The 243793-nt window shown below is 41.4% G+C and overlaps 2 protein-coding genes and 3 long non-coding RNA genes across 14 annotated transcripts; 2 read left to right on the plus strand and 3 right to left on the minus strand.

Annotated features, from left to right (window-relative positions):
* Window positions 1–21573: 21573 nt before the first annotated feature.
* On the minus strand, window positions 21574–54531 carry PSAT1 (phosphoserine aminotransferase 1). The gene is made up of 9 exons (XM_027040990.2): window positions 54380–54531; window positions 49057–49117; window positions 48050–48119; window positions 45334–45539; window positions 44349–44521; window positions 41716–41885; window positions 34256–34384; window positions 23650–23787; window positions 21574–22714 (listed from the first exon to the last, which is right to left on the minus strand). Exons 1-9 carry the CDS (start codon window positions 54437–54439, stop codon window positions 22609–22611), a joined length of 1113 nt encoding a protein of 370 aa, XP_026896791.1. The 5' UTR covers window positions 54440–54531; the 3' UTR covers window positions 21574–22608.
* Window positions 54532–59891: 5360 nt separating this feature from the next.
* Window positions 59892–68144, minus strand: LOC128312229 (uncharacterized). 2 transcript variants are annotated; one of them, XR_008291244.1, is made up of 3 exons: window positions 67956–68144; window positions 67388–67507; window positions 59892–60123 (listed from the first exon to the last, which is right to left on the minus strand). It is a non-coding gene; the product is annotated as an uncharacterized LOC128312229 (long non-coding RNA). The 2 variants fall into 2 exon arrangements; XR_008291243.1 differs by having other exon boundaries at window positions 67388–68144.
* Window positions 68145–81051: 12907 nt separating this feature from the next.
* On the minus strand, window positions 81052–115218 carry CEP78 (centrosomal protein 78). Of its 9 annotated transcripts, XR_008291245.1 has the most exons (19): window positions 114701–115218; window positions 111287–111459; window positions 111119–111191; window positions 109737–109840; window positions 108136–108310; window positions 106050–106163; window positions 104436–104500; window positions 104044–104155; window positions 102456–102473; window positions 101068–101203; window positions 99546–99591; window positions 97780–97908; window positions 91429–91506; window positions 90066–90232; window positions 88640–88811; window positions 88272–88319; window positions 87222–87483; window positions 83381–83515; window positions 81052–82100 (listed from the first exon to the last, which is right to left on the minus strand). XR_008291245.1 is itself a non-coding variant. In XM_053205238.1 (18 exons), the coding sequence occupies exons 1-18, from the start codon at window positions 114951–114953 to the stop codon at window positions 83511–83513; spliced, it is 2130 nt and encodes a 709-aa protein (XP_053061213.1). In that variant the 5' UTR covers window positions 114954–115218; the 3' UTR covers window positions 82547–83510. The 9 variants fall into 9 exon arrangements, 8 of the variants coding, with proteins under 8 accessions (XP_053061213.1, XP_026896792.2, XP_053061211.1 ...); XM_053205238.1 differs by lacking the exon at window positions 81052–82100 and having other exon boundaries at window positions 82547–83515; XM_027040991.2 differs by lacking the exons at window positions 81052–82100; window positions 83381–83515 and having other exon boundaries at window positions 86855–87483.
* A 41-nt stretch (window positions 115219–115259) lies between these two features.
* LOC128312230 (uncharacterized) lies at window positions 115260–205501 on the plus strand. The gene is made up of 3 exons (XR_008291246.1): window positions 115260–115358; window positions 132850–132963; window positions 203868–205501. It is a non-coding gene; the product is annotated as an uncharacterized LOC128312230 (long non-coding RNA).
* A 1058-nt stretch (window positions 205502–206559) lies between these two features.
* Window positions 206560–219163, plus strand: LOC113594206 (uncharacterized). Its single transcript, XR_008291247.1, has 4 exons — window positions 206560–207882; window positions 211675–211813; window positions 218184–218385; window positions 218960–219163. It is a non-coding gene; the product is annotated as an uncharacterized LOC113594206 (long non-coding RNA).
* Window positions 219164–243793: the final 24630 nt, after the last annotated feature.

Raw genomic sequence — 243793 nt, forward strand, 5'->3', positions numbered from 1 at the left:
AGGTATAGTCAAAGTTGTGTCTTCCCTCCCTCTTCGGGGAGCAGCACTTCTAATGTCGGATGCAGATTTGTGACCAACTCTGTCATCGCAACTCATGACATAGGGGAAGACATACGTAGGTCAGGCACAGGCCAATAGGCAAAGCTTTCACTTCCTCCTGTTGGTAAGTGCGGTAGGCAGAATTCTACGATGGCCCCCACGTTTTCCAGCTCCCTGAATACACACCTTCTTCCAATTATCCGATTACACAGGAATTTAAGTGCCTCTCTGCAGCAATTTTGCAGATGTAATTAAGGCCCCAAATCGGTTAATCCATACCTTAAGATATGGAAATCATCTGGGGCGCCTGGGTGGCTCAGTCGGTGAACGTCCTGGCTCTAGGTTTCAGCTCAGATCATGATCTCACAATTTCATGGATTTGAGCCAACATCGGGCTCTGAACTGATGGTGCAGATCCTGCTTGGGATTCGCTCTCTCTCTCGAGTGTGCTCTCTCTCTCTCTCTGCCCCTCCCCCAATCGCACTGCCTCTGTCTCCCTCAAAATAAATAAATAAAACAAAAACAAAAACAAAGAAGGAAATCACCCTAGTGAGCCTGATCAAATCAATTAAGTCCTTTAACCCTGAATCCAGAAGTCATGGAGTCAGAACCAACATGAGAGGAAGATATGACTTGAGGGAAGAGTCTCTATTTTTGACGTTAGAGATAGAGAGGGCCACGAGGCAGGAAAAGTGGGTGACCTACAGGAGCTGAGAGCTCCCCAGCTGATAGGCAGCCAGGTTAGGTGTCCTCAGTCCTACAACCATAAGGAAATGAGTTCTTCCAATGACTAGTGAGTTTGGAAGAGGACGCGGGACCCCAGGTGAGCACCGAACCCCAGCCAACACCTTGACATCAACGGGGTGAGACTCCAGCAGAGCAGAGATCCAGCCACGACATGCCTGGGCTTCTGACCTCCAGAAACTGTGAGACAATAAAGTGATGTATGGAAAACTGCCAACTTTGTGCTCATTTGTTACACAGCAATAGAAACCTATTACAGAGAGGCCCAGGGCTTTGGCATCTCCATGACTGTTAGAGATTTTTAAGTCCAACAATTTCTGGGTTTAAATATAGGTGGATGTGTCCTTTATAGCCATATTCATCCATCGTGCCTGCCTCCTGTGATGCAGGCCTGTGTGCACTGCCCACCTTCCAGGAGTCTAGTTAAAGATGCCTACTGCAAGGGGTGCCTGGGTGGCTCAGTCAGTTAAGCGTCTGGCTCTTGATCTGAGCTCAGGTCATCCATCTCACAGTTTGTGAGTTCGAGCCCTGCATGGGGCTCTGCTCTGATGGTGTGGAGCCTGCTTCGGATTCTGTATTTCCGTCTCTGTGCCCCTCCCAACTTGGGCACAGATCTCTCTCTCTCTCTCTCTCTCTCTCTCTCTCTCTCTCTCTCAAAATGAATAAACAAACATAAAAAAAAAGATGCCTACTGCAATGATGTTTATCCAAGATCAACTTGCAGGCTTCTTTCAACACACCTGTCATATGCAAAGCATCAAACCAGGTATTGGGAGGTGGATGGGAGATCAGCGATGAAGTTTACATCTTGGATGAGTGAGGGACAGATGTTTGAAAAAATAACTGCCAGGGAGGCATTATAACTGAAATGTAAGAAAACCATACAGGGGCTTGGAAAGCAGGACAGTTAATTCCCATCAAAAAAAGATGGGATTTACCTGAGAGGCCACCATCTAAGCCAGAGAAAAGAAGTTCACAGTATTTTAAAGAACTAGAATGAGGTTGTAAGGGTAAAATGTTAGAGATGGTGGGGGGCTTTGGACTATGTTCTTTGGGTAATGGACCCCAAGGGCCCCCAGATCTCTTCCTACGTCCTGGTTACTAGTAGCTCTGGCCACCAAGTAATCTTTCAGGGCACCTACTTTTCACTCCTACATCAGGATGACTGATACTTGGCTGAAGCCCGAAAAGCGTGTCATGTGCCTGTTGTCCTCTGGGGATGCCCCTGCCCAAAGGCATGAAAAGTCACTCAACATCACAGATGATTTAGCCACGAGTGTGAGGGCCTCTGTCACCTTATACAGCTTATAACAGCCAACAACCTCTTAAGATGTCCCCCCAGTGCAAGACACAGAGGTGGGAGGGCGGGTGGCAAGGAGGGTGCGTGGCTTCATACAATGGAGTTTCTACTGGCACCGACTCCCAAGCAACCTTTTAACAGAGATGTTTAATTGATCTTTATTGAGCAGAACCTTCCCTTCTGCTTATAAAAGAAATGATGGCCCTTCCCCCTGGTTCTGTCTGGAAGACTTAATAGCCCCAGTTTCCTCTTGTAGCAGAGGTACTTAACGACAGGGAGACCATCATAAATAGAGCTCATTGTCCGAGATACAAGCCATGTTCTAATCAGCCTTCACACTGAGATGACTTTGGTTATGTCTGTTGATTTTTGAAGGGGTTTTTTCCCGGCTGACAAGTACACTGCGCTTGTCCATTCAGGGTCTGCTGACAAATTAACAAATGGCTTCAGCAAAATAATCCATAGGGCCTTGCCAAAGACCCTTGAGGATGCCGTAATGGGTATCGATTGGATCCCCTCGTGCAGTAGCTCCTAGATGAGGTCCAAGAGCCCAGACATAATCATTTGCACGCAGTGTGCACGGATACACAATGCGTGTGTGGGTATGAAGAGGCTCATTGCAATACTGTCAGGATTCAGAGAGAATTCCAGGAGTCGGGACAGATAGAACCATGTTTGGTGAGTGATAAAGAATGAGAGGAAAGGTAATACTTTCTACATTACTTTGGTTCCTTTTCAAAGGGCTTCATTCATGTTAGCATCACTCCTTGAAATAACCTTCAAACAAGCAAGTATTAATACTTCCATTTGGGGTGCCTGGGTGGCTCAGTCAGTTAAGCATCTGGCTCTTGACTTTGGCTTAGGTCATGATCTCATGGTTCAGGAGTTCAAGTCCCACATTGGGATCCACACTGACAGTACAGAGCCTGCTTGGGACTCTCTTCCCCTCCCCGCTTGTGCTTTCTTTCTCAAGATAAATAAATAAACTTAAAAAAATATTGGGGGGGCAGCACCTGGGTGGCTCAGTCGATTAAGCATCCGACTTTGGCTCACATCATTATCTCTCGGTTTGTGGGTTCGAGCCCCGCGTTGGGCTCTGTGCTGACAGCTCGGAGCCTGGAGCCTGCCTCAGATTCTGTGTCTCCCCCTCTCTCTGCCCCTCCCCTGCTCACACTCTGTCTCTGTCTCTCAATAATAAATAAATAAATGTTAAAAAAAATTTTAATACTTCCATTTTAGCTAGGAAATTTTGTATTAAATGTTCCCACTAGTATGATATTTAAGGAATAACCTAGAGGCTAGTACTGAATGCCATAGAAAACCGTTATTAGTATTTGGGGATTGTTCTAGAGTTACAGATTTTCTCGCTCTTTTTTTTTCTCTCCTCCCTCTGGCTGACCTCGCCCACCTGTCACCTGCCCATCCCTCCCCATCCTCCAAGTGGCCATCTTGATATGTTAGACACCTTGGCCATAATTCCTAAACCAAATTTTGGAAACTGTTTTATAAAAAATACAAGTGTTCTTAAATGGACGCGAGCACAGAATTTTTGAAATCAAGACTGTCCAAAAAAATCTAAGTTATATGATCACTCTAATAGTGAGGCTCTGACATAGCTCTCAAACAACTAGCAGGAGGTTTGGTAAGGGAAGCACCTGTCATTTATTGACACATGAATATCATTAAGGCAGACATAAAACCTGGGCCTGAGGTCGCACCTGAAACATAAGGCTTTCCACTTGAGATGCTGGCTTTCCCCCCAGTGTTATTGAGCTGTAACTAAGGAATAACATTAGTTTAAGTTATACAACATAATAATTTGATATATGTGTATTTGTGTAATGACCACCACACCAAGTCTCGTCAACATCCATCGCCTTGGGGCGCCTGGCCGGCTCTTGATCTCAGGGTCATGAGTTCAAGCCCCACATTGGGTGTAGACAGTGCTTAAGTAAATAAATAAACTTTTACAAGAATCCATCACCTCACGTGGTTGCAATTTTCTTGTGAGGAGCACTTTTCTACTTAGCGATTTCCAAAGAAACAACACAGTATGAGCTACAGTTACCATGCTGTCCATTACATCCCCAGGACTAATTTTAATTTTTTTTTTAATGTGTGAGTGGGGGAGGGGCAGAGAAAGAGGAAGACACAGAATCCGAAGCAGGTCCAGGCTCTGAGCTGTGAGCACAGAGCTGGACAGGGGACTCAAGCTCATGAACCATGAGATCATGACCTGAGCTGAAGTCAGACATTTAACCGACTGAGCCACCAAGGCGCCCCTCCAGGACTTATTTTATAACTGGATATTTATACCTTTGGCGCCCTTCCCCCACATCGCCCCTCCCCTACCTCTGAAAACCACCAGGCAGTTCTCTGCCTGTAGAAGCCCAGTTTCCTTAGATTCCACATGTAAGTGAAAACATACAGTATTTTTCTTTCTCCGGCTTTTTTCACTTAGCATGATGCTCTCAAGACCCATCCTGGCTTTTTCAGTTGGTATCACAGTTAAACATTAAGGACCATGTTGGTGTTATTACCAGGTGCTTGTCAGGTGTTGTGGGCTGAATTGTGTCTCCCTGACTCATATGAAGCCCTAACCCCAGTACTTCAGAATGGAACTGTATTCGGAAACAGGGCCTTCAAGGCGGTAATTAAGTTAAAATTAGGCCACTAGTCCAGTCTGACTGGTGTCCTTATAAGAAGAGATTAGGATCCAGGGATGCCCGCAGAGAAAAGACCATGTGAGGATGCAAGGAGAAGGTGGTTGTCTAATAGCCAAGATGGGAAGTCTGCAAAGATCCTTCTCACAGCCATCAGAAGGAAACAACCTCGCTGACACCGTGATCTTGGACTTCCAGCCTCCAGAACAGAGCAAAAATAAATCTCTACTGTTTATACTACCCCAGACTGTGGTGTTTTGTTATGGTAACTCCAGCAAACTAATAGAGTGCCCCAAAAATGAACATGGAAGGAAGTATGGGACAGCCGGTACATGACAAGCACTGAACTAAACACAAGGCACTATTATTCTCAGCCCCATTTTACAGATGAAGAAACTGAGGCACAGACGGGTTCAGTGAAGTGCCTAAGGCCATATGTCTAGCATGTGGAAAAACTGGAACGTGAAGCCACTTACTGGTCTGGGAGTTCTATTTTTCCTCAGATTTCTGCCGGTGGGGTGCCTGAGTGGCCCAGTTGGTTAACCATCTGATTCTTGATTTTGGTTCAGGTCACGATCTCACGGTTTGTGGCTTCAAGCCCCACTCTGGGCTCTGGGCTGACAGTGTGGAGCCTGCTTGGGATTCTGTCTCCCATTCTCTCTCTGCCCCTCCCCTGCTCTCACACTCTGTCTCTCGGAAAGTAAATAAATAAACTTGAAAAAAGTTTCTGCCTGTATCTCCCTAACGGCCATCTACAAAACCCTTCAAAACTGGTCTAGGAGGCAGCATGGAAAGCAAACTCGAGGATACCTGCCGCCTCTTGAGAGGCTGGGGATCGCCAGCTGGGTCGCATTGGAGAGACCAGGAAAGCTGGCTCCTCTTGAAGGCCCGTGGGACGGAAGGAAGCTCCACGGGGGCCTGATGCACTGAGGGCCCAGAGGCAGGAAGGTCTTCCCCACCATGGCAGTCATCCTGAGCCACAGCCCTGCCGGCAAGGGGCCTTGGGCTCTTCCAGGCATGTTGGCTCCGGTGGGCACGTATACCTGATGTGGACTCAGAAGTGGCTCCCTCCCTTTCCAGCAGCTATTCCTCCAGAACGAGCAGGGGAAAAGATGCCAGACTGAGAGGCAGGGAAGACTGCCTTCATCCTCCAGGCCAGCTTTTTGACCCTGGCTCTAGTGACAGTTTGAGCTAGATCTTTGTTTGTTGGGAGTGGGAACGGTTGCCATGTATGCTGTAGGATGTCTATCGGCACCCTTGGCCCCTACCGACTAGATGCCAGTAGCACACCACCCACTTGTGACAACCAAAAATGTCTCTGGACACTGTCAAATACCCCCTCGGGGATAAAATCGTACCCATTGAGAGCTTCTCTATCCTCTAAGAAAAAGAGCAAACAGTACTTCCTCAAGGCACGACTTCCATCTGTCAGAAAGCTGTCATAATAACACAAGCAAATGTTCTACATCAGTGTTGTTGTAGAGTGCACAACCTGCCCAAATGCACAGAGCAGTCCTCTTCCTGCTCGTTCCCTCTCAAGACTCAAAAGAGAATGAGGCTAATCTGCCCCACACTGCATCATTCCTTTCTATTTCCCGTACTTCTAAGACGCTATGAGGAACCTGAGAGCTGACTACACTGTCAAAATTCTAGCTTCCTGACCTAAGCTTGGGGTCGGGTTTGGGATTGACCTTTCTCCACCCTGAGGTAAAGATTAAGAAAATAAAACCCATACTAATCCTTCTGATTTTCTAGTCCAGCCATTAATGTGACAGGCATGAGGTGCTAATAACACTTTTTCTCCCTCATTGCTGAAGCAATAGATAAAATAATTTTATAGCTGTGTTCCCCTACCCCTAAAGCAGGAAGTATTAATTAGGAAATAAAGCAGTGACAGGGTGTGCATTAATAGGCTATTAATGCCTGCCGTGGGTGCCCGGCATGGTCTGAAGCCAAAGGCCAGGCAATTTCCACCGCCCAGTAAGCGCGCTAATAGCCAATTAAAGTCTGTCCTAAATCGGCTCCTTTCTCTTGGTCGGGAGTTTTTTCAATTTAAAAAGTCGTGAAGTTTCCAAGTAAGCATAGGTTTGTTTTAATGCATGCTCCTTCTCTCTTGCAATAAAAGGTGAATCCACCCACAGGGGAGAAGGGGAAGAAATGAAATAAAGAATAGGAATGACAGGGGCTGACCTTCTGACCCTGAAAGCCAACCTTTGACCCTGCTGCTGGAGGCGAGAGGCCCCTGGTGTGGACTTATTTCCGCCACCAATTTCTCCGCTGTGCGTCCCAGCTGCAGGAGGCCAGAAGGCTCACATTCTGTAGGAACATTTGTCTTACAGATTCCTTAGTTCTGCTGACACCTCGTCTTCTAACAGTACTTGTCTCCTGGTAAAAATCAGAGCTAAGGTAACACAACCTGGGTGTTCACTATGTGCCTGTGCTGTTATCTCATTCAATCCCCATAATAGCCCCTGGGAGATTATGATTATCTCCATGCTGCTGATGGAGATACAGACACAGAAGGTTAAATAATTTACCCAGGAACACACAGCCAGGGGATATGAGAGCCAGTTTTTATTTGTATTTTTATAATGTTTATTTTTATTTTTGAGAGAGAGAGAGAACGCGAGCAGGGGAGGGGAAGAGAGAGTGGGAGACACAGAATTCGAAGCAGACTCCAGGCTCTGAGCTGTCAGCACAGAGCCTGATGCGGGGGGCTCGAACTCACAAACCCTGAGATCATGACCTGAGCTGAAGGTCAGAGGCTCAAAACAACTAAACCACCCAGGTGCTCCTAGTTTTTAAACCCAGACTCTCTGCCTCCAGTTCCAGGTGCCGGAAACCAGACCCACAGCCTACAGGTCTCTTTTGCTCTCCTTGACCTGGTGGCACAGGCCTCTTGCCTGTGAGGGAAATAGGTTTCAGAATCCCATTACAGGGGCACCTGGGTGGCCCAGTCGGTTAAGGGTCCGACTTTGGCTCAGGGCATGATCTCACGGTTCATGGGTTCAAGCCCCACGTCGGGCTCTGTGCTGACAGCTCAGAACCTGCAGCCTGCTTCGGATTCTGTGTCTCCCTCTCTCTGCCCCTCCCCCACTCATGCTCGCTCGCGCGCGCGCTCTCTCTCTCTCTCAAAAACAACTAAACGTTAAAAAAAATAATACTTCCCATCACAGAAGTTTTTTCAGCAGCAGACATCTGGTGCTGGGACAAAGACAAGAGCCCCTCACCTTTGCCATTACAAGTATGGTCCACGATCCAGCAGCAGGACCATCACCTGGGAGCTTGCTGGGAACAGATCCAGGCCCCACACGAGAACTACTGAATCAGATCCTGCATTTTCACAAGATCTACAGGAGATGCAGACAATATTAAAGTTTGAGAAGCACCAAGCTAGAGTCCAAGTGGCCCATCCCTAGGGCCAAGTTCTTCTCTGCCACTCATTAAAAGAAGGAAAAGATTCATTCCATGCCTACTCTGCCTCAGTCACCTGGTACCACACAAGCTCCCTGAATCCCCCCCCCCACAGGACTGCAAATGATACCGAGGGTCAGAGTGGTCAGGCACCCAACGTTCCGCCAGAGAACGTGACCAAGGCACACTGGAGCCCAGAGCCCCTGTCAGAAAGGCCCCTCAGCACAGGGCCGCCGCACAGCAGCCCAAGCCGTGCGTCAGGACGGCAGGTTCACACCACTCTGCCAATGTCCTCAGCAGAGCACGAAACAAAGGGGAGAAGGAAATTCTTATCATGGAATCTCTGAATTTCGAGATTTAAAGAAGAAAAAAAAATCTTTTTCTGGGCTGGCTAAAACAGTGCTACCAGGGAGTAAAGAGAAGGTGTCTCAAGGCCCTTTCTGGACGGAGAATTTAATACCTATTTATTGAGAACCTCTCTGTGCATTTGCTCAGTACTACATCAAAATGGACTCGTTCTCTGTGCCCTAAAAGCTTATGATCTAAAAAGGCCACAGAAATGGGGGAGACATAAAAAATGCCAGAACAATGCAACAGCCTTAATCAGACCATCTTTGCTTTTCTTTGCTTATAAGTCACTGGCTTTAAATTTAATATAGTGTCATGTCTTCATTTTTCTTGAAGTTTTCTTAAAAGACCATATAAAGATTTTCTTCCATGGTAAGACTTTTATATTGTATTTTTCTTAAAATGGAGTATGGTACATTTACCCTTCATCAGATGATTGCTTATAACTCACCTTGCTTTATTAAGAACACTGCTAGAGGCTTCTAGGCCCCTAGTAATAAAAATGTATTTTCAGGCCCATTCACACCAATGAAAATCTGAGTTTGCAGAGCACAAGATAATGAAAATTCTCTAGATCACTGTCTTTTACTACTTTTAATCTGTTAACAGACCCTGAGCGTCTCAGATGAAAGGTACTCTAGCGTGAATTGCTATCGTTAATAGCATTCCATACAGGTAACTCTTGATTATTCCAATTTCTCACAAATTTGGACACTTTTACTACCTCTATAACATCTCTAGGGGGTGTGAAAGAAAAGAGGCCTGTACAATTTATTTCTCAAAATATACACAGAAATATCATCGCTCATACACAGAGGGAACCTTCTCAATAATGTATGAGGGGTGGTAGCATGTCAATCCCAGAGCTCCTCGTTTGGAATGACAACACCGGTCTCAAAACGCCCCCTCACCCAAAGTGATGGGGAATCTTAAGGGACCACCAAGCCAGAGGTGGAGAATTCTCGGAATCTAAGAGGTCTGGAAAATGAAGGTTCCTGACCACCTCTTGGAGGAAGGCAACAGTTGTCTTCCAAAACTGCAAAAATGGCCCACGTGATCTCCTTGTATCCTCATCCTTGGCAAGGTGACTTTATAGCTTCTCCCATGGAGAGGCAGATGCAGTTTCCCCACCCTAGAATCTGGGTTCACCATTTTGCAGGCGATGGCCAGTGGAATGTAGCAGGGACGACGGTGTGCTAGTTGAGAGCCAGGCCTCAAGACGCAGTGTCTACTCTGCCTCCTGGAAGCCCGCCACCACCGTGAGCACAAGATCTGCTGAGGGATGACAGACACGTGGCCCCAGCCCCACTGACAGTCAGTCCTGAGCCGATCCCACAGGTGTGCGAGCAATCTCAGCCATGATAAACTGGGTTTTAAGGGATAATTAACAGCGTACCATACGCTGTATAAACTGTTCTGCAAACAGGAGTGCTGGGTGACTCAGTCGGTTGGGCGTCTGACTTCAGCTCAGGTCATGATCTCACAGTTCTTGAGTTCGAGCCCCGCATCGGGCTCTGTGCTGACAGCTCAGAGCCTGGAGCCTGCTTCAGATTCTGTGTCTCCCTCTCTCTTTGCCCCTCCCTGCTCACATGCTTTCTCTCTCAAAAATAAAGTTAAAAATTAAAAAAATATATTTAAGCTGCTCTGCAAACGTAAGATACTACTTTTTATTTTTTTTAATGTTTCTTTATTTTTGAGAGAAGAGAGAGACAGAGTGCGTGGGGAAAGGGGCAGAGAGAGAGAGGGAGACACAGGATCCGAAACAGGCTCCAGGCTCCGAAACAGGCTCCAGACTCCGAGCTGTCAGCACAGAGCCCGACGCGGGGCTCGAACTCACAGACCGCGAGATCATGACCTGAGCCGGAGTCGGACGCTTAACCCACTGAGCTGCCCAGGCGCCCCAAGATACTACTTTTTAAAAGCATTTTACTGTTGTTGTGAATCCTGCATGAGCATCTTAAAGGCAGCACTCTGGTCAAAGACTACTGAGAGTAAAATATACCGAGCACAGCCAGATTCACGTACGATTTTTATGAATTAGTAGACAATCGTCTGAAGAAAAACAGATTTCGATGAAAAAAGAATCCAAAGAACAAACGAGGGTGAAGAAACAGGTCGGTATAACACCAACCATGCCTGAAGGATAAAATGGAAAGTATATGTTTGGTTCTTTGTATAGTTTTGATCACAAAAGCGTGATTTGATTTGTATATACTTGGAAGAAAACAAAGCATTAAGATTATCTGTTGCTGGTGGCTCAGTCGATTAAGCATCAGACTCTTTTTTTTTTTCACATTTTATTTTATTTTTTAATTTTTTTTCAATATATGTGTTATGCCCAGAAATCGTGATCCCCAAAGACCACTAGGGAGCCGAGTCCGATGTAAAAGCAAAAGAGCCTTTATTCCAGCTAGCTCGAGCTCAATCCCCTACTTGCACCGACGCAGCGGTGAGATACCAGGGAGAGAGAGCGAGTTTCAAAAGCACAAAGGTTTTATAGGGGTCTAGGGGCAGTTGGTGAGGTAATGGCTGTGGCCTCAGCTGATTGGCTGGGGAAGGGTGGGAGTCCTGTTACGCAGGTCGCTGGGCGAGTTTTGATCAGGAAGTTTGAACGGGTGAGCAGGAGGTTACTCAAGGGGAGGAGGCGTGGTCTAGGTGAAGGACACAGAACAAGATGGAGTTGGCCGGCGTAGGCCCGCCCTTTCAATATGAAATTTATTGTCAGATTGGTTTCCATACAACACCCAGTGCTCATCCCAAAAGGTGCCCTCCTCGATACACATCACCCACCCTCCCCTCCCTCCCACCCCCATCAACCCTCAGTTTGTTCTCAGTTTTTAAGTCTCTTAAGCATCAGACTCTTGATTCAGCTCAGGTCATGATCTCATGGTTTGTGAGCTCAAGCCCCGAGCTGGGCTCTGTGCGGGTGCAGATCCTGCCTGGGGTTCTCTCTCTCCCCTTCTTTCTGCCCTTCCCCTGTTCGTGCTTGAGCACTCTCGCGCGTGCATGTTCGCTCGCTCTCTCTCTCTCTCTCTCTCTCTCTCTCTCGCTCTCTCAAATAAAAAAATAAACTTAAAAATAAAAAGAGTACCTGTTGGTTTGCATACTGGCCGTGGCCATGGAGGTCGGGGAAGACAGAGGACAGGGGCAGGCCGCTGCACACGGCCAGGTGTTGGTCTTAACAAGCAAGGGAACTTACGAGGGTGGTCTCGGGCGGCCGCGAGGCAAGAGCGTCTCTGCCAGAATCTTCAGAGTTTATGTTGAAGCCTTAACAGGGTTCAGAAGGTCTCAGCGACATATTGCTCTCCCAAGACTGTGTGCCGCCGTAGGAATGGCTGGCAGGAGGGTGTGGGGCGAAGAGCCTCCGCTGGCCCAGACCCAGCTTGCGGGTCAACTGGGGGTCATGACCTCTCGATGACCTCCTCCAGCAGTATCAACAAGAAAAAGGAAAGATACCAGGAAAGATAGCCTAGGGCAGGAATCACTCGCCCCATTATAAAGAATGCCAGGGCAACCCAAGCAGGAGGTAGGTACACAAGTGTCATTAGGGCTCAGAAGTAGGAAGCTTTTGGGGACTAGACTTGGGCTGGGGAGGGAAGGGAAGGGAAGGGGAAGGGAGGGAAGGGGAGGGGAGGGGAGGGAAGGGAAGGCAGGAGAGGGAAGGGGAGGGGAAGGGAAGGGAAGGGAGTAGAGGGGAGTGGAGGGGAGGGAAGGGAAGGGGAGGGAAGGGAAGGGGAGGGAAAGGAATGGAAGGCAGGGGAGGGCAGGGGAGGGCAGGGGAGGGCAGGGGAGGGAAGGGAAGGCAAGGCAAGGCAAGGCAAGGCAAGGCAGGGGAGGGAAGGGGAAGGAAGGGAAGGCAGGGGAGGGCAGGGGCGGGCAGGGGCGGGCAGGGGAGGGAAGGGAAGGGAAGGGAAGGGAAGGGAAGGGAAGGGAAGGCAAGGCAAGGCAAGGCAAGGCAGGGGAGGGAAGGGGAAGGAAGGGAAGGGAAGGCAAGGCAAGGCAGGGGAGGGAAGGGAAGGGGAGGGAAAGGAATGGAAGGCAGGAGAGGGCAGGGGAGGGCAGGGGAGGGAAGGGAAGGGAAGGCAAGGCAAGGCAAGGCAGGGGAGGGAAGGGGAAGGAAGGGAAGGCAGGGGAGGGAAGGGGAGGGCAGGGGCGGGCAGGGGCGGGCAGGGGAGGGAAGGGAAGGGAAGGCAAGGCAGGGGAGGGAAGGGGAAGGAAGGGAAGGGAAGGCAAGGCAAGGCAGGGGAGGGAAGGGGAGGGAAGGGAAGGGGAGGGGAGCGGAGGGGAGGGGAGGGGAGGGAAGGGGAGGGAAGGGAAAGGAAGGAGCCCCAAGACAAGCAGTTTGATAGAGCAATTTTCATCCAGTGATGGAAATCTAAAAAGCCAGATGGAATGGCAAGACAGCCCAGAGTCACAGCAGCAGAAGCCACAGTCACCTCATGGCTGGAGGGACAAAGAAGCGGATGGTGTTGCCAAGGCCAGAGCCAGGCTGCCAGGAAGGACCTGAAGGCGCAGTGGGAATGGCTGCCTGGTGGGGCGGGGACTCAGAGGCCCAGCTGCAGGTGCCCCAAGAGAGAAGAGGGCCCGAGGGAGAGATGCCCTGTCTTCGACCTTCCTCCCACCCTCCAAGCCCCTGCCAACGCTTTCCACGGCTGACCCTGTCTGGAAGAGTTGCGAGACAATCTGAGAGACGGGTTGCAAGGGCAGCCCCAGCCCCGAGCACAGCAGTGGAAAGGCAGGGAGCAAACAGGCAAATGACAGCACGGTACCTCCTTCTCCCTGCATCCCCCATCCCAGTGTTAGGACCATCTTCCACTCTTCACATCACACTTGACCGTCCCTTCCCCTCACCTCCCACATGCAGTGGGAGCTCGTCCATCCCCTTCTCCTCCCCACAGCCACCACCATTACCCACCGTCTCCCATCTCCAGACTCCCCCCTCTGATCAGGACCTTTCTCGAATGCACATCTTGCATCACTATGCTGCTTAACGGCCTACAATGGCTACTGTCTGTGCTTAGGATCAAGTCCAGATTCCATGGCAGGACTTCGTTGCCTCACTGTCTTCCTTCTATGACAAAACTCCTCTACCCACCATGTCCTGAACTTCATGTCCCTGAGTTCCCTGGGGTGGCTTGAGTCCCGGTCTTCACACATGCAGTATATCATGCTCTTCATGGAAGACTGCCCTACCCCCGCCCTCTCCCTACTAACCCCTGATGCCTGGGCCTCCATGGCAGTTCTAGGAAGCTTTCACTAGCCCCCTTGTATGTGTTCCCTTGCACCTGACACTTTCCCAGGTGGTGGGGTTACCAGATTTAGCAAATAAACCATGCAAGTTTCACTGGACTTCTTGTATTTTATGTGGCAGCCCAACCTGGTTTTGCACTTGACCCAGAGTATGACAATTGCACATAAACATTTTGATTTTCCTACCAGGCTCCAAATCCTTTCAGGATAATGATCTTGCCAACGCTGTTCCCCATTTCGTTAAATGAGTAGGTAAGTGTGAGTGCCTTGGGTGGATGGATGAATGACTTGGGTGTGGGATTTTTACTCAAACTTCTAAAGGACTGGGGGCACCTGGGTGGCTCAGTTGGTTAAGCATCTGACTTCGGCTCAGGTCATGATCTCACAGGTTCATGGGTTCAAGCCCCACATTGGGTCCGTCTGCTGTCGGCATGGAACCCACTCACTTCGGATCCTCTATTCGCTTTCACTCTGTCCTTTCACACCTTTCACTCTGTCCCTTCCCTTCTCATTCTTGGTTTTCTCTCTCCAAATACATAAATAAGTTTAAAAAATTCTAAAGGCCTGGACTTCAGACCTAAACAGGAAAGACACTTCAGGTACTAAAAGGAGACCAAGCTGGAGAGGGTCAGTTCTGGGCCAGGCTTTCAGGCCATGAGAGGAAACTGTAGAACGAAGGGGAATGACAAGAGGGCATAACTGGCAATGATGATTTCATGCTTTCAGGCTGCAGAGCCAACAGACCGACGCCAATTGGTTTGTGGATTGTTCTAGCTCAGTTCTGAGAGTCCTTCACACAGCTATAAAGCTCGTTTGTATTTCTGCAAAGGTAAAAATGGTGGAAGAGGCCAGAATGGTGGTACCAAGGATAAGATGTCTTATGCTTTTTGCCTTGGGATGGTTTTCTATTAGAAAGCTTAAACCTTGCTATTTGCAGACCCAGTACCCAAGGCCAGGTGGGTAACAAATATGATCCCAAAATTGGGCAAGGTAGAAGAAAGGCAAATTAGAGCCTTTCTCACCATAACAAGCAGCATCTACTGGTTCCAGACGTTTGTCACCACACCAGGCCAGAATGTTTTACCCCTTCAAGAAAAGACAAGAATCAAGAATGCTCCTTCTCATGATTTTTTAATGTGGCCATTAATTTAATAATAAGTAGTAAATAGTTCAAACAAAACACAACTGAATTTATCACTCTGTATGGGCTTCCAAAACTGAAAAATGCAATCAACATGTATCTCCATGCTTAGAGCCCCTCACCCTGCAAACCTCGGGCAGATGTTGATTCAACTTCCAGAAGCTTCTAGTAGAGAATCAATGCCTAAGACACTTCAGAATCTAGGGAAGCGTTTGCTAATTTGTTCTGGGGTGAAATCTTATCCGTATCCATCAGGCATGAACATAGGTTATTTTCCAATGGCTGTCAATATAGTCATCCCTATGTTTAGTCAACATTTACTGGATATCACATATGGAAGGTTTGGTGGTCCCTTGACAGTGGGAAGAGGCTAAGAAGAACAAGATACGCTCAGGGTTGAAATCCAGCAAGTACACACTCTCCTGCTATATAGTTGTTTACCTACTTATCTACTTCCGTCCTACATAGTTCACTGTCACCATCCAAGCCCCAGCCCTGCTGGCCCTCAGACCCCTGCAGGAAAGGGAGCGCCCCAGGCACCACAGTGGCCAATGCAGGGTGCTCATCCCACCCCCTGTGGTTGTGGTCACCTGTGGTCAGCTGGTGCTTTCCTGCAGTCGTCCTCATGTGGTCACTTATAGGAACTGCGGCATCACGAACCAACTCTTCCAAAAGAAAATGATAAATGTTCCCCCCAAAGGCCCAAATGTCTCTTGTCTCTCCCTGATCTCTTTTCTTGATTAACTCCTGCTCTCCCATTCAGATATCAATTCAAACGTCACTCCCCACTTCCCAAACCAGACTGCATCCCCCTGGCATAGAGTCTCACAGGTCCATTCCTTTACTTCATATCTTGTACCCAATTATTTATTTATTGTCTGCCTCCCCTACTAGGCTGTGGGCTCTATGAAGGCAACAGAAAGCAGAATTGATTTGCCAAACCACACAGGCTTCCATATGGTTTCGGTGTGGTTGGCCACCCACCCTACTATTTGGTTCAGGAATGAGAACCTGACTAGGACAACCCCAGCAGAGCGAGCCTGGACACTCTCACTGGGGAGGCGGAAACACAGGTCTGTTGTCATCCCCTGGTCAACCTAAGTACTAAGAGCCGATGTCTGGAACTCACATTGCCACAATATTATCATGAAGCAAAGCAGGAAGGTCTAAAGGTCCTAGAAAGGTGAACCCAAAGGCTACACATCATGGGCCTCTGGAGCAAACCAGACCTGGTGGGCCTTGCCCTTGAATGTTTCAGTTATGTTAACCAATGGATTCCTTCCCTGCTTTTTTTTTTTTTTTTTTTTTGCCAGTTTAGATCAATTTTTCTATCTATTGTGACCAACAAAATCCTAAATGATACAATACCTTGATTATTTGGCTTGCCCCTGTATCCCGAAGAATGCTCATGGAAGACACTGAATTACATATCCACTGACCAATGTGCTACCAGGAGATGGGAAATGTCTTAAGGGGAAAATGACTGGGTGATAGTCAGCTGGAGCCTTCATTTGAGCAGATTTCTTTAGAAAGTGTGTAAGATTATCCTAGATTTATTTTTTTTTAAGTTTATTTATTTTAAGAGAGAGAGAGAGAGCACAAGCAGGGGAGGCGCAGAGAACGGGAGAGAGAGAATTGCAAACAGACTCCAAGCTATCAGCGTAGAACCCGTTGGAGGGCTCAAACTCATGAACCATGAGATCATGACCTGAGCTGAAACCAAGAGTTGGATGCTCAACCACTGAGCCACCCAGGTGCCCCACCCTAGATTTAAATGCATCAAAAATTCAGAAATATTTCCCCCAGTGTATTTTATAGAATGGTTGCTACCCGAGGTTATTAACTTGCTTACCTGTCATTTCCTAAGAACTCCTAAGGATTTCTGCTTCAACCCCTGGACTTTCACCCTAAAGAAAGTGTATTTTTCAAGCGGGGGAAGGGAACAGGAAAAAATATTTAGCCGGCAGCAGCCTTCTACTCTGCTGGATAAGATCATTATTTTTCCTCCCAGAATGACCTATAACCTCTTATGTTTCTTACATTTCAGCTTCAAGTTTTATTTCTCAGTCATTTAAGATGCTTCCGGCTTTTTACCTGCCTAGATGGAAGCCGAGATTTTATTTTTCTCTTGGGGGCTCTTCTGCTAGGCCAGAATCTTCAGAAGCAACCTTAACTTTAGGTTGTTATATGGTATCTTTCAAAGTATAATGAGGCTGTGTGGTTCATGATCCGGCTATTAGATTAAAGGTCTGTGTTGCCAAAGCCCTGTACTTCTAAAAATATTGAGATATAAACAAACTTGACTGGACAGAGAAGAAAAGCTCCACAAGTTGGCCCTTATATCCTGATCAGATTTTTTCCCCTTCTTTCCTGGTTCCCCCAAAAAAACACTTTACCCATACTATTCACATTTCCAAAATACATTTGTTACTCTTCAGGGCTCCTGGGATATATATCCCCAGCTGTTGGCTTCTGACTTGCCAGTATACTTTTTTTTGCACACCTTTGCTTATATTTTAGTGTTTTGTTTTGTTTTTCCCTTTGCGAGAGAGAGGAGTAGGTTGTAGAATTACTGGTGGAACATCAGCAATAAATCACTTTACCTTTTCCATCATGAAGAGCAGAATAGTCGAAATAACTCTCCATAAACTACTTACTAACCACAAAGGGACAAATGATAACTTGGCAGTGGAGAAAACTCATGGCACCACCTTAAGCAAGACGCCGGCGAGGCAGATAGACAGCAGGTGCCTCTGGCGAGGACGCACTGAGGACATTGTATCACTTCTGCCAAAACAATCACGAGGAAACAGGACAAACTCAAACTGACACTATCATTTTACACTACACGCAGCTTACACTCTTCACACTCAATAGCATGAAGAACAAAGAGGCCAGACCAAAGAACTGTTCCATATTTAACTGAAACAGACATGACAACTAAGTACAGTGCATGATTGTGGGCTGTTTCTCGGGCTAAAAGAAATAGCTATGAAGAATGTGACTAGAATAACTGGCAAAATTTGAAATATGGACTATGGATGAGTCAACGGTCTCAATGTTACATTTCTGATTCAGATCATCGCACTGTGGGGATAGAGAATGTTGCTGTTCTTAAGAAATCATCACCAGTTGGAGGTAAAGGGGCACAATGTCTCCAATTTATCCTTAAATGGTTTGGGGGGGGGGAATGTATCCATGGAGAGAGGGGGGAATGACAAAGCAAATGAAGCTAAATGTTAATAATTGGTGAATCTAAGTAACACAAGAGTTCTTTGTACTAATCTTTCAACTTGACTGTTTGAAATTATATCTATCTACATTTATACCTCTACAACTATATAGATATATAAAACAAACCACAAAATTCAAAATAAATTCATCACCCAGTGCAGCAACCTAAACTCCAGTCTATTTCTCAGGCACCATTAGGCAATCTGTATAGAAACAAGGATAGGATACCAACAGTGACCGGGTCAGCAGCTTCATTAATTATGGCCCTGTCTACATTTCTAGTACCACAAAGTAGGTTTCATTTGAATAAAATGCATGGGACTTCCTTAAACTTAGTGCTAATTGCTAATATGCTTAAACACTCCAAGTACAAATTCCATACTTCCCCCAGTGGGGTCCAAGGTTGTCAATATACTCATGCACTAAATACTATAGCCTAATTGCAGAACTTCTGTGCACGCAGAGTTTTTCTAATATGCCCAGGTCCTTATTTTCCTAGAAAATCCAATTTACATCTCTGGGATGTCAAATACCACAAATACCATGCTGTTGTTTTTATCACATCAAATAAACTATTTTATCCTTTACCTTCTTAAGAAGAAATTCAATAAACCTTTGCTCACTGCTGGCTTTTCTACCTCTTCCCCAATATATCTTTCTTTTATCAAGCTTTTCCATCCACTCTGGAATAATCCAGAGGTAATTAGAACTTCTTACCTTCTTTAGGCCCAAAAGGAGCCAATTTATCACAAACTGTCATGGATTCCAATTCTAAATTACCAAGAGTCCAATTACCGACAGAGGCAAGGAATCTTCTTTCCAATTAAAGTGATTGATTTCTTCCCAAACCCAGTAGCATTTCACTTTTTAATTATGTTCATTCTGATCAAATGTGAGAAAATTCTTCCTCATTTTATTTTCCTTCCAAAGAACACATTACAACAAACATTAATCATGAAGTGATACGAGGCCAGACCAGCTAATGCCTTCGGCAGAAATGAACATCTCATCTATCAGTGGGTCTCGTCCATTTCATGGGTCTTAGTGGCGCTTTCACCTCCAAAGGAGGTGGGGGCGAGAGAATTATTATTTGTTACATCGCATAGTTCACCAAAGGGCTTGTCAAACCTTCCAGGATCAGCTACATTGTGATGAAGCGGCATTGAATATTCAGATAAACATACAGTAGCGGGGGAATGAAAACCCGGACAGAACACGAATTTTGTTTCTCGTGCGAAGAACAGAACCACAGTGTTGGAGACCAAATAGTGTGCGGAGATAAACACGAAGAACATGGGAACGGTTTTTTTTTTTCTCACTCAAAGTGGCATTAGAATGATTTACGTATGGGCAAGAATTTTGAAGGAGAAAAGTAAAACTCCAAGTTCAGTTTGGAGTGAGTAGAATTTGGAGCATCCGGAGGAATGTGAGGCCACTATGCCTTACAGATTGACCAAGGCCTGAAAGACACTTGTTTTATCTGCTTTGCTTTTAATCTTAGAGGGAAGACCAGCAGGTTCTGGCTCCTGCAGCCTGCTGACCCAGGAGCCTGCATCCTCAGATCCCCTTCCACCGCTCTCCATGTGCTAAGCAGGTTAGCATCAGTTCATTCACTTGAGACAATACAAAGGGCAAGGTTTTCACTGGACACACACCTCCCAGCAATCGGGAGTCCCAACAAGTCACTGCCCTTGGCACTCATACAATGCTGCTGTGACCATTTCCCAAAAGCGTTCGCAGATTTAGAAGAATGGGTCTGGGAGCCCTCCAAGATTTAAAATCTCCCCATTCAACCGCACACCTATTGGATCAGTTTAGCGGAAAATGGAAGTATGTTGTACCCTAAGCTTTAAAAATAATCCATGTATGTAAGATTGTACCTTTGCCTTTACTCCACGTTCAGTTTGTGAAACTCAGGAAGACCGATATGACCTTCATTAAGACTTTTCATTCCTTAAACAGACCGTCGTTGGGTCCCTCCTAAGGGGAAGGATGCTGGTGCTGGAAGTAGAGACAAGGCTCCTTCCACGGTGCTCTACAGGGAAAGGGAGATAAGCAGATGTCTCAGGAGAGAATGCAGGTGTGTGATGGGATAAAGGGTCACCCTTGTGAGAACAAAGGAAAGGAGCATTGTTCCAATGGAGCACAAATAAGGCAGGAACTCTAGGCCATTGTGTATGTGTCACAGCGTGGGAGAACGAATGCACGGACCATTCCAAGAACCATAACTGTAAGAAAGACGAGGCCAGGCCAGATGCTGCAAAGTTACAACGCCAGACTGAGAACCCTGGTTTTTTTTTTACCTACCAGGGAGGAGCATGAGGGGAGGTTATACTCCAGCTGGCTGTGCAGGGGTGGGGGCTGGGAGAGAGGAGGCTGCAGAAGTAATCCGCCAAGGGCAGACAGCAGAGCAGGCTACAGCCAACAGGAGTGGATAGAAGTGGCCATGAGGGGCACATGGGTGACTCTGCCAGTTGAGCATCTGACTTCGGCCCAGGTTGTGGTCTCACGGTTCATGAGTTCAAACCCCACACTGGGCTCTCTGCTGTCAACCTGTTGGTGCAGAACCCACTTCGGATCCTGTGTCGCCCTCTCTCTGCCCCTCCCCTGCTCACACTCTCTCAAAAAATGAAACATTAAGAAAAGAGAAGGAGTGGCATTTGGGAGACTCGGGATTGGTACAAACCACAGGAACTTACCGTCATGAAAGTATGAAGGTGAGGCAGACACTGAGCACTATTCCATGTGAATGACTGAGTGGCCTCCATGGGCTGGCTGGCTGTCACTATTTAAACATTTCTTATAGTTATTATTCATATCTTGCATTGAGCTCTCGTTTTAAGCTCTTAAACATCTCTGGGAAAAGTGGGGGAATTATTTCAATCCTTCTTTTTACAGCTGAAAGAACTAAGACCAGGGAAGCTTAGCCCTGACCAGGGAACCTCAGTAACCCAACCTATTGGTGCAGAGCTGGGATAAGAGATCAGGAGTCCCTATTACACAAACCAACGAAACACAGATCACTCAGAACTGTCCTGCTGGCATGTTTCCGGCCTCCATGTGACAGAGTTCATAGACCTTTATACCAAGAGCTGTGCTGTAAGGTGGTTTCCTGATAACGTCCATTCCAAAAGCCAATGGAAAGCCACCAGTGCATGGAATCATTAAAAAAAAAAAAAAAAAAAAAAAAAAATAGATGCACCCAGGTCTCAGGTCTTACACCTACATACCATTGGTGGAACTAAATTACCCTCATCCGATGCTACTTTCACACTCAAGTTTTTCCATCATAAATTTTTTAACAGAACAATGAGCCTAAAAAGCAGGTAAAGTGGGGGCGCCTGGCTGGCTCTCCAGGTTGTAAGTTTGAGCCCCAAGTTGGGGGGCTTGAAAAAAAAATCAATAAATAAAAAGCAGGTAAAGAAATTCACTGACAAAGGTTTAGGTGTTTTAAGACTTTAATGTCCTCCACATAGTCATGAGAAAATACTGACAACAGATAAACAATAGGGGAAAAGACTCTTCAGCAAAGATTTCCGGAACTCACAGCATCACTGGTCCAACACTCTAAAGAGAACCGTCAAGTGAACAAAGGAGAAGGGAGTTTAACAGAGAATTTTAATTTAACAGCCTCACTGAAAAATGAAGAGCAAAGCCACCAAGCAACCTTCTCTTCTCCCCACTAAAAGGAACGTAAAAGGGAATTTGGGAACTTTGAAATCTTGCAAAGCAGTTTTTTTAAGAGGGAAGAGAGAGGGGAGGGACACACCGTTGCAAGCGTAACGCATACTATGTGAGATCGATGAATCTAAGGTCTCTACATGCATCACTAGGAACCATATTATTAGAAACATGTTGCATAGAATATAAACTACTGGGTATTAAAAAACACACCTTGCTATATAAACATACAGTATATCACTTTTATCTCTTTATGAGAATAACAGTATAAAGAAAGATCCCCAGTTTGCCTTTTAGCCTAGAACCCCTAAACACTCACTACCTGGTCAGTGTGGACTTGGAAGTAACAGGTAGAGAACCCAGGACACCCCTCTGTGTCATTCTGTAAAGGATCAAGATTCAGCACCTAGAGGTCCCCACCCAGTCTCCATGCCTTGTTTTTGTGTTTCCAGAAAAAGTAACTTCAATTTGCATAATTGAGTCCACAGGCGAGTTTGAATACTGAGATCTAGCCAGGAAAAGTAGCAGCAAGGACAAAATCAGCTGGAACTCACTAGGAAAGCAAAAGGTTTTTAAAATGCTTCCAGTTCAAGTCAGAATTAAGGTGGTGGCCGTTAAGTCTCCCCAGCTTTGCACAGCTGTGGACATGTTGCTGTTCTTTGAAAAACGAGATCTATGATAAGCATGTTCACCCGAGAAAAATACCATGTCTGCTAAGTTTCTGTCGTCATTGCCGAGTTACTTTCAATTTTGTACACTGTTCAAGGGCAGAGTACACACTGGTTAAGATGTGTTCACAGCTGATGCATCTCCAGAAAGTTCTTCATGAAGGCAGCCAGCTTCTGCACATCCTCAATCGTGACGGCGTTATACAGAGACGCCCGGATGCCTCCCACAGACCTAGAGGGACCAAAGATGCCACCATGAAGAACAAAAGCATCCAATTTAGCATCAAGACAACCGTCTTTCCAGTTCCCAGTCACCGGCTCCTGAGACCGACGCAGCACCTGCGGCCAGCATGCCCAACCTGTCACCTGAAAGCCTCACAGATAGCCAGGAGCTTCAAACCTCTCATCATTAGGAAATTCTCCCAAATGCAGTGAAGGACCATCAGGCTCACACATGACCTAGATTAACTCAGCTATCCATGGGCCTGCCAGGTAGGGAGGAGGGGGCTAGCAACCACTGCAGGACAGATGTCTCACCTCCCGCGTGGCAAGGACACATTTTTTCATAGAGCATGCAGGACTTTCTGATGCCCAGCAGGAGCAAGAGTGATCCTTTCTCACCAGACATGAGACGGCAACCTCTGTGCCATAAAGGTCATCTAACACATTTTCAAAAGTAATGTTGACAAAAGCCTGTAGATGTGGCTCCACCATGCACCCAGCCAGGGAATCATGCTAAGGGCTCTATAAGCAAGAGGGGAGGGGCGCCTGGCTGGCTCAGCCAGTAGAGCATGCGACTCTTGATCTCAGCCCTGTGTTGGGTGTGGAGATCACTTAAAAATAAAATCTACGGGGTACCTGTGTGGCTCAGTTGGTGAAGCGTCCAACTTCGGCTCAGGTCATGATCTTCCCGTTTGTGAGTTTGAGCCCCGCATCCAGCTCTGTGCTGACAGCTCAGAGCCTAGAGACTAGAGCCTGTTTCCGATTCTGTGTGTGTCTCTCTCTCTGCCCCTCCCCCGCGCGTGCTCACTCTCTCTCTCTCTCTCTCTCTCTCAGAAATAATAAATGAATAAACTTAAAAAAATAAATAAATAAAAATTTTCAAAAAAAAAAAAAAAAGGAACATTACACCAGTGACCTGAGCTTCTGATCTGGAAGCATACTCACCTATGCCCTTTCAAGGAGATCATATTGAGTTCGAGAGCTTTATCGAGAAATCTTTTTTCTAAAGCATCATCTCCTTTGGCATTGCCAATGCGGAATGGAATATTCATCTTGCTTCTATTCTGAGGCTCCACCGGACATCTGAAAAGCATGTTTATTATTCCAGTTACTTTTCCAAAATGTGCGACAGCCATTAACAATCAACAGAAAAATTGTTTTAAACATTTTGTCATTACAATAGAAGACTTAAAAAGTCTGCCCCAGGACATTTTATAACTTTTACTTAAGGAGATCATTCTTGCATATGGAACAGTGAGTTAGCACTGCCTTGTATGACTTGTACTTACTTTCCATGAGCCTCAGTTTTCTCACCTAAATAATGGAAATAACACCTCCATTTCAGATTAGTTGTGATAGTTCAGTGGCACAACATACATGGAGCTTCCAACATATGGCAGCCACATGACAATGTGACATTGTTTCTCTACAAGGCTAGACAGAAAAAATATGTCGGTCCTAAGAGTGGCTGAAAAACTTAATAATAATGAACAGCTTTCGAATCACTTGTCAACACGGATTGTCCCAAGCCGTGTGACCTTGAGTAAGTTACTAAACCTCTCTGTTGTGCCTCACTTTCCTCATTTATTGAATAGTGGGAAGAGTAATGGAACATACCTTCTAAGGTTGATGTGAGGATTAAGTGAGCCACGACTTATAGGGAGTTTTTGAGGTATATTGAGGTATATTTTTAAATGGCCACAAATTCTCTAGAGCTCTCCCAGCAAGAACGGGGTCTAGCTCTCCACACCTTTTGAATCTGGGCTGGCCTTGTGACTTGTTTTGACCAAGAGACTGCAACGGAAGTGGTGTTGTGCAACTTGCAAGGGGAATGCGGCCTCCATAGCTGTCCTCTTAAAACATAGCCACCATATTAGCAAGCCTGAGCTAGCCTGCTGGAAAGAGGCCCAGGTAACAGCCAGCACCAACTCCTATACATGTGAGTGAGGTCATTGTAGACCACTGGCTCCAGGTGAATGACCAGATGACCTTGAATGAATAAACGTCCCAAGTGAGAGTGGCCGAAGAACCACCCAGCTAAGCCCAGCCCAACCTACTGACCCAAAGTCATGAGCAAAGAAAATGGCCGTTGCTTTAACAACTGTCTTGCCTGATCTGGGATGCCAAAACAGGTAACTGATACAATCCAAAATAGTGCCTCGAACATATTAAACTATATAAGTATCAGTTAAATTCAACAAATTCATCTTTTTATTCCCAGCACCTTGCTCAAGACTTATACAAACTCTCCTTTATCTAGGAAAGGTTAGAAATTTGACTTCGGTTTCTGATTTGAAAAACAAGCAGCCAAGATTAAGTCCCATTGACAATCAAAGGAGACAAATGGAAGAGCTGACATCTAAACCCAGAATAAAGGAAGAGTCAAATATGTAATAACCCCTTCTCCATTTTCAAGCTCATCCTGTTTTGTTCTTACACTTCCACAGGGTGTGATTCATTAAAATTAAACAGCAAATAAAAGCAGTGTGAGGAGGCCCCTGTTAAAAGTTATGCTCTCCCCTAAGGGCACATACATAATTCCTGTTAAAGTTAATAAGAGTCAAGTGCACACCCACAGGCAGAAGAGACGCCAAGGAGGGAAACCAAATATCCGGTAATAGGCTTTGAGCCCGAATTCCACACACCCCCCTTTCACTAGGTGGTAGGTTTCATGGCTGACATTTAAATTAAAAATTCATTGGCTACCCTCTTGATATTCTGCTGCCTCAGACTCCCAACAGGAGGGTCCAATTATAGCACAAAGCACGTCTAATTTAAGAAGAGAAAAAAATTAAAAGGAGGAAGAATGAAATATCTTATTTACAGTTCACCCCCACCCCAAATCTACCCCATTCTATCGTGAAAGCAGACGTCAGCAGGAGAGCCATGCATTGGCACACAAGTCGTTCCCTCAAGCCCAAGAGGGTCTCTGGAGTAAGGCTCAAGAAGGGAAGCAAAGATTAAAGGGGATTCACTGCCCCCATCTGGTGTGATGGCTGTATAGGGAATTAAAAAGAACAATGGCTCGCAGAGGAGAACAGAGTGGGAACACCAGAAGGTGGAGAGACCTGCTAGAAAGCTCTTACAAAGAGGTTTCCTGCTTGGAAGAATGAGGGCCTGTGACTAAGGCAGGGGCACGGGGGAGCCTCAAGCATGGGGGGTAAACTCAAATGCCAACAGGGGCCCCGCTGTCATAGAAATGAGAACAGGTCCATAGGCCACACCAGCACAAACTCCTTTTGTTACCTAACAAATGTGACTGCCCCGTTCTTTGCCTCCCCAGGGAAATATGCTCCTTCTTCTTCTTGAAACACATGGTCCTCCTGACCAAAGTCCCCCCCCCACCAGCCCACTCCACTGTCAGGGACACATGGGTTATGAAGTAAGAAATCTGGAGTCGGTTGAGCGTCCAGCTTTGGCTCAGGTCATGATCTCACGATTCATGGGTTCAAGCCCTGGTCAGGTTCTGTGCTGACAGGCTCAGAGCCTGGAGCCTGCTTCAGATTCTGTGTCTCTCTCTCTCCTGCCTCTCCCCCAATCCTGGTCTGTCTGTCTCTCTCAAAAATAAACACAAAAAAATTAAAAAATGAAGAAATCTGGATTTTTAAAGATCCTCCCATATTCCGATATCGGCTTAAGTTGTGTTTTAAACACTCTGTGAGGCGCCCCTGGGTGGCTCAGTCGGTTGGGCCTCCGACTCTTAATTTCAGCTCAGGTCATGATCTCGCGGTTTTAGGAGTCGGAGCCCCGCGTGGGCTCTGTGCTGGCGACACAGAGCCTGCCTGAGATTCTCCTTCTTTCCCTGTCCCTCCCCCGCTCATGCTCTCTCCTTCTGTCAAAAATGGTAAAATTAAAATTAAAATAAAATAAAATAAAACAAAATAAAATAAAGTAAAATAAACGCTCTGTGAGCTTTACAAAGCACTGTTGTGGGCTGCACTTGGCCACTGCTCCCCTGTGTGCAATCTGGGGAGTTACTACTGAATTTCGGAAGCTAGCAGAAGGTGTCAAGGCTGAGAGAGCTAGGGTGGGTCCTGGTAGGCAGGGTGTAATCAGCCGGGTAATCCCAGGACTACAAAGATTTAAGGAGAAACTCTAAGCAGGGCTTCCCACTATGTCTATGGTAAAAGTGGATGTGGGAGGGATTACTGAAAAAGCAGTTCCATGGCCTGATAAATTTAGCAAATCCTGCAGTCACAGGGTTAAACCAGTTTCTTGACTCCTACTAAACTTCCCGGAGCCTGTCATGAATTTCATATGAATTTTAAGCTCCCCGCATGATCAATTCCTATAGGGATACAGTTTTCCTCAAATGCATGCGGCTGAGAAACCCTTTGGATCTCTGGGATTAGAGCTCCAGAATGACCCCTGAGGAACACAAGGACTTCTCAAGGTTCCGGAGCGGACCGGGTGGGGCAAAGGCACTGCTTCAGCAATCACCCACCTCACAGAGGGGGTGAGGGTTGGCAGGGCACAGGACGTGAGCTTCAGTGATGTCCTTCTATGAGGAAGCTGAGAAGCACAGGGAGCAAGGAAAAGAACGCACCCGGTGGGACAGAAGCCTGCAAAACACCATCACGAGGCCTCTCTTTACTGCCAGATTTTTTAAATGAAGCTAACTTTAGGGGCGCCTGGGTAGCTCAATCAGTTAAGCTTCCCGACTCTTGATTTTGGCTCAGGTTGTGATCTCATGGTTAGTGGGATCGAGACCCAAGCTGGGCTCTGCACTGGAGCCTGTTTAGGATTCTCTCTCCCTCTCTCTCTGCACCTCCCCCACTCAGCCTCGCTCTCTCTCTCCCTCCCTGTCTCTCAAAATAAACATTATTTTAAAGTTGATTTTAAATTTCTATACAACTTATGAAAATCTAGAGTCAAAATGCAGACATCTACCATCCCCTTCCCCGAGACGGCTACCATCAGTAACCTGGTGTGTATTCCTCAGCATCTTTTTAAACATACAAATGTGTGTGCAGACATGTATATGTATGTTCATATGTGTATATACACACCTATGCAGGGCTTACAAATATACATGTTGTGGTTTTCTAAGTGAAATAACACATGCATCATCCTTTCCTACACTTACTTTTTTCTTCTATCCCAATGACAGAACGTGGCCAGCCTCCCACGTCTGTTCACACAGACCTCCCTCACCCTTCTCACCACACGCGTTACCCGATTAGGATGGACCCTAACTTCTTTCGTCACACCCCTCCTGATGGGCATGCTGGTTGTCTACAGATCTTCACCTAACAGCACTGGACTTGCAGGGACCAAATTAGGCATGTATCTGTATCCACAATTAGGCACACCTCTGTATCCACAAAGAGAAAGGACACAGGCATCTACTTAGACGTAAAACTCCTTGGGCAGAGAGCGAGAGTTTTGAATTCTGATGGGTGATGCAAACGTCACTCCAGAAATATCCAAATTTATACTTGACATACCAAGTGCGTTCCCTTGCCTGACATTATCAATCTTTTTAATTTCTGCTGATCAGAGGGGAAAAACAAAATCTCCTGATTATAATCTGCATTTCTTAAGGAGGTTGGCATTCATTGCCCATTAGCCAGCTGGGTTTCTTCTGGGTCACTGGCTCAAACCATTAGCAACCACCCCATTTGTATTTGGTTATCGTTTTCCACTTGTGGGCTCTTGCCAAGGATAGTCACTTATATCTTTTGCTACTACACATCTTTTCTCATGTCTGTCATTTGTTTTTGTTTTCACTCTATTTGTGATGTCATGAGCTGTGTAAATTTTAAAGATTTTCACGTAATTAAGTGTCTTTTATTTCATGGCTTCTGAGTTTTATGGCTTGTTTAGAAAGACCTTCTATACTCCCTATACTTAAACTCTCTCCTATATTTTCTTCTGGTATTTTTATTTGCTTCTTGCATTTAGATCTTTTGACTAATTAGAACTTGTTTTTGAGCATGGCATGATGCAAGTATCTAACTCTACAATTTGTCTAAATGGATTACAATGCTTCAAATATCAAAACTTTAGAAAGTTTCGAACATTCTTCTCTAATTGAAAATGCAATTCTCAAGTAGGAGCACCTGGGTGGCTCAGTTGGTTAAGCTTCCAACTTTGGCTCAGGTCATGATCTCATGGTTCTTGAGTTGAAGCCCTACATCTGGCTCTGTGCTAACAGTGTGGAGCCTACTTAGGATTCTCTCTCTCTCTCTCTCTCTCTCTCTCTCTCTCTCTCTCTCTGTCGCTCTCTGTCTGCCATTCCCCTGCCCAAGCTCTCTCTCTCTCTCTCTCTCTCTCTCTCAAAATTCATTAATTAACTAATTTTAAAAAATGAAATGCAATTCTCAAGCAAACATGGACAGCTTCTGGCCTTGACTCTTCCACGGACAGTAATACTGTCTGTCCCTACCACTGCCCCACTACATTAACATGGATGAGTTTTAGGAGACTGTACATTAACATTACATTTGATTAATGTAAATATGTTATTTTTTAAAATTTGCAGCGATCCTTTTGCATTAACTTGCCCAGATGAGCATCTGGATTTACTTGTAGATATTTTATCATTTTTGTGGCTACTACAAATGGGATCTTTTTACTTCATCACGCTTTTCATTGTTATTTCTGGAGTACAGCAAAGTAATCGACATTTACATATTTAGCTGTAACTAATCACAATTCTGACCTTGATCATTTCTAAGGTTTTCCACTGATCCCTGCATTACGAATAGAGAGTCATAGTCTATGAGTTTTGTAGTTTGCCTAGTATAGTAGTTAAGGACCCCGGCCCCAGCGCCCCTGGGGTCCTTAATGTGCATATCCTCAAGTGCATATCCTGGCTTGCTCCCACTTCCCAGCTGCCACCTTCACCTTCACCTGTCTGTGCCTCTGGAAAACAGGCTTACTGTCTGCTTCACGGGGCTGTGCGGTCATATAATGTGTACCTTAAAGCACCAGGGCTCTGCCTGCTTTGTTCTATGCTAGTGTTATCACTAGACCCATCCATGCTCCCCTCTTTCCTAAGGTCTGATCCCCAAAAGAAGGTAACAAGAAAGGGGACCTCAGGTCTGGATACAGATGCCTTCACTTGGACATCTTTATAATATCAAAATTAGTATCTAATATATAGTGAGCACTGTGTCAGGACCATTCTAAGGGCTTCCCATAGTAACACAAAATAATAATATTAGGAACGAACATTTTTTAATTTATTTTTTATTTTTTTAATGTTTACTTATTTACTTTTGAGAGAGAGAGAAAGAGAGCAGAAGCAGAGGAGGGACAGAGGTAGACAGGGAGACACAGAATCCGAAGCAGGCTCCAGGCTCTGAGCTGTCAGCACAGAGCCCAACACAGGGCTCAAACTCATGAACAGTGAGATCACGACCTGGGCCGAAATAGGATGCTTAACTGACTGAGCCACCCAGGCGCCCCAGGAACTAACTCTTAAGGAATTTTCCCTAGGTGCCAAGTACTTCTTCCAGGGCTTTCTATAAGGTAACCCACGCTAGAACCCTTCTTCTGAACTCTTGTTATATATTCTTTATTCACATGGATTTTCATTTACTTCTCACAACAGTCATAAGAAGTATGTACCATTAGGGCACCTGGGAGACTCAGTTGGTTAAGTGTCCAACTCTTGGTTTGGGCTCAGGTCACGATCTCATGGTTTCAAGAGTTTGAATCCCGTGTCAGGTTCTGCACTGACAGTGCGGAGCCTGCTTGGGATTCTCTCTCTCCCTCTCTCTGCCCCTCCCCCACTGCACTGTCTCTGTCTCTCTCAAAATAAACAAACTAAAAAAAAAAGTATACCATCATTACACCCAATGTACAGATAAGGAGACAGAGTCTGGAGCAGTTAGGTCATTTGCTAATAAGTGGCAAAGAGGGGTTCACTGTCCACATGGGCTCAAGTCAGCATCAACCAGCACCACGTGGATGGTTAGACTATGCAATGAACTCAGGGACTTCGAAGGCTGACTTTTCTAGTGTCGAAGTCCATGCCAGGGTCACTGGCAGAGCTGGTACCACCCCCTAGAAACTTCCCAGAACCATGTTCAGTAATGGGCTGCCTTATGAGTTGGGGGAAGCCAAAGCGGAGGGGGGAGCAAAAATAAGGAGCTAGAGGTGGTGGTAAATGACAAAGTCTAATTCTAGGCTATTTGGTATTCTTTAAAATTGCTCACCTCCCTCGGGGGCCATATGTCTATAGCTGAAAAGACAAGCGAAGAAGTTCCTGAAAATCCAAGTGAATACAGGAAGAGCTAGTAAGCACCCACTGCAAACACTGAGCGGGGAGCAAGCAAAAGGCCGCTTGACTCCAGTAACAGGGTCCCACAAGAACGTCAGGCGCCAGGATGACATTTTCTGGGCAGGCAGCCCAGGGCGGATGGAAGTTCCCAGAAAGAGGTTTACTCTGAAGATGAAAATTCCGGGTCAAGGTTGTGCATAAGTAAATGAAAAGTGTTAGGTGGGAAAGTGACCTGATTCCTCAGGAGACAACCCGCCTGCCATGTTGGCTTCAGCAGGCTGTCTTCTGGGAAATGCCAGGCTGCGTGCTTGGAGTATAAGAACCTTGGGGGAAAAAGGAATTCTGGGGTTTCTCAGTGTTTCTCTCCTATGCCTTGTTTTGCTTCTAATTCTCTGGATTCTTCCAGAGGCATTATCATTCTTTCTGTCTTCTCATTTTATGCCTACACATCTCCTTAGAAATAAATGGAGCCAAAAGCTAATAGAAAATTTGGTCTCCCCTCCACAACAGCCAAGTGCTTTCACTCACATTCAGGTTCTGAGCACTGTGGGGGTCAGGAAAGATACCTTATTCTTCTGTGTATCCCAGGGCTTAGAACAAGGTTAGCCCAGAGAAGTGCTCAGGAAAATTTACTGGATGGATGGATGGATGGATGGATGGATGGATGAGCGGGCATGTGGGTCATGATGGGATGGATGGATGGACGGATGTGTGTGGATGGATGATGGATAGATGGATGGATGGGCATGTGGGTCATGATGGGATGGATGGATGGATGGATGGATGGATGGATGGATGGATGGGTTGGTGGGTGGACAGATGGGTGGGTAGAAGGGTAGGTGGGGGGGGGGTAGATGTGTGGATAGGTGGATGTGTGGAAGACTAAACAGGTGGACTAAGTGTGTCTTCAGACCTTTCCAGACCTTCCTTCTCATTCCAGCACAACCATCCCCTCTAGGCAACCCACTCTTAGCTCCCCAAACACAAGGTACTTTCTCCTCTCAGTACCTTTGCGGGGCTGGGCCCTGCCTTCCTAAAAATTCCTAAAAGTACTTTTGCCCTCCTCTGACTAACTCTACTCATGCCCAAGGTGCAATCAAGCTCATTCAAAACCCCCCCTACACCTGCAGGCAAAGCATTATCATCTTACTGCTCCAAGCTTATAGTAACTATCACTGAGCCCTTGGCTGTGAACTCCTCGGATCATCTACCAAGCCTCCAGTCTGTACTTGGCTGTTGTGCAGAACCAGAGTAGACAGAAAGCACAACGTGCACACCTCTCCCCAGACCACATGTGGGGGAGAAGCCTAAAGGCTAAGGCGTCCATCCAAACCCAACTCCCCCAGGGCCTGTGGCTAGAGGGTCACTGCATGCCAAGAACTCACAGGAACAAGCCAAAAGCATTTTAAGGACAGAGGGAGTAGTAGCACGCTGCTTTATCCTACCTACTCCACAAGTACACCCCCACCCACCACCCATGGGTGGTCAGGGAGAAGTATTAAAAGTTAGGCCTAAAGCATCGTCTTGTCCATCTGTCGTGGCACACTGAATTCTCAAAGAAGAGTATACATTCTCTAGTTCCTATCAGTCAGTTACTATCATGGAACCCAAAGAGTAACAGTCACTGAGGAGGTCTCAGGCTTGGTAAATGAGTATGTGTTTATGTATATGCATACAAATGTGTACACACAAACATACACATATGTGTGTACATGTACATACACGCAGCATAAAGTCTCCTACACCTGTATGCCACCTGGAAGCGGGGAGTGGACGCAAACGAAAACACCATCTATTAAGCTCCCTGTGTGCCAGGCACTGTGCTAGGTGCTTCACATTCAGCATTCTGGTGAGAGGTCTATGGTAGGGGACTGGATAGTGGCCCCCCAAAAGGTAGATCCATGTCCTAACCCCTGGAAAAAGGGTCTTTGAGGATGTAATTAAGTTAACGGTCTCTAGTTGACAGAAAGCATCTGGGATTATCTGGGTAGGCCCCAAATCCAGCAACCAGAAGCGAGGACACACAACAAAGGTGAGGTCAGAGACTGGGGTGATGCACCATAGGCCACGGAATGCCTGGAGCCACAAAGAATGGTTCTTCCCTGGAGTCTCTGGGGGGAGCAAAGCCTTCCTGACACCTTGCACCTCAGGCCTCCAGAACATGGAGAATGGATTTCTGTTGCATTAAGCCATCGAGTTAGTGAATCTTTGTTCCAGCACTTCTAGGAGACGAATACAAGGCCCATACGTTTTCTCTGTCCCTCACAGGAGCGGGTCCAGTAGTCAACACACATTCATGAATCTTCTGGTCGCCAAAATGTTTTTTTGGTTTTTTAAATTTGTTGTTTGTTTTGTTTTTTTGTTTTTTTTGTTTTTTTTTTTTTTTGGGAGAGAGAGAGAGACAGAGTGCAAGTGAGGGAAGGGCAGAGAAAGAGGGAGACAGAATCTGAAGCAGGCTCCAGGCTCTGAGCTGTCAGCACAGAGCCCGATGCAGGGCTCAAACCCACAAACCGTGAGATCATGACCTGAGCTGAAGTCGGTGCTCAACCGACTAAGCCACCCAGGCTCCCCAGTCACAAAAATGTTTAACTAGAAGTCTCCTCGTTCACAGACTGCAGGCCTGGGATGGGAATATTTGTCCTATAATAACGGAAGCAGTGAACTTCTAAAAAGGTAGGCGACCCGGCTGAGGGGATCAGGAGTAGGTGTTTATACCAAGGGCCTCCAGTGGAATCCCTACATAAAGGGGAACGCTTCCAGCAAATCTGCGTGATTTTTCCCAAGGGATGTACCAAGGATGCAGACAGTGGGAGAAGGTGTCTGCCCCAGGAAGAACTGAGACTCTTCCCCAGGGGAGATCTTTGGTGTGAGAAACATCACCACCCCCCGGGAAACAGGTCCCTAGGCCTGAGATTCCACAGGTGGGGCTGTACAAGGGGAGAACCCACCTGCCTCCAACTGCTGGGGCCCATGACCACCCAGCTCACTGGCACTTCAACATCAAGAAAGGGAAACGTGTCCATTTCTCAAAGGCACACGTCATATACACATGTGAAAATTCACAAGAGGTAAGGAGCACCCGGGTGGCTCAGTCGGTTTGGCGTCTGACTCCAGCTCAGGTCACAGTCTCACGACTCCATGAGTTTGAGCCCCACATCGGGCTCGCTGCCATCAGCACAGAGCCCACTCTGGATCCTCTGTTCCCCTCTCTCTCTGCCCCTCCCCCGCTTGTGTGCTCTCAAAAATAAATGAAACCTTTTAATTAATTAGTTAAAATAAATCCACAAGAGGCAAGATGTGAGAGAAAGTCCATCAACTTACACGTAGAATCCTTGCGAATTATCAATGATGTCATAAATCATCTGCGATTTGACGGAGCTGAGGTTCTCCATGGCTGCTGCACCGCCGTTGTTCTTGATCCACTCCAGGACCAAGCCCATGACATAGATGCTGAAATAAAGATTAAAAACAAAGAAAATCCATGTAGTTCAGCTTTGCAAAGGTGGAAAGACATTCAAGCCAACTGTTGTTTTGCAGCAAGCATCCTCCCCACCCCCACCCAGTTAACCCTTCACTTCCTACACTCACAGAGCCCATACTTCCCATAGTTTGTACCATTCACTCCTTTATTTTATATTTTATATTTCTCTGGGCCCACGATCTGGGAAGACCTGAAGCACAGTGTTCACCTTCTCTACAGCAGAGCCCTCACAGGGGGCCCGGGGCCCCTACCTGGAGGGAGAAGTGTGGTATGGCACTAGGAGCAGGGGCTCCGAGTCAGTATTGACTCTGGTCCCACTGCTGCCACTAAGACTACCCAGCATTAGTCACCTTGGAAATCCAAACCCCGGCTTTCCCATCTAGAAAGAGGGATACCTACCACCCTATGCTGGACACCTGGCATTTCAGCTGTCCCAATCTTCCTAACCCCACGCCCACCCAACGGGCAGACCCAGCAGGGTCCCTTGTCCTCTGGTCTCAGAGCTGGGCAGGGGACCTAACGGGGCCGATCAGAGCCCTCCCTGGGATTCTCTGACCTGGGAGTGAGGCCAAAGAGGCAGACCTAGTGCTGGTCAAAGTGTGAGACTTGAGTAAGAACATGTGACAGAGACTCATCTGCTTTCCAGCAGAAAGAAGCAAGGATCAGAAACGGAGAGCAAGTGGGGTGGGATTTGTGTCCCTGGTTCCAGGAGGAGCCACTGCACCCCAGCCCCTCCTGGAGCTTGGCAGTGTTCCTCTCTGAGCCAAAATGTCAGCTCGGCCACCTGTGAGACATCGGGGCTCGAGGGGACCTTAGGAGACAGATCGGGTGAAGTGCTTAGTGCAGGGTCTGGCACGTGGCAGGTAGGTGACACAAGTGTAGTCAACAGCATCTTCATTACAAAGTGCTCATAACTGCACTGAACATACATGTTGAGGAGCAGTGGATGGTTTCCTAGTGGCCTTCTGAAAGCCCATCTCTCTCTTTTTTTTTAAGTTTATTTATTTTGAGAGACAGAGCGTGTGTGTGCACCAGAGGAGGTGCAGAGAGAGAGAGAGAGAGAGAGAGAGAGAGAGAGAATCTCAAGCAGGCTCCGTGTGCACCTCACTGAAAGTTTGTGGGGGCAGGAGCACAGGTCTCCAAGGGAAGAGATACCATCTACTTGAGCTGGGAATATGCAGATCAGCTCTCGGCTGTGCACTCTCCAGGAGTGGAAAAGAGGTCCCCACCAGGGATCTGTGCAAACCAAGTGGCCAGGAGTCAATGCCCAGCAAAGATCTGGGGTGCTAACCCCTGGACAAGAGCTGCCTCGTTCATTAACACCACGGGTCTGTTACCACCGTGACAGGTTGAAGAGGGCGATCACTGGATCTGGAAAGCACTCTACTGGCCAGAAGCTTGTCCCAGAGGAAGCCCGAGGCACTAACTGGCTCATTCACTGTGTCAACCTGGTAGGTAGAGGACCCCGGTGTTTCCATCCCCAGAGGTTAGCAGAAGCCAATGCTGGGCTGCTCAGTAGGCAGTGGGCAGACAGCAGCCTGCACCCACAGACATGTAATAGCCTCTCCAGAAGCTTCCCCAGCTTGAGGAATGAGAAACAGTAGCTAGTGGCAAAAAGGGAAGAGAGAATAGAGTAGAGAACAGCCCCTGAGTAATTTAGAACCTCAGCTGCAGCTCTGTGGATAATGACTGAGAAAGCAGAGGGACAAAGTGGAAAGAAGAAAGGCAGAGGAGTGTATTCCAACATCTATTATGGGGCCAGGCAGCCTGCTAGTTGTTCCTTCTTTTCTTGATCACAATAATCCTGAGGTCAGAGCTACCATCATCCCATCTTACAGATGAGGAAACTGACGTTTGGGGAATTTAATTTGGCTAATGTCACCCATGTAGTGGCTGATAAAGCCAGGATTGCAACCCTGCCTAGTCAGACTCCAAAGCCTGGGCTTTTTTCGCAGTAACCAAGGCATCTGGTTTCGTAGGGGCTCCAGGACCCTCAGCCACTACCTCACCGGCTAGTGGGGCAGCCAGGCTGGCACCAAAGCTCAGACACAGCTGCCTGTGCGGCTGCTAGAGCAGCTTCACAGCACACCTGTGTGGATGTGTGTGTGTTCCAGATAGGACGCTGCCCGCCTCTCTCTCTCTCAGGAAAAAAAAAGGGGGGCGCCTGGGTGGCTCAGCCAGTTGAGCAGCCGACTTTGGCTCAGGTCATGGTCTCATGGTTTGTGAGTTCGAGCCCCACATCGGGCTCGCTGCTGACAGCACGAAGCCCACTTCGGATCCTCTGCCCCTTTCTCTCTCTGCCTCCCCCCCACCCCACCCCGGCTCACTCTCTCTCAAAAATAATAATATAAACATTAAAAAAAAAACACAGATATCACACTGCCCACCCACTCCTCTGTTCGGTGACCCGCTCTAGAACTCCCTTCTAACCCCAAACTCACTCTCCCACGAACCACAGAAGCACACCCCGCCCCATGACCCAGGCAAAGCCACTGGTGCCTATTCACTGACCGTACCCTTTCAAGGCCACATTTTGCTTTCACCTATAGCTTTGTTATCCTAGCGTTCCCTAGCTGCTTTCTCGCTACTCAAATCCAAGGCTGCAGCAAGGTCCACAGTCCCAGCCAGTTCTCGGCACCAACACACTGCCCTCTCCATAGCTGTCATGCTCAGACTCAGTGCTAATCTTAATGGGATCTGGCGGGCGCTCAGCAGAAAGCCCTCCCATCTTCCATGCTGTCCCAGAGCCGGCACCTGGAGCCACGCCTATGAAGCCTCAGCATGAGGCAGACCGCTCGGAAGGAAGCGGGTTCTCCCTGTGGCTTCCGATTCATTATCAACTCAAACTTCTAGCCCCACACAGTCCAAACTCTTCAAACTATAGGGACCCTAATGTTCGGTCTCAATTCTCCCCATTAACCAATTTAACATGCCTGATTCATGCCTTCACTTCTAAAATGCCACCTGCATCGCACAGCATAGGTTTACCATCGAAGCTTGTCTACTAAGTTACTAAATAAATCACAGTAGATCCATTCTGTGGAATACCACTGGAACACCATACAGCAATTCAAAGCGGGCGGGGGGGGGAAGGCAGGTATTTGAGCTTATATCGCATAGCATAGTGTTCGTGGCAGATTGTGGGGTAGAAAAAAGAAATCCACAGAATAGTCTACAGGGTAAAGTCCCACTCACATAACTAAATACAGCTCTGTATATCTGCATACGCCCAGTTAAGGGTCTGTTGGGACCCACAACGAGCAGTGAATAGTGGTTACCCTGGCCAGTTCTGCTCACTTCAGAAATCTTTGCTAGGAACACATTAGGTGGTTCAGTTGGTCAAGTGGCCAACTCTTGATTTCGGCTCAGGTCATGATCTCAGTTTGTGGGTTCAAGCTTCGCACTGGGCTCTGCACTTACAGCGTGGAGCCTGCTTGGGATTCTCTCCGTCTCTCCCTTCCTCTCTCTCTTTGCCTGCCACCCCCCACCCCGACGCCCTTTACCCAATCTGAAAATAACTTAAAAAAATAAAATTATTTAAAAAAAAGAATACATGTTAACTTTTTAAAGCAATACAAATACTCTCTGTGCACTAAGGCTTAGAAAAGCACACCAGAAATCCTCAGAAAAACTCTCCCTGGCTGTTTGTTCTGAAGATTCTAACTGCAGAAACTCATCTGCTTCTGGGGTTCATGAGGAGCAAGGCTAAGGCCCTGCGCAGGCCCTCACTCCTACTCTGGTAAGAGAGGCGGCCTTGATTAATGGGGTTATTTTCTTATTAGTTACTTTACCTCGTACTACAGAGAAAAAACAAATATATACTTACAGGGTCAGAGAACTATTTGTGGGTACAGAGGGAAGTGTGTGTACCTTCTTGCCTGTGCATTCATTGGGCTTAGTGTGATGTACTAAAGGGTTAAAACAGAAGGCCCACGCGATCCTTTATTCCACCCTAATTCACAGCTCAGGGCTACAGGCAACTATGTGAAGCGTTACTCAGCCCAGTTCACACAAAATGCCCAGAGCCAATGGTCATTCAGCTCTGATTTTAAAAGGAAAAAAAAAAAAAAAGGCTTCTTTTCAAACAACTTGGGGGGCCTTTTCAAGGACTTCTGTGTGATTCAAAGCTCAGGAGTCTTCTGCCTGTCTTATCGGCTCACATTCAAGGATCCGGGAGGGCATCTGGCACAAATCTTATCTCTAACTTGGGGTTTGTTCTCACTGCGCGAGCTAAAATTTTCTAACCTTGAAGGTTGTAAGTACCAACAAATGAACTAAGTTGGTTTTCCAAGCCATAGATTTATGGTAATTGGTCAATTGAATGGACTTTTATTTCTCTCCTGTTCTCTTCTTTCGGGGTAAGAGAAAGGATGGCAACTTCCAGGGGGTCTTGGTCAGAACACATTTGAAACCGGTCTTTCTCTGCTATGTTTACACTATTCTAATCGAATATTAACGATTCTGCCCCTCGATAGTCTCAGCACTGTTCTGATCTGCCCGGGGGGAAGAGTTTTGCCCCTTTTCTGCCCTTGTTTCTGGTTCAGTCCCCTCTCCTGAGGCAGGAAAGCTCTGGGGAGGCAGTGACGGCCCTCCTCCACCCAGTGTAACCCTCCTCCAGGTGACCAGGTGACCAGCTGAGGTGACCAGCTGAGCTGACTGGTCAAGGCCCAGGCTGAGGCCTGCACACGAGCTGGTAGGGGAGGGACCCTACATGAGAGTCACTGAAGAGTCCTTCTCTGTGTCTCTGGGTCTGACTCCACACACTGTTGTCTCCTATCATTTTGTCATAAATATTAGACAGACTGACCTGCTTTCTCCCTGTTCCCACTGACTTTTCACCCTAATATGAACAAACAAACAGCATTTTAACATATTCATTGTATGTTTTAGAATTTGCTTCCGGTAACTCTTAGTTACCAGAGAAGGTGCAGAGAGTGTGCCCTCCCCGCCCCTCCGGGCTGCGCTGTGATCTGAACTTGCCAGCTTTCAGACCACATTTCAGGACAGTGTTCCCCCCACCTCCTCCTGGAGCCCACGGTGGTCTCTGTCTCACCCTGAAAGACCCACCTGATGGCGAGCCAGGCCTTGGCCCCACCTTCTAACAGGGAGGACAAACACCACCTGTCACTGTGCAGCCTGGCACCTAAGCCCCTTCCCCAGGCTCCCCTGCACCTGCATCCTCACCACTCGGCACTTCCAACTTGTTTCCAACTTGGCCAGTGATCACTGGCACCTGGAACTGCCTGGAACCCCAGAAATAGGACCGATGGACAAGAGATTCAGCCCCACTGTCCCCACCCTTAACAGGCATTTCAGAAACATTTTCAACCAGGGTGAAACACAGTGGGGTTTAGAAGTGACCAGGACAGTAACCACTAGAACACCCCATTCCCCAAGGAAAACAGGAGACACAAATTAGCTGCTGTGCCCCAGTCAGCGGTGCAGAAATCCAGTGGAAATTTCCATCAGAATTTTAACTTTGAGGGGCACCTGGGTGGCTCAGTCGGTTAAGCGTCTGACTTTGGTTCAGGTCACAATCTCACAGTTCGTGAGTTCGAGCCCCGCATCCGGCTGTTTGCTGTCAACACAGAGTCTGCTTTGGATCCTCTGCCCCCGCCCCCCCCCCCCCACCCCGCTCTCTGCCTCTCCCCTGCTCATTCTCAATCTCTCTCTCTCTCTCTCTCTCAAAATAAATAAATTAACCTAAAAAAAAAAAGCATTCTGGGGCACCTGGATGGCTCAGTCGGTTGAGCATCTGACTTCAGCTCAAGTCATGATCTCATGGTTCATGGGTTCCAGACCCGCAATCGGCCTCTGCGCTGACAGCTCAGAGCCTGAAGCCTGCTTTGGATTCTGTGTCTCCTTCTCTCTCTGCCCTCCCCCCGCTCATGCTATGTCTCCCTGTCTCTCAAAAAGGAATAAGTGTTAAAAAATTTAAAATTAAAAAAAGAATTCTAACTTTGAGAAAAAAACACTTTTCCTTCCTAGAGCCAATTATGTAGAAGATTTTCTAGAAGCAGCCTCTATCAGGAAGAACTCAGACAAAGTCCCAACTCAGAGGGAAATGCTCCCTGCGCCAGCCTGAGCCTGCCTTTCCACATGCTCTTCTGAAAGCACTTTCCCCCCAGAAAATTCCATGAGCGGAAGAGCTGGACTCCAACAGTGATCTCCTAAGATGAATCCTTCAGACACAAAGAAACACACACTGGTAATTTCACCTGTGGAGAACACTTAAGGTACAGGGTGAACCCACCCAAGCTCTGGAACCAGGCTGTCCAGGTTCCAATCCCAGCTGTGCCACGACCTACAAGTATGGCCTTTGCTTCTTTACTTGCAAAATGGGAATAAAAAGAGTATTTACCTCCTCGGGTGCTTGGGAGCACTAAAAAGGTCATACAAATAAAGTATCACCATTCTATATCATACATGGCCTGAAAGGTAATCCATAAATTCTGGCTTTTCCCTCCCCTGCTAAGCTCTGGGAACTAGCAACAAGAGAAACAGTAATAATACAGCAGCTAACATTTATAAATTACCATGTGCCAACCACCAAATGCGTTTTATATGTAAGTCAGTCAATCAATCAATCAATCAATCCTCACAGCACTATCACAGGGTACTATTATTACTCCTGGAGGAACCTGCTACACAGACAGGTTAAGTGACTTGCCCAAGATCACACAGCTAGTAAGTAGTAAAAATCTCCCAGGCAACTGTTAAATCCTAGGTGTCACAAGATTTTCACAAAATATCTGAGGCTTGGCGTTAAAAGACCATGGGGCAGGGGAGCCTCGCTGTCCCTGAATGTGCTTTAATACACTTTTCTCACTTGGCTAATAGGAAGCCAGGCGTACCGGACAAGCACAGACTGGGTGAAAAGCCCAAGCCAGTATGTTCGCTGCCTGGTGGCCAGCTTTGTGCAGGCCCAGCAGGGAAAGAAAAGAAAGCCGGGGAGGCCTGGCCTTTGAAAGTCCTTTTCCAAAGTTTCATGGAAGCTTCCAAAGCTTCATGTTTGAGATGCACACCTGCCACTCATTTGCAGAGAGCTTTTGGGTTAATGGTAAACTCCTAAGGCTATCAAGACCTAAAAAGGGCAAGGAAAACTGATCTAACAGTGCACAGGGGATAACAGAGAGAGGTGAGCTGGGCAAAGAATCCTGATAGGATGTCTGAGCCATTAGGTCACTGGCTAATGAAAACGTGCTCTACTTCAGAAAGCTACCTCCCTCTGCTTTGATGGGAAAGAGTGAGACCTCCTCCGTCAGTCCCCGAGGCCCCCGAGCCATGCCCCGGAGCTAACCTGAAGCACGGAGGCGTGTTGTACAGGGAGCCGTTTCCAGCCTGCACTTTGTAGTCCAGGACTGATGGGCACTCCCTGAGGGCGAACCCCAGCAGGTCATCACGGACGATCACCACCGTGACCCCGGCAGAGCCTACGTTCTTCTGGGCACCCGCAAAAATGACACCAAACTGAAAAAGAGAAGGCATGCTGTTTTAGATACACTTGGTCATTTTTCATAACTGTATTCAAATTTCCCAATGTCTTTCTAAAGTATGAGGAAGTGATTCTATCCTAATCTTGTTCAAAGTGCATTCTATTCTCTAAAGGCATCTCTGCCTGGGAGAGTTCAGAGGCCTGCAGGTTACACATGTCCCTGGTCCCACTCACCAGCAAGGGGCCAGCCCGAACCAATCACTACAAAGACCTTATACATATTCCTATCACTGTACATACGTCCTTTCTACACCCAAACCAATATTTAAAATGGGCCTGGGTGGCTCAGTCGGTTGAGTGTTCCAACCCTTGGTTTCAGCTCAGGGCATGATCCCACAGTCCCATGAGTTCAACCTCCCCGTCAGGCTCTCGCTTGGGAGTCTCTCCCTTTCCTTCCCCACTCACATTGCCTCTGTCTCTCTCAAATAAATAAATAAATAAACCTTTTTTTAAAAAGTATAAAAAAAATGGGGCTAACTGTTCTTGGTAACCAAAAGAAACACAGTTTTGAATGCATTCGTGTTTGTGTAAAAGGACAATCGGAAGATGTTGAGAAATAATAGACAAGCTGCCTGAAAGAGAAGAAAGTTTAGGCAACAGATGTTTAAAGGAACTTCAGAAAATTTTGTCACGTAAGATCCAGAACCCTCTCCCACATCCTCCCATGAACGCTTTGAACGCTTTATAAATATCAAACGGCATCCCAAGGATAAGGAGGGAAGACAGCCGGGCCTGATAGGGAGTACTTTATAGTTGACACTGTTTAGAATTGCCAATGCGCGGCAACTGGTCATAAAAAGTGGATTATTCACAGAATGTGGTATAACCGCACAACGGAAGATTATTCAGCCTTAAAAAGGAATGAAGGTGCGACCCCTGCTACCGCGTGCATGACCCCCGAGGACATTTTAAGTGAAATGAACTTGACACAAAATGACAAATATTGCCTGAATCCCCTTCTATGAGGGACCCGGAAGAGTCCAATTCACAGAGGGTGGTGGCTACCAGGGCCTGGGGGACGACTGAGCAGAGTTCCAGCTTGGGAAGACAAAAAGTTCTAGAGACAGATGGTGATGCTGTTTGCACAACAGTGTGAATGTACTTAATGCCACTGAACTATATACTCAGAAATGGTTAAGGTGGTAAATTTTGTTATGTATATTTTACCGTAATTTTTTTTTTTTTTTAAAGGCAGGCTACCATTTAGTGAGTTTGTTTTTAAATGCTTTAAAGGGGGCGCCCGGGTGGCTCAGTCGGCTGAGCTTCCAACTTTGGCTCAGGTCATGATTTCATGGTTCGTGGGTTCGTGGGTTCGAGCCCCCATTGGGCTCTGTGCTAACAGCTCAAAGCCTGGAGCCTGCTTCAGATTGTGTGTCTCCGTCTCTCTCTCCGCCCTCCCCCGTTCACGTTCTGTCTCTCTCCCTCTCAAAAATAAAATAAGCATTAAAAAAAAAAAAAAAAAAAAGGAAATGCAGGGCGCCTAGGTGGCTCAGTCGATTGAGCATCTGACTTCGGCTCAGATCGTGATCTCGCGGTTTTTGAGTTCAAGATCCGCGCTGAGCTCTGTACTGACAGTTCAGAGCCTAGTGAGCCTGCTTCAGATTCTGTGTGTATCTCTCTCTCTGCACCTCCCTGGCTCGCACTCTGTCTGTCTCTCTCTTTCTCTCAAAAATAAACAAACACTCGGGGCGCCTGGGTGGCACAGTCGGTTGAGCGTCCGACTTCAGCCAGGTCACGATCTCACGGTCCGTGAGTTCGAGCCCCGCGTCGGGCTCTGGGCTGATGGCTCGGAGCCTGGAGCCTGTTTCCGATTCTGTGTCTCCCTCTCTCTCTGCCCCTCCCCCGTTCATGCTCTGTCTCTCTCTGTCCCAAAAATAAATAAAAAACGTTGAAAAAAAAAATTTTTTTAAATAAATAAACACTAAAAAAAAAAAAAAGTAAATGCTTTACTTTTTGCACCCCCTGGTTGCATTCAGCTGAGTGCTGTGCTCCCCCATCCACCCTGGTGTGCCACTAGGAAAGGCTATATGCCCTGTTGATGCTCTGGGAGTTGAGGTCAGCTCACGGCCAGGTGCAGCTCCTTCCACACATCCCCTGAGCTTGGATAATCTGCATTTTCCCTGGAAGACAGCAAGCTACTCCCACTGCGTTGGCCCAAACACTTCTAAGAGGGACCCTCGAAGGCAGATAAACTCCCCAAGGACTCCAGTGTGACCCTGTGAAGCAATCATTAACACGGGGTAACATCAAGATGTAAGCATTCTGACAACCCACAGGAAATAAGCAACTGTCGGCCCATCGCTGTGAGCTGCCCTGGCTTCGGGGTCTCTGCTGGCCCAAGACGCTCTGGGCCTTTCCGTGTCCTGGTACGTATGTTAAAATGCTCTCACGGAATCCGAGACACTGGGGTGCCCCCGCCAGGCCCTTTTACACTCTACCTTGGAAACATCCACTGGCTTGGATAGGAAGTTTGAGGACATGTCACAAACCAGCACTGCTCCCTCGACGTCTGGGATAAAGTCAAACTCCACTCCGTGCACAGTCTCATTGGCACAGTAATATACATAGGAGGCATCGGGGCTCAGCTTCCAGGTGCTTGGATCTGGAATTTCTACCACAGAAGAAAAAGTGGAGACTCTGGACTTTCATTCTGCCTTCCTTGTGTAGATGGGACTGACACACTTCCCCTAGCAGTGAAAGGCTCATCCCAAAGCCCTCCCAAGTGAAACCACCCTATCCATCTTGCATTATAATCCCCATCAACGACCTAAAAAGATTAACAATCCCACCCCTTTGACAGTTATTGGGGGTAACTCATCTTCAAGAATGGTGTGGTGGGTATCTGTCGAGTTTTTTCTCATTACCCAGCATCCATCTATCCTATGTCCACTGAGTTTCTTCTTGGGGCTCCAGCCTCCCCAGCTCAGCCCACGTAGCTCCAGTGTGGCCCATTCCACTTGCAGTCACATGACTGATTGGGAATGGAACACAGGAGACGTCAGACTCTAACTGGAAATGCTTGAGCAAAGGCACTGAAACTTGGGAGAACAGAAGGTCAGGAGCATCTTCTAAAAGGGAGTACAGCTTTTCCGACTGTGGAGCCACCACAGAGGAGACGAAGGGAGACACCAGGACCTGCAGGCACTGTTGGGGCCCTTGATCAAGCCGTTCCTGAAGCCAATCGGCCTCTAGGTTTTCAGGTGAGAGAACCTATGAATACTTTCTGTAGCAGCCAGTGAACAGTCTTAACAAGTACAACCATCCAGTCTGAATGGTACCAAACCAACTATTGACCAGAAGAAGGAATTAAAAACTGCTGGTTGCCCTTGGCGGGGGTAACCTGGTATCTAAGGAGGGACTACCCACCCATCAGCATTTGTCAGCATTTCATTATCACTGTTGAACTCAGATCCCAGAACTTACTCGTGTAACTCCCAAGTTTGGGGTGGACGATATTCACGGTCCCAAACTTCTTGGCTTCTTCGGCGGCCTTAGCTGACCAAGATCCTGTCACCACATAGTCGGCACACCTTCCTGCTTTCAGGCCAATCAGGTTTAAGGGGACAGCACTGAACTGGCCAGACCCACCTCCTTGCACAAAAATCACCTTGTAGTTGTCTGGAACGGCTCTGGGCAGAAGTACATGTGACGGTAAACAGAGACACACAGGGCGCAAGAATGAGTGATGCTCTCTACCAGCACTTTACCCTGGGTGGATATACTACAAGAAATATGGTAAAGTCCCCCCACGGCTTTGCCTTCCCCAATCCAGTCACTTATCTATTCCCTCCTTGGACAACCATTATCGGGCTCTGTGTGGAACCCAAGGGGAATGTTTGGAGGGAAGTCAGTAACACCCTGCTAGTCATCTTGCTACCACTCTCAGACTACATGGTTCAAGGGAGGCCAACCCTCACTCCAGCAGAAGAGCACATGACCCGAGCTGGCCAGTGGGGTTTGGTTCTGAGACCTTTGCTCAAACTTCAGGAAAAGGGGAACGCTTTCTACTGAGGGAAAGGATAAACCGGCTAATCCTACAACCCCTGGTGGCCACCTGGTGAAGCCAACACCTAAAACAGCAGAGCCAAAAGATGAAGATAAAGACCTTCCTGAACATCACCTCAATCACTCCTTCACTTTACAGTTACACACGGTAACACACCCCCTCTTTCACTTAAGCTAAGAGCTGGGCATCTGTCACTTACAACCAGAAGTCCAAAAAATAGATATGTGCTGGTCCATGCTATGAACCAAGCGGACAGTGATAAGGATCATAGATAACGTTTTAGGCCTAAGCATGTAATCACATACGGACATACATCAAGACTAACAGGGGGGCGCCTGGGTGGCTCACTTGGTTAAGCGTGCGACTTCAGCTCAGATCATGATCTCAAAGTTTGTGAGTTCGAGCCCTGCGTTGGGCTCTGTGCTGATGGTACAGAGCCTGGAGCCCACTTTGAGTTCTGTGTTTTCCCCTCTGTCTCTGCCCCTTCCTCAGCCCAGCTCACACTCTGTCTCTCACTCAAAAATAAATAAACATTAAAAAAAAAAAACAAGACTAACAGGGAAATTTCTGGACTCCAGCATAGAAAATGAAGATGATGGTTGGAATGGCTCTAGGCAGTAAGAGAAGCTCAGCTCCAGAGGGACTAGACCATGGAAACTGGACCCAAACCTTTGAGTAAGGTCAGAGCTTAGAAACAGGTATATGGAAGGCAGATGGCTACAGACAGGTCCAGCACCAAGGTAAGAACCAAAGGGCAGGGCAACCCGAGAGGGTCCTGGGGAATGGGTGCTGTGCAAATATCTGGTCCTGAACTATGTCTGCCTGTGATCATCCAGTGCCTACTGCCAGGTCTCATTGAGAGGTTCTAAACATGAGGTTCTCAGCAGCTGAGAGGGTTCCAGGTCTATGTTATTCAGATGCCAGACAGATAAGAAGGCCAACACCTGGATGGAAGGACAGCAGATAGAGACAGAGCAGACAGGGGTACAAGGTAGGCACTTGGGTTAGAATAAAGGACAGGCCCATAAACTGAACTGAGAGTCTAGTCCCAGGAGGCTCACAGCCTACATCTTCTGGGGCCAAGGTTCCATGAAGCACAGGATTATGCTGTGGACAGGACACGGGACCCAGCAGGCAGACCCGGTGAGTGAAGTCACGCGAACGATTACTGGTTCTGACCACTCGCATTGCACTGGGCTTCTAGGGGCTCCTCACAAAAGTGTCCCCAAGCCTGCCCCATCTTGAAGCGTTTCATCAAGGCAATTTAAAAGGAAGTAGTCCATATAATTCCAATCTTGTTACGGAATAATGCAAACATGAACCCTGAATTATTAATAATAATTACCTCTGACTGATAGGGTTATGGATAGTTTAATTCTATCCATAGTTTAACTATCCAGTAGTTTAAATTCTAGTTTAATTTGTGATATTCAGGTTTGCCCCTAAACTTTCTACCATGAACATGCACCAGTTCTATGAGCAGAACGAAAATGTGGATTCCCCCCCCCCACTCAAGATTACCATATTCATAACGTTTATGTGAATATGTATAGATAATATATAAATCTCTCATTTAAACAGCAATCTATTTACAAGTAAGGTTTCCTCTGGGTAAGGAGAATGGTACAGATAAGCTAAGAGGGACCACCTGAGAAGTTCCTGGAGTGAAGAACTCTTAAAATTACCCAAAAAGTTTGCGAAAGATGAAGTTTCTACAGAGATTCTGATTCAGCTGGGCTAGAGAGGGGCCCTGCACTTAAATTTTTTAATACCTCCCCGCAGCCAGGTGATTCTGACAGGTGGTCTGAGACCCACATTTTTAAGAGCCAGTAAACTAACCAAGATGACCATTTCTTTGTTATCTAAATCCCTATTAAGCCTGAAAAATCTTTCTTAGATATAATGATTCCAAATCTTTGGAAACACCACATAAAATAAAAACACACAAACACAGGAGAGCAAACAAAAAAAGCATGATGTACTAATTTAGTGACTTTGTAAGAATCTTTAAAAGTTTATTTTTAATTATGAAATATTCTTAACACACAGCAGAGTAAATACTATAACAGACACCCAGGTATGTGGATTATCAAACAAAAGTAACGAATTTGGTCTTTAAAATTTTGAACTTACAACAATTCCCGCACAAGATTCTCTGTGTTGTTAATAATCTTGGCAAAATCTGATGACCTGTGGCTCATTTCTGTGGAAGGAAAGAAAAACAAGAAAACACAGTTCCAGTTCAAAACCAAATGAACAGAAGGAACTTTAGAAGCAAGTGCACAATTTGCAAATAAAATAATAACAGGAAATTGCAGTGATTTTGCAAATTGTGGGCCAAGGCTCACTTAGTTTAGGGGAAAAATCCAAACTGATTTTCCAATTGCAAACATTTGAGCCTTACAGCCACAGCGGAATGATTTTTCAAGTCGCATACTCATTGAATGAGCCATTTACTAATTCATCCTTCCGTCCCTGTGATTTCTCACAAACACGAACCCGTGCACAAAGGCTACCCCCCCGAGAACAGCAGCACAAATTTCCGCACTGCGGCTCTCATTTCACAGAAACCCAAGTATTCGTCCCAAACCCACAGGAACAAAATTTAATAGCAACAAGCATGCAGTTAACCCTATGATCTCTTAATACTATGTGGCTTTTGGAATTACCTAACAAGAAAAAGGACATTAAATTTTCAAGAGGAAATTTTTAAATTCCAAGGTTCTCTTCCTCAATAATGTAAGAGAAACTTAATGAAATTATTAACGCGCAAGATCTTGAGCAAAGGCTTGTAGACCTTTAAACATTTACTGAGTTCATTTGTAAGTATAGCCCAGGGTGTACAATGAATGTGAGGCAATACTATGAAGTTTCAGAGCATGGTGAGGCATGTGATCTCCGATGCTATGAACAGCAAAAACCAACCATGAAAGGGTAAGCCGGAGAGGCAAGAACCCCTCACCAGCATGGGTACTGATTTCAAAACTGCTTCCATCAATCATGCGACCAAAATTACTAAAACTTAAAAATAGATCTACAAAGGCCTAAAGGAAGACCGAGGGGAAAAAATTCGAGGCTTGATGCACTTTAATCAGTTTCCTTTGGAACCTGGATATTCAGAGTCAAAAAGTAAATCTTACCAAGAACACTAATCCCAATTCCTTTGTAGTCTAATAATTCCTTTTGTATCTCTAACAATACCTAGGAAAAAACAAGAGAAAATAAAATGATTTGGATATTCTGTGCAGAGCACTCCCTCTGGACATCAAAGAGAGGGAGTCCACCCACAGGGCCTGTGAGGTCCAGAAGCTTCTGTCGTGCCCACGGCCAATCCCCTTCCTCCCATCCAGCCCACAGAGCCCTGCTAATGCAATTTACACACAAGTTAAGTGTGAAATTATGTGATGCGATTGATGTTAAAATACAGCTTTTCTGGGGCACCTGGGTGGCTCAATCAGTTGTGTGTCAGACTCTTGTTTTCAGCTCAGGTCAAGATCTCATGGTTCATGAGATCAAGCCCTGCATCGGGTTCCACACTAATGGCACGGAGCCTGCTTGGGATTCTCTCTTCCTCTCTGCCCCTCTCCCACTCGCTCTCTATACTCTCTCTCTCAAAATAAATAAAAATAAACTCTAAAAAAAAATACAGCTTTTCCAAAAGCATGAATTTATTTAGGTATAAAAATTCACCTGGATTCAAAAAATAAAGTTCAAATAAAGAATTTTTCTGATGACAACCCTCAGCTTTCAAGATAAGACCTTTGGGAAAAAACGGACGTGCTAGAAAATATCCCCTCCACTATCACATTTCTCACTCTGAAAGCAGAAATACAACAAAATGCATAAAGTTCTGGGTTCAAGGAAAAACAAAAAAGTCGGTGAGGCTGAAATTAAACTGATAACTCAATTTTCCATCTTTTTAGTCTAAGGTGCTCAAATGGAACAGGGTGGGTGTGCGGGAATTAGGAAGAGCCTGCTGTGAATGAAGGGGCTCCTGGGTGGCTGTTGGTTAAGCGCTGGACTCTTGATTTGGGCTCAGGTCCTAATCTCACCGGTTCCTGAGATCCAGACCCCTGTTGGGCTCCGAGAAGCCTGCTTAGGAGCACGTGCTCTCTCTCAAAATAAATGAACATTAAAAAAAAAAAAAGAAAGAAAGAAACACCTGTTGTGAAAGATTAATGGTCAGGGGAGGTAATGACATACCGACAGAGCCATGAGGGGGATATTCCTATCCCCGATGCGCAGATGAGTAATATCAGCCAAGGCTCTGAGGGCTATGCACCTGGCCAGCCCTTTGACCCCTGTACTAAGATTACTGCAGTCCCTTAACCACATTCTACCTTACAGGGACAACGGGGCGGGGGAGACCCAATTTACCACCAATCCCAAAGAGTCAGGAAATGGGGCACGGCTCACCAAACCTTACAAAGCTAGCTCGGGGGGAGCCCCATTGATGTTTTGTTCCTCCAAAGTAAGTAAAATGCAAGTAACTACACACTGAAAAAAAAAAAACGCCAATCCTTTATTTATTTTTCTTAAAGAAGGAAGATAAAATCCTATCAGAGATGAATGTTAAAGTGTGAAATGACATGATATCTGGAATTGGCTTTATTGTTTATTAATTTTTTTTAATGTTTAATTATTTTTGAGAGAGAGAGAGAGAGCTACAGAGAGCAAGCAAATGGTGGGGGCAGAGAGACAAGGAGACACAGAATCCGAAGCAGGCTCCAGGCTCTGAGCTGTCAGCACAGAGCCCGATATGGGGCTCGGAGCCTAGAACCATGAAATCATGACCTGAGCCGAAGTCAGACATTCTACTGACTGAGCCACCCAGGCGTTCCTGGAATTGGCTTTATTATTTTTTTTTATTTTATTTTTTAATGTTTATTTATTTTTGAGAGAGAGAGAGAGATAACAGAGCACAAGCAAAGGGTAGGGGCAGAGAGACAGGGAGACACAGAATCCAAAGCAGGCTGCAGGCTCTGAGCTGTCAGCACGGAGCCCAACGTGGGGCTCGGATCCAACCAAGAACCATGAGATCACGACCTGAGCTGAAGTCAGACGCTCTACTGACTGAACCACGCAGGCGCCCCTGGAATTGGCTTTAAAATCATCCCAGAGCCAGTGGGGAGTAAGAGCGTGCTGGAGGAGGGAGTACTGAAACAAGCAAGACTGGCAAACGTCCACAGAATTCAAAATCCTCAGAGATGGGTCCATGGATTTCACTGTATTATTCCCTCTCTACCTTTGTGTATGTGCAAACTGTCATGAAGTACAAAGAAAGGGAAAAAATGCCCTGAAAACATACATTAAACAGGTGAGATAAGCCCTCTGTAGAGGCATCCTGCCACCAGAAGTTTCCTCGAAAGACAGAGGCTAAAACAGGACGGTCATAAAACAATCTAAACTGGAGTGTAATTTGTCTAAAAAAAAAAAAAAAACTTTTTGAGAGAGAGAGTGCGCACGCGCACAAGCAGGAGTGAGGGGCAGCAGGAGACAGAATCTTAAGCAGTCTCCACATTCAGCGCCGAGTCTGATGCCAGGCTCCATCCCACCAACGTGAAATGATGACCTGAGCTGAAATCATGAGTCCGATGCTCAACGGACTGAGCCACCCTGATGCCCCTGAAAAAAACAACATTTTAACAATAAAGAATTAAACAAAAGTTTCCTTTGGCAAGGGCGGGGGGGGGGTGGGGGGTGGGGGGTGGGGGGGGAGCGGGTGTCAAGAATTTGTCATTGTTGGGACACCTGGCAACTTGGTCAGCAAGCATGAGACTCTTGATTTTCAGGTCGTGAGTTCAAGCCCCACTTTGGGTATAGAGATTACTTTCAAAAAAGAAAAGAAAGAAATCATAAAAGCTAGCATTAGAAAAAAGGATTTGTCATTATTCTGTAAACTACCGGACGCTTATTAGCACTGGCTGAACAAATAAACTTTAGTGAATCCGTCTTTGAACTCCTGTTTAAGACTGGATTTCTCACAAAATAGATGAACACCGGAGAAGAAAAATAAAAATAAAACAAGATAAAAACAGAGAGGGAGGCAAACCATAAGAGACTCTTAAATATGGAGAACAAACAGAGGGTTGCTGGAGGGGAGCTGGGTGGGGGGATGGGCTAAATGGGTGAGAGGCATTAAGGAGGGTACTTGTGATGAGCACTGGGTGTTATATGTAAATGATGAATCACTAAATTCTACTCCTGAAACTAATACTACACTACACTAAATGTTAACTAACCTGAATTTAAATAAAATCTTGGACAAACTACAAAAAAAGACTGGATTTCTCTTACAGACAGTATCCCCTTAAATGAGGTTATAACCCAAATCATTACAAAGAGTTTTAAAAGACTTCTACCCCAAAATCATGCCCCTCTACCCCAGTGGAGTTTCTTTAGCTGCAGAGTACAATCGCTTTTGTGGGTCACAACTAACTTTTTTAAAGTTTATTTATTTATTTTGAGAGAGAGGCAGCGAGCGGGGGAAGGCCAAAGAGAAAGGGAGAGAGAGAATCCCAAGCAGACTCTGTGCTGTCAGCACAGAGCCCAACACTGGCTTGAACCCACGAACCGTGAGATCATGACCTAAGCGGCTATCAAGAGTCAGACACTTAACGGACTGGGCCACCCAGGTGCTCCTCACAACTAATTTTTTAAATGAAATAGAACAGACTGGAGTGGAATAGAATACAAAACTATGTATGTTGTAGTTATTTAGGCCAAATATTTCATAAGACCTTAATACAAGGCTTTCATTATAATTATATGCATGTATTTTGTCATTTTGTAAAATATATTTTTCATTGTGGTCACAGTCAACAGTAAAGTTTGAAAACCTTCTCTAATCCTAACAATTCAATCAAATCAAAACTCATAAAAAGCAACATCTGCCACTTCCTTCCACCCACCCCCTCCCCCACCCAGAGAGGGCATCTGAGGGCAAAAATCTTCCCAGGAAAACAATAATTACGTTACTGATGATCACAACTACCATTTTAAAAAATGCATAAAGAAACTGCACAAGGAGGGGTGCCTGGCTGGCTCAATGGGTAGAGCATGGGACTCTTGATCTCAGGGGGCCTGAGTTCGAGCCCCATGGGGGTGGGGAGAGATTACTTAAAAAAAAAAAAAAAAGAAAAGAAAGAAAGAAATTGCACAAGGAACAAATAGAAGATTCCAAAACAGAGAAGGGACAAAGGTGAGGCAGGTACAAGAAACGTTTGCACAGCTCTGACAGGGAAGGAATCTCGCCTAAAACCGACTGTAATAGGTGAGAAAAAACAAGCCCTGTTCTCTCAGCTACCGCGAGCCCTGCCCCTAGAAATGCAAGAAATCCTTTCCCTTCTAAAATTGTAAGATTCTCTGTTCGTATAACACAGAGGAGGCTCTATCCCGGGGAGATTTCTACTCTGTTCAACAATAGATAATTGTAAAGCACTTGGCTATGCCTCATGTTGCAACAACATATTATCAGTCATTCTGGTTAGAAAAATAAAAATATAACAGCAGCGATAGCAGTTTGTCAATCAAGGCAAATCACAAACGGCCTTCTTCACAACTGGGGAGTGGGGGGGGGGGGTGATGGGGAAAGGAGGAATGGGTGTTGGGGGAGCAGCTGGAAGCTGGCGTGGTGCCTAGGAAGGCAGGGAGTCAGTTCCACTTGGACTTGAAAAGTCTGGTTGTGGCCCCAGGGAGAATTCAATCATCCCATTTCCTCCAAAACAAAGTGAAGCTAACTGGGCAGGCAGCCCTAAGCCTAACAGAATTTGAATACTCGAATGCTTTTAGGAAACAAGCCAGTTAAAAAAAAAAAAACTCTACGCGTGGAACAGAGCTGAAATAAAGGTGGCGGGGGGGGGGGGCAGCTTCTCTAGGGGAACAAGGAAAGGGTGGACTGAAGGCTTTCAGATTTACATTTCTGAAAAGCAACGTTCCCAAGTGCCGGCTAAACCAAACACTCCTTACGAGGAGGGGTCATGCGCGGGACTCCAGTTTGCCATCCCCTCCAGTTAACGCGATCCTCATTCACCATTCATTCAAAGTATCCCATTCACAGATCCACTCGGCACTGCCTGGCTCTCAATGCCGGCCGGGCAACGCGAACGCAGAGATGAGAGCTCTTGCCTTCCCGCCGCGCCCCGGGCCCAGCCCAGGAGAAGGCACAGCACCGGAGTCTGCAGGTGCGCCGCACGGGCGAGCCGAGTCTTGCACGCCGCGCCCAGGGCAGTCGGCGCCAGGGGCAGCTGTAGAAGCAAGTCGCCGAGTTTCCTTTCCCCCAGATGCATTCTGCCAGAAGCCCACTTGAGAGGGATCCTGAACTGGGCATGCACTCTGTTGCAGAACGCTCGGAAGACTCCGAGCCGGGAGAGGGGATCCGAGCGCCCCGCCTCAGAGATACACTACGAACCGCGCGCGCTCCCGCCCGCACCGCACTCTCGGCTCGCGCTCGTGGGGACTTACCGAGCGCGGCAGCTTGGCAGGCCCGGGCCCGAAGTTGACCACCTGCCTCCGGGCGCTCATGATGCGGAAGCGCAGGAGGCGAGGGAAAACGAGAGAACTGACCGCGTGGGCAGCGCAAGTCTACTGCTGGCTCAGACCTTCTGCCTCCTCCCAGCGCCCAGTCGGCGCCCCCATTGGCCCGCGCTGTCGCAGGCCCTGCGCTAATTGGTTCGCGCTACGGGGCTCGCATCCCCATTGGTCATGCGCCTCAGCCAGGGCCCAGGAGCAGTTGCTCCTCCTCTCGTCTACTGCCTCAGCTCCTCTCTTTCTGATCAGTGCAAGGCGCGCGGGAGATTGCACCAGCCGCCCAGCTCGGCAGAGTGCCCGCCCTAGGATCGTGGGCGGCGGGAAAGGGCTGCCCCTGCCAACGTGGGTTCGTGCTTCTGCGGCCTGGATCCGGACCGTTTCCGCCCTCCAACCGCAGCCCCCTCTCTCTTGGTCGCTCTGGGAGACGTGGAGCAAATCCTTCCCCAATCCAACCACTTCTTCACCCGCCCCTGGTCTGGGCTCTGATGCATGCTTCAGAACCAGCGGTTACTAATTCACGAAACTTTTCTAAGCGCCCCGCACTAGCCCCGGATGCCGCATTGGAGAGGCAGGGCTCTCAAGAATGGAACTACAGGGTGAAGGATGGACGGACGGGAGGGGGAGTGCGGGGGGAGGGGGAATGAGATTCCTTACATGGGTAGATGGACCAGGAGTTCCTGCAGAATGAAAGGATGGAGCGGCCAAGCACTCGAGGAGAACTGGCCTGGGAAACCTGGATTCCCCCCCCCCCCCCGCCCCAGGCAAGTCCTTTCAAGTTGCTGATTCTCCATTTCCTTTTGTGAAAAGAGCGAGTACGAACCTGGCATTCGCTCTCAGGTTGCACAGGTGCTGACAAGCTGTGGGTTTAGAAACGTGAGGAGATATTAACGGCAATGCGAAACCACTAGGGAGTCAGTGCAAGCCTAGGGAGAGGCCCAGAGTCAGTCTGCAGCCCAAGCCAAGCCGGGCGCCAGGCCAGCGCTGCTCAAACTTTTCCACAGACGCATCCTTCTCAAAAGAACTCCCGTGGAGACCCGCATGGTGTTCTGAAACAGGGAGGCCCCCCTTCCCCACAAGAAAGACATTTCTTTGAATTCTGGAATTTCATTATTTTTTGAACTGCGAAGTCTGCTTTCTACTCCATAATTTAACCTAGTTTCTTTGAATATAAAGAATATGTTACCAAATCTTTGAGCAAAATTAGTGCTCCAGGAATACACACTGGGGCTTCCTGTAACACCACCCACAGGGGGACCTACCGCCCCATTTGAAAAGGCTTGTAAGATGACTGGTTTTTTTTGCCTTTTATTTGTTTTTTGTGGTATGTGGGTGGGATGGGGCTGGGGGTGGAGGTCCTCTTTGGATTTGTGAGTTGGAGGGCAAAATTTCTAGAAAAAGCTCAAATGAACAAGGTCACTGCCTTCCACAGCACCCTCATTTAAGAAATTGAAAAACTGAGTGAAAAGGTGTGAATCTCAGTCCATAAACTAAGATGTGCAAGAATAGTCACTTATCCATTATTTTATATAAAGACTTATCTGTAGACCCTGAGCAGCCAATCCACTGAAGGAGTGGGGGAACTGGCCTTCCTCCTTCCTGGAGTCCCTAACCACAGGGATTTACACCGCCCTGCGGTGTGGGATGGAGAGGGGAGCACCCAGCCATTTGGTCCCCATCCCCCCAAATTTGGCTGAGTTGTCTCCACTATTCAGGTTTATATGGCTGCTTCAGTCAATTAAACCACGTCTGTGTCCCACAAGGAACACAGGAAATTCGGGTGGGCTGGAGGTGGCGATCATCCTATGGGCCGAGACAGGCCACGAGGTCATTCTTTCTAGGGCTTTCCAGTTTCTGAGATGATATTACAGGGAACTGAGGCACACAGACCCTCTGCCCAGGCAGGTACTGCTGACCTCTGGCTCTCTCTCTCTGTCTCTCTTTCTCCCAGCCCAAGGGAATCTCTTTTTCATTCTAGAGAGAATCCACTTCTTTCTGTTTCTTCCTCACACGCTGGGCACAAATACCTTAATTCTGCACCACAAATTCCAGTGTATCCTGGGCCACTTGGGAATAGAAAGGTGGTGGTGAAATTGTGGTGAGTTGGAACGTGCCCACCCGTTTGTGCAGGAGTTGCACAGGCCCACCACACGTTCCTGCTTTCCTTCCATGGAACAGAGTCGTCGCCAGGAAGTGGCGGCCCAGCCAGCCTCCTCATTTCCCAGCTCTCCTTGCGTCCAGGCAGATCGCGTGCCTGGGTCCCATCAGTGGAATGGAACCGAGGATGTCCCTTTCCGGGGTGGGGAAATGGTGTGTTCCTGCACTTCTTTTCCCCACTCCACAGGCTGAAATCAGAGACTCTACGTTCCCCGGAGATGGTGGAGACACAGAAAGGAAGGATCTCCATCCAGTCTCTGTATCACAGACTCCGGGCTTGTTATTCACAATCGAGAAAGTATCTCTTCTTTTGTGTCGTGCCACTGAAATCCGAGGGGCTTTTTGTTCCGGTGGCCCATGTTATCCTAATTAATACCCCACTCTCCACACGACAGCTGCAGCTCAGGTCCAGCTGTTGTTGCCAAATGGGCAAAGTTGGTGGAGCTGTCTTCCATTTATAAGGAAAAACCAGAAACCCAGATGTTGATGTGATGTTTTCCAATTTTTAAACGTCTCCGAATTTAAATTTCAGAACACACTGTACAGGTCAATATTGTTAAGGGGTCCCGTCTAGATTCCCTCCAGGCCTGATTCAGCTAGCTGGCCACCAGCTCTCCTTTTTTTTTTTTAACGTTTATTTATTTTTGAAACAGAGAGAGACACAGCATGAACGGGGGAGGGGCCAAGAGAGAGGGAAACACAGAATCGGAAGCAGGATCCAGGCTCTGAGCCGTCAGCACAGAGCCCCACGCGGGGCTGGAACTCGCGGACTGCAAGATCGTGACCTGAGCTGAAGTCGGACGCTTAACCGACAGAGCCACCTAGGCGCCCCTACCAGCTCGCCTTCTAACGACTGCTTTACGGTATTCTGCCGCATAATTCCCTCCTTCAGCGAGGAATACACTCTGCTCCCTGCTTGAATGAGAGAACGAGAAAAGAAAAAAAACACTAGGGAAATGTAATTTAATCTCAAAATATCCCTCTGTCACCCTTGCCTATCTTGCAGCGCAGATGTATAAAGACAGCCCAGGGGATTCCTGCATTTCAGGAGGACCCCTCCCCTCTTAGTAGGCTCTCACTGAGGTTAAAAGCAGCTTCTTTATGAAAGATGTATTTTGCAAATGTCAGTTTCAAAGGTGTTATTTCTTGAGCCCTTACTGTACATATGTGAATGTGCCGCCATTTCCAGTCAGGTTGGCCATCCCATTTAGAGGGGAAGGAGAAAAGGGGCGCCTGGGTGACTCAGGCAGTTGAGCATCTGACTCTTGATTTCGGCTCAGGTCATGATTTCACAGCTCATGAGTTCAAACCCCGAGTCAAGCTACAGGCTGACAGAGCCTGCTTGGGATTCTCTCTCTCTCTTCCTCTCTCTCTCCCCCACTCAGGCGTTTTCTCTCTCTCTCTCAGAATAAATAAACACACTTTAAAAAAAAGAGGGGAAGGAGAAGAGAACTGAACAGAAAAGAAACCTGTTGGGAATGAGGGAAGAGTATTTCTGTTGCCCTTTTCTGTAGCTGGAGCTGAAGATCCTTTTCTGTTATTACTCCTGGAGGAAATGAGGGACAGGACAAGGGACTCAAACAAAAAGTCAAAATCCTATAACACTCTTCATTCTGACCCCAAAAGGTGGGAAAAGTTACTCACCCTGCTTACTTTACGACCTCAGTTTATTCCCTCTCCCTACTTCACTGCATTTTAAAAATTTGTGATAAAACATACATAACAGAAAAGTTACCATTTTAACCATTTTTAAGGGTACAGCTCAGTGGCATTAGTACATTAAGTGTTGCACAACCGTCACCACTGTCCATTTCCAGACTTTTTCATCTTCCCCAACTGAAACTCTGACTGTATCCATTAATTAGTAAGTCCCCACTCCCCTTTCCCCTAGCCCCCATAAATCACGGTTCTTTCTGTTTCTGTGCATGTGGTTGCTCTGAGTACCTCTCATAAGGGGAACACGATGTGGGAAACAAAGGCAAAAGAAAAAAATTAAATTTCCTTACAACTTTACAAGTCCTTGAGACAGGCAGAATGACCTTGCTCTAGGAACTCAGCAGTCTGGATGTTGACACTTTGTTAAGGGCAAAAGGCAATCTTAGCTTAACATTATCCTTACCTCCAGATTCTTGTAAGTTTCTTTTAACATATACAAATTCCTTTGGAAACTTCCTTTATCTCAAATCCCTCCAAGATATATGTTAGCAACCATTCTCCAAGCATATGGACCACTGATATACATATGAATGGTCTCATGACTGAGGTTTCATTAGACAGTAACAAATGACCTTTTCCTAACAACAGCGAGCCCCCTCAAGGTCCTGGAAACATTTCTTCCAAGATTCCTTAGAGACTTACGCTATCCCTAACCCTCTCCCAACTTGTAAGTATATAATCAGTCGTTCCTCACAACCCCAGTGCAGCTGTTTCTGCCCATGAGTCCTATCCCTATGCTTTTAATAAACCGAAGACATCTCAAGAATTCTTTCTTGACCGTTTCTGCCAAACCCCAATATTTCCACATCTGAATATACAGAATTTGTCTTTTGTGACCAGCTTATATCACTTAACACAATGTATTCAAGGTTCATCCATTTTGCTTTATTTTTTTTTTTTATATATCTTTTTTAAAGTAGACTTTATCTTTAGAGCAGTTTTAGGTTCACGGGAAAATTGAGAGGAAGTTATTTTTCCTCTACCCCATCCCCTACATATGCATAGATGGCTTCCTCTATTATCAATATTCCCCACCTGAGTGGTAAGTTTGTTACAAATCAATGAACCTATGTTGACATATCATTGTCACCCAAAGACCAGAGTTTACATTAGGGCTCACTGTTGATGGTGTAAAATACTATGCATTCAGACAAATGTATAATGTTGCATATCCACCCTGATTAGTATCATACAGAGTAGTGCTCTATTCATCCCTCTGTCTCTCTCTCTCTTTTTTTTTTTTTCATTTTTTTAAAGTAATCTCTACATGTGGGAGCTCACTTACAACCCCAAGATCAAGAGTCATATGCTCTACTCACTAAGCCAGCCAGGCGCCCCCTTTGTTTCCCTTTTTGAATGATCAGTGTAGAGAGCATTCTACAGCAAAGTTTGCACCAGTAAAATCTCTAAGGGAGTCATTTTAAGAGAAACGCTCTGTATGAACCACTGGGCATCCCCCACAGGGGACTGCACACTGCTTATATCTCCCGACATCCTAAAAGGATTCTGGTATGGAAAAGGCATCAGGATTTTTTTTAAACCTGAAAATGTACTTATTTCACTACTTTTGTGTGTGTGTTTTGTTTTGTTTTGTTTTGTTTTTAAGGAAGAGAGCAACCCCTTGACACCATCTGTCTGATGTATAGACACAGTATTCACCACACCCGGCCGGGCTGCCCCTGGTCATGTACCTGTGCAGTTTTGGATTAACACTCTTCACCTGGGCTGCCTCACCTGGGTTCCACGTGGAAGCATGAAAATGGGCCACGGAGCACTTGTTCAATCAGCTGTCCAAAGTCTTCATGTGCCTATTATAGAAACCATCAAGTGTCTTTTAGAATGGCTTTTGCAGGGGCCCCTGGGTGGCTTAGTTGTTAAGCACCTGACTTTGGCTCAGGTCATGATCTCACGGTTTGTGAGTTCAAGCCCCATAATGGGCTCTGTGTCTGCTTTGGATCCTGTCTCTCTCTCTCTCTGCCCTTCCCCCCTCCATGCTATCTCTCAAAAATGAATAACCATTAAACAATAAGTTTTTTAAAAATGTAGAATGACTTTTGTAGTGTTAATAATCTGGTGGTGGTTTTATTTTTTCCTTTTATTTATTTATTTTTTAATATTTTATTTTTAAGCACTCTCTACACCCAACATGGGGCACAGACTCACAACCCCTCTGATCATAAGCCGCACACTCTACCCACTGAGCCGGCCAGGCGCCCCTTATTTTAAATTTTTTTTCCTCTTCAGGGGCCAGAGCAAATACAAAGATAAAGGAAGGAGCTAGAGCAAAGCCAGGGATAATGGGGGCAGAGTCAGTGCAGGACTTGGGACTTCCTGCTTCTGACCCTGCTTTTTCTTATACCTCAACTAAATCCCAACTCCAACATACACTGCCTCAGAAATAAATGATGACCATCATCTAATTTATTTACTGGCCTATGTTTGGTATAGAAAGACAGCAAAGATTAATAAAAAATAACAAGAATTGAAAGCTGCATAGGTGAACCATTTCTGTAATCCTAGAGATGAAACAGAGGAAAGGACAGATGGGCAATGTGGCTGGAGGGAAACAACTGGAAAACATGGGAAGGCCAGTTTAATAGATCGTGGTTTATACATGTGGTGAACAGCTATACCACTATTACATGGAATGCACACGAAGACTTTTTATTTTATTTATTAGAAAAAAAATTTTTTTAATGTTTACTTATTTTTGAGAGAGAGAGAGACAGAGCATGAGCGGGGGAGGGGCAGAGAGAGAGAGAGAGAGACAGAATCTGAAGCCGGCTCCAGGCTCTGAGCTGTCATCACAGAGCCCAACATGGGGGCTTGAACCCATGAACCGTGAGATCATGACCTGAGAGAAATTAGATGCTTAACCAACTGAGCCATCCAGATGTCCTGAAGACTTTTTATTTTTGAGAGAGAGAGAAAGAGAGAGAGAGCGCGCGAGCTGGGGAGAGGCAGAGAGAGAGGAAGACAAGGAATCTGAAGCAGAATCTGAAGCAGCCCAACGCAGGGCTCACAAGATCATGACTTCAGCCAAAGTCAGAGGCTCAACTGACTGAGCCACCCAGGCGCCCCGCAAAGACTTTTTAATAACACAGGAATACGCTCAGTAGGAAAAATCAAATGAAAACAAAAGCCACTTGATATCACTTCAACCATTAACCATCTCCATTCTTCAAACATAACAATTATTCCCCCATTTAAAAAAAAAAAAAAACCTGCCTCCTTGAGGGGCGTCACAATTCCTACTCAAATTTATACAACAATTTATAGTCCCAATCCAGAACATTAATAAATGCATTCAGGTTCATTTATTCATTCCACAAATACTGTGTTCCTACCATGTACCACGAACAATGAGGCATATTCCCTGCCTCCTGCAGCTTCTGGTGTTTGATAAATTTATAGAGAATCTATTTATATTTGGCAAAAGTCATCAGCTCAACAAGGCCTTCCATAATCACCCTGATAACATCGAAACCGCCCCATACACACCTGGGGCTCCTGCTTACTCTTACCTTGTTAACATTTCTCTTGTTTCAAAACAAGAATCACCTCTAACATGCAATAGAATTCATTCATTTATTATTTATTGACGTGTACGAAGGGAAGGAAAAAGTCTCTGTCCTTCAGGATCTTCCAGCTGGACTAAGAATTAAATGGATGTGAGACCAATTAACAGAAAAGAACCCAGAGATTTTATTTTTTATTTGTTTTACTACATGCTCACGGAGGACCAATAATGAAATTGAGATCTAAGGAAATGACTGAGGCATGCAGTTTTTACACTCTCTAGACAAAAAGACGATACATCTGTGAGGAGTTAACAGGACAAAGAAAAGTTAACTTTGGGAGCTTCGGTTAGTAGGGAATTCTAAACAGGATTTGGGCTGGGGAAGTAAATTAGTAAAGAGTAACAAGGTTGTTTATTCAGCCTCCTCTGCTCTGAATTGCCCATCTCTGGTGAAAAGGATGTCTCTTTACTTCATGGTACAGGGAGGGTACCTTTCATAGGGAGAGTTATTTCCTGCTTTCAAGGGGACGGAGGGGAGTCTGAGTGTCTTCTGGCACTTAAGAAACTTTTATTTATGGGGGCGCCTGGGTGGTTCAGTTGGTTGAGCATCCAACTCTCGGTTTCGACTCAGGTCATGATCTTATGGTTCATGAGTTCGAGCCCCGTGTGGGGCTCCAAGATGAGCCTGGACCCTGCTTGAGATTCTCTGTCTCCCTCTCTCTGTTCTTCCCGCCTGCTTGTGTGCGTGCGCGCTTTCTCTCTCTCTCTCTGCAAGTAAATAAGCATTTTTTTCAAAGAAACTTTCACTTATAATAATCAATATTCCACAGTGGCACATTTTGGGGCAGGCCTACCCATGGCCCCTACATGTCTAGTCTGTGTGGTAGAATCCAAAGTCTGTGAACTTGCTAATACACCTAGATCAGTGCCTAGTCTAGGGTAAGCTACAAGGATTTGTGCACTGAGAAATTGAATTTGTAAGTACTCCTGCATATTCTGGGACTCCTGGGTGGCTCAGTCGGCTGAGCATCTGACTTTGGCTCAGGTCATGATCTCGCAGTTCATGAGTTCAAGCCCCACGTTGGGCTCTGTGCTGACAGTTCAGAGCCTGGAGCCTGCTTTGAGTTCTGTGTCTCTGTCTTTCTCCGTCCCTTCCCCTGGTCACACTCTCTCTCTCCCTCTCCCTCTCTCTCTCAAAAATAAATAAGCATTAAAAAAATAAATACTGTATATACTATGATAATTTTCCTAAAACAAAAAGGTCTGTTGAGGTCTCTACCTCTAGAGACAGAAAGCAGCTTGCCTTTAGTAATGAATTATTCCTCACCCCATTCTGCAAGGTTTCAGAGAAGGTTATATCTTCCCTCATTGTTATCTTCAGTTTCTTAGCAAGTCTATTGGACCTCCAAACTTTTATCTATTCCATCCACTTCTCTCTGTCTTCACTTGCCTACCCAAGCTCCCATGCTCTTTCCAGACCTCTAGACCTGGGCCCCTTGCATCCACTCTGCCCCCTTACAGTTCATGCCTCAGACAGAGCAACAGTCATCTTTGAAAAACATATATGAAGTAGATCATGTAACTTCCCTGCTTAAAGCCCTTTAACAGCTGGCCATTACCTTTAGAACAAAGACCAAACTCCTAACAGGCCCACAAGGTTCTACCTGGCCTGGTCCTTGGTCACCTCTTGGCTCAGCATTTGACTTGCTTCAACCTCCCTTTCTCCGTCAGTCCCAGGACCCCCTGGAGCTCCTTCCCTCCCCGGCATTCTCTGGCCTCCCCCAGGCTGGCTCTGCCTGTCCCTCAGTCTAGAGTTCAGACCCCACCTCCTCAAGTCTTGCCTGGCCACCTTATCAGCATACCCTCCAGTTCCTCATCACTTTATTTCCCGGGCTGTCTCTCTCATAACTTGCCAGGCTCTGAAATATTCGCATACTTACTCATTGTCCCCCCTCCCCCACCGCCGCCCCCACTGGAACACATATCCTCTGAGAGCTGAGATCATACCCACTGTGTTCACGCTGTAGTCCCAGCATTAGCATTAGTACATGCATGGTAGGTATTTTCTGAGTGAATGTCTGGGGCAGGAAGAATAATTAACAATGATGCTGATAGTCTTTGTCACTGGGAGAAAGAAAGGATATCTATTATTGCTCTAGAATTTTCTATAGTGAATATTAAACACTTAATAATCATTTTTAAGTGAGTTATCTTTATTTTTTTAATGATTTATTTATTATATTTTAGAGAGAGAGTGTGTGCGAGCCAGGGAGAAGGGTAGAGGGAGAGAGAGAATCTTAAGCATGGAGCCTAATGTGGGGCTTAAGAATCTGAATGTGGAGCCCAGTGTGGGGCTCGATACCACAACCCTGGGATCATGACCTGCGCTGAAATCAAGGGTCTGACATTCAACTGACTGACCCACCCAGGCGTGCCCAAGTTGGTTATTTTTAAAGAGTGGGGTGAGGAGAGGCATTAGACCATGAGAAGGTCTGGTGAGCCTGGCACACCACTTTGCAACGTGGTGACTGCTGAGGCCCATCCTGCCCAAGGCGTGTGCAGAGACTGGAAGGCTCCTTCTCTGCATCGAGTATTGACATGTCGCTGTGCAATTAGAATTCTAGGTTAGGGTTTTCACCGGTGAGCAAAGCTGCAAGTGGGAGATTAGCAAATCACTCGCTCCTGTCCAACAGGCACTGGATCTGATTGCACTTCGCTACCTGGGCACAAGCAGCCAAAGTTCACAGCAGCCCTTGGTGAGTTGCAGGTTGTGGAAGGGATGCGTGTTGTGGGGGAAAAAGAGGGGACAGGGGAGCAGGGTGGCAGAGGGTGGAGACAGAGTACCCACAGAGCTGGACGGAATCTTGGAACGTCATCTAGAATTATCCACCCACACCTTCTGAGAGCCAGCCTCTCCCAAGCATTGTCCTGGGGCAGCAGAGAGGAAAATTACTTCACCTAGAAATCACACAAAGTCAGTCCCAGATGGCCTGCACAAGGATTGGGGTGGAGGCTGGCAGAACCCGGGAATGGGATAAAAGAATAAAAATTTTTTAATTAATAATAATCTCCATATTGAGGATGTCTGTCCCAACGTCCCTGTAACTTATAGCACCAAAAATCTTCTCACGTAACATAGAATGACGTGGTGCCAGGCTGGCCCCATGAGTCTCAAATCTCTAAACGTGACCAAACTTCCTTGGGCAACTAACCAGTAGACTGACGATATGGAACTCAGGGGTCAAAAGAAATTGCATTCTAAACTCTAAGGTTACAGATGGAAGAAAATGACCAAGGGGTGCCTGGGTGGCTCAGTCGGTTAAGCATCTGACTTCACCTCAGGTCATGATCCTTCAGTTCATGAGTTCAAGCCCTGTATCAGGCCCTGTGCTGACAGCTCAGAGCCTGGAGCCTGCTTCAGATTCTGTGTCTCCCTCTCTCTCTGCCCCTCCCCCACTCACACTCTGTCTCTCTCAAAAATAAATAAATAAACATCAAAAAAAAAAAAAAAAAGAAAGAAAGAAAAATGACCAAGTGTGTTTCTGAAGAATAAAATGAAAAGCATCTGCCCTCTTCCAAACAACATGGGAACATTCTCGGGCATTATATATGAAGCGTTTCCAGTGTGTCTTACGTCTATTCCGGGGACGTTGACAGAATTTAAATCATAGATCTCAGGAATTTAGTGTCGCTTTTCCAGTTTCTGATGAGAAAAGTGATACTGTAGGGCTAGTCCCGCCCTCTGTGTCTCCAACAGCTCTTACCTCCTGCTGGTAACCAATATTTGTTCCCATTTGGTGGAAGGAAGACTGAAATCCAGATCAAGGATTTGGCTAAGGTCACCAAGAATCTGGTCAATCAAACCAAGGAGGGGACACCAAACTATTGCATTTCCAGCCCAGAAAATATAACCCTTTGGTCTCATGCACACTTCCCTGCTTTTAAAAATGATTTCAAGGTGTCTGCAAGGTTACTGGAACTCTCCCAGAAGAGAGCAAGCTTCAAGAAATACAACCTGAACGTGAGCAATCTGAGATTTAGGAAGCGAAGGGCGTGTGCGGTGTAGACAGATGCAGAAGCCTGGCCCCACCTGGCCCCACGGCCCCGCCTCGCCGCCACTCCCTCAGTAAAAGCCTGTGTCCTCTCCAAACTTCAGGCAAGGGCTTCACGTAACGTTCCTCTGCCCCTTTACAGGCACTGCTCCCCTGTTCTGCCGGCCCCAGGGTTGATCCATGGTATCCCAAGTAGCCTTGGTTACACTTTTCCGTTTTTCTCTGTAGGTCGGAAGTCCCTTTCCATCCTAAGCTAACTATCACCTGCTTTCATCCATTTATCACTAACTTAGCCGTTGCCATCATGCTGGTTTTCAATCTTTCTGCAGTTGCTGAGTGCCAGAGGGACATTATTAACTATCCTTAGAGGTCTGGCACAGAGGAGAAGCTTTCTGACCGATTTGCGATGCACATTTAGAAATGTTCATATTAGAAGACGCAGTGGCTGGGGGAGTCCCTCTTCTTCCCTACTTTTTGAACTTGGCACACTTACATACAGTCTTGGGACCTGGAGAAATCTCTGGTTCTTTGCCTTTGTTTTCCTAGAGCTCCTTACATAGGAAAAATGTTAACACCATGTGTTGATCCCTAACAGTTTTCTCCCTTTTTCAGTTTTCTGGAGGCCAATGTAACATGATCGTTGTTGAAATGTTCAAACGTTAGGGACATTCAGAGGGTAGACAGGGAATATCCAACCATGGAGACAAGTTTAGCTTAGGGACCAGGTCTTTTTTTTTTTTTTTTTTTTTTTTTGAGTTGGCAATACATTCACCTGGTTCAAAAACCACACATGTAAAAGATGTACAATGAAAATTTCCTTATCCTCCCCCCAGCTAGCTTCCATCTCACCTCCACTAGCAGACACTTTTGTCAGTTTCTTTTGCATGTTTCCAAGTTTCTTTAGCAAATCCAGGCAAAAACATATCTATAGTTATTCCTTCCCTCCCGCTTACACGTAAGGTAACATACTGTGAGCACTGCTTTGCATCTTGCTTTTTTATTCTACATAAGAGATATTCAGCAATTTTTGATTCAGAACGTAAAGAACCCAGAAATACAAAGCCATGGCATATGTGTGCACGCACACACACGCTTTTCTTCCTTTCTTTTTTTGGCATAAGTAAGCAGGATAAATTAATTGAGCCAGTAATTGTTCAGCCTGCTCCTCTCCATGGGCCTTAGGAAGAAATAAACCAGGGATAAGGTCTGATAAGAAGGTTCTGTTTGATAGGTAGTAGCAGAAGGTGGGAGTAGGTAAGGTGTAGGAGCCAGAACTGCTCAGGTTCCTGTCTTGCTTGTTCAGAAGACACTGTGAGATCCAGCTATTTTAGGGACAACCAAAACTGGGGATGCCTCTCCTCTTGGAGGCTTTCTACACTTTGATTGTTTTTTATCACCAGAAATAAAAATTAGAGCATCCCAAGAGACAGTAACTAAAGAATGGGCTTCATCTTCTTTATTCTTTATTAAGTACGATGTCAATGTAAATACAAAACTCACCATCGGTCTGAGAGTAAGACTTTCCAACAGTGCAGGCTGCTCCAGGGTCCAGAACTGGTGAAGTTCATTCCTTAGCGGGTGGCCAACCAAGGACTTTTGCTGAGAAGTTCAGCCAAGCCTCTGAAAGTAGAATTATTCCAAGAAATCCTCTGACCTATTTTTTTTTTTAAATTTCTCTCAGCACAAAGAAAAACTAAAAGTTCCTGGTATCAACCAATCACAATCTTCTTCTTTAACTGCTTTTGTGCTTGCAGGAGCGCGCGCGCGCGCACACACACACACACACACTTCAAAGGAACAAACAAGCAAGCATGTTTTTCGGAGGGACTTAGCATATTCAAGGGACGCTGCATTACTCCCCTTCCTCACAAGGCAGACAAGATATTTCCTGAAAGGAACACAGAAACCTTAATGTATTTTGCTTAGGAACTACAGTCCCAGGCTGTTAAAAGGATCTTACATGAGGATGTCAGGGGAACTCACACCTACACAGGGAATTTTTCCAAGCCTTCCAAAATAGCAATTGTAATCGCTGCTCAGACAGCAGAACTCAACCCTGGGTACATACCTTCTGCCTCTTTGGCCACTTCTGTCCCACCGCAAATCATCAGCTTGTGACAGCATTCAGCCTCGGGAACAGAAAATGCTGAGGACTCCTCTTTCTTCTGTCCTGTGCTGCCAAGTCCAGAGGTCTTGTCTTTATTAAATATCTGACTACTCAACTGGGGAGATACAGGGTGTGCTATTTTTCCCTCTCTTAGTCCTTCTAGGCAGCACAGGAAGGATTCATTTTTTTTTAATGATTTTTTTAATGTTTATTTATTTTTGAGAGAGAGAGAGAGAGACAGAATGTGAGAAGGGGAAGGTCAGAGAGACAGGGAGACACAGAATTCTAAGCAGTTTCCAGGCTCTGAGCTGTCAGCACAGAGCCCGACATGGGGCTCGAACTCAAGAACCACGAGATCATGACCTGAGTGAAGTCTGACGCTTAACCGACTGAGCCACTCAGGAGCTCCAAGGATTCATTTTTAAATCCTGTTAAAAAGTGAGCAACTCAGCAAAGAACTGAAGGCAGGGTTGGAGTTAAAATGAAGAGAAGACTGGTAGCATAAATTGACATTTAAATATTTGAAAGAAGGGGCGCCTGGGTGGCTCAGTGGGTTGAGCATCCAAATGTTGATCTCGGCTCAGGCCACGATCCCAGGGACATGGGATCAAGCCCCAAATGAGGCTCCACACTGGGCTTAAGATTCCCTCTCTCTCTCTCTCTCTCTCTCTCTCTCCCTCTGCCCCTCTCTCCTGCTTTAGGCACGCTTTATCTCTCTCTCTGAAGTTAAATAAATAAATGAATGAATGAAAGAATATAAGCTGAAATGCTGTTTGGATGGCACTATCTAGCCCCCTCGTTTTACAAGTTCTAGAAGGTAACTCATCCAAGATGGCAGTTAATAGTGGGAGCAGAAGGCAGATTGCTCTTCTGAGTCCAGTGTTCAAGTCCACTTCCTGTCACTGCTGGTTTTCTCAGAAAGGGAAGGCAGTAGTCTAATCCTGCCTTAGTTTATCTCTGAAGGACACCTCCACACCCTTTGAGTGCTCAGTGGCCTATGATGACGTGCTGGGCTGTATCCTGGGACTCACTCAATTGCAAATGACGGAAACTCAACCTTGACCAGCTTAGGCAGAGGGGAAATGAATCCATTTCTGGAGCCTGGAACCAAACCTCAAGGTGGTGGACATGGGTGAATCTTTGCTTCAGGGACAACCTGGACAGAACCCTCACGTGCTGTAAGGTGTGTATTTGCATATGTCTTTGTCCCCCGTCTTTGCTTCTCTCTTCACATCATTTCGTTCTGTCAAACTGGATTTCTCCTCAGGCCTGAAACCACAGCCAGGGACTGTCCCATCTTTGCCACAAGAGAAGACAAGAGAAGGGACTCTCTTCCTTTGTTTCTAGTTTGAAAACGACCCTGAAGGGCTCCGGGACCTTTGGGTCACGTACTTACTCCTGCACTCAGGGGTGCAAAGGGGTAGGATTGGTAGCACCCCAATACTGAAGAGAGGTGGGATTAGTTCATCCCACAATGGGATGGTCTCCACAGAAGAAAGGCAGAGGGCTGGGAAGACAAACACTGGATGGCCCCTCTCCTTCCCCTCCTTTGCATAGCTCAGCCTGACTACCTCATCTCAGATTCCCTCAATACCCAGAATTCTGAGCTGTTTTGCTGATGTGCGTTCTCTCAGACATTCCGCTTCATCACCCATGTGGGTAGACCCCTCAGTCTGAGGGACTAGCCCAGCAGAAAACCAAGTTTCAAAAAAAAAAAAAAAAATCAATGATTAACATTTTACCCTGAACCAAAGTGCTAGGTGACATTACAAAAGAAAGACTTTTTTTTTTTTTTATTTTAAAATCACTAAATCCTTACTGCTGCAAATTGCACACGACCTTAAATGCCTGAACTCCGAAGATCATACATCGTTGGGGAAATACTTCTCAAGCAAGAACATTTTATCCTAGGGCTTCAGCCAAAAAATCAGTCTTTCCTGCCCTCCCTGTCCTGGCATCTCAGATTGAACTTCTGAGATTTATTAGCTTTATTCTTCTGAGCTTGGACAACTTCAGAAAGAAGAAATATTTCACCCTTTCCTCTTGCCTGGTAAAAAAGCACAAAACTACAGAATTGTTTCTTCTGCAAAAATTTCAACGACTCTTCCGTTCTATTTATGATTTTCTTTGCCACAGATATCTTTCAGCCACAGGATTCCAAAGCCTTCCAGTGTCTCACTAGTTCAAGTTATATGAATGCCAGCAGCAGCAGGCACTTAGTGCTCCTCTCTCTAAAGGAGCGGACGCTCAGATGTTCTGAGCTGACCTTGCTCACTGGCCACAACTGATGGCTTCAAGAATGAAGCCCTGATCCAAGAGGCATTCATCACAAATCTTCCGCAGGATTTAAAAAAAATTGTGGTCAAATCCACATAACTAAAAAAATCTATCATCTTAATCATTTTTCTATGTACAGTCCAGTAGCGTTAAGTACATTCACATTGTTGTGCCAGCAACCACCAGAACTCTTCCAGCTTGGAAAACTCAAACTCTTAACCCATTAACTCTCCATTCCCTTCTCCCCCTCCTCTGAGCCCTGGAAACCATCATTCAACTTTCTGTCACTGTCAATATCACTGTTGTATGTTGTATTAGAAAAAAAAAAAAAAACAGTTGTCCCCCTGTGTGTCTCCTTTACTCTCACACGACTTCCACACTTACAGCATTTCTGACATTGGAGTTGTGGGCATTTCCCCCACCAAGCAATTCTGCAACACCAGCTGACTGTCCCACAAGTTAACTCCCTTTTGATGCTCTCTGCCTGGAATTAGCATCAGATCCAACAGGGTAAGGGCGCAGTCCCTTAAAACTTCGTTGGACTTCAATGCCAAGAGCAAGTAGAAGGTCCCTAGGTTACCCACATCTTCTGTCTGACTTGGCCACAAACCAGAGGTTCCCATGACCTCCCCTTTGGATTTGATTATTTGCTAGAATAGCTCACAGAACTCAGGGACACTTACTTATATTTATCAGTTTATTAAAGGATATAATAAAGGATATGGATAAACAACTAGATTTGAAAAATACATAGGGCAAGGTCTGGGAGGGTCCTGAGTTCAGGAGATTCTGCCCCTGGTGTGGCATATATCACTCACCTGGTACATGGATGTGTTTGCTGACCTGGAAGCTTTCAGAACCCCATACTACTGGAACTCTAATGAGGCCTCCTCACATAGGCACAATCAATTATTAACTCCATTTCCAGCCTCTCCTCTCCCTAGAGAAGTGGGGGGGGGGGTGCTGAAAACTCCAAGCTCTTCTTTATGTCTTGGTCCTTGTGGTGACCAGCCCTCATCCGGGAGTCATCCAAAAGTCCACCCAGAGTCACCTCATTGGAACAAGAGATGCTCCTATAGTGCCCTGACGACTTAGGAAATTACAAGGGTTTTAGAAGCTCTGTGCAAAGAATCAGGAGCCTATATATATATATATATATATATATATATATATATATATAGTTACATATGCATAAAATATATGTACTTTCTATTGACAGAGACCAACATATCTAGTTTCTATTATCTCGCATATGCACATACCACATTCTGTTTATCCATTCATTTATCAATGGATACTTGGGTTGCATCTGCCTTTTGGCTACTGTGAATAATGCTTCTGTGAACACAGGAGCACAAATACATATTTGAGACCCAGCTTTCCGTTCTTTGGGGTATATGCTCAGAAGTGGAATTGCTGGATCATAGGGTGGTTCTATTTTTAATTTTTTGAGGAACCTCCATACTGTTCTCCATAGTGCCTGCATCATTTCATATTCCCGCCAAGAGTGCACAAGGCTTCCAATTTATACACAGCCTCACCAACACTTGTTATCTTCTGGGGTTTGTTTGCTTTTTAGACTAGCCATCCTAATGGGTGTGAGGTGGTTTTGCCAGGATTTGTAACTGATCATTCTCTCCTATGACAGACGCCATGGAGGTGGGACTCCTGAGTTAATTGTCATATTTTCTTGACATGTGGAGGAACACAGTCTGTGTTGTTTCTAGGGTGCTAGTTAATCCTACCATTCTCCCCTTCAAAGTTCTGAACCCAACTGAACCCTCTTCACAGAAGCCCAAGAGGCTCCAGTGGGGACTGAAGTAGCCACGTCAGTACTTTTCAAGGTGGACCGCGGACTCTGCCTGGAAGTCATGTCCAGGCTAGTCTTTCTATTCCTCTTCCCTCACCAAGTGGAATTTATTTACCAGGCAATGCAATGGCAGGCCTGCTGTGCCACCCCTCCTTACCCTTCCCTCCCCTGCCCCACAACAGTGGCAGAGAAGGCTCTGGTGGATTTACTGCAGAGAGTGGACAGGATGACAGAGAAGACCACATCCTCCTGTCCCCAGAAGGAGGAGGCCATGCCTGTGTAAGGAATAACCCCAACGCCAACCTCAACAGTGAGAAGAAGCCACTCCCTCATCCTGGGAGAAAGAAAGGGACCTGACAGGGAGAAGGAAAGCTGAGTGTCCAGAAGCTCTGAGAAAGCCGACTCACCTTTACAGTTGGTGACTTAGGCTGACGCTTGAAGGGAGGGGAAAATGTCTCTCTCCCTGTGTCCCCAATATTTCTAACATTTAGGTTTCTTAACATGCAGGGCTCAGCACCGCCTGAGTGCATCTATACCTCCTGAGAAAGGATGCTAAGTGTCCTCAGCCGTGATGGGGCTGCTCCCCGGGAATTATCACCATCCCCTTGCGATCCCTCCTGAGGTCAGCCAGGGCACCCTGAAGGCTGTGAAATGGGTCTCAACGGAGCCTTGATTAAATTCTCTCAAGGTTCGGGGCATCTGGGTGGCTCAGTCAGTTGAGCCTCCTACTTCGGCTCAAGTCATGATCTCACAGTTTGTGGGTTCGAACCCCGCATCAGGCTCTGTGCTGACCGCCTGCTCAGAGCCTGGAGCCTGCTTCAGATCCTGTGTCTCCTTCTCTCTCTGCCCCTCCCCTACTCACGCTTTGCTTCATTCTGTTTCTCAAAAATAAATAAATGTAAAAAAAATTTTTTTTTTTAATTTCCCGCTAGGCTATCCCAATGCTCTAGCCGAAAAATTCCCTCTGCAATCTATTTTCCATCTTAGATTTTCCCAGGTAGGACATTCAGTAGAGCTCACTGGAGATTATGCAATGAATTCAAATGAAGGCATAAATCTATTCCAAATAATAAATGCCAGCAATATTAAAATGCCCTGATTTGAACTATATGAAATGCCTCACATTATTAAATTCTCAGGGAGGAATTAAAGTCTAAAAAAAATTAATATCCTTTCTCTTCAAGGTTGAGCTCTAAAGAAATTAAAAATCCACAATTATTTCCCGCCCAGTTTCTTCTCGGTTCAGGGTCGGTCAGAGGGGCCTCGTTCAGCGATGGGGGTAGAGTCTGGCTCTTTCCACAGCTGCCTCCCCTATACAACAATCTTGGCTTCAGGTTCTCCAGGATGTCACTCCCTTGGCCGGTTGTCTGGGGTCCATGACTCGTGAACTACAACTCCACCAGGAGAAAACCACCCTCGTGGCATCAGTCCTGCTGCCACAGAACCCTCCCCACGGCTGGCGGACGTCCAGGGCTGGCTGAGGCCCAAGTGCTGTGACAGTAGTTCTCCAAAGCGGCTTCTCCTCAAAACCTTTATGTATTTTTAAAATATTTATTTATTTATGTAGTTTTTAAAAATATTAATTTTTGAGAGAGAGACAGACAGTGTGAGTGGGGGGGGGGGGAGCAGAAAGAGAGAAGGAGACACAGAATCCGAAGCAGGCCCCAGGCTCCGAGCTGTCAGCACAGGGCCCGACGAGGGGCTCGAACTCACGGACCGCAAGATCATGACCTGAGCTGAAGTGGGACTTTTAACCGACTGAGCCACCCAGGCGCCCCTCCTCAAAACCTTTAAAAGGAAACCCACCTCAAAGAAGTATCTCTGCCTGCTTGCAGGTAAGAGGTTTCTCGTTCTAGCAAGCACCTTGTCTCTTCCACATGGGACTTTGAAGTCCCTGATGAAATGAAGCTGTTTCTACTCTCTCTCAGAGTCTGTCCTGAAGAAAGGCGTGTGGTGCTGAAGTCACTGGCAAGGACTGAAGCAGCAATGTAAGCTATTACAGACACATAAGACCAACAACCTTCAAGGCTGATCTTTTTTTTAAAGTTTACTTATTTATTTTTGAGGTGGGGGGAGGGGCCGATGGAGAAGGAGAGAGAATCCCAAGCAGGCTTTGTACTGTCAGTGAGGAGCCCGACTTGGGGCTTGAACCCATGAACCGAGAGATCGAGTCTGGTGCTCAACAGACTGAGCCACCCAGGTGCCCCTGCAAGGCTGATTTCTAACCCAAGGCCTGAGGCATTTGACCCTCCTTCAAGGAAGAATGGGGGAGTTGGAGAAGAAGTCAGGTGGAGAGATATCTTTTTGTTACAGAGAAGAGTTATGGGTTTCAAATTGACCAGGCAGGAAGAAACTTTAAATGATTAGAAGTGTCTCTGTACATTGTAGAACAGAGTTAACTCAGGTTCATGGAAAGTTCAATCCTGGCCTTCTTTTTTTGTTTTTTTTTTTTATTTTTATTTTTTAACGTTCATTTATTTTTGAGACAGAGAGAGACAGAGCATGAACAGGGGAGGAGCAGAGACAGAGGGAGACACAGAATCTGAAACAGGCTCCAGGCTCTGAGCTGTCAGCACAGAGCCTGACGCCGGGCTCGAACTCACGGACCGTGAGATCATGACCTGAGCCGAAGTCGGACGCTTAACTGACCAAGCCACCCAGGCGCCCCAATCCTGGTCTTCTTTATAAAAGGAAATACTCAAGTGCTTGCTTTGGCAGCACGTATACTAAAATTGGGACAAAAAGGAAATACTTTTTTTTTTTGAGTTTATTTTTGAGACAGAGCGAGAGCACCCGCACATAAGATCAGGGGTGGGGACAGACAGAGAGGGAGAGAGAGAACCCCAAGCATGTTCTACATTGCCAGCGGATAGCCTGATGCAGGGCCCCAACCCAACAAACTGCAAGATCACGACCTGAGCTGAAATCAGGAGTTGGACACTTAACCCACTGAGGCACCCAGGCACCCCAAGAAGGAAACACTTTAAAGGTAAGGCAAAATCGGGTTGTAGGCCTGAAGCTTTATGTTAACCTAAAGGTCTAAAATGTTAACCCCCTGTAAAAGGTTCAGGGTAAATCTGCTCCTATTAGTGCAGAAAACGCCAAACTTTATCTTATCAGTTGTATTCAAAATCGAGGCCTTGAAGACTACGGACTTCACTCTGTTTAAGATGACTGAGTTCTGAGGTGCCTGGATGGCTCAGTGGGTTGAGTGTCTGACTTCAGCTCAGGTTATGGTCTCACGGTTTGTGAATCTGAGCCCCACGTCAGCTCGCTGCTATCAGCATAGAGCCTGCTTCAGATTCCCTGCCCCCCTTTCTCTCTGCTCCTCTCTCACTTGTGTGCATTCTCTCAAAAATAAATAACAATTTTAAAAAAAGATTATTGATTTCTGCAAAAAATTATTTTATTAAAAAAGTTCTAGTATTTAATATTTAAAAAAACAAAAATGAATGGAAAACTATACCAAAACTTTTTGAGGCATCAGCCAATTTAAACTTATTATATAGCTATGAGGTTATTATATTAACCACACCGGAGAAGAAAGCAACTGTAGGAAATGATAGAAGCTTAAGTGTCCATAAAGGAAAGGAAACAGGGGTGCCTGGGTGGCTCAGTTGGTCAGTGTCTGACTTCGGCTCGGGTCATGATATCGTGGCTCCTGGGTTCGGGCCCCACGTTGGGCTTTGTGCTGACAGCTTGGAGCCTGGAGCCTGCTTCGAATGCTGTGTCTCCGTCTGTCTCTGCCCCTTCCTTGCTCATGCTCTGTCTCTGTCTTTCTCAGAAGTAAATAAATGTTAAAATAAATAAATAAATAAAATGAAACAAACAAAAAAACAAAAAAACACCATGTTCCACAGCTTCGAATTTCCTGTTCTCACCTCTCATCACAAAAACAGGCTGCGGTTCACTTGACTGTAAGCAGTAGTGTGTACCAGGGTATGACTGATGGAAAGGGTATAAAGGTAATACCTCTGACCCCTTACAGGTTTTCAAGTCTTGGAATGATGTGTGAAAGCATCTCCTATCTGGTATACAGCAAGCTACCTCGATTCTTAGGAAAGATTTAGGTGAAGTTTGACTTTGGTGTAAAGATAGGAGAGCGACTATTTAGTAAATTGATTTTAGTGTGTGTGTGTGTTTTTTATTGAAATATATTTGACATACAACATGTTGTAAATTTAAGGCATACGACACGTTGATTTGACACATTTGTGTATTATGATTGCCATTGTGGCGATAATTTAGCACCCGCTACCACATCGCACAAGTATCATTTCTTTTTAGTGCTTAGAATAACTCAGATCTAGTCTCTTAGCAAGTTTGATGATTTTAACACACTATTGTTGTCTATATTTACTACACTGTACATTATGTGTGTAGGCCTTCGTACTTGTTGCAAATTCGTAGCTTTATACAACACCTCTCCTATCCTCTTTCCCAAAATTTTAGTGTTTTCACACCACAAATTTTACCATTTAAGATACTGACCTGGGATTATCTATAGTTTTAAGATTTTGTAAAGTTTTGTTTGGTTTTTCTGGCTTAGAGATAAAAGCCTCCTCCACAGGTCAAGGACTCTGAGGACTATCTTTCTAAGACGGTAAGTAAACCAACTAACCCTCACCGGTCACTAAGGAACAAAGTTAACGCTTATATAATCTATAGGAGGCGTACTTAACTAATTCTAAACTGCCTGGTTGTTGTTTTGGTTTTTGTATTTGAAATTCACACTGGTTTACAATTTCTGAACTCAACTAAGAGGACTCGGGTATGGAGCCCTTTCAACCCTTACAGTACGTTTTGTGCTTTGTGAGCAACCACGCATATCAAGGGATTGCCTTAAGTCAGGGGGCATTTGCCTTGCTTTTTTAACTGACAAAATTATATTTCAGGATTCTGCCGTAGATGCGTCAATTTGAAAACTTGGGCTTTCAGGGTAACAAAAGGACTTTTAAAAGGGGAATCGAACCTAAACACCTTAAGCCTACTGAGAGGGAAAGAGACGAAGAAAGCTGGGCTTTGGAAGCAATGTACAAACGGAGAAGGACTTTGACCCATCTCATAACAAAGTGAACGTAGGAAAGCTTTGCATTCTACATGCACAGCAATTCGGTCAGGAGTAGCAAGCAAATGTTTGAGACATTCTACCCAGCGTTTTCAAACCATAGGTCATCACCCAGTAGCGGATTGTGAAACCTACTTAGTGCGTTGCAAACAGAATCTTCAAAGGAATGAAACAGAACAGGACACGCCAGAGTGTCACTAGAAGTACTGTGAGAGCAGTTTGATGAAATTTTCCATTCATTACGTATGCACGCAAGGCAGGTGTGGGCCAGGACAATTACCTTGTACTTTGCACAAAATACAATTTTTACCGTGGGTTGCGATTAAAAGGAAAAAACAATAGCTTGAATATGTAGGGAGCCATCCAGTGGTACAAAGATCTGCGAGGTTACATGGTAAAGCTCATTTTCCACACAGATACTAGGACAGATTTTGAAAAATCAATGGACACAGGATATATAGGATGACAGATCATACATATATTTGTATTTTCTAAGTTTTCTGTGACGAAGAGAATTTAGAAAATTATTTGTCGAGCACAAAAATATACTTATTAAAAACCAAAATCAAATAACCTAAAGTAAATGGAGTCAAATACAAAAAGCCCCCTTCCATCCCTCCTCTCTAACTGCCCTCTGCAGAGTCACCGTCAACAGCTTGATATGTATTAGGACTGAATATTTTCTAGGCAAACACAGACACACACAAACGCTATATACCTGTAAGCAGGTTTTTAACCATATACATGTTAACAGTGTGCAATAAGTATTAGGTTGGAACTCGTTTTTCACATCAGTATATCTTTTTTTTTAAGATTTTATTTTTTTAAGTAACCTCTACACCCAACGTGGGGCTCAAATTCAACCCTGTGATCAAGAATTGCACTCTCTACTGGAGCACCTGGGTGGCTCAGTCGATTAAGATTAAGCGTTCAGCTTCAGCTCAGGTCATGATCTCAGGGTCTGTGAGTTCGAGCCCCATGTCAGGATCTGTGCTGACGGCTCAGAGCCCAGAGCCTGCTTCAGATTCTGTGTCTCCCTCTCTCTCTGTCCCCACGCCCCCACGCTCTGCGTCTGTCTCTGAAAATGAATAAACCTTAAAAAAATTTTTTTTCTCGATGGAACTGGAGAGTGATATGCAAAGTGAAATAAGTCATACAGAGAAAGACAGATACCATATGTTTTCACTCTTATGTGGATCCTGAGAAACTTAACAGAAGACCATGGGGGAAGGGAAGGAAAAAAAAAGAGAGGGGGAGAGCCAAACCACAAGAGACTCTTAAAAACAGAATAAACTGAGGGTTGATGGGGGGGTGGGAGGGAGGGGAAAGTGGGTTAAAAAAAAAAATTAGGAATTGCATGCTCTACTGACTAAGCCATCCAGATGCCTCACATCAGTAGGTCTTAAAAATACATACATGCCCATACTACAAAGCTGCTACTTTTATCTGCTGCAGAGTATTGCATGGTAAGAATTGGTAGGTACTAATTCAATAATTTCCGCATTTGTGTACGATTATGTTGTTTCTAATTTCTCATTATTTTAGAAAGTACTTGAGTACAACATTCTTACACCTGACGCTTAGGACACTTGTATGAATATATCTTTAGGCTGGCTGCTTAGAACCATGGCTGTTAAATCATGACTGGACACATTTTAATTACTGATATACAACACTGAATTGTCCACTCAAAAAGCTGTATCAACTTACATTTCCTTCAACAATAAGAGTGCTCTTTACCCACATTATCTCCAGCAATAGCTATTACTGGTCTTTTCATATCTGCCACTTCAAGGATTGAAAAACAGCCTCTCATTTCAATTTTTGATTTCTTATGAAGTTGAATGTTTAGGTTTCTTTTTCTTTACAAAAATATTTTTATATCCTTTGTCCATTTTTTTGTCTGGTTTGTAGGTGCTTTATATTAGGGATATTTAACCTTCTGCTATGTTTCACGTATTTTCCCAACGCTTTGTCTCCTATGTTTACTTTGTATATAGAAGTTTGATATTTTTAATGTAGTCAAATCAGTTTTTTTTTTTTGTTTTATGGATACTGGATTTTGAGTCTTGCTTAGGAGGTCCTTCCTCACACCACATTTATTCAAAATTGTTTTCCAATATTTTCTTCTACTTATTCTTATATTTTAATGTTTAGTTCATCTGGATTTTATTTCTTTCCCATGATATGAAAGAAGGAAGTGTTTTCCAAGTAATCAGCAATCCCATCATCATTTACTGAATAGTTCAACTCTTCCTTACCTGTTTGTAATGCCATTTTTCACGTATTAAATTCCCATATATACACATTGTCTTGCATTCTCTGTTCCGTGCCTTTAACCTGTTTTATTGTTGCCAGTACTAAACTATTTCATTTACTCTGGCTTCCTGGATTGTTTTGATTTCAGAATTGTTTTATGTATATTCTTCCAGATGAGCTTTGTAATCACGTTGTTCTATCCATTTTTAAAGCCTTCCTTTGATTACACGAAAATGGTTCGAATTTGTAAGTTTATTTGGTAGAACGAACTTATTTACTATGTTTGGATCTTCTTCGAAATGTGGCATGCCTCTTCATTTTGGCAGTCTTTCTTTTTTATCTCTTTCAGCATAGATTTTTTTTTTATTCATATGGGCCTTAACACTTCTCTCTGAAACTTACTTCTACGTGAATGGGATCTTTTCCTCCATACATTTCCTAATTGGTTATTGCTGGTGTATAAGAAAGTTTTTGTTTTTTTAATTTTTTAATGGTTATTTATTTTAGAGAGACAGAGTGTGAGCAGGGGAGGGGCAGAGAGAAAGGGAGACAGAACTTGAAGCAGGCTCCAGGCTCCGAGCTGTCAGCACAGAGCCCGATGCACTTGAACTCACAGACCACGAGATCATGACCTGAACCAAAGTCAGCCACTCAACCGACTGAGCCACCCAGGAGCCCCTGGTTTTTTTTTAATGTTACTTACTTTTGAGAGAAAGAGAAAGACAGAGACAATGTGTGACTGGGGGAGGGGCAAAGAGAGAGGGAGACACAGAATCGGAAGCAGGCTCCAGGCTCTGAGCTGTCAGCACAGAGCCTGACGCGGGGCTCGAACTCACAAACTGGGAGATCATAACCTGAGCCGAAGTCAGACGCTTAACCGACTGAACCACCCAGGTGCCCCTGAAACGGTATTTAAAAAAAAATCTTTCTGCAAAACTATACCTTCTATTAGTCAAAAAGAATTTCTTTCTGTGTCCCGTTTAATGGTTTTCATCTTGGATTCTATTTAGCCAGAAATCAACAGAGCCACATATACTTTTGTTAGCACCTGGTATACTTTTATCTATTTCTTTATAATCCGTGATGGTTTTTTTAGGTTTGCGTTTTGTAAATAGTGCGTAGTTGGATTTTATGTTTTTACTCAAGCCTAAGGAATTTGAGAATTTAACCTACTCGACATTTACTGTGAGAAAAGCATCTAGTCTTACTTACTACCTTTTGTTTTCTACGTAACTTGTTTCTCTTCCCTGACTTTTGTGGATTTTTAAATTCCATCTCCCATTCCTGGTAGCTTGGGAGCTATTAGTGACATGTATTTGCCTCTCTCCTTGTCTTGGCACACAGGAAGTCCACCCTATCCTGCCCTGTTGAACTTGGGCATGGTCATGTGACACTCTCTGGCTAACGAAATGGTCCGTGTGCAGAAGCTTTAAGTCAGTGTGCATGACTGCATCAGTCTGGTTCCTTAGGTTGCAATCAGCAATATTCTAAATAGTGATGCTTCATCAGCTGGCTCCCAGGTCGAGGGTGAGGTGGAGTTCACTTTGTTTTCCCATATGCATTAATATTCATTTAGACTTCTGATTATCGGCATCTCATGATTATAAAGGGGAATTGGCAGGTGACATGGCAGCATCAGTTTCTTTAATTTAAAACCTTTCATGGACTCACTGTTCCGTTTGCTTGGTAATTCTTAGAGAAAAATGTCTTTTTGTTGCTGAGAACCCTAATACCAAAATCTGTGTCTCATTCATCCCACAAGTATCTGTGTGCTTGTGCAATTACTCTATGCCTGTTTGTGGCGGGCTCTCACTTTTCTTTCATAATTTTTATCTTTTATCCCTTTGCAGGGCATGAGTGGGATCTCTCAGAGCTTCTAGTTCACAAATTTAAGCTTCAGCTGAACCCATTCTGTGATCTAGTCCATCTTCTGAGTGCATTTTCATAATCGTATTTTTAATTTCCGGAAATGAAAGCCTTCTTTTTCCTAGCATCTTACTCTGTATGGATACCACATCCTTGGGACTCTCTGAAGATCATAATCATACTTTAAAGTTTCTTCTGTTTTTCCTAGTAACTACTTTAACAGGTCAATTTGTTTGAATTTGGAGTCTCCTCTTATGTTACTGGTGTTCAAGTCTGATGATTCTTGGCATTATTTATAGGTGTGGACCTAAGGTTTACAGCTTGAAGTGCTTTTCCTAAACCAAAAAATTGTGCCACTTTCAGTGAACACAGATTCTGCTCACAGGCGCCTCTGGCGACGATAAAGGGAGTGGCTGGTCACCACAGCCAGAGAGAGTGGGTGGGCAGCTTGTCTTCAGTTCCTCCTCGTAGTCACTTGGGTGACACCCTCTCCAATCTCAGTGTGTCCTGGGCCAGAACTGCCACTTCAGAGAGCTGCTTTCTTAGCTGCAGCCTGGTGGTCAACTCCCTAATGAGGTGCTTCGAAGATGCACGGAATGGAAGCTTAGCTGTTCTGCTCTTAATAACTAACTGATCCTTCGATAATATGCTTTTTATCTTCCAGAAATCCCACATTGTTCATTTTCTGGTTTTTCAACTCTGCTATTAATCTATTTTTGTTTTAATACTTCTCCAATCATCTCGGTGAGATTCTGGAAGAGTCAAAGAATGTGTTCAGTCAGCTCTGTTAAACGATAAGCTCCAGCATGTAGTTTATAATCAGAATCTTAAAAAAAAAATTAATCATCAATCCTCTCTTGCTGACCCTCTGAAAATCAAGTGTTCTAGTCTTGAGATTAGGGATTATTCTGTAAATATCCATTTGAAATTAGATGGATTCCTGGATACAGTACCAGATAGGCATGCAATAGTAATTTTTGACCAAGAGTAATTATGTGGACTTAGGGCAGGATGACAAACTCTTTGCTACAGTATCACATCTGACACTGTTTTAAAAAACCTCAGAAAGTCCTCTTTGCATAGACTTCATATGCTCTGGTAATCACTCAGCAAAGGTACACAGTAGCTTCTCAGTAAAGGAACATGCTTGTAAGTTTCTCTAACCCAAATGAAAATACTGTTTTTCAAGGAAGTGACATTGCTTCAGGTGCAGTGTTGGAAGTCTAACATCAAAGTGCTAAAAAGTATTAAACAACAAAACATCCATATTGATGATTTTTAAATTTTTTTTTAATTTTTAATTTTTAAAAAAATGTTTATTAATTCTTGAGAGATAGAGCAGGGTAGGGGCAGAAAGAGAGGGAGACACAGAATCGGAAGCATCTGAAGAATCTGAGCGGTCAGTACAGAACCTTACATGGGGCTCGAACCCACAAACCATGAGGCCATGACCTGAGCCGAAGTCAGATGCCCAACCAATGGAACCACCCAGGCGCCCCCATATTGATGATTCTTAATGAAATCATTTCAAATGATTAAAAAAACACATAAAATAAGCAAGAATTTAAAAACTGTAATGTGTATGCATGCATGTGGTTTTTTTGTTGTTTTTTTTTGAGAGAGACAGCACGGGCGTGGGGCGGGGGGGGAGAGAGAGAGAGAGAGAGAGAGAGAGAGAGAGAGAGAGAGAGAGAGAATCCCAAGCAGGCTCTGCACTGTCAACAAGGAGCTGGATGAGGGGCTTGATCTCACAAAACGTGAGATCATGGCCTGAGCCAAAGTCAAGAGTTGGACACTCAACCGACTGAGCCACCCAGGTGCCCGGGCACGTATGTCTTTTAAAAATGTGTGGTAAAAGAAAACTGAGGCTATCAGTATAAACTCATTTAACTTCTACCTCCTCCCAATGCTCTATTCCCCAAAACTGCCAGAATTTATCTCACTTGAAGTGTACAAGTTTTTCTTCTGTATTTTGCAGTATGAACTGTATCCGTTTTCTCACTGTATGTCCATGTGTTCCCAATTCTCTACATTATCATTTTCACTGTATGCATATAGGCGAGACACCGCAAATTCACCGAGCATTCAAGCGATCTACAGCCCCACCTGCTCACATCTCTTTCTTCCAGTCCTACGAGCATGAACGCATCTCACGCTCCCACCTCCTGGGGTCCCGAGGTACAGGTGAGCCGCTCACTGGGCATCTTCAGTAGCTCCTTTCTTCGGTTCCTTCCTTTCAACCTATAAACAATTAAGTCACTCTCATTCTAAAAAAATTCTTTTTCAGCTCATTGCCTCCTCTTCTCACCCAAACTCCTTCGAGGAGGAGCCCATACCCACTCTTCACTGTCCCCTCAGGGCAGCCCTGTCCCCTCAACGTGTCTAATCTGGCTTCACCTACCACTTCCCTGAATTGCTCTTGCTAAAGTCACCAGGGCCCTAGCCACCAAATCCAGTGGACACTTAACACTGCCTACAGCGTGACACTGTTACCTACTTCCTCCTTCTCGAAACAGGATGATCGCTGTCCTCCAAATCCTGTCTTTGCTTAGGACTTACACTTCTGACAGTCCTCACAGTTCTGTGTGACCTCAACCATTCTCGTGATTTTAACTATTGCTCATACGTGCTGACAACACCCAAATGTGTCTCTTTCCGTGTCTTCACACGCACGTCCAGTTATCTACTGGTCACCCCCTGAATTCTGCAGGCGCTTCAAAACCGAACACATCCAAATCTAAAGTCTTCTCCCCAGTACACTTCTTCACCCCCTATTTCCAACCTCAATGACACCACCACCCAACCTCAGCCACACAAATGGAAGTCGGGCCTCTGCCTCCTACTTCTTCGTTACCTCTCACAACCGAGTCTTGCTTGTTTTATTTCCTAAGTAAAATTCCAATTTATTTCCTCCCTTCATAGATTATCTTATTTCAGACCATTTTTCCATTTGCTATTGCCTAATTCAGAAGTTCCCAAACTGGTGTTTGGTAGAATTGGTTGTTAGATGCTCCTTTTTTCTTTTTTTTTAAAGCTTACTTATTTGGGGGGGGGGGGGCAGCAACAGGGAGAGAAAGAGAGAATCCCAAGTAGGCTCCGTGCTGTCAGTGCAGACCTCAATCTCGCGAACCATGAGATCATGACCTGAGCCAAAATCAAGAGTCAGACGCTTAACCGACTGAGCCAACCAGGCGCCCCATTAGACACTCCTTTTAAAAATGGATTCTATAACCAAATATATTTGAAAAGGGATGTGTACCCTTTGCCTGTCTTGGAAATCCAGAATGACCATTAGCCTGCACAAGTCCCAAGAAATCATATAGTAAAGAAACCTGCTTAACTTTATTTAAAGCCAGAATTGACCTTACTTTTGTCCATGGAACCCTTTTAGTAAAGACAAGGAAGTTTTTAATTTTTATTAAAAAATTTTTTCTTTTACATTTATTTATTTTTGAGAGACAGAGTGAGACAGTACATGAGTGGGGGAGGGGCAGACAGAGAGGGAGACACAGAATCCAAAGTAGGCTTCTGTGCTGACAGCTCAGAGCCTGACACAGGACTCGAAACCACCAACCGCGAAATCGTGACCTGAGCTGAAGTTGGACACTCAACTGACTGAGCCACCCAGGGGCCCCTTTAATTTTTATTTAAAAATAAAAACATAATGCTCCTCAGAAGAGTGTGGCATCATCTCTGATCTCCATGCTTCTTCAACCTGATGGCTCCATAATGAACATCCATGATCTAACATGCAACCCTCAATGTGTCATTTCCATTTTCAACCCTTTTAAGTTTTTAAAAAATATTTTATTCATTTTTGAGACAGAGAGAGTAAATGGGAGAGGGGCATAGACAGAGGAGGACAGAGGATCTGAAGTGGGCTCTGTGCTGAAAGCAGTGAGCCTGACGTAGGGCTCGAATTCATGAACTGTGAGATCATGACTTGAGCCAAAGTCAGATGCTTAACTGACTGAGCCACCCAGGCATCCCCATTCTTCAACCCTTTTACTAGCTCACTATTTCCTGAGAAAAAAGAACCAGCTCCATGCAACATGGCTTGCAAGGCTGCAGGCGATCTCCTTGCTGCCCTGCCTGATGACATTCCACTAACTCTGACTAACTCTGAAATCTTTATCTGGCGTCCCCCTAACATACCACTCTCACGCTCCTGGTTCTACGCTTCTGCTTATGCTGTTCCCTCCACCTTGAGTATCCTTTCCCTTCCTCACCTTATTCACCAGTTTCCAACTAATCCTTCAAGACTTAGCTTAGTTATCACCTCTTTAGATGACCCTTCCAGTTCTCTCTTCTTCCTCAAACATGGGCTACATTCCCGTCACAGGTCCTCTTCTTGTGTGTCTACTACTACTTTCATTCTCCTGTTAGTTAAGGCCCAAGACTACAACTCTTTATTGTTTTCTTCCAATAGCACTCACTCCATGAGTCATGAACTCAGTAGGACTGTAGTAGTCCTCTGGGTATCAATCAGGCAGGACCTTCTAGAAGACACCTGATACCCCAGCTTTTCTCTGATCTTACCTCTCAAGTCACAGTCTGGTTGAACTCAAGACTTATCTATGCATGTTTTACCAGGGAGGGAGAATTTAGTCCAGAGGCATGTGCTCATTTACCCTTACATACTCTGCCTTTATTTATTTATTTATTTAAAAAAATTTATTTTTTTGTCTGATTTATTTTTGAAAGCAAGAGAGACAGAGCATGAGTGGGGGAAGGGCAGAGAGAGAAGGAGACACAGAATCCGAAGCAGGCTCCAGGCTCTGAGCTGTCAGCACAGAGCCCGACGTGGAGCTCGAACTCACAGACTGCGAGATCATGACCTGAGCCCAAGTGGTACACTTAACCTACTGAGCCACCCGGGTGCCCCGCATATTCTGCCTTTAAAATCCCAACCCAGATGGTGGAGGGGTGGCTATACTTTCTGACAGTCCCACTCTGCACTTCCAGTGCTTGCTGGCTTTTCTCTCCATGGCCTCCTCAAGCCCTTCCTCTCTTAACAAGGTAACAGGACAACAAAGAGATTAAGAGCACAGGTTCTGGTTCAAATCCCAGCTCAACCACTTACTTAAAGCTCTGTAATTTTGGGCAACTCACTTTATCCGACTCCTCACCCATAAAATGGTGCCCTACCTTCTATTTATATGGTTGCTGTAATCTATAAATACACCTAAGAACCTTGGTCAATATTTCCCATTTTGGTTATTATGATTTAGGACACACCACTGACTTCTGGCCAAGGGATGGCTAGTATTTCCACATTTAACCAAATGTTAAAACTATCCCACTTATTACCTCATCCCTTTCTAGTGCTTTGCCCTGCTTCATTTATTTTTTCCTCCCTCCACAGAATATTAGTTCCATGAAGGTACAGGTTTTGTTTTGTTCACTGCTGAAAGCAACAGCACCCAGAATGGTACAGCACATGTTAGGCCCTCAGGACATACCTGGTGAATGAATGGTGTAGAATGTCAAAAACATACACCAAAAGTTTCATTACAATAAAAAGACTAGATGAATCTTTCTCTAATGGCTTCAAGTACTATATTTTAAGATACCATATGCCACAATGAAAATATAAGAAATTTATTAAAATTTGGACACAAAACATAATTTCAAAAGATTCAGACCTATGTCAGGTGTGATACAGTATGGATGCTTTCTTGAATTTCAAAATCAGATCCAAGAGTATCACTTTCAGAGTGTTCTAACAGATTGAGTTTACTTTTAGTTCTCTTCGATGAAAGAGTCACGATTTTACTTTCTTTCTTGACAGAAATGGGGTTTTTCAAAGACTCACTTTTAATTGGTTCATTAACCAAAGAACCATTCTGCCCAATTCTGTGACTTTTCTGATTTACAGGTGAGTCAGAGCAGGAATGCAGGTCGTTTCTGGACTGTTTTTTAGCAGAGTGTTTTTTGGTATATTCACCTGTTTTGGTCAATTTCTCTGAAGAAGATCTGCTATTTCTAGATAATTCGTCGTCTTTTCTTTGGCTTCCAGTGCCAGATATCACATCTGCTGACGGAGAACATGTTCTAGCAATGAATTCTTTGAAAGACTCCTGCCACTGCTCACTGACTGGGGCTCCCAGGTTGTCTCTCAAAGTTTCTAAGGGCTCTTGCGTGGAGACAGGGACATGGAAGGAGTCGAGAGGCAAAGGAATTCTGGCATCACTTGTAATTTTCTGAAACTGGAGGGAAAACAAAAGAAGACAAAACAAAAATTCAGTGATGAAAAAGCCAACCATTAAAAAGTAGAGTCCATGACTTTAATGTTACTCTGTGATCTTATTATTAAGACAGTCAATTGATTAATTAGAAGATTTTAGATCCGTTTTTTTTCTAATTGTATCTTGCCAGGTGATTCCTAACTTAACTTAGCTATATCCAAGGCAACATCTACTACATTTTCAGACTTCGTGGTTTGGGGTAATTATTACCCACTTCCCTTTCCCTCCTTAAAAATAATAAAGCCACAGGGGAGCCTGGGTGGCTCAGCTGGTTAAGTGTCCGACTTCAGCTCAGGTCATGATCTCACGGTTCGTGGGTTCAAGCCTGGTGTCGGGCTCTGTGCTGACAGCTAAGCCTGGAGTCTGCTTCGGATTCTGTATCTTCCTCTCTCTCTCTGCTCCTCCCCGGCTCGTACTGTCTGTCTGTCTGTCTGTCTCTGTCTCAAAAATAAACAAACATTAAAAAAAAATAATAAAGCCTTACTCCCTAAGAAAATTAATTTCTTCTCTATCCTCCAGGAACATGTAAGCAGTATCCAATCTGTGATAAGACTATGTTCTCAAGTTATCAGGTCCCAAGATTGTCTGAGGTTGGCCGATATGGGAGATAAAGGGAAGGGAAGGCCAGAGGGAAAGCAGATGGGTTCCCCTCTCTCATTCCCATAACTGGGAGGTTAACTCTAATACCTAGTCTATTAGTTATGTCTGGATTACTTATTTAAGAAAATTATTTGTATCAGTACTTGTACCTTCATTAGAGTTCCTTCATTGTAAGCTGACTGCATACAAATAGAAACCTAGATGAAATATGAATAGAATAGACATTTACACAATTTAAAATTTGGAATATTTTCTCTAATGTTTCATTTCTTTCTTCACTGAGAATAGTTTGCTTTACATCATAAATTTTCAAAAGGCCTCCCAATTTTCTCATTTACAACTATATGATATTATGAAATGGGCACAAACTTACTAATTTCAGATTGGGAAAGGACCCCAAAGAGGCTCCCAAGCATGTGAATTATTAGAGACAGATCGTCATCATTTTCTCTCTGACTCTGTAATTCCCTTTTGCTCATCACTCTTAGGATCATTAAATTCTGTTCCGTCCACTCACTTGGATGTTCTGCATCTGTCCTATGGAGTTCTGTTTTGATTCTGGTTTTTCATCTTCAAGTGCCTTCTTTTCCTCTCTAGGCAGGCTACTAATAGTAGAATTCATCTGGGGACGACCCAGCAAATGAAAATCTGACTGATCTATACCAGCCATTGTGGCAAGCTGACCAAGCCTGGACAAAAGGAGGAAAGGAGAAAAAAGCAAAGATTGTTATAATTGTGTATGAGCAGCTTAGATTTCCCCATACCTAGAACCATGAAATACTTCTTAAAAATTTTTTTTCAGGGTGCCTGGGTGGCTCAGTCAGTAGAGCATCCAACTTCAGCTGAGGTCATGGTCTCGCAGTTTGTGACTTCGAGCCCCATGTCAAGGTATGTGCTGACAGCTCAGAGCCTGGAGCCTGCTTCGGATTCTGTGTCTTCCACTCTCTCTCTGCCCCTCTCCTGCTCATGCTGTGTATCTCTCTCCTTCAGTTTATTTTTGAAAGAGACAGAGGTGCAAGCTGGGGAGGAGCAGCGAGAGAGAAGAGAGGCAGAGGAACTGAAGCAGGCTCTGATGGGAAGCTCAAACTCATGAACTGTGAGATCATGACCTGAGCCAAAGGCGGATGCTTAACCAACTGAGCCACCCAGGCGCCCCACTCATGAAATACTTCTAAAATCTTAAAAGCCAATATCCTACTCCAGATACAAGCCCCTATTCTCTCCCAAATTCTCAGCCCTTCCAGACTCATGCTCTGGGACCACAATAGATCATGCAATCCTTGAAGCACTCTTTCTTCCCCCAACGTCTGGCCCACCACCTGATTTACTGCTCCACTGCAACGCTTCAGCTTCTAGCATGCACCTAGTGCATCGCCCTTCACCTCTCCCCCACTTCTTTACCACCTCTCCTCCAAACACGTGTTTTTTCCTTCCTTCCCGACACCAACCCCTTCACCTACAAAACATCACTCCATCAATTTCAATCTCCAATTCTCTCTTTCAACAACTTCTTTTAGCAAAATCGTTCCTGGTTGAAAATGACTGATCTGTATCTGCCCTGCGGATTAATGGTAATTATTATATGTAGGACAAAAATTGCTTTAATTCAAATGTATTTTACAAGGAAAATGAGTAACATGGAGGGAAATTCCAATGCATTCTGGAATATTACCTTCAATTTAGTCTTTACCCAAGACTATACTTACAAATTATTTATAGGTTACTCCTTCATACTGGGCTTTCTCCTCTACTGAAGCAAGTTTACTATTCTGCATTTCTTTTAACATGTAATTCCTCATTAAAACAACAACAACAACAACAACCACCCTCTATATTATAGTTACACCCTAAGTAAATCTATAGAAGCAATGAAAATGGCTCATGTTCTTCAGCAAACCACTGTTACAGCTGCAAAGAGAATGATGCGAAAGAAATGAACTAACCCAGCATCTTTAAGGAGATCCAAGAAAGCATGGAACTTCTGAAAAGAATTCTCAATGCTGCCCAAAACACCTTCGTCATCCAGGATCATGTTTGTCAATGACTGTGCATGAAGGGCTTCAGACAAAGAGCAATTTATATTTCTTAACTGGGCATTTTCATGTTCCAGCTATGAAAGAAGAATGAAAATGTCTGACGTGGTTTTCTCTCACTGTCATCAAAAGAAAAGAGTTAAACATTCCAAACATAATTAATTTGTAATTAACCTAACTTTCCACCAGTAAAGACAGAGACTACATCAGATAATAAAGTCCAGAGACATCCAACGAAGTTTCCTATATAACACTTAGATGGTATATAAACAAACCAAAGTTCTGTTTTATTAATGACCTTTGAAAAGATCACTTTTCTAACTGGTTATATTCATAACAGACCCTCATTTTACATTAGAAAATTAGCTGCTTAACGGTTCCCTTTAAATTAGAAAGTGAAATATAGTCTGACTTGAGCAAAGCATATTCCAACTTTGCTGGACGTTAAGGATTAACTTTACTGGGAAAGATATTAAATGCCTAGGTTTAAAAGTCCTAAATCATACCCAACTTATTAACTGTACGATGACCAATATTCTCCTTGGCTTCTTGACGATGTTTCCTCCTTTGGACATCCCCGCCCCCTCAATATCTATTCGTCTAAAACCATGTATGAGCCTAACTCTAGTATTTCTCAGAAAGGCCCTTTTGTTCATGATTCACCTTTTACCTTAACAGGTGCTCAACATTTACTGAATGAGTAAATGTCTTTCAATCCAACGTATGCACTTGCAAAAATTCCTCCCTAAACTCACCTTATGATAATAAAATATATTTACATACAACTTTTTAGCTTATGCCCTGCTTCCATGAACATTAGGCCAATGCAATTCTCAGAATATATATTTTTATCTTTCATTGCATTCTTAGCAGTTTTCCAATATGTTATACTTATTTAAATTATTCACTTTTCTAATTCACTGATAGTAAAGTCTCATCATGTCTTCTATGTTACTGTAAACACAGTATAAGCGTAAGTGCTTTAATTGAAGCATCAGGAGCAGAAAATAAGCTAAGGTCACATAAAAGTACACACACACCAAAAAAAAAAAAAAAAAAGAAAAACAAACAAACCCTAAGATTTTTCCATTTTAAAAACATGTTTTCTGGAATAGAGATCATATAACCACTAAATATAATACAAAGATTCATACAGTACAACAGTTTGCAACATATTACAGTTTTAAAGTTTAAAAACTGCATGTGCATGGCTTAAAATCAAATCAAAATAAAACAAAAACACTCTCAAAAGTATGAGAAAAAACTTGTTTACCTCACTGACTCGTTTATCGGCCTTCAGTCTTATTACTCTTTCCTCCTTTAACTGCTTTAGGCACCCCTCCAGTTTTTCCTAGTGAGAAGAAATAGAGTAAATATTATAAACGATTCAGAGTATGAGATCCAAAAGCCTTTCCAGTTATAGGTCTCAACAAGGATTTAGGCACAGAGCCAGAAGTGACCTCAAGACTTTAGGATTATAGTCTATTACTTATGATATCATCCCATGCTAGTGAAATTAATTACCAAAATATATCAAGTTAGCTATTAAAAATTTACTTGAGGGGCACCTGGGTGGCTCAGTCGGTTAAGTGTCCAACTCTTGATTTTGGCTCAGGTCAGGATCTCACAGTTCACGAGATGGAGCCCCGTGCTGGGCTGTGCTGTGCTGACAGTGTGGTGCCTGCTTGGGATTCTCTCTCCCTCTCTCTCTCTGCCTCTACTCGACTCGCGCTCTCTCTCAAAATAATAATCATTAAAAAAGACTTTGAGAGGCACCTGGGTGGCGCAGTCGGTTAAGCGTCCGACTTCAGCCAGGTCACGATCTCGCGGTCTGTGAGTTCGAGCCCCGCGTCAGGCTCTGGGCTGATGGCTCAGAGCCTGGAGCCTGTTTCCGATTCTGTGTCTCCCTCTCTCTCTGCCCCTCCCCCGTTCATGCTCTGTCTCTCTCTGTCCCAAAAATAAATAAACGTTGAAAAAAAAAATTAAAAAAAAAAAAGACTTTGAGTCCCATGCTTTCCAAAATAAATTTGTGGCAGTTCACCATAAAAGGCATATGTGTATACTGTAGTAAGTCATATATAAAAAGCTAAGGTGAAGAAAGGAAAATTCTACTTTTATTTATGGGTTCCTTTATAAGAGAAAACCTCAGTAACATGGCTAACCCAACTGAATTACGTAATGGCAGATTCAAATGCATTTTTAAAAAAGTAAACACTTTGGGGACACCTGGGTGGCTCAGTCAGTTAAGCGTCTGACTTCAGCACAGGTCATGATCTCACGGTTTGTGAGTTCGAGCCCCACGTTGGGCTCTCTTCTGACAGCATGGAGCCTGAAGCCTGTTTCAGATTCCTGTCTCCCTCTCACTCTGATCCTCCCCCACTCGTCCTCTGTCTCTCTCTCAAAAATAAATAAACATTTAAAAAATTAAAAAAAAAGTAAACACTTTGAAAACACTGAGACAGAGACAAGTAGCGTAGGACACCTCAGATCACGTCACTAATTATGCTATAGAGCCACGTTATGAATTGAGGAGGCTGGGTGCCATGCCTGTTCAGAGAGGTGGTGATCTTCCCATTCGCTAGTGTCAATAAGATAGAATGCACTTGGTAAACTCCCTTTTGGTTACCAGGAACAAAACAGTCAGGTCCTTGCGTTGAGGGACACTACTTGTGGTTGGCAGAATTCTACGCCCCTCAGCTTCCTACCTGCTGAACTACACAATCCTCCCAGTTAGTCAATCAAATGCTAACCTAGGTGCTGCAGCAAAGCGATTTTGCAAATGGAATTAAGGTTCCTCAAATCGGTTGATCTTTAATTGATATTAAGAGATTACTTTTGGTGGATGTGACCTAATCAGGTGGCTAATTAAAAGTGACTGGGGTCTATCTGATGTATGACTGACATCTTGATTTCAGCTTTATTTATTTATTTACTTATTTATTTTAAATGTTTATTTATTTTTGGGGGGAGAGGGGCAGAGAGCGAGGGAGACAGAGGATCTGAAGTGGGCTCTGTGCTAAGAGCAGACAGCCCAATGCGGGGCTCCAACCGACGGACCGTGAGATCATGACCTGAGCCAAAATCAAGAGTTGGATGCTCAACCGACTGAGCCACCCAGGCACCCCTATTTTTGATACCTTTTTAAGACAAAAGGGTAGATTAGATGGGTATACTTGCAGAGATGGCTTTTATTTTCTTCAATAAATTTTTCATCATCTAAAAAAATTTGCTCAATGAACATATATTTTTATATTCAGAACACAGGTTTAAAAAATAAAAAATAGCCGAACTTCAAATTCTTTAATAGGGATGAAGGGAAAGCACTGCAGAATTCCTCCACTTACTTATATAATGGTTTTAATATTTAAAACTTATTTCACAGAAATTCTAAACAAATAAGCAAACAAGAAACTAGCGCCACAGTTAGAGAAAGTAGACTGAAATACTCCCTTCTCAGCTAGCTCTAAATATAGAGTATATCATGTAATTACATGAAATAGTTTCTCCCCCTAGTGGAGGGAATTAGGACATAATGTTAAATTTTCATGAAAAAGTGTACCTTCCTCTTACAAAGGAATTCATGCTCCTTAAAAAAAATATGGAACCAAAAAATTAGAAAGTAAAATTGCTTGACATTCTGTTACTTAAATAAGACTAATAATCAGGTTTTGGAGAAATTTTCCTTCATCTGCTCTCCTTCCCCTTCTATTCATTGGCTCGTCTGATTTTTTCTGGAACAAAGCTCCCATCATACTGTATTAATAATTTTATGTTCAACTTTTTTTCCATTTAACATTGAATCATTTTTATATAATCAAGGAATTCATAACCTTGATTTTTTAATGGTCTACAAAATACTCCGAGCAGGTTTCTCGGTTCATGTAATCATTCCTTTACATTTAAATTCTTTCCAACTTTTCAACAGTATAAAACAAAATACCTATTTTTAGGCATGAAGCCTTTTCCTCACATGTAAGAATAATTTTCTTGCAATAAATCAGTAAGAATGAGTTTGAGATCAAAGCAAATGAACATTTTTAACGTTCTGCTATACTGATTTCCAAACTGCTTTGCAAAAGATTCCTAACATTTTAGACTGCTTTCAGCAATGTGTCACCTGGTATACTAACTTCTACTGTAACTGGTGGCTTGCTTCTTCACTTTAAAGTGCAAGAAATTTAGGGGCAGGGGTGTTTTATCCCAGCACACGTGTCTAGCACAAAGCACACAATAAGTAATTGCTGAATAAGGAAAACCCGTGTCACTCCAAGATATACGTGTGCGAAAGGCAGAAGGTTTTTCTCTAATTGGATAGGTGAAAACTTGCCATCTCCCTCAGTATGTACTGCTTTGCTTATGATTAGTAATCAAATTTCTCTTTTAGATTACTAGGTGGCTCAGCTGGTTAGGCGTCCGACTCTCGATTTTGGCTCAAGTCATGATCACACGGTCATGAGATCGAGCCCCAAATTGGGCTTCAATCTGGCATGGAGCCTGCTTGGGATTCTCTTTCTCTCTCTCTGTCCCTCCCCTGCTCGAGTCCACATGTGCTCTCTCTGAAAACAAAAACAAACAAAAAACAACAACAACAAACGAACAAACAAAAAAACCCACAACCATTCAGAATGTCTGTGGCTAAAACCTGACCCCACCCCTTGGCTATATAACCTTTGACAAGCTAGTAACTCTAAGTCTCAATTTCCTTATCTATAAAATGAAGACAGGTTCATTGTAATATGTGATATCATACTAAAAAGTGCAAAGAATAAAACCGTCAGTGTCACAAATAAAGAGAACACTTACTTACATAACTAGCACTCAAGCCTGTATACACAGTTTGTCAGCATCTCAAAAATCCCCATATCCTTTTGCCATAACAAGCTCCTTCCCTCCTCCCAGAGTTAAAGACCACCCGCATCCCTGACATGCACGCATCACTAAAAATATGCTCTGGTTGTGCCACCTCCTGAATTCACAATATATACAGTCCTCCAGTCAACACGGTTTTTAAAAATGCATCCACACTGCTGCCAGGGGCTCTGGCTCGTTAAATTTTATTGCTTTATGAATACACATAATTTATTTTTTTAATGTTTACTTATTTATTTTGAGAGAGTGTGAACTGGTGTGTGAGCACGCAAATACAGGAGGGGCTGAGACAGAGGGAGAGAGAGAATCCCAAGCAGGCTCCGCACTGCCAGCCCAGAGCCTGCTGTGGGGCTCAATTTCCTGAACTGTGGGATCACGACCTGAGTCGAAATCAATAGTTGGACAATTAACAGACCGAACCACCCAGGTGCCCCACACATAATTTAACTTTTAACTCTTAAGGGAGAGGAAGGCTCCCTGGAAGCTCGTGATGGACTGGCTTCTCTTAGGTGTGAAGAGGCAAAACTACATACTAGGAGCCCCAGTTCTCCCAGTTCTTTTTAAAGTAAAATTGTCTTGGGGCGCCTGGGTGGCTCAGTCGGTTAAGCGGCCGACTTCGGCTCAGGTCATGATCTCGCAGTCTGTGAGTTCGAGCCCCGCGTCGGGCTCTGTGCTGACAGCTCAGAGCCTGGAGCCTGTTTCAGATTCTGTGTCTCCCTCTCTCTGACCCTCCCCTGTTCATGCTCTGTCTCTCCCTGTCTCAAAAATAAATAAAAACGTTAAAAAAAAATTTTTTTTTAAAGTAAAATTGTCTCATTTTAGGAGAATGAAGGTGGGATCGAGAGTTCACTCTCCCAATTATGAACTTTCCACATGCTCTCGTTTCAGTCATATTTCTAACTAACGTCACCCTCTCTCCCACATGCACACCTGGGGCTTGGAGCTATCTCTGCCTGGGGGACAGTTTCCCCCTCAGCTGCAGCACGTCTCTGTGCATATTCCAGGTTGTGGTTTTCCTCTAGTTTCTGGCTTCACACTCTTCTACTTGTCTTCTGTCTTTGCAAAAACGTTGAAATCTCTTAATTGTTGCGGATACGGTCTTAAAAATTTTAATACCATCATTTTTTCTAACTTTTTAGTGTTTATTTTTGAGACAGAGAGAGAGCATGAACGGGGGAGGGTCAGAGAGAGAGGGAGACATGGAATCCGAAGCAGGCTCCAGGCTCTGAGCTGTCAGCACACAGCCCGATGCGGGGCTCGAACCCACAAGCTGTGAGATTATGACCTGAGCCGAAGTCGGATGCTTAACGGGCTGAGCCACCCAGGTGCCCCCCATCATTTTTGTGTCTTGTCAAAATGGAGAAGAGCCAAAAGGATCCTCAACACATCTTGAATCAGCTGTTCCCTAGTTACAGTTCCTAACTCTTTTGGTCTTCCCCAATGCCTAGAGTCCCTTTTGCAAGTACAATCTCCCTAGTCTCTCCATGCAGGAAAGGAACCCCTTTCTAAAATGACCTTGAATGCAAATTAGATAGTCCAGGGTCTTGTTGCCACTCTGCAACTTAGTAACAAAGTACTTAATCGCTACAAATTGCTCATTTATAAGATGAAAGGGGTAATTGTTTTAAGTTTATTTAGAGAGAGAATGTGTGCATGCATGTACGAGTGTGCAAGTGAGTGGAGCAGGGATGGGGAGGGAGAATCTCAAGCAGGCTCCGCCCTGTCAGCACAGATCCTGATGGGGAACCTGATATCACAAACCACAAGATCATGACCTGAGCCAAAATCAAGAGTTGGACGGACGCTTAACTGACTGAGCCACCCAGGCACCCTGAAGTGGATAATTCTACATCAACTACACATTCCTCCCACTCTAACACTTCATCATTTTCCAAGTACTTATCTTAATTTCTCTCCATTATTGTCATTAATTTTAATTAAGAAAATAAAAATCTGGCTTTCTTTTTTAAAAAAATCAAATAGTAATTTCCACAGTCCTACAATAATGAGATAACTAGTTTTAAATCTGTCAAGTTTGACAGTAAAAGAAAACCATACTAAATCATTTTTAAAAATTAAATGTGGCCTTGATAGCACGAAAAAAGACAAGGTCCCTCCCAAACAGTGTTTCCCTTATTTACTACCCATGTCAGCTCTGCATTAAAGTTGAAATAAAATAACTATGGTATTTTGTTATAAAATTTGTTATAAAAATCAATTTTTCTTTTCTGTCCAAACAGAAATATCAAATGACGTTAGAGGTCAGGTTTATTAGGCAATACAATATAGCTTCTTGAGTATTTTTAATTTGGGAAGGGAGACTGTCAACATCCAAATCGTTTTTTCAACTTTTTTTTTTTTTTATTAAAAATGAGGTCATATTTTCCTCTTAGAAAAAGAAGAGTTTGGCGAGGACCTCCAATTTCCTGATCTGTAAAATAAGAATACCAAATCAGCTGACTACATTCATTCAGAAGTGTGTTTCCTTGAGTTTATCTGACGATCATTAAGGTTCTCTCTACATCTAATAGTCTATGGTTCTAAGGAAAGGAAAATATTATTACTGATGACATGTTTTCATTTTCATTTCTTAGAATTCAAACGTCTACCTTTCGCCCTGGTCTAAGCTAAGGAACCACTGAGGGGAAGACAGAATCCATGTATGAGCTTAGCCAGTGCTGTAATCAGGCTTCCGCCAGATAACCACCACAGTTTAAAAAATAATCTGTGTATCTCTAAAGTGATAACATTGTACCTGTAATGCTTCTTGCTTTAAACTGGTTTTCTCAGGCTCTTCTTGAACACTTTCAGAAGAATCTTCGACCTCTTCAATTTCTGAGGAAGAAGGACTCTCTACTGTCACAGTCACAGGAAAATTCGATTGCTTAGAGAAAGGAGACAGGGTTGTAGAAGAGATAACAAAAGCCAGAGAGTGATATTACAGAACATTTAACAAAAGTGATCTGAGGTATCATTATTTATAAATGTCTTCCACTGCACCTTAGTCAAAAACAAGCAATGACAAAATAACAGTAACTTATTTTTGCTGTTACAAAAATATTCTGTTAAGTACAGTATTCTGTTGTTAAGATTAATATTTGAAATCACCCATATTATTTTATAAAATTTCTTTCACATAAGCCAAGTGAGGAGCCAGGGTAAACATTTTTCTCAGATCAACTTTATACTGCAGACAAGAAATTTATTTTCCGCCATTAGGCACAGAAGTCTAAAACAAAATGTAGTTTTGGAGGAAAATCCATCAGTAGGGGGACTGATAAAGAATTAGTAGAATAATTTGAAAGTCAACATATCTAGTGAATGCTAAACATGAGAATTTTAAAAAATAAATCACTTACACATACACAACTAAAACTGACCCATCAAAAACTTCATTTTATCATCCTTAAGCCACCTCAAGCCAAAACTAGGGTAAGAGTAATGTAGTTCTCCTGTAAAATTTCACTGCCACTGGAATGCAGTTGAATACGATGTTTCCAAACATTAGAAAAATGACTTCGTCACACCCCATAAAAAGTGTACAGATTAAAAAGAGGTGCACTGGCATTCCGTAACTGCAGAGAAGACACAACACTAGGGTGCCATTACGGCCACAGGTAGCAAACCCCACAGGGCAGGAAAATCCCGACAGTAGGAAGAGGTGTGTGCCCCTTCTTCTGGGCATGCGGGGGGCAGGGCTCACACCCAGGGCGCTCTTCTCTCGGTCGCAACAGTGTTACCTTATTCAGAGCAACTACGCAGTCTCCCAGGACAAGGGGAAGGAGAACCTGACACTCTGAGGGGATTGGCTGGTTTTAAGACCAGCAGACAGTAGGATAGGGGATGTGTGTGGTGTGGGTGGGAGAGGCAGAAGTGCTCTGAGAGGGTGGAAGATTTGGGACCGGCCTCTTTATTTTGCCTTCAGGATCTGGAACTTCTACGTACAGCCCCAAACAACATTTCTCGAAAACAGAAGGACATTCCTGAAAATGATAACTCCACAGGTGCGGTCAGGAATGTCAAATTTGTTTCACTGGGTAACAGGTGACTCGTGAACTGGAGAATGGCTTCCCTGTTTACAGATGAAACCACAAGGGCCCCAGCATGTGCCACGTCCACACAACTACACAGGGTCACTGGGACAGCGCCCTGACAAGTTCCAAATGGATTTATTTCAGGGAGGGAGATGTTCCCTGTAAGGTTCTGTTCAGTTTATTTTTTTATTTTTTGAGAGAGAGAGAGAGAGAGAGAGAGAGAGACGGGGAGAGAGGCCGAGGGAGGGAGAGAGGGAGGGAGGGGGAGGGAGGGGGAGGGAGAGAGAGAGACAGAATCTCAAGTAGGCTCCACGCTCAGCTCGGATCCCACGACCCCTGGGATCGTGACCTGACCCGAAATCAAGACTTGGACGCTCAACCGACCGAGTCACCCAGGAGTTCCTGTTTAGTTTGAAAAGCAAAGAGAACGTCCTCCCACCTTTCCCACTTCAACCTTCTACATACTGTAAATATGAGAACTACATACCTGCAAATGATTATACACGTCACGAGTTTTGATTAACGGAAAACCCCTGAAGAGATACCAACAAGTTCAGTTATACTTTGATGTGAATACATCACCAGTTAACCTCAGTTAACAAAACCTGTATTATGTACAATAATACTATTAAGAATACATACGAATTGTGTATAAACATGAGTAAGTTCAAAATAAGGACCTGGGAGGCTCCGCTATGGAGAAAATTGAACAGAATTTAGCAGACTGCCTTGTGGTAACTCTCTGAACCGCTGAGAGGTGTGTCCACTTCCTATGTTCAGGATGGTTGAGATTTCCAATCTAACTTTTTTAACTGATAATCATTCTCCAGTTGACAACTCCTTGTGATCAGAATGGACTCGAGATGACTAAGTATCATGAGAAGAAGATATGAAACCACAAAGCTATAAAACTAAAGTGCAAGACTGGGGACTCAGAACTATAGTTTACACAACAATAATTCACATCACCATTTGTGAAAAGGTACAGCAGTCACTTGCCCAGCGGAGATTATATTCATCAACTTAACATGAGCTACTGCACGGTTAATTTACACAGCAACTACTTCAAGCCTTATTGAAAATCAACTCTTCATTTTCTGAAGCAATTGCTCATCCTCAATTTCTTGACTACTACCAGGCTAAGTTACTTGAAAATAATCTATAGCAAGGCCTATAGATTTACTATTTACTCTATTTACTCAGCAAGCCTAAAATTGTAGTTTAATCGTGTAAAGAGACTTTATTAAAAAAATTTTTTTTAATGTTTATTTATTTTTGACAGAGAGAGGGACAGAGCATAAGCGCGGGAGGGGCAGAGAGAGAGGGAGACACAGAATCTGAAATAGGCTCCGAGCTGTCAGCACAGAGCCCGACGTGGGGCTCGAACTCACAGACCGCGAGATCATGACTTGAGCCGAAGTCGGACACTCAACTGACTGAGCCACCCAGGTGCCCCCGTGTAAAGAGACTTTTATACTTCTAGGACAAAAAATTATTCTGCACAGTTATCCCCAGGTAAGTACTCAGCTAAAACTAGTTATATCTAGTTTGTTTGCTAAATCTGATTCACTGAAATGAGTTAAGCCAGGTGACCGAGTTAGATTAAGTCTAATTCATACTCCCCATCATCCATTCTGCACTAAACTATTCTCCATGCCTAAAATGTCTTTTTTCCCTATTCCTATAAATCCAAGCTCCTACTCTTGCACTGTAGGGACTGGCTCAGTCACAACTGCCTTTAATGAAACCTTTATCACCTGCCCAAGTGAAGATAATTTTATCTCCTCTGGATTCCCACAGGGTTACCTTTGTTGTGACACGTAAGAAATAACTTGAAACTCCCAATTATAATTTTTTTTGTTTTTGCTTTTCTTCCTTAAAGGACTCATTAGGCAGAAGTGTGAGTTATCGTTCTTCCTCTACAGAAACCACCAGAGACCTCCCACATTATAGAAGCTCCAAAATGAAGAATGGTGAATGACTACAGACAGGGACTAAAGATGCCCTACCTGCTCCTTTTTGCACGTTCTGCTGTGCGCCACGGCAGGAAACCAGACACACCAGGAGGCAGAGGTTCAGGAGCATAATTGTCTTTACCAAGGGAGTGTTTTCTTCCGTTACTTACAGGTTTCTTTGTACCCAATCCTATGTTTGCAAAAGCATTAAAAGAAAAAATCAAGATGCACTAAAGGGCAACAGAGCAATCATCACATGTTCACACTCTTAAAAGAATAAAACAGGCAACTGACGATGATGCAAAAGCCATTAAGAACAAGATTTTGTAAAAACACTGGTAACGTTTAAAAATACACGTCCTCTCCAGTAACAAGTTACCATTTTAACTAAAATATTAAGCATGTGGAATGTACAAAACATGCAAAAGTAAATAAAAAATATATCCCAAAGAATGAAATATGCATGATACATTTCTTGTATCATGCAGAAACATTCAGTTTGCTGACTCTCAGAATAGCTTTGGTATATCTGAGTCTCCAAGGTAGAGCAACACTGATAGATCCGTGACTCCTGCCAAACGGGATCTGAATTAGAACAAAATTTCAATTTAAGATTCATTTTTCTATGTGAAAATGATAAAAGTAACAGGACTGAAGCTTGTAACAGGCAGATGAGTCAATGTTACCCTCTTCAAGTCTGCTGACCCTCATTACTCATTTATTTTCATATAGAAAACAAAAGAAACCACTGGATAGAAGAGCAAGATATGGAGACTTAGCCTATATTTCAATACTGAAGAGTCAAGTATCCTTATGAACTATCTGGTAACAAAACTAGAACTACATGCTAATATACTTTATTTAGAATAAACCATATATTAAAATTGACCTACATTTAAAGATTTATTTTTTTCTATGTTACTGAAAACAAGTAATATAGGTTGGTTCTATTCGTTCTTCAAGTCTGTTTCACTATACTACTTTAGCAGCATCACGAAAGTATGTGAAATAAAGTGTAAGGGGTAATACAGAGCAAATATTTCATAGAGTATAGCTTACTGGTAATCACCACATGACCCCTGTATGTTTTCTCTGGATACATTTACACGCCTCTTAAAATACACAGAAGCTCCATTCACCATGTGCTATGTTTTGCTGTCTAACTTAATTACTCTCAAGCCAAATAGTGTTCATCATGTATGTGGTTTATATGTATACAACTTTCCCCTTACTTTCAGAAACTAATGCAAATGTCATTTTTAAGTAAAACCAAAAGAATTTACGCTTATCTTGTTAGGAGATTTAAAAAAAAAATCCCATAAAAGTTCCTATCTTCTTTCTGCACACACAATTACAATATGAATATGACACAACTCACACAATTATTTAACCCCTATACTCACCTGGATCTAACTATATAGCCAGACGCTGATTTGGCTTACCTCTATGTCTCCATATAACTGAGGCAAATACAGAAAAAAGCCCAAGAAATAAAATTACTCTTAAAACAGCTCAGTGAGCTTGTAAACTTCAGTCACATTTCCACTTTGTTTAATCATGCTAAGAAAAAATTTTTAAATTTTTATTCTCATTCCACAAAGTCCTGTTATATACTTCCAGGTACTAAAATTACAGGAATCTGAATATAACATATAGATATACTTCTTTTTCCTATAGATAGCTCTACTTCTAATATTATATCAAAATACCGACTTAGACACTTTTTTCTTTTGAGAGAGAGAGAGAGAGAGAGAGAGAGAGAGAGTGAGAGACAGCGTGCACCAGCAGAGAAGGGGCAGATGGAGAGAGAGAAAAAGAATCTTAAGCAGGCTCCATGCTCAGCAGAGTGAGACGCAGGGCTGGATCCCACAACCATGAGATCATGACCTGAGCCAAAACCAAGAGTCGGACACTTAACCACGTGAGCCACCCAGGTGTCCCCCAACTTAGACACTTTTATAAATGTTTTACACACGACGTAAACTTTTAATAATAATACATAGTGTGATATCACAAATATCAACTTTTTTGTATATATTAACTACTAAAATATCACTGTTTTAAAATAAAAATTGGTAGATAACTGTAAGCTTTCTTTTGATTTAATAAACACTCTTAACTCCTATTTAATATTTTGTTGATCAAACAAGCTGATTAATGGAGAATCAAAAACATGTATCTTTTAGTGGTAAAAAAAGCAGTTAAACTTATGAAAATGTTTACAATATTTTTCACTAATTTATTTATTTTTTAAGTAGGTTCCATACCCAATGTGAAGCTTGAATTCATGACTCTGATATCAAGAGTCGTATGCTCTACTGACTGAGCCAGGTATGCACCCCAAATTTTTCAGTAATTAAAAAAATGGACAAATCAACTCAGTGAAACCTTGTGAATACATTAAAAAGTATAACTATGAACCATACAGAATTTAAATTTAGTTTAAAATGAAGTGAAAGGGGGTGCATAGGTGGCTCAGTGGATTATGTGCTCGACTTCGGCTCAGGTCATGGTCTCAGGGTTCATGAATTTGAGCCCAGCGGCTCTGTGCTGACAGTGCAGAACCTACTTCAGATCCTCTGTCCCCCTCTCTCTGCCCCTGCCCAGATCACATGCGTGCGCTCTCTCTCAAAAATAAATAAACACTTAAAATAAAATTAAAATGAAGTGAAAATAGAAAAGTGGCAAATTATACTTAAGCCACATGGAATTGTGTTAACAGACAACAGAAGGAGAAAACGAAAATCTTAACAAAGAAATATATTCAAAAAATGAATTTTCTATGAAACATAACGTTGCTTAACTAAAAAAATGGAAACATTAGTATCTCTTTTTAAAAATTATTTCTACATTCTATAAATTCGCATCATCTGTATAGAACATTTACAGTCTTTCTAATCTGCACATCGTCAATATTGGTTGTTACCACTGATGTCGTATAATGAGAAGAGATTTCAGTTTTAGCACCCGGGAACACATAAGGGGTGTAAGCTCTAGTAGGTGCTAAAAAGCCAGGCTAGAAAGGGTTACCGATTCTAATAGTAGCTTTCCCTTTTCGACCACTTCCCAGAACTATAGTTCTCTTTTTCTGTCTAGCAGTTTTGAATGGTTCCTTCACTGATGGAGAAGTGATCCACTGGTACTGGAAGAGAAATAATACATACGCATTTCAGTTACAGGTAATTTATGAGGTTTGATCTCAACTGGAAATTCAGATATTTTAAGTTAATAAAAGGTTTGCTATCTGCATCTCTGAGACCGTATACTAAAGAATCACACAAGTTTTTCAAAAACAGAAGGCCATTTGAGTTGACTTATTTGGTTAAAGATGGCAGAAAAATGCCTTGATAGTTTTATTAGGAAAAAAAAAAAAGAAAAACATGCAATTAACGAAAAATTCTTCCTAGAGAACTACGTGTTACCTCTGACTTGGAGCTCCTTCCATTCTGGAGAACTTTTTTAATAACTGCTTTCATCACAGAATGATCTAAAGTGAAATAAAACTGAAATTATAGTAACTGCTTCCCAATGAGTGGTTATGCCCATTTAAAAACAAAAGCCAACTAATTACTGCTCTTCACATAAAATTAAGTATAAGACCCACATTATGCAGTTACTTACCTATTTCCCCCTTTGAGTATTCTAATTTCTTCCTCAAAAACCTAAGATGAAAGTATGCCTCCTCCCATATGGTCCCCGATGACTTCTATTTTGGCAGCAGCCGAGATAAAATCTAGACACTTTGTGTCTAAAGTGGCTTTGATAGCTTTGGCTATAAAGCAAAGAGTCTGGGGGCACTGTCCAGATGCTTAGATACCTAACAGGTGCCTAATCCATCAAACCAAAGTCCTGAGTCTCTCAAAGCTGCCCCTCTCCTCAGCCCCCCTTTTCTCAGTGAGTGGTACCACCAGCTGCATACATAATCATCTAGGACTTGCTTATTACTATCTCTTTCATACCCCATATCTGATCTATCCGTAAGTCTTATTAGCTACACCTTCAAAACACAACCTGAATTCAACCGCTCACCAGCTCCAACCTTCCACCCTAAGCTAAGCCAGAAACAGCCCCGATTTGGACTCCTGACTGGAGTGACAGTCTCCTGACTGGTCTCCCCATTTCCCTTCTTTATCTCCCACGCTCATTCCCAAGTCTATTCTCTACACCAGGGTCATCTTACTGAAACGCTATTCAGATCAAGCCTTTCCCACCTCAAAACCCTCTGCTCACACAGAGTAATTCATGTCCTTACTGGGGCTTTCCAAGACCTTACAAGATCATGCCCCTGGCCACCAACATGACCTCACTGCATACCATGCTCTCCTTCACTCAGTGTTCTGGCTATGGCGGCCTCTGCACTTTTCCTTAATACTTTACCCACCCTGCCACCTATGTACCTGCACACATAGCCTTCTGGTTCTGGAACGTGCTTTCTCCAGGTCTCCCATGGCTTACCACTTTTCACTTGGGTGTCCCCTCAAATGTCATTTCTCCAGTGAAGCTGTCCCCTGACAAATCTAATACAGCCCTACTGCCCCATTCAATGTCTTCACCTTAAGGTGTTTTTGTACTTCCTGCTATCTAAAAGTACACTACTTATCTGTTTACTCATTTCTACCTGAACCCTTCCACTGGAAGGAGGACAAGACTTTTGAATATCCGATTCACTGCCACATTCCTAGTGCCTAAAACCTGTGTCTGGAACACAGAAAGGATTCAAAAATTACTCGGTAACTTAGAAATGAATGAAATGCTCTTTCCAAGAATGCAAAGGTTCCACAAGGAGGAAATAGCTCTCTTGGTGGAAGCAGGTTCATTGTCTAGATTCAAGTCTATACAGAGTGGCGGCCAAGAGCAATTTACAAGTATCAATTCACTTTAATTAGTAAATTATCTGCTAAAAACACAAGGGAAGTACAATATTCAAAACAGTATAAGATTAGGAAAGTAAACACATTAAATTTTAAACACTGTCACTACATGAACAAATTCTTTGTTTTGCCATTCGTTAATCGATTAAAGAAGATGCGACATACCAACAAGCGGATTTTTTCTTATATCCAGAATGACCAGAGTTCTATTGGTTTCCAGGGCCTTTAGTAAAGCCTTTGCTCCTTCATTGGTGAGGCCACATTGCTGCAGGTCAAGTGCTTTTGATGAAAGACAAAAGGTCACTTGCCAACTCTACACAGATTTAACACACAGTCAACTGTCATGTATTCCTGCGTGTAAGATTTTGGTACAAGCCTAATCATGGCAGGGTTTTAATCTTGGACGTGGAAAAAAGAAAAACAGAAAAGTATACACACACATAATACAAAATCCAATAAAAAATTCTTGGATGTGCCTCAATTATCCTGCCCATAGTACCAACATATCACCCAACATATTTTACGATTACATAGTTGAAGAATGACTGGGTACAGTCTATGAGTGAAAAACATCACAAAAGGAATCCCAGCTCATAATCAGCAAGAATGCTGGTGGCAGTGGGGACCTCATATACAAAAACTCGGTGGAGCTCAGAAACTGCACTGCATTCTTTTGATATGATCTTGAGCTCCAAATCACTCTTGAAATGAGTTGAAAGAAAAAAGCCAAATAGAAGATTTGTAATAAGTATTAGTTTTAGAACAAAAAAGATAAAGAAAGATGTCTCAAGAGGATGTAAACAATAACAAATCCAAACAATGTGTGAAAAGGAACATATGCTAAGAACTTATCAACAAAGAATGATAGTCAAGAACACACTCTTTAAAAGGTCAAAGAACAGAACAAGTGATCAGAAACACTAGTAGTTCATTTAAACCAAAGGGATCATCACAAAAGCACAGGCATACAAAACATTACATAGGAGGAAACTATCATATGAGCCCTTTTCTAAAAGTGTCGTGTAAACCATTACATTAAAGTAACTGGAGGCTTTTAAAACCCCAGGGTACAAAGAAGTGAGCCAAATATATGGAAATGATATGAAGCAACCCTTACAAACTCTTACTATAGAATGGACAGAGGATACAATTAATCAACTAGCTAAATTACTAACAATAGTTAATTGTCACTACTATATACACTGAATACAAATTAAAACAATATACTATGATTGTTCTACCAGATTAGGTCAAGATCATATAAACAAAACCTTTAGGATGTGCATGCCCTTTTGACCCAAGAACTCCCTAAGAATTTAACCAATAATAGATGTAGGCAAGGGTATGTATCAGAGTACTGTTTTTACGTGAAAAACTGCAAAGAGCTCCTATATCTAGCAAGAATGAATAAGCTGAGTGTACTATGGCATATTCATGCAATGGAACTCTGAACAGTCACTAAAAATGATGTGGTAGATAGAAATTTAGTGACTCATTAAGTAGCTCATACTATATGAAATGAGAAAAGTTATAAAATCTGGAGTAACCCTACTTGCATAAAAGAGGGAGGGCTACTAACTTCTGTTTGTCTTATAGTTTTTAAAAATGACACAAGCCAGTGCTTGTGAGGGTAGAGGCCTCACGGACACTGTTAAGGTGGATTATAAATTGGCACAGAATTTCTGAATGGTGATTTGGCAACATGCAATAAATGTCTTAAAAATGTCATCTGATGAGGTCATTCCACTTTTAGTAACTTAATCTACATAAGTAATACCAGTGGATGCAGAGATGTATGAACAAAGTTTTCACCACACATTGTTTCCTACAGGGAAAAGCACAACTGTCTACATCTATTTACAAAGAATGATTACATTATTGCATGTCAATATAAATGGAGTACCACAGGATACATCATTAATTACAAGAGCATGAATTAGTAAGTGCGCTATGAGTCCACTTTTTTAGTCTCTGAAGTATACGAGGATATTTGTAGAAAAATAAAACACTGAAAGTATACCAAAAATGAACAGTGATTGCATCTAGGTATTAAGATTATGGGTAATTGTGTTTTCTTGTTACTCTGTATTTTCTGTGAAGAATAAATATATGTAATTCTTAGGAAAGCTGTAAAGCACAGTAAAAGGTATTGGAAAAATGAGGCTTTGAAAAAAATCCTATGACAATATCATGCCAAAAGCTAAGCATATTTAGCATTTAAAAATTCACTATTTTCCATTTTAGAATTTACCTCTAAGCCATAAATCATCACTGAGAGATTCTGCAAAAGCACCTGCGCCAAGGTCACCAATGAGCGTGTTGCAGTTCAAAGTGATACGCCTCAAACCAGCCATACAGTCCAGGTCAGGTCTCCTATAACGAAGACTCTCAGCCCAGGTTTCTTCGTGCCTTCTCATGGTCTGATACTTCAAAGATTTAAGAGGATGAAATGAAGACGTTTGAATAAGGAAACAGGGGAGGCCTACTGAAGATGGCTTAGCATGTCACGGTCAACCCAAGAGATTTAACAGTCAATTCAAGTTTAGGAGTCCAGTGACCCAGATTCTAGTTTGCCAGCGATTGTTTAGATTGTAGCCACTGGATGACCGCTGATCAGTTATATAAACTTTGGCAATCAATTACATTCTACAAATTTTATTTTCCTTATCTCCAACTCAGGGAATTAGTTCTAAATTCTGTTATTGCTGAGGACATTCTGTCCTCTGGTGGTCTCCAAACACCTGATTGGGCATCCTGCAAGTGCACTTTCTGCAACACATATCTTATTGATTGAAAAATTATACACAGGAAGTTCTGTACATATATTCCACGTACATTATAAACTCTCAAGGTATTTTTTAAATGATACAAAAACAAATATAGGGGGTCTAATATTTTCTTTCCCTAACCCAGGGGATCTTGCTTACTACTTTAAGGTATGTACACTAACTTCAGTGGCCTGCAACATGCAAAGGCAGTTTGACATGCTGTAGGAAATTGATGGTTTGAGTTTTAACCAGAGATATAGTCAGAAAGATATATTTATTTCTCTACATTCATAAGATAAATTTTGGTTACAGGGAACACTGACTTTCAAAGAAAGCAATCTTACTACATGCTTGAACAACAAAAGACTCAAAGTTCCTGTGACACTCTAAAATGGAAAATCGTTGGTGTTTTTCTATTAACAATAACCTATAAAAGCAACAAGTGGGAATCACAGCAAAACACTTACATGGTGCTTATTATGTGCCAGGCACTATTTTATACAAATTAGTTAGTTTAATATAAAGCACAGAGGCTAAGTAATATGTCCATGGTCATAAGCTATGAAATTGGAGAGTTGGAATTTGAACCTAGGCTATTTGGTTTCAGAATCCATGCTCTTCACTGTTTTCTGTATCCTGGGTCAATGGACTTGGCTCTGTATAGGCCCAAAGGTAAAATTTTCAGCTTTGGGGGCCATACAGTTTCTGTTGCAACTACTCAGCTCCACTGGGATAGGACGAAAACAGCCACAGTCACTATATAAGCAAATGGGTGTGGCTATATTCTAAAAAAACTATTTATCACAGGTGATGGGCTATTTTCAGTAACTCAAAATACATGACAGTATTGTTTATGATGTATTTATACATGAAATTTCTTATTTCTAGGAATTAAGTGAACTACCTTCACTAAATGGCAAATCGCAAACTGAAAACTGGTCATATTCTTTCAATAAAACTAAAACTGCAAGCACATGTATCAAAGGACAAAAACAAAACAAAAAAAACCCCTGCCATCTTGAATCAAAATAATAATGTTTCAATCACATAATATGTTTTCATGAAAGTTTAAACGTAAAGTCACCTTTAAGATCTTGGCCATGTGATCTGCTCCCTGCCACGTCAGATTACAGCCCGTGAAGTTTACTGTCTTAAGAGTGATAGAGTTCTTTATACCTTGACAAATAACTAAAAGGGAAAACAAAAAAAAAACAAAAAAACACACATACAATAAGATGAAGAGCCTATACAGTCTGGTCAATCCTGACATCTTTGCTTTTCCTGAGCCTATTGGAGGTTTACAGCTGTATTCTTAAATTCACTATCTACAGTCTTCCCAGACAACTGATGGATTGGTGCATTCTAAAATATGTCAGCAACAGAGGCTCCTGGGTGGCTCAGTCAGTTAAGCATCTGACTTCAGCTCAGGTCGTGATCTCACGGTTTGTGGATCTGAGTCCCATGTGGGCTCTGGGCTAACAGCTCAGAGCCTAGAGCCCGGAGCCTGCTTTGGATTCTGTGTCTCCCTCTCTCTCTGCCCCTCCCCTGTTCATGATCTGTCTCTATCTCTCAAAAATAAACAAATGTTAAAAAAAAAATTTAAATATGTCAGCAATAAAGTGTTATTCCAGTTTACAACAATAGTTTAATTCTATTTAGATGCTAAAAATGAATACTCCAAACACTGAAAACTTTATTCCCAACTAGTCAGTAAAGTACTATATACCTTTTGGGACATAAGAAAGAGAAACCTAAAAAGCCTAAGACCCTTCCTAGTTTCATTTCCAGTGATACAACCCAAACTCGGTTATCAATCAATTTAAATGTCAACTATAAACCCAGAGTTTTATTAGGTGCTATGAAATATACTAGAGCAATATAAGATGGAAGATGTCAAACTCTTAGTTCCTTCAAATTAAAATGCAGCCTTCCTTACCACCTCAGACTCTACTGGACACAGTGAACACACACCAATTCTTCAGGACCCCAATCAACAATCACCTTCTCCGTGATTATTTCCATGATACGCTCCTACCAACACCACTGAGTTAGCTGATCTTTGCATATGTTCCCTATTTTAGTACATAACATAGTGCATTACATAATTATGATTGCATATGAATAGTTTTAACTATTTAAAGATAATGATTTTTTTTGTCTTTACATCTTTCTATTTCCTTTCCCATAACATTTCTTGAAAAGAAAAAGGTGAACAAACACAAAAAAACAGAATAGTATATATGTGTGTGGCTGGTGGCTTAACAAAATCTTAAGTCGAACTGGTTCAGAGTATACAGCATGACAGACTTTTGGCGTACAAGTGAGATGAGGCCAAGGTTTTAACAGGCACAAGAGACAATCCAGGTAGAGCAGCACCAAGAAAAGGTACAGACAGCAGTTACTATGCGTGCAGGGAAACATGAGACCAGTCTGACGGGAGGAGACTTAAACAAGATTGAAACTTACTCTCTAAACCTCCATCTCCAATTGGACAATTTGCAAGAGACAGGTGCACCAGAGTAGCCGATTTATTCAATCCCTTTAAGGAGGAGAAAAAGTTAAAAATTTTACAGGCTCAGTTTACCCTCTAAAGCAAATATCCAGTGTTTGCAGGACACACTGGAGAAGGCTTACCTTTGTCAAAACAGTTAAATCTCTCTCTCTCAGAACTAGTCCATTTAACTCTAGGTTCTTCAGAGCGTTTGATATACTTAAACAGCATTTGAGGGCTTTACATAACTGGAAGGTCACATCTTTGCTTCTTATTGCAGGAACACGACTTCTGCAAACTTTATTTCTGTCAGAACCTAAAACAAAAATTATTGTAAAATATGTATTGTCATCATTAGAAAATATCTACTCAGCGCTAAGGTACAAAAATGAATCCTGCTCTTAAAGTCCTCCTTGAGGGACACATGTAAACTCAAAAAGTCAATCACATGACTTACAGAAACATAAATTACATGCAAAGAGGTTCCTGTGAAAACAAAAAGTTTTATCTAAGTGATGGCTTCAAGGCAACGCTGAAGTTGAATCTAGAAAGAGGAGAATGACCACATAAAGTCTGCGTGGGAAGTGCAAAGACGTCCGAGCCTGGCACCTGCCGGCCACAGAAAATATTGCAGGTGGGGACATCTAAAGGCCAGGGTGCAAGGGGGAGGAGAAAGAAATTAAAATGGAGAGGTTGGTCCAAATCAGCCTGGGATAAAAAGCCGATGGCTTTTATCTCATAGGTAAAGAGGACCAGGGCTACCAGGGGCACAGTAAGGGTGCCTCTACAGGTTAGAAAAACGTACCTAAATCAGATAGATTAGAAAAAGCATCCCTTCCCCAAGGTCAACCAGCCCCTTGGGGCTTTAGTAGAGCACGGCTCAGATTCCATGCTTCTGTGTAGGACACAAGCTGTGCAGCCAATGCACGCTGATCCTGTGCCAGTGAGCCATTATGAGCATTATTTTAAGGACACGTTTTCATTTTAGAAGATCACGGAAGCCCAGTAGGCAGATGAACGGAGAGAGAAACTGAGCTCAGTGGCAGCAACAACTGGTTACAAGCTGGTGAGAATAAAGAAACAGACCTAGGAGGACAAAATGTATAGTCTGGACCCACGGGATGCAAGAGAAAACAAAGGTTCAGTGAAGGAATTCTGAAGAGAATGGTCTGTGTGATACATTTTTCATACACTCACTGTGAAGTATGAGGCAAGATTAAGTACAATGGCCTTGACTTTGAGATCCCTTCCAACTGTAATTTCTTCTAAGTTATTACTTTGGTTAAGTCAAGTCGCTCCAGAGGAACAGAACAGTTCCTAAACCTGAATGAGATGTAGACAATAATCTCACTTCTCTTCACCAGAGGACAAATTGAGATATCCCTGCAGAAGAGATAACAGATGACATGAAACCCAGAAACTAGAAAAGGGCCAGGCACATGACGAGTGTTCAGATTTAAAAAAAAAAAAAAAAAAAAAAAAAAAAAAAATTAATGTTTATTTGTTTTGAGAGAGAGAGAGCGAGCGAGCGAGCGAGCTTGAGAGGGGAAGGGCCAGAGAGAGAGGGAGACACAGAATCTGAAGCAGGATCCAGGCCCCGAGCTGTCAGCACAGAGCCCGATGCAGGGCCCGAACTCACAAACTGTGAGGTCATGTCCCCAGTCGAAGTCGGAAGCTTAACCGACTGAGCCACCCAGGTGCCCCTGAGTGTCCAGATTTAAAAAAAAAATAAACCAGTAGTTTATTTCCTCTCCTGTATCTTCACACCTTCCCTGTGTGCTGGCTACTTTGCGTCAGCTTATAAACATACTCAAATGTGCCCATTTAAAAAACATCTTTTAGGGGTAGGATTTTCTAGATCTTCTTTGTGGGTTACCTTAGTTTCTCCCATGCCTTCAAACACTCCCCCCATAGAGCCCAGATCTGCACCTGGAGCCCAGAGTTATCTAGACACACGTTTGGATGCCCCACAGGGCCCTCTTAAAGCATTAAGGATGAAACGAGATCTTCTCCCTGACCCCAGACCCCAATCCGCTCCTGCTGTGTTGTGTCTCACAGAAGGGTGCTCCTATAAATTGTCACCCAAGCTTGCTGTCCCCCCGTCCTTCTAACTGGTCCCCAGGCTCCATCCATTTGTCTCTTTGATATCTCAGATTACAATTCGCCCTCCTCCCAATCAACTTGCTCTCCAGATGGAAGTCAGAGCAAGCTTCTAAATCAAAAGTCCACCTCAGCATCCTTGAGTGCCTCTCACAGCCGTTAGGATAAACATCCAACCACTGGATAGGACAAACAAGGCCCCTCCCTGTGTGGCCCCCACCAGGTTTCCTGTCTCAGCCCTCCCTTCTTTAAACCCTAAATTGCAGTCCTCTACCTTAGTTTTGCCGTATTTTCTTACATTTCTCAAACCTGGGCACACGCAGCTCCCTCCTGCCATTTGAGCAGCTCCCACACAACCTTACAAAGGAGGCAGCTCCTCCAAGAAACCCTCCCTAACTTTCCCTTCTAACATTCTCAGCTTTACAGCACCAGAGCTCACTTCTTCCAGAGCCCTAACTTCGGTGCTAGTGTTTGCTTGCTGCCTCTCCCAGCAGAAGAGGAGATCCTCCAGGGCAGGAACCTTGTCTCCTGCAGTGCTGGGTGCTGGCTGAACTCATTCCAGTGCCAGGACACTTGTATACCAACAACCTGCTTAATTTTTAGGGGTAAAAAGTATTTATTGATTTATTAAAGTTCCAGTACAGTTAACCTACAGTGTTATATTAGTTTCAGGTGTACATTATAGTGATTTGAGAATTCTATACATTACTCGGTGCTCACCACAGTTAAGTGTACTCTTTAACAACCCATGGAAATGTTAATTTACAAGTGTGGGGATTGTAGTTTAAAAGTAACTTGCTCCCACCACACAGAGTGTAAACCCTGGAATTCAAACCCTAGGCTGCCTTCCCATCTCTGCTCTTTCCACTATGTGTGATTAAACAAACAAACAAAACAAAAACGTTTTTTTGATTAACAGCCATGTCTTATTCAAAAGCAAATGGTGCAAAAGGCTGGGATGTATCAGTTTTCCTAATGCTTTGTTCTGTATCAGACTAAATCATAGGGTTTAGTCTGGATTAAGGGTGAAGTGGGGTATCCAATCGTGCGTGCTAGACAGCTCTGGGCCCCAGGTGCAGATCTGGGCTCTGTGGGCGAGTGTATGAAGGCATGGGAGAAACCAAGGTAACCCAACAGGTAACATACGTCGAATGCTTAATTATGTCCCAAACTGCGCTAAGCGCTCTACAAGCATTAACTTGGTGCATCTTTGTAATCGCCAGGCACAGCACGTCCTGTTAGTTTATATTACGAAAGAGACCGCTGAGACCCGCAGGCCTTAAGTGACTCACCCCGGGCCCCCCGAGCTGGTCAGAGTCCTAGGCCGCACGCCCCGTGTGCTGCACACATACCCGGGCAGGGCACACCCATGCCTGCGCCCAGCCTCCACCTGGCACCGTCTAAAATCTCGCGCCGCGGCACCGACACGAGGACCACTGTTGGCGGGAACTACAAACCTGTTTCGCCAAGCCACGACTGGAAGAAGCTCTTGATGGAGATTAGGGGCAGATCTTTGTTAATCTTGAGGGTGCTCAGGAGGGGCGCCCAGTCCACGACGCGCAGGCGGTCTGCATTGAAGTCCAGCACGCCCTCCCGCAGGCAGGCGCGCACCGAGGGCAGCGGCACTGAGTCCTGCAGCGCGCATAGGTACTCGTAGTGTGAGAAGAAGTCGGCCGCGCTGTCGCGGCGCAGCTTCACCGAGTCGATCATGGCCCGGGGACGGCCTCGGGGGACGCCGGCGGCGGAGACAATGCCCGCTGGCGCCCCAGAACGCCGGGTCGTCGAAGGCCCGACTGCTGCGATCCCACGGCTGCGCAGGAGCGGCGGCTCGGCCAGAAGACTCACAGTCCCCGGCCCCAGCTAGGCCCCCCGACGCCGCGCTCGCGCGCCGCCCCCAGCCCAGCGGCGCCGGCCGTTGGCTCCCGCCTCACCGTCCTCCGCGGCGCGGGGCTGCAGTTCAAGCCGACGGGCGGGGCCTGTGGGGGGCGGGGCGCGGAGACGTCAGCGCGCTCGCTGTGCGTCCGGACGCAGGCCCCGCCTCTCCTGGGGACGGGGCCTGAGGACGAGAGGCGGGACGTTCGAGGCGGGACGTTCGAGGCGAGGAAGGTGCGAAAGGTAGGCTGTTTTCGGAATTTGGGGTTTGCAGAAAAGGATTTAACTGGTTGATCGAATTAAAGGGAGAGACGGACGTAGCATCACATTTACAAAGTAGTCTAAACTTCTGACAAGTGTCTATGCTTGCACCGCCCAGGAGAGAGGACCCCTGGTGAGGGATGTGCAAACGACCGAGTGAATATCCGCTGCCGTGCATGTGCATTAAATCTTTGCTGTCTGTATCAATTTCTACAAGTAACTCTTCACTTGTGTTGTTTCTACTTACCTCACGCGGTTGTAGGCATGTTGTAAAGACTTCCATGAATTCAGGACATTGTTGTGATTACTAATAGTCACTTTGTTTTGTATTGACAGCGACGGTTAACTCTCTCATAATTAGTGCTTTCTGTCTCCTAGGCATCCTTTTAAGCATTGTTTAAGTATGAAATAATTTAATTTTCTTAACAACTCGCCAAGGAACGTAACGGTTGTATATCTACTTTACAAAAGGGGAAACCAAGGCAGAGGAAGTTAGGTACCTTACAGCTAAGTAAGTAGAACTCAGATAATTGGCCTCAGAACCTGTGTTTGTATGCATTTTCTAGAACAGTGATAGTCCTTTGGTCAGGCCTTAGGCATTATGTTTACAGCATTCCTCTTCCACTGTAGAACCAAGCTAAAGTGTAAATCATTTTTGTTAGGGACGGAATGGAGATTTCAATTGCCGCACATACGGGAAACTTAATCTAAGTTACAGGAACGTGTAGCTCTTCTCAGAGATTAGCAGAGCACGCCAGCCAATCCCCAAATGCCAAGTCTGATCATCCCTTCTCTGGACTTCCTTGTTCCCTTGACTCAGCTACCCTGATCCAAATAAAATAGAAGACCAGTAGGCAACCAATCCGCTGAAAAAACCAAATAACTTATGCATCACCCTATAAAAATCCCTTAACCTGTGAGCGACTCAGAATTGATTGCTCTCCTCGCTTTGAGTTTCCCAGGTTGGAGGTTGAAAGCCTTGCAACACACTCATCTTTCTGTTTTGTTTTATTCAGTGGGCGGAGTTTGGTTTTTGACAGCATCCGCTGGGCGAGTGGGATTGTTTTACCTCTTATTCACTGTACTTCACTCCTGGTTCATCCTGACAACATTATACCCCGACGTCGAACCCAGCTTACCTTCCCATGGAGCCTCAGTGCAGATGCTCTCTGCTCATCTCCAACACTGATCTTCTCTGGACCTGCTTTCAGAGCAATGAGTTTGTTGGATCCAGTCCTGTCTTATTTTAACTGTCATGTGCTTCCCATTTCTTTTTTTCCACTCCCATAAGCTGCTCACAATGGCTCTTCCAAATCTCCTCCACTCTTCTCGTGTCACCACTAGACTCTGTGTCCCTGCTCTCTGACCTGAAGAGGTATGAGGAGGTATGATACCTCTTATTTCAGTGGGAAAATAGGTTTTCAGACACAGACTTCCTCATCGTTTTAAGTTTGTTTGTTTGTTTGTTTGTTTAGAGAGAACGAGCGGGAGGGGGAGAGAAAGAATCAAAGCAGGCTTCCCGCTGTCAGAACAGGGCCTGACTCAGAGGCCAAACTCACCACCGAGGAGATCATGACCTGAGCTGACATCAAAAGTCAGCGGCTTAAATGCCTGAGCCACCCTGGCGCCCCTCTTCATCTTCTCTCCACGAACTCTGGCTGCCTTCCAGTCCATGCTCTGTAGTGCAGCCACCACCACTTCCTGTTCAAATCCTTCCATGACTTCCCGTTGCCCTTAGCATAAAGGCAGCCCTCCTCACAATGGTCTAAAATACTGCTCCTCAGTGTGGAGTCACAGACTAGCTGCTGGGTGAGAACTGCTACTGTTTTATAAGATAAAGAGCTGGCTTCAGAATGTAAACCAAGCCTGCACCAAACATACTCATTCGTTCAGCAGGCAGGACTTTCTTGATGAAAGTGGCAGTGTGCTGAGTTACATTCGAGAACAGGCTCCTTATCTCATTGCACACTGGCACTTTGAGTGCCCTGGTCTACAGGGCACTGCATCCCCTGAGCATGATGGGGGCATGATCTCTGCAGTCTCATCCTGCACCCTTTTGTATTCAAGAATCTGGCCCACAGTGGACTCCTTTCAGGCCTACATGCTTCATGGCTCATTCTCCATGCTCTTCCCTCTACATGAAATATCCTTCCCTCTGGTCTGTATGTGCTTAATGTCTCTTCATCCTTCTCAGCTCATGTATCACATTGTCAAGGAAGCATTCCCTTACCTACTCAACTCATCAGGCCCCCTGGCCTGAGCTCTCCAAACACCATGTACCTCTTCTTCATTCAGGCCTTCATCACATTTCACAGCCGTTTTAAGATAGATATTGACTATAGGGTCCATGAGGAAGAGATCACATTGTTTTACTTCCTCTTGCATCTCCGGGGACTAGCGCAGTTACTACATGCTACATGTAACTGAAGCACTAGTTATAACACTTGTTGAATGAACAAGTGAATGGACCTAATCAATGAGCAAGCCCTGGCAGTTTTTCCCTTACAGCATGCCGGCTACTCCTTCCTTCTATCTGCTTTGCCATTACTCCAATTCCACTATTTATTATTTTACGTGTGGATTATCATGCTTGCTTCAGAGAATACCACATTCAGGCTCAACTTAACATCATTTATTACACCTCCCAAGGCTCATAGATCATGCTGTCGCCCTGTTCCAAACCTTCCATTGCCACATCTTGCCAACACAGTAAAGCCCAAATGTTTACGAATGACATTTAAAACTTTCCATAACCTGGCTTTAGTTTCACGTTCTGGACTTTTAAAAAAGTTTTTTATTTATTTATTGAGAGAAAGAGAGAAGGAGGGAGAGGCAAAGAGAGAGGGACAGAGAATCCCAGGCAGTTTTTGTGCTGTCTGCACAGAGCCTGATGCGGGGCTCCGTTCATAAACTGTGAGATCATGACCTGAGCTGAAATCAAGAGTCAGATGCTTAACCAACTGAGCCACTCAGGTGCCCCTCCAGACTTGTTTTTAATCGATGAGTCTAATTATCTCTACATCTTTGCTCCCTTCCAGCTCGTGTATTATAATATTAAAAACTCTTGTAGTCACCACTCTTATGTCTCCTTCTCTGGGAAAACCTCACTGAGAATCCAAGCAAGATACGGATCCCTTCTCTTCTCCGAACTTGCGAACAGTTTAGTAGGATACGTCTGGAGCTGCCATAAGGCATCTACATTTTATCTTCGCCGCTGGTATCTAAGCTCTCATAGAGTGCGGATACAACTCTGTGCTCTGTGCACTTCTTACCATGGTGCTATACACATGGTCAACCTGGTCAGTAAATATTTGGTGAATGAATGGATGAATGAATGAATGGATGAATGAAATGAGTTCCCCAGCCCTTTCTCTCCTTCTCTACTTTTCAAGGTTCTGTAGTTACACTTGGACAATAGGCTGCTTCATAGCAACATAATAACTAAGCTCACAGAGCGTTGCAAATAGTTGCTAAGAGCATCCCTCCACCACTTAAGAACAACTTGTTCTCCCTCTCTAATGGAGAGAGCAGGTTTCCATACTTATTAAGTGCCTTTGTTTACTTGGCATTGAGAGACACTGGGGGCATCAGTGCTCTACTTTCAGTGAAATGCCCATTTTGATTGTAATTTTCCCCTGTGAATAACAGCTAGCTAAAAAGATGTTCCTGTACAATTTTTCATCCTTTTATATTCATAAAAAGCGTCTTAACTACATACAAGCAGAAAATAAATAGAACTCTACTTTATATTTAATAAAAGTTTAGGGAGATGTCTTTATGGCACATTACCAGACTTGTTTGGGGGAAACTTTAACCATGTGAAATATTCTGGAGAGGCACCAAGAGTTCAAGAATTCTCAAAATTTCTGAGTACGCAGTTGCCTCATATATAGGCACAGTGGTAGCCATCTAGGTAACAGTAATTTGGAAGATATTCTGTTAGTCCACTCATACTGTAATAATGTGGAAGAAAATCATCCTAAAGCTCAGTGACATCAACAAGAATTTGGGATTTTTTGATTTGAGGATTAGCTGTAGTGACTCTGTTTTAGACCTCCAGATGTCTAGTTTTGCTCCATGGTTGGGTCCATTTGAGGTCTGTCCCACATATCTGACTCAAGGGCTCAACCGTGGGGCAGCAGCTCCTAGGGCACACTCTTCTCACCTTGGCCACTGAAACACAAGAGGAGAGCCCACTTAAGCCCATTTAAGACCTATGCTGGCATCATATCCCCTCACACTCCACTTGCCAAAATGGCAGGAGACAATCAATATAAGTACTGCTATTGAGCATTAAGCATAACTGCTGCTTCTAGAATGAGAAGTAAATGAGGGTTACACAGGAAAGAGTATCACTTCTAATGGCTGTGTGCTCTGACAATGCAGGTATCAGTCCTATAAATGACAGAGAGGATTGAACAAACACCAAATGAAGTTAAAAGTGTTTTCAAGCATTGTTTATTAAACATAACATTGAAATTGCAATTCCGAGTCTGTTCTATGAGTCATATGGAATAGGACGAATGAGAAATTATGGATTATTATAGTTATAACATCTACTATGAGCTAGGGCGATAGGGTTCTCAGGATGTAAGAAAAAGAATACGGAGATAATATAGAGGAGGTTTACTTAAAACTGGAGTGCTGAATTAGGATTAGAATTATCTGTAATTCATAAAGTATTTTAACCGTATTTATATAGAAATTTAGGTCAATTTCTGTATAACTATAAATTTATATAAAACCATATACTATCTATGTATATGATTAAATATAACAAATATATGTCATATATATTTGTCACACACACACACACACACACACACACACACACACACACACACATCCTATCTCTGTCTGTGAATAGGCCTAGAACCAGTGACCAACCCGATAACAAAAGACATCCATAGGGCCCAGATTATGGTCTTGATATGGCTGATTTCAGGTCTGTGGTGCATCTGTGTGAGATGAACTTGGAAAATTTTGTGATACCAAATGACAAGTTATCAAAGAGTACTAAGGTCATTTCAAAAGGATTCAGGAGCCAAATGTGCAGAGGCTCTCTGTGGACAATAGAACATTTTGAACTTCAGTAGGATAAAATTACAATGAATTGAAACCCATCAACTATGTTTAAATCCACAGGTTTCTATGGATACCAACAACAACAAAAAAAAGTCAACGTATGAGGGTAATTGGGAAACATTCATCATAATGAAAATGGATTTTTTAAATAGTAGGGGTGGGATTGGGTGGGGTGGGAGAATAACCAAGTTTTTATCCTGCCTTTCCATTGTGAACTATATCATTGTGTAACCAAATTATAGATGAGGGGATAGATCTCTTCATAAAAGTATTTCTGCCAATAAATGGAAAAGAAGTGATCAAGTTGGAATATCACAATTTTGCAGTCTCTGATAAGTTCATGTTGGGATCTGGCAGAATTCAGAAATGCAAGATTAACTAGAAGAAATGGGGGTTCTGGTGATTGAATGAAAAAGTTGTGTATTCACTGAGTATCAGCGGCTGCCAATATCACATAAAGAGAGATAACCAGATATTATCCGAGGAAATAATACGCCACAGTCTATAGTCTTCCCAAAAGGACTGAGCAGTTTCTTATTTTGTAGGAAATATAGAGGACAGAGGAACATGTGTAGCTGCACCATGAACATGTACTCAGCAAGATCCATATTGTGGGGAACTCTACAGGTCAAGTGGCCTGCATTCTTCAACAGATAGATTGAAGGGCAGTAAAAGGATGGAAAGATGACTTACAGATTACAAGAGAAAAAGTCATTATTTAAAACAAGAAAACTAAACCATGCTGTCTAGGGAGGCAACCTTGGATGATACATTTATAAAGAAATTTAAGGATGAGTCAGTTATAAAAGTCAGGAAAATGATTACTTTTTGGAAGAAAGAAATTATATCAGGACACAAGGAGGGGCTTCAGGCAAAGTGCTATTTCTTGCATTGGGTGTGATTACAAGGGTACTTGTCTTATAAGATCATTAAGCTATCTATTTACCTTTTGTGGTTTCCTGAGTCTGTAACTTATAACAAAAATGTTTTAAAAAATCAAGCACCTAGGAATAAATATAACAAAAAGTTTATGAAAACTCTACACAGAAAACTGAAAAACTTTACTGAGATAAATCAGACATAAATAAATGGACTGGTATATCATGGGTCATTGATTGCATGATTCAATATTGTAAATCGGTAATCTTCAAACTTTCTACAGATTCAGTGCAATAGGAATCAGAATTCCTTCTGTAAATTGACAAGCTGAATCTAAAATTTACATGGAGACTCTTTTTTTAATTATTTTTTAAATTTTTAAATACTTAAAAAATTTTTTAATTTTATTTAAATCCAAGTTAGTTAACATATAGTGTAATAATGGTTTCAGGAGTAGAATTTAGTGATTTATCACTCACATATAATACCTAGTGCTCATCCCAATAAGTGCCCTCTTTAATGCTAATCACCCATTTAGCTCACCCCCCCCACCAACCTCCCCTCCAGCAACCTTCAGTTTATTTTCTGTATTTAAGAGTTTCCATCCATGTTGTCACAAATGGCAAGATTTCATTCTTTTTTTTTTAAGTTTATTTATTTTTGAGAGAGAGAGACAGAGTGTGAGCGGGGGAGGAGCAGAAAGAGAGGGAGACACAGAATCCAAAGCAGGCTCCAGGCCCTGAGCTGTCAGCACAGAGCCCGATGTGGGGCTCGAACTCATGAACCCTGAGATCATAACCTGAGCTGAAGTTGGACGCTCAACTGACTGAGCCACCCAGGTGCTCCAAAATCTCATTCTTTTTGATTGCTGAGTAATATTGCATTTTATACATACCCCATCTTTATCCATTCATCAGTCGATGGACATTTGAGCTTTTACCATAATTTGGCTATTGTTGATAATGCTGCTATAAACATTGGGGTGCATGTGCCCCTTCGAATCAGCATTTCTATAGCTTTTGGTTAAATACCTAGTAGTGCAATTGCTGGCTCATAGGGTAGTTCTATTTGTAATTTTTTGAGCAAACTCCATACTGTTTTTTAGAGCAGCTGTATCGGTTTGCATTCCCACCAGCAGTGCAAAAAGGGTTCCGCTTTCTCTGCATCCTCGCCAATATCTGTTGTTTCCTGAATTGTTAATTTTAGCTGTTCCTCTCAGAACAGAGGATTTTAAAATTATTTTGAGAAAGAGAGAGAGAATGAATGAATGGATGAATGGGGGAAAGGAGAAGAGGGGGAGAGAGAGAGAATCTTAAACAGGCTTGGTGCTGAACATGGATGCGGGGCTCGATTCCATGATTCTGTGATCATGACCTGAGCCAAAATCAAGATTCAGATGTTCAACTGACTGAGCCACCCAGGCACCCCTATTTGGAGATTCTTAAGGTCAGTCATAGTAAGGCATGAAAAAGAAGAACTGTTATGCCCAGAATTCGTGATCCCCAAAGACCACTAGGGAGCCGAGTCCGATGCAAAAGCAAAGAGCCTTTATTCGAGCTAGCTCGAGCTCAATCCCCTACCTGCACCGACGCAGCGGTGAGATACCAGGGAAAGAGAGCGAGTTTCAAAAGGACAAAGGTTTTATTGGGGCCTGGGGGCAGTTGGTGAGGTAATGGCTATGGCCTCAGCCGATTGGCTGGGGAAGGGTCCTGGGGAAGGGTCGAGTCCTGTTAGGCAGGTGAGGGGGGGGTTACTCAAGGGGAGGAGGTGTGGTCAAGGTGAAGGACACAGAACAAGATGGAGTCGGCTGGCGTAGGCCCGCCCTTTCAGAACAAAGTTAGAGTAAACTACCAGACAACATGACTCATTAAAGGTATGATAATTAAAACAATGTGGTATGATACAAGAATAGAAATAGAGCAACGGAAGAAAACAGAAGGTTTGGTCCCTACCCAGAGAGATAAGGTCACTTCATTTATGACAAAGATGACAATATAATGGATAAAGGATTTTTTTTTCAATAAATGCTTATGTGTCATTTGTGGAAAAAAATATTGATCCTTCTCTCACTCCATATACAAAAGTCCATTCCAGGGGCACCTGGGTGGCTCAGTTGGTTAAGCATCCAACTCTTGGTTTCAGCTCAGGTCATGATCTCATGGTTCATGAGATGCAACCCCATGTTGGGCTCTGCACTGACAGCGTGGAGCCTGCTTGGGATTCTCTCTCTCCCTCTCTCTCTCTGCCTCTCCTGCTGCTCATACACTCTCTCTCTCAAAATAAATATTAAAAACAAAAAACAAAAAAACCCCAAAGTCAACTCTAGATGGATTGTTGAACTAGATGGTCAACAAAATGATCACTAAAGAGTGGAAAGGCAAATCAAAGAATGAGAAAAGATTCTTTCGATATCTACTTCTGGCAAGAACTTGGTTCCAGAAAAAGTAATTGATTCCAGAAAAAGACAACCCAACAAAAAAATAGGCAAAGCTTATAAGCACTTCACAGAATAGAATATGCAAAATCACCAAAATAAAACAAAACAAAATAAAACACCATGACAAAGTGCCCATCCTAATGAGGGGAGTGAAAATTAAGTAATTTAATTAAACATTTAAAACACGAATTAATCAGGGATATTAAAACCATAACGGGATGCCACTATATGTGCACCATAATGGTCACGTTGAAAATGGAGCTGATGAAGATGGGGAGCATCTGGAAGTCCCGTGTGCTGCTGGTGACCTGGCCATTGCACTCCTAGTATACACTCAGGACATGTGTGTGTATGTATGTCCCAAGAGACATGCGGAAGAGTGTTCAAAGAAGCACTATTTAAATAGCCCCAAACTAGAAATAGCTCAGGTATCTATCAAGAGCAGAATAAATAAATTGTAACTTTATGCACTGGAAGACAACGAAAGTGAATTAACTCTTGCTGCATGCAAAAACACAGCTGAATCACAAATTTCATGCTGAGTGAAAGGAGCCTGATGCAAATGCGTGCATACCACATATTATCTGTTGCTCCATCACAGATTACCACAACATTTAGCAGCTTAAAACATGCATTTATTTATCTCAGATTCTGTGGCTCAGGAGCCCAGGTGTGGCTTAGGCGGGTGCCTCTGCCTCAGTGCTGCCATTCAGAGTGTCAGCTGGGGCTGTCATCTTGTTTGAAAACTGAACGAGGGAGGATCTGCTTCCAGGTGTGCTTGTTTTGTCCTGGACAGGATTCCTTCTTCGCAGGCGACTAGGCTGAGAGCCTCAGTCGTTCCCTGGCTGGGTCTGTGACCTCCTTGCCGCAGAGTCTCTGATAGTACAGCTCATGACATGGCAGCTGTCTTCTATCAGAGGGAGTAAGAGGGAGGACAAGGTAGGATCTTTGTAACCTAGCCTTGAAAGTGCCGTCCCATCACTTTTTGCGCATTCTGTTGTTATAAGTCACTAGTTCCAGGCCATACTCAAGGGGAGGGAATTACACAAGGACATCAATACCAGGAAGTAGAGGTCAATGGAACTCATTTAGAAGCTGCCTACCACCCGATGTGATTCCATTTTTAAAGTTCTGAATCAGGTGAAATAAATCCATGATGATAGGCTCAGGATTGTGGTGGATCTTGATGGAGCTTTGGGTTGCTAGTAATAGTGCAAAGATCTGGTTACACAGGTGTTCTTTATAAAAACTCATTGATACTTTTTTTATGTTTATTTATTTATTTTTGGGAGAGAGAGAGAGAGAGAGAATCCCAAGCAGGTTCAGTGCTGTTCGTGCAGGGCCTGATACAGGGCTTGAACTCACTAACCGTGAGATCGTGACCTGAGCTGAAATGAAGAGTCGGACACTTAACCAAGGGAGCTACTCAGGCGCCCCAAAACTCACTGATATTTCTAATTTGTGCACCTGTTCCCAAATGCATGTTACATTTCTATTTTAAAATGTACTGAAAAATAAAGAATTAACTTTCTCCCCTACAGCCTCATCCTGTTGATAAACAGTTTTCATTTTCCATAATCATGGTCTCTCACCCTCTCCTGGGCCAGGCAGTAAAATGCAAACCAATTTATACTCTGCCACTTAAAAGCTGACAATTTAGCAAAAGTGCAGGCAGCACTGTGTTTGGAAAAGCTAAAGAATGAGGAGTCAGACTAAAGTTCAAATCCAGGTTTCTGGGTATGCACCCTTGGTCTTTATTTTCCTCATCTGTATTATTATTATGCATCAGAGGATTGCATGGCAAACTAATAACTGGAAATCATACAATATACACCTTAAAGTTCCTCCAAACGTATATGACTTAAACTTCCTCCAAAGATTCATAATAGTTTCTAATTGCAACACCTGTTCAGTTTCCTCACATTACTATGGCCTTTGTGCTCGGTTTGGCCTGACTCCAGATCTCTGCTCATCCTCACCCAGACAGAATAATCTTAGGTGTAACTTTAGGTAGATTGCTCTACCTTTCCCTACATGTCTTCATCCTAAAACAGTGATCCTCTGTTGGTCAGCCTCAGAGAATATACTCACACACAGATCTGAAGAAGATACTTGCTTTATTTTCTTCTCAGGTATTTTCTTTTAGGAATCACTGGTTAATCAAAAGGCATTGAATTAAATGAATGAAATGAATTACCCCATATCCACTTTATGGAATGTTATGTGGCCAATAAAATATGTAGCAAATCTGCATATGTTGATGTAGCAAGCTATCCAAAATATATTTGAAAGTGAAACAGGTGAGATGCAAGATGGTCAGAAAACACTATGCCCACAGAAATGTAAGATGTGTGAGAGCAGGGGCTCCGGGTGGCTCAGTCGGTTAAGCGACGGACTGTTGATTTCAGCTCAGGTCATGCTTTTACCGGTTCATGAGTTAGAGCCCCGAGCTGGCCTCCCGTGCTGACAATGCAGAACCTGCTTGGGATTCTCTCTCCACCTCTCTCTCTGCCCCTTCCCACTTGCGCACGTGTGCTGTCTCTAAATAAACATTAAAAAAAGATGTGTGAGAGCAGAGACCAAGTCCATCTTACATATCTGCAGCCTCTAGTGGACACACAGTGGGCACGTGTAAATATTTGTGGACCGTGACAGCACAGAAAATGACCTGGAAGAACACACATCAAATCGAATTGATATCAGGGTTACCCTTCTCTGGAGGAGCACTTTTTGTTTGCTACATTTCTGATGCTTCAGGTAGTTTTATTAGAATGTATTTATGTTTTATGCTTTCTGGCACCTAGGGTGCTTGGCCCTGCAGCGGTCAGCACCTGTGTCTCCTTGTTACTAGGGTGACTTCAGGCTACCAGAGACAGCTTTGCTTGTGGCCTGGGGAGCCAGACGTGACTGGTGGTTCCTGTTCCTGTCCCCACCCAGCTTTTAAGTAACTGACAGATGCAGTGTACAGACAACCACAGTCTAGCCTTGCTTGAGCAACTCAAAGGCATGCCTTTTGATTCTATACAGCTCCCCTGTGATTCACCCTTAAGTGACTTCATTGACTTCAGGGGACTTTCCTTGAAATTGCACTTTCCTTCTGGCCTCCTTCCAGTTCCAGCTCCCCCAGATTGTCTGAGAACAGCTTCCCTCTCAGAGTCTGCTTCTGGGGACCCAGTCTAAGTCACTTGTTAATTAAAAACAATAAAAACATTGGTGCCTATTAGAGGATGAGGAAGATGACCTTCTCACCTCAAACTTTTCACACGCATAGCTTTAAGTTAATCAGGAAAAATGTCCAGGCACAGCTCCATAACTTACAGGGCCCAGGGCAAAGTGAGAATGGGGAGTCCTTTGTTTGAAAAGCAAGAGAAAAGTGGTGTTAACAGTACTCAGATATAAAACCTTTTCCTTTTTTTCCTCTCAAAGTCTGTCTTTCAACTTGTCAGGGTATTTTTTATTTGCTTTTGACCGTTGTTCTAAGTGAAGAAAAATTAAAATTTTGCACGATTAGCATGAATTTTATCGTTCACTTTTATACTGTACAAGGTGAGTTTTAAGTGCAAATGTAAGAGCTTTTCATTTAAATGCAAAATTACCAAATTACACAATTTAGCCTTCATAGACGATATATGCATATGTAGTTCTTTCTTACCTATGCTGTGGAAGCACTGCAGAAACCTAACTGAGCAGTTGCTTTAAGTTTATTTATTTTGAGAGAGAGAGAGAGAGCGTGTGAGAGAGAGAGAGACTCCCAAGCAGGCTCCATGCTATCAGTGCAGAGCCCAACTCGGGGCTCGATCTCAATCCAATGAACCGTGATGTCATGACCTGAGCCAAAATCAAGAGTCGGACGCTTAACCAACTGAGCCACCCAGGGGCCCCGCTAAGTCAACAGTTTTAATTTCACTTTTTGACAGGTACATTTTCTCCCCTGATTCCTACCTTCAGCTCATCGTTGTATGAAAAGAGCCGAAAGGAGAAAGAACTATGGGCTGCCCTATCTTTCCTTCTGTGTTATCATTGCCACTAAGCACTTGACTAATACAGGGAAGTAATTGAATAAGGAAGGCTAGGACAGATAGGTTCCTTGGCCGTCCATGTTTCTTAGAACCCCGTTGCCTTCCCTGTGTCCGAAGGACTTTGGTGAGCGTGTAAAGCACAGCCTCTAGGGGCCGTCAGCACCTCTGCGTACTCGGATGTTCAGGTACTGGGTACCGGCTCTTGCTCAGCTGCCACCACTGCAGGCCCACCTGAGTGCTGTGCACATGGGGCATTGTGACTGCTGTGCATGAATGGGTCAGCAAGAACAATGGGCATGCGATTGCACGGGCTACTCTTACATGCCTGTTCCACTGTCCCATAAACTTAGAAAACACAAGCTGAGAAATAAAATTAAGAATTTCAAGAAAGATGACAATAGAATATTAAACCAAGGTAGGGGGTTCTGAGTGTGGGACTCTGGCTGACTGCTCATGAAGGTAGCCCTGGCTCTCCAAGGCCCAGGCCCTGCTCAGTCCTGTGGACGGTTAACCCACGCATCTCTTGGTTTCTGGTTTTGGCGTACTTTAGGGCAGCTAGGGCTTCTGTGGTGGCACACCACTCTTGTTTCAGCACTTAAGAAATTTATTTCAGACCATCTTTATTTTCTTTTGAGCTGAGTAGGACATATAAAAGTAGATTTGCTCCAGTTTACCCAGGATTTGGTATTTTGGTATTTTGTGATGGGAGAAACCTTCTTGTTAAATTCATGGAAATGGAAATCAGAGTACATTTTTTTTTTTTTTTTGTCTACTTATTTCACAACAATCCAAGTCTTTCTCAGGTTTCACAAACCTCTGAAGAATGCTTGTTTTTATCTTGGATGTTTCTTAAATGAATTTTAATTATCAGAGTAATTCATGCACTTTGAAATGTCAGATTTTGCTAGAAATCTTATAACCAAAAATATAAGTCCCTTCCCCCCCACCTCCATCTATCTCAAGTCCTGCTTTGCAAAGGTAGTGGCTTTAAATTCCTGCAGTCATTTCTTGCAGTGTTAATCTCCATATTTTTAAATAGTATGCTTTTAATCATTATTTTATTGAATCATCAGTTTAAGACCTTACAACATCGTCCTCTTACAAGGGAAACTGAGAATACTGCTTTCACCACCAGCCCTGTTTTCCCATATCCTCATAATACAGTTACTTTATAATATATGGTTAAATCAGTATTCAGTTTTTACATTATTATTATACATTATGACACATGGCACATCATTGTACATTGCAAACATAATATTCAGTAAATTGTATTCTTTACATGATTACATGTGACCAGATAAATATTGTTAACTGTTGTATCCAGTAGGATACTATAATTGTGTTAAATTTCCAGGAAAATATTTTGTTCTTTATGCAGGAAATATGTTTTAAATTTACACATATTATTTTTAATTGATCAGATTTCCTTTGTATCCTAAATTTCATGCCCATTTGCTATGTGCTCAAGAACATCAAGCAATCATTGCCTTTATTCCCCTGAAGACAGCCCTCCATCCTCGTATTCAATATGGACTACTTGTTTTCTGAATCTGCTGCAAAGTTGCCCCCCAGGGGCTCCCATTCCATGCACTCATATTCCAGGACCCCATTTCCTGTATGCTAAGTTATACTTTTTCTTGTTTTTCTCTCTCACTTTAGTGGTGACACATCCTCCAGGAGTTTCCTAACACTAAGGGAAAGGGAGGTCAATTTTTGGAGACCTCAAATGTCTGAAAATGTTTTTTTTTAATATTTATTTATTTTTCAGAGAGAACACAAGTGGGGGGAGGGCAGAGAGGGAGATACAGAATCCGAAGCAGGCTCCACGCTCTGAGCTGTCAGCACAGAGCCTGACGTGGGGCTCAGACAACCATGAGAGCATGACCTGAGCCAAAGTCGGACACTTAACAGACTGAGCACCCCCCCCGAAAATGTTTTCATTCTCTTTTTCTCATGATCGTTTGTCAAAGTAGAGAATACGGGTTTGGAAAGAATTTTCTGTTAGGATTTTGACAGCATTCTTCATGACCTGGCTTTCATAGCTGCTACTGAGAAATCCCATGCAATTCTGATTTCCCTATGTGGCTTTTCTTCCGATACTGTAAGTAATTCTCTTTTTATTCCAGCTGGGTTCTTTGAAATTTCCTGTGGAACTGCCTGATTGTGGATCTTTCATTTTTGTTCATAGTACTCAGTGGCCTTTTTATGTTGATAAGCTCATATGGTTTCTGACCACACCATATGATATGTTTATAAAATAATTTTTCTTGGGGTTCCTGGGAGGCTCAGTCAGTTAAGCATCCTGCTTTTGATATTGGCTGGGGTCATGATCTCCCAGTTGTGGGATTCAGCCCTATATCGGGCTCTGTGCTGAGCATGGAGCCTGCTTGGGATTCTCTCTCTTCTCTCTCACTGCCCCTCCCTGCTCTCGCGATCTCTCTCTCTCTCTCAAAATAAATAAATAGACTTTAAAAAAATAATTTTTCTCCCTTCTGTCTTCTGGAGGACTTATTCAGTTGGATTCTTGTCTTTTTGGGCTAAGCCTCTAGCTTCCAATCTTTTCTCTTTCTGTCTTTTAGTTCACTTCTTTGGGACATTTCTTTAAAGATTGTCTTCTGTCCTACCTATGAACAATTTTCCAATTTTCAAGTCTTTGTCTTCCATGTTTTAGGCTTTTCTTAAGTGTACAGTGAACTTTGGATTTCTTCCCATCTTTAGAATAAGACCTTAGGTATATGGAGACTCTGTGCACCAATGTGTAATTTACTTCAGAGGAGTTGGGTAGAAAGCTTCTTTTTGGGACTGGACACTCAGATACCTGTATCTGGAGGGCTTTTCTCTGGAATTTAAAATTTTCATGGGTAAGGCCCACTGATGTCCTGTCTTGGTTTCTGTAACTGTCTTGGTTGCTGGAGTTTTTAAAGCAATATTGGGTGCTTGAGGTATGTGCTAAGAGGGGAACTCCCATTCTGAAGGCACTTTCAGGTAATCCCTGCACCTCACCGCATACTCTGCTTTACTTGGATCCCTGAGCTCAAAGTGATAAATTTTTCCAGTGATAAATTTTATCACTTTTCCAGTGATAAATTACCAACCGTCCACTCTGCTTGAGGCAGGGTGCAGGGATGGGGAGGAGGTAGAAGGAAACCAATTTTGCTGTTCAGTGATGGGTAGAAGCCCTTCAGTTAAGGAAGTGGGGGAGGGTGCATCTAATTACCCAGATCTGGAACTAGTCCCTTATTTATAGCCTCCTTCATTCCCACTTATTTCTTATTTGGCATCTCTAAGGCCTGAGTCATCTGGTGCTTTGTGGGCAGTATTTTAAAACATTTTATTTGGAGGGGCACCTGGGTTGCTCAGTAGGTTAAGCATCCAGCTTCAGCTCAGGTCATGATCTCGTGGTTCGTGAGTTCGAGCCCTGCGTGGGGCTCTGTGCTGACAGCTCAGAGCCTGGAGCCTGCTTCAGATTGTGTGTCTCCCTCTCTCTCTGCCCTCCCTCTCTCTCTCTCTCTCTCTCTCTCTGTCTCTCTCTCTCTCTCAAAAACAAATAAACATTAAAAGAAATAAAATAAACAAAAAAGTTGCATGAATTTCTGTATTTTAAAAAATGTTATCCCATTACTGTGTCCCTATATTAATCTCTTTCCTGAATATTTGACAATAAGTTGCATATGTCATGGTCCCTTTCCCTGAGTCTTTCAGAATGTGTTTCCAAGATAGACTTCTCCCTCCCTCCCTTCCTTCCCTCCTTCCTTCTTTCCTTCCTTCCTTCCTTTCTGTTTAATTTTTTTTTTCCTCCCCAAGACAGGGAGGAGGCAGAGAGAGAGAGAGAGAGAGAGAGAGAGAGAGAGAAAGAGAATCTGATTCGGGCTTCACGCTCAGTGCTGAGCCCAATTTGGGGCTCAATCCCATGACCCCAAGATCGTGACCTGAGCAGAAATCAAGAATTGGACGCTTGGGGCTCCTCGGTGGCTCAGTCGGTCGAGTGGCTGACTTATCAGCTTATCAACTTTAGGAAATCACATTAATACAAATTTTATTTAATCTACTATGTATATTTCAATTCTTTCTACTAATGTCATTTCTTTCAATTCATTCTAGTAATGTCCTTTATAGCATTGTTTTTCCTCAGGTTCTGGATCCAGCAAAGATTACACAGGTATTTAAATATAATGTCTCTGTGGTTTCTCCAGGTTTAAAAATCCCCAGCCTTTCTCTGTGTTTCAGGATATTGCCATATTTGAGAAATACAGGTGATGGACCATTCCTATAGTCCTTTATTCTCATGTGAAAATTTTCTTTCTAAAGCTTAGCTGTGTTTAACCTGTGAAGAACATGTGATATATGGGGTCCTGGAGCCTTTGGATTTTTGGGGGCCACAATGAGACCATAAATGCCAAAGCCAGAGATATTGGCATGTGTGGGGGAATTTGCTAAGAATCATTTTACACTGAAGAGAGAGGAGAGTAGGTGTGTCTGGAAGGGTGAGTTCTTTGGAGGATGGCTGATTTTGTGGGAGAAGACAGGCACACAAAAGAGGTTTCACCTTACATGGAAAGGAAAGGTTTGGGTGTCCTAATTGTGGATGATCTGTTAAAACTAGCAAGAGGATTGAGGACATCAAAGCAAAGGAACAATATAGTGCTAGATTTCCGCAGTGTAATATCTGAAGGAAGCTGTAGGCCTCACAGCCCCTGTAGGTGCAGGGCTGTCAATGAGACGTCTCTGAGCCTCGTTTACCTCCTGCCCAACCCCTGGCCCCCTGAAAAGGGGTTCGTCAGTGACCTGCTTGTGAGTTCCCAGCATCTAGTGATGACACAGGTAGGTGAAATATGTGTAGTTACCTCAGTCGTCTGTAGTTGGGAACTGTAGCCCAGGTGAGATGAGGGGTAGCCTCCTGTCTCCTCTCTTGCCTTCCTCAACAGGAGGATGCCGGAGGACGAGGGCAGAGGAAAGTCTTGGCAGAGCAGGGAGAGGAAGAGGACATTCCAGGGTTGGGCAAGAAATATTTGTGTCTACAAGTAACACTCAGGTCACTTTCCTGTTCCAGACAAAAACCGGATTCAAAGCCATGAACATGATGAATACTGCCTCCCGGCCGGGTCCAGCTCACCTGACTGCCCATCCTTGATAACCATGCAAGAACAGCACTGAAGGGGCTCAGGTACAAGGACATTTTGTTGAAAACTTGTCCCTGTTTCTGTGTTCTAGCAAATGTAGCCACTGTCCAGTGAACAGAGTGGGCCTTGGGTGAGGGTGTGTGTTGTAGTGTGAATGTTGCTCTGACTGTGGCTGGGAAAGCTGGGGCAAGGCCTAGAAGGAGGTTCTGTTGTGTCTAGAGTGTTGAGCTGTCTGGAAACCCATCTGAACTCAACCTAGGTCCCCTGCTGTCTGGGTATCTTCTCAAAGATGAGGACTTCCTCACACAATCTCTCCGTCATGCCTGGCTTGGTGACTTCATGCAGGACAAAGGCATCGCCTGTTCATTTGTGATGGGAGTGTTCATGGTACAGCCATCCATGAAGGAATTTGGGGGAAAATGAGACAGAGGGTGAGGGTAAGCTTGATGGATGTTTGAGTCAGAAAGAATGAAAACATGAAAGTATGAAGAAGCGGGTGGGATGGAATTGGAATTCCTCCTTCCTACTTATCCCTGGCTCTCATCTGCCTTCTCCTGCCCTCTTCTCCACCCACCCCCAGCCTGATCCAGGCCACAGGACTTTGTGCCTGATCAGGTGAGTGTGCAGCACTTGGGTGCCATCCCAGCAGGGATGTGAATGGCTTTATATGTGAGCACAAGAAAATGTCTTCAAGCATGGATGTTGTCATGGCAGGCATCGCCCTTTCTTGGGAACGTGATTTTTTTTTCCAGCCATGTAGGATGACAGTTCACCAGATCTTGTCCTTGATGTGAACTGTTAGCTCATCAGGGTTGGTTTCCACCTTGTGAGTCTTTATGAACTTGAAGTTGCCAAAATTGGTGTTCTCCAGGGCCCCTTTGTTGATGTGGGCCTTGTCTCTTGTGCTCAGGGTTCAGTGGTGCTGGATCACCCTGGATCCCTATTGGGCCTTAAGTCAGAGTGTCTGAAGGCACTGTTTCCTCATCTATGTCATATGGGACACAGCCTTCTTCAAGGACTGAGTGGAACAACTGCTCTCAAAGACTCCAAAGAGGGCAAGACCACAAAGAAAAAGGCAAAGGCGGTATGGGGGTTCTTCATGAATATGTGATGAAAGAAGCCGCCAGAGCCACCCTTTGTACCAGTATTGTCTTTTACTCCCAGAAGGGTTGAAAATTCAGGGGCGGTAGGGCTCACCTGGCTCCTCCAGGCTCTCCACCTGCCCTAGCAACCTTTAACTCCTATCAAGTGGGGCAGTCTTAGAGAGCATGTACAGCCTAGAATCTGAGAAATTATTTCATTACTTTAATAATTTTTTGAACAATACTGCATACCTTTCATTGTGTTTGAGTTTTCCAACTTGAAGTTCTAAGATTTTCAGCGACCCATTAGGTGGAAAAGGCAGAACTAAAAGACTCAGGACACGAGTCTCCCATGCCAGTGATCTCTTTCATGTATTTGGGACTCAAGAACTTCTCACCAAAGGAGAGTTCATAGTTTTAAAGTTCTCAGAGACTGGCCTTTTGTTACATAGAAAGTAATTCCTGGATCCTGTTTCTTTGAGTATCTCCGTACATGCTTTTTATCTCTGATAAAAACAATCAGACAGGATTTCTATACCAGAAGGCTAGTATCAGAGAGTCCCAAACAGACAGCGGGAAATGTTTGTGGGGAAATGTCTCAGTCTTGCTCTGCTTCGGCAATTCTGTTTCTCTCCCTCCCCTTCCCCAACTCTTGCCCGTGTGGAAAAACATAAAAGTATTAAAGCTCATTGATAGGGAGATGAGGACACTTGCACTAGGAAACATTTTCAACTTCTTTGTGCCCTCTTCCAGGGCTCATAGTTGGTATAACCTAAAGGCCATCATTCAGTTTGTTCAGAGTTGGACTGAGAGCACAAAGAGTTGTTCCTTAGCAGTTGTCACTGACATTAGACACAAAGGGAATGGGCTCCCTGGGGTTATATATCACCATATCTCACATGTCAGGGCAGCCAAAATGCATGAATTGGCTGCCCCTTCGGAATGAAGAGCGCACAACATTCTAAGAACCCAGCTTCTTGGACCACAAAGTTCTTTAAATTAGCATGGGCATGTGGATAAATGCCCTAGATTGTCACTCGTTTTATTTCAAACCATATAGTGAAGTCCATTCACAGCTGTCTTTATCAACAATAGCCAAATTATGGAAAGAGCCCAAATGTCCATCAACTGATGAATGGATAAAAAAGATGTGGTTTATATATACAATGGAATACCACTTAGCACTGAGAAAGAATGAAATCATGTCATTTGCAGCAACGTGGATAGAACTGGAGGGTAATATGCTAAATGAAATAAGTCAGTCAGAGAAAGACAGATATCATATGTTTTTGCTCATATGTGGAATTTGAGAAACTTAGCAGAAGACCATGGGGGAAAGGAGGGGGAAAAATAATTTCAAACAGAGAGGGAAGGCAAATAATAAGAGACTCTTAAATACAGAGAACAAACTGAGGGTTGATGGGGGTAAGGCAGGGGAGAGGGGAAAGCAGGTGATGGGCACTGAGGAGGGCACTTGTTGGGATGAGCACTGGGGGTTGTAACTAAGTGATGAATCATGGGAATCGACTCCCAAAGCCAAGAGCACACTGTATACACTGTATTTAGCTAACTTGACAATAAATTATATTAAAAAACAATAAGCATAAATAAATGTTGTGGGAATAAATGAAAATGGAAAATGTTTTCTGCTCTTGTTGCCTTTAAGAATATACATATATTTATATTCAGGTGTGTGTGAGTGTGAGTGTGTGTGTGTGTACACATACACACATGCATATATACATACATGTACATATATACACAAATATATGTACATATGTATATAATATAACATACATATATATACATAACATATACACATACGCTAGCCTCTACCGAAAGTTGGAGTCTCTTCACCTTTCCCTTAAAGCTGGGTGGGCCTTCCTAGCTGTCTCAGTGAGTAGAATGCAGCAGACACTAGTGAATCCCTTTCTTAGGGCTCCCACAGCAAAGTATCTGGGTGAATTAAACAACAGAAATGTATCCTCTTAACAGTTCTCAAGCATAGAATTCTGAAATCAAGACATCATCAAGATTCATTCCTTTTGGAGAGCTCTGAGGGAAAGTCTGTTCCAAGTCCCTTTCCTAGCTTCTGGTAATTGCCAGAAAACCTTGGCATTCTTGGTTTGCAGATGCATCATTCCAATCTCTGCTTCCATTGTCACATGGCATTCTTCCTTGTGTGTGTCCATGTCCAAATTTTCTTCTTTTTCTAAGGACACCAGTCATTGGATGAGGGCTTACCCTAATCCAATATGGCCCCATCTTAATTTGAGTAAGACCCAATTTTTAAAGAAAATGGTACACATTCATAGGTACTGGGGGGTTAGAACTTAAACATGTCTTTTGAGGGGACACAGTTCAACCCACAAGAGTGAGGTTAAGTCATTTCCACGTTTAAGTTATAAGAGGCAATCCAACCTCTCTCTGGATTTTTCTCTCTAAGGGTACTCACCTTTGTAACCCAACTACCATTTTGTGAGGGAAGCCCCAGACACAAGAAGAGGCCACATTTGGGTGTTCTGGCAAACAGCCCTGGCTAAGATTCCAATTATAGAATCACCAGTCATGTAAACTGAAAAGGCCTTCAGATGACTCTAATTCCAGGCTTTGAGCTGTGCTAGCTCTTACTGAGATGAACTGTCTGTGCTGATCCCTGTCCAAACTGCAGATTCATGAGCAAAATAGATGTCGTTGGTCTTTTAATACGTTAAGTTTTTGTTGTTGTTGTTGTTAATCCATTAAGTTTTAGGTGGATTACTGGAACATCATCCAATGTGCACGGCCCTACCCGAAGCATCTGAGTCTTCTGTGCTAAGATGAAACTCTGTAATGAGAATGTGGCCTTGGGATCTGGCTGTGGGTTTATTTTGGGTTCAACAACCTTCTCTCAGGACACAGGTGAAGTAGGTTGACTAGGTAGATAGACATTATCTGTTTCAGCCTGGCTTAAATAAAATGTAGCCACGTGTTTAAAGTTTTCATTACTGACTTTGCTAGTGAGGCATCTGTCCCACTCTCTGGAGTTATAATCAGTGGCATAGAAGCGTAGCTCTGACACTTAACTGGTTGTGTGATTTGAGCCAAATTACTTTAAACTCTTCAAGCTTTAGTGTCCTCATCTGTAAAATGGGCATAATGATATCCACCTCTTTTATATAAGCTTGTAGCTCAATATCTGGCCCATTGTAAGTAAAAAAGTGATTATTTTGATTGAAAGATGAAATGTTTAAAGTTTTTTCTATGCAAGATAATCTTGTTGTTGGATGTTGTACAAATTTGTAGGACATATCCATAGTTAGTAACCAACTGTAAGACTATACTACTTTGAAATCACAATTCTTTAGGATCAAATAAGGGACAGTAAATATTTATTACAGCAATACGGTTTTTGTTGCTACAACTCACAAGGGTATATTTATTAAGATTGGTGGCACTAAGCCAAGAGTAACTATTAAATTGACAAGTTGAAAAGAGTTTTCTTTTTTTCACTAGCTTCAGTCCCCTTATAAAAAAGAGGCGGGGGTGGGGTGGGGGGAAGGCCTACATCAAATGCTTGGGAAATTCTAACACTCTGTGCTCCTTTTTAGTCAATCTCTGTTTTCTGATGGAAAGATTTATCCTCTCTATTTGAAACACACGTGACATGAGACTTTGAATTTTGCTGTGAATTTTGAGTTTGAAAGCTATAGGATTAGCTAGGTTTTGGGGGAGCACTTAATTGGTCCTGGAATCTCCAGTAGGAGCCAAAGCTTAATGCTTCCAAGCCATGCTGTTTTTATATGTGAGATTCTAGTCTGGTAATTTTTATTCATCCTTTTGTATATGCCAGGGACTTGGACATTTTATGAATTGCAAAATAAATATGAATTTCATCCACATAGCTCCTGGCAGAAAAGTTTCTTTCAACAAAGTCTATTTAGTTTTGTTTGTTTTATTCTCATACTTACCAGTGCATACTAAAGGGAATAATCCATTCTTATTTATATTACTCTCCTTTTTTAGAGATCCTTTCTACTTTTCACAAACATGGGCTTTACTGGTAAATGACTTTTTGTCCCTGCATTCCATGGAAGGCTTACAGACCCTGAATGATAAGTGGAAAGTAATCAAAACCTGAACTTGCAAATCTGTGCACTTGAAAATGTGTAGCCAGAGTCAGTTCTTTGTCTGGAGTCTTGATTCTGTTGCTAGGTGGCAATGTTCCCTTAACAAAACGGCGGTTAATGAGTCTGCAGTCAGATCCCTTTCTGAAACAGAAAGGAAAACACGGTCTTATTCCTTCTTCATTAGCAATTTTTCAACCAGGTTTCCTGGTTTTAGCCCACAAAGAGGCACTGGGGCTGTCAGAAATTGCCAGGCTGGAATGATCAAAACAAAATTTCTTCCTGCTACCCACTGTACCTTGCAAAACTGGGCAGCCTATGGTATAAAGCACATGGTTGTTTTCAGTAACTGTAAAAATCCACTGTAGGCAGGGATCAGAGCTGTCCCAGGCCCTAGTAAACAAGTGATATAATCTCACTTGTCCAATGACTGGTAGTAGGTATAGTATTAAGTTTACAAAAGAGCTCTAGCATTGGTTATGAAACATCTGTGGATGGTGTGCCTAAGAATCACTGAAGGTTCATTTTAAAAAAAGGAGTCAATTTCACAACACAAGATAGGGTTGCCAGATCTAGAAAATAAAAATACAGGAAGACCAGTTATATGTGAAATTCAGATGAACGATGAATTTTTTTAAAAGTCAGGTTTATTGAAGTGTAATTTACATATAATAAAATTCACCCATTTTAGGTATACAGTTCTATAAATTTTTACACATATACATCATGTAACTACTACCACACTCAAGGTACAGAATAGTTTCATCACCCCCCAAAGTTCCACTGTGCTCCCTTTTAGTCAATCCCTCACTTACCCTCCACCCCTGACAACCACTGATCAGATTTCAGTCTTTGTAAGCTTACCTCTAGAAACAACACAGTGTAAGTGGAATCATACAATATGTAGCTTTTTGTGTCTGGCTTCTTTCATGTAGCCCAATGCTTTTCAGATTCATCCATCTGGTTGTAGGTAACACTGATGGAATTATTTTATTTTATTTTATTTTATTTTATTTTATTTTATTTTATTTTATTTTATTTTATTTTAGTATGACCCATGGAATAATTGGGTCTCACTTATAATAAAAGAGTACCTGTTTTTTATTTGAAAATTTCTCAATCATTGGGCCGGGAGTGGAACTTGGAACCTGCATCTTAACAAAAATCCCTACTGTTTCCCATGCAGGTGATACTCACACTTTCAAACAGTGAGGATCTGAGGCAGTCGGGTCATGAATCTCCTTGAGATTATGCTTAATTCAGTCAAGTCTTTTACCAGAAAAATATTCATGGAAACTCAGTACTTCTCACACAATTCAGGAGGTTGCAGGATTGACCAAAGCTCATCAACTTCATGAACTCCAGAGTGAGAACTGGAGAGTTATCATGTCATGTACTTTACTGGAAAGCTCAAGTCTTCCCCAGAAGTGAGAGGAACACAAGCTTGTTTTCATTTCTCCTGCTGTTTCTACTCGTCATCTTTCCCAGTGCTTCTCAGAGCAAGGGGATTTTTCTTTTTTGTCTTTCCATAAGCTATAAGGCCTTTCCATTACTATTTAAATGTTGATTTTATTAAAGCAAAAGTGGATTACCTATCCACATTTGCCTATCACAAAAGCCATACATAGTGAAACAAAAAGCTAAAATTGCAAAGGAAATTAGAAAATGCAAAATAGTAATGCATGGTCTTCCCGCCCAAAGAGGTAGCAAGGTAATAATTTTATTGAATTGTCTACATTTTTTTTTCATAGCTGTGATAATAATGTAATGATGCCTGGGTCCTACTCCAAATATTCTGATTTACTTGGTATGGGGTATGTTCTGTACTCTGCGTTTTTCAAAGTCTTCTTCAGTGACTGGAACATGCAGCTGAGTTTGAGAGCCACGGCTCCAGGCATTTGTCATGGATTTGCTCTCCAGATTCTTTCTATATTCTCGGTTGGTTGGCCTTGCAGAATGGGTCGTAGAACCCACTGGGAATCAGTTATTATCACAACTGTGCATCCACACAAAAGGGAGAAATCTAATTACTAGCTCATGCTGGAGGGATGTCTACAACTGGCCATTCATGATGAAGAATAAGGGAGCCCAGCTTGAAGAAATCAGATTAGATCTGAATGGGAGAAAATTATATGTTGGAATTATTAGATTTCACCAGAAACCCCGGGAGTGGCCTGAATTCCTGTGATTAATGAGAGGTAATCAGGGCTGAAGAAGAAAAGCAGACAATGACTGCAACGCTCCAAGAGGAAGATGTAATAATACAGTTAAGACTTCAGGCACAAGACAGACCCAAGTCCCTGGAAGTGGTATAGGCATGCCCCAGTGACTTGCAATCCTATCTCCAACAAGCAAATATGTCAGATAGGGGTATCCTTACAAGGAGAGCCTCAATGCTCCCCTAGTCCCACGCTTTCCCAAGGCTGGCATAGGAGACTCCAGTTTGCTTTCTGGGTGTTAAGAGTTATTGCAAGTGAAACCGCTGTGTAAGTCCAAACACGAGTCCCCTAGTGTTCTGTAATCCAAGTTGCAAGGGTGTTTAAATTCAGTGGCAACCTTTAGGTTGGCCCTGAACAATGGGAAAGGGATTGAAAGAGTCTTGAGGTTTATTTTATGAGAGGTCTCAAGATTGTAACCCTCAAGAGCTCCATAATCACAAGGACTTGTCCCCATCCTTAGACACCCTGGAGGGAAACACTGAAAAGATCAGGGGCCTTCTTAATGCTTCTCACGCATCAAAACAAACATGCTAGTTCTTATACTGATGGTGGAAGAAATGGGTCAGGGGCTCAGGATGAAGATTTTTTAAATTATTGAAGTGTAGTTGACATACAATATTGTATTAGATTCAAGTGTACAACACATAAATTCGAGATTTATGTAGACTGTGATGCAATCACCGTGGTAAACTGACTATCCTCTCTATTCAAAGTTGTTACAATATTATTAACTATATTTTCTGTGCTGTACATTGTACCCCTGTGTCTTATTTATTTTATTTTAAATATTTTTTAATTTTTTTAATTTTTAAAATGTTTATTTATTTTTACTAGTCTCTACACCCAACGTGGAGCTCAAACCCACAACCCCGAGTTCAAGAGTCACATGCTCTTCCAACTGAGCCAGCCAGGAGCCCCTTATTTATTTTATAACTGGAAGTTTAAAAAAAAATTTATTTATTTTAAGAGAGAGAGAGAGAGCAAGTGGAGGAGGGGCAGAAAGTGAGAGAATCCCAAGCAGGCTGTGTGCTGTGCTATCAGCAAGGAGCCCGACACAGGGCTTGAACTCACAAACTGTGAGATCGTGACCTGACCTGAAATCAAGAGTTGTATGCTTAACTGACTAAGTGACCCAGGTGCCCTTATAATTGGAAGTTTGTACTTTTTAATCCCCTTCCCCTATTTCACCCATCTTCCTCCCCTCCTCCCCTCTGGCAACCACCAGACTTTTCTCTATATATGAGTGTCTTTCTGTTTTGTTTTACTTATTTGTTTGTCTTGTTTTTTTTTTTTTTTTTAGATTCCACATATAAGTGAAATCATATGGTATATGTCTTTCTCTGCCTGAATTATTTCACTTAGCATAATACACTCGAGGCCCATCCATGTTGTTGCAAATGGCAAGATCTTATTCTGTTTATGGCTGACATAAAGTATTCCATTATATATATATACATACCATATCTTCTTTTTCCATTCATCTGTCAATGGACACTTAAAATGTTTCCCTATCTTGGCTATTGTAAATAATGCTGCAATTAATATGGGGCTGCATATATCTTTTTCAAATTAGTGTTTTTTTCCTTTGGATAGATATCCAGAAGTGTCATTGCTAGATTTTATGGTAGTTCTATTTTTAATTTTTTGAGGAACCTCTGTACTGTTTTCCATAGCATCTGCACCATTTTACATTCCTACCAACAGTAAAGGAGGGTTCCCTTTTCTCCACATTCTTGCCAACACTTTTTATTTGTTGTCTTTTTTGATAATAGCCATTCTAAAAGGTGATATCTCATTGTGGTTTTGATGGGATGGTGAACCATCCATGCACATCCCATTGCAGTTGTTGCAGACATCATGTAATACAATTTACTATAAAATTATGGTAGTTAGCAGACCAGCTGCCGGATATTGTTATTTATTAATAAAGCAGCACATTAATTACCAAAACATATTATTTTGTATTTTGACAACTGTATTTCAATGTTATTGGAATTCTTTGTAATACAATGTATTTTATGTATTTGCACACATGAACAGGGCTTCATTTTGTATTATTTTGACTTGTGATTCTTGTCACTTCTGTCTTTAGTTCAGAGGTAATTTAGGAATCAGGAGGTGAAAACTAGGGAAATAGAGAAATGTACCTTGCTATAGCTTACATTCTTTTATTCTACACTTTATTTCCTTTGTTCCCAGGGTATTTTTTTTTTTATTGGATAGTATGATTTACATATGCTAATTTGCTTTCTATAAGAGCTACATTTGAATTACCTTTCCCAGTGAATAATTATTTGCTTCCCAATGGGAGGCTAGGATGACTCCTGCTGGTTCTATTGCCGAATCAATGATAAGGTACATTAATGAGTCTCAGAATCACTCCCACGAGACTGTTTTCCTCTCTGTGCTCTATCCCGTTGATGTGGCCTCTCCTTTTCCCAGTATTGGAAATTCACGCATGATGCTTATTAACTTATTCTGTATGTCTTCAGATCACAGGTGGAGATGGGACTTTCCAAACCATCTCATATCCAAAGTTCCAAAATCAATAGCATAAGCCCAGAGATGGTTTGTGTACCAGCACTGCCCCCCCCCCAACCTCCTCGCCACTGATATTTTAGGAATAAATGTCAAGAGTAGAAATGGAAATTATCTATTCCAGGAGGCCTAATCGTAAACATTCTCAGGGCTATTTTTATGGGAGAATGTGCTGTAACACTGTTCCTGAACTCTTTTCTCAGAAGGACACAAGCCAGATTGGCACCTCAGAGCCTTTGTTTTATCAGACATAACAGTAAAGGAAACTTACGTTAAATACTAGTGAAAGTTAACGTTCAAAACAAATAATGAAATGTATTTGTTTATGTGCATGTTAACATCTCCCAATATAATGAAGAAAATTGTATTTTTATCGTATGCTTTTGTGTGTCTTATGTAATTCTCTACTATTTGTCCTGGTATGATACAAGGTTAGCCCTTTTCATATTTAACACCTTGATGAAATATCTTAGAGACAAAAGAAAGGGTGCAGGGGTGGATTAGTATGAAATGCTGTGTAGGTAGTTATTTACCTCTCTATTCCCTTCATCTTTTCTTGGGTTAGGGACCTTAGAGGAAGCTCCAGCTGTATCCTATCAGCTGTTGGCATTAGCTGTAAGAGAGGAGGATGATAGCAAGGCCAGGGTAGGAGATTTCTTGTAGAGAACACTTTCCTGCTTATTTTTTAAAAAATGATAAGTCTTCTGTATATATTTTGCACCTACTTTTATAGATGTGATGCTATTTATTTTTGTTGTAATGATGCATTAGGTTTATGTATGCATACATATTAAAATCCTTCTAATGGAGAAGGATCATGGTGAGGGAGTATTTTCCATAATCTGTCTCTTTCTCTCTTTTTTTTTAACAAAAAGGGCACAAAACAGTTTTGTTCTCAAACATTTATTAAAACAACTTTTTGCACAGTGTTCTGTTTGAGCAAATCAACTCATCTTACACTCTAACAGATAATAATATTGTGGAGAAGCATAAACACAATTGAATATGTCAGTGCATATCTCTATGAAAGGCAGTGTGCTGTGTACTGCAGGGTTTTCAAGGACAGTCTCTGCCTTAATAACCTTCGAATCTTATAATGGGGAGGACATAAGTGCATACACAAAGCACAAAGCAGAGAGGCAAAATGCTAGACGAGATATAGCTAAAGAACTTTTGGAGTTCTAAGGGAGATGAATATCAGGTTCCAGGCCTCACCCACAGAAACTTACTTAGAACATTTGCCATATGGCCCCCGAATCTGTGATAGGCATTTCAGAGCATCTGATGCAGGTGGTCCCCAGACTGCATTTTGAGAAAGACCAATCTAGTGGTCTTTCAAACAATACACTTTTCCTTTTTCTTTTGCATAGCTTCTTCTTGTTCAGTTTAAGTACTCTACTGCATTAGCACATTGCAATATTATCCAGAATATAGCGCTTACTCACTGTGAGAGCAAAAGCTCTGTGCCACACTTTCTGCTAAATGGCTACGAGGTCCACAGTCTCTTATCTGCAAGTGTATTGGATAAATGCGTTCCAGACTTCAGAATTTTTCATATAAAGGTTCTAAACAATCCATTTCTAATAAAACTGTTAGCTTACATTCAGCATCAAAATTCTACAGGACCCATGACCTCTCCCTCCTCCTCCCATTGGGACTCTACCCTCAGCACTCAAAATCTCCCCACACTGCTTCTGAGAAGTTCCATGTTTTTCTGAAATAATCTACCAATTTATTTTAGATCAAGTTTTATCAAATTATCAAATTCTATCAAATGTTATTATCATACTTCTATTGTTACATTATGTTTCTATTCTCATTGATGTCAAAACATTGGTATTAGGCCACTCAAACTTAGTATCAACAATTTTTTAGTATCATTTTTATTCACTATAGCTTTTTTTATTTGATATATTTCTCTTCCTTGGGTTATACCTTATTCTTTCTGGAATACATTCTTGCTCAATTCTGAATAAAGGACTTTATGGGTGATAAGTTTTTTTTTAATTTTTTTTAACGTTTTTTTTAATTTTTGAGACAGGGAGAGACAGAGCATGAACGGGGGAGGGTCAGAGAGAGGGAGACACAGAATCTGAAGCAGGCTCCAGGCTCTGAGCTGTCAGCACAGAGCCCAACACGGGGCTAGAACTCACGGACCGCGAGATCATGACCTGAGCCAAAGTCGGCCGCTTAACCGACTGAGCCACCCAGGCGCCCCATGGGTGATAAGTTTTATAGAAAATATTTCTTCTGCCCTCAGCCTTAAATACTGGTTTTAAGTGATACGGAACTCTAGGGCGAAATTTCCTGCAGAAATGGAAAGACATTATTGCTTCACCCTCTGGTGTTCTGCATTTCAAATGAGAATTTTATAGTCAATCTGACTCTTGACCTATTGTAATTTTTTAGTGTCTGGATAATTTAGTATTTTCATCTAATACTTGAAATTTTACTAGGACTATGGTAGGTATTTCAATAATTGTTTTTCTTGATTGCCATTTGGTAAGGCAGATTCCAATCAAATGGATGCTCAATGTTTTGTTTTGTTTTTTTAACTCAGGGAGATATTTCCGTTTTTCGATTTTCTTCATTCCATTGTCCTGAATCTGAGACCTTAGAGCCCCCATGTCTCTTATCTTTTCTTCTTTTTTCTCTTTTATATATTCTCTGCAAGAATAAGGTGATTAATATTCCAGCTCACTAATTCTGTCTTTTTTAAAAAATTTTTTTAAATGTTCTATTTATTCTTGAGAGAGAGAGAGAGAGAGAGAGAGAGAGAGAGAGAGAGACAGAGCACGAGCGAGCGAGGAGCAGAGAGAGAGAGGGACACACAATCTGAAGCAGACTCCAGGCTCTGAGCTGTCCACACAGAGCCCGATGTGGGGCTCGAACTCATGAACAGGGAGATCATGACCTGAGCTGAAGTCAGATGCTCAACTGACTGAGCCTCCCAGGCACCCCACTAATTCTGTCTTCAGTAGGGTCCATCCTATTTAGCCTTCCATTGAGCTTAGTTTTGTGTTTCTGGAATTATGTTTTTAATTTCCCAAATTCCTGAATGCTTGTTTTTCACAGCAGCCTTTCCCCCCCCTTAATAAAATATCCTATCAAATTTCTCTCAGGTTACCAAGTATATTCTTCTTCTGTTCTTTGTATTAACTCTGTTTCTATGAGGACTAGTTCTGTTTGCTGAGTTTAATTAATTTTTCCGTGAGCAAGTATTTCTTTTAATTCAAACGGTTTCTGAGCTGGGCATATTTCAGGGTTCTCCTGTAATATTCCCTTTTTTCTTATATGAAGTTGAGAGTTCAGCTCTGTTGGGTTTTGCCATTAGTTTATTTCCTCTGTTTTGTATTTTCTAGAAATACGAAAGGATATTGAACTATGATGGCATACCTTCAGGCTTGCCATACACAGGTGTGTTTATGGTTGTGTATGGTTTTTGCCATTAATATAGAGATATTTTGTTTCCCATTTGGTTATTTCTTCTTGTACATATTTGGTCTGAAATCTCACAAGGAGGAGCGGTGAGTGGTAAACAATTAGGGCAGGATTGTTATTATCATAATAGCATATGACCTTTTTCACCAAACAGGTACATATTGACATCCAGTGTGGGCTCATGTGGATATCTACATAAGAACTGGTAATTGGACCAAGTACTATTTAGGGAGACTGAGTCTCCTGGTGTACCTATGAGAACTGACACTGTCACTTGAGTTAATGTCAGATTATTAGGAAAAGAGGTGCTTTGTGGGGTCAGAAGATGGTCATCTCAAGATAGGGAGTGCTTCAGTATACTGTTTTAGGTATTTTAGGTGTTTTAGGTACTGGTAGGTACAGTAATTTTTTTTTTTTTCACAAGAGCTGTTTTTCCCTTTGTTGTGTTATTCAGCCATTACTGTAGCCAGTATTTTAAACTGTAAAAGCTATTTAATTCCTGAAGATTTGGAAACACTAATGTGTGAAACATTTGGGATTTGAATTCTTAGTGCTTGGCATGGGTAGGTGGCACTAGGATGGTAATTCCAAATCTCATTTCTCTTCATTTCAAAGAGGATGCAAGGAAAAGAAAATCACTGTGGAATTCAGCTTTGGATTCATGTGGGTCATTCTCAGGTCCTGGAATTCACTACCTTGGCCCCTCACCATCGGGGTCTCTACCAGCCCATTCCCTCATGCTGGTTCCAACTTGTTCATTTCATAAGCTCAAACCATAGATATGAGTCAAGCTTGTGAGTTCAGCTGTGGTGGGGTCAGGGTAAGGGTTGGCATGGAGGGTTTTTTTGTTTTAAGCAGATGTTTAAATGGAAACTGTTACTAGTCAGGTTGATGTAGAGAAAAAAATTCAATGATATTGTTAAAATTCTAAGGACTAGAAAGGAAATTTAAAAGCTTGTGCCCAAACACTATGCCTTTAGGACTCAGGTTTGCTTCAAAAGTTAAAAACGAATGTGATAATCTCATAAATTAGGTGTTGGTCTTAGAAGAGGAAGAATATAAAACACATCTTTGATTTTCTTTCTGCCATTTTCTTTGCCTACCCACCTTTTCCAAGAAAACATTAAGTCTCTGCTATGTTCTTTGACTGCCAACACAACTGTGGTCTGGATTATACCATATGCTGGGATCTAGAGAAATAACTTTGCTTGGATAGAAACTACTGTCACGACTTGGTATTCGTTTGTATTCTTGGGTGTAGCACCCATTGATGTTTTTATGTGTTCTGCTGATCAGTATGAACTTGAGAAAACCAGAGCAGTGAGGTAAGTCAGTTTGCATTAACCTAATTTTAGAGGGTTTGAGAGAGCTTCACCCATCTAAGTGGAAGATGTTCTAGGCCATAGCTGCAAACAAAGGAATTAGGACTCCATGTGAGTGAAGCAACTCTAACTGGGAGTGAACAAAATAAGAAATTAGGATGGTGAGAAAAATGAACTGTAAGTTCTTTCAGATTTTAATTTCACTAGAGGGAGAGGGATTTTGTTTTAGGACTTCCATTTCACTCTAATGAATTAAATGGGAGAATGAAAAATATGAATTTGTTTACATTTAGGGCCAATTTTTTATAGTCATTCAGTCATTTATTCATTCTGTAATCATTTATTGAGCACATATTTGTTTCCATAGTCAAAGATTCCTGTAACTCACGGGGCTTACAGCCTACAGCAGATCAGGTAGTAGTATTGCCCTGTTGTTGCTCTGGCCATGTCCCCTGACTTTATCGCCTTAGTTCACATCATCTAACTACCTACTGCCAGACCTGCTTTTTTTTTTTGCTTCAGGAATTTCTCTGACCATAAGTTGTACAGACTTGTATTCCTCAAAGTCCTAACACAATCATTACCTTGAATCTGGGAGGGCTCTGTGACTGCTTTGACCAATAGAATATAGCAGGGGTAGGTCTGTAATATCTGGGCCCAGGCCAGAAGAGATTGCTGGCTTGTACTTCTTATCCCTTGGAACATTTGCTCTTAGAATCTAGACTCCATGCTGTGCGAAAGTCCAAGGAGCCTCAGAGAGAGACCAATATGGAAAGGACCCAGTGCCAAATTGCAGTATCCAGCCATGAGAGTGAATTAGGAAGAGGATCCTTCAGCCTTAGTGTGATGCCGTGTAGAGCAGGAATGAACTCTCCGCCGAGCCTAGCCTGTATTGCAGATTGACAAGCAAAATGCACTATGTAGTTGTTTTCAATCTCTAAATTTGGGGAGTTTTTTAATTGAAATATAATTAACATACAATCTTATATTAGTTTCAGTCGTACAGCATGTTTATTCAACAATTCTAATAATTACTTAGTGCTAACCATGATAACTGTAGTCACCTGTAGTCACCATCCATCACCATAGTGTTAATACAATATTATTAACTATATTCTGTATGCTGTAATTTTTATCTCCGTGACTTATTTAATTTACGACTGGATGTTTCTACTTCTTAATCCCCTTTCTCTATTTCACCCATCCTCCCACTCATCTATTCTCTGGCAACCACCAGTTCTCTTCATTTGAGAGTCTGTTTTTTGCTTCTTGTTTATTTACGTGTTTTGTTTTTTAGATTCCACTATAACTGAAATTATATGGTATTTGTCTTTGTTTTATTTCATTTAGCAAAATACCCTCTAGGTCTATCCATATCATTGCAAATGGCAAGATCTCATACTTTTTTTTATGGCTGAGTAATATCGCATTATCTACCTATGTATCTATCTATTTACCTCTCTATGTCTTTTTTATCCATTCATCTGTGGTGTGCACTTGGACTGCTTCCATATCCAGGCTACTGTCAATAATGCTACTATAAACATATGGGTACCTAGTCTTTTTGAATTAGCATTTTTGTTTTTTTGGGTAAATACCCAGTAGTGGAATTACTGGATTGTATGGTATTTCTAATTTTTTAGAGGAACCTCCATACTGTTTTCCACAGTGACTGCACCAATGTTCATTTCTGTCAGCAGCACCCAAGAGTTAGTTTTTCTCTACCTCCTTGTCAACACTTGTTATTTTCTGTCTTTTTGATTCTAGCCATTCTGACAGGTGTTAGGTGATATCTCATTGTGGTTTTGGTTTGTATTTCCCTAATGACTAGTGATGTTGAGCCTCTTTTCATGTGTCTTTTGGCTATCTATACTTGTCTTCTTTGGAAAAAAGTTTGTTTAGTTCCTCTGCCCATTTTTTAAATTGAATTATTTGTTTCTGATTATTGATTTGTATAAGTTCTTTATATATTTTAGATATTAATCCCTTATTAGATATAACATTTGCAAATATTTTTTACCATTCAATAGGTTGCCTTTTTATTTTGTTCATGGTTTTCTTTGCTGTGTAAAAGACTTTTTGGTGTAGTCCCAATAATTTAATTTCGTTTTTGTTTCCCTTCCCTGCAGGGATATATCTAGAAAAATGTTGCTAAGGCTGACGTCAAAGAGATTGCTCTCTATGTTTTCTTCTAGGAATTTTATGGTTTCAGGTCTCATATATAGGTATTTTTTTAATGTTTATTTATTTATTTTTGAGAGAGAGAGAGAGAGAGAGCAAGCGAGAGTGCAAGCAGGGGGTGGTGGGGGCAGAGAGAGAGAGAGGGAGACATAGAATTCTAAGCAGTCTCCAGGCTCCAAGCTATCATCACAGAGTCCTACATGGGGCTCGAGGCCAGGAACCACGAGATCGTGACCTAAGCTGAAGCTGGATGCCACCCAGACACCCCTCACATTTAGGTCTTTAATCTATTTTGAGTTTGTTTTGTGTATGGTGTGAGAAAGTGGTCCAGTTCCATTCTTTTGCATGTATCTTTCTACTTTTCCCAGCACCATTTATTGAAGAGACTGTGTTCTCCCCCAATGTATATTCTTGCCTCCTTTGTTGTAGATCAATTGACCATGTAAGTGTGGGCTTATTTCTGGGCTCTCTATTCTGTTCTGTTGATCTATGTGTCAGTTTTTGTGCTGGTACCATACTGCTTTTATTATTACAGCTTTGTAGTATATATTGAAATCTGGGACTGTAATACCTCCAGCTTTGTTCTTTCCCAAGAATACTCTGGCTATTCAGGGTCTTTTGTGGTACCATGCAAATTTTAATATTATTTGTTCCAGTTCTGTGAACAAATACTATTGGTATTTTTATATGAGTGAGTAATATTGAATCTGCAGATTGCTTTGAGTAGTATGGGCATTTTAACAATATGAATTCTTCCAATTCATGAGCGTGGAATATGTTTCCATTTGTTTGTGTTGCCTTCAATTTCTTTCTTCAGTGTTTTATAGTTTTTAGAGTACATATCTTTCACCTCTTCAGTTAAGTTTATTTTTAGGGCATTTTATTCTTTTTGGTGCAATTATAAATGGAATTTTTTCTTAATTTCTCTTTCTGCTACTTCATTATTAATGTATAGAAATGCAACTGATTTCTGTATATTCATTTTGTATCCTGCAACTTTACTGAATTCATTTATTCTAATTGATTTTGATGGAATATTTAGCATTTTCTATGTATAGAAATACATTGTGCAAATACTGACAGTTTTATGTCTTCCATTCCAATTTGGGTGTCTTTTATTTCTATTTCGTTGTCTGATTGCTGTGGCTAGGAATTTCAGTACTATGTTGAATAAATGTGGTAAGAATGAGCATCCTTGTCTTGTTCCTGATCTTACAGGAAAAGCTCTGTTTTTCACTATTGTGTATGGGTTTGGCTGTGGGGTTTTCATATGGTCTTTATTACGTTGAGGTATGTTCCCTCTAAACTTACTTTGTTGATAGCATTTATCATGAACAGGTGTTGAATCTTGTCAATGCTTTTTCTGCATCTATTGAGATGATCATATTTTTATGCTTCATTTTGTCATTGTTGTTAATATTTTGTTAACGCATCTTTTATGATGTCAGTGTATCATATTGATTTGCAAGTATTGAACCATCCTTGCGTCCTTGGAATGTATCCAATTTAATCATGCTGAATGATCCTTTTACTGTATTTTTGAATTTGGTTTGCCAGTATTTTGTTAAGGACTTTTCATTTATGTTTATCAGGGATATTAACCTGTAGGGTTTTGTTTTGTTTTGTTTTTAATGTCTTTGTTTGGTTTTGGTATCAGAGTAATGCTGAGCTCAAAGAATATATTTGGAAGCTTTCCTTTCTTTTCTATTTTTTGGAATAGTGTGAGGAGAATAGGTATTAACTCTTCTTTATTTATTTTTAATTTTTTTCTCTTCAAATTTTTATTTAAGTTCTAGTTAGTTAATAAATCTTCTTTAAGTGTTTGCTAGAATTCATCTGTGAATCCATCTGGTCCTGGACTTTTGTTTTGGGGAATTTTTTGATTATTGATTCAATTTTGTTGCTAGTAATTGGTCTGCTCAGATTTTCTGTTTCTTCCTGCTTCAGTTTTGGACGATTGTATATTTCTAGGAATTCATCTATTTCTTCTAGGTTGTCCAGTTTGGTGGCATATAATCTGTGTAGTAGTCTCTGATAATCCTTTGTATTTCTTTGGGATTGGTTCTTGCTTCCTTTGTTTTATTTCTGATTTTTTTTATTTGGGTCCTCTCTTTTCCTTGATGAGTCTGACTAAAGATTTATCAATCTTGTTTATCTTTTCAAAGAACCAGCTCTTGGTTTCGTTGATCTTTTCTATTGTGTGGGAGGTTTTGTTTTGTTTTGGTTTGAGTTTTTTTGGTCTGTATTTTATTTATTTTTTCTCTGATCTTTATTATTTCCTTCCTTCTACTAACCTTAGCCTTTGTTCATCTTTCTCTAGTTCCTGTAGGTGTAAGTTTAGGTTGTTTATTTGAGATTTTTCTTGCTTTTGAGGTGGGCCTATATCATTACAAATTGCTCTCTGACAATTACTTTTACTGTGTTCCAAAGATTTTTGACTTTTCTGCTTTTCTTTCCATTTGTTTCCATGTATCTTTTTGTTTGTTTCCATGTATTTTTTTAATTTCCTTTCTGATTTCTTTGTTTACCCATTGGATGTTTAGTAGCATGTTATTTAGCCTCCATATGTTTGTGGCATTTTTTTCAGTGTTTTTCTTGTCATTGATTTCTAATTTCATAGTGTTGCAGCTGGAAAAGATGCATGATATTATTTTAATCTTCTTAAATTTATTGAGACTTGTTTCATGGCCTCAGATTTGATCTATCCTGGAGAATATTCCATGTGCACTTGAAAAAAATGTGTATTCTGTTGTTTTTGGGTGGAATGTTCTATATTTATATGTTAAGTCCATCTGGTCTAATGTATCATTCAAAGACACTGTTTCCTTACTGATTTAATGCCTGGATGATCCTATCCATTGATGTAAGTTGGTGTTGAAGTCCCCTACTATTATTGTATTATTTTCAATTTCTTCCTCTTTGTTGATCTTTGCTTTATGAATTTTGGTGCTTTAATGTTGAATGCTTAGATATTTACAATTGTTATGTCCTCTTGTTCGATTTTTGGAAGGTTTTTAATGCAGTGATAGATTCCCAGGACACTTACTCTGCATTGAAAGAATTTTTTTCTTAATTTTTTTATCAGCCTTTAACAGGTAAAACCTAAGACCTGAGGTTTAGAGAAAGTATGCATGCCTTGCCCAAGGTTTTACAATTGGTATATTACAGAGTAGGATTTTGAACCCAAACCTGCCAGATTCCAAAGCCCAGGCTTTTTAAAATATACCTTAGTTGCCTCTCTGAGCCAAAAGTTGAACTGAAATGAAATGCAAGAAAATGAAATGAAAGAAAAGGAGGCAGTAATAGTAAAGTCAAGATCATAGGAGCATAGGAGATTGCTAAACTGAGGCTGTCTAGTGCTGCTTTTTTGGGAAATGTTTCAAGATTACCATTCTTCCCACCACCACCCTCAGTCCTGGCCCTGCCCATGCTAACTGTCCCTATGACTACCACTACTCCTACTACTACTGCTGCTACTGCTGCTGCTGCTGCAGTCCTCACACTTATCACATGCTCTACTTGTCTGCCTCTTGAATTTGGGTGAGTCCCCCCTAGATATCTTTCACATATGTACTCTTAAGCCTGGCTTAGTGCTTGCCTCATAACAGAAACTCAGTAAGTGTTCTTTGGATGGATGGATGAATTCTGGCATGTATTGTGGATGCACAAAGAACCTTATCAGTTAGGCTAGAGATACAACTATTAGACACATGCTGTCTCTGAACTGGAAAACAGTGCAAACATTATAAATTAAGAGGTAATGAGCTCTCCCACTCCACTTATCTCCACCCACACCTGACTCCCCAAGGTAATCCATCTTAATAATCCCATTGCACATCCTCACTCTTTTCTTCATGTCCATACAAATTGAAACAAACACATAAATGCATTATGTACTTTTTTTGGCTTGTTAGCTTTTACTCAAATGTTGTCTTACATTCCATCTCTGGGCAATTTGTAAACTAGTGTATGGATAAAGAAAACATAGGTTCTAGAGTCAAACTGATTAGGCTTGCGTCACGACTCCTTGTTAATTAGCTCTAGTATCTTTGGTAACCATCTTTGTGCTCGGTTTCCTTGTCCATAAAATAATGTAAGGGAAATAATTGTTCTCATTTTTTAAAATTATAAAATATATAGCACAGAACTGTTGCATAGTAAGCTTTCCATAAATGTCATCTACTATATCCACCATCAATAAATAGGGGTCTAACTCATTTTTAAATAGCTATATTCCATAGAATGGAAATACCAAAATTCATCTGACCATTCCTAATGATGGCCATTGGTTGTACCCAGTCTTGTTACCACTAAAACATTGCTACAGTAAGCATTTTGGGGAATGAATCTTAGTACTTTTATTTTCATGGAAGAGATTACTCAAAAATGGATTGCTGTGTGAGGGCATCTGGGTGGCTTAGTTGAAGCATCCGACTTGGCTCAGGTCATGATGTCACAGTTTGTGAGTTCAAGCCCCGTGTCAGCTCTGTGCTGACAGTTCAGAGCCTGGAGCCTGCTTCGTATTCTGTGTCTCCCTCTCTCTAATTAAATAGATCTATACCTGGTGTAGGAGGACATATATCCTTCTCCATGCATCTAGGTCTCAGAGATTAACTACTGCAATCCCAGGCTGTTTAGAAATTAACTACTACAGTCCCACTGTCCCAGAGACTGTGTAGCTATTGTCTATAGCTGGAAATCACATGAACTGCCGAGAGTCATATGTCTGTACCTTTGGTGTGAGGTCCAGATGTCTTGTTTTGATCTGAGATTCTAGCTCCTAGTGCTGAGAACTCTGTCTTTTCTAGGCAAGTTTGTTTTAATAGCCACGGAGGTAAGAATGTTGAAGAAATGCTTAGTTAATGAAGTCATACTAGAGCTATTGATTTCTTCTCCTTAGAAGAGCAGCCATATAAAATTAAAAATGCAATAAGAAATAATAGGCCAATCAATCCTCTACAAACTGGGCATACCATATTTTTTCATATCTAATGTGACTCAACTCAACTGATCTTCCACTTGGGAATCTATTGGTAATTCAAATAGCCCTGCATGAAAATGTCTGTGGCTTAGTACAGGAACTGTGTCCAGTGTTTCTTCCGGTGGAATAGGCTATTTCTTTTCTAAATTGAGTTCTTCTTGTTTCCTATTTTTCATTTCCTCTTTCCTTTGTACTTAGACCTCAGACCCTTGGATAGGCTTACAATACTACCCTTGAGATTTAGAAATAGATTACCTTCAAATTGCCATTTCCTTACAACAAAAGCAGCTTTTCTGATTTCTCAGGCACTGCGTACTTCAAAAGTTCCTAAAACAGAATATGCAATATTCCTTGACATGTTCCTGCTTATCACTGATCTTCCTTCCTAACAATTTTTTACAAAATATTTATTACTCCCCTTTTGTGGAAATAAAATGATCTAGCTTCCTTCTGCTATGTTCTAGTGGAAATGAATACCAATAAGCTTCCCAAAATAAACAGGCCTTAGGCACCCATGAACATAAGAAAGCACTCTCCCATACAGAGGTATTTGAATCTGTACTCAGCAGCCATTTTTTTTTTTTTTTTTTTGGTCAGTGTAAAAGCAAAACAAAACAAAACAGGCCAAGCCCATAGGCTTTGTGAGTTACTCCCAGCAGCCTTTTGTCAATCTGAAACTGGAGAACTTGACAGTGTAAAGGAAAGTAAGCGTTTCTAACAAACTTGTTAACTTCAGTGTTTTCTATGAGAGCCTCCAACAGCAGGCTTCTGACCACATTCTACATCCACATATTTTTTTTAACCCACTGATTTTCACTTCTAGTTTCTGGCCTTGGAAACAGAAGGGAGAGAATTTTTATAGCTGTTCAGACTGCTTACCTCAGCCATAAGAGCACACCTCCTAAGGACTGCTCTCTGAAAACTCTTAGATTAGGTCTCATTTCAGGATGTCTTTGTCTCCAACTAGTTGTCCAAACTGCACATTTTCTTAGCACCTTTTGAAACACAAACAAATGAGCCACTGAAAATGTTTCTAATGTCTTGTGAAAAGACAAACTCCTACTTATGCAAATTATTCCTATCTTATCTTTTCCTAATTTTCTAGCTTTTCCTGGCCTAGTTGTACAGATCTAAACAGGATGTAGCATTTCACCCACAGGAGGAGTAAAATATCCATATTAAAAGACACCGCCTTGGGGCACCTGGGTGGCTCAGTTGGTGGAGCATCTGACTTCAGCTTGGGTCATGATCTCACACTTTGTAGGTTCGAGCCCCGCATTGGACTCTATGCTGGCAGCTCAGAGCCTGGAGCCTGCTGTCTCCTTCTCTTTCTGCCCCTGCCCTGCTCGCATTCTGTCTCTCTCTCTCTCTTTCTCTCTCTCTCTCAAAAATAAATAAAAATTAAAAAAAATTTTTTTTAAAGACACTACCTTTCAAGAAAGATTAAAAATACCCCTTGAAAATGAAACAAAACAGAAGGCTTAAAATAAAAGGAGGGACAAAGTTATGTTAGGTGAGGGCTCACAAAAATAAAGCATATGACAATATTTAGAGTTAAAGATACCAGAAGTAAAAAGTAAAGAATTAAACTGAGAAAGGTTTTTGAGAAAAGGTAGAATCCTCCAAGGAGATAAGAGAGTTATAAATCTTTATGGCCCAAGTAACATAGGACCAAAATTCATAAAGGAAATACTAATACAGTTGCTGAGAAAATGAAAAATGCATGATGATAGTGTCAAACTGTAACAGCATTCTATTGGATTAATATATCAAGTGGTCAAAATTTAAATAATATACGACTTTGCAAATCTGAATATCCAGTTAGTAAGAATGATTTAATGGATATATTGTTAACAGTATTCCCAATGAACAGAGAATCATGTTTTTCTAATAGCTGTGAAAAATATACAGCACTGGACTAACCACTAGGCCACAAATAAAATATCAGTAAATTCTAGAGAAATATATTAGATTATGATTTTTGACCATAATCAAGAACATCTGAAAATTAATATTAAAAGGTAGCTATAAGTGTGTGTGTTTAAGTCACACATACACTCAGAATTAAGAAAGTTTTCTAAGTGAAATTTGGATTAGAGATTTTAAAAAGCTAAAATTACAAATTAATTGAAAATAAGTGATTATGATGAATGCATATACTATCAATAGGATGTAGCCAAAAATATAGACAAAAATACAGAGTTCAGTGTACAAGATCGGGATCAATCCACATGCAAGGAAGGAGACCGCAGGATTGGGCAAAGAGATAAACCAATCGATGGAGTCTTACGGTAGATCTATAGGGTTGGGCTTTTATCCTCTGCCTTGATCAGTCACTGGCTGAGGTAGCTCTCTGTAGCTGAGGACCTAAGAACTGTGACAACAATTCCCCCCTTGAAAGGGGATCTGGGTGGTTCATCCCCATACCCACCACAACCTGATTTTAAAAAATAGTTACTTAGAATTCTCTCTAGTAAAGTTAGGCACGGTGATTGCTAATACTGCTACTATTCATCATAGCAAATCGTGGACAATGCAATACACAGGGGGAAAAAAACTGGCAAGAGGTGTACATATTGGAAAGTAAGAGACAACGCTATTATTTGCTGGCAGTACAGCTGCATACAGAGAAAATGTAAGAAAATTAACAACAGCAAAATAAAACCCTAATATTTGTTTTATAAGATTTGCAGAATACAAAATCAACAGACAGAACTTAGTAGCTTTTCTAAACATCCACTCTCCCAATTATCATCTGCAAAAAAGAAAAACATTAAGTGGATAATAAACGTTTATAAATAAAATGTTTTGGCAGCTTGGTAATCTGAACTAACGTAGACCCCTCACTTGTAACCACAAATACATTGAACTTCTGGAGAAAATACAAATAAAAAATATTAAATACTTTACAGGGCTCGAAACAAAAAAGGACATTCCCCAGAGGGGAGAGCTCAGATGCAACATAGTCTCTCAGGGCTACAGCTTGGAATTGAGCCCCTACCAGCTAGAGGAAACAAAGCACAATGTGAATGACAGTTATAATGACAGTTCTTAATGTGAATGGTGTTCCGCTGGAGGTGTGCAACAAAACATTCTCTTTGAGAAGGGTAAAGTCTGGATAAAACCAGGTCTCTGGAAGAGCTGCCACTTCTGGAAAAGGAAAACTGAAAAAACTATGGTCATTGGTCCTGGGAAGCCAAAAAAGAGCTTGACTCTGTGAGCCTCAAAATAGAAATCAAACATGCCTTTGGTAAGACATCAAAGGTCCACATCTGAACTCTGCATAGGATGGAATAAAAATTTATATTACACATTTAGTGTGGCATTCCCCACATGGAAATACTACTATTAAAAACAGGTCTTAGATTAGTCAAAACTCTTGGGAATCCCAGATGCAGCAAACGTTTAAACAAACCAATAATAAAACCATAGACCACTTTCACAACACTGTATTTACACAAGTCTCCACAGGGAAAAAAATTCCTAATGAAGGTTTGCTCATTATAAGATAATTACAAGTCGCAATGAGGAAGTGGTCAACTCTGAGAGGCAGCCAGCAGACAATCAGGAGTCTTATGACCCTAAACATGTAAGTAATAAAATAATCTGAACAATTCCTTAAAATAGATACTCATTTAACATTTACCTAGTTAGATTTTTCTAAAGGAATAGATACAATGGAACATATTCTAATTGTGTACAAAATAGTTATTTTTTCCAATATCTTGCTTGTAGTGGGATGCTACTTCTGTTTAGATTGTAAGCCACCATGTACTTCAGAGGAGAATGGGTTCCTTCCCAGATTTAGAAGACAAATCATAATTGGTATAAGTCAGTTATGGTAATCTCAACACCTTCTAATTTAGGAAAGATGTGGCAAAATTCTGGTCAATAACGCATGAAGAAAAAATTGCTGTAGGATTTTGGTGAAGTCTTCTTTGATCATATAAAGGGACGTTTGAAGAGGTATCCTTTCTGCCACTGGGCAACCTGCATAAGGATGAGGTGCTTGGAGCCACTGCAGCTATTCTGTGACCATAAGAGGAAAAGGTTAAGGGCAAAAGCCGAAGAAGATCAAGAGCAGAAAGTTGGAAAGACCCTAGGTCCTGGATATTCCTGATCTGCTGAATTTGAGTGCTCTGGAGCTACCCTATCTCTGAATTTTCTATGTTGTCAAATAACTTCTCATAGTTTGAATGATTTTCTTAGTCTTTTGTTATTTATAGTGCAGATCAAAGCAACTGATAAATTATAGTGGAAAAAAAGAGGATCCTATTATTAAAAAAAGAACAAGAACAAGCATGTTTGAACAGAGCCAAATAATTTTCTAGAAATGAAAATGAGCCAACTATTAGACTGTAGTTGTAATTGCAGATTGTCACTATTACCATTACAAACTTATTGAACAGATTAAACAGCAGATTAGAGCTGAAATGACAATTAGTTAAATAGAAGATAGATTGGAGAAATCTTGCAAAATGCAGCATAAAACAAAAGAATATGAAAGAGAAGAAAAGCCTCAAAGAATGAAAGATCTAATTCACCTCTAAGTTCTCCAAAGGAAGAGAATAAAGAGCATGATGGATGAATGGCAATATTTACTTAATAATGATGGATAATTTTCAATAATTGATGAAACATATCAATTCTCAGATGAGAGAAAAAACAATGAATCTTGTGCAGGATAAATAAAAATAATTCCTCAATGGACACATTGAAAGGGAAAAGAAAAGGGGAAAACCTTGATCAAAGAATAAAATGAGATTATCTATATTGAAAACACAGGGGCACCTGGATGGCTCAGTCCATTAAGTGTCTGACTGTTGAGCTTGGTTCAGGTCATGATCTCATGGTTTGTGAGAGGAAGCCCTGCATCGGGCTCTGTGTTGACAGTGCAGAGACTGCTTGGAATCTCTCTCTCCTCTCTCTCTGTCTCTCCCCCTGCTCTCTCTCTCTCTCTCTCTCTCAAAATAAACATATAAAAAATATATAATGAAAGATACAGTGGCCTCCTTCTCAAAGTGGTCTCTCTTTCTGAGTCCATAAACCACTGGCCTTTTTTCAAAACTTTTATTAGAACTCTGATTTTGTTCAAGTATTGGATGGAGATTTCTTGATTAATCAATAAAATGAAAGTCATTTCTAGCCATAATGAGGTAATTACTCTGTGATATATTATATATATATATATATATATATATATATACACACATATATATATATCTGTTACTATATATGTAATATAACTGTTTGACTGTATATATGTACATGTATATATTTTAAGAGAATGTTCAGTAGACATCTCAGGACTGATCCCTGAGAGAATGGAAACAAATGAAATCCATAGACACCCTGGATTTCTGCAGACACATCTTCTGCACAATGGTGCAAGGATAGGTAGCTTAAATAGAGCACAGCAGTCTCAATGAGGTGAACAGACAGAGATCAGAATCCAGGGACCCTAAGGTAGCTGGAATTTGTCCAGAAGGCTAATGTGGACAAGAATGCCTATATGTGCCTATAAAGAAGGCAACTTTATATGGAAGAAGATCCAGAAATCTGCACAGCAGACCCCATACATATTGACCAAATACTAACCTGTTCACGAACAGCATTAGTTAACATTACAGTGTAGTATTAGTTTCAGGTGTACAATGTAGTGATTCACACTTCCCTACAACACCCAGTGCTCATCATAGCAAGTGCCCTCCTTTATCCTCATCACCTATTTCACCCATCCCCCCACCTCCCTTCTGGTAACCATCAATCTGTTCTGTATAGTTAAAGGTCTGTTTCTTGGTTTGCCTCCCTCTCTTTTTTCCTTTGATCATTTGGCTTTTTTCTTGAATTCCACATATGAGTGAAATCATATGGTGTTTGTCTTTCCCTTACTTACTTTGCTTAGCATAGTACCCTCTAGTTCCATCCATGTTGTTGCAAAAGGCAAAATTTCATTCTTTTTATGGCTGAATAATATTCCATTATATATTTATGTACTACATCTTCTTTATCCATTCATCCAATGATAGACACTTGGGCTGATTATCGTAAATAACGCCACTGTAAATATAGGTGTGCATGTATCTCTTTGTATTCTTTGGGTAAATACCCAGTAGTGTGATTGCTGGATTGTAGGGTAGTCCTAGTTTTAACTTTTTGAGGAACTTCCATACTGTCTTCCACAGTGGCTACAGCAGTTCATTCCAGTGCATGAATGTTTCTTTTTCTCCACATCGTTGCCAACACGTGTTGTTTCTTGTGTTGTTGATTTTAGCCATTTTGACAGGTGTGAGGTGATATCTCATTGTAGTTTTGATTTGCATTTCCCTGATGACGTGATGTTGAGCATCTTCTCATGTGTCTGTTGGCCATCTGGATGTCTTCTTTGGAGAATAAAGCTAGGGTTTTAAAGGAAAACATGAGAGGATAAATACAGAATACAGGAGAAATGAAAACAAACTGCTTTAAAAAACCTGGAAGTTCTAAAACAAAAAAGTTAAAAAAAAAATAGGGTGCCTGGGTGGCTCAGTTGGTTAAGTGTCCGACTTCAGCTCAGGTCATAATCTCATAGTCTGTGAGTTTGAGCCCTGCATCAGGCTCTGTACTTCGGATTCTGTGTCTCCCTCTCTCTGCCCCTCCCCTGCTCATGCTCTCTCTTTCTCCTTCAAAAATAAATATTAAAAATTTTTTTAAATAAAGAAATTTAAAAAAATGGAAGTTCTAGAACTGAAAACTAGGATAAGAAATAAAAAAATTTACTGATTGACTGATATATTGCATACTGCAAATGAAAAGATCAGCGAAATGGAAAACTTGGCAATATACACCATCCAAAATAAAGCATTGAGAGAAAAAAAGCTAAAAGGTAAATGAAGAGAGCCTCAGTGACCTATGAGCAAATATCAGACATCTAAGATACGTGTAATTAGAGTCCTAAAGGAAAGAGGATACAGAAAAAGCCTTGAAGAAATAATGGTTGAATAATTTTTCAAGTTTGGTGAAAGGATAAACCCATATATCCAAAAAGTTTAATAAACCCCAAGCAAGATCAGCATGAAGTAAACTGTATCAATGCACAGGACAGTCAATTGCTGAAGACCAGTGATAAATGGAAAATCCTAAAAGTAAGTAGGGACAATATCTTGACTTTTTTTTCCCTCTTAATGGTATCTTTGGCTGAGCAGAAGTGTTTAATTTTAGTTTGGTCCAATAATCAGTGTTTTTATTTATAAACTATAATTTTTACCCAACCTCAAGCTTATGAAAATTCTCTTTTAGAAATATTATAGTTGTACTTTTGAGATCCAGATCATCAGCCCATTTAGAATTGACTTTTTATGTGATATGATATTAGTGGCTAATATTTTTTTCCACATATATTTTGACTCCTCACTATGGAAAAGTCCACCCTTTGTTGTAAATCATGCGAGTGTATTTGTGTGAGTCTGTTTCATGACTTTCTGTTCTGCTCTACTTGTTTCTATTTGTGTACCACACTTTTTTTTTTGATTGCCATAATTTTGTAATCAGTCTTGATATCTGATGGAGCAGGGATAGCAGGAGATCATTACAAAACTATTGCAGTAGGACTAGAAGAATTGATGGGGAGGACTGGAAATGGATGATGTAATATTGCCGTCAAGATGCTCCCTTTAAGACTGAGAAATTTATTCCCCCAGATGCTGAAGATGTTGGTACCTGACAACTCTCAATTGGATCCTCTAGAAATTGCCCTTTGCCAAAGCCTGCTGTGCTCAATGTAATACCAGTCCCCAAGGGCAGCTCGCTTCCAATGACAATCAATGCTGAGATCTAAAGTCTAGTCCCCTTGCCTCCAGGCTTGAGGAAAGGACTGTCCCAGTTCCAGAACACCCAAGGCCTTTGTTGCAACTCCATCTCAATTCAGTTCTCCCTCTGCAAATTCTACTCCCTTTATCCTTTGCTATTTTTATTCCAAAAGAATTCCCTAGTAAATTTTCTGCATGCAAATTTCCATCTCAGAATCAGTTCCCAAGGAACTTAACTTAAGCCACAAGGCCAGTATAGAAGAAAAAGAGGTGTTCAAGAATGAAAATATAAAAATATATTTGAAGCAGTGCTAGTGTGATTCCCAGATGGATGTGATGTAGGATGTGAGAGAAGGGGAATAGATAAGGTAGATTCCAAATATGAGACTGTGAAATTAAGTAAATGAAGATACCATTTATCAAGTGGGAGAATAATTGGGGAGAAAAGAATGTATGGATTCTATTTAAGAATTAGGTATTGAACATTTTAATATTGAGATACCTATTAGATATGCAAGAGGAATCTCAAAGATGTAGTTGGATAAATAAGTCTGGATATCAGGGAAGAGGTTGGGACAGGCACTACAACATTTAGCATGTTTTGTAGAAGTTTTCAGAAAATTTTAGAAAAGTCTTTCTAAGGCAAACAGCATATTAACAGATTAAAGAAAGAAGAATCTTATGACCATCTTGTTAAGATACAGAGAAAAAACTTACTCATTGAAATCCAACACGAATTCATGGTTAAAAATTCTTTGTAAATTGGAGTACCTGGGTGGCTCAGTTGGTTAAGCTTCTGACTTTGGCTCAGGTCATGGTCTCATGATCCATGTGTTCAAGCCCCATGTTGGGCTCTGTGCTGACAGCTCGGAGCCTGGGAGCTTTGGATTCTGTGTTGTCCTCTCTCTCTTCACCCCTCCCCTGCTCACACTCTATCTCTCGCTCTCTCAAAAATAAATAAAAATTAAAAAAAAAATAAAAAAATTATTTGTAATTTAAGCATAGAAGGGGATTTCCTTACACTTAATGGACCAAAGATAAGTACCAAAATATCACAGCAAACATCAGTCTCTTTATTAAAGGAGTACCTGTATGGCTCATTCGGTTGAGCGTCTGACTTTGGCTCAAGTCATAATCTCACAATTTGTGGGTTTGAGCCCCACAGCCACATTGGGCTCTGTGCTGACAGCCCAGATCCTGAAGGCTGCTTTGAATTCTGTGTCTCCCTCTCTCTCTTTGCCATCCCCCTGCTTGTGCTCTGTCTGTCTCTCTGTCTCTCAAAAATAAACATTAAAAAAATAAATAAAAATAAATAAATTTTTAAAAGATTTTATTTTTAAGTAACTCTACACCCAATGTGGGGCTTGAACTTACAACGCTGAGACCAAGAATCACATGCTCTACCAACTGAGCTAGCCAGGTGCCCCCAAATGTCGGTTTTAATAGGGAAAGTTTAGATGAGTCCTGTTTAAAATCAGGCATGAGACAGGATATCAAATTTTATCACTGTGTTATAATTACACAAAAAGTGCCTGTGCAATAAATAGGGTAAGAGGAATAAGAACTGAAAATAGGGGAGCCTGGGTGGCTCAGTCAATTAAATATACAACTCTTGATCTTGGCTCAGGTCATGATATTGTGGCTTGTGAGTTCGACCACCGAGTTTGACTCTGTGCTGATGGCACAGGCCTGCTTGGGATTCTCTCTGTCTCCCTCTCTCTGCCCCTGCCTTGCTCATGCTGTCTCTCTCTCTCTTTCTCAAAATAAATAAATAAACTTAAAAAAATAGAAGAACTGAAAGTAAATTAATAAGAGGTTTGGCTGCATGTGACAGAAATTTTAAAATAATTTAAATAAGTCAGGAGGTTATTTTTCTCTTGTATATAAGAAATTTAGAGATGGGTCATCCAGGACTGGTGTGGCAGTTCTGCAAAGTCATCAGCCACCAAGATATCCTCTGATTTGTGTTTTGCCATCCTGAGTGCTTGATTTTCAGTCTCAGCATTCTTCATCTTCCAAGATGCTTCCTTGAAATTCAACAGTAATGTCTACATTCCAGGTAACAGGAAGAAAGGAGGTGAGAGGGATACAAAGGTATACCAGGGTAGCTGTCCTTCTGTGGAGGATCTATCTCAGAAATCTTACACATCAATTTCTACATATAGTCACATGACCATAGCAAGCAGCAAGAGATTTTTTTAATTGAAACTGTTGCTCTCCTAAAAAATATTTGCTTGTATTAAGGAAGATGGGAGAAATGTATATTGGTGGAAATTTCTGGCTATTAACTCAAATCCAGTCTCACTCTCTTCCTTTAGAACATGGCTACCTAGCTAAAGGCCGGTTTTCTAGCCTCCCTTGTTGCTACATACAGGCTCATGTCTAAACTCTGGCTTTTGGAACAGGAGTAAAAGAAAATCTCTTGCCCTGGTTATTCCTTTTCCCCTTCCTGTGAGCTCTAATATGGACCTGCAACAACCCAGCTTTGAACATGCATTGGAAGACAATCCTTTAGATAGAAGGAAAATTGGTTTTCCACAGGGAAGGAAATGATACTAGATCCCTATCTCACACCATCCATAAATATAAATGCCAGATGGATCAAAGACATACATGTGATAAAAACAAAACTTCAAAAACTTTTAGGGAAAAAATTGTATAGCCTCCAGATCAGCATTTTGTACAGCTTTTTGTACAGCTCCTCGGAGCTCCTTTCTAATTGCTAGATGGGATGCTGATTTATGAATCACTGAGTAAAGCCAGTTAGAACTTCAAATAAAAAACATAAGACATGGAAATGAAAGTCATAGAGGAGAAGATTGAAAAATTTGAGAACACTAAACTCTAAAAGTACTTAAGGATAGAGGAAAATATAAACGTGTCAAAGACAAGATAGGCTTATGGCTTATGGCTAAACGCTAATATACAAACTGTTCCTATTCTTTTGATAAGAAAACAACACAATGTAGTAGAAACATGGATGAACACTTGCAAACCAATGTAGAGAAGAGAAAATTCTAATTGGCCAAGGAACACACAAAATCAGTTCAGCCTTGCTGTTGATCAGGGAAATGCCAATTAAAACAAGGTATTTTTCCTCATAATGACAAAGATTGTAAAGATTGTAAACATCTGATGCTATCACAAGAAAAGGAAAGACTACAAAAAGGGAAATTGTTGAATAAACTGGGGTAGATTTGTGTTTTAAAATATTACGCAGTTATGAAGAGAGTGAGGTAACTTTCTACATATTTGGAAAAAAGTCTTGAATATTTTTAAATGAAAAAAAGCCTGTCTTAGAACAATAAGCATAGTGTCATATAATTTTTATAAAAGAACGGATCATCCTTCCCTTTGTTAGCAAGGAAACCCTTATCAGTGCATGTAAAATGGAAACATTGACATTAAATGGGTCCATTTATTAAGATAATTCCTGCATTACAACACAGGAGCTTTCAGGAGGCTGTGAACAATGTTCTTTCTGCCATTGGCACAGCTGTCCCATTTACTCATTTTCTATTATTTATAAAATCTAATATGCAAGCTTTGGCTTTTATAATAATACCATTCCCCAAGGGCACAGTGCTAAGTAGATGAGGCCTTAGCAAAGCAATGTGCACAAGCTTGAATGTTCTTAGTGCTTCTTTAATACCTATATGAATATTCCTGAAAGTTTTCAAGCACATTCATATCCAGATCTTCAAAATCTTAAATCTGCTAAGAATTTTGTTCACAAAATCATTTTGATCTTGTTCTGAGATTGGGATAAGCCATTATTCAGGAAGTTTGTAGAAAGGCTATTAATCTTAGAGACATAATCTGGCATGTGGCCAAGTCACTTTTCTATAAAATGTTTGACACTTGAGTAGTAACATTAACTGGTTCATTCCATTAGGATGCTATTATTTAGTGCACCAGTAATGGGCCAAATGATTCTCAGTGTAATGCCTATTCCCAGGGAGATTCTTAAGAAGAATAGAGTTCATTATGTTCACTGATGCTGCGATATTAGGAATCACCAGAGGAACAGAGTAATCACAAGGAGATATACAAGTGGTAGAGGGACAAAGATACAAGGCAGCTTTAATGCTATAGAAAATATGCTCTGCCTAGTGGTGCGAGAGACCTTTAATATAGATCGAGTTGTGCCCCTAACTGTGTTAAGTATGCTGCTGTCTCCTCATCCGAGAATGAAGGACTCGTCTTGGATTATGGATTTTTTAGCCAATGTTTCTCCAGTTCCTAGGGTTCCATGAGGCTTTCTCAGCAGCTGAGATGAGAGAGGTGGCATAAAGGGCTAACAAAACAGAGCTAGTCTTCTCAGGCCTGATCAAACCACAACAGCTCTGCCTCTCTCAATTCTGTATACCAAGGTTCAATGTAAGATTTGGTTGGAAATAACACAGTTTGAACACCTCTCTGCCAGCCTATTTCTTTGTTCCCGACTAGTTCTTGAAATTCTGTGGTTACAAGGATAGATGGAAGATGTTACAGTGGACTTTACTGAATTCACAGTTCTCACTGTGTCAACAGGAGTGTTTCTGAAATGCATTCTCTGGAACTCTGGTGTTAATAGAAAATGAGGGGAGGGCTACTATCTGGACAAATACGTTTCATAGAATCTTAACTGCAGGACTTCTCAGGATCTTTTATGTGTTTATGCACAATGTGAGTTTTAGGCAGGCTGCTGTGACACTTCTCCATACTTCTTTGTGCTTTGTCTCGTGTGACCTGACTCCCACTGAGCTCTACTTCCCAACCTTTTACACTGTGTTCCCAGCGAGTTGTATTTCATATAGCAAATACCTCCACATCCCCTGCCTTTTTGTGGAGTGCTATTTTACCTTTTGATTTATCTACAGTCTCTTTTAGTCCAAGAACCTTGGGATAAATAATGGGGCCACTGTTAACCCAACTTCCCAGTACCACATCTGGGGCATTATTATGCTGTATATTTCATATCCCCAAGTCTACACCACATTGATTTTAGTGAATAGCAACACTGTTGTGGTAGACTATTATATTATTCACAAGCATTTGTTACTCTCCTCTGGGGGGTATTATAGTACTGCACCCCACTGGTGTTAGATGTGGCCATATGGCTTGTTCTGGTCAATGAGACGGGAGCAGAAGTGATGTTTATCTTGTTCAAACAGAAGCCTTAGCAGCCAGATCATGTTTTACCATGTCTTTTCTTTCTCTTTTTCATAAAATAGGTTATATACCAGATAGATGCTACTCTGTCAGTTTGAGTCCCAGAGTAAAAATATCATGGAATAGAGCCATAGCCAACCCACAATGGACACATAACATTAACAAGATAGAAACTTTTGTTGTTGCAAGCCTCAGCATCACAATCCACTGGGATTTGCGGGGGGTGAGGGGGTTGTCTTAGTCTGTTCAGGCTGCCATAACAAAAGACCACAGGCCAGGTGGCTTAAACAACAAAAATTTGTTTCTCACAGTTCTGGAGGCTGGGAAGTCCAAGATCCCCGTGCTAGTTGATTTGGTTCCTGGTGAGGTGTCTCTTCCTGGCCTGCAGATGACTGCCCTCTCACTGTGTCCTCACATGGTGGAGAGAGGGAGTACAAATGAGCTCTGTGGTGTCTCCTCTTTTAAGGACATTAGTCCTTATTGGATCAAGGCCCCACCCTTATGACGTCATTTAACCGTAATTATTTATTTACTTCAAATACAGTCACATTGGGTGTTAGGGCTTCAACATATGAATTTTGGAGGGACACGGTTCAATTCATACGGGGGTTATTTGTTAAAGTGGCATAATCTAGCCTCTTCTAATTCATCATCTACCTACTTGTTGAAGACAATAACAAGATATCGAGTTCTGTTATATTTACCTTTTCCAGATCTCTCTAGAGCATTCGTCATCTTCATTCTCCCTGTGAACTAAAGCCATACAAAAGGAGCAGTCCCATGTATTTAATAATGCTTTCTATGCTTTCATTTAGATTCTCTTTCCCAGGAAATACAGTTGGGAAATAAGGTGAATGTGATGTGATGAAAAGGAAGCTTTGAGCCAATGGAACAGAGAAACAGTAGAGAAAAAGAAGGGGGAAAAGCAGGTGCAATGTGAAGCAAAAATGAATGACCTCCTGTCCAGTGTGGAGAAGGGGAAGGTAGCTGTCTCTGTGCCTGGTGACTGTCCTGTTTTGGATTTCAGTCCCTGACTGTATTTCTTTCCTTGCCTCCATGTTTCTGCCCCAGTTCTGTGTGTGATGATCTTCTTCCTCCTTGCTGTCATTCTCTAATTCTACTTCTCTTGTGCTGACATTGTGCTGGTATTGATAACAGAAAATCTTTCAGAATGAGAATTCAAATCCCAACACAGCCGTATTTCTAGGACCCATCACAAGTGTATGTATTGTCCAAGGAATCCTAAGAAAAATTTTCAGAATTGTATTCCATAAAAAACAAGGATCTCCAAAACTTGTAACCAGCATCTCTTTCTTGCTACTTGTATACGTTGCATGATGCTCCCCTAAAAAAAGGATATACTTAGGTTTTCACCTCCAGTACCTTAGAATGTGATCTTAACTTGGAAACAGGATTTTGCAGATGTAATTAGTTAAGTTGAAGTCATACTGGAGTAGGATGGGCCCCTAATCCAATATGACTGGTGTCCTTCTAAGAAGATGGCAGTAAAGACTATGTGAAGACATGCAGGGAGAAGACAGCCATATGACAACAGAGGCAAAGATCAGAGAGATGCATCCAGAAGCAAAAGAATGCGAAAGATACTGGCAACCACCAGGAGCTAAAAGAGCAATGAAGGATTCTGTCCTAGAGCCTTGAAATAGATAGCATGGCCCTGCTGACTTCTTGATTTTCAGACGTTTAGCCTTCAGAACTGTGAAACAATAAATTGCTGTTGTTTTAAGCCACGAGTATGTTTCATTAAGTTTAAATTTTAAAATAGGTGATCTATTTTACCTACCCTCCCACCTCCTCCCCTCTGGTAACCATCTGTTTGTTCTCTATAGTTGAGAATCTGTTTCTTGGTTTCTTTCTCTTTTTTTTCCTTTGTTTGTTTGTTTTGTTTCTTAAATTCCGCATATGAGTGGAATCATATGGTTTTTCTCTTTGACTGACTTATGCTTAGCATTATGCACTCTAGCTCCATCTGTGTTGTTGCAAATGGCAAAGTTTCATTTTTATGGCTGAATAATATTCCATTGTATCTATATACCACATCTTCCTTATCTATTCACCAACTGGTAGACACTTGGGCTGCTTCCATATCTTGGCTGTGGTAAATAATGCTCCTGTAAACATAGGGGTGTGTGTATCCCTTTGAGTTAGTTTTTGTATTCCTTGGGTAAGTACCCAAGTAGTGCAATTGCTGGATTGTATTGTAGCTCTGTTTTTACCTTTTTGAGAAACCTCCATACTGTCTTTCACGGTGCCTGCACCAGTATGCATTCCCACCAACAGTGAACAAGAGTTCCTTTTTCTCCATTTGCTGTTTCTTGTGTTGTTGATGTTAGCCATTCTGATATGTGTGAGGTGATATCTCATTGTAATTTTTTTAAAGTTTACTTATTTTGGGAAAGACAAAGACAGTGTGAGGAGAGGGGCAAGGAGAGAGAGAGAGACAGAGAATCCCAAGCAAGCTCTGTGCTGCCAGCACAGAGCCTGATGTGGGGCTTGAACCCATGAAACTGTGAGATCATGACCTGAGCCAAAACCAAGAATCAAACTTAGCTTATGTCAAACTTGACTGAGCCACCCAGGTGCCCCCTCATTGTAGTTTTGATTTGTATTTTTCTGATGCTGACTGATGTTGATCTTTTCATGTGTCTTTTGGCTATCTGTATGTTTTCTTTGGAGAAATGTCTATTCGTGTCTTCTGCCTATTTTTAATGGGATTATTTGGCTTTTTTTTATTTGTATAAATTCTTTATATATTTTGAATACTAACCCTGTATGAGATATGTTATTTGCAAGTATCTTCTCCCATTCAGTAGATTTCTTTTAGTTTTAGGGATTGTTTCCTTTGCTTGTACAGAAGCTTTTTCTCTTGATGTAGTCTCAATAGTTTATTTTTGTCTTTGTTTCTCTTGCCTCAGGAGACATATCTGGAAAGATGTTGCTATGGCCAATGTCAGAGAAATTTCTGCCTGTTCTCTCTTCTAGGATTTTTATAGTTTCAGGTATCACATTTGGGTCCTTAATCCATTTTGAGTTTGTTTTTGTGTATGGTGTAAGAAAGTGGTCCAGTTTCATTCTTTTGCATGTAGCTGTCCAGTTTTTCCAACACTATTTATTGAAGAAACTGTCTTTTTCCCATTGTATATTCTTTCCTCCTTTGTCAAAGAAGAATTGATCATATAATTGTGGGTTTTTTCTAGGTGTTCTTTCCTGTTCTGTTGATCTATGTGTCTGTTTTTGTGAAAATACCATACTATTTTGATTACTACAGCTTTGTAGTATATCTTGAAATCTGAGATTGTGATACCTCCAGCTTTGTTTTTCTTTTTCAAGATTGCTGTGGCTGTTCGGGGTCTTTTATGGTTCCATATTTGTTCCAGTTTTGTGAAAAATGCTGTTGGGATTTTGACAGGGTTGGCCTTAAATCTGTAGATTACTTTGTATAGTATGGATATTGTAATACTATTTGTTCTTCTAATCCATGAGTATGGAACATCTTTCCACTTGTTTGTGTCATCTTCAATTTCTTTCATCAGTGTTTTATAGTTTTCAGAGTACGGGTCTTCCACTGCCTTGGTTAAGTTTATTCCTAGCCATTTTATTGTTTTTGGTGCAATTGTAAATGGGATTGTTTTCTTTTTTTAAAAAAAAATTTTATGTTTATTCATTTCCTGAGAGAGAGAGACAGAGTGTGAGCAGAGAACAGGCAGAGAGAGAGGGAGACACAGAATCTGAAGCAGGCTCCAGGTCTGAGCTGTCAGCACAGAGCCTGATGTGGGGCTTGAACTCATGAACAGGGAGATCATGACCTGAGCTGAAGTTGGATGCTTAACTGACTGAGCCACCCAGATGCCCCGGGGATTGTTTCCTTAATTTCTCTTTCTGCTGCTTCATTAATTAGTGCATAGAAATGCACAAGATTTCTATGTACTGTGTATCCTGTGACTTTATTAAATTTATATATCAGTTCTAGAGGGCTTTTTTTTGTGTGGTGTTTCAAGTTTTCTGTATATAGCATCATGTCATCTGCAAATAGTGAGAGTTTTACTTTTTCCTTAACCAATTTGGATGGCTTTTATATCTTTTTGTTGTCTACCTGCTGTAGCTATGATTTCCAGTACTACATTGAATAAAAGTGGTGAGAGTGGACGTCCTTGTCTTCTTCCTGATCTTAGGGTAAAGCTTTCAATTTTTCCTCATTGAGTATGATGTTATGTGTGGGTTGTTCATAAATGGCCATTATTATGTTGAGGTATGTTCCCTCTAAACCTACTTTGTTGACATTTGTTTTTTTTTTATCATGAATGGGTGTTGTTACTTTGTCAGATGCTTTTTTGTGTTTATTGAAATGATCATGTGGTTTTTATGCTTTTTTCTCTTGTTGATGTGATGTATCATGTTGATTGATGCTAATATTGAACCATCCTTGTATACTGAGAATAAATCTCACTTGAGCACAGTGACTGATTTTTTTAATGTATTGTTGGATTCAGTTTGCTAGTATTTTTGTTGAGGATTTTTGCATCCATGTTCGTGAGAGATACTGGCCTGTCATTTTCTTTTTTTGTGGTGTCTTCATTTGGTATTGGTATCAGGGTCCTGCTGGCCTCATAGAATGAAATTGGAAGGTTTCCTTCCTCTTTTATTTTTTGGAATAATTTTAGAAGAATAGGGATTAACTCTTCTTTAAATGTTTGGTAGAATTTGCTTGTGAAGCCATCTGGTTCTGAATATTTGTTGGAAGTTTTTTGATTACTAATTCAGTATCATTGCTGGTAAACTCTGTTCTAATTTTGTTTCTTCCTGCTTCAGTTTTTTTTAATTTTTTTAATGTTTTTATTTATTTTTGAGACAGAGAGAGACAGAGCATGAGCAGGGGAGGGGCAGCAAGAGAGGGAGACACAAAATCTGAAGCAGGCTACAGGCTCTGAGCTGTCAGCACAGAGCCTGACATGGGGCTCGAACTCACGGAGTGTGAATTATGACCTGAGCTGAAGTTGGACACTCAACCAACTGAGCCACCCAGGCACTCCTTCCTGCTTCAGTTTTTATAGGTTATATGTTGGTAGGAGTTTATACATTTATTCTAGGTTGTCCAATTTGTCAGCATATAGATTTTATAATATTTTCTTACAATTGTTTTTTTGTGTGTGGTGTTGGTTGTTATTTCTCCTCTTTCATTTGTGATTTTAAGTCCTTTCTCTCTCTCTCTCTCTCTCTCTCTCTCTCTCTCTCTCTCTCTCTCTTTTGATGCGTCTGGCTAGAAGTTTAACAATTTTGTTGATTTTTTTCAGAGAACCAGCTCCTGGTTTCATTGATCCATTCTATTGTTTAGTTTCTATATCATTTATTTCTGCTGTAATATTTATTATTTCTTTCCTTCTGCTGGTTTTGAGTTTTGTTTTTATATTTCTAGCTACTTTAGGTCTAAGGTTACATTGTTTATTTGAGATTTTTTTGCTTTTGATGTAGGCCTGTATTGCTCTAAACTTCCCTCTTAGACCTGCTTTCGCTGCATCCTGAAGATTTTGGACCATGGTGTTTTCACTTTTGTCTCCGTGTCATTTTTTTTCTTCTTTGATTTCTTGGTTGACTCACTCATTGTTTAGTAGTATGTTATTTAACTTCCATGTATTTGTGCTCTTTCCATATTTTTTCTTGTGGTTGATTTCTAGTTCCATAGTAATATAGCTAGAGAAGATATGTAGTATAACTTTGATCTTTTTTAATTTTTTGAGACTTGTTTTGTGGCCTAATATGTGATCTACTCTGGAGAATGTTCCATGTGCACTTGAAAAGAATTTGTATTATGCTGTTTTAGGATAGAATATTCTGAATATATCTGTTAAATCCATCCGGTCCAGCGCGCCACTGTTCACTTGTTGATTTTCTGTTTGGCTGATCTGTCTGTTGATTAAAGGGGGTGTTAAAATTTCCTACTGTTATGGTATTACTATTGGTTAGTTACTTTATGTTTGTTATTAACTGTTTTATGTATTTGGATGCTCTCATGTTGGGTGCATAGGTATTTACAATTGTTATGTCTTCTTGTTGGATTATCCCCTTTATTACACATTGTTCTTCTTTGTCTCTTATTACACTCTTTGTTTTTTAACTCTATTTTATCTGATATAAGTATTGCTATCCTGGCTTTCTTTTCACATCCATTTGCATGATAAATGTTTTTCTATTATGTCACTTTGAATTTGCACCTATATTTAGGTCTGAAATGAATCTCTTGGAGGCAGCCTATAGATAGATTTTTTTGACCCATTCTGTCACTGTGTTACTCTTGGTTGGATTCTTTAGTCCATGTACATTAAAAGTAATTATTGATAGGTATGTATTTGTTGACATTTTATTACTTGTTTTGTGATTGTTTCTATAGGGTTTCTCTGAGCCTTTCTCCTCTTGCTCTTTTTTATGCTTTGCTTCCTTTCTTTAGTGAGATATTTGGATTTCTTTCTCTTTATTGTTTACATATCTAATATTGGTTTTTTATTTGTGGTTACCATTAGGTTTGTATATAGCATCTTCTGCATATAGCAGTCAATGGTAAGTCAATGATTGCTTAAGTTTGAACCATTTAGGTATATGGTGTGATATTTTACACCCTTTTATTTTGTGAATCCCTTGACTGATTGTTACAGATATACTTCTTTTTACTGCTTTTATATTTCCTACTTTTCATATTCTTAGTTATGGTCTTTCCTTTCCACTCAGATTCCCCTTTAACATTTCTTGTAGGGCTGGTTTAATGGTCATAAACTAACTCCTTTAGCTTTTGTTTGTCTAAGAAACTCTTTACCTCTCCTTCTGTTCTGAATGACAGTCTTGCTGGATAGAGTATTCTTGCCTGCAGATTCTCTCCTCTAAGGACTTTGAATATATCATGACACTCCTTAAGCCACCAGTTTTTGGTACTTCATTACAGTAACCCTAGGCAATGAATATGCCACTATTCTGGAGGTCCAGGTCCAAGAGATGATAGTTAATCCCAGGAAGCCAAGGCTTGAGTTACTGAGGGAGTACTTAGGCTCCAAGTACTTATAGGCCAAGATGAGAGAGATGGCCATGCAGGTGGATGGGGAATAGGACAGCCCCACCAGCCTCCTCATTCCCCTTGGTCCACAGCAGACCCTTCTTGGACGACAAGACAGGTGAGGGGGCTTCATCTAACTTTACCTTACTCCTCTTCCCTCCCTGTCCCCACTGTCACTACCCACTGCCACAGCCACTGATGTCTATGTTTTCAAACAAAATTTACGTGAAAGAGTTTTAAAGATACTGCAATCATGAGTATACCATTTGGAAATACAACCATTTGAGATGATGGAGAAGCAATTTATAGATTTGGGCCAAGTGGTTAAAGGTCATTTGTCCCAGGCCATGGCTATCTCTTGATGTTGCCTCCCAAGCATCCTTACTCTCCGTGCTCTTAGCCTACAATTTGAGACTATTTCCCCCTAACTCTGCAGTTCTGAATTGCCACCCTTCCTGGTTTACCAGTTTGGCTCCGTGTGTATTAGACAGTAGCTTTCCTTTCTCAGCTGATTCCAAACTGTTACCACATTGAACCAGTATCCTTTTCTGTAGAAACTTCCACCCCTGGTGAACATTTGCTCCTTTGGGTGCTGAGATACATTTAGTTGGAGGAGTGAAGAAAAAAAAATGCAAACAGTCCATCTAGTAAAAGCCAGATTATCTTTCCAAAGTAGGGTGGACACATTCCATGCCAGATCACAGATTAGGGTTTCCAGGTATGGGAACAAGCTGCTGCTTCTCTGGCTGTATCATTAGAAGGACTTCAGGATTCTGACATCTACCTAGCACAACCAGTTTGCTCTCTGGAGTAATCTGATTCTGTCATAAAATGAGTAAATAGCAACAACAACTGGAATTGATGCATATAAAATGAATCTAGAAGGAAACAGCAAAATGGCAACTGTAGTTTTCTCTAAAAAGTAGAACTAAAAGTGATTTTTTACTTCTTTTTTGGTACCTTTCTGAATTGCATGACTTTTTTTTTAACAGTAATAAATTTTAGTTTAGAACCAGACAAAGCTGTCTCATGTGGTTTGAAGGCAATCACCACCACCCAACTCAATGCAGAGAGTAGGTAATATGCTGATTTAGCTTATCTAAAAAGAAAATTTCTTTTTTTTGTTTGTTTTAGTCTTTTAGTTAGCCTATAGTGCAGCAATGATTTTAGGAATAGATTCCAGTGATTCATCTCCCATTTATAACACCCAGTGCTCATTCCAACAAGTGTCTTTCTTAATGCCCCTTACCCATTTAGCCCATCCCCCTTCCCACAGCCCCTGCAGAAACCCTCAGTTTGTTCTCTATATTTAAGAGTCTCATGTTTTGTCCCCCTCCCTGTTTTTATATCATTTTTGCTCCCTTCCCTTATGTTCATCTGTTTAGTATCTTAACTTACTCTTTTGAGTGAAATCATATATTTGTCTTTCTCTAACTAATTTCACTTAGCATAACACCCTCTAGTTCTATCCATGTAGTTGCAATGGCAAGATGTCATTCTTTTTTATTGCTGAGTAATACTCCATTGTATATATATATCATATCTTCTTTATCCATTCATCCATCGATGGACATTTGGGCTCTTTCCATACTTTGACTATTGTCAATAGCACTGATATAAACATTGGGGTGCATGCCTGTATCCCTTGGATAGATACCTAGTAGTGCAATTGCTGTATTGTAGGGTAGTTTCATTTTTAATTTTTTGAGGAACCCCCATACTATCTTCCAGAGTGGCTGCACCAGTTTTCATTCCCACCAGCAGTGCAAAAGAGATCTTTCTCTGCATCCTTGCCAACATCTGTTGTTGCCTGAGTTGTTAATTTTAGCCATTCTGACTGGTGTGAGGTGGTATCTCATTGTGGTTTTGATTTGAATTTCCCTGATGATGAGTGATGTAGGGCATTTTTTTCATGTGTTTGTTAACCATCTGGATGTCTTCTTTGGAGAAGTGTCTATTCATGTCTTGTGCCCATTTCTTCACTGGATTATTATTATTTTTTTTTTTTTTGGTGTTGACTTTGATAACCCTTTATCTGATATGTCATTTGCAAATATCTTCTCCCATTCCGTCAGTTGCCTTTTCGCTTTGCTGATTGTTTCCTTCACCATGCAGAAACTTTTTATTTTGATGAGGTCCCAGTAGTTCATTTTTGCTTTTGTTTCCCTTGCCTCCAGAGACGTGTTGAGTAAGAAGTTGGTGTGGCTGAGATCAAAGAGGTTTTTGCCTGCTTTCTCCTCTTGGATTTTGATGGCTTCCTGTCTTACATTTAGGTCTTTCATCCATTTTGAATTTATTTTTGTGTATGGTGTAAGAAAGTGGTACAGGTTCATTTTTCTGCTTGTCACTGTCCAGTTTTCCCAGCACCGTTTGCTGAAGAAACTGTCTTTATTCCATTGGATATTCTTTCCTGTTTTGTCAAAGATTAGTTGGCCATATGTTTGTGAGTCCACTTCTGGGTTCTGTATTCTGTTCCATGGATTGGAGTGTCTGTTTTTGTGCCAGTACCATGTGTCTTGATGATTATAGCTTTGTAATACATCTTGAAGTCCGGGATTGTGATGCTTCCAGCTTTGGTTTCCTTTTTCGGGATTGGTTTGGCTATTCTTTTCTGCTTCCATACAAATTTTAGGATTGTTTGTTCTAGCTCTGTGAAGATTGCTGGTGTTATTTTGATAAGGATTGCACTGAATATGTAGATTGCTTTGGGTCGTATCGACATTTTAACAATATTTGTTCTTCCAATCCAGGAGCATGGAATATTTTCCCATTTTTTTAGTGTCTTCTTCAAGTTCTCTCATAAACTTTCTATAGTTTTCAACGTATAGATTTTTCACCTCTTTGGTTAGGTTTATTCCTAATATTTTATGGCTTTTGGTGCAATTGTACATGGGATTGATTCCTTGATTTCTCTTTCTATTGCTTCATTATTGGTGTATAGGAATGCAATCAATTTCTGTACATTGATTATATATCCTGTGACTTTGCTGAATTCATGAATCAATTCTAGCAATTTTTTGGTAGAATCTTTTGGGTTTTCCAAATAGAGTATCATGTCATCTGCGAACAGTGAAAGTTTCACTTCCTCCTTGCCAATTTAGATGCTTTTATTCCTTTGTGTTGTCTGATTGCTAAGGCTAAGTCTTCTAATACCATGTTGAATAACAGTGGTGAAAGTGGACATCTCTGTCTTGTTCCTGACCTTAAGGGGAAAGCTCTCAGTTTTCCCCATTGAGGATGATATTAATGGTGGGTCTTTCATATATGGCTTTTATGATCTTGAGGTATGATCCTTCTATACCTGTTTATTGAGGGTTTTTATCAAGAAATGGTGCTGTATTTTGTCAAAGGCTTTCTCTGCATCTATTGAGAGGATCATGTGGTTCTTGTCCTTTCTTTTATTGATGTGATGTATCACATTGATTGTTTTGCAGATATTGAACCAGGCCTGCATCCCAGGTATAAATCCCACTTGGTCATGGTGAATAATTCTTTTAATGTATTATTAGATCTAGTTGGCTAGTATCTTGTTGAGGATTTTTGCATCCATTTTCATCAGGGGAATTGGTCTGTAATTCTCCTATGTAGTGGGGTCTTTGTCTGGTTTTGGAATCAAGGTAATGCTGGTTTCACAGAATGATTTTGGAAGTTTTCCTTCCATTTCTATTTTTTGGAACAGCTTCAAAAGAATAGATGTTAACTCTTCTTTAAATGTTTGGTAGAATTCCCCTGGAATGCGATGGCATTCTGGCTCTGGACTCTTGTTTTTCGGGAGATTTTTTATTACTGATTCAATTTCTTGACTGGTTATGGGTCTGTTCAAACTTTCTATTTCTTCCTGTTTCCGTTTTGGTAGTTTATATGTTTCTAGGAATTTATCCATTTCTTCCAGATTGCCCATTTTATTGGCGTATAATTGCTCATAATATTCTCTAATTATTGTTTGTATTTCTACTGTGTTGATTGTGATCTCTCCTCTTTCATTCTTGATTTCATTTATTTGGGTCCTTTCCTTTATCTTTTTGATCAGCCAGGGGTTGATCGATTTTGTTAATTCTTTCAAAGAGCCAGCTCCTGGTTTCACTGATCTGTTCTACTGAACGTTTTGTTTTTTTTGTTTTTTGTTTTTGTTTTTTTGTTTGTTTTGATAACATTTATTTCTGCTCTAATCTTTATTATTTCTTGTCCTCTGCTGGTTTTGGGTTTTATTGCTGTTCTTTTTCCACCTCCTTAAGGTTAGGTTGTGTATCTGAGACCTTTCTTCCTTCTTTAGGAAGGCCTGGATTGCTATATACTTCAGTCTTATGACCACCTTTGCTGTGTCCCAGAGGTTTTGGGCTGTGATGTTATCATTTTCATTGGCTTCCGTGTACTTTTTAATTTCCTCTTTAACTTCTTGGTTAGCCCAGTCATTCCTTAGTAGGATGTTATTTAGTCTTCAAGTATTTGTTATCTTTCCAAAAGTTTGTGGGGTTGATTTTGAGTTTCATGACATTGTGGCTGAAAATATGCACGGTATGATCTTGATCTTTTTGTACGTATTGAGGGCTGATTTGTGTCCCAGTATATGATCTGTTCTGGAGAATGTTCCATGTACACTGGAGAAGAATGTGTATTCTGCTGCTTTAGGATGAAATGTTCTGAATATATCTGTTAAGTCTATTCAGTCCAGTGTGTCATTCAAAGCTATTGTTTCCTTGTTTATATTCTGTTTGTGATTAATTGATTTATATATTTGTGTGCCTCTCGTTTGGAGGCAAATGTTTACACAAACACAAACAAATGTTTACAATTGTTAGATCTTCTTGGTGGACAGACCCCCTAATTATGAGATAATGCCTTTCCTCATCACTTGTTACAGTCTTTATTTTAAAATCTCGATTGTCTGATATAAGTATGGCTACTCCAGCTTTCTTTTGTTGACCATTAGCATGATAGATGGTTCTCCATCCCTTTACTTTCAATCTGAAAGTGTCTTTAGGTCTAAAATGAATCTCTTGTAAACAGCATATAGATGGATCTTGTTTTCTTATCCATTCTGTTACCTGTGTCTTTTTATTGGATCATTTAGTCCATTGACAGAGTCAGTACTGAAAGGTATGAATTTATTGCCATTATGTTGCCTGAGGAGTTTGAGTTTCTGGTGGTGTTCTCTGGTCCTTTCTAGTCTTTGTTGCTGTTGGTCTTTTTGTTTGTTTGTTTGTTTCATCTTTTCTCCCCTCAGAGAATCGCCCTCAAAATTTCTGCAGGGCTGGTTTAGTGGTCACAAACTCCTTTAGTTTTTGTTTGGGAAAATTTTTATCTCTCCTTCTATTTTGAATGACAGCCTTGCTGGATAAAGAATGCTTGGCTGCATGTTTTTCCAATCCAGCACATTGAATATATCCTGGCACACCTTTCTGACTTGCCAAGTTTCTATGGATAGGTCTGCTCCAAACCTGATCTGTCTTTCTTTATAGGTTAAGGATTTTTTTCCCCTTGCTGCTTTCATGATTCTTTCCTTGCCTGAGTATTATGATATGCCTTACTGATGGGCGGTTTTTGTTGAATGTAATGGGAGTCCTCCGTGCTTCCTGGATTTTGATATCTGTATCTTTCCCCAGGTTAGGAAAGTTTTCTACTATAATTTACTCACATAAACCTTCTACCCATTTTTTTTTTCTCTCTTCATCTTCTGGGACTCCTGTGATTCTGGTGTTATTCCTTTTTAATGAGTCACTGAGTTCTCTAATTCTTATTTCATGCTCTTTTGCCTTAGTGTCCCTCTTTTTGTGTGCTTCATTATTCTCCATAAGAGGACCTCTGTATCGCTGATTTGCTTCTCTGCTTCATCCTTCCTTGCCGCTGTGGTAACCATTCAAGATTGCATCTCACTTACAGCATTTTTAATTTCATCCTGACTGGATTTTACTTCTTTTATCTCCACAGAAAGGGGTTCTAATCTATTTTCAACCCCAGCTAGTATTCTTATTATCAGGATTCTAAATTCTGGTTCAGATGTCTTGCTTGTATTTGTATTGATTAAGTCCCTGGCTGTCATTTCTTCCTGTTCTTTCTTTTGGGGTCAATTCCTTTACTTCGTCATTTTGAAGGAAGAAAAAGAATTAATAAAACAAAAAAATTAGAATTAAAAAATTAAAAACAACACAAAAAAAATCAAAGGATGCCAGATCCTAGGTATGTTTTTGTCTGGTTGTCGAAAGAAGCTTGATACAATAGAGGGGTGTATGGGTGGCTCAGTCTGTTGAGTGTCCTACTTTGGCTCAGGTCATGATCTCACTGTTTGTGAGTTTGAGCCCTGCATTGGGTTCAGTGCTGACAGCTCAGAGCCTGGAGGCTGCTTCAGATTCTGTGTCTCCCTCTCTCTCTCTCTCTCTCTGCCTGCCACCCTGCTCACTCTCTCTCTCTCTCTCTCTCTCTCTCTCTGTCAGAAACAAACATTAAGAAACCTTTTTTTAAGGAATAAGAAAAGAAAAAGAAAAAAAATTGAATGGATGGACCAGCAAACATATGATTGAAATTACAATCAGTTTCCCCTAGATGTCAAACTATGAAGCACTTTATAGTTCCTAAACTAAGCAGGAGGAGAAACTTGTGTTCCTCAAGAGCACATTTGGCCCAGTTTGGTGGGGCTTGGTGTAATGGCTCTGTTCTCCAATAGATGGCACTGCTTAGCTTACCTAGGTGGGTTGTGGCGCAGGTAGACATGTATGCACATGTGCAGGAGGGGGGAAATGGCGTCACCCAGCTACCCAGTCTTTAGTGTCAGACCGGCAATCAAGCACCCCTCCTTTGTCTCAGGCTTCTGTTCACTCCCCAACTTCTACACAGTCTGTGACCAAGCCATCAGGCTGTCAGGCAGCACCTCCCTCCTGAATCTTATTTCAGATGTGGCTGTGTTTCCCAACACCTCAATTCTGAGGGACTGTGGCTTTGACCCGCTCATACCCTCTAGGAGAGGGTCTTGTTGAGCAATGGCTGGGTGCCAGCCTGTCCCCAGGAATGTTCACCAAGACCATGCTGCTGCTGATGCCCAGAGACTGCAGCCAGGTGCCAGCCCAACCCAGAAACAGTTCACACGATCATGTAGCAGCAACGTTTCAGGGATTATGGTAAATCAAAACACACATCTGGTGCCAGGATTCACCCTTAAGGTCCTTGTTCCAACACCAGCGAATGTGGTGGTTCTCCAGGGTCTGCTGGGACCTTTGCCTGAGGAGAGGCCACACAACCTCTACCAAATTTCCTCCCTGCAGAGGAACCACTTCTCTCCATGTGACCTGAAGACCCCTTGGACCTTGCTCTCTGCTCCTGAGGATTTGCCCTTCCCACCATAGCACCTCCAGGTATCCAGCTGTGGGGTTTCAGACTCTGTGCTCCCCTGTTTATAGAGTCTTAATGGAATTTAAACCCTCTCCTTTCTCTTTTCTCCCTTTTTTGTTCAGTACCTGCAGGTATTTCCACTCTTTCTCCAGCTGCTTGGGCAGGGCATTGTTTTTCCTGTACTCTGTCCCCTTCTCTGTCTTCTGTCTGCAAACACAAACAGCTCCCTGCCCTCCGTGGCTTATCTCCCCCAGTTCATCTCTCCACGCTGCATGTCTGCCAAATTCTTCGGTTCAAGTTGTGCAGATTGTGGTGTTAATCCTCAAATCAGTTTTCTCATGTACAGGATGGTTTGGTGTTGATCTGGCTTCATTTCAGGGACAAGGGATGCAATAAAAACTTCCATGCTGTTCCACCATCTTGGCCTCCTCCTCCTAAAAAGAAAATTTCTTGATTAGCCTGTAAATAAAAACAAAACAGAAAAGCAGCTGTTTATGTGACTGTTTACCAGCATTGGTTATTAAAATGCTGGGTTCATTACATAATTTAAACTTATGGATGTTTTTAAAGATACTTATGGCTTTAGAAAATAGAACATCAGACTAAAAGTTGTTTAAGTAATAGAGGTTTATTTTCATCTTATAACTAGAATTTTATACTAGGTTTTGTACTAGGTTCAGCTTCTTTGTGATTCTTTTCGCCTCTCCTCGTGGTCACAATATGGCTGCTGTAGCCCCAAAGATCATGCTCTCCAGTAACAGAAGCAGGAAGGAAAGAGTTTCTATTTTACTAAAGAAGAAAATCTTTTCTAGAAGTTTTCTCAGCACATTCCTCTCAGGTCCCATTGGCACAGTTGGCTCACTCGCCCATTTTCTGGCAGCAAGGAATGCTGGGAAACTGAATATCTGGTTTCCTCACTGTGTATTGGAAAGGAAGGAGTCTCCTTCCACTAAGAGGCATTATGGGAACCTGGCTGTGGGCTAGGCAACCAGGATTATCTGCCACAGTGGAGAACTTGGAGAAAGTCCAGAGAAGAATATATTCAAAATTATTAAGTCCTTTATAAAAACCTTCATAACAATTTAAGATTTCTTAGCCTGAAGAAAAGAGAGCTAATGATCAGGTTAATAACTTACTTTGAAAGTGTGACATTTTTATACCTCAGATAGATTCTCACTATCTGTCATATACAAAGCACTGTTCTAAGTGCTTTTAAAAATATGAAGATGTCATGAAGGAGGGAAAAATGCCTACTACATGCTTACTGTATGTCAGGCACAATGGCAGGTGATTTAAATATATCATTTCTTTCCCTCCTATAAGGGGGGAATTACTGGATTTATTTTGCAGATGAAGAAATAGAAATCTCAAGGAATTAGACCATTTTTGCCCACTTTCCTTCCCGAGCCCTTTCACCTTGCACCAATCCCAGACTGAGCAATGCTCCTTCTGGGGAACAACCATGGCCAGATTACACAGGTGTACACAGAATAGGATTCAGTAACACCGTGAGTTTATGCATTGATGAAAGATAATGGAGGTGAGAGTGGATGATCTGAAAGTTGATTAGGTGCTATTTATTTTCTGTTTACGTTTACTTCATTTTAGTTGTATTTTGAAAGATGAGAATGCAAAAGCATTTTTTGAAAGTTTTTGTAGTGATTCAGGTGAGGTGCAAGAGGAGCGTGCTTGGCCAATTGTAAATAGTTTATTTCCATATTTATGTTGTTTTGGTGGTTCAAAAAAAGAGTGGTATATATGTTATATACTTCATATGTGTTATATTCATATTGTATATTATATACTTTATATGTACCATGTTTTTATTCAACATAGAACTGGACGTCCTAGCCACACAATCAGACAACAAAAAGAAATACAAGGCATCCAAATTGGGGACGACTTTAGGAATTTTAAAGACACGTTTATACTGTCTTCTAATTGCCATTTCTATGTACAGACCTGTTTTTCTCTCTCTGAAAGCTTTTTGAATTGTAGTTCTGTCCCTTGTGATGTTCTTTGTTCGTGTGGAACATATTTTTTTTTACCCGTTATTCTTCACACTCAATGGCCCTTTCCACCCTAAATTTTTTTTTTAATTTTTTTTTCAACGTTTATTTATTTTTGGGACAGAGAGAGACAGAGCATGAACGAGGGAGGGGCAGAGAGAGAGGGAGACACAGAATCGGAAACAGGCTCCAGGCTCTGAGCCATCAGCCCAGAGCCTGACGCGGGGCTCGAACTCACGGACCGCGAGATCGTGACCTGGCTGAAGTCGGACGCTTAACCGACTGCGCCACCCAGGCGCCCCTCCACCCTAAATTATCATTCTTTATTTCTGCAAATATTTCTTGTATAATTCTTCAATAATTTTCTCCTCTTAAATTTATCCGTTCTCACTTCCTAGAATGTCTGTTAGTACAATGTAGAATCTCCTATCTGATCCTCTTATTTTCTTCTCTTTTGTATCCAATTTTCCATCTCATTGTCTTTCTGTTCTAATTTCTAGAAGAACATTTCTAGATATCTCCACTTTATTCTCCAACCATTCTATTAATTTTTTTATATCAGCTATGATATTTATAATTTAAGTACAACAATCTGACCCTCTTTTGGATGTAATATTTCTCCCATATCTCTGAGGATGTTAAGGATTTGAAGTCTTCTGATTTTGGTAGTTACTGTTTTTCCTTGGAGATTCCTTTTATTCCCATTTGTTCTGGTTTCTATGCTTACTCGTAGGGGTTGTCTCCAAATGCCTCATGATCTTTGTCTTTCTAAACATATTGAGGGAGGGCCTCAAAGGCTGATTGGAAGCTCTTTGTACAAGTGGTATGGTAGACTTTCCTAGAAGACAGTCTGGCTATTTTATGAAAACATACCCAATTGTCAATATCTGTAGGTCTTTTTTTAAAGCCAGAATAGAGAGCAATCCAGCCTTCAGCATAAAAAAGTGTATAATCTGAATTTGTCTTCTTGGAGGTGAGTGGGAGGAAATGGGATCACTTAGTTAATATCCTTTTTCTACTATTTCCCCATCCAGTAATTTATCTGAACCTCTTGACTTCCTCTGGTTTAACTCTCAGGTCAATAAATGTTTAGTATTTTGCCAGGGATTATCCCCTGGTTGTGTGGGCAGCAAGGAGACCTGTATGGTCTAAATGTTTTAAAAATAGACATTTGAGCAATTCTGTACCTCCACTATCAAAGGTAATCAACTTCACCAATTCCTGAGGCTTTAGGGGGTATGGTGGCATGAATTGGCTTCCTTTTTTGTTTAGGTCTTATTTCTTCAGTTTTCTCTGGTTTTCCAAGTCAGTTAACACTTGTGTATCACCTATTAGGGATCTAAATTTAAATGATGTCTCTCATCCACGGGTATCTCTAATGGCATTTTCTTTGACATCTTGGGTGTATTCTCTTTGTTAGTTTTTTTTTAGCAATTATTTTGTCATCATTTAACTGTGGTTTCAGGAAGCAACAGAGAAATACTTTCAGTCTATAACGTTTAACCAGAAGTCATATCTAATATTCTACATGCTTTTACTTTACATAGTTAGCCACATTGATGAATACAATTTAGTATCCTACTCTTTTATGTATTATTTTTATAAGCATCTCTCAAGATAACATGTCAGTACTTTTTAAACACTGGGATTATAGTCACATAATTCACTCTTTTTAAAAAAATGTTTAATGTTTATTTATTTTTGAGAGAGAGACATAGCGTGCAAGCAGGAGAATGGCAGAGAGAGAGGGAAACAGAATCCAAAGCAGGTTCCAGGCTCTGAGCTGTCAGCACAGAGACCAATGCAGGACTTGAACTCACCAAGGGTGAGATCATGACCTGAGCCAAATTCCAATGCCCAACCAACTGAGCCACCCAGGCGCCCCTAATTCACTGTTATTTCAAGTATACAACTGTCTTCTCTCCCCCCACCCCCTGCCCCGGCTCCGTGTGTGTGTGTGTGTGTGTGTGTGTGTGTGTGTGTAACATATGCACGATGGTTCTGGGAAATGCTAGTGAACCATTTGAATGTAAGCAGAACCAATCATCTCACATTTATCTTGTTTGTTTGTTTGTTTGTTTGTTTGTTTATTTATTTATTTATTTTTGAGAGAAAGACCGAGGGTGATCGAGAGGCAGAGAGAAACCGAGAGTGATTGAGAGGCAGAGAGAGAGAGAGAGAATCCCATGAGACGCAGAGAGAGGGATAGAGAGTGTGGAGCCTGGCTTGAGCTCACCCGACGTGGGACTCAAGCTCATGAACCATGAGATCATAACTTGAGCCAAAGTCGGATGCTTAACTGACTGAGCCACCCAGGTGTCCCTGTCTTACGGTTTTATGGAAATAATGTTCAAAATCCTTGAAGAGGGACAAAATTAACTTCATTTAACATTAGGAAAAAATTGATCTCTTATCAATTATGTTTGGTGAGCGGTATAAATACTGTTGGGCTTGGGTACTTTAAAAAACAACTCTGTATTACTTTTTTTTCTCCTCAGACTGCCTTTTGTATACAGCAGTAGTTTAATCAGCTTTCCATAGCTGGTCTTTTCACATTTGATATTCAAGATACACACAGCCAGCTTTTTTTTTTTCATTCAGTTGTGTACATTCCTTTTCTGTAAATCCCAGAAGGAGCCAATATGCATATGATAGTAAACCATGGTCATGGAAAATATATTGCAGTTTTCAAAAGTCATTAAACCTACTAAGACTCTAATCAATAATCAAGGCACAGGCCCTATTTGTATTTACCAAAGCACCCAAAATAATAGATACAGCTGCTTCCACTCTTCCACTTCTCTCTTTACATTACCAGACCATCTTTCCTCGAGCCTGAAACTCTTTGACCCCAACCTGGGGTTTTGATGGCTATTGACGATATTGCCTATGTCTTGCTGCCCTATCCTTGCTATGTGAAATGATAGAGGAGGGCAAGACCTGGGAAAAATAACAGATAGTTCTCATTTTAACTATGAACATTGTTATCTAGAGTCATAGTCTGTACTAAAACCAAGTATATACATCCTCAGCATCAGTAAAATGGATTCAGAGGCCATTTGGATGAAATTAAACAAAGAGAAGACTAGATGGGGTGAATGTTATAAGACAATATGTTTTACAGACTGCCTCAGAAATGCTTTCCTCATACAGAGTACAAGATTGGTCTAGAGACAAGATATAATAAGGATGGGGAACTTCTCCTGAACAGACAGATGTCTGCACAAAGTCTCAATCTTCTAAAAACAGAGCACGGGTAAATTCTGCCCTTATAATCACTCTCCCTAAAAGCAGGTGGTGGAAGGAATAAAGAGAACTACTAACTTGGACCTAATTCTAAAGAACAGTGAAGAAGTTATAATGATGTGGAAATGATAGAATTCTGAATTTCATCAACATGGAAAGTGTCAGGGAAAGGAAGGGAAATCTGAGAAATAATCATACATATACTCTAGACTATAAGAAAGCAGTTTTAAGAAAACACAGAAAGGAAGACAATTAAATGGCCAGGGAGAATGGTGATTCTATAAATAAAATTCTTTTTTTTCAATTGGAAATATTTCTGATGCAGAAGAAAGTTCTTAAGTGTAGTTGATGATGTACACAGCCAATTGTGAATTTATATCCTTAAAGAACGGGTACAGAAGTTATTGCCCTTATAATCTTTGAATTCCAGGAAGCTTGGACATAGATTAGCATACAACTGAAGTAGCTAAGCTCCTTAGCTTGAGTGCTTTGATTAGTTATTAAAATATCCTGGCTTTTTTTTTTTTTCAGCCAGGAGAGAGTAACAATCTGGAATTACCCTCCCACCATAAACAACTAGAAAAGTGGAAAATATATAGGAGACACCTATTTTCGGATATTAGATATAAGGCAATAGTGAACTTTATTCCTGAGAAAAGAAAAATAAGAGAGGTGAGCCCCGTCCCATTGCCTAGGTTTTCTCTCTCCTGGGATCATTCTTAGACTGTGACACAAAAAGAGTTTGACAATCTTCTGGAATTAAGAAGGCAGAGCTTAGATTTCAGGCAATTAGAATTTATAGGACAGAGTACCAGAGAGGATACAGCTACACAGAGAAAGAACTTTAGAAATTTGCATAGGTTGCCTCATGTTTTTACAAAATACCAATCTGCAAATACATATGATTAGACCCCATGTAGCTGGAAAAGAGCAACTTCAAAGGAAGCAACAATTACTGGGGAGCTATAAGATGAATAGGCCCCAGGCCTGCATATTAATTATTAGAGTTATTCCATCCAAACGAGAGATTTCACCAAGTACGAAGGACATTTGGTAGAGACTCCATGAGGGATATGCCTTAGAAACAGGACTAAATTAGCTCCAGAAAAAAAGCTCTTCTAGACTCACTTTAAAAAAGACTTTTAAATAACCTTAAAAGGATCAAACTAACCTGCTAGTGACCCACTGGCCAGAAAATATTTAACATTTTTTATATTTATTTTTTATTTTTATTTTTATTTTTTTTAATATATGAAATTTATTGTCAAATTGGTTTCCATACAACACCCAGTGCTCATCCCAAAAGGTGCCCTCCTCAATACCCATCACCCACCCTCTCCTCCCTCCCACCCCCCATCAACCCTCAGTTTGTTCTCAGTTTTTAACAGTCTCTTATGCTTTGGCTCTCTCCCACTCTAACCTCTTTTTTTTTTTTCTTCCCCTCCCCCATGGGTTCCTGTTAAGTTTCTCAGGATCCACATAAGAGTGAAACCATATGGTATCTGTATTTCTCTATATGCCTTATTTCACTTAGCATCACACTCTCCAGTTCCATCCACGTTGCTACAAAAGGCCATATTTCATTTTTTCTCATTGCCACGTAGTATTCCATTGTGTATATAAACCACAATTTCTTTATCCATTCATCAGTTGATGGACATTTAGGCTCTTTCCATAATTTGGCTATTGTTGAGAGTGCTGCTATGAACATTGGGGTACAAGTGCCCCTATGCATCAGTACTCCTGTATCCCTTGGATAAATTCCTAGCAGTGCTATTGCTGGGTCATAGGGTAGGTCTATTTTTAATTTTCTGAGGAACCTCCACACTGCTTTCCAGAGCGGCTGCACCAATTTGCATTCCCACCAACGGTGCAAGAGGGTTCCCGTTTCTCCACATCCTCTCCAGCATCTATAGTCTCCTGATTTGTTCATTTTGGCCACTCTGACTGGCGTGAGGTGATACCTGAGTGTGGTTTTGATTTGTATTTCCCTGATAAGGAGCGATGCTGAACATCTTTTCATGTGCCTGTTGGCCATCCAGATGTCTTCTTTAGAGAAGTGTCTATTCATGTTTTCTGCCCATTTCTTCACTGGGTTATTTGTTTTTCGGGTGTGGAGTTTGGTGAGCTCTTTATAGATTTTGGATACTAGCCCTTTGTCCGATATGTCATTTGCAAATATCTCTTCCCATTCCATTGGTTGCCTTTTAGTTTTGTTGGTTGTTTCCTTTGCTGTGCAGAAGCTTTTTATCTTCATAAGGTCCCAGTAATTCACTTTTGCTTTTAATTCCCTTGCCTTTGGGGATGTGTCGAGTAAGAGATTGCTACGGCTGAGGTCAGAGAGGTCTTTTCCTGCTTTCTTCTCTAAGGTTTTGATGGTTTCCTGTCTCACATTCAGGTCCTTTATCCATTTTGAGTTTATTTTTGTGAATGGTGTCAGAAAGTGGTCTAGTTTCATTCCTCTGCATGTTGCTGTCCAGTTCTCCCAGCACCATTTGTTAAAGAGACTGTCTTTTTTCCATTGGATGTTCTTTCCTGCTTTGTCAAAGATGAGTTGACCATACGTTTGTGGGTCTAGTTCTGGGGTTTCTATTCTATTCCATTGGTCTATGTGTCTGTTTTTGTGCCAATACTATGCTGTCTTGATGATGACAGCTTTGTAGTAGAGGCTAAAGTCTGGGATTGTGATGCCTCCTGCTTTGGTCTTCTTCTTCAAAATTACTTTGGCTATTCGAGGCCTTTTGTGGTTCCATATGAATTTTAGGATTGCTTGTTCTAGTTTCGAGAAGAATGCTGGTGCAATTTTGATTGGGATTGCATTGAATGTGTAGATAGCTTTGGGTAGTATTGACATTTTGACAATATTTATTCTTCCAATCCATGAGCAGGGAATGTCTTTCCATTTCTTTAAATCTTCTTCAATTACCTTCATAAGCTTTCTATAGTTTTCAGCATACAGATCCTTTACATCTTTGGTTAGATTTATTCCTAGGTATTTTATGCTTCTTGGTGCAATTTTAACATTTTTTAAAGAATACAATACTCATGCCCAAAGAATGTGAAATTCACAAGAGCGAGTATCCAATAAAAAATTACTAAGGAACAAGACAATGATGTCCACTCTTGCCACTTTTATTCAACATAGTATTGGAAGTTCTAGCCAGAGCAATTAGGCAGAAAAAGTAATAAAGGGCATCCAACTTGGAAAGGAAAAATAAAACTCACTGTTTGCATATGTGATATTATATGTAAAAAACCCCAAAGACTTTACCAAAAACTGTTAGAACTAATAAATTCAGCAAAGTTGCAGAATACAAAATCGGAATACAAAAGCCTGTCACATTTCTATACACTGATAGTGAATTATCAGAAAGAGAATTTAAGAAAGAAATTCCATTTATAATTGCAGTGATAAGAATGAAATACCTGGGAATAAATTTAATCAGGGAGGTAAAAGACCTGTATACTGAAAACTATAAGACATTGATGAAAGTAATTGAAGACACAAATAAATGGGAAGATAATCTGTGCTAATGAATTGGAAGAATTAATATTGTTAAAATGTTCATACTATCCAGAGCAATCTACAAATTCAATGCAATCCCTATAAAAATTCCAATGGCATTTTTCACAGAAATACAAGAAATAATCCTAAAATTTGTTTGGAACTGCAGAAGACTCCAGATAGACAAAACAATCTCAAGAAACAAGAACAAAGCTGGAGGCATAATACTTCCTGATTTCAAATTATATTACAAAGCTATAGTAATGAAAACGGTACAGTATTGGCATAAAAACAGGCACATGGATCAGTGGAACAGAATAGAGAGCCCAGAAATAAATCCACCCACAAATGGTTAATTAGTTCATGACAAAGGAGCCAAGAACATGGAAAAGGCAGTCTCTTCAATAAGTAGTGTTGGGGAAACTGGACAACCACATGTAAAAGACTAAACTGGACCACTACATTACAGCATATAAAAAATTAACTCAAATGGATTAAAAACTTGAAAATAAGCCCCAAAACCATAAAACTCTTAGAAGAAAACAGGCAGTAAGCTACTTGACATTGGTTCTGCTTATGATTTTTTTGGACTTGTTACTACAAGCAAAGGCAACGAAAGCAAAAATGAACAAGTAGGACTACATCAAACTAAAAAGCTTATGCGCAGCAAAGGAAACAAACAAAATAAAAAGGCAGCTTAACAAATGGGAGAAAATGTTTGCAAATCGCATATCTGATAAAAGGTTGATATCCAAAATATGTATGGAACTCCTATAACTCAATAGCAAAAAAAAAGTCAATCTGATTAAAAAATGGGCAAAGGATCTGAATAGATATTTTTCCAAAGAAGACATACAGATAGATGGCAAACCTGTACATGAAAAGGTGCTCATCATCCCTCATCATTCATCATCAGGAGATGAAAATCAAAACCATGAGGTATCATCTTACACCTCTCAGAATGGTTAAGATCAAAACACAAGAAATAACATGTTGACGAGGATGTGGAGAAAAGGGAATACTTGTGCACTGTTGGTGTGAATATAAATTGGTACAGCCATTATGGAGGAGCCACAAAAAATTCAAAATAAAACTACCACATGATCCAGAACTTCCATTTTGGGGTATTTATCTGAAGAAAGCAACAACACTAATCTGAAAAGATATCTCCATTATATATATAATGCAATATTACTCAGCCATAAGAAAAGGAATTCTTGCCATTCACAACAACATGGATGGACCTTAAGGACATTACACTAAGTAAAGTAAGTCAGACAGAGAAAAACAAATACTGTATAATGTCACCTATATGTGAAATTAAAAAAAAGAAAAAAAAACTCATAGATGCAGAGAACAGATTGTGTTTGCCAGAGTTGGAGGTGAGTGAAATGAGTGAAATACAGACAGAGAGAGATACAGACTTCTCATTATAAAATAAATAAGCCCTGGGGATGGGCTGTACAGTATGGTGACTATAGCTACTTGTACTGTATTGTGTATTTGAAAGTTGCTAAGAGAATGATCTTAGAAGTTCTCATCACATGAAAAATACTGTAACTATGTATGGTAACAGATGCTTACTAGACTTATCATGATGATCATTTCACAATATCTATAAAATACTGAAGCATTCTTTTACATGCCCGAAACTAATATGTTATATGTCGATTATATCTCAATAAAAACAGTTTGACACCTCTTTAATTCCTTTAAACTGAACAAAATATGTTTAGAAAAATGATACTAAAAGTGTGAATTTCTCACAAGGGCTTAAAAGACTTAAGTACCCACAAGCATATTGTGAGATAGGATAAGACTGAAAAAACCTTGAAATATTGCAGACTTAAGATGCATGAGTAGAAAAGAACTTGAGTGTGGCTGTTGACACATTAGTGGTGACAGGAATTAAACAGTTAAAAAGCTTACAGGGGCACCTGGCTGGCTCAATCGGTAGAACATGCGACTCTTGATCTCAAGGTCGTGAGTTTGACCCCCATGTTGGGTATAGAGATTACCAAAAAAGAAATAAACTTTAAGAAATATGTTTTTAAAAAGCTTACCTTAGAAGGTACATCAAGAACCAACAATCTGGGGAGGGAATTAAATAAATAAAGACTAGTCTAAATAAAGTCTAGATCCCAAGTCTTCTCACAGAGGGTACATGGGACAGTGATGTAGTAGCTAGTTTGGACATGTATGTTGTAGCAATTTTGTAATATGGCCACAAATTCTTTGGCACTTGTTTTATCTGTGCTTGTGACTTCTTCAGTCAATAGAATACAACAGAAGTGATCCTGTGTTCTTTTTTATTTCTATTTTTTTCATGTTTATTTTTGAGAGACAGAGAGACAGAATGTGAGTGGGGGAGGAGCAGAGAGAGATGGAGACACAATATGAAGCAAGATCCAGGCTCTGAGCTGTCAGCACAGAGCCTGATGTGGGGCTTGAACTTACAAGTGGCGAGATCATGACCTGAGCCGAAGTCGGGCACTTAACCGACTAAGCCACCCAGGCACCCCAACACTGTGTTCTTTGATCGCTGGAGCAGTCATTCTTGGAGCTCTGAGTGGACGTTTAAGAAGTCCATATTTCCCAAGGCTGCCATTTGGCAAGGAAGCCTAAGTCACATGGAGAGGCGACATGTGTTTGTTGTGGTTGACAATGCCTTCTAAGCATATATTTCAGCCATTTCAGCCCAAGCACTAAAGTTGTGAGTGAAGAAGCCATCTCAGATGTGAATCCCCTAGCTCAGCTGTTTGTCAGCACCCAGCCATTTGAGTCACCCCCATCCGAGGGCCCAGACATCGTGGAACAGAGAAGAGCCATCCCCACTCTGCCCTTTCTGAATTTCTGACCTGCATAATCTATGAGTTTAGGAAAAAATTTTGTTTTACAGGGGTGCCTGGCTGGGTCAGTCAATAGAGCATGTGACTCTTGATCTTGGGGTCATGAGTTCAAGCTTCACATGGGGCATAGAGCTTACTTAAAATTTTTTTGTTCGTTTTACATCACCAATTTTGGGGTGAGTTATTAGGCAACAGACATTATGGGTTAAACTGTGTTCCCCCCAAATTTATATGTTGAAACTTCTATGCCTCAACATGTGACTATTTCAAGATGGGGCTTTTGGAGGTAATTGAATTAAAACAAGGGCCCTAATCTAATCCAATTGGTGTCCTTATAAATAAGAGGAGATTAGGACAGAGAGAGACATCAAGGATTTTCAGGTACAGGGGAAAGACCATGTGAGGACACAGCAAGAAAGAGGTCATCAATAAGCCAAGAAGAGATACCTCAAAAGAAGTCAGACCTGCTGATACCCTGTTCTTGGACTTCTGGCCTGCAGAATTATGAGAGAATAAATTTCTATTGATTAGGTCACCCAGTCTGTGGTACTTTATTTTACAATGTCTGGAAAACTCAAGAAAAATCTTTTTCCCCCCAATTCCCACCTGACTCTGCCAAATCTCCAGACCTCTCCCCTACTTTTTTTTGTGCTCAGTAAACCTTATTTTTAACTTAAAGTCCACACCTGGACTCCTGATCAAACCTGAGGGAAGGGCATCCTCTCAGCAGAAATTGAATATGGGATTTGGGGAGAATTTGGGGATCTCTCCAATGTGGGCCCAGAGAGCAGAAAGGGCCTGTCTGTAAAGGCAAGCTGAGAACAGACACCCAGAAATGAGCAGATGAAAGAGGGGAAATTCTTAAATGTTTTCTTTTTCATGTCTAATAGAACTTTCTTGAGACCCAGGTATATTCCATATATTCTGAGAGATGGCCTAGTATTCTTATCGTAGACTCCCCATTTTGATTAAGTTAGCTCAGTTGGTTTCTATAACTTGCAGCCAGAGTCCTAAATAACCCAAGTGTCAAGCTGGGTTCACCAACAGTAGATATTTGTGGGATGGAGGCCTAGACAGAAGAATGTGATGGAACTCCTGACCCCAGCTTGCAGTCCTGGCATGCCCAGAAATAACTGGAGAGACATTTGGTGAGATCAAAAGGTCTTACATGAGCAAGGGGACAAGATGAATCAAGGAAATTTGAGTTACTACTGTAAATGTGATCTCATTTGTACTCATAGCCTTGAGTAGAAATTTGAGTCACAGAGAAATAAATCAAAAAGAATGATAGAAACCTGTGACAGGCCAAAACCTAGAATGAACTGGGGTTTTAAAAAGTGCTAATGAAAAAAAATCATTTCATAAAGAAACATAAGAAAAATTGAATCTGCTGTCAGTGTGTTGTGAAATGGTTGGCCAGGATGAAAAAAATATAATAATAACAAAATGAAACAAAAACAGTCTTTCAGGAAGAAGCTGTATGGGCCAAAAAGAAAACTTGGGGGAGGCCTGTGACCCAGCTGCTAGTAAGAGAGGAAAAGGAGGCATCCCATGCTTGTTCTTTGCGTATCAATCCTGACCTAAGCCTGATCCCTAAGCAAGCCCAGAACCCACAGTGCATGTGAGGAAGAGGAGAAGAAATTCTGGAAACCTGTATTCCTAGGGAGAACTATGTAGTCAATACACCAGTGAGAAACTCAGTCATAGCCAATGACCCCGAAGCTTCTTGTCCTTTTGCAATGGCACATACATCCTGATAGAGAAGCAAGTGGATCCTGATAGGCACATGAACCCTGATAGCAACCTATATCCTAGTAGCAACAACACATAAGGTAAATTGAAATATTGTTCCTGAATATTATACTTCCCTATAGCACTGATGTCAGGTCAGTTCATGAGATTTCCTCTGGCCAATGAAATGTAAGCAGAAGTGGCATGTGTCATTTCCAGGCGGTCACTTGTAGACCCAGTGTGTGGTTTGCCGTTTCTCCTTTTTCTCAGCGATGAGACTGGCAATGTTCCAGATAGAGGCTGTTCTATCAGCCAGTGTCCCGGGTTAAAGCAATATGAGCAAAGCTGTACTGACTTGTAATGAGCATGAAGCACAATGAGAAATAAACCTTTGCAGTTAGCCATTGTGATTTGGGAGACCGTTTGTTACGACAGCATAACCTGCCTTCTCTTTACTCTTAAAACCTGCAAGATCCAGGGCATTGGGGATAAGAATAGAGCACTTCTGGTCACCAGGGACAGTCTGCAGGCTCCAGAGGATGGCAGTGAAAGAGTATTAGAGGAAGAACCAGAGCAATCTGCCAGGAACTCAGGGCTAAGATAAATGTGAGAATTGTCTGGAGGAAGCAGGACATAAGAAATCCCCTGGAATACAAAGTGTATTATTAATTTTTACTTCAACTGAAAATACAATAGGCTGATGATACCTGATAAAACAGAGGTTATATTAATGAAAAGGGTTTAAGGGGATTTTGAGTTTTTGTTTTGTTTTTCAGCGAGGTTCTGAGCCAAAAGGTAAAGCAAGGATGAAACTGACTTGAGGAATATCAAATGCGCACATACTTCCTGGAACTGCCACTGATTTGGGGTATAGTGTTTTGAATACAGAGTCAAGATACAGTGGTCTACTGTTGCCCCAGACCACAACCCCCTTTTCACATACTGTTTCTGTCTCTATTCTAAAAGCCACTTCTAACCCCCTATGTACATAAATTCTCCGAATACTTGCTCTGTTTTATGCAGCAATCTTTCTGGGGACAGAAAATATGTCCTGAACTTCTGTCTGAGGGCAAGGACCCTGTTTGTCCAGGCACAAAATTCCCTTCCTGCAATCTGCCTATCTCCTGGATTGAGAGTGCCCCACAGCAGACTCCATTCCAGGTTCACTGTTCACCTTTGAAGACATCAGTACCATCTTGGAATCTTCACCCTCCCATCCCTGGCGGCCCATTGCCTGCAGTAAAACAGGGATTGTTAGGAACCCTGGGTCATCTTTCTTTGCTGGCCATCCTGAGTCTCTGCATTTGTATCAACACTTTGTCAGTCTCTGCCCCATTCTGGTCCTGCCTGAGTGACTAACTCCTGTGCTCAGCTGTGCTCAGCTCTTCTCCTCTGCTACAAAGCTATGTTCATCACATGTGGGCATGTCACAAATCAGGGTGACAACTATATGAATGAAACAGAGACTCAACTTTCAAAATGATCTCAACTGATTTTCATGAGTGATCCAGACCAACAGAAAAGAACCCACCAAGAAGGTTTTATTAGTATGGTCAAAAAAGGAATTATAAGGCGCCCCTGGGTGGCTCAGTCAGTTGAGCGTATGACTTCGGCTCAGTTCATGATCTCACGGTTCATGAGTTCGAGCCCCATGTCAGGCTCTAGGCTGACAGCTCAGAGCCTAGAGCCAGCTTTGGATTCTGGGTCTCCCTCTCAATCTGCCCCTCCCCCAGTCTCACTCTGTCTGTCTCTCTCTCTCAAAAATAAATAAACACTAAAAATGTTAAAAAAAAAAAAAACAGAATTATAAGAGTCCAAGGTAGGGACGACCCGGCATGACAGGTATTCATAAAAAACAGGCCTAAGGTATGCTGTTTTTGACCACAGGAACCAACTGTTTATTGTAGCTACTAAAAAAGCTATGAAAGAAAAGGAGATAATTAATCTTCTAAATTATTTTTGCCTGTCTACATCTGAAGAAGGTTTTGGACTCTGATTTGTCAGATTGAGGTTGGTCAGGATGGCTGGATTAAAATTTTAACTTGAGCAATGTCATGAAATTCGTACAAATTTGAAGGGACAATTCTAGATTAAAAGAGACTGGAGAATCGTGTAAACCAAATGCAATGTGAGCTCCTTTATTTGATCCTAGATTTAAAAAAACAAACAAACTAAAAAGACATTTGAATAATGGGGGAATTTTATATGGTCCGTATATACTATATTATTAAATGTATTAAATTGCTGTTAATCTTTAAAAAAAATTTTTTTAATTTATTTATTTTGAGAGAGAGCAGACAAGGGGCAGAGACAGAGAGGGAGAGAGAGAATTCCAGGCAGGCTCCGTGCTGTCAGTGCAGAGCCTGATGCAGGGCTTGTACTCATCAACTGTGAGATTATGACCTGAGCTGAAACCAAGAGTTGGACACTTAACTGACTGAGCCACCCAGGTGCTCCAAATTGCTGTTAATCTTAAGTGAGATAATGATGATGTGGTTTTGAAGACAAAGTTCTTGTTATTAGGAGATACACGTTGTCATGCTAAAATAGTTAAGCATGAAACAGCATGTTGTTGCCAACTTTCTTTCAAATGGCTCAGAAAAATAAGAGTTATACATATATGTAAAATCTAGGTGAAGGATATATAAGTACAACTGTATTAATCTTTCCAGTTTTCTATAGGTGTGAGAATTTTAAAGGGGAAATTTTATCTTGAGAAACCACTGAGAGGAGAGTAATTTGGGCTTAAGGGAAGAATGGAAGAAAAGCCAAGATGGCTATGTTCAATTATAGAGGCATTACCTCCGAAGAAAGGGGTGGGGCTTATTTAGAATGTCTCCATAGAGGAGAGGTAGGATTTAGGCATGGGAGAGACCAGAAAGTAGATTTTGGCTTAACATAAAGAAAATCTTGTAGGAAGACTCTTATGCCTTGGCTACAGCCAACTCTAGTAGCAGAGAGAAGACAAATTTAAAAGTGACAATGTGTTTGTCACTTAATATGATCTTTGGAGTTTTACTACCGCAGAATGACCAGCAAAATCTTTTAATCCAGGGCAAGGGAATGTCCCCACAGAGTAAAAGTTAAGAAAACAGTTAAGATTTTTTTAAATTATTGAAGAAAGCTTGTTCAAAATACTGAAAGCAACCTATCTAACTATACATGTGCTATAGATGTACTAGATCATACAAACAGTGGTGTAAGAGATGATTCCACTTGTATGTCTAGATTATCCCCTTTTAATTTTCTTTTAACTCTTCTCAGTAGTCAAGATGAAAGGCTTAGTCTTATGGTCTTATATTTCCTACACCTCCCCAGAACTTCTAGCAAGCTACAATACTTAATCAGGGACCAAATAAAAAAAATAATGTATATTTATTTTAATGGTTGCCTTCTTTTGAAAGTAACCTTCCTGGAGTTCCATTTGTTTTAGTTACCTATTTTTTCCACTTTAAGTAAATATATTAGAGTCTGAAAATTTTAATCAATTAAAAAATCATACCAAGGGATATACCAACATGGCAAAAAAATGTACAGGAGGTATTTAAGTATTTGCAGTTTAGGTAAGTCCTGAAAGAGGTTCTTTTTCTCCCCTGTGTAATTGGAATACTAGAGGCCATTCCCTGGCAAACAAGACTCCTCTCTAAAGAGAACTGTCTCCTTTGATGATGAATCTCTGAAGTTCTCCAGGGTTGATGCGGACAGATGCCATCTCTTCATGTGGAATAAAGCTACAAAAGTGGTTTGTCTTCATGGCTCTTTATTCACTCTCTTGAATCTTCTGCAACTTCTCTTGAATTCCCGTTCTTTGCATGCTGGTCTCCAGCCCTTCAGTTGCTTTCTCTTTGATGACTTTTAAACTCTGAAGATTTAGGGGCACCTGAGTGGTTCAGTCAGTTAAACATCTAACTCTTGATCTCAGCTCAGGTCAGGACCCTGTGGTTCAGGAATTTGAGCCCTGCTTGGAATTCTCTCTCTCCCTCTCTCTCTGTCCTTCCCCTGCTTGCACTCTCTATCAATATAAATAAGTAAACATTAAATTTTTTTTTAATTTAGAAAAAGTCTTTGAAGGTTTAGCAAATATTCTAAGAAATGAGAAGTTTCAAAAATTTCCTTGATTGTGACTCTATGCAGTATTTCCAATGCCTTGAGCAATGGTTGAGAGACATCCCATAGGATGATAGCACTTATATCAGATTCAGCAGACTTTACAACCTTTTCCTTAGCATTGAACATCATTTGCCCTGTTGAAACATATGGATGGAAGACAGACATCTTACTTTCTTTGGCCTCCTTCATTTTATACTGTAGGCAAGAGCTTTTTCTCCTTCTAGTGTTAGTAACTCGATGTAACATATTTTCTTCCTTTTTCTCTGAGAGGTTAAAGACCACAATATTATAAATCATTGTACCAATGGGAATCAAAACAAGCCTAAGTAAACCACTGAACCATCCTGCTTGAGAATACAGTTCTCTCTCTCTCTTTTTTTAATGTTTTTATTTATTTATTTTAAGAGAGAGAAAGAACACCTGTTCAGGGAAGGGACAGGTAGAGAGGGAGAGAGAGAATCCCAAGCAGGCTCTATATTGTCAGTGCAGAGCCCAGTTCAGAGTTTGATCTCAGAAACCGTGGGACATGACCTGAGCTGAAATCAAGAGTCGGATGCTTAACCGACTGAGCTATTTTACCCAGGTGCCCCAGGAATACAGTTCTCTTGATCACAGTAGAATCAAATAGTCTACTCTATGTCAAAAAATCCCTCCCCATTTCTTGCTTGCTGACACTGATTGACCATTCAAGTAATAGGGGTGATTGACTATTAATTTCTCTTGAGCATCACAATGTAGCATATCTGTGGATTTTTTTTTGAAATCAGAGACTGTTTATAAGTAGAAAAATAATAGTCAAGTTAATTAATTTAAAAACTATATATTGAGCATTTGTATATCTGAAAATGAAAGTATTATCAAACAAGGAAAATGCTTGCCTTGTGAAGCAGTTTTCGTCTTCTAAGATCCTTACAGATGGTCACTAGATGATCACATGTTAGAGTTACATTTGTGAAGTGGGATGGTGTAACCATTATTGTCTCATGAATTTAATATTATATAAAATTTCTGTGGCATAAAATGACAATTTAAATGGTATGTGTGCTCTCCAGTGTCAGACAGCCCAGTCAGAGGAAAAATCAGAAGATAATAGTTCTGGCAAAATTTAAATCAGACAATATGTATTCTGGATTTTATCAGGTTGTATTAGTAAAAGCAAATCATTAAAATATTTTTTTGGTGAAACCTATTTCTCATACTGACTTCCTCTGAATCCTTCCTGTAAAGCTAGTGATGCCTCATAAGAATATACAGGATGGTTAGGTGAGTAAAATTTACTAAGTACCAAGAACACTCCAAAAAATTAACATCCTCAGGCATGTCAAATTCAAACTTTAATGTGTACTAATGATTCAGTTTTTACCTACAGGTGTTAAATGAAATTTTATTTTCGTTTTAAACACAATATAAAAAGTTCAGAGGAAAAACCAAGACACTAGAAGGAGGAGGGACATAAAAATTTCCCCTTGATAATTGGTTTCACTGTTTTGTATCAAAGATTTGCAGTGAATTTGCCTGGAGAATTAAATCACTAGGAAATTCTAACCCAAATGAGTGAAGAAAATAGTTTACTGTAAGAGTGAAAAAAAATTTTTTTTACGTCTTATTTTGTTCTATACTGTTTTCAAACCCAGTTTTCCAGAGCTGTGGTTTCAAGGACAACCCAAATCTGATGTTGCTGTCTCCTGATCTACTTCTGGAAGCTCATCTGCCTGCAGCCTATCCCTCATCTGGCTGTTGTCTCATTATCACACACACGCTCAGCATAACCACTTATGTGTTCCATGTATACTTCTCCCTGCCCTGAGGTTGCATTTCCTCTCCCTTCCACTTATTCCCATTTAAATTTTTTTTTACTGTTTATTTTTTATTTTCGAGAGAGAGACAGAATGCGAGTGGGGGAGGACAAGAGAGAAAGGGAGACACAGAATCTAAAGCAGGCTCCACTCTCTGAGCTGTCAGCGTAGAGCCAGATGTGGGGCTTGAACCCATGAACCCTGAGATCATGACCTGAGCTGAAGTTGGACGTTCAGCTGTCTGAGCCACCTAGGTCCACCCATAACTTATTCCCATTTCAAAGGAAGAAGTTGTATGGCTCCTCTAATACAATTCTCTCATTTTTAAGTTGTAGCTGCCTGGCAGAACCATTTGAGATTTGCCCAATCAAAAAAGTTTAAGCTGGGGCTACCAGGCGGCTCAGTCCATTGAGTATCCAACTTCGGCTCAGGTCATGATCTCAGGGTTCATGAGTTCAAGTCCCACATCAGGCTCTGTGCTGACAGCTCAGAGCCTGGAGCCTGCTTTGAATTCTGTGTCTCCCTTTCTCTCTGCCCCTCCCCTGCTCACACTGTCTCTCAAAATAAATAAACATTAAAAAATAATAAAAAAATTAAAAATTCTAAGCCACATCACCTCCATGAGGTTTGTTCCCCAAAGCACTCATTTATCTTTCTCTCACATGAATTCCTTCAAAAGCAACATCTTTCTGCATCTGTGTCAGCCTTTTGATATTGTCAGCCTTTTGATTTTAGCCTTTCTAGTGGGTGTGCAGTGGTATCTTATGGTTTTATTTGTATTTCTGAAGTGACTAGTAATATTGAACATCTTTTCATGTGCTTATTTTCAAGTCATTTATCTTATTTGGTGAAATGTCTGTTAAAATATTTTACCCGTTTTTAATTAGGCTGTTGGTCTTACTATTGAGTTATGAAGTTTTTTTCTTATATGTATTTTGGGTACAAGTCCTTTATCAGGTGTATGTTTTGCAAATGTTTTCTCCCAGTTTATGACTTTGTCAGTTCATAATGTTCTCAGTGTTGTATTTTGAAGAACACACATTTTCAGTTTTGTAACTCCAGTTGGCCAACCTTTATTCTTTTGGTGTCATACCTAAGACATTTTTGCCTAACCCAAGACTTCAAAGACTGTAATCTTTCTTTGCCTCTAGAAGATTTGTAGTTAATTCTTATATTTAGGTGTACAATCTGTGTTGAGTAAGTTTTTGTACATCGTATAAGGAAGAAGGCTAGGTTTATTTTTTTGCATTTAGATTTACAGTTTTTCCAGCACCATTTCATTTGTTCAAAAGATAATTCTTATCCTCTTGGATTACCCTGGAAACTTTATCAAAAATATATTGACCGTATATGTATAACTTATTTCCAGACTCTATTCTGTTCCATTGATCTATACTTATTCTTATGCTAATATCACATTGTCTTAATCACTGAAGTTTTATAGTAAGTCTTAAATCAGGTAAGATAAGTCCTCTGACTTTGTCCTTTTTCAAAGAGATTTTGGCTGTTCTATTTTTATTTTTATGTAAATTTCAGGATCTTCTTGTCAATTTCTACAAAAGCCTGTGGGGATTTTGATAAGGATTGCATTAAATCAATAGGTTAACTTAGAAGGAATTGCCAACTAACAACATTAAGTCTTTCCAATCTATGAATATGAAATAATTTTCTATTTAAGCATTTAATTGCTTTCAACAATTCTGTATAGTTTTCACTGTACAAGTCCTGCATTTCTTTTGTTAAATATATTCCTGAGTATTTTGATCTTTTGATAGTATTGTGAATGAAATCGTTTCCTCAATTTCACTTTTGGATTGTTCATTGTTAGCTTAGAGAAATAAAATTGATTTTTCTATATTGATCTTGTATACTCTGACCTTGCTAACCCAAACTGTTAGTTCTAGTTCTTTGTTTTTTTTTTCTTTTTTCTTTTTTTGTATCTTAGGATTTTCTACATCCATGACTCTGTCATCACAAATATAGTTTTACTTCTTCCTTTTCAATGTTTATGCCTCTAGTATCTTTGTCTTATTGCATTGACAGAATCTCCAGTACAATCTTGAATAGAAGTGATGACAGTGGACATCCTAGTCTTATTCCTGATTTGGGGGGAGGGGACAGAATACAGTCTTTCACTACTACATGGGATGTTAATTGTAGGTTTTCAGAGATGCCCTTTATCAGGTTGAGGAAGTTTGTTGAGAATATTTTTTTAAATCATAAATAGCTATTGAATTTGGCCAAGTGATTTTTTTTGCATCTATTGAGATAGTAATCTGTTTTGTTTTGTTTTTTTGTCCATCACTGTATTAATATAGTGCATTACATTAAATTGATTTTCAGTTGTTAAACTAACCTAGTATTTCTGGGTTAAGCTCCGCTTGGGCATGATGTGTAATTGCTTTTATATGTGCTGAGACCTATTTAATAATATTTTGTGAAGGATTTTCCTTCTATACTCCTGAGGGGTATTGGTCTGTAGTTTTCTTATACTGTGTTTGGATAACATAGGGGGAAGATGGCAGCAGAGGAGGACGCTGGGCTCACCTCATCCTGCTGATCACTTAGATTCCACCCACACTTGCTTAAATAACCCAGAAAACCGCCAGAAGACTAGCAGAATGGACTCTCTGGAGCCAAGCGAAGACAAGAGGCCCACGGAAGAGGGTAGGAAGGGCAGAGAGGCGGTGCGCGCTTATACTGTTTGTACATGTATCACTTTTTCACCTGGAAACAATGCAATGTATATGCACCTTAAGGCCACAAATAGAGCAGTGAGTAATGTTCACTACATTCTGTACTCTCATGGAGTTTGCAGTCCTGTTGGAAAAGTCAGAAATACTAAAAGAAAATAAATGCTATTTTAGATATACAAGTATAAATATGATTGTTTTAAAATAAATAAATAATTTTATATGATTATTTAAAGTAATGGAACCAAATGGAGGGAGGTAGGTAGACATTTAAAACATTTCAATTCCAGTATAATTAGCATACAGTATTATATTAATTTTAAGTGTACAATATAGTGATTCAGCAATTTTATACATAACTCAGTGCTTATCATGATAAGTATACTCTTGATCCCCTTCACCCATTTCACCTGTCCCCCCCTCTTCCTTCCCTCTGGTAATCACCAGTTTGTTCTCTATAGTTAAAAGCCTGTCTTTCTGTTTATCCTGTTTTTTACTTTTTTCATTTTCGTTTCTTAAATTCCACATTTGAGTGAAATCATATGGTATTTATCTTTCTCTGACTTATTTCACTTAGCATTATACCTTCTAGATCCATCTATGTTGTCACAAATGGCAAGATTTCATTCTTTTTTTTATGGCTGAATCATATCCCATTGTATACATATGCCACATCTTCTAATTTATCTATTCATCTATTGATGGACACTTGGGTTATTTCCATAATTTGGCTATTGTAAAAATGCTTCAATAAATGTAGGGGTGCATATATATTTCTGAATTAGTGTTTTTGTTTTCTTTGCGTAAATACCCATTAGTGGAAGTACTGGATCATATAGTAATTCTATTTTTAATTTTTTGAGGAACCTTCATACTGGTTTCCACAGTGGCTGAAGCAGTTTGCATCCCCACCAACAGTGCACAAGGGTTCCTTTTTCTCCACATCCTCGCCAATACTTGTTATTTCTTATGTTGTTGATTCTAGCCATTCTGACAGGTATGAGGTGATATCTCGTGATTTTGATTTGCATTTCCCTAATTATGAGGGATGTTGAGCATCTTTTCCTGTGTCTGTTGGCCATCTGTTTGTCTTCTTTTAAAAAAAATATTTTTAATCTTTATTTATTTTTGAGAGACAGAGCATGAGCGGGAGAGGGGCAGAGAGAGAGACACAAACACAGAATCCGAAGCAGGTTCCAGGCTCCGAGCCATCAGCACAGAGCCTGACTTGGGGCTGGAACTCAGGAAATGTGACATCATGACCTGAGCTGAAGTCGGATGCTTAACCGACAGAGCCACCCAGGCGCCCCTCATCTGTTTGTCTTCTTTGGAGAAATGTCTATTCATGTTTTCTTCCCATTTTTAAAATAAATCCAGTATAGTTAACATAGTATGTTATATTAGTTTCAGGTGTACAATATAGTGATTCAACAATTCTATACATTACTTGGTGTTCATCATAATAAGCACACTCTAAATCCCCTTCACCTATTTCACCCATCCTCCCACCCACCTCCCTTCTGGCAACAACCAGTTTGTTCTCTATAGTTAAGAGTCTGTTCTTTGGTTTGTCTTGTTTATCTTTGTTTACTTGTTGTTTCTTAAGTTCCACACATGATTGAGATCATATGGTATTTATCTTCTTCTATTTTTTAGTTGGGTTATTTGCTTTCTTGATGTTGAGTTGTATAAATTCTTTAGATATTTTGGGTACTAATCCCTTATTAGAGATGTCATATGCAAATATTTTCTCCCATTCAGTAGATTGTCTTTTAGTTTTGTTGATTATTTCCTTTGCTGTGCAGAAGATTTTATTTTGATGTAGTCCCAATAGTTTGTTTTTGCTTTTGTTTCCCTTGCCTCAGGAGATATATCTAGAAAGATGTTGCTATGGCCTATGTCAGAGAAATTCCTGCCGGTGCTCTCTTCTAAGATTTTTATAGTTTCAGGTCTCACATTTAGGTCCTTAATCCATTTTGAGTTTATTTTTGTGTATGGTGTAGGAAAGTGGTCTAGTTTCATTCTTTTGCATGTAGGTGTCAAGTTTTTCCAACACCATTTGTTGAAAAGATGGTCTTTTTCCCATTGCGTATTTTTGCTTCCTTTGTCAAAGAGGAATTGACCATATAACTGTGGATTTTTTCTATGTGTTCTTTCCTGTTCTGTTGATCTATGTGTCTGTTTTTATGCAGTACCATACTATTTTAGTTATTATAGCTTTGTAGTATATCTTGAAATCTGGGATTGTAATACCTCCAGTTTTGTTTTTCTTTTTCAAGATTGCTTTGGCTATTTGGGGTCTTTTGTGGTTCCATACAAATTTTAGGATTGTTTGTTCTAGTTCTGTGAAAACAGCTGTTGAGTATTTTGATAGGTATGCATTAAATCTGTAGATTGCTTTGAGCACTATGGATATTATAATAATATTTGTTTTTCTAATCATGAGCATGGAACATCCTTCCATTTGTTTGTGTCATCTTCACTTTCTTTCATCAGTGTTTTTTGGTTTTCCAAGTAGAGGTCTTTCACTGCCTTGGTTAAGTTTATTCCTGGCAATTTTATTGATTTTGGCACAATTGTAAATGAGATTATTTTCTTAATTTCTCTTTCTGCCGCTTCATTATTAGTGTATAGAAATGCACCAGATATCTGTGCATTGATTTTGTATCTTGTGACTTTACTGAATTCATTTATCAATTCTAGCAGTTTTTTGGTGGAATCTTTTGGATTTGTTATCTGCAAATAGTGAAAGTTTTATTTCTTCCTTACCAATTTACATACCTTTTATTTCTTTTTGCTGTCTGATTGCTGTAGCTAGGACTTCCAGTAGTATGTTGAATAAAAGTGGTGAGAGTGGACATCCTTGTTTTGTTCCAGATATTGGGGTAAAGCTCTCATTTTTTCCCCATTGAGTATGATGGTAGGTGTGGGTTTTTCATAAATGGCCTTTATTATTTCGAGGTGTGTTTTCTCTGAATCTACTTTGTTGAGGGTTTTTATCATGAGTGGACGTTGTTACCTTGTCAGGTGATTTTCTGCACTTGTTGAAATGATCATGTGGTTTTTCTTGTTGATGTGAAGTATCACATTGATTGATTTGTGAATTTTGAGCCACTCTTGCATCAATAGGGAGTCATGCTTCAGCAGTTAGTATGGAAAACCTCTCCCAAAGGGTGATATTTAAGCTAAAACCTAAAACATGAGCCAGCTGGAAAAGGGAGAGGAGATATAGGAGTATTTCAGACATAGGTAACAACAGGTACAAAGGAGCTGGGCAGGAAAAATTTGGATGAAATATAGAAACTGGACCATGTGAAGAAAATCAAAATACGTGAGTGACTAATGGAAGGGTGATGTCTGAAACGTAAAATGCTTTACTCCGTCTGCTAAAGGTACTGAATTTGGCACTGAGAAAAATGCAAGTATTAACTGAAGAAGCCAAAGAGTTGCTTGGATGGAAAAATAATTATTTCTTTTCTTTTAACTTTTTTTAATGTTTATTCATTTTTGAGAGAGAGAGAGAGCCTGAGTGAGGGAGGGGCAGAGAAAGAGGGGGACGCAGAATCTGAAGCAGGCTCCAGGCTCTGAGCTGTCAGCCAGCGGCCCAATGTGGGGCTCAAACTCACGAACCGTGAGATCATGACCTGAGCTGAAGTCGGACACTTAACTGACAGCTACCCAGGTACCCTAAAAAATAATTATTTCTATTCCTGTCTTCTTGTCACTTTAGAGTTTCCTAGAGGCTGAGTATGATGGTACTCTCACAAACCTTAAGATCTACCAGCTGAAGGTGACTTCAGGGATTTTCAAACATCTTTTATACCAAAATCCAAGTAAGAGAAGCCTGCTCACTGCATTTTGCCAGAAGTACTTGTAAAAATAGTTCAGTGTGGCTTTTAGATGGTCATAGGATTTTTTCTGGAGCTCAAAGAGTTACATACCCGTTCATCTGTCAACTGAAATAGAAATATTACTCAAGAGAGTGTTCACAGGCACATGTCTATATAAATGTGAATGTGACAAGTGAAAAATGGCTCAGTCCTACATACCCTAAGCATTCTGGGAAGCATGTGTACATTTTTAAATTGATTGCTTTTTTAATTCTTTGTGTATCATATTCATGGCTTTAAAAAATTTACTGATTTCCTTCATGAAGAGTTTAGCAAATGCAGAATTGAATCTTAATTTCTGAATGCCTTGATTGCTTCTAATTGCCTTTTGTTTCTGTATGCGTCTCAGTTTAATACCACAGAAAGCTTTTGAATCATTAGCTCTGGAAACATAAGCCCACCACTTTATCACACAATAAGTGAATCATAAGCATCCAGGCTAGCCAGCGAAGCTGACCTGGAAGTGTCTTTTTAGCTGAGAGATTTGTCTGTCTTCAGCCGCTTAAATCATTTGTCATCTTAGTGGAAATTTTCAGGATGCCCTCACAACTATAAATTTCCAGCCTGGTGTGGAAATGTATTGCCCCCACATCTGAACATTCTAGATATGGAAGAAGCTTTAAGTTATACTCACTGTCTGAAACAGCAAGGGAATCTTAAAGTCCTCTTATTTCAAACCTCTCCTCCTTCTCCCTCAATCCATCAGGAGTAAAAGTATAATGCAAAGGTAGCCTTAAAACAACATATAGTGAAGGTTATGATTAGCTCTTAGCTTAAGAATACAAACTTCAGAATTAGATCTGGATTCAAATCCAGACTCCCCACTTTTAGTTGTATTCCCTAGGGAAATAAAGTTATTTACTCTATCTGAGCCTCAGCATCTTCATCTAAAAAATTGAGGGAATAATCTCTATCTCAAATGGCTGTGATAGGAATCAAACAAGATAATATATATAAAGCACATAGCCTAGTTCTGAACACGCAGTAAGAGCTCAGGCAACTTATCAATGGATTGTTATCCAATCCAGTTCATTTACAGATAAGGAAACTCCTCTATCTGTGAAATATCGAAGAGGCCACACATTTGTCCAACATCTCATGGAATGACTGGTGCAGAACAGTGGAGTTGAGATTTCCTAATTTTCACACCAAAGTTCATTCTGCTCAAAATGCTCAAGTGTTTTGGTTATTCTTCAAGTGATAAGCACAGAATTTTTCCCACCTGCTTTCTTATTTGTGCGATCACTTACAGTTTTGGTTCTAGCTTGCTATCCTGTGAACCTTAGGCTAAACAATATACTCTTCTGAAAAATATATGAAAACAGTGCAAAATGATTAGAAGGTGAAAAACCTACATGGAAAAAGAAAGATTTTTAAATAGTGCAACATAGTGCAAAATAATTAGAATACATACGCAAAAAATTATAGGAGAATAATGGCCTTGTTTTGAATGATGATACTTTTTCACTTTCTAAATGAATTTTTCCAGAGAAAATGATTCTTGGTGCAAAGTCTAATACATAACCTTTATAGATGCACCTATGTTTTTGTTACAAAAAATCTGTTTTTAAGTAGTTTTTTGTTTTGTTTTGTTTTCCCTAAATGTTTCAGCTAAACAAGAATGAAGGTTTTGCAGAGGGAAAGGAGGAGAGAGAGACTTGGTGCTGTGTTTCCCCCGTGACAGGAGGGATTTTATCAAGAAATAGAAGATGGATACGGCATTGTCGTGTCCTGGGTACTGCAGTTCCCTTTGAGAAAAGGACTTCCAATGAAGTCCAAAACAGAAGAGGGAAATAAGTGATTCTTGCCGATAGCTGGACCAGTAAACGGTGTTGAGGAAGAACTTTCTCCTCTTGTGCTAGCTAGTTCAGCATTATTTCAGCTTTGTTCTTTTGAGCCTCCAACCTCTTGACCTTGGTATCACCAATCAACCCCTTACCTGGAAGGGTGTAGCCCAGGACCTCTTGCAGCCTGTGGGCCCCGGTGAGGTTTATGGATACGTGACAGCAGTAATGGTACTGCTGTGGTTTTTGGATCATATTAAGTAAGATTCCTTTTATTCTTACTTACGTAAGCAAAATGTGCTAACTGCATACAAATATGCAGTTATAAGAGTAAATAAAAAAGAAGTCCTCCTCACCCAGAGCAGTTGGCATCTTGCTTTTTTTACTTGATCATATGTCTTGGAACTCTCACATAGTAAATATAAATTTACCTCATTTTTTTTCACTCATCATATAGTATTCCACAATACAAATGCACAAAATTCATTCAACCATTAGCTACTTGAGGGAAATTTCTGCCCTTTTCAATTGTTCCTTATTATAAATAAAGCTGCGATGACTGTATTTATTTATTTATTTATTTATTTATTTATTTATTTAATGTTTATTTTTGAGAGAGAGAGAGAGAGAGCACACGCAAGTGGGGAAGGAGTAGAGAGAGAGGGAGAAACAGAATCCGAAGCAGGCTCCAGGCTCAGAGCTGTCAGCACAAAGCCCGATGTGGGGCTTGAACTCACGACCCATGAGATCATGACCTGAACCGAAGCTAGTCGCTCAACTGACTGAGCCACCCAGGCTCCCCCTATGTTTATTTATTTTTGAACGTGAATGAATATTTCAGAAAAATAGATTTTTAGAAATAGAATTCCAAGGATGTACTTACTTTAAATTTTAATAGATATTTCTAATTTGCCATCCAAAAATTTTATATCAATGTACACTATTACAGCCTCTACAGAAACTGCCCATTTCCACCTGATAATACTGGTGTCAGACCCTGATTGGTTATAAAGTGTGCCTCGTGGTTTATTTTGCATTTCCTTTATTACTCTGGGCATTAAACAACTTTATATTTTATCATTCTTTTGGTGTATGTGAATTGTCTCTCTATTTCTTTTAACCAGTTTTGTATTTTATATATTTGCAATAACTTTAGGAGATCTTAATGGCTTTTGTATACTATATTTTGTTTTATATATTTTGCAGAGACTTTCAGTGGGACATTTTATTTTGTTTGTGTTTTTGTTTTTGTGGGTTTTTTTGTTATACAGATCTTTCAGTTTGTTCACAGTAAGACTTTTTTATTAATGGCTCCTGGAATTTTTGTCTTTCTTAGGAAAGGCTTTATCACTGCCTCTTCCAACATTATAAAACTTGATATATTACGTAGTTCTTTTCTGATTTGTTTTTTTTTTAATTAGTGTTTAGAATTTAATCCATTTTGGTTTTGTGTTTATGATATGATACTGGCATCTAAATTAAATATTTTTCAGGATTTCCAACACTCTCAATATAATTTTTGAATAGTGTATCCTTCTTGCTCTGATTTGAAATGCATGTTCCTTTGTTTTTGAATTGCCTTTTTCTGTTCAATTTTTCATGTCTTTATTCTGAACTGATACATTGTTTAACATAAACTTAGTATATTTTGATAACTGAAAAGTCCTCTGTGTTCTTTTTTTCCTCAAATTTTATTGCTTGTTCTTGTGCATTTTCTCTTACATGAACTCTAAAATCAGCTTATCAAATTCAATAAATCTCCTGTTGGGATTTTTATTAGGATTGCATTGAATTTATGGATTAATTTGGGAAGTTGACATCTTTATAATATCAAGTCTTTCATCCAGAAACTGTAGCTTTCCATTTATTTGGGTCTTCTTTTATATCTTCTATAAAATTTTATAGTTGTCTTCACATGGACCTTGCATTGTTCTTGTTGGTTTATTCCTAGGGGATTGTTTTTAAAGCTTATGTTGCCACTGGGAATGAGTTCTTTAGATTTTGATTTTCTACAAAGAAAAGGATACGAAAATGGAAAGAAAGCAGGAGCTGAAAGAATAGGAGAGAGAAGAGAAGGAGAAATCAGAAAGGTAAGATGAGATGATGCACAAGGAAGACAGGAGAAAATTTGATTATTTTTAAGTACCTATTATGTGACATGCGGCTATGATGGAGACATTCGTTCAGAAGCACCATCTCACATACTCTTCCCACCAGGTGACTCATCTGAAAAAACTAAAGCTTAAAAAGGTCAGCAAGGAAGCCTGGAACAGGAAATGGAAAGAGAACAGGTTTAGAGTGAGATCTGGGAACCGATCCCAGATTCCAGTCTCACCAGCTGTGTGATTTTGCTCCAGTTACCTAATTACATTTCTCATTTGGAAAACGGGGATAATATCTGCTCAGGTGATTGTGAGGATTAATTGGAATAACGTATCTGAAGTGTCTGCTCATTAGATGCTGCTCTCAGTAAGTGCCAGTTCCCACCCATGAACCCACGTCTTCCTGCCCCCCCAGCCTCCCTTTCTGCCCCAGAGTCTGCTCAAGATAGCAAGGAGACTTCAGGTTAATATGCAACATGAATTTTACTCCCTGGATGCATAGCACCCAGGAACACATACCTAACATTCTTAAGAAACATTGTAGGAGAAATAGTCATTAGAAACAGTGATCTGAGTCTGAAAAAAAAATCACATAAGCCAAAAAAATAAATAAATAAAAACCCACCCATTTTTACAAAAGGAGGCATTGTTGAAATGTGAATCCGTATTCAAGTCCATCCTCACTGAAGTGAGAAACACCCTCTCTTTCTACGCAAACAATAGTTCCTTGTCTTGAGAGAATGCTGTCTACATAGCCCTGGAAAGCATCAAATCCCCATGGTGATGGCAAGATGGCAATGGTTTCTCCTGGGGACACTGGAAACAGTGTCTGGAGGAACCATGGCACCTGATCCAGGGCTTTGGCTATTGAAAGGAGACTCATTCCCAGCCTGAACAGCAGGAAAAACAGAATTGACCCCCATCGTCCTGGCTGTTTTATATTTGCTATAGGGCTCTGATCATCTGGAGAAGTTGTCCTTATGAAATGTGAATATGAAGTCAAGAGAGATAAGACGTACCGAAATGTTCTCTTCTAGGCAACATGTGCATTAAATGTGTGACCTGGCCTGGATTGAAATCCTCTGCCCTGAGCCTTATTTCCTTCATCTGAAAAATGGGGTTAATAACAAGGATCTCAAAGGATTGCTGTGAGGATTAAATCACACAAATATAAGATTGTATCCTGTGAAAATCCAATGTATTCTTTCATCATATGGGAAACTGCATTCATAGCCTGTGAATGTCTTCAGTGGTTCTCCATTTCTCTTTTCAAGGGGAAATTTGATTTCTGCAATAAAGCCAAATGTCATATGATTCTGGGACTAGTAAATAATGTGTGTAATTAAGCTGAGCTACTGTATTTTTCACTTTTTTTAAAGGGGTGATCTCTCTTAAATTCTGAGACTAGTTTCCATATGTGACCTATAAATTGACCTCAGTCCATCAGTGCTATATTCAACTTGTATCCAGAAGCCAGTCACTTGTGACCACCTCCTATGCACCACCGGTTCAAATTGAAGCCATTGTCATCTTTCTTCAGGATTATTGCAAGTAGTGTCCTCCTAAATGGTTTCCCTTCTTCCCGACTATTGCCCTAAAAATATTTTCAGCAATGGCAGTATCATGACAAGAAATGTATCATTTATCCAGAGGAATGCTTTGGCCATCATTTAGTTATTCACTTAGTCAACAAATACTTATGGAGCCCCTACCATATGCCAGCATTGTTCCAGGCTCTGATGATACAACAGTGAATACAATACACACAGATCCCGGTCTCATAGAGCATATATTCTTGGGTGCAATGACTATTAAACAAATAAACGAGTGCAGCATACTCTATGCTGGAAGGTGACAGGCACTGTGCAGAAGAAATAATGTGGAGTAAGGGGGGAAAGGAGCACAAGAAGGGATGGGAAGTGGGGTTTTTAATTTTAAATATGGTGGCTGGAAAAACTCTTCTGGAGCTGACATTTGAGCAGAGACTGGAAGGAAAAGAGGGAGGGGGACACATGGTTATGTGAGAGAATGGAGTAGGGAAGGTGTCCCAGGCAGAGGAAACAGTGGTCCAAAGGCCCTGCCTGGAGGCAAAGCAGAGAGACACAGTGAATAAAGGGAGAAGAGAGAGGTGGTTACACATATGGTGTGAGTGGGAATGGATCACAAGGGTGGCTGCAGGCCATCAGGAGGAGGCAGGCTCCTACTCAAAGGAGCCAGAAAAGCCACTGGAGGATTGTGAGTGGAGAGGGGACCATGATCTGATTTGCATTTTTTAAAGTTTATTTATTTATTTTTGAGAGAGAGTGAGCATACAAGTGGGGGAGAGGCAGAGAGAGAGGGAGCCGAAGCAGGCTCCAGGCTCTGAGCTTCAGCCCAGGGCCCAACACAGAACTCGAACCCGTGAACCGCGAGATCATGACCTGAGCCAAATTCGGATGCTTAACTGACCAAGCCACCCAAGCACCCCCTGATTTGCATTTTTAAAGGATCATTCTGGCTAACCACTTCTGTAGAGCATCAGTTCTCAAACCTGAGTGTGCATCAGCCACCTCTGATGGCTTCTTAGCACACAGTTGCTGTGTCCATCCCCAGAGTTTCTGATTGAGTAGGTCTGGTGTGATGCAGGGGAATTTGCATTTCTAGCAAGTTCCTAGGTGATGCCAGTGCTGCTGGTCTGGCACCACACTGTGAGAACCACTGGCTGGTAAACAGAATAGTTTGTAAAAGGGGGGAATAGTTGAGGCAGGGGAACCAGCTATGGGACTCTTCGCAATAATCCAGAAAAAAACCAGATACTGATGGCTTCAGTTCAACCAGGTGGTGGCAGAAGAGTGGTGAGAAGAGATTAGATTCTGGATAGAATTTGAATATAAATCCAATGGGATTTGCTGAAACATTGAATGTGGAGCATGATGAAAGAAAAAAGAAGGCCAAAGTTTAGATTAAGCAACTAGAGGAATGGAATTACCATTTCCTGAGACAGCAAAGATTTGGGTGGGCGTGGGATCTGATATCAGGAGTTTGGTTCAGGGAATGTTAGATTTGATATGCCTGTTAGGTATCCAAGTGGAGATGCCAGTCAAGTCTTTCTCTTAGAAAAGTCTGGAATCCAGGAGAGAATTCTGGGCTGGAGGTAGAAAGGCAGGAGCCAGCAGCATGTAGATGGCGTCATGAAGGCTGGCTGAGATCATCAGCAGAGAGAACAAAGGTAAAGAAGAGATTCAACGCTTGACGCTGTGGCAGTCAGTCCAATGGTTAGAAGTCAGGGCGATGAGAGGGAGCAGAGATGAGACTGAAAAGTGAGCAGGGAGGTGAGAGGAAAACCTGGAGGGTGTGGTGGCCTGGATGTCAAGGGAAGTAAGTATGTCAACAAGTTCAGGTGCATTTGCTATGAAGCCATCTTGTCATAACAGTGACCACCAGGCATCCTCTGTGAAGGAGGAGATACTGGCTACCATGGAATATGCCAAATTTGGAAATGGTTCCTTATGGATAAATTATTCCCACAGGAAAAGGTAGTTACCGTGATTGAAATTATACACACACACACACACACACACACACACACACACCCTTTTGAGATGATTTTGCTGCTGCAATCGAAAAGCACACCATTGACACAATTTAATTGTTGACATAGACTAGAATCTTTTCTTTCATCTTTAAGCAGTCTGTCTAGCTGCCTTTTGTCTTTGAAGCGAATTGTCCAGTTGTGAGAGCGGGAATTGTAGGTGTGATTCAGATTGCTGGGAATTTGTGTGAGTAAATTGGATAAATGTTTCAGGAAGTATGGAGGTTTTTCTTGCCCCCATCCCTTTATTTTCTGGTACTGAGTCTTAGAAGTCTCTGCTTTTTTTGATACAGCTGCCTAAGGTACTTACTACAGGAAGCTGTTGCTTGCTTCTCTGTGAGAATTACAGAGAAGTTCTGGCAATTCAGGATGCCCTGAAAAGAGCCATTTGCTGCATCCCTTATCAAGGTACAGCTGATGGCAAGCCAGCCTCACTCAGTAACATGTTTAATGAAAATTCATTCCACAGACTTTTTACGTTGCTTCTTTTTGTGAGTTGCATTTCATCTTTAAACCCGTTTGGTAGGGTTGCCTGGGTGGCTTGGTCACTTAAGTGTCCAACTCTTGATTTTGGCTCAGGTCACAATCTCATGGTTCATGAGTTTGAGCCCTGCATCAGGCTCTGCACTGACAGGGTGGAGCCTGCTTGGGATTCTCTCTCTCCCTCTCTCCACCCTTTCCCCACTCATGCTCACTCTCTCAAAATAAATATAAATAAACTTAAAAAATAAACCTGTATAGTATATTGAAAAATGTACCCCACAGACTGTATATTACTTCTCATGGTAGGGAAGAATACGACTTGTAGCTCAGCATTACAGTCCCTAAATAAATCAGGTAAAGAAGACAGTGCCCAGCTCTGTGTGTGGTACAAGTGGTGGAGAGGTGAGTGATAGACACAGCCCACTGCTGTGTGTCACCTCTTTAAAGGGGGCTGTGGCTGCTGGTATTCAGCACTCCTCTCCATAGAAGATGCCCAAACAGACTGTATGGAGCTTCTGTATGTTTCTCTATAAGGAGAAAAGAATTGTTTCTTATTCAGGTTTGCTTGTCAAATGGAGTATTGAATACTTAGGACTACGTATGTAACCTCTTCATGTCTCATTCACTCAAGAGATATTTCTGTTAAATCTCAGGCACTGACCTATGTGTTTGCAACCTGTATGTAAACAAAACAGTCCCAAATCCCTGCCTTCTTGGAGCTTACATTCTAGTGTGTGGGGTGGGGGGGGGGGAGGGAATAACTATAAGCATAATAAAGAGTTAAATTATGTAATACGTTGCCAAGCCATAACGCTGTGGAATAAATGGAGCATGATAAGAGGTTTGGGCATGCAGGGAGAAAAACAGCTTGTAATTTCCGACAGCAGAATCCAGGTTGGTCACATTGAGAGGGTGACATTTGCGTAAAGATTTGTAGGAAGTGACGTAGTTACCCAAGTAGACTTCTAAGGGAAGAATGTTTGAGGCAGATGAAAGAGCCAGGGTGAAGGCGTTCAGGCCAAATCAAGCCAAGAATATGTAAGGAATAGCATTGGAGACCAGTGCATCTGGAGCAGGATAAGGGAGGGAGTAACAGGAGGTGAGGTCAGAGAGGAGTTGGGGCCCTACTTGTAGAAGACCTTGTTGGACATTCTAAGGATTTTGCCATTTTGTTTGAGTGAAATGGGAAGCCCTGGGAAGATTTTAGGCAGATAAATGATACATTTTGAATTACATGTTAGGAAGATCATTCTGGTTATGTCTGCTTATGTCTGGATGTCTGGAAGACATACAGATGGCCAGGACAGGAAAAGATGCTCAACATCACTCATCATCAGGGAAATGCAAGTCAAAACCACAATGAGATATCACCTCACACCTGTCAGAATGGCTAAAATCAACAACACAAGAAATAACAAGAATTGGCAAGGATGTGGATAAAAAGAAACACTCATGCACTGTTGGTGGGAATGCAGATTGGTGCAGCCACTGTGGAAAACAGTATGGAGGTTTCTCAAAAAATTAAAAATAGAATTACTATATGATCCAGTACTCTCACTACCGGGCATTTACACAAAGAAAACAAAAACACTAAATCAAAAAGATATATGCACCCCAATGTTTATTGAAGCAATTTTAAAATAGCCAAATTATGGAAGCAACTCAAGTGTACCTTGATAGATGAATGGATAAAGAAGATTTGGAATATGTTTATTTTTTATTTTTTAATGTTTATTTTTTTTTGAGAGAGAAAGAGAGAGAGAGACAACACAAGTGGGTGGGAGGAGGGGGCAGAAAGAGAGGGAGACACAGAATCCAAAGCAGACACAGAGCCCAACTTGGGGCTCAAACTCATGAATTGTGAGATCATGACCTAAGCTGAAGTGGGATGCTTAACCAACTGAGCTACCTAGGTGCCCCAGAAGATGTGGTATATGTACATAATGGAATATTACTCAGCTATAAAAACAAGTGAAATCTTGCCATGTACAACATAGACGGGTCTAGAGGGTATAATGCTAAGTGAAATAAGTCAGGGAAGGATAAATATCATGATTTCACTAATATGTAGAGTTTAAGAAACAAACAAATGAACAGAGAAAAAAAGAGACAAACAAGAAACCAGACTCTTAAATCCAGAGAACAAACTGGTGGTTGCCAGAGGGCAGGTGGGTGGAGAAATAGGTGAAATAGATAAAGGGGATTAAGAGTATACTTATCATGTGATGAGCCCTGAGCAATGTATAGAATTGTTGAATCATTGTACACGTGAAACTAACTTGACACTGTATGTTAATTATACAGGGAAAGAAGAAAACCAAGGACTGATCCCTGGGATGCTCCAAAAGTAATAGGTCTTGGAGAAGAAAGAGTGCTAGCATGAAGACTGAGAAGGAATAATCAGTGAGCCAGGAAGCAAATGAAAAAGAGTATGGTGTCCTGGAAGCCATGTGAAGAAAATATATTGAGGAAGAGGGAGTCATCAGCCATGCCACTGGATTTACAGGTAAATTTCCTCTTTTGCAAAATGCAAATAATAATAGTACCTGCCTCATAAGCTGAAACCAGATAATGTATGCGAGTGGCCAGTCACAATGCTTAATGCCTATAAGGGCTCAAAAATACTACTTAATTTCTATTCCTAGCACCTTTGAGAAATCACTGATCATGATAAAGCTGCTCACTGTACAAGATAACCCCTAGGGGGCGCTCAAAGCTTTCCTTTCTTTCCCATTACTGTTCTTCCCACCGGAGACCTCAAATTTAGATACAGGACCAAATGGACCCAATGGTAACTGAATCCTCTGCAGTAAAGGTGGAAAAATTCAATACAGTGGGTGTCAGACTTCAGTGGGGGTAAGAATTACCTAAGGAGCTTGTTAAAATGGAAATCTACAGCAGACCCAGCCACCAGAGATTCTAATTAAGTAAATTGAGAGGGGACCTGAGACTCTGCATTTTCCCACCCCAGGCGATTCCAGGACAAAAAGAATAATAACTGGCCTGTAGCAAATGTTTGCTTCTTCTTTTTTGGGGACCTCAGAGTAATTTTGGCTTCTCTTTTTTCCCTTCTCTTCCAGGCAGCTAATGAAGTAAACCAACCCAGGGACTTCCTCTAGACTGGGAGGTGCTAACCAAGGGAGTTCTACAGAAAGCATGCCTGGGGTGAGTGGCTTGGCCTAGCTTTTAGTCTGTCCACATCAGAGGACGCAGTATGGTGCCTCCCAGTCCTCATCTGGCCCCCAGACCTTTTTGTTGTTGTTCTAATAAAATTTAAAATCATTTCCAATGTTTACGACTCAGGTGATTACACATACAAACCCACGTGTCCTGCTTCCCTAGGACAATAAGAAGATTTGAAACCTGCTCTTGCATTTCCACATAGCAAAGTTGCTTCCCTCAGATGGGCGTGGACTCTGTAAATTGCCACTATCCCCATCCTTCTCTCCCCAACACCCTCCAAATCAAAGCCAAGCGTCCACTGTCATTTATCATCATACTTATACTTCTATTTTCCTCCAAGTTGAAGATTTTCCCCTCTTCCTACCCCTTTCTTCTTCTTCACTAGACTCACTCAGGAATCTCAACCTGAATACGAAAGTATTTTTCATATCTGGTGGGCGACGCTCCGTGTGGGAGGAGTAGAATCTGGGGTTGGCAACCCTAGCCATTCTCCTCTAGGGACAGAACAGGCTCACCTCAGAATCCATAGGGCATTGGTGTGCAGGCATTGGTTTGATTATACCCAGCACTGGTGACAAACATCCCTTTTTTCTCTTTCTTATGTTGCTTAAGGTTGCGGATAAAGCATTTAGGATAAAGCATTAACGATGAATCTTTACAGTTGGATTGTCCTTATAAGAAACTCACAGAACCCTCCATAAACTGGGAACTGAAGTACAGTTACATGGGGGTGGAAACAGACGCAGGGTGTACCCTACCCATTTTCTCTCACCCTCACCACTTCCTTGTAGGCTGCCTGATTTCACCTGGAGCACCTACAGTCCTTTGCCTGAAGTTTTCCAAAGTGGCTGTGCCACTGTGCATTTCCAGCAGCAGTATCTGAAATTCCAGTTGCCTCTCGTCCCTCTCAGCCCTTGGAGTTGTCTGGTTCTTTTTTTTTTTTTAAACTATTCTGTTAGGTGTAGCACGGCCTCCTCACAGTTTTAATATGCATTTCCCTAATGACTAATGATGTTGAGCAGCTTTCATGTGGCTTCTTGGCCCTCCATGTATCTCCTTTAGTGAAGTGCCTGTTTAAATCTTTGCTCATTAAAAAAAAAAATCAGGGCACCTGCATGGCTCAGTTGGTTAAGCGTCCGACTAAGGCTCAGGTCATGATCTCACGGTTTATGGGTTCAAGCCTCACATCAGGCTCTGTGCTGACAGCTCAGAGCCTGGAGCCTGCTTCAGATTCTGTGTCTCCCTCTCTCTCTCTGCCCCTCCTCCACTCACACTCTGTCTCTGTCTCTCTCTCTCCCAAAAATAAACATTAAAAAAATTTAAAAAATATCTGCTGTTCATTTTCTTATTGTTGAATTTTGATAATTCTTCATACATTCTGGATTCAATTTTTTTTTGTCAGATAAGTATACTTGCAAATATTTTCTCCCGTTTTATAGCTTGTCTTTTCATGCTTTTAGCAGGGTCTTTCACAGAACAAATTTGTGCATTTTTATGAAGTCCAATTTATCAATTTTCTTTCTTTTATGGCTTGTGCTTTAGACATCATATCTAAGACCTATTTGCCTAACCCAAGGTCACAGTCTAGAATCAATGCCTATTAGGATTAATTTTGAGTTAATTTTTGTGTAAGAGATCAGAAATAAATCAAGATTCATTCATTTGCATTTTGATGATTCTTCCTATTATTTTAATAACAAATTTCAGAAAAAGCCCTTCGAATCATTACATCACTTGTTTTTCCTTTCTTTGTTTCTGAGGCATAGCCAAGATTAAGGTTTTTATGAGTCAGTTTTTATACATTTATACAGTTTTTTGTTTTTTTTTTTTAATTTTTTTTTTCAATGTTTATTTATTTTTGGGACAGAGAGAGACAGAGCATGAACAGGGGAGGGGCAGAGAGAGAGGGAGACACAGAATCGGAAACAGGCTCCAGGCTCTGAGCCATCAGCCCAGAGCCTGACGCGGGGCTCGAACTCACGGACCGGAGATCGTGACCTGGTTGAAGTCGGACGCTTAACCGACTGCGCCACCCAGGCGCCCCTACATTTATACAGTTTTAATACAAATATGGTATTATATTTACTTTAACATGTTTTTGAGACCTAGCTACCTTGATACATGGAGATAATAGTTTATTCTTTTTAACTGCCATGTAATATTGCCCCATACGACTATACCACCTTTATGAACGGATGTTGCAGTGGAATCCATCTTTTCACTAGTGCAAACAGTGCTACAATAACCTTCCTTGTACGTGCTCTTTGGGCCCATGTAAGAGTTTCTCTAGAGTCTATAACAGAAATTCAATTTCTAGGTGTTAGATCTAGTGCTCTGTTTATACTAAAATGACTGAATTTGCCAAACTGATCGACAGTCACAAAGCACGGTATGATTTACAATCTCACGGCTTCACCAAATCACAAGTCTCTGAAGCTGCCAATCTGGCAGATAAGAAATTGTTTCTTTAAAAAATAATTGCATTCACAGGATCACTCGCGAGGTCAAGCACCCTTTCATTTATTTTGTTTTATTTTTTTTGAAGCGTAGATGACACACTATGTTAGCATTAGTTTTGGGTGTACAACATAGCGATTCAGCAGCTCTATAGGTATGCTCATTTCAAGTGTAGCTACCACCTGTCAGCATCCTTTCTGATGTTTATTGGTCATTTTTCTGAATTGACCTTTTCTGTATATCTCCTCTTCACATGAATTTTAAGTTTTAATAAAGATACTCATCAGCACTTTCTATGTAGAGCATTGTGTATCTTGTTTAAGAAATTGTTCTCTGGGGCACCTGGGTGGCTCAGTCAGTTAAGTGTCCGACTTCAGCTTAGGTCCTGATCTCAACAGTCTGTGAGTTCAAGCCCTGTGTTGGGCTCTGTGCTGATAGCTCAGAGCCTCCAGACTACTTCAGATTCTGTCTTTCTCTGACCTTCCCCCACTCACGATCTGTCTCTCTCTCTCTCTCTCTCTCTCTCTCAAAAATAAATAAACATTAAAAAAAACTTTTAGAGAAAGAATGAAATATGGCCTTTTGTAGCAACGTGGATAGAACTGGAGAGTGTTATGCTAAGCGAAATAAGTCATACAGAGAAAGACAGATACCATACGTTTTCACTCTTATGTGGATCTTGAGAAACTTAACAGAAGACCATGGGGGAGGGGAAGGAAAAAAAAAGTTAGGGAGAGAGCCAAACCATAAGACACCCTTAAAAACTGAGAATAAACTGAGGGTTGATGGGGGGTGGGAGGGATGGGAGGGTGGGTGATGGGCATTGAGGAGGGCACCTGTTGGGGATGAGCACTGAGTGTCGTATGGAAACCAATTTGACAATAAATTTCATATTAAAAAAATAATAAGAAATAAAAAAACTTTAAAGAAATTGTTTTCTACTCTGAGCTCATAAAGATATTTTTCTATATTGTCTCAATTTTTTGCCACATTTAGTTTTTCAGTTGAGTATTTTCCCCACAAGTTAAATCTATTCAGATAAAATTTTCACACAATGAAATGCACAATTCTTTTTGTTAAAATTTTTTTTAACGTTTATTTATTTTTGAGAGACAGCGCATGAATGCGGAGGGTCAGAGAGAGAGGGAGACACAGAATCTGAAACAGGCTCCAGGCTCTGAGCTGTCAGCACAGAGCCCGACACGGGGCTCGAACTCACGGGCCTCGAGATCATGACCTGAGCCGAAGTCGGACGCTTAACCGACTGAGCCACCCAGGCGCCCCTGAAATGCACAATTCTTAAGTGTATGGTTTGATCTGTTTTGACAAATACACTCTTGTAACCCATACCTCAGTCAAAATATAGAACATGTGCATTACTATAAACTTCCCTTGTGTCTCCTCCCAGTCACTTTATATCCCTTCCCTGAAGCCACCAGCATTCTGGGTTTTTTTTCTGCCATAGATTAGATTTGCCTATTCCGGAAGTTCATGTGAATAAAATCATACGATATTTTCTCTTTTGTGTCTTGCGTCTCTTTTGCTTCTCTCATGCAGCACGATCATTCTGAGATTTATTCATGTTGTTGGATGTGTCAGGAGTCGCTCCAGTGTTATTGCTGAGAAATTCTATTGTGTGGACGAATCACAGTTTGTTGTGCTGGTGGACGCTTGGGCTAATTCCATTTTGGGGCTATGATGAATAAATTTGATGTGAACATTCCCCTACAAGGCCTTTTGTGGACTTAGTCTTTCTCTTCCCTTGAATAGATAGGTAGGAGTGAAATATCTGGGTAGCCATTTCAATTTTAAGTTTACAGGTGGCTGGGCAGCTGGCACAGAGTGATTGATTGCACTTGATGAATAGAAACCACGAAGCTTTTCTTTTTTTCTTTTTTTTTTTTTTTTGTTCTCTTTCATTTTCTCTGCCTGCTCCTTTACCAGCCTCACTCCCCTCCAATCCCACCAAGGTCAACAGTTTTAAAAGCAATGCGATTCTAGGTTATGAGACATTTAGTGGAGTCTGAGAACACTACTTCAGCTTGGAAAAGAGTATTTTATAAGGTAATAGTTCTTAAAATTTTGCAGAGAGAGCAGAACCTATTTTTCAAATGAAATATTCTGAAAATCCCCAATGTATAAAAAAAATACCTTTTAAAATGAAGCTGCTTTAGTTTTGTGGGGACACCTCTTTGCTTGTGCCTACTATCCCCAACCTTGTCAGCTAAGTAACTACTTCATTCCCATGTTGAAAAATTTTGGTCTAAAGAAATTGATATTTAGTGGCTAGTCTTGAATGGATATGGGTATGGGTCTGTGGCTGTGATGTTTTATGTATTCAGTTGATACTATGAACTTGAAGTTCATAGTATACCTGAGAGAATTTAAATTAGAATTCTCTACCTTGGGAGATTCTGAAGAGCTGCTTGATTCTAACGGAAGAATACCTGGCTGCAGCTGCTAAAAGAAGAGAATTTGGCACAAAATAGGATCCCTTTGACTTTTTTAGTGATATGAAGAGATTGACTTGATAATGACAAGGTGGGGTGTGTGTGTGTGTGTGTGTGTGTGTGTGTGTGTGTGTGTGTGTGTCTGAGCTATCTTAATACTGTAACATCCTATTTTTAAAATACCCTATATTATTATCTAAATGTTGACATAAAATCAGATCAAGTAAGTTTTTTTGCTTTGTTTTTGGTAGCAGTAGATTGGAAGGATACTAGGGGATCTTCCTTTGTCTAATGTGTACTGTACCTTAAAGGGAGGTTCTGTCCGATTTTAGAAAATTCTGCAGCTACATGAAAGCATCATTCACTATGGACATACTGGCCTCAGTTGTCCATATCCGTGGTCCCACATAAATAAAGGACTGATGGTGCAGATTAGAAAACTATTCTCTTCTCTCATTCTGCTGGTATTCCTTTGTGGTAGTGGGGAGGTAGCAATCATGTCAACTGTGGTTGGCCTGTAGTGTAACTGGGTTAATTCAGGACAGATGGAACTGGAGGGGAATATTGGCATCAACTGCAGACACCTGGGGAACACTCAAAACTCTGTGTCTTCCCTCACAACTTCCTTGTCCTCCTTAAAGAGGAGATCGCAGGTATAGGTCATGGACAAAATGGACACCAAGGATAAATTTAAGCTGCTGAATGAAGGAGCAAAGTTCTGATGGGAGGAGGAAAGGGACTATAAATAAAATAGAAACAAGACAAAAACATCCTTGGGCCTCTTTGGGAATGTTTCATATCTTCCTTTCTCTGAACTCCTAAAGGTAGATGACACATTACCTCCTTCTTCTGCTTGAAAGGAGGTGCCCCCATCCTTTCAAGGCAATGTAGGCATCAGAGTTGTGCCTACAAGCAACTTAGGACTTCTTCCAGACCAAGAAGATGTCCTGTGGCCCATGCAAAGTCCAGCCTGACCCAAGAGTCCATAAGGATGGAGTCACCTTGCACAGGAGGCTGTGGTCACAACAGAATACTGGTATTCCAGATCTGCCCTTGCTCCCACTTGGTTCCAGTTCAACTCAGCTTTTGACCCTTGACTTGCCTCTCCTTTTGATAGTTTCTTGTTATTGCCTTTGGCACTTGCTCACTTACCTCAGTTTCCCTGACTTGCCCTTCTACATTTTCTTATGACCTGAGTTTGGACTCATACTTCTTGTTCTCCCCTTTCCTTGTAAATTCAGGAAGCTTCTTTAATTTGTATTTGTTTTCCTATCTCAGATCCCAAAGGCTAGTATGAATGCACATGGATGTATGCCTCACCTTGGCCGACTGACTCTTCTTGATGTGGGTACCAACATCGAAGGACTGAAAATTCAGTGGATATTTGAAACACGTTTTGAAAAATAAGCACTGTTCTTGTCCTTAGAGGATTTTAATAACATAGAGACAAAATAGATTATGGAATTAGCAGAATTATATAAAACATTATTATTCAGGTTAAGTCTAACTTGGTTCACTAATCCTAGGGTTATCTAAATTCATTTATTGCCTTGGAATAAAATATCTAAAATTACTTAAATATTTAAGTAAATTTGCATGGTAGTAGCATTAGAAAAAAGTTGATCTTAATTCAAACACATTGTAAAGGGTTAGCTGCACAATAGAAAGGATTATTTGAGAATATTTCTCAGAAAGAGATAATTCTCAGGTTTGGATTTAAATCAGGGAAGAATGTGAATCAGCATTCAATTATTAATTCAATGGAGAGATAAAGATAATACTATTTGTGATTATTATTGTGGGATCAGAAAATTTATCGGATTCATCTAGCCCTTAGATAAATCCCACAGCCCTTAGACTAGAACTCGGTAATATTACATGGCAGAGTTTGTCAAAGTGAGGCTTGAAAATAGTTTCCCCTTCTTCTCCCAAGAATATCAGAGCTACTGATATGGTCTGTAATGATTTCTTAGGTGCAATAAGATGGGAAAAAAACTAAATTTGCCCATTATTTATAATGGTGCTGCCTAGCAAGTTATAGACATCCAACCCCCCCCCCACACACACACACCCATACACCTTGAGTCTAAAATAAATTAATATGTATTCTGAATTTTTTTTATAAAATGTCTTCCAATGGCTTTTTGTGTGCGTCCAACTAAACGATGATAACTAACTGCAAATACGATGTTTGCGATGTAAGATATTCGCTCCCAGCACTCTACCAGAACATTGGACTGTTGTGTCACAGCCTCATGTTCAGCTCCTTATTTTTCAGGTCAGAAGAGCTCCAGCAACTCATCAACCAGGTTCTGAATGGTTTATACCGGATTATCTCTGAAAATCTTTTCTTCATTCAGTTCTTGCTCAAAAAAACTTCAAATAATGGTTCAAGTTCAAGTTGAGGAGGGACACAATGACCGTCTGGACTGGTTTCCGTTCAAATCGTCATTTGATTTCATCCTCTCCTTTAGATTCCACAGGGCCTTTGTTAGCTCACCAAATAAACTTTAAGCTGTAGAGCAAACACTGGGTTTCAAGTGTCATAAAAGATAAATCAAGTGCTTGAAACCAGAGCAATCAATAATTTTTTTTTTTTGCAAACACACAATAGGAAAAAAGAAAAATAAGAGTGTGCTTGTTTCTCTCTCCCATGCATTTTTTTTTTCACCAATCAGCTTTTTGGTCTGTTTCACTATTCATAGAAATTTGCTTATCAACTTTGATTCTAGTTAGAACAATCCGTCTAATCTTTTTAGATCTGCAGTGTCAACCACCCCTATTTTTCTGACAGCTCAAACAGAACAGAAAAGATACTAGCATGTGTTATCTAATTTCCTGATCTTTCTCATTCTGACATCCTGTGATAATTGCAAAATCATAGTTAAATACCAATCTGGTGGTACTACTTATTGCTTTCAGTTTATTGACGTGGTAGGGCCAAAAGTATTCCCCCATCCCCCTCCAGAATGTATTATGTACAAAGTAGTCACAGGATTACAGAAGTTTACAGTAAGACAAGGGCTTTCAAAGAGAATTGAGTCCAATATCTTCATTTCACAAATGTGGAAAGTGAACAACAAAGGGCAGATGACAAGTGCAAAGTCCTTCAGCTTTCTTCAGAATATCCTATTGGAATTACAAGAGTTATTAGCATCTTTAAAAAATTTTTTTTAATGTTTTTGTTTATTTTTGAAGGAGAGAGAGACAGAGCATGAGTGGGGGAGGAGCAGAGAGAGAGGGAGACACAGAATCCGAAGTAGGTTCCAGGCTCTGAGCTGTCAGCACAGAGCCCGATGCGGGGCTTGAACTCACAAACTGTGAGATCATGACCTGAGCTGAAGTCGGACGCTTAACCGACTGAGCCACCCAGGCGCCCCTAGTTATTAGCATCTTCTAAACATACTCTAGCTCACTTCTAAGTATTAGCTTTCTCTCCCTCCTCCCTCATCTCAAACATTTAATCCATCATCAGGCCTTATCCATTTCACCCACTGAGACCTCTCAAATTTGTCTCTTCTCTCCATTTCCAACATCACTACCATATTTTAGGTCATCATTGCTTTGGGGATAAAATCCAAACTGCTTAGGTTGGTAAGAGCCCTTTTACAGCCTTAAACTTGCAGTCTTTTTGCCTTTTTGTCTTTACTTGCTTCTTTCATCCTCTCACCCAACAAATGATAAACTGCTTGCAGTTCTATGAATAGACTGTGTTCTTTGTCAATTCTAGATCCATGCACTTATCTCCTTACCATACACCTGCTTCTTCCTCCCCGCCACCGGTGTCCATTTACCTGACTGGAGTCTGTTCATCCATTCTATCTTCTCTAAGTTATTCCTGCCCCTCAGCCCATTTTGAGTCAGGGCCCTTTTATGCACTCTTACCATACCCATATTCCTCAAAGTAGTCTTTTGTTCTCATAGTATTCAGAACGCTGTCAGGTAGCTTATTAGGATCTGTGTTTAGACTGTAAGTTCTTTGAGGACAAAGATTGGTATCTTGTGAATTCTCATGTCTTCAGAACCTAACCTGATGCCCAGCAAAAAAAAAAAAAAAAAAAAGAGTAGGTATTCAGTAAAGAATAATAACAGCAGAAATAATAATAGCTATATTATATTATTATTATTATCATTATTATGATTAGCTTTGTGTGTTAGATATTGTGCTAAATTTGTTCCTTGCATGATCAGTATTCCTTCTGTGATGGTTAATTTTATATGTCAACTTGGCCAGGCCACAGTATCCAGATATTTGGTTAAACGTGTCTGGATGTTACTGTTAAAGTGTATTTTAGATAAGATTAACACTGAAATCATTAAACTTCAAGCTAAGCATATTACCCTTCATAATGTTAGTGGGCCTCATCCAAGCAACTGACAGCCTTAAGAAAAAGACTGACCTTCCTCAGAAAGACAGAGTTCTGCCAGCAGACTGCCATTGGACTCAAGCTGTAGCATCAACTTTCTCCCAGTTCTCATCAGCTGGCCTTCTTGCAGATTTTGGACTGCTCTAGAATCACGCAATCTAATTCCTTAAAATCGCACTATTTCTCCATAGACACACACTCTATTGGTCCTATTTCTCTGGAGAACACTAATGGTGATATTATCTTCATTTGCGAATGAGGAAACAGGACCACAAAGAAGTCAGTTAGTGTCCAAGGTCATTTATCTAACATCAACTTGGCCTCCTAAGCATGAAGAAAAATTTTCTTTGCTTCTTTCTGGGGCCTCTTTTTGCCCTTTTGGACAATTAACTGAAATAAGAAAAAAATAAGGAAACTGCTTTTGAGTATTAGGTGAGGGTGAGTTTAGATTTCAGGTTTCTTTCTTTCTTTCTTTCTTTCTTTCTTTCTTTCTTTCTTTCTTTCTTTCTTTCAGAGAGAGAGTGTGTGAGTGAAGGAGAGGGGTAGAGGGAGAGAAAGAATCTTAAGCAGGCTCCATGCTCAGTACAGAGCCCAGCACGGGCTTGATCCTACGATCATGATCAGAGCCTAAATTGAGAGTCAGACACTCAACCGACTGAGCCACCCAGGCTCCCCTAGATTCTGGTTTCTGCGAGTCACTGTTAAATGCACCTGTCCTGAGTTGGTGCCATTGGCCTCATCTTCTCTAGGCCAGATCATCTTAGTTTACATACTTATTATTCTTTATATTTCTGCTCTACTTCTCTCCTTGTTGAGGTTGTGATGCTGGCCAACCTTTCCAATTAACTTGAACAACCATTAAAACTCGTCCATTAAAATTCACTTCCCCACAGAGCTAAAGGGTCATTTTCTACATAAACCTCTTAAGGTTGTTATAAAGATCAAATTAAAGAAAGTGTGAGGAAGCTTTTTGTAGACTGCTTTGCTGGAAGGGCAGAGAAGTAGATTGAAGCATGGCATTTAGAATCAAAATCTGTCTTTACACAGAGCCTTCTGATTGCTTCCTTTGTACTGTGTGCCTTGGTTTTCTTGTTTATAAAATAATAATTATAACTATCATTTATTAATGGCTTCCATCCCATTGATTAAATTTTACCATGGTACCTGATTTATATGTATCACTAGATTCCCACAATCATCCTAAGAAGCACGATTATATTTTCTTTGAATTTATAAGTGAGGAAACTGAGGGTCAGAGAGGTTTAGTAATTTACCTGAAATCATACAGCTATTAAGTGATAGAGTTAAGATTCCAACCGAATTCATTTAGATTCCAAAAGCCATGCTAAACTAATCTGTTGTGAAAACTAATTGAAACATTCTACATGAAAAGCCATTCTAAAGTTGGATGGTATTATAAGCAAGTATTATTCTCATTCAAAAAGTGGCTTATCCCTTGGGACACCCGGGTGGCTCAGTTGGTTAAATGTCTGACTCTTGATCTCATCTCTGATCATGATCTCACAGTTCATGAGTTTGAGTCCCGCACTAGGCTCCACACTGTTGGGATTCTCTCTGCCCCTCCTCTGCTCACACACACTCTGTTTCTCTCTCTCTCTCTCTCTCTCTCTCTCTCTGTCTCTCTTTAAAAAGAAATAAATGAACTTTAAAGAAAAGTGGCTTACTCCCAAGTAAAACAGGGAGTTCAGAATTATCTTTACATAGGCAGAAGAAAGCAAGTTCAAAGGAAAGAGGGGGGCACCTGGGTGGCTCAGTCAGTTGAGCATCTGACTCTTGACTTCAGCTCAGGTCCTAATCCTGGGGTCATGGGATTGAGCCCCGCATTGGGCTCCTTGCTGAGCATGGAGCCTGCTTGAGATTCTCTCTTTTTCCCCCTCTGCCACTCCCTGCCCCCCCCCACCATGCTCTCTCTCTCTTTCTCTCTCTCTCTCTCTTTCTCAAATTAGAAAACAACAACAACAAAATAAAGGGGCCTATGCTTTAAGTTAGTTTAGGTAAAGTAACATAAGGAAGGGAGGGCTCCAATTGTCTCCAAGCTGATAAATTTTGTTGAAGTCAGGACATCACTATTATCCCATTAGTGAAAATACTATATTAGACACTGTAGGAAATGAGGCTAATCAGGAGAGAGGACGAGCAAATATGAAAAAAAAACCACACAGGCACATGCCAAGTAGAGCAAGGTTTTCTAGCGCAAAGCTGTGGTGTTCACAGTGAAGTTGATTTGGAGCTAGTGGACTTACCATCAGAGAGGCCTTATGGAGAATTCTGGAAGGTTTTGAATAAAGAGGGTTTAGTGTGCAAAAATGGTGAACAAAGCATCAGACACATTAAATGGTTTGTGTCTCAACAGCAGGAGGATGAAGGAAGGTAAGAAAAGAACTAATATTTATGAGCAACTATGATGTGTTAGGTATTATAATGTTTACTTTGTTTGGGTGATCTTGTATATTCTTCATGACAATGCATGAGGTGAATATGTGTTCATAGTTTATCCAGTTCTCCTACCAATTATTTGTCAAATGTCTATTCCATGCAAGACTTTGTGCAAGGCATCAGAATACAAGATGAATAAGAAAACAGTCACACACAAGTAATAGTAGTTCTAAACCTGTAGATTCTTTTTTATGTCTGCATTTTGACAATGAGGAAACTGAAGCTCAGAGAAGTTACATAATTTGTCCATGTTCACCCAGTAAGTTATTGAACTAGTATTAGTTCAGTATATAGTATATATATAATGTTCACATCTTAACTTTTTCTCAAGTCATGGACTTGATGTGAGAAAGAATTTATACCCTGGTTAGAGGTGTGATGAATTCCAGCTTCATGTGGCAAAGTATGAAGATTTGGTAACACTTGGTGTTACTGAAACCACAGTCCCTTATCTTACTGTCAGTAACTGTGCTCTGAATGTTTTTGTAATGAAGAAGATATTTTAAAAATTCTCGTTTCATTTGCTATATATTGTTACTAACCTTGAGTATTGCCTGGAAATATTGCCTTAATATCATGGGTCCAGTGAGTTAATCAGGCCAGAGATCTGGTGTTTAAAACTTTTCTTTTTGTGTTTCTGAGAAAGGATGTAGTCCTATATGGCTTTAAATTGACTCAACTTGGAGAAGTATCCTGAGAGGAATAAAAAACTTGTAGTCATGGGTTCTGATAATTAAGGCTCCTTTGAATACAAGTGACAAACTCATTTTGATGTACATTGAGGAAAAAATAGTTAAGTTGTTTGCACACATAACTGGGAGGAGGTCAGAGATAAATCAAGGGACTCAAATAGACGTTCTCAGAAATATTTTTCTCCACTGCACACTCTTCTTTTCTCTGTTTGGCTTTGATCTCTCTAATTTTACATTTTGAGATTTCCCTCCAGTAGGGAAAAGGGCTGCCAACATTCCCAGGATTACATACTTACAGTTCTACATCCACACAGCAAATCTTATGGAAGAACTCTGATTGGCCCTGCTGGTATCACATGCTTACCCCTGGACCAATCACTGTCAACCAGGTAATACGGTGTCATGATTGGTAAGGCCTGGATGCCATGCCCACTACTTTAATCACTGGTGATTGTCAGCATCACTAAAATTGCTCAGAGTTGGGGAAGAGCCTTTGTCCCAGAAAAAGGAATGTTGGGAAGGAAAAGGAACCAAACTGAGGGAAAATATCCAAGATGGGGTTTCTTTTTCCAAAATGCTATGGCCTTTGAAAGTCTGATTTTGCTAGAAACGAAAGATGTCAATAACTTGATATTTATTGATACACATTTTTCATTGTGTTTTTTTATTAATTGTAGCAGGGACACTATACTGTACAATTCAAAGAGGGCATCATTCGTGTTACCTACAGTAAGTTAAGCTGAATATAATGAGAAGAGTGTCCCTGACATTGTGCATTATGGTAGTCCTGATTTAGAATAAAGTGATTAGAAATTGGTCCAATTGAGGGGCACCTGGGTGGCTCAGTCGGTTGAGCTTCTGACTTCAGCTCAGGTCATGGTTTCGCAGTTCGCGAGTTTGAGCCCCGTGTCGGGCTCTGTGCTAACAAACAGCTCAGAGCCTGGAGCTTGCTTTGGATTCTGTGTGTGTGTCTCTCTCTCCCCCTCCCCTGCTCATGCTCTGCCTCTCTCTGTCTCTCAAAAATAAATAAATGTCAAAAAACATTAAAAAAAAAGAAATTGGTCCAAATGAAGAAATAATAAGTAAATAAATAAATATTATTCAGCTGTTTGCGTATATAACTTGATCAAACATACTAAGTAATTGAGTTATGTTATTGGTTGTTGACAACAGTGTTTACATCATGAAAGTTCTGGAAGGACAAATTCTTGCATAAGTTGTCATACTTCACTCTTTGTATCAGTAGACTTTTCTACTGACTATCAAAAAAACACTAGCGACATCCAGCTTTCTGCTTGATGAAATGTATATCCGGGTAGAAAATAAGCACAAGAGAATCCCTTTTCCTGTACCTAAAATGCGTCATTGTCTGTTAGAATATAAATATTCTGCCCACATATAAGCGCCCCAAGGAATTGACTCCTGAAATGGTTACTTAATGGTGTTAAAAGAGCAATTAGGATTACCATTAGTTTTCAATATTTCAAGCACAGATTTTTAAATAACATCAAGCTCAGAGCCAATGTAGAGGCTGTTCAGTTTCTTGAACTTTGTCTCATCAATGCTGTTAAAAATGGTTAAAAGAAAAGAAAAAACTTCTTTGTGCATCAATGTGCAATCACATTAAATCAAATGGTTATGCAGGGCATGAAGGGTGTGGGACTTTTAGGCGTCTAAGAATTTGCAAACATGAGAATAGGACTTACTTAGGTGGAAAAGAAATCATAACCCATGTATCACTGAATTTTCATTTATGTGTTATTATTGAGTACATGTTTTGCTAGTATCTCACAAAAGGAAAATATTATGACTTTTACAGTAAACATACACAGTGTTTACAATGTGAATGACAATTTGTTCATGAGAACTAGTAGAGGGATTGAAAAGGGCTTTGGGGCAATTGAATTTCTCCCCTAAATTGTTGACTGAATAACTGTCATTATTCTTCAGCTTTCTCAATAGATGGTTCTTGGAGCCAGTCTGTGTATTATTGGGCATGGCATTTCTTCAATATTAGTTGGCATCAGGCTCAATTTCTTGCAAACCTTTGGAAGTGTTCTTCCTTTTGGCTTGAAATGTTTTTTGCCTTAGTTCCTAATCTTTCTTGCTCAGCTACCATTGTAGGAAAATTCCAGACCCTCCTTTCTCTGCATCAGATTTTATCTGTTACTAATATCTTATACCCCAAACTTATTTAGAATGTCCCCTTTCACTTGCAAGTTTTCTGTGAATATTTTAGTGTCAGGATTGGTCCTCAATTACTCCTATCCAAATCTGAATGAATTGTTGGATAGTATAGACTCTGAAAAACCTAGCCTTGGGTGTTGAGTTGTTTTTTTTTTTTTTTTTAAGTATTTGTCTAGTTATTTCACAATCCACTCACACTCCAAAGTTGTTGCATAAACTGCATACAGTTCTTTTTTCTTTTTCTTTTTTTTTAAATATAATTTATGTCAAGTTAGCTAACACACACTGTATACAGTGTGCTCTTGGTTTCACGAGTAGATTCCCATGATTCATTGCTTACATACAACACCCAAAGAGGCTTGGAGAGATGATTGGGTTGGAGTCTGCTTCCTGGGGCTTCCTTACTTTGTGAAGTAGACGCACATAAAGTTGGCAGTCAAGAATGCTAGAGCCGAAAGTGACCAATGGAAAATGGAGGCTCAGAGTTGTCACTGTGATGTGCCAAGGTCACAGTCCAGTTCCAGGCAGAACTAGAATTCGACGAGGTACCTCCTGTCTTACTAGGTCATTGCTCTTTTTCTGCCCCCTTTTTTGTCCTATATGAATTTGACCTTGAAAATCAGATTTGGGTAAAGGTTGATTTAAGTCAGCCCTCCTGTAAAATAGAAAGGGGTGAGTCAAAGGTTACTGTGGCTCAGTTCCTAAATTTTATTATTTAATGGTCCATATTTTAGCAAATAATTACCGTTTAATTTATCTTCCTTTTAAAAAAAATTTTTTTTTACGCTTCTTTATTTTTGAGAGGCAGAGAGAGAGACAGAGCATGAGCAGGGGAGGGGCAGAGAGAGAGGGAGACACAGAATCCGAAGTAGGTTCCAGGCTCTGAGCTGTCAGCACGGAGCCCGACGCGGGGCTTGAACCCACAAACTGTGAGATCATGACCTGAGCCAAAGTCGGACGCTTAACCGACTGAGCCACCCAGGCGCCCCTGCCTTCTTTTTTAAAAACAAATTTTATTTTAGAATGGTTTTAGATTTACAGAATTATTGCAAAGATAGTATAGAGAATTCTTATACACCCCATGCCCAATTTCCCTTATTAGTAACATTTGACAGGAGTATAATGTCATAATTAATAAAAAATTTATTTATTATTATTAATTTTCTCTTTGACATTATAGTTTGTATTTACATTCAGGAGAGGTACTCCATAATATTTTTAGGGAATATGTAAGTTTCTCTGGGGTGTTAAATTAAAGTTATAAGCAAATCAATATTATTTAGGGGCTCCTGGGTGGCTCAATCAGTTAAGCATCTGACTTCAGCTCAGGTCGTGATCTCATGGTTCATGGGTTTGAGCCCCACCTCTGCCTCTGCACTTGCAGAGTCTCTCAAGAATAAATTAAATAAATAAATAAATAAATAAATAAATAAATAAATAACTTTAAAAAATAAAAAAAGTGTTTAAAATTATTCATCATATTTTTTATCTCATATCCTCTTTTCCAATGGACAACACTCTCATCTATTTGTTGACCAGACACTTAAATTGCATTTATTGTGTGCCAGTCTTTGTTCCAGGTTCTTTATAATTAATCCTCATGAGGCTCATAACATCCCCACATACTGATATTGTCTCTCAGAGAGGTTAAGTAACTTTCTCAAGGTCACACAGCGCAGTCTAACTTCAGAGTCATGTTCTTAATCATGCGCTACTGTGCCTCAATCCTGGAAGGCAGAATCCTTGCCTTGTTTATTTCTGTAACCTTTCCCCCCTCTCTCACACAACACCGCCTTGCACGTGCTGTGGTGCATGGATTAGTGGGCTTGGACTGCCCACACAGACTGGGTGGCTCACACGACTGAATTGCTTTCTCACAGTTCTGGAGGCTGGAAGTCCCAGATCAGGTTGCCGGCAGGACTGGTTTCTGAGACCTTTCTTCCTGGCTTGCAGATGGCCTTCCCCCTGTGTAGACACCCTCCTGGGGTCGCTTCCTCTTCTTATAAGGACACCAGTCCTCTTGCATTAGGGCCCTGTCCTTATGACCTCATTTAACCTTAATTACCTCATCGAAGGCTCATCTCCCAATACTGTCACACTGAAAGTTAGGGCTTGAACATAGGGATTTGGTGGGGGGTGGGGCACGGTTCAGTCCATAACACTGGGTAATCATCACAAATGTCTGCTAAATTAAATTTACCTTTAAAAATAATGCAGTCAATATCCTCTCAGGCATATGGGGGCTTTTTGCTTTTGTTCTGTTTGGTTTCTATCACCTCAGATGCATGTTTATTTATATTTTTTTAATTTTATTTTTGAGAAACCGAGAGAGACACAGCATGAGCAAGAGAGAGGCAGAGAGAGAGAGAGAGAGAGAGACGGGGAGCCACAGAATCCGAAGCAGGCTCCAGGCTCTGAGCTGTCAGCACAGAGCCGGATGCAGGGCTTGAACCCATTAACTGTGAGAACATGGCCTGAGCCGAAGTTGGATGCTTAACCGAGTAAGACACCCAGGTGCCCCTCGGATGCATGTTTACAGTGATGTTACAGCTCAGTTCCAGGTCTTTCTATTCTGTAGCACCATCTTTGTAGTTTATCGTCTGTTCTTTCCAAGTTACTTCCAGGGAGCAAGAGATTTGCCACTGAAGACATTGTTACCACCAAGCACAGTTGTTATTTTTTCCCATAAGCTTTTATAAACACATCATGGTGAGATCAAAGCAGTCAATTTATCATTGCAAAAAGTAAAATCATTATGCTATCATTGTAAGCAACTCACTTTTGTATTTTAGATCCCAGCTGGTGATTTATTTGCTCACTCTTTTTTCTTTTTGTGGCGTATTTAAAAATCAAAACTAATTAATTGCAAGCAATTGAAAAGACATACGTAAAATAACGTGTATCATCTTTCTTCGTCATCCCTACTCCACCGCTAGCAAGTTTCCTTTGCTGAATTAACCACTATTTACAATTAGGTGTGTATTCTCCCAGATTTGTCCTATGTGTGGATAGATAGATAAATGATAGAAAGATGGACAGATAGATCCATGCATCCATCTGTTCGTACACATAGTTTTCTTGTGCACCTTTATTATATTTTGTTTATGTATTTATTTTGAAAGAGAGAAAAAGGGCAAGCAGGAGAGGGTCAGGGAGAGGGAGAGAGAGAGAATCCCAAGCAGGCTTTAAGCTGTCAGTACAGAACCCAGTGTGGGGCTCGAACTCACAAACCATGAGATTATGACCTGAGCTGAAATCAAGACACTCAACCAACTAAGCCACTCCTGTTTTTTATGGTCTTATATACTAGTTGTTCTGGAACTTCCTTTTATTTGCCTCCAATACATCAAGGTGATGATCCCTTATTATCACATAAGGATCTTCGGGGGGAGAGCAGGTTATCTGAGGCGGCCCTGAGCAATGCCTGTGGACTTCACCCGCCTGTACATTTCTTTTTCACACTCTGAGAACATGCCAGTAGGACCCACAAGGGAGGAAAACTCTTAGAAATTAAGGTTCCTGTAAACTTAATAAAATCAAATAGTTGCTTTATCCTGTCCCCCCCAAAATCTTTTCCAGATTTCCCACGTATTTTATTATTTGGGGCTTACGTATGTCTGCATTTAGGCTTTGCTTATTCACAAATGATTTTTGATTTATACAAATATAAAGCTCTCTCTTGCCTGTTGCCGAGAGGACGTCTTCAGACCCCAGAATGCTCCCACCTTTTGACTGTGTATCGCCATGGGAGGAGGTACAATAGCAAGGAATAAGAACCAAAAAGCATTTCATTATCACGGGGATCTCCCCCTTCACGTGACTGCTGCAGAGCTATCAAAGGAACGGCCTAGAAAACAGAAAACAACCTTAACATAGACAGAAAGCTGAAAGCCATCAACAGATCGTAACATCTTTTCTCTGCTTAACAGCAAGACAGGGTCTCAGCGGGAATACCCAACCGGTTCCGTCTGTCTTTCCTCTGCCTGTCCGCTCACCAGAGAGCCCCCTGTCTTGAGGAAATGTGGGTGTACAGAAGCTCATGGAAGAGGACCCAATGAATAGAAATGAAGGTGGCAGCCACTGAAAGCAGAATACCACAGTCAACATTGGAGTAGTTATTTACGAATTACTAAATTCTGCGAATCTACGCTAAGGTGGTGATATCAACTGACCAACACACTTTTGAATGATTCCTCCCTCTCTGCAAGGGAGTGCCTTGATGTATTGCTTTTTACATGTTGTTACTTCTTTACTTCTATTGGTGCTCCTTCTTTTCTTGTATGTAATGTTCACAAAATGCAACATTCTGCTGAAGCTCATCCCATCTTATGGAGGGAACCCCCTTTTCTAAACTCATAGCCCAAGTTATCTATACCCAGCACTTGCCGAATATTTAAGCATGTCTCGGATATATCTTATATCATTGTCTTGTGACATGATTTAATTTTCATGAATTTTTACTTTTATCAGTGTTTTAAGTCCCTCACCATGCTATACACATTCTTAAGGCTTTGTACAGTGTGTGTTTTAGAAACTTCTACGGTTTTCAGTAGGCTTCCTTTGGGACCAGCTCAAAAAAGTACCTTTTCTGTGAATATTTGCCCAAGCAGTGCAGTGAGACTTACTCTTCACCTTTTCTTCAGTGTGAACTTGGAGAGTCCCTCTAAAGAGAGAAATGAGAAAGCATCGTGTTTTCCTTAAATGCTTAAAGGAGAAGTGACAGTTTGAGCTTGGCAAAGTTGGATGACTCTTGGACACAATTTGAGGCTAATACCTAGTAGCCAAAGTGTGTGGCAAATTGAGATTCTGATTTAATGTGCAGCCACTGGAGGAAACACGCAGACCTGCAGAGTGAGAAATGAGGATAGATATAGAATTAATGTATTACATTGGCACACACACACAGCGGGGGTGGGGGTGTGGGGGGGTCAGTGTCCACTAAAAGGCAAACTGCTGTTTATCTCAGGGCCGTGTTTCCACGAATAGCAACGCATTTACAGCTAGAACCATAACTTGGTTCAGGCATGTCTCAGCTAATGCAGTCTAAGATTCTCCGGTTTTGATCCCTCTTCCTATTTCTTTTTGGCACGCAAAATATAAAAGCTTAGAAATACACGTGCATATACACATGCACACATATACCTTGTGTGATTTGATGAAATTGAGATGGAGTGTCTGTGATGGTACCACCTTTCTCTCCTTAAAGTGTGTTTATTCAATTATTAACTTCCTATTTCAGTAACTTTCCTCCATTGTTTGATCATTTACCTTATTTGAGTATATAATTTCAATATTTTCCTTTCATCACTACAAACAAGATCAATTTTATAGCTTAAAATTTTTTTAACCACAATTTTTCATTGAACTGTACTTAGCATTCACAGGAATCTGCTCCCAAAGCCAAGACAACACTGTTTACCCTATACATTAGCTAACTTGACAATAAATTATTAAAAAAAAAAAAAGAAATGTATTTGGCGTAAAACATTGTATAGATTTCAGGCGTATGACATATCGCTTTGGTACGTTTATATATCGTAATGTGACTGTCATTGTAGTAATAGCACCTCTGTCACGTCACATAATATCATTTCTTTTGTGTGTGTGTTGGGAATAATTAAGATCTAGTCTCTTAGCAAGTCCGATGATTATAATACAATATTTTTGTCTATATAGATCTATAGGATGTGGCTTGTATGCAGAGTATTTCTGCATATATTTGGGCACTCTAAAGCACACATCCTACATAATCTCTCCTTCAAGTTTCTTAAACCTTCTTGGGTTTTTTAAAAAGTGTATTTATTTATTTTGCGAGAGAGAAAGAGAGTGTGCACGCACATGGGCCAGGGAGGAGCAGAGAGAGAGGCAGAGAGAGAGAATCCCAAACGGGTTCTTCACTGTCAGTGCAGGGCCCAACGAGGGGCTCAAACCCACAAACTGTGAGATCATGACCTGAGCCAAAACCAAGAGTTGGATGCTTAACCATTGAGCCACCCAGGCGCCCCAAACCTTCTTCTTTAAAAACATCAAAAAAAAATGAATTTTTCTCCTGTGCTACTACATACTGTTTATATCTTTATTGAATTATAGTTTATAGGATTAAGTAAATCCTCATACTCAAGAATTTTAACCTTGTCTGATTCTAAAGATTTGCAAATAACCCTGAAGGTCTGAGACCTGGGAATATTTGTCATTTTATCTGACACACACACAGTTTTGATTTTTGAGAGCTATGAAGCTGGCACCCAGGAACAGGTCATTTTGCTCGTATGTGAGTGAGATTAGCCAGTGCTCAGCACTTGGGTTTCAACATGACTTCATGGTTCTCCACTTATCGTGAGTGCCCTGTGTGATGTGTCCTATTAGGTGGGATAGTAATACTTCCAAAATGTAGGGCTTCTTAGACTCCAAGTCTCTCCTCCTCTTCTTTCTCTTGTTACTGGAGGGTAAGTTCCTTTAGTGAGAACGTATCAGGTCTTAATATTATTGTAAGTCCTGATGGTTAGCACACTGTCTGCATATACTGTTGGAGAGCTAATGTTCTGCCTCGTAGATACACACACACACACACACACACACACACACACACAGTGGTCCTCATGTGCACATTCATGCACATACACACACTCACTCACACATAATCTTTATATAATACAATTATGGTTTTAAAATAATCTCTTTTGAATCCTCTGTGCCTCTATGTCCTTCCATTAGGATGGATCATCAAGGATCGATTTGATCATTACCAGGTGTGATTTTTTTTTTTTTTTGCATTGATCAGCATGTTGGTACAGAGTAGTAGGTCTCAAATATGCCTATATATTAGAACCACCTGGGAAGTTTTGTGAAACTCCTGCCACTTAGGCTGCACCCCAGACCAAATAGTCAGCATCTTTGGGCACAAGATCCAGGTATCAGTATTTTAAATGCTTCCCTAGTGATTCCAATGTGCTCCCAAAGTTGACCCCCACTGCAGAACAGATTCTCCTATAGTAAGTGAGAAAGGAGCACCCCCTGCCCCGGATAAAAGGCAACATCTGGACTGGTGGAAAGAATGCTGAAGTAAGGATCGGAACACCTGGATCTGAGTTTTAACGTGGCTGTTTAGAAGCTGTGTGACATGGGGCGCCTGGGTGGCGCAGTTGGTTAAGCGTCTGACTTCAGCCAGGTCACGATCTCTCGGTCCGTGAGTTTGAGCCCCGTGTCGGGCTCTGGGCTGATGGCTCAGAGCCTGGAGCCTGTTTCTGATTCTGTGTCTCCCTCTCTCTCTGCCCCTCCCCTGTTCATGCTCTGTCTCTCTCTGTCCCAAAAATAAATAAACGTTGAAAAAAAAAATTAAAAAGAAAAAAAAGAAGCTGTGTGACATTGGGCAGTGTTCCAGCTGCCGATTACAGTGTAACAAACCACCCCCAAAATCAGTACAATGGAGTAACATCCCCGAACATTTCGTTATGCTCAGAAACTCCATGGTTAGGAATTCCAAAAGTGCATGGTGGGCATGACTTATCTCTGCCTCACGATGTTTGTGACTAAGTTGGGAAAACTTGAATGGCTGGGGCTGGAATCCTCTGGATGCTTCTTCACTTATGTGTCTGGTGCCTGAGCTGGGATGAGCAGGGTCAGTGGGGATTGTGGGCTGGAGTGCCCACATGAGGCCTCTCAAGTGGCGTGGACTTCCTCACAGCATGGCAGCCTCCGGGTGGTCGGACTCATTACACAGCAGCTCAGGGCTTCAGGAATCAGAATAGATGCTACATGGCCTTTGAACAACCCAGCCTGAGAAATCACATAGTGTCACTTCTAGTGTACTTTATGGTTGGAAGCAATCACAAGCCTGCCCAGATGCAAGTAGAGGGGACAGAGAACTCCGCTCTGGATAACAGGAGTGTCACAGAATTTGGGGCCATGTTTAACTGTTTCCACAGACAGGTTACCTTTAGTTTCAGTTTATCCCTAGTATTAGTTATCTATTTCTGTGTAACAAATTGCCACAAAGCAGCTTCAGATAATGCACATTTATTATTTCATAGTTTCTGTGGGCTGGGAATCTGAGCAGAGCTTAGCTTCAGGGTTTCCTATGAGCTGCAGTCAGGGAATTGACTAGGTTGGACTCTAGTCATCTCAGGGTTTAACCGGAGAAGGATCCTTTTTCAAGGTCACGTGACTGTTGGCAGGATTCAGTTCCTTGTCATGTGAGACTTTCCAGCATGGCAGCGTGCTTCATTCAAGCATGTAAGCTGAGCGACAATAGAATCTGTTCCGCAGACAGAAAGTGTAGGCTTTTCGAACCTGGTCACAACGGGACATCTGCTCACCTATGTTGTATTCCGTAGGTATAAGAGCAAGTCCCTATGTCCAGCCCACACTCAGGGGGCGAAGATTATACAAGGGCATGAGTCCCAGGTGAGAGTCCTTGAGGGCCACTTTAGCAGATGGCTTAACCAAACTCCTCTATGAAATGGAATAGTAACTCTGGACTGCCCAACTCACAGGCTTTTAATGAGAACTCAGGAAGTTGTTATCTTTGATAGTGTGTTTCAAGATGTGTATCACTGTACAAAGCGAGTAATTTTCAACAGAGAATACATTGTGACTATCTCAGAACAGAGCTTTCCTTGGAGAAGGAGAGATCTCTGACCATAAACTGGCACATTTTATAGGGGGGGAAGAGAATTTAAGTTCTTTTTAATCAGTAATTTCTCTGTGATTTTCTTTTAACTTATAGCTACCTAACATTGCTCAAATAAAGAGTATGACCTCTTGTTCCCAGGAGGAATGGAATTTATTTTTTATTAAAAGCATTCACTAATGCTTAGATCCATCACATCGTGTACTTTTCCAAAGCAAACTGAGCAAAAGGTCAATGTAAATGTTCTTATGAATCAAATCTTAAAATGTTCACATCCTGTAAAGGCCAATCTTTAGATAAAACTGCTGAGAAATTCTTGTTTTTTAGAAATGCTACTTTCTAGTTCTTAAGTTAGAATTTTTTTTAATATAATTTATTGTCAAGTTGGCTAACATACAGTGTATACAGTGTGCTCTTAGTTTTTGGGGTAGATTCCTGTGATTTAAGCTAGAGAGAATTTTTGATGGCCAGAAAATACAGACTGGTGGGTTTACATGTAAGTATACCCATGTAAAAAAGGTAAATGAGTGCTTCACTTTTTTATAAAATAGTTTTATTTGTAGATGTCAAATAGCATTTGTAAAACCTTATAGAGTGTATAAACTGAAATCTTTTTTTTCTTTCTTTTTTTGGAGGGGTTGGCAGAGAGAGAGGGAGACACAGAATCCAAAGCAGCTCCAGGCTCTGAGCTGTCAGCACAGAGCCTGACTTGGTGCTCAAACTCGTGAACCACAAGATCGTGACCTGAGCCAAAGTCGGAGGCTTAATCGACTGAGCCACCCAGGTGCCCCTAAACTGAAATCTTTAAAAATCAATGCTTAAGTGAAAAACTTTACACCTAGGAGACATTAAAACAGTTATACATCAAATGTATAATGTAGTGTCAATTTTGTATTAAAAATGTGCATAATTTTTATAAATACACAAGCAAGATAGACATCAAATGTTCAAAGTGATTATCTCTAAGTGATATTTTAATTTTATTCTCTTTACCTTTTTTGAGTTTTCTATAGCCAACATCATGTACTTTTATAGATACAGAAGAGCTGTAAAAATTAAAATGGAAAAGAACCCATATGTTTTCACTTTTAAAATAATAGTGTATGGTCATCATCACATTGACAAAACAGGAATAACATGATAAGGAGAAAGCAGACCCAGCTTTGGGGCCAGGCCATTACCACCCTCGCAGGAGGCCGTGAGGCCCCTGGCAGGGCCGTGGCATAGCTTCAAAGCACAGCTTACACCACTGTCTTATGCAAACCAGAGCTAATAAAAGTGAAAATACCACAATTACTCCTCTTTTTCCCTCTGACTTAAGAAGTAGAAATCTGAAAGACTACCACTGAAAAAGCTACCTCTGAGCAATTTCTGGCTAATACTTAAATTTTTGAGTTGCATTCATTTTTTTTTAATGTTTATTTTTGAGAGAGAGAGAGAGAGAGAGAGAGAAGCAAGCAAGGGAGGGGCAGAGAGAGAGGGAGATACAGAA

The sequence above is a fragment of the Acinonyx jubatus genome, chromosome D4 (genome assembly GCF_027475565.1).
Source record: "Acinonyx jubatus isolate Ajub_Pintada_27869175 chromosome D4, VMU_Ajub_asm_v1.0, whole genome shotgun sequence".
In the NCBI taxonomy this organism is placed as follows: Eukaryota; Metazoa; Chordata; class Mammalia; order Carnivora; family Felidae; genus Acinonyx; species Acinonyx jubatus.

Coding starts and splice junctions, on each gene's coding strand:
- PSAT1 (XM_027040990.2), bottom strand. CDS start 54,439: ATGAGCGCCCGGAGGCAGGTGGTCAACTTCGGGCCCGGGCCTGCCAAG. Junction 45,540..48,049: donor AATCTTGTGCGGGAATTGTT/GTAAGTTCAAAA, acceptor ACTTCTGCCCAG/AGCCGTTCCAGACAACTACA. Junction 41,886..44,348: donor AGCCAGTGGATGTTTCCAAG/GTAGAGTGTAAA, acceptor TCTCTTTTTCAG/TTTGGTGTCATTTTTGCGGG.
- CEP78 (XM_027040991.2), bottom strand. CDS start 114,953: ATGATCGACTCGGTGAAGCTGCGCCGCGACAGCGCGGCCGACTTCTTC. Junction 106,164..108,135: donor TGATGATTTATGGCTTAGAG/GTAAATTCTAAA, acceptor TTTCATCAAAAG/CACTTGACCTGCAGCAATGT. Junction 87,484..88,271: donor ATGAAGGAACTCTAATGAAG/GTACAAGTACTG, acceptor TTTTCCCTCCAG/TTTCAGAAAATTACAAGTGA.